Genomic DNA, 288,358 nt, shown 5'->3' with positions numbered 1-288,358 from the left:
AAGGAGAAAGGGGGATAGGGAAAGAGGGAAGGAGCAGTTGGGATGGAAGGCGCTCACAGTGGAGGAGATATAAAAGTGAAGGAGAAAAGGGGATAGGAAAAGAGAGGGAAGGAGAAGCTGGAGGTGATATAAAAGAGAAGGAGACAAGGGGATAGGGAAAGAGAGGAAAAGAGAAGTTGGGAAAGGAGAAGTTTGGAGGAAAGGTGCTGGCACTGGAGGAGATACAAAAAACGAAGGAAAAAGGGGGATAGGGGAAGAGAGGAAAGGAGAAGTTTTGAGGAAAGGTGCTGCCAATAGAGGAGATAAAGAGAATAGAGGAGGTAAGAGGAAAGGAAGGGTGCTATCAAGAAGAAGGGAAGAAGAGCAGGGAGAGAGGAGGGAGCAAGGGGATGGCAGCATGGAAGGAAGGGGCAACCTGGCAGCCGGGCAGGAAGGAAGGAGGGCAGCTCTCTCTTGCCCCTCTGCTCTCTCCCACCCTCCTCCCCCATGTCATAAGAAGGCAGGGGCGCCCCCTGGAAGCCTCCTCCTCGGGGTTGGTTGGGCCTGATTTGCTGCTTGGCCATGAAATAAACATGATGGGGAAGGGAGCAGGGCGACCTACCGGCGGGGTGGGCAAGCAGGCGCGGCGCATGGCCTCGGAGCTGCTCCCGTTGCCGGCCGAGGAGCTGCTGGTGCTGCTGGTGCTACTGGTGCTGCCGCTGCTGCTGCTGGGGGCGCTTCCCCGTCCCCCGCCGGCGCTGGTGATGCTGGGCGAACTGGCGGAGGGCGCGGCGGCGGAGGAGGTGCACGGCGAGGCGGAGTGGAGGGCCGAGTACTTGCCCTCGTGGAGCCCGCCGCCGTTGGCCATGCCGAAGGACTGCTTGCTGTTGAGGGACATCATCATCATCCTGGCCGGCGGGTCGGCGCAAAAGAAGGACGGAGGGGAGGAAGAGGAGGAGGAGGAGGAGGAGGAAGAAGGGAAGAGCGCGCGGAGGGAAGGGAAGGAGAACGACGCGGCGGCTGCTGCTGCTCCCGCCACAATTGCGGTGGAGGTGGCCGCCCTTCACAGCCGCCGTCGAAGTGGCCCTTCCCCGCCAAGCCGCTGGCTTTGTACTCGCCTCGGCCCCCTTCCTTCCCTCCAAATCCTTCGAGGGGGGAAAGGCAGTCCCTTCCCCTCTTTCCCCTCCCCTCCTCCCACCCCAGGAGCCTGGACCTCCTCCTCCTCTTTTCCTCCTCCTCTTCTTCCTCCTCTTCCCTTCCAAGCGCTGTTCTTGTCCCTCACTGGCTTCCCCCCCAAACCTTGAGGGAAAGTCCCTTCCTCCCTTCTCCACCTGGACCCTCTCCTCCCTCTCCTCCTCAACGCCCTCCTTGGAGTCCAGCTGTTGCTCAACTGCAGCAAAGGGCGCTCTCAGTCTCCTCTATTGTTCTTTCTCCTCCTCCTCCTCCTCCTTCTCCTCCTTCTTCCTCCTCCGCTGCTCCTCTCGGCCTGACGACAACCGGTGCCTATTGCGGGGAAGCCCTCGGAGGCACTGGGCTGGGAGCGTCGTCCGGGCTCCCCCTGTTCCCGGCAGCTCCTCGTCGCCCATTGGATGGAGGCGAGGCCCGGGCTGGAGCGGGAGAAAGGCGCATGCGCACTACGCCAGGCTGAGCGGAGGGGAAGGAGGGGGGAGTCCTGAGGAGGGGGGGGGGAAGCAGCTCTGGAGTCTGTGTTTGAGAGTGTGACAGACCCACGCAGGGACGGAGGGAGATATATTTAGATGTAAACGCTCAGGAAATTGGGGGGGGGGGCAGATGGAAAGATGTTCTAGAAGCATTCTCTCCTGATGTTTCGCCTGCATCTGTGGCAAGCATCCTCAGGGGGTGTGAGATTTGTTGGAAACTTGGGTTTATATATCTGTGGAAGATCTAGGGTGGGAGAAAGAACTCTTGTCTCTTGGAGCTAGGTGTGAATGTTTCAACTGGCCTGGGTTTATATATCTGTGGAAGGTTCAGGGTGGGAGAAAGAACTCTTGTCTGTTGGAGCTAGGTGTGAACCTTGATGGCCTGACAGTTTTTAGGTGTGGCTTGTTATTGCCTGGGAGATTTCCTTGTAGAGAGGTGACCAGATATTCCTGGAGTTTCCCTGTGATTTAATTTTGCTTTTTATTTACTGTTATAATTTTAGAGGTTTTTTAAAAGTACTTTTTAGTTTATTTAGATTTAATCTATCCACCTTTACTTGGTAGTGGCACCCACTGAATGAATTGGCACTGATTTCCAAATAGATACTCCCTAAGAGCACCAAGATAGGAACTGGAGTTAGAAATGAAACTCTTCTAGATAAGTGTTGTCGAAAGCTTTCATAGCCTCAATCACTGGATTGCTGTGAGTTTTCCGGGCTGTATGGCTATGTTCCCGAAGCATTCTCTCCTGACCTTTCACCCACATCTATGGCAGGCATCCTCAGAGGTTGTGAAGTCTGTTGGAAACTAGGCAAGTGGGGTTTATATATCTGTTGAATGTCCAGAGTGGGAGAAAGAACTCTTGTCTGCTGGAGGCAGGTGTGAATATTGCAATTGGGTACCTTGATTAGCATTGAATAGCCTTTCAGCTTCAAGGTCTGGCTGCTTACTGCAGACTAATTCATCCAGAGAAGTCAGCCATAGCAGAGCTCTTAATGAACCTACATGGACACAGGATGTTATTTGAGAACACAGAAATACTGGACCACTCTAACAACTACTATGTCAGACTACACAGAGAAGCCACTTAAATCCACAAGCATGTGGACAATTTCAACAGAAAGGAAGAAACGATGAAAAATCTGGCTATCAGTATTAAATAACCCTAAAATAAGGACAGTAAATAAAGAACAACATTCAGAAAACTGGGGAATTCCAGGCAAGAAACAATCTGGATCAGTTAACACCTCCCAACAACCGTAAATAAAGAACAACACTTAGAAAACTGGGGGTTTCTAGGCAAGAAACAATCAGGGCCAGTTAACACTCCTAACAAAGGATACCCTAGACAGCAACCAACCAGGCTTTGAAGCTGCAAGGCTATTCGATGCTAATCAAGCTGCCCAATTGCAACATTCACACCTAGCTCCAACAGACAAGAGTTCTTTCTCCCACCCTGGACACTCCACAGATATATCAACTCCATTATCCTAGTTTCCAACAGACTTCACAACCTTTGAGAATGTTTGCCATAGATTTGGGTGAAACGCCAGGAGAGAATGCTTCTAGAACATGGCCGTACAGCCCGGAAAACTCACAGCAACTCACTGAGAAATCCTGATGTGGAGTGGATTTTTGTGGGAAGGATACTAGCGAAGCTGAGGGAGGGAATGTGTTTGTTTTGAAATAAATATGTTTATTAGCACACACACATATGCATACAGATCTGTCTCATATATACATAAGGCATATAATGGAAGAAAACAAGCACAAGAGCAAGTCAGACGTAGTAAATCTACAAAGTACAGACCAGCCTAAGCTAGTTAGCACATCTACAACCAGCTTGGGGGGGGGGGGGGGGGTCCTTATTGAATGGGAGCTTATGGGTTTTTGTTTATTCCCGGTGTTTGTATGAGGAAGAAATGTCTTGGGATTGTGTGTGAGAAGGAGGAGAGGAGCAGTGGCCACGGACAACCAAGGGACACGTTTGAATTGTCTCTCTCTCTCTCTTCTTTTTTCCTGTGTGAGAGAAATGCCACTCGGTGGAGTCTAAGGCGCTGCTCTCTTGGCCGTGTCCCTCGGCGGGGAAGAGGTTGATTCCTGCGCGGGTTTCTGCCTTCCACGAGGCGCGTGAAAGGAAAGGATGCGCGCGCGGGTGTGTCTTGGAACAAAGGTGAAAAGTCTTCCTTCCTCTCTTGGAATGCCTCTCTCGCTCCTCAGCCGCCGCGGTGAAAGGCTTTGGAAGGAGAGGGAGAGAGAGAGATACCCCGAGAGCCTTCACTGCGCAGGCGCAGAAGGAAGGCGCCGCATCCCTCGCAGCCCCAGGGACCGGTGGCACGAGCCTCCCTCTTCCGCCGGGGTTGGATCCTGTCGCGCGGACTCCTGGGAATCGGCAGCTCCAGTGCGGGTGGGAGGCGGGAGGGAGCTCCCCCTTTCCGAAATCTCTCTCTCTCTTTATCTCTCTTCCCTCATCTTCTCTCTCCTTCTTTCCCCCCTCTGTATCCCTCTTGCTTACTCCCTTTTTTCTCCTTCCCTCCCTTTCTTCCCTTCACTCTTTCCCTCTTTCGTCTTTCTCTCTTTCTCTCTTTCTCCCTCCCATTCCCCCCCCTCTCTCCCTGCTCTCATTTTATCTCTCTCCTTCCCTATTTCCCGCTCTCTCTTCTCTCTTTCTTCTCTTTCTCACCCTCTCCTTCTTCTTTCTTTCTTATCTTTCTCCTTCCATTTCTCCCTCCCTCTCTCCCTTCCTCGTTCTTTCTCTCTTTCGTCTCTATCTTCCTCTTTATCCCCCTCTCCCTCCCTGCTCTCATTTTCCTTCTCTTTCTCTTTCTCTCCTTCTCTCCTCTTTCCTTCCCCCTCCCCTCCCTCCCTCTGTCTTCTCTTTCTTAATCCCTTTCTCCATCCCTCTCTCCCTTCTCTCTTTCGTACCTATCTTCCTCTAACCCCCTTTCTACCCCTCTCTCTACCTGCTCTCATTTGCCCTCTTTTTCTTTCCCGTTCTCTCCTCTATCCTTCCCTCCCCCCTCCCTCTTTCTCTCTCTCTCTCTCCCTTTCTTCCTCCCTGTCTCCCTTCTATCTCCCTTCTCTCATTTTCATTCTCTCTTTTTGCTTTCTCTCTTTCCTTCCCTTTCTCCCTCTCTCTTTCGTCCCTATCTTCCTCTATCCCTCCCTTTCTCCCCCTTTCCTCCTGCTCTCATTTCCCCTCTCTTTCTCTTTCTCTCCTCTCTCCTTCCCTTTTTCCCTCTCTCCCTCATTCTGTCTTCCTTTTTTCTTTTCTCTCTCTTTCCCCTTCCCTTTCTTCTTCCCTCTCTTCTTCTGGCTTTCGTCCCTATCTTCCTCTATCCCTCCTGTTCTCCCCTTCTCTCCCTGCACTCATTTCCCCTCTCTTTCTCTCCTCTCTCCTTCCCCTTTCCCTCCTTCTTTCAGTCTTCCGCCCCCTCCCTTCCCTTTTTCTTCTCTCTCTGTCTCTCCCTTTCTCCCTCCCTCTCTTTTTTCCTCTCTCTTCCTTCCCTATTTTCCCTTTTCCTTCCCTTTCTTCTCCACGCTCTCCCTGCTCTCATTTCCCCCCTCTTTCTTTCTCTCCTTCTCTCCTCTTTCCTTCCCTCTCTGTGCCCTCACTCTTTTAGTCTTCCTCCCTCTCCCTTCCCTTTTTCTCTTTCTCTCTTTCTCCTTCCCTTTCCCTCTCCCTTTCTCCCTTCCTCTCTCTTTCTCTCTTTCATCTTCCTCTATCCCTCCCTGCTCTCATTTCCCTTCTCTCTTTCTCTTTCTTTCCTTCTCTCCTCTAGCATTCCATCTCCCCTCCCTCTTTCCGTCTTCCTCCCGCTCTTTTACCTTCCCTTTCTCCCTCCTTCTTTCTCTCTTTCTCTCTCTCTGCCACCCTCACCTTTGTTTGTAGTTTTCCAGGAGCCTCAAGGGGCGGTCGTTGCAAGGGAAGAAGGCCTGTTTGCTGAGAGGGATGGGATAGGAGCTGGGATGGGAAAGGCTTTTGTGTATGTGTGTGTCAGGAGCCACTTGAGAAACTGCAGGTCACTTCTAGTGTGAAAGAATTGGCCGTCTGCAAGGACGTTGACCAGGAGGTTGTTTACCATCCTTGAGGGAGGCTTCTCTCATGTCCCTGCATGGGGAGCTGGAGCTGACAGAGGGGAGCTCCTTGGATTCAAACCTCTGACCTCTTGGTCAGCAGTCCTGCCAGCACAAGGGTTAGGGTTAGGCTACAGTGGCTCTCTGGAAAAGGCTAAACCAGCCTAAGCCTGGGACCCCAGGATGGATACATGCCCCTCCAAGCTTTCTTTCTGCCAGTGGCCCGCATTTGGCCACTACTAGGGTCGCCTAAAGCGAATGGAAGAGGGTCCTAGGCCACCTCCAACTCCACTTGGTGTCATCACAGAATGAGCTCCATTTGGAAGTTGTGGAGACGGATGCCAAGCAAGCAGCCCAGCCTTGGGTCTGTCAAAATTATGATAGATGCATTTCATCTCTGAAGAGAAACAGGCAGGCGTTGGGGTTATGCGGGGACTTCATTTCCATATCCTGCCAGCAGAATATTTTTGTTTTTTTCTGGGCCTTGAATTCTGACAACACCAAGGCGTCACCGGGAACTTTCCTGGGCCCAAAAAAAATTCCTCATAATTTTCCAAAGAAATAAATAAATAAGCAAAGCCCTGGTCTCAGCGCTCAGTGTCGCTACCAGCTCCGAGAAATGAAATAAATCAAAGTTAAAAGCTTGAGTATCATTTAATTATGGTGCGAAACAGCGCTTTGGAAAAGGAGTGGAACAACATCTCTAAACAAATTATGGCCGGGCCAGGAAGGAATGATTAGATTGAAATTTCATTTAGGCTCGGGAGACACCGCGCTTCAATATGTAATCTGTTATGCCTCATCTGATTTGTATGCTTAATTCAGCTTGACGAATTTATTAGTTTTCATAATAGTAAAAAAGAAAAAAGAAAGAAAAGAAAAGGAGCAGCACTATGGGCTAATGCATTGTGTGTACTATAAATTGTATGTAACCGTTGAAAGGCTGAAGTCTATAGAAATCTTTTATTAATGACGAGCTCGAAAGGGAAGCGGATTCCTGCAAGCCTTGGAGGAGCTCTTGCCAGCCCTCCTCCTCCTCCTCCAGCTCGCCTGTCTCGGTAGGCCATTAACATATCGTCATACTAATTAGGCTACTTCATCAGTGATATGATTCCCAACTTTAAATTATGTTCTAATTAACAAGGGTTGTCCAATTTGCTTCATCTTCAAAAGGCTTTTGGCTTCTGTAATTAGGCTAAACAAGGCATGGGCCAATTTGGGCCCTCCAGGTATTTTGGACTCCAACTCCCACAATTCCTAAGAGCCTCAGCCCCCTTCCTTTTTTCCCCATCAGCCTCTTAAGAATGTTAGAATGTTGAGACTGGCCAATCACAAACCATATGCGAATTAGTAGGTCGAGCTAGCTCATGCATGGGCCAACTTGGGTCCACCAGGTGTTTTGAACTCCAACTCCCATAATTCCTAACAGCCTCAGACCCTTTCCTCCCCCCCCCCCCCATGAGCCTCTTAAGAATGTTGAGGCTGGCCAATTACAAATCATATGCAAATTAGTATGTCAAGATAGCTCATACCTGGACCAACTTGTGCCCTCCAGGGGTTTTGGACCAACTCCCACCACTCCTAAAAGCCTCAGGCCCTTTCCTTTCCCCTTCATCAGCCTCTTAAGAATGTTAGAATGTTGAGGCTGGCCAATCAGAAACCATATGCAAATTAGTAGGTCAAGATAGCTCATGCATGAGCCAAATTGGGTCCTCCAGGAGTTTTGGACTTCAACTCCCACCATTCCTAACAGCCTCAGGCCCCTTCCTTTTCCTTAAGCGGCTGAGGAGGAAAAGGAAAGGGCCTGAGGCTGTTAGGAATGGTGGGAGTTGAAGTCCAAAATTTCTAGAGGGCCCAAGTTGGCCCTTGCCTGGTCTAAACTGTGAAGCATCTCAATTGCCTAATAAATAACATTCCATAGATAATATTTTGGTATTTTTATTGTAGTATCTTGAAAGTAAGTGTACTATCTACCCAAGGTAGAGCTGAAAGAAAAGGGTGGGGGAATTGGTGGCAGCCTTGTGCCTCGTTGGGTAGTATTATTATTATTATTATAATCCACCATCTCTCCGCAAGGAACTCATGCTTGTTTTACAGATACGAAAACCTTATCTGAACAATAAACCTATCTCGTTGCTGTGAGGTTTTTCCAAGCTGTATGGCCATGTTCCAGAAGCATTCTCTCCTGATGTTTCGCCCACATCTATGGCAGGCCTCCTCAGAGATTGTGAGGTTTGTTGGAAACTAGACAAGTAGGGTTTATATATCTGTGAAATGTCCAGGGTGGGAGAAATTCTTATCTGCTGGAGGTAAATGTGAATGTAGCAATTGGCCAGCTTGATTAGCATTGAAGAGCCTGGCAGCGTCAAAGCCTAGCTGTTTCCCTTCAATAGAAAGGAAGAACCCTTGAAAATGATCAAAATTTGGCTACCTAACAGTCCTTGGTATTTTTATCACAACACACCTCCAAATTCCCTCAGAAATAACATGGATGGGTTTATTGTGTTGTCGAAGGCTAACTGGGTTGCTGTGAGTTTTCAGGGCTGTATTGCCATGTTCCAGAAGCATTCTCTCCTGACCTTTCGCCCACATCTATGGCAGGCATCCTCAGAGATTGTGACGTCTTTTGGAAGCTGGGCAAGTGGTGTTCCTACCCTGGACATTCCACAGATATATAAACCCCACCATGAAAATAACAAAATCTGTCTATCAGTATTTAATATATATATATATATATAAATCCTCCAACACCAGGACAGTAAATATTCCATACACCTGGATAAGAGAACTGGATAAGAAGATCCATACACTTGGGTGTGAGGATAGGAGGATTCATACACTTTCCTATTTGTTTCCCTCAAAATTGATATTTGTTTATGATGATGTCAGTTGTCAATCAGTCAGGCAACTTAGGAAACATAATCCATTACTTCAACATCGATCCCATCCTTTCTCTCTTTAGCTTCAGGTACATTTCTGGATTTCCCAGACAATGATCGCTAGGAAGCATTTGGCATCGTGACTGAAACGAAGGCAGGAATCAATTTCCTACTGACCTTATAGACCATAGTCATTCAAAAATCTTAAAACCTAAACCATGACATTTCATTTTATCATAGAATTGTAGAGTTGGAAGAGACCTCGTGGGCTATCCAGTCCAACCCTCTGCCAAGAAGCAGGAAAATCAAAGCACCCCCAACAGATGGCCATCCAGCCTCTGTTTAAAAGCCTCCATAGAAGCCTTGGGGGTAGAGAGTTCCACTTCTGAACAGCTCTCACAGTCAGAAAGTTCTTCCTCGTGTTCAGGTGGAATCTCCTTTCCTGTAGTTTGAAACCATTGCTCTGTGTCCTAGTCTCCAGGGCAGTAGAAAACAAGCTTGCTCCCTCCTCCCTGTGACTTCCCCTCACGTATTTATACATGACTATCATGTCTCCTCTCAGCCTTCTCTTCTTCAGGCTAAACATGCCCAGCTCTTTAAGCCGCTCCTCATAGGGCTTGTTCTCCAGACCCTTGATCATTTTAGTTGCCCTCCTCTGATGGCCTGACTCTACTAGCCTTGATATTAGGGATTCGAATGGAATGGCTAGGAGATCAAAACCCCAGTGAAAAGGCGAGCACCATACCTGTATTGCCCATTTCTGTGACTACTCACATCTTCGTTGTTTTCAGGACTTCCTAGAGCTGAGAAGCAGCAACCTGAGCACCACTGGCCTGCTTCAGGTCTCTCAAGCCCTTCAGCAGGATTTGTTATAACACAGGATAGCAGCGTTGACAGGCTATTTAGGGGAGAGAGGCTTTCCTTCCCCCCTGAAAAGAGAGCGAATGACTAATCTATATTAATACAGCGAGTGTAGCAATTTTCCCTTCTGCCCAGACCTTTGAAGGAGGAGGAGGAAGAGGAGGAGGAGGAGGCCTTGGAGACCACCAGTGTTTAAATAATCTCAGCTAAACGCCGCCACCAAAACAAAGTTTGCCCACTTATTTCGCCACTGTTCCCTTTATTTCATGAATATATTACAACCGCTTATTTACCATAGGAAGTGGTGACAAGTGTTTAGCATTTTGGAGATCAGTTGTCAGTTGCGATTAAAATCAAGATTAATGCATATTAACGATATGCATTCTCGGTGCTCCCATGTGACAGCATACATTAAAACAACTAGTGCAAGTAATTAAACCCAATACAGGGGGTTAATTTTTTTGCAGTCCTCTAAATTATCATCCTATTTTTTTTTAACTTTTGAGTTTTAACCCCTTCTTATAAAATTCGGATTATAACTCAGGGGATTAGATAGCTCGGGTTTAAATTCGGTTTGGGGAATTTGAAGATAACCTAACAGTCCTTGATATTTTATCACAACACACCCCCCAAATTCCCCTAGAAACGACATGGATAGGCTTATTGTGTAGTCGAAGGCTTACATGGCCAGAATCACTGGGTTGCTGTGAGTTTTCTGGGCTGTATGGCCATGTCCCAGAAGCATTCTCTCCTGACGTTTCGCCCACATCTATGGCAGGTATCCTCTGAGGTTGTGAGGTATATTGGAAACTAAGCAAGGGAGGTTTATCTATCTATCTATCTATCTATCTATCTATCTATCTATCTATCTGTGGAATGTCCAGGGTGGGAGAAAAAACTCTTCTCTGTTTGAGGCAATTGTTAATGCTGCAATTGGCTACCTTGATTATCATTGGATGGCCTTGTAGCTTCATAGCCTGGCTGCTTCCTGCAGGGGTAATCCTTTGTTGGGAGGTGTTAGCTGACCCTGATTGTTTTCCCTGTTTTTTTTAGTGTTGTTCTCTAAAGGCCCTTCCATACAGCCATATAACCCATAATATCAAGGTAGAAAATCCCACATTATAGACTTTGAACTGGGTTATCTAAGTCCACACTGCTGAATATCCCAGTTCAAATCAGATAACGTGGGATTTTATTGAGCTGTGTGGAATGGGCCTTAGTGCATGGGGCCTATCTGCTTATCCAAGTATATGGATGTCTTATCTAAGTGCATGGGTCATATCTAAGTGAATGGATCAAGTATATGAATCACATGCATTCAAGTGCATGGATATTCAGGGATGTGACTCCTCCTATCCAAGTGTAACAATTCTCCTACCCAGGTGTATGGATCCTCCTATCCAAGTGCATGATGATACTCATACTGAAATATATGAATCTTTCAATCTAGATGTATGAATCTTCCTATCTAAGTCCTACCCAAGTGTAAGAACCCTCCTATCCAAGTGTAACTATTCTCCTAGTCAAGTGCATGAATACTTCTGTCCTAGGCACGGAACCTCTTATTCAAGCGTAGGGATCTTCTTCCCCAAGTATGTGGATAAGAAGTGTATGAACTCTTCTATCCAAGTGTATCCGAATGTATGGCTCCTCCCATCCAAATGGATGGGTTGCCTTATCCAAGTGTATGGATGCTCCTACTCAAGTATAGGGACCTTTCTATCCAAGTGTATTGAACTTTTTATCCAAGTATATGGAAAAGAAGTCTATGAATTCTCCTGTCCAAGTATATGAACCCTCCTATCCAAGTATATGGATAAGAAGAATATGAATCCTCCTATCCAAGTGTAACAATTGTCCTATTCAGGTGCATGGATCCTTATGGTCTAGTGCATGGATCCTCCTATGCAAGCGTATGGATCTTCTTATCCAAATACATGGATAAGAAGTCTAAACTTCTCCTATCCAAGTGTATGAGCCCTCCTATCCAAGTATGTGGACAAGAAGTATATGAATCTTCTCATCCAAGTGTATGAGCCCTCCTGTTCAAGTATATGGATAAGAAGTATATGAATCCTCTCATCCAAGTTTATGAACCTCCTATCCAAGTTAATTGATAAGAAGTATATGAATCCTCCCATCCACGTGTATGAACGTCCTATCCAAGTATATGGATAAGAAGTATGTGAATCCTCCCATCCAAGTGTATGAACTCTCCCATCCAAGTATATGGATAAGAAATATGTGAATCCATCCAAGTGTAAGAGCCCTCCTATCCAAGTATATGGATACGAAGCATATGACTCCTACCATCCAACTGTATGAACCCTCCTATCCAAGTATGTGGCTCCTCGTATCCAAACACATAGGTTCTCCCATCCGAATGTACCGACCCTCCTATCCAAATGCATAGAATCATAGAGTTGGGAGAGATCTCATGGGCCATCCAGTCCAACCCCCTGCCCAGAAGCAGGAATAAGCATGGATTGCCTTACCCAAGTGTATAGATGCTCCTACTGAAGTATATGGGTATTCTTATCCAAGCGTATGGAACCTTTTGTCTAAGTATAGGGATAAGAAGTATATGAATTCTCCTATCCAAGTGTATGAACCTTCCTATCCAAGTATGTGGGTCCTCCTATTCAAACGCATAGGTTTGGATAGGAGGACCCTCCTATTCAAATGCATCGATTGCCTTGCCCAAGTGTATAGATGTTCCTACCCTGTCCAAGTGCATGGGTCCTATCCAAGTGCCTGGATCCTGCTATCCGCGGCCTCTTTCTTTCTCCACTGGTGAGCCCTGGGTGCCAAGGCGAGGCGACAGTCCCGAGAGCCTTCCCAAGAAGCCCTTCGTCTTCCTGCCGGCTCTGCTCGCAAATGGCTTTCCTCCATAACATTAGAGTCCCCCTTTCATCGGCTGACCCGCGTAGACATCTGGGGAGAAATCACTGTCGCCTCTCATGTAGCCTTGCTCTGATTTATGATTAAAATTTAAAGCCGGGCATTCATATTTTACCGAATCTAATGCGTCGGATGAAATTTTAATCCATTAAGATGCAGGCTATATACTTTTAGGCAGCCGTGCCTTTGTTTTTCGGCGAGGAGCAGGGAGTTCAGTCGCGCAGCTGGGACAGATCTTTCCCGATCCAGAGCTCTCTCTGTTTTGTATTAATGAGCGCAGTTAGGTTTCAGGCGACATGGATGCCTCAGTCGGCACCCAGCTTGCTCGGTCAAGGAACCAGATCTCGGGCGATTTAATCAAATAATGTGTTCGCTTTCTTTGCCTAATACTGCCTAACCTCTTGGGAGAAGCCCAGTCAATGGGCGCATCTACAGTTGTAGTTTGATTCCAGTTGTCCTTTCGTGAGTCTTCCCTTTGGCAGACCTTTGAAAAACACAACTGCCATGATCCTATAGCATTGAGCCATGGCAGTTCAAGTGGTGTCAAACGTAATTCAATCTACACAGTGTGGAATAGATGCGCCCAGTAGCTGGGAAGAGATAGACCCTTGTTTCCGAATGGGAGAGGCCAGCAAAATTCAGCACCCTGGACAGCGCCAGTAGCTGGGAAGAGAAAGACCCTTGTTATCGAATGCGAGAGCCCAAGCAAAATTCAGCACCCTGGACAGCAGCAGGAAAGGCGAGCCAGCCAGAGAACACACTTCTTCCCTCCAACTTCGAACTTGCCTCCTTCCTGACACAGAACAAGTTACACAGCTCCACTTCTTTGTGTTGTCGAAGGCTTTCATGGCGGGAATCACAGGATTGTTGTGAGTTTTCCGGGCTGTATGGCCATGTTCCAGAAGCATTCTCTCCTGACGTTTCTCCTACATCTATGACAGGCATTCTCAGAGGTTGTGAGCTCTGTTGGAAACTAGGAAAATGGGGTTCCGAAGATATATAAGCCCCGTTTTCCTTGTTTCTAACAGACTTCACAACCCCCGAGGATACCTACTATAAATGCAGGCGAAATGTCAGGAGAGAATGCTTCTGGAACTTGGCTATACAGCCCGGGAAACTCACAGTAACTCAATCCCTTTTAGGAGAGGAATGTCCTGTCTAAACAAATGCCACCAGGATTAAAAGAAAGGCAGATGGGATGGGTTGGCCAACGCATGTGGAAGTTACCCCATCTCTTGGTATTCCATCAGAGTGGGTATCTTGGGGAGGTCCGCATTTAATTGATGCCAAACTACAACTCCCATGATTCCATAGCATTGAGCCATTGAAGTTAAAGTAGTGTCAAACTGCATTACTTCTGCAGTATAGACGCACCCTCGTAGCAGTAAGGAATCACAGTAGTACTAAATTCATGAAGTCGCCACAGATCGACAGGTGACTTGAAGTCACACACACACACACGCTTAAGTGGCCGAGGGGGGAAAGGAAGGGGCCTGTGGCTGTTAGGAATGGTGGGAGTTGAAGTCCAAAGCCCCTGGATGGCCCAACTTTGCCCATGCCTGTTGTAGAACCCCAACCCCTAGGATCCCATAGGATTTATCTCTGGCAGTTCGTTATGTCAAGCTGCCTCCTTCATTCTCCAGTATAGACGCTCCTCTTGGCACTGGGAACCTAAGTGGCTTCAGCAAGTAACCCCTGTCCCAGGCTGCCAAATAATGTCCCTTTCTCCAAGCGAAGTCAAGTCACGAAATTAAACTTAAAGTGCGGAACAATCAATGAAGCTTTCCTTTTTCTTCTTCTTCTTTGGCAATCTTGGGCGCCTGCCGCTTCCTGGCACCCGCAGAAATGCAAGAAATCGAAACTTAATTACTCTGAAAGAAATCCAGAAATCCCTCTGCATAATTTATCCAGGAGTTTGGGGGGAAGAGTTTGTCTTGAATGTATGCATTTAAACCCGGGGACTTTTCGAGAGCGGTTTCTTCCTCCCCAACACGCCTCCAGCTGGATCTCCAAGAGCGCCTCGATTTGTCAACGGCTGCTTTAAGGAACTCCCTTCAAAACTCGTTTCCTATGAGCCTAGAGTGCATCCACACTGTAGAATTAATGCAGTTTGACACCCCTTTGTCTGCCATGCCTCAATGCTATGAAATTATGGCAGTTGTACAACGCCTTTAGGCTTCTCTGCCTCACCCAACTACAACTCCCAAGAATGGATTCCATAGCATTGAGTCATGGCAGTTAAAGTGGTGTCAAACTGTATTAATTCTCCAGTGTGGATGCACCCTAACAACCCCAAGTTAGGACCTGGAGCTAGAAATGAAACTCTTCTAAATATGTGTGGTCGAATCACTGGGTCGCTGTGAGTTTTCCCGGCTGTATGGTCATGTTCCAGAAGCATTCTCTCCTGACGTTTCACCTCAAATGCCTATTAAATAACATTCCACAGATAATATTTTGGTATTTCTTATTTTAGTATCTTGAAAGTAAGTGTACTATCTACCCAAGGTAGAGCTGAAAGACAAGGACGGGGAAACTGGTGGCAGCCTTGTGCCTCCTTGGGTAGTAATAATAATAATAATTATTATTATTATTATTATAATCCACCATCTCTCCCCAAGGAACTCATGCTTGTTTTACAGATCCGGAAACCTTATCTAAACAATAAACCTATCTCGTTGCTGTGAGGTTTTTCCAAGCTGTATGGCCATGTTCCAGAAGCACTCTCTCCTGACGTTTCACCCACATCTATGGCAGGCATCCTCAGAAGTTCTGAGGTCTGTTGCAAACTAGGCAATTGGAGTTTATATATCTGTGGAATAATGTCCAGGATGCGAGAAAGAACTCTTGCCTGTTTGAGACAAGTGTGAATGTTACAACTAGCCACCTTCATTAGCATTGAATAGCATTGCAACTGGTTGCTTCTAGCCTGGGGGGATCCTTCTTTTGGAGGTGTTAGCTGGCCCTGATTGTTTCATATCTGGAATTCCCCTGTTTTCTTAGTGTTGTTCTTTATTTACAGTCCTGATTTTAGAGTTGGAAATTTCATAACCTAGTGGAAATAACTGCACCATAACCTTATTAGAATCATAGAATCATAGATTCATAGAATCAAAGAGTTGGAAGAGACCTCATGGGCCATCCAGTCCAACCCCCTGCCAAGGAATATTGCATTCAAATCACCCCCGACAGATGGCCATCCAGCCTCTGTTTAAAAGCTTCCAAAGAAGGAGCCCCCACTGCTGAACGGCTCTCACAGTCAGGAAGTTCTTCCTCATGTTCAGATGGAATCTCCTTTCTTGTAGTTTGAAGCCATTGCTCCGCATGTGCTACCTATGACTTCCTCTCATATTTATACATATTTATAGTTTGAAGCCATTGTTTCGTGTCCTAGTCTCCAGGGAAGCAGAAAACAAGATTGCTCCCTCCTCCCCATGGCTTCCTCTCACATATTTATACATGGCTATCATATCTCTTCTCAGCCTTCTCTTCTTCAGGCTAAACATGCCCAGCTCCTTAAGCCATTCCTCATAGGGCTTGATCTCCAGACCCTTGATCATTTTAGTCGCCCTCCTCTGGACACATTTCAGTTTGTCAATATCTCTCTTGAATTGTGGTGCCCAGAATTGGACACAATATTCCAGGTGTGGAAAAGGTAAAAATGTTACCACATCCATTTGGCAAATGTGAATCTCCATGAACATGTGGAGACCACCTTTTGAAAACCACTAGTCAAGAAAAGCACAACCTGGTTAGAAGTCCGCCCTTTGAACAAGTGATATTCACAAGCATTAATGTAATGGCACACAGGTAACTCAGCTGTTAAACCAAAGAACCCTGTCTTTAAACTGCCAAGGATAAAGACATGCCACTACAAAAATATATTTGGTTAGCAGAAGATGGTTGTTTCTTTGAAGTTGAAGTTGCCCATCTACTCTCCCTTAAAAACGTCTTGTTTAAAATATGCACTCCAAGATAATAACAAAGTAGTCTTCTGTAAAAATAACATCTCAAGTTTACTAATAAACTTCTTGTTTATATTTAGCACACTAGTCCATAGTCCAATGTCTTTAAGCATATAGATATAGTCCAAATTGTATAATTGTACTCACTGAAGTATGAAAGGAGACAAACTGCAGTCACCTCCATTAAGGTCTAAAAAAGCATATTGTATGACAAAAATGGAGTCCTGTGACTGCAGCCCCTCCCACACCAAAGAGTACAGTCAAACTGGCAAACCAAAATTGTACATACAATATACATATACAAATTTACAAACGGCTAGTGAAGGATTGGAAGGTTGCTATTTCCAACCAATACTGGTAGCCAGATTTTGCCAATGTTCATGGTTTCCTCCTTTCTGTTGAAATTGTCCACATGCTTGTGTATTTCAATGGCTTCTCTGTGTAGTCTGACATGGTGGTTGTTAGAGTGGTCCAGCATTTCTGTGTTCGCAAATAATATGCTGTGTCCTCTTCTAAATAGTTCTGGACTGTTTAATTTGGGCCTCATATGTCTTTAGTCACCTACGGATGTGAGAGCTGGACCTTAGGGAAGGCTGAGCGAAGGAAGATCGATGCTTTTGAGCTGTGGTGTTGGAGGAAAGTTCTGAGAGTGCCTTGGACTGCGAGAAGATCCAACAAGTCCATCCTCCAGGAAATAAAGCCCGACTGCTCACTGGAGGGAAAGATACTAGAGACAAAGTTGAAGTACTTTGGTCACATCATGAGGAGACAGGAAAGCCTAGAGAAGACAATTATGCTGGGGAAAGTGGAAGGCAAAAGGAAGAGGGGCCGACCAAGGGCAAGATGGATGGATGGCATCCTTGAAGTGACTGGACTGACCTTGAGGGAGCTGGGGGTGGTAACGGCCGACAGGGAGCTCTGGCGTGGGCTGGTCCATGAGGTCACGAAGAGTCGGAGACGACTGAACGAATGAACAACAACATGTCTTTAGAAATACCCACAGTATTGCAGCCCTGAGCCAGGGACTAGCTTTATGGGAGTCTAGTCACAAAGTTTGAACTAATGTTATGAAAGGGTGAAAAAAATACTATGTGGAACTCCCTGGAAACTCAAGTACATTTTTATTTAACTCACATTAGCGAAAATATAATGTAAAAAGTGAAGGGATCTAACAAAACCATTAATAATTTAAAAATAATTACTGATTGTCTGTCCTTACTATTCATAACCATTCAGCACCTTAGACAAAGAAAATGAAATATGCTCAGCGTGGAAGGGATGTGAGCAAACTGCTGATCCAAAAGCAGGATGAGACAGTGGGAGTTAGAAGAAAATAGCAATAATAATGATTATGACAAAATTGAATAGAGACCACCAACTTGGATTGGACTTCCTCTTGTGGAAGATTTGGGTTTGTGCAAAGCTTCTGCCTCAGCAGGGTGAGGGAGAAACAGTGCTCATAGAGAGAGAGAGAATCAAATAAGTAAGTTACTTTTAAAAATTAATCTCTGGTGAATCTACACTACAGAATTAATGCAGTCTGTTGTCACCATTTTATCTGCTGTGGGTTTGGAAAGCTTTGGGACCTTGGGATTTATAATTTTACAAGGGCTTTAGCCTTTGCCAAAGAGGCTGGTGCTTCACCAACCTAAAATTCCCATGACTCCACAGCACTGAGTAATGAATCAAACTTCATTAATTCCACGGCGTAGAAAGATACGTCTCTAGTGGTCATGCTTCCTGGGGATTTTTGCACATAGTTCACAAAAGTAACTTTTATAAGATCAGCAGTTACCTTTTGGAAAATGTGAATCTCCATAACCATTTGGGAAATGGGATTCATAACCTTTTTGGAAAGTCATTGGTCACTGGAAGGGCATGACCTTGTTAGAAGTCAAAACCTTTGAAAAAGGATGTTCACCAGTATTCATGCAAGGCAACAAAGAGCCCTTCCACACAGACATACAGTATAACTAAGAATATCAAGACAGAAAATCCCACAATGTCTGCTTTGGACTGAGATATTTGAGTCCACACTGCCATATATCCCAGTTTAAAGCAAATAATGTGGGATTTTATTCAGTTGTGTGGGATGAGCCTAGGTCTCTCAGCTGTTAAACTGATGTGCCTACGTATGTATTTGAACTGCTAGGGACAAAGACATGCCAATGCACAAAAACAAGTATATTCAGCAGAGTGTCAGAAGTGTTCCTTTTAGTTGCCCAAAAACATCTACTTTCCCTTAAAATGTATTTGCCTTGAAATCATGCTCTCAAGAGACAAAATAAAAAGTCTTATTTAGAGGTAACATATCGGATTTACTCACAAAACTTCATGTATACTGTAAAAAAGGGACTTTGCTTATAAATCCAGTATCAATAGGATTTTTAGCCATTTCCCTGTGAAGGTAACACAGGGCATCTTCTTAGAAACAATAGTCCATAATCCAAAGCATCTCTCTGTTCTGACAGTCTAATAAGTCTCTAAGTATACTGTTCCTATTGAAGTCTAAACTGAACTCGTTGCTTCTGATGCAATGAGGCTTCTACTCTCTCTAAGTCTAATGCAGGCAAGGGCAAACTTTGACTCTCCAGGGGTTATGGATGGCTTTTAGTAATTGTGGGAGTTGAAGTCCAAAACCCCTGGAGGGCCAGAGTTTGCCCATGTCTGGTCTAATGGCTTCTACAAACCAAAATGGAGTCTGAGTCTGAACATGTCCAGTTCTGATCACATGGCCCTCCCACAACAAAGAGATAAGATAAAATTGCAAGCCAATATACACATACAATACGCAATTCTATACATAGCAAATAACTAGTGGAGGCTTGAGAAGGTTGCTATTTTCAACATTACCTACACTTTTATAGCTTCTATTGGAGAATGGGCCAATAGCAAAACATCTCACAATCGGATACAATACTGTAACATTGCTTGACATTAATGTATAGGGATGTAACAAGAGAATTGGCCCAACTATTATCCAAAGTGAGGAGCAGTCATCCTAGGGTGCATCTACAGTGTACAAGTAATATAGTTCAACATCTCTTTAATTTCCATTACTCAATGCTGTGGAGTCATGAGAGTTATAGTTTTCTCATGTCTTTACCTTTCATTGCTGGTGCCTCATCATACTACAGCTTCCACAGTTCCATAGCATTGAGCGATCACAGTCAAAGTGATGTCAAACTGCATTAATTCTACAGTGTAAATCCATCCTTAGGTGGCAGAAACTGGCGGAGTAGGAGTCGTGTTGGAGGACAAAACTTTTGGTGCTATGCATTCTGCACTGCCCAGTGCTCCTTGAGTTATATTGTTGTGCCAAGGTACAGTGGAGGGTGTTCATTCATTTTTAAGTATGAAAGTATGATTTATCTATCATTCTGGGTGACATTTGTATCAGTTGAGGGAGGAGGGAGCTGCTATTCTGTCTTTCACTTCAAGCAGCAAAACGTCTTGAGCTGGACACGTACTGGGAAGATCAAAGGCACGGAGGATTCCTTTTGTGCCATCGCTTGATCTTTGACAGCAGGGTGGGTAAAATTTTCATCTTGCAAGATAGATTGCCACCCAGGAAACATTCCAGGGGCCACATGACAGCATTCAGCATGGGCAGGGTCTAGCCCACTCAGTCATTCCTCCCCCCCCCCCCCCAAGACAGGTGTTCCTTCATTCAATCCAAAGGCCAAGTCTTCTCCAGTATCAATATGGGATTCCTCTGTGCCAAGTGAGCATGGCTGAAATACCATTAGTGTAACTCTGTGCCCTACACAATGTCCAAACTTGTTGGACTCCAAAAATAGCCATGATCATGGTTTCATGAAAATTTAAAGCCACGTTTTGCAGCAATGGGTTGAGAAAGTTTGTTCCACTCTTGAAGTTTTTGGATCTTAGTGTCAGAAATAGCAACCTTCTCAAGCCTCCACTAGTTGTTTCTAATGCATATAATTCAAATTGCTTACTGTATTGTATATGTGTGTATTGGTGTGCAGTTTTCTTTAATTCTTTGTTGTGGGAGGGGCTGCAGACCATGTGATCAGGTCTGGGCTTGTTCAGTGCTCAGACTCCAGTTTAGAAACAGTTCAGTTTAGACTTCAGTAAGAACTGTATGCTTCAAACTTCAGTGCAGGAACAGTATACTGTACAGAAGCTATTAAATTTCATTGGACTATGTATGGTTGATTCTGATAATGATATCCTGTGTTACCTACACAGAGAAACTACTTCAAATTATATTTGTAACTGGATTGATAAGCAAAGTACTTGTGTGCTGAATACATGAAGTTTGTGAGTAAACCAACTATGTTACTTTTAAAGAAGTCTACTTATTTTTGTCTCTTGAGAGTATGATTTGAAGGCAAATATATTTTGAGAATAGATGTTTTTGAGCAACTAAAGGAACACTTTTGAAACTCTGCTATCCATCTATCTATCTATCTATCTATCTATCTATCTGTTTTTGTGCATTGGCATATCTTTGTTCCTAACAGAACAAAGAGAGATCTAAATTCATCAATCTAACAGCTGAGAAACCTGATTGCCTTTTTACTAAGAGGTCATGGCATCATTTTTCAAAAGGTTATGACTTCTAACAAGGTCATGCCTTTCTCAAAGATCATAAAATCTCCAAAAAGATTTCCGTTACCCAAAGCTTAGTATTGTTGTTATATGCCTTCATTCAACTTAAACTTATGGTAAGCCTATGGATTTATTTATTTATTTATTTAGACATATTTATTCAGAGGAGGTTTGGTGTTGACTTCTCCAGAGAATAATTTACCCAAAGACACTTTGCTGGTTTCCATAACTGAGTGAAGAATCAAACCCTGGAATCCAGCAGTACATTCAAACCACAACACCATACTGGCGCTTCAGTCCTAGTGAGCCCAGCTATTATGACTAACAGCAAAAAACAAGGAGAGAATAATCTGGCCTATAGGAAGAGTCAAATATTCCTCAGCCTGCTGTAATGGCAACTGAATACTAGGCATGATAAGGGACTAGTTCAAAGCAGCATATTGGGCTCTGATCCAAAAGAGCAGTTGATATATGTATGAGAAAATCAAGTACAGCTCTGCTCTTTCTTTCAGACCTTTACCACTACAAAGCATTCCGCTGTGTTCCACCGTGTGACTCCATGATTGGAGCTATGGTGGCAAAAATCTCCTCGATATCTTTCATTGTAGGTTACTGTATGTGTATGCTTGCCTCCAAGTCATTATATGACAACCCAAGGAATTCTCAGAGGTGGTTTTGCCAGTTCCTTCTGAAATATAGCCTACAGTGTTTGGTATTTACTGGCAGTCTCCCTCCAAATACTAATCAGGGCTGGCCTTGCTTAGCTTACAAGATCAGACCGGATCTGATACCTTTGGGATTTTTGAACCCTGATCCAATGTACTTTTGAATGCATACAAGCTGCCTATCAATACTCAGAGCTTCCCCTCCCACCTACAACTTTCCCCATTGTTTCCCTCAAAAATTGTGGTCTTTCCATACACAAGCTTCTCCTTCCATGAAATAAAAGGGGAACTGATGTGTGTGTTGGAGTAGTTGTGGTTTGTTGAATTAGAGAGTTGCTGGATGGATAGGACCAAGAGCCTGCCTGGCCCTGTTTCCTTCCAGATGAGACCAGATAGAAGCTTTCAAAAGAACACAAGCAGACTACAAAGGTAACAACCCTCTTCCATTATTTGCTCCTAAGTAACCTGTACTCTCACTTCCAATTTTCTTTCTGACTTGGCATACTCCATACTATAGTCACTTTGAATTAGAGCCTATTTGAGCATTCAAAAGCCAGTGGGGTGAGGGAAGGAGATGCAGTAGAGATTTCTATGCCGAGCTGTACAAGTTTACATAGAAAACATTCTCTCCTGAGTCTATAATATTTTTATGTGCAGGAAGATTTTGTGGCAAACGGGATTTAAAATAGGCAATAACCTATATGAATTCTTAGGTGATGTATGAACATTTGAAGTGGCTTCCTGGAAACACACACAAACACAAACACACACCAATGGCCCACACTTAATGAAAATAAAGACTATGAAGGAGCGGACCGAATCGAGACTATGTTAGATATATCATGGCATTATTTAGCATTTCAAGGACAATTCTCTGGCACTAGAAACAGACTGTGTTTAGTAAATGTGTAGCATTAAAATTACAAAATCTCTGTGTTTTGGAAAATATGATGCATTAAAATATCACAGAGAAAGTGAGAGAACATTTATGCAGTGTGGTATTTAAATTGTTTATTATGCTCAGTAAAAATAAACAAAGGGAGAACAGGGAGAAAAGTCTCTCACAGTAACAGGTAAACATAAAAAGGAGGATATTGGGGGAGGAAGTGTGGCAGTCCCTTAAACTAGTTTTTATGTTTGTGTGAGCTTTCATGGATAGAATCATACTTACTTGAATGCAGTAGTACTCTCTGTGAAGAGGTGACTTTATATACATGAAAACTCATGCAGTTAGTGTTGTAGTTCAGCCTTTGATTGTGCCTACACCTGATCTCTCTGGGGATTCTGGGTCTGTTAGTCATTCTGATGACACTGGGGCTTCTGGGTCTGAAAGTCAACAGGAGAGCCAGCAAGAGATTTTATACCCTGAAAATGAGCAGTCTGTGTCTGAAGGCCACATTCCTGAAAGGCAGTTTGCTAGGGAAGCAAGGTCAGGAACATATCTGAGCTCAGAGGTTGAAAAATCCAGGTGGACAGACTTATGAGAAGTTAGATAGATTTACACTCCATCAGCATTGAACTTCTCCGGAGAGTGTATGAAGGTCAAAATGCTTATTAGCCAAGAAGTCTTTATCAGTTTCCCAGGGAAGAAGGCATGATTTTCTCTCTATATTAGCTAGCCCAGCAGATGGGCCCATTAGTCCAGGCAACATTGATGTTGAGTATAGATCTATTGTCAAGTCAAGAGATTTCTAGTTCCATGTTTTTTATTTATGTCTCATGAGTCCAAGTTTTGAGGACTGTTCCTGAATTTCATGTTTTGGATTTATTCTGCTTTTGTATTCCTGGTTTTTGATGCTACTCCTGTACTTTGATTTCTGTGGATTATTCCTGATATTCGGACTGTGGGTTTTTAAATACAATTTTGTAGAATTGCTATAGATAGATAGATAGATAGATAGATAGATAGATAGATAGACTTCAATAAACTGCTTTGCTATTTTACCTTCAACTGGAGTATGTGTTAAGTACAGAGGAGGTTCCTAGCCTTGGAGTGCCACAGTTAGTCTCAAAGGTGCTGCCAATTATCTTCCCCTCATTTCCATTCCTTCCACCATTTTATGCTGCAAAAGACCAACACAGCTACTTTTTCGACAAGTAAAAGTTAAGATATGTCCCAGTCTGTTTTGGTTTAATAGGCTAATCTTGAAGATTCGGGGCCAGCCCTGTAAAATGGGACAATTGACTCTTGGATTACACAGGCAGTTAAATTCGGTTCAAAGCCAGATCAAGTTTGGAATGTCTACAAAATATATGCCTCCAATGTGAGCTACAACACAAATCCAGCCAGAAACAGCATATTTTAAAAATTAACCAGAAATTTTGGATCTGACCATATACAGGCAGACTCCAAATTACAGACATCTGACTTATATCTGACTCACAGTTAAGAACAGGAATGAGACAACAGAGAGTGAATAGAAATCTAGCCCTGGGAAGGGAAATTCTCTCCTGGAAGAGCTACTATCAGAAAAGCTCCACTGAAGCTTTCTTACTAATCCTTGTAAATCCTTGCAGTTTCTCAAGCCGCTCCTGATATGACAAAAAAACCAAACCAAAAACAAAACAAACCAAAACCAAAACCTATCCTTGTTTCCACAACAAGCCAACATTTTCTAAATCCAATTGTCTCAGGGACAAAAAGTGAGGTGAAATCTTCAGAACAGGAGAACAGACCACAAAAGCTTTGTTACAAGAGTGTTAACCCTTCCCTCTGCTATCCAAACCTTTTTAAAACATGGCTGGAGTTGCACTTTAAAAATATACCTGTTCTGACTTACATGCAAATTCAATTTAAGAGCAACCCTACAGAACCTATCTGTATACTGATCACTATATGATACGTAAAATGCACAGCAGGAATCCAGAAGCAACATACAAAGCGCTTATATGGGCAGGCTAACAATGAAGCACTTGAAGATAAAGTTCAGCGGAAGGCAAACAGACACCTTCCCCAAAGAGGAAATCACAGCTTTCTCATGGGAATGTTCATTTTCCATTTCTTGCTTTTTCCTGAATTGCTCTAGTGCTGATTTTCATCAGATGGACTACTTCTTTTCAGTGCATCTCACTGGAGGAGATAGGAAAAAGCATTATTTCATGGACTGGATCAATCTGCACACAGAGGACTTTTGTGGACACCCTCTCAGCTTCCAGCCCGTTCATAGGTTGCCTAAGTAGGACCTTACAGTGATCCGGCTCTCTTAAATCTACATCCTGATACAGATTAAATGACTTTGTAGAAAGCCTCTGTTGGCAGATGCCAGGTATTGAGAGGATAGAAATGTGAACATCCTATGGCAGTGGTTCTCAACCTCCCCCCCCCCCCCAGGTGTTTTGGCCTACAACTCCAAGAAACCCCAGCCAGTTTACCAGCTGTTAGGATTTCTGGGAGTTGAAGGCCAAAACAACTGGGGATCCCCAAGTTGAGAACCACTATCCAACCAATGGTCACTCCTGTGCCTGCTAAATTACCAATTTCCTACTGGTGCGGTGAAAAAAGTATTGAAGGAAGTTTGTCTGCAAAAAGTCTGACATAGATTTCTGTCTATGCATCTTCACAAGCTTATATGGACAACAGGTCCTTCCTGGTGCACTAGATATTTTTGTGCAGGGGAATTTGGATACGAAATGTGATTTTAAAAAGATCCTCAATTGAATTTGCCTTAGGTAAGAAATGACAAATATAAAAACATACACCTGTAACTATGTACAAAGTACTTCCCTCCCTTTCAAAGCACAATTAAGTTGTTCCTACACATTTAGTATCAAGGAACAGAGCTCTGTTTTCCAGGAAAGGCCACAGGGAATTTATGCAGGCCTGGATTCTGGTATCTCATTTTTAAAAGATTAGGCACCCTTCTCCTTCCTCTTCACAATATTGTGTATTTGACATCATATTTACACATTTCTCCACTAATCCCATTTATGAGTACAGCCACCAAATCAGGGAAAGCAGTTCTTGCAAATTACACGTTCAGTCCCTTGTATATTGAGTTCCATTTTTAATGGGTGAATGAAAGATTATTGAGTTTTGATGAATATTAACATAATTAAATGCAAGCAGGAAATGATTTTCAACATTATGGAAACCATCCATATCAGAAAGATATAAAGTTAATTATACATCATTACAATTATATGATTATAAGGTAATTATTCTCTTCTGGAATGTAAATGTTTGAGACATCAATTTTGCTACAGGCAAATCTGTTACTTTAGACAGTCATGCAGAGCAGTCTTTTGCTCTGTAAAGATCTGATGCCACACTGTTCAGGTACCTAAGACCAGTCATGAAGGGCACTGAATAGCTGAGCTTGGTGAAATTGCTGTTTAGGCTACAGCCTCATCAGCAAGCATGATGGAGTCCCTGGTGGCACAATGGGTTAAACTTTTGTTGACCAAAAGGCCAGCAGTTTGAATCCAGGGAGTTGAGTCCCGTCTGTCAACTCCAGCTTCTCATGCAGGGACATGAAAGAAGCCTCCCATAGGATGGTAAAACATCCGGGCATCCCCTGGGCAAAGTCCTTGCAGATGACCAATTCTCTCACACCAGAAGAGACTTGCATTCATGACATGGAAAAAAAAGCAAGCATGGTGGTTTGGGAATTTGAGGAGCAATCACTCAAACAAGCAACATTTCTGAACTCTTTTGGTGCCCCAATTACCCCAAAAATATCCTAATAAGCTGCGCAAACCCAGGATACACATTTGTAATAGGGTTCAATTCTTAGAATAATGATAACTTGGCCTTCCCCTTCTCAACCACTTTTGAGTATGCCTTGCCTAAGAAAACCCAATGAAAATAATAGAGTGACCATAAGTTGACAGGCATTTTGAAGAATTATAACACAGAAACCCATAGAACTGGCCCATCAACAGTTCAGCATCAGAACAAATCTTCCTTCATGCACTGACTGGGGCCATCCATTCCAATTTAATATTTGTGTCTTCTTGGAGCTGGTATTCTCTCTTACACATTAATTCATTTATTGAATACATGTTCAGTGGGTATCTCAGCTCTGCATGCAACACTGCTGGCAATCTATATAACAATGTTAGAGTGCCAACAATCTCTCCACATGAAGAGGGGTTAGATTTCACACTATGATAAACAACACAAGAGACACTGCACTTTATAAAAGCAAACTCTTTCTTGTATTGTTTTCTGAACGTTCATAGAGGTTATGACCATGTTAAGTTTATCTATTTAACTATATAAAGAAAATAACTTCTTATCTAGCTTTGTTTATTTAGCTTAGAAAGATGCTATTGTTCCAGACATTTTCTGTGCCCAGAATCATGATTCAGAAGATTTCTCTTTTGTACAAGGAAAAGACAATAATGTTTAAGGTGGAAGAAAACTAAGGAAAGCTTGGAGAAACTAACCAACAAATAAACATCATATGTCCACCATGTAAAGTGGTGTAGTACATATATATCTTAAACCAGTGGTCCACAACCTGTGGTCCATGGACCACCAGTGGTCCATAAGAACTAAAATATGGTCTGCAGCCTCACGGTTACAATACTGTTGCAACGAGAACAACTGGTCTTGTGAAACCCTCTTGTGCTGAGGCAACGGGGCTGTTGGGAGGGGAGAGGCTGACTACCCACGAAAGGCACGACAAGAAGCCTCCTAACTGCTGTTTCTCCTTATCCCTGAGTGGAGCCATTCCATGTGGCACCTGGAAGTGGGGCGGCCTTGGTGTTTTCATGTTTAGGCCTGTTCCTGGGGTTATTTGGGATGCGATTCAGAAAATTGCATTGGATAGACCACATCAGTTCTAGATTATTAAATATGTTTTTCTGTGGGTGAGCAGATGGTGACCACTGGATAACATATATTCTGTATCAGAAACTAGAGCTGATATGGTCTATCCAATGCAGTTTTCTGAATCAGCACCCCCAAATAACCAAACCGAATCTAAAGTTGACCAAAACTGATTTGTATCCCTTTTGGTACTAATGCTGGAGAGTGGTCCCTTGTCAAAGTGGTCCCTGGTCAAAGTGTTTCCTGGTCAAGTGGTCCCTGATCAAAAAAGGTTGGAAAAAACTGTCTTAAACTAAGGAAATGTATTTTTATATGATGTGTTCCAATTTTCATATGGAACTTGCTTAAGTAGAAATAGTGTTAAAATAAAATGATGAAGGACTTGAGGTCCTAAGCCAAGATCCTGCATCAGGAGACATTGGGTAGAACCATGATAGAACTACAATATATCTCCTCTCTCTCTTCACACAGAGCTCATTTTATTTCTGTGCTTGCTTCTTCAATGGACATTTAGTGACTAGTTGAGAGGAATGACAGCTGAAAAGCATGTGACTATCAGACGACAGCAATTGATTAATTCATCCCTTGTGATCTTTGGGAGGATGCCTTCATTGTTGTGCATCTTGCTATGCTTCCAAAAAATAAACAAAACAAAACAAAAAACCCAAAGCTGCCACAGCCTTTTCTAACTTATGTGTACTTCCTTATTAGTAGCTCTTGCCACTTCAACCACAGTCTAATATTTTTTGGCCACATGTGTCTTAGTTTTTATCTGAGAAATGATGAAGAATTGGGTGAAGAACAGCTAAGTGTAGGTGTCTTTGATCTCATATATACATTAGGATTGGGAATTATACATCCCTCCTGATATTGTTGAGTTTCATCTCCCATCAGCTCTAGTCAGCATAGCCAGTGGCAAGAAATGCTGCTATTTGTAGTCTAACTAAGACTAATTCCAATCCATACTATATGCTCTTATGTAGAATGAAGTCTCTTTATAGGGGGAGTGGGGAAAGTGCAGTCCATAGGCCAGATGCTGCCCTGGGACCCTGTTCTGGACCTTCACACATCCCCAATGACCTCTAAACTCACAGAAACCACCCTTCCCCCCAAGATGAAAATCAGATAAAAATGAAATCAGAAATGCTGTCATGTCACTTCTGGACACAACAATAGTAACAACAGTAGACTACTGTTCAAGGTCCTATCCCTTTTGTGATTACTCACCCCTTTGTTATATTCAAAGCAGCTTTCTCCTGTGTAAGTGCGTGCAAAGATCTGTATGCGTTAACTTAACTAGGGATCTAAGCCAAAGAGCCAAATGGCATTTAGTATTTTGATATCAGGTCAAATTAAACATTTGAGCAGAAAAAGTCATTGCATTTACAACATGCCTGTTTTTATTCCCCCGGAGGAAACCAAATTCATCTGTGCTTGTCAATTGTATTGATCTTACTTAAATAGTGGAAAAATCAAGCTTCCCCTCAGTGATCAGTGAGAAGTTTACAGTCTAATAAGTAAAAGAGGGAAGTGTTCATCCAGACTAATTTGGCAAGGAAACACACTTTGAAGACTTATCCAGATCTTTATACCTGGCAATAAAGAAAATAATGGTTTCATAAGTGAAAATGGCATAACCTGATAAAGACAGAAATATAATTCTCCTTTTCGATGTATTGTTTTTTCCTTCTTTAGAATTTCCACAAAAGTGGCCTTCATCGATTGTACCAAGATAGGGCTAATCCTTGCACTAGCCAGAGTGAAGCAGCTGTCTCAGGTAGAAGATCCTAGATATCTTGAAAGAGTGCTATGGTGTCATTATTTTATTGTATTTTTATTTGTACTTTTATTGCTCACAGGAGAAAAAAAGAGATGAATTTTGTTTCTAGGATAGCAGTGAGAGATCAAATTAGCTAGGCAAGAGCTGAACAACAATCAGTCGCACACCCACCTTTCCACACAAAGGGTGTGGCAGAGAAATAAACATAATCTTCTTTCTAAAATGAAAAAAAAACTTTCCCTATATACAGTATATGCTTGTGCATAGTCAAACAAAGGTGCACTATTGTAAGAAAACAGAAAGGAAAAGCATTATATGGTATCAGGAAAGACATGCTTCTGTGGGGGGAGACGAGGAAAAAGTTGGTGCAGGACGAGAACTGGAGTCAAAAAGAAAATGGTCTGCAAGTTAGCATAAGTTAGTGTACTGAGTCCAAACCTCTATAGAATAACATGATGTTATGTATCTTCAAGTTGACTGCAGCATATGGTTATCCCATCATTGGGTTTTCCTGTCACTGTTTATTCAGAGAAGGAGTCTTATGGCCTTTCTGTAAGGCTGAGAGTGTGATTTGGCCAATATTATCCAGTCATTGAGCAGGAATTCAAATCCAGGGATGTTGTTGACATTCAAATCACCATATTACAGACTAATTTGAAACATAGTGATTGTTGAGTATAGGAGTACCAAGTTTGCTCATTTCAACATTTGTATGATTTTCCAACTCAGGCATCAAATTAACTTAGTATGGTTTAAATTCTATGTACCACAATTTTGGGTTGAAAATCACATTGTTTGCTGATCTGTCTCAGGCGCCAGAATATCTGGATATGGCATTATGTCTTCATGTAACTCTGGTATGCATGCAAACTGTTAGAATAGACATACTAGGAAGGGAGTTCCACAGCCGAGGGGCCACCACTGAGAAGGCCCTCAGTAATGTTGTGTATAATTGTATGTTAGTGCATCCAATCCTCCTCCTCTATTTATGCTAATGACCAAAACTAAGTTTCAGTTGTATTTTGAAGGAGAAAAGGGAATAGGTCATCATTATTTATGGAGGGAGTTCCAGATGTGGGGAACCATCACAGAGAAGGCCCTTTCTCTCATTCCCACCAGCCGTGCTTGGGATGGGGATGGGAATGTGAGTAGAGCCTCTTCCACTGACTGCAGTATCCAGGTTGGTTTATAGGAAGATATGCAATTAGTGTAATGGCTTGGGAAGAGCTTCCTGCCTGTAAAATAGGAAGAACTTTCTGACCGTAAGAACTGTTCAGCAGTTCAGCAGTGGAACTCTCTGCCTTGGAGTGTGGTGGAAGCTCCTTCCTTAGAAACTTTTAAACGGAGACTGGATGGCCATCTTTCCAATTTCCATCTGTCAGGGATACTTCAATAGTGCTTTTCCTGCATGGCAGGGGGTTGGACTAGATGACCAAGATAGGGCTAATCCTTGCGCTAGCCAGAGTGAAGCAGCTGTCTCAGGTAGAAGATCCTAGATATCCCACTCTATTATTCTATGAATCTATGATCTCCCCAATAATTTTACCTTACCCTTGATTCAAGAAAACAAGGGGCTGGGACTGAAATAGCAACTACAGAAGACATGTATCTGATTTCTTGTGCTTGAGAAATCTGCGGGCTTTCAAAAAGAGTTTTCCATTGGGTATGGTGGCAACTGGTGACAAAACAGATACCCAAAGTCCCCCTAGACACAGAGAATCCATTCCAGGCTTCTCGGGAACATATCTGAGCTGGAATACTCAGAAGTATAAATTCAGGAAAGGAGGAAGCAGTGTGACTAGAATATAGAAACCTCAAGTCCCCCTTGTAAACAGCGACATTTTACATTTTTACACCATTCTCCCCTTCCTTCTTTAAATAACCTATATTGGGATATATTCCTATCACTACATTTCTTGACACCATTGCGAGAAAGCTCAGTGCGACAGCTTATGTAAACATGGGACAGTGAAAGAAGGATAGTTGTACTTTCGTATTGACTTGTTTAACACTCTTAACACAAGAACTAAAATAAAGATTCCTCCAGAAAAGAAATTTAAGAGAAAGACGTAATTAAAACCCTAAGATCTATTACGATTTCCTATTATCAAAGAAAGTCAAGCTATTTATAAAAGGGACAGGATGTTTAAAAATACCAAAGCAAAATGTTTGCTCTCAAATGTTGGTGGCAAAAATGCTATAACAGATCAAGGAATCTCTTTCAACGACACCAAAAATGTATTTATTGCTGCAGCAACTTAACACAGCCATCAGCACAATCAGTTAAATTAATCCCATGGAATAAAACTTGAAATAAAGACGATATCTGAAATCATTTTTATTCATGGGTAGAGACCAAGAAGATTCATCTGACAAGCCTTAAAAACCTTATGGGTGATGTTGAAAACTTCAACGTACAAGTACTGATTCAATTTGAGGGGAAAATTGACTTGATAGGATGGTTTCTGTGGAGACATTACTAGAACAGCAAACCCCCAAGCAATACAAAGGCAACGAGAGTATTGTATGCTCATTACCTGAATTTTCAAATGCTTAACAACTCAGAACAGTATGAATATGCAAAGCTTGCAGGCTCTGAACCAGGATGATTTTTTTCCTACTTTCAAAGCAAGCTTGTTACTGCATCAGAACCAACGTATTGCAAAGTCAGAAAACCCTTGCTTTCCCTGGCCCCCATATTTTTGGTTTCAGTGGCATGAAGACCCAGCCATCTTATTTGGTTAAAAGGGATGGAAAAATGATTTATAGTTTGAAGCATGTTTTGTTCAAGGTTCCTCCACCATTACAGTATTGGTATATGCTCTAGGACATCATCCCATAAGGAGAGGAAACGTCATATTACAGTGGCGTTATGTTCCGTTGCATTAGAAAGCAAATTGTATAGTGTCTCAGATCCCATCACACCTTGTTCTTTCTTGGCTTTTCTCTCAAAATAATCCATTTTTGGATTTATCAGACAAACAAGTGCAGTTCTCACTCACGTCATTAAAAAAAACAACTTGGCAATTTTTGGGTTGATATAAACTTTTTCTTCCAATCCTGCTACTCTTGAGTAGATTAGAGGTAATATTCTTATAAGATGGACACCCCTTTGGGGATAGATTCCCTTCCAATCCTGCTATTCTCGAATAGATCCAAGGCTTTTTTCCAATAAGATAGACACTACTTTGGGGATTTAGACTTTCCCTACCAAACTTGCTACTCGCCAGGAGACAGGAGCCATTGGTATGCATTCCCCTTTCTCTGGGCTCTTCTCCTTCCTCCCAATTCCATTGTACTCAATCATGGAAGTGGAGCCCCTGGTGGTGCAGTGGGTTAAACCCCTGTGCTGACAGGACTGAAGACTGACAGGTTGCAGGTTCGAATCCGGGGAAAGCACAGATGAGTTCTCTTTGTCAGCTCCAGCTCCCCATGAGGGGACATGAGAGAAGCCTCCCAACAAGGATGGTAAAACATCAAAACATCCAGGCATCCCCTGGGCAACGCCCTTGCAGATGGCCAATTCTCTCACACCAGAAGCGACTTGCAGTTTCTCAAGTTGCTCCTGACATGAAAAAAAATCATGGAAATCTGCAACAAACATTAAAAAGCTAGACATTGTGCAATTCCGAAAGCCAGGTTTACTATGAAGAAGTAGGAAAAACAAAATGGTGATATTTTGAAATTTCAGTATTTTTAATGATTAAATTAATTTTTAAAAATTACCATGATAGGCTCATGAAGCACAATTGGGGAGAGACATGATGCTCATAGGAATGTCCCTTATTTCACCCACTGAAGGGATTATACATGGGCAAATTTGACAGATCATATCAAAGAGGCCAAAGGGGCGACCGAAGCAACACTGGCTGGACACCTTGCACAATGACCTGAAGACTGCTGTCATACATCCTAAACTTACATATCACTGAGATGTATTTAGATTTTAAATAAAATGGCTTTATAAAATGGTTATAAAGTCCTCTATATTGGAAGTTTAAAATTGAGAGCTGAATCCAAAGCTTAGTTATCAATGTTTTATTTGTAAATTCTATATATATTATCCTTCAATTTTTCAACTATAAAAGAGGAGTCATATTTTATATTATGGGTTGGAACCATGCACATAGTCTAGTGCAGTGTTTCTCAACCTGGGGGTCAGGACCCCTAGAAGGGTTGCAAGGGGATGTCAGAGGGGTCACCAAAGACCATAAGAAAACATCGCATTTTCTGTTGGTCGTGGAGTTTCTGTGTGCGAAGCTTGGCCCAATTATCTCATTGCTGGGGTTCAGAATGCTCTTTGATAGTAGGTGAACTATAAATCCCAGCAACTACAGCGCCCAAATGTCAGGGTCCATTCCCCACAAACTCCACCAGTGTTCACATTTGGTCATATAGAGTATTCATGCCAAGTTTGGTCCATATCCATCATTGTTTGAGTCCAAAATGCTCTCTGGATGTAAGTGAACTACAACTGCCAAACTCAATGTCAATGCCCACCAAATCCTTCCAGTATTTTCTGTTGGTCATGGGAGTTCTGTGTGCCAAGTTTGGTTCAATTCCATTGTTGATGGAGTTCAGAATACTCTTTGATTGTAGGTGAACTATAAATCCCAGCAACTACAACTCACAAATGTCAAAATAAATCCTTCCCAACACCACCAGTATTCAAATTTGGGCATATCGGATATTTGTGCCAAATGTGGTCCAGGGAATGAAAATACATCCTGCAGATCAGATGTTTATATAATGATTCACAACAGAGGCAAAATTACAGTTATGAAGTAGCAGCAAAAATAATTTTATGGTTGGGGGTCACCATAACATGAGGAACTGTAGTAAGGGGTCATGGCATTAGGAAGTTTGAGAACCACTGGTCTAGTGGAAACTGACTGACTGACTGCCCCTTCTCCTAAACCACATCACCATATAATACATACATTAAAACACACCTGCACTATATATATACACACACACACACATCATGCAAGGATTAAAATACAATACAAATACAAATAGAATGTAAATTTAAACTAATTACTATCATAGGATGTAGAAAGAAAAGGAAGTTTTCTTGAGATTTGGATAGAGATACTACCTGTAACTTCAGTCCCAGTGATTTCGGTAAGTCTATTCTAAGAAACACTTTCATCTGAATTTCACATAAAAAACATCCGGGAGATTTATGTCTTAGCAAAGCCTGAAGGAGGATGTTATTTTTTTTTTTGCACTACAATTCTAATAACTTTTAAAAGTTCTGCTTCTTAGTATGCATTATTGCAACTTGAACATTTTCTCTGCTTCATATAGCAAAATGTTCACAATGCAATCAAAACAGTACAGGATGTCATTTATTATCATTGTTATTGATTTTCAGAAAAGTGTGGGTTTGTGAACATCAATAAAGCTACGCTTTGCTCAAGGCTGTGCTATACATAACTTGAACAAATGTCATCTACTTAACAGTTGCCAACTTGGTGGTTTTTTTAAAAAAAATGCATAAAGTTATCCATATTTTCTCTTGTTGGTGTACTAATGTGAAAATTAAAAACACAAGCCACTCTTCAGGAAATTTTTACTTACTGATTTAATAAAATTTTGTTTATGCCTAGAGGTGCTGTTATATTACCAACCAGACATTAATATATAGTCCACAAGGGATCGTATAAACAAAATGTAATTATTATTGTCTGAGTCACATAGAGCTTGCAATGTGTTTGGATATCTGCTGGACAGGGGGTGGAAAGCATTTTTTGTAATGCACACAAATAGTGAGTATATTCTGAAGTCTTTTCGAAAACTTTAGCAATGGGAGCAGCTTTGCTCAGACACTATTAAACACATCCTCAAGAACATTGTGAATCTGAAAGTTAAAACCATATACAGTAGAGTCTCACTTATCCAACCTTCACTTATCCAATGTTCTGTATTATCCAATGCATTCTGCCTCACACCCGATCCACAGGAGAGGAAATTGGAGTGTATATTTACCTGTGGAGTAATGTCCAGGATGGAAGAAAGAAATAACCCTTGTCTGTTTTGGTGCTAAATTAATAAATGCAGTAATTACTATATAACATTACTGTGTATTGAACTGCTTTTTCTGTCAATTTGTTGTAAAACATCATATTTTGGTGCTTGATTTGTAAAATCGTAATGTAATTTGACGTTTTAATAGGCTTTTCCTTAATTCCTCCTTATTATCCAACATTTTTGCTTATCCAACGTTCTGCTGGCCCGTTTATGTTGGATAAGCGAGACTCTACTGTACCATATTCTAGTGATCATGCTGGCTTGGAAACTTTAAATGTGCAGTATAAACAAATAATTTTTCCAAGTCTACATGTTTCTCAAAGATTTCATCTCTATCTCTCTACAAAAGTCAATGTTTGTATGCGTATTAAGGCTGTGTAAAAAGTCATATGTATATTGTTTGTCGGATCTATTTTGTAATATCCGTATATACAATGTGATTTCCAAACCATGAGTAGTGCCCACACACACACAAAAATGTAAGATTTAAAATATGTACTTATGACTTTTTGGAAGAGTTATGTAAGTCTTGTAAGTGGCTCCAGGTCTCTGTCATGGGTGCCACTTCTGCACCAAAAGGGCTGGGTTTGGTTCCCCCAAAGGGCCTAGGGGATGATGGCAAAGCCCAGAGTTGGGGCAGAATCCTCACCCTTTCCTCAAAGGGGGCAGTGAGAGAGGCCCGGGGCAGGAGGGAGGGATGCCTGGCTGGATGGCCAGACAAGAAAGAAGCCCCTCTGGCACATGGACATATGGCCACATGGCCAGCCCAGAGAGAGACAGGCAGAGACCTAGACGGAAGGAAGGGAAGGCAAAGAGGATAGCATGAGATGCTGCTTTCTTGCTTTTACTCTCTCTCTGCTTACTGCCTTGTGCACCCTCCTTGAAAGTTTTGGTGGGGGAAAACCCATGTTCATTCTCTAAAGCAGTGGTTCTCAACCTGTAGGTCCCCATGTGTTTTGGCCAACAATTTCCAGAAATCTCAGCTAGTTTACCAGCTGTTAGGATTTCTGGGAGTTGAAGGCCAAAACATCTGGGGAACCACAGGTTGAGAACCACTGCAAAGGGATTTTGAAATAAAAAGGATTGTTGGGAGTTGTGGTAAGCAAACTTGAGATGGAGTAACTCCAAAGTTTACCTAGTAGGTTTCCTCCTCCTCCTCCTCCTCTTCCTCTTCTTTCAAAGGCTGGATGGGTATCTGTTGGGGGTGCTTTGATTGCACTTTTCCTGCCTGGCAGAGGGAGGTTGGACTGGATGGCTCCTGGAATCTTCCAGTGAAATAATACTGTTAAGTTTATATTGGGTAAATTCCCTAAAAACCAGTGGATGTGAAAATCTTTCTGAAACTTGGGGGTAATGATGCCCTAGTTATGTTGTATAGAAATTTAAGAAGATATCTCTTGTAGTTTTTTTTAATGTTCATAAAAACTTTTTTAAATCCCCAAAAATCAGTGGATGTATGAAACATTCTGAAACTTAGGAGGCTTAGAGTGGTAAATGTGTGCTATAATTGTAGCAAGTTTTGTCCTGATAACCCTAAAACTGAGAGGGGGGGGGGGAGCGGAGCCCTGTTAGCGTCCCCATCGGCACTAATGGGTGAATAACATAACAAAAAACTAACTGAAATTTAGGAATGCCGTTACAGATCTGACCTAGACTCCTTAAAATATTTTTAAAACACTTTCAAATCAAAATGGGGGATGGCATGAATGTTGTTAAGATAATTGAAGCAGGTTTTTTGAGTCGTGCACATCACTAATGTATATATGTTGGTTTGTGGGTTTGTAGCAAAAAGACACCTACATGGATTGTTGGATCTGGACCAAACTTGGTGCATGCACCCTTAATATACAGCATTTTAAAATTGAGAGGTTTGAATTAAAAAAAACCCCACCACATTGCCATATAATTCACTTCAGTGTGGATTTTTAGCTGTGTGGAAGAGGACTTTGAGGAATTTTTTTTACTCTTTTTGTAGTGTAACTGTAACTTATATTTAATTATGTAGTTGGAGGGATATTACCATATTAAATGATAGAAGAGGAGTACCAGATTGTTACAGTGTAACTGCAACTTTTACTTAATTATGTAGTTACAGGGCTATTACCATGTTATATGGCATCACATTGTGGAGTACTAGTTTATACTTTTTCATGGGTATCAAGGCAATAACCAGGTAGGCAGAAAGGGAATCTACATGTTAGTAGCTTGTAGCATTCAGGAATTGCTTGAATTATTTCAATTATACAGAAAAATGAACAAAGTAAAGCCATTTAAAAATAAAAACCCAACAGTAACTAGATATTCAGAATGATGCCTGCATTAATGGGTTAAATCAATTATAGGCAGTTTCCAAGTTACAAACGGTTCTGTAGGTTTGTTCTTATGTTGAATCTGTATGTATCTTGGAACAGGTACATATTTTAAGTGTAACTCCAGCCAAAATTACATATTGTTTAGCTCTGGATAGCACAGGGAAGGGTCAACGCACCTGTGGTGTTTGTTCTGCTCTCTGTGTCCCTGATCAGAAGATGTCACCTCACTTTCTGTCCCTGTGATAATTGGATTTTGAAAAAATTGGCTTGTTTTTGAAACAAGGATTGGCGATAAAGCTTCAGTGGAAATTCCTTTTCCCCATGATAACGCTTTCATGAGTGAATTTTCCTTCCAAGGGGTAGATTTCTCTCACTTTCTGTTGTCTCATCCCTGCTTATAACTATGTAAGTCGGATGTCTGTAACTTGGGGACTGATTGCCTGTACTTTAAACACTAACACTGCCAGCTCAGGTCACCTGGATAATGCTAATGGCTTTGCAGTGCCAAAGAACATGCTCTGAGTTTCTTTCATTTCTGTGAAGAATGCAACCAAGGAAAACCAGATAAGAGGAAAAATAATTGTGGTGTATATGGAGTGGGAGGAGGGAAGCCTTCTGCATGGATGCGGCATCAGAAAACCTCTCCCTTGAGACTGGTGTCAGTTTGCTATGCTGAGGCTAAAATAAATGTGGAGGGCATTTACTGGAAAGGTTAGAAATGGAAAGGGCTGAAACAATAAAAGGATTCTAGCAGAGCTGGGAAATAACATATGAATAACTCGTTGATTATTGTCATGATTTAAATAGATTTTGATGTGGTGATGATTGACTTCATCTTTAAACTTGTTTTTATTCATTTTTAAAGGAAAGTTATGATGAGATGAAATGAAATGAAATGAAATGAAAGAACTGTTACTGCTGGTTACATTTTTTACAAAAAAGAAAAAACTAAATCCAACATCAGATAGCCATTTCATTACCTTTATGTGTTTAAACCATAATGTTGTAGCTCAGCCAGAGGGGTGATGATGGGTTTATTGATGATTCAGAAGAGATTGTGGGATTTCCTGGTGTTCAAAGTGATGCAGATTCAGTCTAGGTTCAAAGTGTTGAAGATTCAAGCCAAAGAAATGAAACTGGCTCAGACAGTGGGGCTCCAAGGTCAGTCATAGGAGCCAGAAACAACATCATTAGATAAGGGGTCGAGCAAAGAAAAATTGAGTGATATGAAAAACTCTCAAGGAGAGAAGCAAAAGTCTACGTTTACTGTTCATAGCAGAAAATCGGCTCCGTGGATCTGAGAGATTATGTGGAAAGAGATAGAGAAAAATGATGGAAAACAACATTTCATGAGTGCATATTAACAGCCAGTTGTTTACCTTAAAGTTAGTTCAGGCAACATTGGCTTTCGGGTGAGAAGCAAGACCTGAGTTCTTATGTCAAGTCAAATCCTGGTTTTAGGTGTTCTGAAATCTGCTTTGAGTCCCCTCGGGGAGACAGAGTGGAATATAAATAAAGTATGTTGTTTTGTTGTTGTTATTGTTGTTGTTGTTATTATTATTATTATTATTATTATTATTATTATTATTATCCAGGACTGACCCTGCATATTTCCAAGATAAAATGGGACATGATGCCTTTAGACTTGTGCAATGGGATCAGAGAACATATTCTGACGATAATGCTCGTACTCAAACTCTGATGAAGTTCAACCACTTGTGTAGTGGCATCTTCATCAATACAAAGTTGTGATTAGTGAATACACCCTCCCACACACAGACATACTTTCACAGAAATTAATTGCACTACAAAATTGGAGAAAAATATTTGGCCCGCCTTATTTCTTGCAATTTCCTTTTTTTGGGAGATAGTTTTGCACACTAGTCACCTTATGTTGAGAGGTCACTAAGACATTTCCTAACATTTTTGCTCCCAAGGATTGTCTCTCCCTTGAGGAAGGGCGCATTGTTGTCCTCCTGTTCATTCTGCATGTAGTTCTGACATGGGAGGGACTCCTGAGAGTGCGCACGTGTCATTAAAATGGAATGTGAGAAACAGCCCTCATTTGGGATTTGCTTTCATGTCTGATCTATTTTGAAGGGGGAAAATTCCTCAGGATTCCTGTGAGGAAAGTCCAGAGATATTCCCAGAGAAGAGATGCCTTCAAAGCTGATATGATTCACGCACAATCTACAAACAGAGATTTAAAATAGAAAGAGGGTAGCACATACCCAACAGAAAGCACTTGCTATGCCAAAATTTGGGTTCTCATGATGGTATAGGAGTAACACTAAAATTATGTAAATAGGCAGATGCAAGTGTGCACTTCACTAATGGATAGGGTTGTGATTTGTTTGTGTTCTGTTAAAATATAGGATTATCATGCTGTAGTGGAACTAGTAATCCAGAACATCAAGGTTCAACACCTGTTCAACAACAGGAATTTAATAGGTGGATCTTGAGTAAGTAAAGCTCTCTCAGCCTTAATGGACAGCATGGACAAGCTTTCTCTAAAGTAATCTTGCCTAGAAAATTCTAGGAGAGGATCATGATAAGTCAGATAACTAGGCATGTGGCAACTTTTCTTTGGAGAAAAACAAAAATCAAGTTTCATTCAATATGAGAGTACAAGCACATACGGCATAGCTGGACTTGATGGGAAATGTGGAACGTAGTTGTATATATTTTAAGATAACTTATCACACTAGGATAAACAATCTGTCTCATCCTCCTCACAGGATATAGCAGACAGATGGCCATTCAGACTCTGTTTAAAAACCTCCAAAGAAGGAGCCTCCACCACACTCTGGGGCAGAGAGTTCCACTGCTAAACAGCTCTCATGGCTAGGAAGTCCTTCCTCATGTTCAGGCGGAATCTCCTTTCCTATAGTTTGAAGCCATTGTTCTGTGTCCTAGTCTCCAAGAGCAGCAGAAAACAAGCTTGCTCCCTCCTCCCTATGACTTCCCCTTACACATTTATACATGACCATCATGTCTCCTCTCAGCCTTCTCTTCTGCAGTCTAAATATGCCCAGCTCTTTAAGCCACTCCTCACAGGGCTTGTTCTCCAGACCCATGATCATTTTGATCATCCTCTGGACACATTAATAAACTTAATAATAAACTTTATTTATACCCCACCACCATCTCCCCAATGGGGACTTGGGGCGGCTAACATGAGGCCAAGACCAAGAATAATACACCAGAACAATTTAAAACAATTAAAACAATTAAACACAAACAATGCAACAAAATAAAATATACAATACAAAATAACATAATAGAATCCACCTTGTCAATATCTCCCTTCAATTGTGGTGCCCAGAAGTGGACACAGTGTGATTCCTTGTGTGAACAAATCCTTGGTCTTATGGCAGACAGAGAGGGAAGAGAACGGCAAATGACTACAGATTAGATATTGGAAGAAGAAGGTATATGGTAAAGCAAACAAGAAAACTGCAAATATACAAACCAGTACTTATTGAATATAGGCATGCAATGGTTGCTAACTTTAACAAGATAGAAGGAATGACATTTTATAGGGAAATTGTAAGATTTAACCAGGGAGGGAACCTTCTACATTCCTTCGTTACTACAAATTTCTTAAGAGAAAAGGAGGAGTGGGTGGGGAGGGGCTTTTGTGACATCGCCAGTTGTTGCACCAGTCATCAGCTCTTATACTCAGAACCACTCAACCAAACCAAGAGCTCTGATATATTGGTAGGGGTTGGTATTATGGAGACAAATCACAAAAAATAAATTGTTTTTCTCCAATCATATAATTTGTGGAATGACAAACAGTAAGGCTCTGTATTCAGGAATTGATAGAAAAGACTGGAAGGGAAGAAAGCCACAACCAACACGTCAAAGAGAGTTGTGATTTGGGATAAAACAGTGATTCTCAACCTTCCTAATGCAACACCCTTTCATACAGTTCTTCATGTTGTGGTGACCCCCAACAATAAAATTATTTTTGTTGCTACTTCACAACTCTAATTTTGCTACTGTTATGAATCGTATTGTAAATATCTGATATGCAGGATGCATTTTCATTCACTGGATGAAATTTGGCACAAATACCCAATATGGCCAAATTTGAATACTGGTGAGGTTGGGGGGAGGGGTTGATTTTGTAATTGGGGAGTTGTAGTTGATGAGATTTATAGTTCACCTACAATCAAAGAGCATTCTGAATTCCATCAACAACGGAATTGGAACAAACTTGGCACACAGAACTCCCATGACTAACAGAAAATACTGGAAGTGTTTGGTGGGCATTGACCTTGAGTTTTGAAGTTGTAGTTCACCTACTTCCAGAGAGCACTGTGGACTAAAACAATAATTGGCACCAAACTTGGCATGAATACTCAATATGCCCAAATGTGAACACTGGTGGAGTTTGAGGGAAATAGTTCTTGACATTTGGGAGTTATAGTTTCTGGGATTTATAGTTCATCCACAATCAAAGGACATTCTGAACCCCACCAATGATAGAATTGGGCCAAACTTCCCACACAGAAACCTCATGACCAACAGAAGATACTGTGTTTTCTGATGGTCTTTTGCGACCCCTCTGATGCCCCCTTGAGACCCCCCCCCAGGGGTCCCAGCCCCCAGGTTGAGAAACGCTGGGCTAAAAGAAAAGTGGGGCTAGCAATAGCCAATCCACTCAGCAACAGACTACATTTATTTTAAAGCACTGGTATCTACTTTAATGGTGCCTTTCTATTATATTCCCAGGGTGTTTATAAAACAACTGAAATATAAGTACAAAATTTATAATGAAATAGATTCTATCATAAGAAGCTGCATCAAAACAAGGTGGTTAACACTATAAAGCTTTCAGGAGGAGAAAAATTAAAAATGTTTTTGCCTGAGCCAATAAAGCTGGGATCAGGTGAATCTCTAAGGACTTGGCACTTCCCAACAGTGGCATCACCATTAAGAAGGCCTTTTGTCTTGTAATGAGTCTTCTCATTTCAAATTATTGAGATAATCTGCAGGAAGTTATATGTCTAGGACTCATGGCCCATCAAGTATGACCACATTGTCACCATTGGGTGGGACCTTTGGCTAATGCAGAATATGCTTCTACTAATTCAACTTTTCTTAGGCAGAACAGTTAAGTATGAACCATTTAGCAACTCCTTTCAGTAGCAGAAAAAAACTCTGAAAATTATACCATTAAGTGCCTGTGAAAAATAAAAATGGGTTGTAACCTGTCGCCCATATATTTCTACATTTCTCCCTCAACTTCTCTATTCATAATTAATACCTCTCTTTATCTTGTTCCTTTTGACGATCTTTGTTCTTCGCAAGTTAAATTATTTACTACCGCCTCTTCTTTTCATTTAAGATCTCTTTATCTTGTGTGCTGCGTTCCTTTATTCTGAAATCTCTGCTGTCAAAATGCATAATCAGATGACATCTGCTACCATGCAACTTAAAAATCCCAGTGCATTTGTGAAAATCATTTAACTGTGTATTTATTTGATGGTAAGGTATGTCATGCGGATACAGAGCTGAGATACTTCAGAGAGGGATGAATTAAAAGGTCACGGTCTTGAAACTATCACTGTAAGAAACCTTTATCCATCTCCCCCTTTCATCCACAATGGACTTCTCCCACCAGCTAGCAAAACCACCTCTGAGTATTCCTTGCCTAAGAAGACCTTATGAAATTCAGGGGGTCACCAAAAGTCAAAAACAGCTTGCAGGCACATACATACACACAAATGTGTTTAGAACGAACTTACAGATCAAGAACTCTTTGAACACAAGATTTCTAATCATGGGAACTTTGCAGGCATATTCGCTTTCACGAGATATACCACAAACAGAGAATCTGTGACTTCTAAATATGATTGGGAAGCAATTCCCACCAGTCTTAGCCAGAATTACTAAAAATGAGGTCTGATGGAAGTGATGATCTGAGATCTTCAACCAAACTATATATTCTCCATCCCTACCTTGTATATAATCCCAATATGCCCAAAGTGCATAAAGTTTATTGCAGTATCATGGGCACATATCCTGCTTAGCTGGGAATGTGCCCATATGCCTTCCCCATGTTAATCCTGTGTGTTCTAGGCATGGACACACTCTTTAACTGAAGAGAGAATCCCCAATCAATGAACTTAATGGATTACAATAAAAACAAAAACAGAAGTACAGCTACAAGAGCCAGAATCGGGATGTGATTATTATTTATATATCTTTGTCTACGAATCTGTACATACATAATAATAAATTTATTATAAATCAATCAATCATAAAATCAGAGCTGGAAGAGACCACAAGGGCCATCCATCCCAACCCCCTGCATTCAGGAATACACACTTAAAGCAGTCCCAACAAATGGCCATTCAGTATTTGGCAAAAAATATCTGGTGAAGGCACTTCACCACACTCCAAAGCAACATATTCCACTGATGAACAGCTTTTACCATTAGAAAGTTTTCTTAATGTTTTGGTGGAATCTCTTTTCCTGTTGTTTAGATCAGTGGTTCCCAACTTTGGCGTTGAAAGGGCAGTATACAAATACCATAAATAAATAAATAAATAAATAAGCCATTTCCAACTGTATCAGCTCTAGTTTCTTACATGTTGTTGTTGTTCGTTCGTTCAGTTGTCTCCAACTCTTCGTGACCTCATGGACCAGTCCACGCCAGAGCTCCCTGTCGGCCGTCACCACCCCCAGCTCCTTCAAGGTCAGTCCAGTCACTTCAAGGATGCCATCCATCCATCTTGCCCTTGGTCGGCCCCTCTTCCTTTTGCCTTCCATTTTCCCCAGCATAATTGTCTTCTCTAGGCTTTGCTGTCTCCTCATGATGTGGCCAAAGTACTTCAACTTTGTCTCTAGTATCTTTCCCTCCAGTGAGCAGCCAGGCTTTATTTCCTGGAGGATGGACTGGTTGGATCTTCTTGCAGTCCAAGGCACTCTCAGAACTTTCCTCCAACACCACAGCTCAAAAGCATCGATCTTCCTTCGCTCAGCCTTCCCTAAGGTCCAGCTCTCACATCCATGGGTTACTACAGGGAATACCATGGCTTTGACTAGGCGGATCTTTGTTGCCAGGCCCGTAGCCAGGATTTCGTTTCGGGGGGGGGGCTAAAAAATTTTCAGGGGGGGTTTCGGGGGGGCTGAGTTTCGGGGGGGGGGGGGGCTGAGTCTGAGTGAAAGAGGGTCTAGCCTAGCAAACCTTTTGTATCATTACCCGAATACCCCCATGCATATGGGATATATTGAGTATAGTGATCAGATCATGATATGAATAAACATAACAGTTTAAATAATGCACCAGTAAGGCCTTTTCGCGAACCACCATGAGAATTTCGGGGGGGGCTGAAGCCCCCCGAGCCCCCCCCCCCCCTGGCTACATGCCTGTTTGTTGCCAGTCTGATGTCTCTACTCTTTACTATTTTATCGAGACTGGACATTGCTCTCCTCCCAAGAAGTAAGCGTCTTCTGATTTCCTGGCCACAGTCTGCATCTGCAGTAATCTTTGTGCCTAGAAATACAAAGTCTGTCACGGCCTCCACATTTTCTCCCTCTATTTTCCAGTTGTCAATCATTCTTGTTGCCATAATCTTGGTTTTTTTGATGTTTAGCTGCAACCCAGCTTTTGCGCTTTCTTCTTTCATCTTGATTAGAAGGCTCCTCAGCTCCTCCTCGCTTTCGGCCATCAGAGTGGTGTCATCTGCATATCTGAGGTTGTTAATGTTTCTTCCAGCAAAGTTTCTTACATAGATCATTATTTCCCTGGCCAAAAAGGGGTTGGGAACCACTGCCATAAAAAAAAGTTTCTTACATAGATCATTATTTTTATGGCAGTGGTTCCCAACCCCTTTTTGGCCAGGGACCACTTTGACCAGGAACCACTCTCCAACATTAGTGCCAAAAGGGTTACTCATCAGTTTTTGGTTAACTTTAGATTTGGTTTGGTTATTTGGGATGCTAATTCAGAAAATTGCATTGGATAAAGCACATCAGCTCTAGTTTCTTATGCAGAACATATGCCATCCAGTAGTCACCATCTGCTCGTCCACAGAAAACCATATTTAGTAATCTAGAGCTGATGTGGTCTATTCAATGCAATTTTCTGACTTGGTCCCCCAAATAATCCCAGGAACATGACTAAAAATGAAGACATCAAGGTGCCCCTGCTTCCAGGTGCCACATGGAACGGCTCCACTCAGGGGAAGGGAGGAGGAGGAGAAACAGCAGTCAGGAGGCTTGTTGTCATGCCTTTTGTAGGTAGTCAGCCTTTCCCCTCCGGACATCCCAATTGTCTCAGCATTAGAAGAGACAGGCATGTAGCGGGGTGTGGGTGGAGGGCTTGAGGGGCTTCACCCCCCCCCTCCGAAATTCTCATGGTGGTCCATGAGAAGGCCTTACTGGTACATTATTTAAACTGTTATGTTTATTCATATCATGATCTGATCACTATGCTCAATATATCTCATATGCATGGGGGTTTTGGGGTAACAATACAAAAGGTTTGCTAGGGTAGAACCTCTTTTACTCAGACTCAGTCCCCTCCCCGAATCAAACTCAAACTCAGCGCCCCCCCCCCCTAATTAAAAAAACGGGCTTCGGGCCTGATAAGAGGGTTTCATGAGATTTGTCTCTCTCGTTGAATTGTATAGTAACAGTGAGGTCATGGATCATATTTTAGTTCTTATGGACCACAGGTTGAGAACCACTGGTTTAGATAATGCAATGTTTTACATAGTTTCATAGGTTAAGATACAACAGTTTGTAAGGAATTTGCAAGTCAGGGTGTTGGTGATTTTTGTGCCAGCGAATCTGGATTTCAGTTTGAACTTTAAAGGAGCTATCACATATGCTGCTCTCTGTCTCCCAAATAATTTCAGTACCTAGAAAAGTTCCCATAGAGTTCAGAGTAAATATGGTTTCCTAATGTCATAGAAACTATCAACTACCTTGTAGCTTGCAGTAAAAAAACAGAAATAAGGAAAACGTGACAGGTGGGGAAGAGAGGGCACAGCAATAGATGGTGATGGTGATGGAAAAATTTAAGTAAAAAGCTTCTCGGAAAAGATGGGTTTTGAAGAAGTGTCTGAAGGAAGAGAGAGAAGCAGTGCTTTGTACATGTTCCATATTCCAGGAGGGAGTATTTTATGATATAGTTTATTAGCAGAGATTTATTTAACATTGAAATAAGCCCACTGACTTTCTGTAAAGTACAGAAGAGGATCATATATATTTTCCTAAGTCTGGGAGGAATCTCATTCAGCGGGAACTCATACATAATGAAACAGAATAAATCACAAGAGATTAAGTTGTCTTTAGTTTATAATAGGTGTGCCCTTTCCCAGGGGAATGGCAGATGTTGCAGAACCCAGTCGGATCACCGTTTCCAAATGGCTTTCTGTAAATGGAGCAGCGTACTTGCTACTCATGGCTTTTTATCAAGTTATTTAATTAGTCATTAAAATTAATGCAGAGACTTCTGTCCAAATTTGTATACACTGTGTTGTATAGTTCAAAACAGCCAAAAAAAGTACAACTAGTGAGGCTCACTAGACAACCTCTCATAAGACATTGGAATTGTTGCTTTAGATGACATCTCTCAGAATTCTGAATCAGCGTGGCTAGTAGTGGATTCTGGGTCACAACAGAGGAATTCCTGACATGAAACAATCAGGGCCAGCTACCACCTAACAACAAAGGATTCCCAAAGGTCACTGCTGCCACTGGCTAAGAAAGATATTTTTGTTTTTCTCTCTTTTTCTGAACAGCAGGAAACTGATCATCTTTGAGGCTACAAGAGTGAGAACAAACATGGGCACGGCATTGTATTTTTGTAACAATAAAGAACTGTTAACCTTTGTGGCAAGGGTGGGAATTATGTGGCCCTTCATATGTTTTGGGATTGCCACTCTCAGTACCCTTGTCATCAAAGCCAATGGCATGGAAAACTGTTGATATCTGGATCCAGCCCCTGATGTACTGGTTAGTATATTAAAGGAAACATGGTAGACCGTTTTACAGATATGTTGGGAGTCAAGCAATTCTCCATATGTTGGGTTGCTGTGAGTTTTCTGGGCTGTATGGCCATATTCCAGAAGCATTCTCTCCTGACGTTTCACCCACATCTATGATGGGCATCCTAAGAAGTTGTGGGATCTGTTGGAAACTAGGCAAGTGGAGTTTATATATCTGTGAAAGTTCAGGGTGGGAGAAAGAACTCTTGTCTGCTTGAGGTAAGTGTGAATGTTGCAAATGGCCACCTTGATTAGCCTTGCAGCTTCAAAGACTGGCTGCTTCCTGTCCGTAGGGATCCTTTGTTGGGAGGTGTTAGCTGGCCCTGATTGTTTCATGTCAGGAATTCCCCTTTTGTTTGAGTGTTCCTCTTTATTGGTTCCTCTCCATATGTTATTGTACTGCAAGTCCCAGCAACCCTCACCAGCATACCTAAGAGCGAGGAATTCTGAGCCTTGAAATTTAGCAAAATTTGGAAAACTGAATGACACTACTCCATTGCTGATATATAAAGTATGTGTGGGTGTGAATTTGAAACTGCATTATATGGTCAGTGTAGATTCCTATAAACTGCATTATATGAGCTTCCACTGCATTATATTTCAATGTAGTTAGGTCCTTAGAATGCACTGAATGTTGATAGTTTGAAATGAGAGGGCTGTTAGAGAGATGAAGATGGCAGCTTGGTGAAGGGAGCGATTCAGAAAAGGATAGTATAGGCATGAAAAGGATTTGGAATTGCATATAAGGAGCTCTGTGAACCACAAGCTTTGCTGCTTTGAGACAACTTCTTTACTAGCCCATATGCTTCAATAAATATTTGATGTTCAGATCATGCCCAATCATTTTACAAGGGCTTTTACAAAGCAGAGAGGAGGAAATATTTGCATCATGGCTGCAACAGAGAGCTTGGAAGCAGGCAGACTGCTGGTAGAAGTAATACTCAGAGCTGGAAAAGGCACATAGGAGCCGAGTAGAGTTGTTTCCTCAATTTATATTGAACAGGGTAAGTTGAAGCATCGGTACCAGGAGAAGTTCTCTGAATTGATATTGTACATGTTTGGAAAAGATGAGAAAGTAAAACATGTGATTTTTAAAAGTAGCCTCTTGCTCCTCAAGAGCAAGTGTGGGTGGTGAGATTACAGAATCGATAAGCTCTGAACTGGTTCACACATTGAAGAGCCTCCACATTGAGGTTGTCTAAAGAGGCATTAAAATGGGTGTTTCAGAATGTTTACTGGTCATAACTGCCAAAGAATTATGAAAGAGGCACTGTTTTTTTTCCCTGAGCGAATTTACACACCGTGCTAGTTTTGGAAGCTGAACTCCTGGCTCAGAGTCTGGTGGGAAGCCAATACATGAAGACGAAACACATTAAAGGGCACAGAGCACAACTGTTCTACGTAAGTGACTATTTATTATTTACAAAGTCCATATTCTTCTTAAGATAACAAGGTATGGATCTCAAAAATTCAACTGCTAGTCTCAACTAGACTAGCTAGTCTCGCCAAATCAGTGAGCTCTGTATAATTGTTGATTTGTAATTCACCAACTGATTCAATAGGTTTAGTGCAGCTGACATTAGGAACTGGATTTAGGCTAGCAGCAGGAATTATATGTGTCTCCAGATTACTGTTGGACTGGCAACTCCAACCATGGAGCCCCTGGTGGTGCAATGGGTTAAACCTTTGTGCTGGCAGGACTGAAAACCAACAGGTCAGAGGTTCGAATCCAGGAAGAGCGCAGATGAGCTCCCTCTGTCAGCTCCAACTCCCCATGCGGGGACATGAGAGAAGCCTCCCACTAAAACATCAAAACATCTGGGTGTCCCCTGGGCAACATCCTTGCAAACGGCCAATTCTCTTGCACCAGAAGCGATTTTCAGTTTCCCAAGTCGCTCCTGACACGAAAAACAAAAACAAAACAAACATCTCCAACCATCTTTAGACAGCACAGCTAATGATTAGGAATGTTGGGAATTGTAGTCTTGTAAAATCTGGAGGCCTAAAACACTCTAAAGCAGTGGTTCTCAGCCTGGGGTCCCCAGATGTTTTTGGCCTTCAACTCCCAGAAATTCTAACAGCTGGTAAACTGGCTGAGATTTCTGGGAGTTGTACGCCAAAAGCATCTGGGGACCCCAGGTTGAGAACCACTGCTCTAAAGGCATCATATCTCATCTGATTTTGGAAGCTAGTGTCAGCTCAGGTTAGTACTTGGAGAGACCACCAATGAATATCAGGGGTAGACTATATTTCTCCATGGGTACCAGACATGAGGAACCCTGTTCAGGTCTTGGGTTCAGAACCCAACTCAGGATCTTTTGTTATAAGTTTACAGTTGTTATTTTGTATTATTTTGCATTATTTTGATGTGTTTGTATTTGCTTATGGGCATTGAATGTTTGCCTTTTTTGTGTGTAAACTGCCCTGAGTCCCCTCGAGGAGAGAAGGCGGTCTATAAAAAAAAATAATTATTTGAAACACAACAAGATTACTACACAACAAACAAGGTCACTCTGTTGGCTGTTGTATTGGATCACACATCAGACACTTCCCAAGTGTCTAGGATTGTGTGATATATTGGCGAATAGAGCATGCACATCCCAGTAGGGTGGCCTTTTGCAGCTGGCAGATGGTAATTTTGTCAGCACTGATTGTGTTTAAGTGCAGTCTTTAGTCACTACACCCAGTGTGCCGATCACCCACTGGGACCACCTTGACTGGCTTGTGCCAGAGTCTTTGCAGTTCAATCTTCAAATCCTCGTATCGTGTCAGCTTTTCCAGTTGTTTCTCTTCAGTCCTGCTGTCATCTGGGATTGCAACATCAATGATCCATACTTGGTTTTTTAACATGATCGTGAGGTCAGGAGTATTGTGCTCTAAAACTCTGTCAGTCTGAATTTTGAAGTCCCAGAGTAGTTTGACATGTTCATTTTCTGTAACTTTTTCAGGCTTGTGATCCCACCAGTTCTTCTTCCTTTTTTCTGGCTTGCTTGATGAACAAATGTGAAGTCTTGGCTTTGTCTTCTTCACCTTTACTTCAGTTCCCCCGTTCATAGGGCTTCCCAATAGTGTAGAGACCTTCCTCTGTATTAGTTTTTTGGGTGGAGCTTAAAACACCGCTCAGAGGCCAGTCTCAGTTGCCCTACTCCTTTTCCCTGCACAGAGCTCTTTGCTGGACTCCTCCTTCTTTCTGCAGTAGAGTCTTAGAGGCCTGGATATCCTAGGCCTAGCAATCCAAACAGGCATTCTTAGCACCTTCTTCTGCAGCTGCACTTAGCAGCATTTTTATACCAGCAGTCCAAAGGACAACAGAAGCTTTTGGCCAGCCTAAGCTTCACAGGAAAGAAGATTAAGGCAGTTTATAACCATCGCTTTGCACCAGAGACAAAAGAGACTGTTGAAGACCCCAAAAAGATGCCTGCAACCAGCAAATTCTCCTTTTATAACGAGTTACCTTATGATAGTTCTGGGTGGAGTTAACCCTTTATTTATTTTGTTTCAGTAAACTCATTTGGTTATCTATTCACCTTGCCTAAAGTGCCTCTGCCTGCTAAGGGCCTTAATCTTAACAGAAGGCATCAGATAGCCTCCGAGTAAAGCCAGACACTATAATTTCCACAAAGGCTCGGGTGTGCCATCACAATAAATATTTTTTAAAGGCGATTTTCTGCTTTTCCTACTGTATTCCACTTTCTCCATCATTATTCTTTTATAGTCTCATGATGTGTCCAAAGTATGTTTAGTTATTTTGGTTTTTAGTGATAGGGTTAGGTTTAATTAACTTTCAGCCCCCAAAAAGCAACAATCACAAATTAAATAGCTTACAATTTGCTATTTTTCTGACAGCCCAAATCAGCTGCCTGGATCAACCACCTTCTTCTCCCTAACGAGGGCTTGTCATGAAGGCATCCTCATCCAACGTAAAAACACAAATCCAGTGGAGTAATGCCATCGTTAGACCAATCAAAATAACAGCATTGTATCTCATGCACACAATTATGGAACCTTTCAATTGAGACACCTTGGATTCTGGTTCAGGTGTACAATTCAGGTGTACAATTTGCAGCTTGGCACCACACACTGCAGAATAAAGGCACCACTTTGACTGCTGTGCCTCACTGCTATGGGAGTTGCAGTTTTCGAAGGTCTTTTGCCTTCCCTGCCGAATAGTTCTGGTGCCTCTATGATGCCATAGTACCGAGCCAGAGTGGTTCAAGTGGTGCCAAACTGCATTTGGGTTTTTTGTTTTGGACTTCAACTCCCACCATTCCTAACAGCCTCCTCAGCCGCTTAAGGGAAGGGAAAAGGCCTGAGGCCAGGAATTGTGGGAGTTGAAGTCCAAAATACCTGGACGGCCGAAGTTTGCCCATGCCTGGCGTAGATGCACCCATGCTCCATGATAAATAAGAAGTCTTGCAATGGGGAATGCCTTCTCTTGATGCCCCTCAGCAGGGGCTTAAACCAGCCTCGAAAGCACGCTTTCCACCCGAGCCACAGGTTCGCACGCCCCTTCTCCAGTGACCCAGCCTTCCTCCTCTTCCTCCTCCTCCGAAGACACGTGTCCCAGACCAGGAACTGAAAGCCTGGGCTCCTCCCCGGCCACGTCAAGCGCCGCGCGTCAGCCAGCCAGGCGGCCGTAAAGCTTCGAAGAGGCGCGCAGCAGAGGCTTCTCGGGGGCATCACTGCTGCTCACTCGCTTCCTCCACAATTACACTGGGGAGGGGAGGCTTCATGGCACTGGATCCCCACTCCATAGGGACAGTCGCTTAGGGTCGGGGGAGAAAAGCAGGGGAGCATAGTCATTCCTTCTCCCTTTTCCTTTCTTCCTTCTCCTTCCATCCTTCCTTCTTCTTTCTCTTTCCTCCCTTCTCTTCCCTCCCTTTTTTCTCCTTCTCTTTTCTCCTTCCTTCCTTCCTTCCTTCCTCTTTTCTCTTTTTTTCCTCTTCCTTCCTTCCTTCTGCCTTCCTTCCTTATCCTTCCTCCTTCTTTCCTCCTCCTTCCTTCCTTCTTTCCTTATCCTTCCTCCTTTTTTATCCTTCCTTCCTTCCTCTTCCTTCCTTCCTCTTCCTTCTGCCTTCCTTCCTTATCTTTCCTCCTTCCTCCTTTACCCTCCCTTCCTTCTTTATACTTCCTGCCTTCTCCTTCCTTCTTCCTTTCTCCTTCCTTATCCTTCCTTCCTTTCTCTTTCCTTCCTTCTCCTTCCTTCTCCTTTTTTTCTCCTTACTTCCCCCTTTATCCTCCTTCCTGCTCCTTCTTTCCTTCCTTCCTTCCTTCCTTATCCTTCCTTCCTTCTTTCCTCCTCCTTCCTTCCTTCCTTCCTTCTTTCCCTATCCTTCCTCCTTTTTTATCCTTCCTTCCTTCCTCTTCCTTCCTTCCTCTTCCTTCTGCCTTCCTTCCTTATCTTTCCTCCTTCCTCCTTTACCCTTCCTTCCTTCTTTATACTTCCTGCCTTCTCCTTCCTTCTTCCTTTCTCCTTCCTTATCCTTCCTTCCTTTCTCTTTCCTTCCTTCTCCTTCCTTCTCCTTTTTTTCTCCTTACTTCCCCCTTTATCCTCCTTCCTGCTCCTTCTTTCCTTCCTTCCTTCCTTCCTTATCCTTCCTTCCTTCTTTCCTCCTCCTTCCTTCCTTCCTTCCTTCTTTCCCTATCCTTCCTCCTTTTTTATCCTTCCTTCCTTCCTCTTCCTTCCTTCCTCTTCCTTCTGCCTTCCTTCCTTATCTTTCCTCCTTCCTCCTTTACCCTTCCTTCCTTCTTTATACTTCCTGCCTTCTCCTTCCTTCTTCCTTTCTCCTTCCTTATCCTTCCTTCCTTTCTCTTTCCTTCCTTCTCCTTCCTTCTCCTTCTTTCTTTCTCCTTACTTCCCCCTTTATCCTTCCTTCCTGCTCCTTCTTTCCTTCCTTCCTTCCTCCTTCCTTCCTTTCTCTTTCCTTCCTTCTCCTTCCTTCTCCTTCTTTCTTTCTCCTTACTTCCCCCTTTATCTTTCCTTCCTGCTCCTTCTTTCCTTCCTTCCTTCCTCCTTCCTTCCTTTCTCTTTTCTTTCTTATCCTTCCTTATTTTCTCCTGCAAAAGAAGGTGGAAAGAAAGCATAAAGAGGGTAACGGGTCGTCTTCTTCTTCTTCTTTCCCTCCTGCATTGCAGGTTGAGCATCCCTGATCCAGGCACCAGAAATATTTGGCATGTCTTGTATTTTCATTCTTTGGGGGAAGTTTTTGAAACCTTTCCCTCCCTCCATCCAGAGATAGGACCCACGCCCAGCTACGAAGGGGGTGTCTCTTTCCTTACCCACGCATATTGATACTAGCTGGAAGGTGATTTCACGCCCCATTTTGACTCAACCCCCTCCTGCCTGAAACCTGACTTTGAACCTTCCGAAAATCAAAGGTGCCACTCTGAGAAATAACCCCCGGCGGTTTGGGGACGAAGAGACCTGAGAGCGTTCACCTCGGTGTGCTTTGAGCCCTGGGACAGAGAGCCAAGGTGCCACTCTCTCAGCCACTGTTGGGATCCCCGGAGAAGAGAAGAGCTTCCCTGGTGCGGGTCTATTAGGAGGAAGGCGGTAGAGATGGCGGCTTTCGGAGGGACTTTCCCTGCCGCCGGACCCGAGCCTGGCTCCGACCCGCGGCGGGAGCGGCTTTGGACCCGCCCGGTGGGCGCCGCTTGGCCAAGCCCGGCTGCAGGAGGGACCCCGGCCCGGCCCTGACCCGCTGCCCGCTTGCTCTCTCTTTGCAGACGCCCGGAGCGCCCCTCTGCCTGCCCTCCAACCTTGGAGGCACCATGGGCATCCTGGACCGCTTGAGGAAGGACTGGTTCATCCTGGGCATCGTCCTGGTCATCACCGTGGCCAAGCTGGAGCCGGCCTTTGGGGTGAAAGCGGGTGAGTCTTTTTTTTTTGGGGGGGGGGGGGGAACCGTGCCTTGGTTGGACGCCTTGCTCTCCTGCACTGGCTTGTTTGCAAACGAGACCTAGCCAGGCTCTGAGTAGCTGGAAGTGGAAGCTTGGCTTTGGAGCAAGGTGCATCTACACTGTCGAATTAATGCAGTTTGACACCACTTTAGCTTCCATGGCTCCATATTATCTAATCCTGAGAGTTCTAGTTTGGTGAGGCACCAGCACTCTTTGGCAGATAAGACTGAATGTTGAAGACTTTCATGGCCGGAATCACTGGGTTGCTGTGAGTTTTCCAGGCTGTATGGCCATGTCTCCAGTGAGTAAGTGAGGTTGGGATTCCCCCAGGCAGCAAGCAGCCAGGCCTTGAAACTGCAAGGCCATTACATGCCAATCAAGGTGGCAAATAGCAACATTCATACATACCTCAGTCAGGGCCAGCTAACACCTTCCAACAAAGGATTCCTCCAGGCAGCAAGCAGCCAAGCCTTGAAACTGCAAGGCCATTAAATGCCAATCAAGGTGGCAAATTGCAACATTCATACATATCTCAGTCAGGGCCAGCTAACACCTCCTAGCAAAGGATTCCCCCAGGCAGCAAGCAGCCAGGCTTTGAAACTGCAAGGTTATTTGATGTTAACCGAGCTGGCCAATTGCAACATTCACGCTTGCCTCCAACAGACAAGAGTTCTTTCTTCCACCCTTGATATTCCACAGATAACTAAACCTAACTTGCCAAGTTTCCAATAGACCCCTCAACTTCTGAGGATGCCTACCATAGATGTGGCGAAAAGTCAGGAGAGAATACTTCTGAAACATGGCCATACAGCCCCGAAAACTCACAGCAGCCCAAGACTGAATGAAGACCGTGGGAGATTAATAATAATAGTAATATAACTTTATTTATATCCCGCCGCCACCTCCCAAAAGGGGCTCGGGGCGATTCACAGAATAGTCCATAATAGTGCTATGAGAACATCAACATTTATGACAGTAACAGTATTAATTAACATAAGACAACACTCAGGATTCCATAGCATTAAGCCATGGCAGTTTAAGTGGTGCAAAATTGCAGATGCACCCACCCACAAAACAAGTCTCTTCAACAGGCAAGGGGAGCTTCTGGCAAAGCCAGGTCTGTTGAAGCATATAAGGAATCCAGCAATTTTTAAATGTATAGCATTAGACCATTGCTTTGAGAGATCTCTCTCCCCAGATAGCCATGCTCAAGTTCTCAGCTGAGTTTCCCAACTTCCAGGCGCTTTGCATGCTTATTGACACGTTGCACGCTGCCGAAAGGACTTCCGCATGGAGGGAAGGTCTTTTTGCACTCTTATCAGGATGCGTTGTTTACACTGTAGAATGAATGCAGTTGGATGCCACTTGAATTGCCACGGCTCATGCTGTGCAATCCTGAGAGTTGGAGTTTGATGAGGCTTCTCTTTGGCAGTGGAGGCTCAAGACCTTGTATTTATTTATTGTGTCAGAAGCGAATGGAGGGTACAGTCATAATGTGTTTCTAAAGTTAAGAAACTTGGCATTATACTGAATGTCCTTTGACCAATAGCTGGCCATTTGGAGTGCCTCTGGTGTGGCTATAAGAAGGTCCTCCATTGTGCATGTGGCAGGGCTCGGGCTGCATTGTAATTGGTGGTCCTAGGATGAAACTATGGAAGGAAAAGACTACTATAATTCTGTAGTGTATATTGACACTCTGTCTTCCAGAGCACATGTGTTCAATAAGAGGAGTGACTTTTGGCTACATGGATATCACCCCTGACCATGTCAACTAACAATAGAAACAACATCTTGACAAAACATAGGCCTCTGACATCATAATTTGTTTTGTTTATTTGACCAGAAGCTGTCCACTTGGAGTGCCTCTGGTGTTACTTTAAGAAGGTCCTCCATTGTGCATGTGGCAGGGCTCAGGCTGCATTGTAATAGATGGTCTGTGGTTTGCTCTTCTCCACACTTGCATCTTATGGACTCTACTTTGTAGCCCCATTTCTTAAGTTTGGTTCTTCATCTCGAGGTGCTAGAGCGCAGTCTGTTCAGCTCCTTCCAAATTGCCTTCTGTATGTTCAGGAGGGAGTCTCTCATTCGGTATCAGCCATGGGTTGAGGTTCCATGTTTTATCCTGCCACTTTTGGACTCTCACTTGCTGAGGTGTTCCTGTGAGTATCTCTGTAGTTCTTAGAAAGCTCTGGAATCATGTAGTTTCACAAGATCTTGATGACTTGCAGCATCAAGACCTTGTGGAATTACATGATTCCATAGCCCTGAGCCATACATATCAGTTCAGGTGGTGTCTAACTGCATCCATTCTACTCTCATTGTAACACAGGTCAATAAATACAAACCTCAGAGTTTGGAGAGAAGGATAGTGCTTGGCCTTGGACCCCTTTATCCCAAATTTGCTTTGGATTTTGTTGCTTTTTTCATGTAGCAAAAGTAGAAACTTAAAAGTGTTGTATGTTGCATAAACTCTTGTCCAGAGTTACACTTGAGAGGACATTCTTTCCAAACTTTGTTTCATATTAACAAACTTTGGACTAGAGCTGATTGTAGTCACACCTCTGGCAGAGAAGGCAAAAGGCCTTGTAAAACTACATCTCCCGGAATTCCATAGCATTGAGTCATGGCAGTGAAAGTGGTGCCAAAATGCATCAACTCCCACAAGTCCATGCCAGTGTAGGACCAATTCTAGATGTAGTCCAGGCGTGGGCCAACTTGGGCCCTCGAGGTGTTTTGGACTTCAACTCCCACAATTCCTAACAGCCTCAGGCCCTTTCCTTTCCCCCCTCAGCCGGTTAAGGAAAGGAAAGGAAAGGACCTGAGGCTGTTAGGAATTGTGGGAGCTGAAGTCCAAAACACCCCGAGGGCCCAAATTGACACATGCCTTGTTCAAACTAATTACAGAAGCCAAAAGGACTGATTTAAACAAATAACTTGTTAACTCCGAGTGTATTAACTTCCTTATGCCCAAATAATGTATCTGTTTCACCTGGGAAAATTACTAGTGTTTAATCTTGGGTAATTACTTCTTTTCTTTGAGAGAGAACTGCTAGGGACATATGAATTATGTATATACATTTCCCTTAGTGTTTCAGCAAGCTAGCAGAGCATTTGTGTTAGTCTTAAGAACAGACTACATTACCATTGGCCCTTTTAAGAGGAACTTGTCGCTATAATGCATACTAAAATTGTCACAGTTTAAAATACACACGATGCATATAAAATAAGTAGTGAGATGTTTACTCTGTGAAAGAAATAAAACAGTATTAACGCTCAATGGGTGGCTCAATAGGTTAATGCCTCGTGCCGGCTGAACTGTCATGTCGGCGGTTCAGTTCCGCAAGTCGGTGTGAGCTCCCATCTGTCAGCTCCAGCTTCTCATGCGGGGACACAAGAGAAGCCTCCCACAGGATGGTAACACACTAGGATGTCCCTTGGCCAATGCCTCTGCAGACAGCCAATTCTCTCACACCAGAAGCGACTTGCAGTTTCTCATGTCACTTCTGACACGATATTTAAAAGTCTCAGTGAACTGACCAGTGAGGAAGTTAGTAGAACTAAATACAATACCCATGCGTAGGATCGGATTATATTGTGCACTTAATTGAGAAAATCTGGCATTCGTACTCATCAGTACATATAAGGATAAGGATGATGTTTCCAATGGGTTGCTGTGAGTTTTCTGGGCTGTATGGCCATGTCCCAGAAGCATTCTCTCTTGACGTTTCACCCACATCTATGGCAGGCATCCTCAGAGGTTGTGAAGTCTGTTGGAAACTAGGCAAAGTGGGGTTTATATATCTGTGGAATGTCCAGGGTGGGATAAAGAACTCTTGTCTGTTTGAGGGAAGTGTGAATGTTGCAATTGGCCAGCTTGATTATCATTGAATAGCCTTGCAGCTTCAAAGCCTGGCTGCTTCCTGCCTGGGGGAATTCTTTTGTGGGAGATGTTAGCTGGCCCTGATTGATTCTTGATTGTAATTCTCCTGTTGTCTGAGTGTTGTTCTTTATTTACTGCTCTGATTGTAGGTTTTTTTAAAAAAAAATACTGATAGCCAGATTTTGTTTACCTCCGATTTTTTGGACCTCCGAAGTGTCTTCGGAGGTCCAGGGTTAGGGTTAGGGTTAGGTTTCCTCCTTTCTATTGAAATTGTTCACATGCTTGTGGATTTCAATATCTTCTCAATGTAGTCTCTGTTTCTGTTGTATCTTCAAGTTCATATTTACTCTTGCATTTTTCAAGCCGAAGACATACAGATAGTCCTGCGTTTATGGGTTGGAATATTAACTTTGGTATTTGAGTACAGTGCTTTACTACTTTCCTTGTTTGTATTGACTGTAAAATTAAATATTGACTTGCAAATATGGCAGGAGATTCTTTATCCTTATGTTAATTGACACATCCTATTGCCATTTTTTTTTCAAAATCAAGTGTATAGCATCATTCTATTAATAAGTATTTGGAATTAAAGCCCACTAATTTCCTCATAAGGGGCCGTGGTGGTGCAGCAGGTTAAACTGCTAAGTTGCAGAACTTGCTGACCAGAATATCAGCAGTTCAAATTTGTGAGACAGGGTGAGCTCCCGCTGGCAGCCCCAGCTTCTACCAATCTAGCAGTTCAAAAACATGCAAATGTGAGCAGATCAATAGGTACAGCTTCGGTGGGAAGGTAATGGCGCTCCATGCAGTCATGCTGGCCACATGACCTAGGAGGTGTCTACGGACAACACCGGCTCTTTGGCTAAGAAATGGAGATGAGCACCTCCCTCCAGAGTCAAACACAACTGAACTTAATGTCAAGGGGAAACCTTTACCTTTAACTTCCTCGTAAGTTGGCGTTTTAAGATTCCTGCTGTTCTGTTTTGAGAATGGCTTCAAACAAATCAAAAAGCTTTGAAAGTGACCCAAGGCAAATGATTTTTTTTCTGCTCAACTTGTAAAAATTACAGTTTATCTGAGCCTACAAGTTTAACTATTTGAGTTTTTGTTGTTTTAAAAATTAATGGCAGTTTTTAAAACATCTCAAAATATATTTTATTCTCCTATCACATTTTGTTACATATCTTGGTTGGACAGATAGATAACATTTTATAGAGTTACTGAGTATAGAGTTATTGCTATGATAAGGCTAAAACTCTGCCAAACCTGTTCATCTTGAGTGATGAATCATCTCGCACTGTAATGTTTTCTTACAGAGGGATACATGCACGCATATCAGTGAATGGGAGCACTACTAGATAGTATTGTTTTCTTATTACTCATCTATTTCTTTCTCAGTATATCTGAACATGTTTGCTGAGTTAGCTTTCTGAATCCAATACCAATTACACGCAGTCCCCATATTACAAACATCTGACTTACAAATGACTCAGTTACAAACGGAGGTAAGATAACAGAAAGTGGGAGAAATATATCTTTCAGAAGGCAATTCCCTCCTGGAAGAGTTATCATGGGGAAAAGGTGTCTCCACCAACACCACAGGGGTGTTAATCATTCTTTATGCTACCGAAAGCTTTATATGTGTATGTGTGTGTGTGTAGGCTTTAGGTAGTGTGTGTGTGTGTGTGTGTGTATATATATATATATATATATGCCCCCGTAGTGCAGTGGGTTAAACTGCTGAGCTGCTGAACTTGCTGACCAAAAGGTCGCCAGTTCAAATCCAGGGAATGGGGTGAGCTCCCACTGTTAGCCCCAGCTTCTGCCAACTTAGCAGTTTGAAAACATGCAAATGTGAGTAGATCAATAGGTACTGCTCTGGTGGGAAGGTAATGGCCCTCCATGCAGTCATGCTGGCCACATGACCTTGGAGGTGTCTAAGGACAATGCTCACTCTTCGGCTTAGAAATGGAGATGAGCACCAACCCCCAGAGTTGGATACGACTGGACTTAATGTCAGAAGATATATATGGCTGGAGTTACACTGTACTTGTTCCAACTTTACATACAAATTCAACCTACAGAGCTTATCATGTTTGTAACTTGGGGACTAGCTTCACTCCCTATGGGTAAACTTAAGTTTGAAGATTTCAGTAATATGTTTAGGCTTTTAGTTAGTTCTAGTCACAGTGGGCAAATTCTTGCAGAAATATATGATGCAAAAACATTTATTTCAGAAAAAAATGGCCATAAAGAAGGAATTGTATCATTTTCTGTCTCTTACTTAATAGTATGAGTATTATGCCAAAAATCTGAAAATATTAAAATATCTAAAATTGTCTACACAAGTGACTGAGATAGAGGCACCTTTGCTTTCTGATGGACCAGTGTACACACATTTTGTTTCAGGAACAAACCTATTAAAATATTGTGTATAAAATTACCTTTAGGCTATGTGTGAAAATTGCGTAAGAAACATACAAGGATTTCATGTTTTGATGTGGGTCTCATCTATGCAATGCTGATTGAAAAGTCGGCAGTTCAAATCCAGGGAGTGGGGTGAGCTCCCGTCTGTCAGCTCCAGCTTCTCATGTGGGGAATGCGATGACCCTCCTACAGGATGGTAAAACATCAGGGCGTCCCCTGGGTAATGTCCTTGCAGACAGCCAATTCTCTCACACCAGAAGGGACTTGTAGTTTCTCAAGTCACTCCTGACACGAAAAGAAAAATCATATGGCTTTTACTGTATAGCACTTCTAGTCTTCCCTCCAGCTACATCTATCATATATACTGGCCTGCTGTATGCGTCACAGCCTTTGAGTATCCACTTAGAAAGTCTGAGGCAGTGACTTCTCTTTGTTGGCTGGGGAACAATGATTGTTTACACATATCTGAGTCTTGTGTTTCATCGCCCTCCATACACAGTGGAGCTTACATCCCCACAATAGGTGGCTGCAAGCCAAGAGCTTATCTTTCAGTCTGTTCTTATGTCAGACAGACTGTCTGTGTAGCTTAGGAAGGCTGTATGTGGATGTGATTATACCTGCCTGGTTTTTTAATTATTAGTGTTAGGCTAACTTGAGGAAGAATGACAGGCTCCATATCACCCATTGAATTTCATGGTTGAACTCGGCTAAATGCAAAGTTACCAGGGTCACTTAAGGTCCATCTACATAAGGAGCCCCCCATGGTGCAGTGGGTTAAACCGCTGAGCTGCTGAACTTGTTGACTGAAAGGTCACAGGTCTGAATCTGGAGAGCAGCGTGAGCTCCCGCTGATAGCCCCAGCTTCTGCCAACCTATCAGTTCGAAAACATGCAAATGTGAGTAGGTCAATAGGAGGGTAATGGTGCTCCATGCAGTCAAGCCGGCCCCATGACTTTGGAGGTGTGTACGGACACTGCCGGCTCTTCAGCATAGAAATGATGAGCACCAGCCCCCAGAGTCAGACACAACTGGACTTAATGTCAGGGGAAAACCTTTACTTTTTCCACCAGACATGGGCAAAGCCATAGATAATTAAAGAAGGGTCAAACTACATTGATTCCACAGTGTAGATTAGGCATGGGCAAACTTCGGCCCTCCGGGTGTTTTGGACTTCTACTCCCATAATTCCTAACAGCCGGTAGGCTGTTAGTAATTATGGGAGTTGAAGTCCAAAACACCCGGAGGGCTGAAGTTTGCCCATGCCTAATCTACACTGTGGAATCAATGTAGTTTGACCCTTCTTTAATTATCTATGGCTCACTGTTATGAAGTCATGGCATTGTAGTTGTACTTTTACAAGGTCTTTAGCTCTCTCTACCATATCATCCAGGTGCCTCACCAAACTACAAATCCTAGAATCCCATAGCATTGAGCTATAGCAGTCAAATTGTATAGAATTAGATGGACCCTTAGTATAGGTATTGAATCAATTGCTTAAAGGTAACCCTACTGAAACATTGTTATTTTAAATACTGTAACCAACCTTCAACTGTTTGGGTGAGTGTTGGTTGTGACTATAATGTAAAGTCAATGGTCTTGGCAATGAGGAATTATTTTGTCCTCCTGAGAAAAGAGGTGTTTCTGGGAGATTAGAGGATACAAATATTGGGAACATGGCTGTAGTTGTGGAGCGTCACATTTTCATTATCTGTTGTGTGCCTACTCTAATTCTATAGAAGCAAAATATTGGCATTTCTCTCAGAATCCTTTCTGAGAATTAATGATGAACTTTACTATTGAAGCAACAGCCACCACACAAACACATTCACAATGCAAGATAACACCGTCTCTTGTTCAGCTCAAGTGTTTTATTTGGTTTGTTTTGTATAAATTGGAGTATGAGTTTAAAATGGTTCTAACATAAGAAGTATAATTCCTTTTTCTTTATGAGTCCTATAGCAGACCTTGGCTTAGATGAAACAATTCTAGTGTAGGACTTGCCACCTACCGTTTAAATATATACTTGTGTGACTTGTTTAAGAGCCAAATGTACCCCAACAAGGCTGAAAGAAATGAATAAAGTGGCTGCAATAGTGTTCTACAACTTTGTGTTTTAAGTACTTCCCCAGCTGTGATAAAGTATGATGAGTCAGTATGGATTTGGGAAACCCAAACTATACCTAAAGTGGAAAATCTGTGGGTTAGATCTAGTAATACGCAGTGTGTTCAAATAAATAACAGTTATCTGTCTGTGACTAAGTGCCATAAGTCTTATTTTAACCTCTCCATTAGTGCTGTAAGTGTGAATCATTAAGTTTGAATTCAATACTCTCATAATTCTGGGGATCAATTTTGCTTAACTGGTGGCTTCCATGGGATTAATGTGAATTTTCTTGTCCTACACTTAAAGGAGCTGTCCACTTGAAGAAGTTAAAGGTTTCCCCTTGACATTAAGTCTGGTTGAGTCCAACTCTGGGAGTGGTGCTCATCTCTATTTGTAAGCCAAAGAGCCAGTGATGTCTATAGACACCTCCAAGGTCATGTGGCTGGCATGACTGAATGGAGCCCTGTTACCTTTCCACTGGAGCGGTACCTATTGATCTATTCACATTTGCATGTTGTTTGGTTGGCAGAAGCTGGAGCTAACAATGGGAGCTCTCCCTGTCCTGCAGATTCAAAATGCTGACCTGCCAGTCAGCAAGTTCTGCAACTTAGCGGGTTATCCTACTGGGGCTAACAATGGGAGTTCACTCTGTCCTGCAGATTCAAAATGCTGACCTGCCAGTCAGCAAGTTCTGCAGCTTAGCGGGTTAACCTACTGCACCACCGTGACCCTCCCACTTGCAGAAACCTTTCCTTAAAAATAAGTTTATCATTCTTGGTTAACAACTTTAACGTCTAATTGGCATCTAAAATGAGTTAACGGAACAGCTTGACTTACATATTTTAAGGAAAGTTGTAGATAGAAGGCAATGATAATTGAATTTGGTCCATCTTGACACAAAAGTGATGCGAGATTGGGAGTGTTGTGAACCAGGGCCTTTCATGTGATCAGTACAACAAATCTGTTGCCCATTTGTTTTGTGAATCTTATATTTTATTTTCAAGAAGCATCAAGGAGGCTTTAAGAATTTCATATTTTCAGCACTCAAAAAATCAGTTAATAGTTGCTAAGAAAATGCAGCTGCTTTCCCAGTTAGTCAAGCCAATTTACCTGGTGGTGCAGCGGGTTAAACGGCTGAGCTGCTGAACTTGCTGAATGAAAGGTTGGCGGTTCGAATCCAGGGAGCACGATGAGCTCCAGCTGTTAGCCCCAACTTCTGCCATCCTAGCACTTAAAAAGCATGCAGGTGTGAGTAGATCAATAGGTACTGCTTCTGCGGGAAGGTAACAGTGCTCCAGGCAGTCATGCTGGCCACATGATTTTGGAGGGGTCTGTGGCTTAGAAATGGAGATGATCACCACCCCCCAGAGTCTGACACAACTAGACTGAATGTCAGAGAAAACCTTTATCTTTGCCTTAAAGCCAATTTAAGGTGCTTCCAATAATACGGTTGAATTAATGTGCTGGGTACAACTTGGACAGTAGTTGTAGCATCACTGATGACTGACGTTACATCTACTCTGTGAAATAATGCAATTTGACTCTATTTTAGCTCTCATGGCTCAATGTGACAGAATAATGGAAATTGTAGTTTTGCAAGGTCTTTAACCTTCTTTGCCAAAAGTGCTGGTGCCTCACCAGACTCAACTCCCAGGATTCTTTAGCATTGAGCCATGGCAGTTAAAGTGGCATTAAACTGCATTAATTCCACAGTGTGGGTGCACTCTGAGTCAACAGATATGCCTAACTCCTGGCTGCCATGTATGCTAAAGTAGACTTGAGATTGTCAATGGTTATGAAAGCTCTTGTCATTCGCTCTTCCCTTTGTGTCCATGCTGTTAGCTGCCATTGCATATATTACCCAAGCATTCATTTAGATAGGAATAGATTAGGAATTCCATTCCATTCTTACTCCCATCTCCCTTTGTTATGTGTGAAATATTGCATAATTAATTTTGAATTTGGATTTGAAGTTGAATTGGATTTGAAGTTTAAAATCAATAGGAACAGCTTTGAACTGGTTGTCCATATAACAGGCTCTGTTCTTCCTGGTTTAATTATAGTTTAGATTGACATGGAATCTAAATTACAGTAATTTCCTAGAGTCAATGATAGAGGTGGGCATTCTTTTATATCTGGCGTTACAGCTTATTGTTTATTTTTTTGCTTTTGGTACTAGATCACGAGTTCCTTCATATTCTATATTTTCATAATATATTAATATTGTATATATTAATATTTAATGTATGTTTTTAAAGGTTTTTGAAATATATATTATAACCCCTATAATAAAATCAGGGTTGGGCCATTTTTGTCCCAGCACCCCCCCCCCCCTGCACCCCCCCTCCCCCGGTGAACATTCTTGCAGTGCTTTGAATTGTTTTAGGATCATTTTGCCCAATTTTGTTCTTACAAAATAGTGCTTGGGGGCTCAGGGAGCATACTAGCAACTTTGCAGCAGCATTTTCCCTAATACCTGCACTAAATCTTGTTAACTCCATGTGTCTTTAGTTTCAAATTCCTCAAATAACCTTCTTTTCCTTTCCTTTCTATTGATCTTGAATATATTTTTTGCTTTTGGATAGAGAGAGAGTACAGTTCGCAGTTCTGTATGTTTGTTTTGGTACTCTTTAGTGGGATTCATATTTCCATGTGTGTGTATAAAGGACAGATTCAAGCTTTCAAGTCATAGCTCAGGGGTAGGGGAACCTATAGATGTCTAGATACAGTTGTGCACCAAGTTCTGCTTTATTCAAAACACTGTGTCCAGTTCTAGGTGTCACAGTTCAAGAAGGACATTGACAAGCTGGAATGTGCCCAGAAAGGGCAACCAAAATGGTCAACGGTCTGGAAACCAAGCCCTATGAGGAACGGCTTAGGGAGCTGGGTATGCTTAACTTGGAGAAGAGGGGGTTAAGAGGGGACATGATAACCATGTTTAAATATTTGAAAGGATGTCCTACTGAGGAGGGAACAAGCTTGTTTTCTGCTGCTCCAGAGTGTAGGACACAGTGGGGCAGTGGATTCAAATTGCAGGAAAGGAGATCTTACCTAAACATTAGGGAAAACTTCCAGGTGGTTTCAGCTGTTGAATATGCTGCCTCAGTGGGTGGTGGAGTCTCCTTCTTTGGAGGCTTTTAAATAGAAGTTTGTTGGTTGTCTGTTGGGATTGCTTCAATTATGTGTTTCTGTTTGGGCTTCGCCTATCTTCGCGATCGCATCTTCTTCTATGAACCAGCGCGGACTCTAAGATCTACCGGGGAGGCCCTTCTCTCACTCCCACCAGCATCACAAGCACGGTTTGTTGGAGACGAGAGAGAAGGCCTTCTCGGTGGTGGCCTCCCGCCTCTGGAACGTCCTCCCAAGGGAAATAAGACAGACCCCATCCCTCTTCTCTTTTCGTAAGAGCTTGAAGACTTGGTGGTTTCACCAGGCCTTTGAGAATGACTAGGACTAGCGTGAGCCCCTGGAATCTGGCCTTGAACCCATTACCCCAGTCAGTTCCCCAATAGGCCCTGGAATTGAGCAGCCACAGGCCCCACTATTCCTATTTTTGGGACTGGTTATTGCACTTTACCCATTTCCCTGGCCCCTCTATGCCTTGCCTTTACTAACCTCAATCAAACCCTCTTAATTTGCCTAGGCCCATTCTGAAATCCTGACCCAAACAGTAATTTTGTACGAAATAATAGGGTAAGATTGATTTTTAATGTATACTAGCCATCCCCTGCCACGTATTGCTGTGACCCAGGGTGTGTATATGTGTTTTGTGCGTGTATATGTGTAAATATGTGTGTTTGCAACACATGTGGTTTTGCACATGCGTTGTAATGTATATTTTGATTTTTTTTTGGCTTTTTAAGTCTCTTCTGCTGTGTTTTCCAGTGTTTTTATGAGTGATGGCCTGATAGACGTGTTGTGTCCAAATTTGGTGTCAATTTTCCTAGTGGTTTTTGAGCTATGTTAATCCCACAAACAAACATGACATTTTTATTTATATAGATATGTTGTTTTGATAATTTTATGCTTATGTTTTGCTTACTCTGTATGTTTTGGTGTTTTGTTACATGGAAACTGCCCTGAGTCTCCTAGGGGAGGTAGTGCGGTATATAAATAAAGATGATAATGATGATGATAATGATTATTATTATGACAGGGGGATTGGATTGGATGGCCCTTGTGGTCTCTTCCAGCCATATGATATTACTAGCTGTCCCCTGCCACGCATTACTGTGGCCCAGTCTGTGCATATGTGTATATGTGTGTGTATATATTTGCATATATGTGTATATATTAGGGCTGGGCGGTTTCGTTTCGTTAATTCGTAATTCGTTAATAATTCGTTATTTTTTTAATTACAAAACGATAACGAACCATTCTGGAGCAATTTTTTTTAAAAAACGAATTTTTAAACACGTTTTGTAAATGCTTCGTATTTTGTTATTGTATTCGTTTCGTTATTGTTCTGAGGTTGTTTCGTTATTATTTCCGCATGTCTGGGGCAAGTTTTTTGTTTAATTAGTAAAAAAAATTATAATATCACACCAACAGTCAACAACAGAGGGAGAGGGAAGCTTCAGAAGTTTTTGGAGGTTTTTTAGCGTATTTCGCGGTCGCGTCCGCCATTAACGAATCGATTCGTTATTGTTTCGGAAATCGATTCGTTAATGTTTTGTAATTTTTTTCACATTTACAAAATTTCGTAAATATCGAACTTTTTAAAAGGAAAATTTTGTAATTATTTTAAATAACGAAATGCAAAAACCCCCAAAAAACGAATCGATTTTAGAAACAAATTTTTCCGTTGTTACCCAGGCCTAGTATATATGTGTGTTTGTGTCTATATATGTGGTTTTGCACACACGTTGTAATGTATTTTTCATTTTTTTTGGCTTTTTTAAGTCCCTTCTGCTGTGTTTTTCATGAGTGATGGTCACTTGTTGGCGTGATATGTTCAAATTTGGTGTCAATTCATCTGGTGGTTTTTGTGTTATGTTAATTTCAAAAAAGAACATTACATTATTTATATAGATGACTATTGACCATGTTGGCGGCCCCTGAATGGGAGCTGGAATCCAACATCTGAAGGGTTGCAGATTCTCCATGTCTCTTTTAAATGTAAAGGAAGCAGTGATGGTCTCAAATAAATTGAACGTGATATCAGTTTACTGACTTGCTTTTATATGTCTATTTGTCTTTTAGGACCACTGAAACCAGAAATCACCATCACATACATAGCTGTGTCAGCAATATTCTTTAACAGCGGGCTCTCTCTGAAAACGGAGGTACTACAATTTGAGTTTTACTCTTTTGATGTGATTATGAGATGAAAGCATCAGGTTCTTATGTTTTGTGATCTTTGTGACTCTTTGCAATGACAAATAGGAGCAACATCAGAATACCAGCAATAGATGATTAGTGTTTGTAAGTAAAGATTGATGAACAATTGCTCGTCAAGTGGTGGACATTTGAAGACATTCGCTTTAATTTTATTTTCTGTTTTATTTTGGATTTTTTTTGTTTTATGTGTTGTATAATATTGTACCTTTGTGTATATTTTCTATGATTTTTGAGTTTTGATGAAACACCTAATGCAGCTGCTTATTGAAAAGTGATCTGGGACTTAAAGTGGCTATCTAGTTGGTTATGCTAGAGTAGACCCACTAGACAATTGTTGAATGGTGAGTCAACATATAGGGAAATCCAGTAGTATGCCTTTGTCAAGGCTGACAATAGAATGAGTTTCTTCTGAGAAATTAAATGGAAATTTTATTGTCAGTTTTTATTACTTTCCTTGTTCCCAGGAAATGCAGGGCCATTGTGGATTGTAACTACTTAGTTTAAATTGGAAGCCTTCTCAAGACAAAATCCAGATTAACATCATCATCTCTCCTCCACATGCTTTAATAGAGGGCTTCTTAATTTTTTCCACTCGCAACCCCTTTCCACCCAAGAAATTTGTATATGACCGCAGGTATATGGGTATATAAAACAGATTTAAAAGCTAAACATTTATTGATAACAAATCAGCATTTATAAGGCTTGCTAAACAGGCCGATTTTATTTTTATGTAATAGAGCTGAAACATCTTTTGCAACAATAAAAGGTTTCTGAACGTCACCTAATAGCTGTTTTAGACATGTACACAAATCTGTTGTTCAGTGTTTACAATGGACTCTGCAGATTTGTGTAAAATTGTGAAACAGCTATTAGGTGACTTCCAGAAACCTTTTACTGTTGCCAATGTTTTGTGACCCCAGCATTGAGGTACTACAATTTGAGTTTTACTCTTTTGATGTTTATATTGTTCTTGTTTTATTTATTGCATTGATTGATTTGTTGTTTGTCTGGTTCTATGGCATTGAATGTTTGCCACTTTGATGGAAACCACCTGGAGTAACCTCAGGGAGATAAAGTGGGATAAATAACAACATCAACAATTGGGCTAATTGAACCCCATTTGAGGTTGGGGCCCACAGTTTAAGAAGCAGTACTTTCAAACATCTTTGCCTGATGAAGAGACTTTAATTTTGAAAGTTAGTGCGCTGAGATTTTTTGCAGTTGGTTAACTTGCCACAATATGGATTTGGACATTTTCTGCCAGTAAGTAAGCCTTAAGAGAGAGAGGATTCAGCTTTCATTTAAATAGAAATGCTGTAGAAACCCCTAACAAAGGGGTTGTGAGGAATGGCTACCTGAGGAATGCGGGGAGGGCCAGATTGCAACCAAGAATCTGAAGTTCTCCTCTCCAGGTTGGATCCTGCTTAGTTCAAACAGACAGTAATTTCCAGTTTTTGTTGTTATTCAAGCCTATGAAACTCCCTGAGTCCCCTTTGGCATTGAGAAGGGCAGTATACAAATACCACAAATAAATAAATAAATAAATAAATAAATAAGCAATTTCATAGATTCATAGAGTTGGAAGAGACCTCATGGACCATCCAGTCCAATCCCCTGCCAAGAAGCAGGAAAATTGCATTCAAAGTACCCCTGACAGATGGCCATCCAGCCTCTATTTAAAAGCTTCCAAAGAAGGAGCCTCCACCACATTCCAGGGCAGAGAGTTCCACTGCTGAACGGCTCTCACAGTCAGGAAGTTCTTCCTCATGTTCAGATGAAATCTCCTTTCAATTTCTGACTGTATCAGCTCTAATTTCTTACATATGGTGATCATTATTTTTATATGGCAGTGGTTCCCAACCCTTTTTTGACCAGGGATTGCTTTGATCAGGGACCACTCTCCAACATTAGTACCAAAAGTGTTATGAATCAGTTTTTGGTCAACTTTAGATTTGGTTTGAGGTGCTGATTCAGAAAATTGCATTGGATAGACCACATCAGCTCTAGTTTCTGATACATCACATACGCTATGGTCAGCAACAGGGAAGGTGTGGCAGGCGGTGCGAAAGGAACGGAAATAAAATAAATAAATAAAGAGGAAGGAGGCTCATAGACCAGATTTTCGTCCTCGCGGCCCACTGGTGGTCTATGGCCCACAGGTTATGAACCACTGCCCTAAGGCAATCGTATCTTTTATGAGGCTGAGAGAATTTGACTCACCTAAGATCAGGCAGTAGTTTTTCATGGCCAGACAGGAATTGAACCCTGGTTTTCAGAGCCGTAGTCGAATGCTGAAACCACTGCACTACTCTGGCTCTTTACATACCTCAAAACAGATGAAATGGAGATGCTATTTGCTGAACAGAATAGGAGTCTTTTTGAAGTAATGTGCACCTGGCATGATACCAAATGAAACAAATACAAAACGGAACTGACTTCAGCTGTTAAAATTGCAACCTCTTCCTCTCTTTCTTTTGCAGGAGCTGACAAGTGCTTTGATGCATGTGAAATTGCATCTTTTTGTCCAGATCTTCACACTCGCATTCTTCCCAACAGCAATATGGCTATTTCTTCAGCTGTTATCTATCACACCTATAAATGAATGGCTTTTAAAAGGGTATGTTTTAACAACTAAAGTGTGACATATTTACAGCTAGCTTTTTGTTTTTTCCCCTCCCTGTGTAGGTTAATGTTTTGACTCTTTCTGTTGGGAACGCGATTATTCTTTTGAAATCTTGGTCTCATGTATCCAAAAACTTGGCAGCTAATTTTATACGCAAGGACTTACTCAACAGATCATGCCTCTTTTTGACAAGTTTTCTAAATTGAATTTGTTACTTTAGATTTCAAGGAATATGGGATTGAGAAAAGCCCGTTTGTGCATGAAATAACATATTAAGCATCACCCTGCACAGTCTGGGGAATGCTAGTTTTTCAGTCCTTAAATTATTAGTTTTTCATTCTCAGATTGTGAACCAAGGGAAAACTGAGCTGATAGCTAATGTTCTTGAAGATATTGTAACAAACAAACCCCATATCCATGAAACCAATATAAGTGGTTTCACGTATTCACTTAGGGCCTCCTATACAAGCTAGTTGTGGTGGAATTAAAATCACGGGTAGTTCATATCTTTACCAATCCACACACTGTCTTGCTAGAGAAAAGATATGCCACAGAGATGATCAGTAAAGAACAAAGTGTTTACTCTCTGTTATGCAGAGCAACAAAAATACAGTCATGTGAACAGTTGCATTGACTCACACAATGTCCTCTGAGGGAGATTCAAATGGTCCTTAGGTGTCCATGTGAAGGACCTTCTTCCAACAGGCTAGAAGCAAAAATATAAACTGACTTTAGGCACAGAAAAGCCTAAACATGTAACTGTTGCCAAAACTCCCAGGCTCAGCTAGCCTCTCAGGCGTGGCCCAACCGATCAGCTTCATGCTTTGCATTTTTCAGTTAACACACTCAGCAACTGATTTTTGCATGTTTAACACTACTCACCCTTCTTACTTCTTTAATTTTTTCATTGAAAATAATAGTATTCACTATTATCTGTGGTTTCACATAACCACAGACAGTCCAGAAACATATTCCCTGTGAATACAGATATCATACCATAAGTAAAAAAAAATAATGTTATATGCCGATAGTGGAAAATATACATGCCGTACAGAAAATTATAGTGGGTAGTTTCATAATCAGAGAGCACTGTACTTAAGCCGTTCAATCAAAGCACTTAAAATAGTGGTCTCTTCTTATAGTTAAATTTCCTAAATATAGAACTTTCTATAGCTCAAGCCAGCTATAGAAAGAAGATAAATAAGATACAAACCCAGGATTTTAGCAATTCTACCAAAAAGATCATACACCAAAGGAGTGCACAGCATGACAGTACCAAGCATGTCTACAAGCAGCGGAAATGTACAACTTTGATCAAACTCTGGCAGTTGATAGGCCAAAAGCAGTTGAAAGAAAGAAACATTTTATTTCCCTTCCCTTTGCAGAGTGTTGTTGAAAAGGGGATATGAAGCAGAGTTGGTAAGGGAGGGAATTTCTAAGTCTGAATAGCATTATTGAAATTGCTCCCATTTTTCGTACCTTATGCACTGTTATTATTGGGGATGGCATGTTTGGCTTCTGTGGGAAGGTAACAACACTCCATGCAGTCATGCTGGCCACATGACCTTGGAGTTGTCTACGGACAATGCTGGGTCTTTGGCTTAGAAATAGATATGAGCACCAACCCCCAGAGTCAGACACGACTAGACTTAATGTCAGAGGAAACATTCATCTTTACCCATTGCACCTCTTAACTTCTCATCCTGTCATTTCTGACAGCTTTTACCAGCTGAGAAGGGAAGGGGTGAGCATACCCATTGTGGGTTTCACTTTTTGAAACATCCCATCCACATTAGATAGATTCCCATCTTTCTGATCACAGCATCACAATATATTGTCACCAAGCCTCAGCTACAGTGGACATGGTCCATAAGAGATGATGCATCACGGAGCATAATTAAAATGACTACCCCTTTTCAAAATAAAGTATTGTAGTAAAGATAAAGGCTTCCACTTGACATTAAGTCTAGTCATGTCTGACTCTGGGGAGTGGTGCTCATCTCCATTTCTAAGCCGAAGAGCCGGTGTTGTCCGTAGATGCCTCTGTGGTCTCGTGGCTGGCATGACTGCATGGAGCACCATTACCTTCCCGCAGAAGCGTTACCTATTGATCTACCCACATTTGCATGTTTTTGAACTGTTAGATTGGTAGAAGCTGGGGCTAACAGCAGGATCTCACCCTGCTCCCCAATTCGAACCGCTGACCTTTCAGTCAGCAAGTTCAGCAGCTCAGTGGTTATTATTATTAAATTATTATTAAACTTTATTTGTACCCCGCTAGCATCTCCCACAGGACTCAATGCGGCTTACAAAGGCCAAGGCCTCAACAACAATACAACAATACAAACCTAAGCAAATTAAAATAACTAAAGCAATCTAAAACAACAAGCAATGAACAATCCATTAAGACACAATAAAACTGGGCCAGGCCAGAGTAAGGGTACAAGGGTTAAAAGTGCTGATGTGACAGGTGGAAATGGGGCTTATGGACAAGTGCAGTGTGCAGCGATCTTGGCTTTAATAAAGTGCTTGTGGGACTTGGTAATGAAAAGTTTCCTATTTGGGAAAGGCACATCGGAACAGCCAGGTCTTCAAGTTCTTTCTGAAGACTGCCAATGTAGGGGCCTGTCTAAGATCTTTGGGGAGGGTGTTCCAGAGTCGGGGGGCCACCATGGAAAAGGCCCTGTCTCGTGTCCCCACCAAGCGTTTAACTACAGTGCCAACAGGAGCTTACAATACCTTAAAAGCTAAGAAATCTTTATGGGTTCAAATTAAGGTCTCTTTGTATTGCATGACCTTTGCAAGTGATGTTAATGTCTGCAAAAACTGTCATTCCAGTTGGAATATCCCATTGGAATGTAAAGGGAGAAATTTCCCGAAACTGAAAAGGGATACATTTCCCTGCTGCTTCTTCGGCTCCTTCTTCCACAAAGCAGGAGATGTTTGTGTTTGCATTCTGTCATCCCTATTGTCTGAAGTGTATGCTTCTCAAAAGGATGAATGTGAATTCCAAAGAATCTGGGCATATTTGATATTCCTGGAAGCCTCAAATTTCAGAATACAATGATGCACTTCACAATCAATGCACAGCTATTTGTTGTTCTTGTTCCAAGAGATTGACAGTTTTCCCAGACTCCGTGATTAACTGTGATGGATATCATTTAAGGCAGTGAGTTAGTGCAGCAGGGGAGGTTTTAGTGGGCTAGGATATCAACTAAAAGTGCCCAGGGAAGCTGGATTTCAGTCTCAATACAATGGCGAACTTCAGTTTTAACATGCATCTTCCGTCTTCTTTTCCTCATTATGAATTATGTCCAGTAGACTATGTGTAAGGATTTAATTTTTTTGAGTGTAGAGGGCATTTAAATGTCCCAAATATGTAATAACAACAACAAAGCAAGCGTACAAGGCTGTTTACTTGGGAATGAATTGAAGCTTGACCCAGCCAAAATTTACAAGGGCAATCCTCCTATAGCCACCACTCTGTGGATTATTTTCCATAACCAATGAGGGATCTGGAAACATTTTCTGAATTTAATAGATTAGTAGGTCATGCCTCAGAGCAATCTACCGCCACACACTCCATTAACATTAATAAACTTTGAACAGTTAAAGTGTTTAGGGAATTGTAGCTGAGGCCTCCAGAGCCTTTTGCTGAATATCATAAGACTCCAATTTATCGAGGAAAAACAAAGCTTTAAAATAGTGAGGGCTTCCCCTCCTATTAATTTTTTTGCACTAGATAAGTTCTATGAACCACTCACACATCTTCATTCATTCAAAAAGAGATTACTGATACACAAATATGGCTTACCATTATGTTTGTGAGCTCTTGCAAACTGATTTATCCACAAGTCCTGAGGTTTTTCTTTAGACTTGAGTACTCAATAGATTTGTTGTGTGCTGTCAAGTCATTTCCAATCTATGATGACTCTAAGGCAGGCATAAGCAGACTTCAGCCCTCCAGGTTTTTTGGACTTCAACTCCCACAATTCAGAATTGTGAGAGTTGGAGTTCAAAACACCTGGAGAGCTGAAGTTTGCCCATGCCTTCTCTAAGTCAATCCTATCATAGTATTTGCTTGGAAAAAATTGCTCCGAAGAGGTTTGCCATTATCTTTCTTCGAGGCTGAGAGAATGTGACTTGCTCCAAGATAACCCAGTGGGTTTAATTGCCAAGCAAGGATTCAAATCTTGATCTACAGCAGTGGTTCTCAACCTGTGGGTCCCCAGGTGTTTTGGCCTATAACTCCCAGGAATCCCCAGCCAGTTTACTAGCTGTTAGGATTTCTGGGATTGAAGGCCAAAACATCTGGGGACCCACAGATTGAGAACCACTGCTCTACAGAATCCTAGTTCAACACTCAAACCAATATGCCATAGTGGCTCAGATACTTGTTTGAATATAAAAAGTGGCTAGTTTGAATTACTCATAATCCCAGTCCAGAACCTCATATCTATATAATATATACTGTTGGCTTATCTAACATAAATGAGCCGGCAGAATGTTGGATAAGCGAAATTTTTGGATAATAAGGAGGGATTAAGGAAAAGCCTATTAAACGTCAGATTACATTATGATTTTACAAATTAAGCACCAAAACGTCATGTTTTACAACAAATCGACAGAAAAAGCAGTTCAATACACAGTAAAGTTATACAGTAATTACTGTATTTACGAATGTAGCACCAAAACATCGCACCACATTGAAACAGCTGTGGATCCGGGCAGAAGACATCTGTGTTGGATAATATAGAAAGTTGGATGAGTGAAGATTGGATAAGCGAGACTCTGCTTGAGTAAAAGCCAACTTGAATATAAGCTGAGACATCTAATTTTATCACAAAAACTGGGAAAACGTATTGACTCGAGTAGAAGCTGAGGGTTGGAAAATACCGCAGCTACTGGTAAATATCAAAATAAAAATAGATAGCAATAAAATTACATTAGTTGAGGCATCACTAGGTTAAATGTTTTTGAATATTTACCGTATTTCAGAGAGAAACAGTAAACTAGTTCTGTAAGTGGAAAAGTAGAATCAACAAAAACAATATGGTATCAACAATAATATTATAAAAAATAATAATAGAACTTCATTTGTATCCCACCCTGTCCCCTCATGGGGACTCAGGTCAGCTTTCAACACAGTAACAGGCAAACATTCAATGCCTATATAAACAACGCAGAGCTAAATATAGATCTATAATTATATTTATTAATTTCACATATGCATTTCCTCCTGAAATATTTGTAAATCCTCTCTATATGTGTATTTCCCTCCTTCAATATTTGCAAGCCCTATATATCTATATTCATATCTATCTATCTAGACATCTCTATATAGAGATAATTATATCTATATAGGATTTGCAAAGACTTTCAAACATGTGAGGGGAAAATTCATATATAAAATTATTTATATATATATACACACACGCAGATATATAGGTACCTCTATATATTTATTGATATCTATATCTATATAGCATTTGCAGAGATTTGCAAACATGTGAGAGGAAAATTCATATAAAAATAATGTATACATATAGATATAGATATACAGATACATAGAAATCTCCATATATCTATGTATATAGGATTTGCAAAGACCTGGGAACACATGAGGGGAAAATTTCCAAGGGAACAAAATTGCACAAATAAAGTTAATACATTTAGAGCAGTGGTTCCCAATCTGTGGGTCCCCGGGTGTTTTGGCCTACAATTCCCAGAAACCCTAGTTTATCAGCTGTTAGGATTTCTGGAAATTGAAGGCAAAAACATCCGGGGACCCATAGGTTGAGAACCACTGATTTAAGGCCCTTCCAAACAGCCTAATATCCCAGAATATGAAGGCAGAAAATCACACAATATCTGCTTTGAACTGGGTTATCTGAGTCCACACTGCCATATATTCCAGTACAAAGCAGATAATGTGGGATTTTATTCAGCTGTGTGGAAGGGACTTAGATATACACACAAAAAGCCAGGAAATTGGGTAGATTTGAAAGAGCCATGCAAACAAGGAGGACATGAAATACACCTCCTCCTCCCCCCCCCCTTTTGACTGGAAAAGAAAACACACTGTTAAGGGAGGTGAAGGGGAGAGAGAAATATATCATGTATTGCAAGCAATGTCCTCTATTCTCCGTTGCCTGGTCTTGACCCCATTATAAGCCGAGGGAGGCATTTTCAGCTCAAATAAAGGGGGGGGGGGCTGAAAAATATTACCATGTATATCTTTTGAGTATATACAATAATACTGTTTAAGTGTTTTCATTCATGTTAACAAATCTGCATTTAATAAGATTTTCTAGATCAGGAAACGGTACCTGCCTGAAGGCAAAAAAATAAGGTAGAAGTAGCAGCCTTGTTTGAGATCATATAACTGCTTATTATCAGTACAATTGCATTCAAAAGCTGCCCTCCTGCATTTCTGTGTGCCTGTATTCCAGTCATTAAATAAAGAACTTGTGCATTCATGGCTTCCCAATGTAATCTGTAATCATGTCTATTCTCCTTTGTGGATTGTTTGGTGATTAATTAGAATAAATATTACAGTTGTGTGTGTGTGTTTCCTCTCTCCCATAGTTTGCAGACCGTAGGCTGTATGCCACCTCCTGTATCTTCAGCCGTGATTTTAACCAAAGCTGTTGGTGGGAATGAGGTGAGGTTTTTCGACAATTTATTTTGTTATGTTTTGCTTTTCTAAACAGTGGGTTTGTGCAAAAAGTTGATGGGTGAAACACAAATAATAATTGAGTTTTATCATCATGAATGTAGTTGAGCCCCCAGTGGTGCAGTGGGTTAAACCAGGGGTCCTCAAACTTTTTAAACAGAGGGCCAGTTCACAGTCCCTCAAACTGTTGGAGTGCCAGATTAGAATTTGAAAAAACAAAACAAAACATAAATGAATTCCTATACACACTGCACATATCTTATTTGTAGTGCAAAAAACACTTAAAAACAATACAATAATTCAAATGAAGAACAATTTTAACAAATATAAACTTCTTAGTATTGCAGCGGGAAGTGTGGGCCTGCTTTTGGCTGATGGTATAAGATTGTTCTTGTTGTTGTTGTTGTGTGCTTTCAAATAGTTTCAGACTTAGGTTGACCCTGAGTGAGGGCCGGGTAAATGACCTTGGAAGGCCGTATCCGGCCCTCAGGCCTTAGTTTGAGGACTCCTGGGTTAAACCCTTGTGCTGGCAGGACTGAAGACCGACAGGTTGGAGGTTCTAATTTGGGGAGAGCACAGATGAGCTCCCTCTGTCAGCTCCAGCTCCCCATGCGGGGACATGAGAGAAGCCTCATGTAACATAATGTGATGCAATGTAGTTTTGTATATGATGCTATATATTATAAATTACAAATGGAAACACTAACTTGCTCATTAAGCATGGGAGTGACACCAACCCAAGTAATGCTGCTGCCTTTCTCTCTTCTGCTTAGAGATGAGGGTGGTTCCTTTGATAAGAGTCAAGATAAGTCAATACTGTCCCTTAATTTTTATATCAAAAGGAACCACCTCCTTTTCTTAATAGAGCAGTGAAAGACAAGAGCTTAAACTTAAAAGAAGCACTGACCCCCTCTACTATCTCCGCCATGATGGGAAAGTGGAAACCCCAGTGGCACAATAGGTTAAATCCTTGTGCTACAGGAGTGCTGACTGATAGGTCAGAGATTCAAATCAGGGGAGAGCGGGTTGAGCTCCCTCTGTCAGCTCCAGCTTCCCATGCGGGGACATGAGAACAGCCTCCCACAAGGATAGTAAAACATCTGGGCATCCCCTGGGCAACGTCCTTGCAGACGGCCAATTCTCTTGCACCAGAAGCAACTTGTAGTTTTTCAAATCACTCTGGACACAGAGTTATCACCATTTCCCCACCTAGGTTAATACTATATTTTATATTAATCCATGGCTAAGTTTATTTAAGTTTTTTTCAGGTTCATTTTTTTGTTTCAAATTTTTCGGTTTATACACAGATATATATGGTTAGCAGGGCAAGACATGAAAGCCCCTTATAGAAGCATAGTCTGTGTGAAAGAGAGAAAAAGAAAAAAATGTGTCAAAGAATTGATTCCTTTTTCCACACAAGAAAGAGAAATACAGATCTTTAAAGAAATCCTTATTTGTGAGCTCGTACTTATCATTTAGTCTTAACACATTTACATCCTTATTGCAACCCTTTCTAATAATTAGCATTCAAGATTCAAAAGATATTACAAAGTCTAAAGAATATTATATTTTTAGATCCGGTGATGCCTTCAAATGTAAAACCTTTTTAGAAGAGACTTCTCGGCAAGTCCCAGGGGGCAAGGTAAATTATTGCATGTGGTGAACTCGAAGTCAGAGACCAAGGTCATGGCAGCAGGAGTCTATTTGAAAAAGGTTTTCTCTCTGCTTGGAAAGCAAATGAAACCTCTTATCATTTAACTTTAAAATTATAGCTTTGAGAGAATTTTCACCATCGCTAAAAGATCAAGTTCATGGGTAACATAATAGACTCCAAAGTTCTTTCTCAGATGGAACAAGAATCTTACTGTGGCTTCCTCCCACCTCCTGCTTTCTTGGAGGAAAATAGTTCATAAAGATCAGTGTCTATTTAATAATCCGCTCTTGAACAAAATCAAAGGATTAACAAGATATGAGAAGATTGGTTGCGCTGAACATTGACTAGCTTTATTAATATCTGCTTGAAGGAATACATTTCAAGTTACTTTTCAGTTTTGGTTTACGAACACTCTCTGGTTCAAAATGTAACAAAGGAATTCTTAAATAGATAGTTAAAAACTTTATTTTAATTTTTTAAATTTATATTTAGATTCTCTGGTTTTTTTTTCATGGCTCTTGAGGCTGCATATAAATTTTCTCCCTCCTCCTCTCAATTTATCTTTGCGAAATGGGATAAGTGAAGGAGTGACTGTCCCAAGGTCATACAGTCAGCATGAAGGTGATCCATCTCCTCAGTTATGCACCAATACTATCAACCACTTTGAGCTGCTTTTAATCTCTTTTGTAGAGAGAGAAAGCAGGGTATAAATAAGCATAACAACAATAACAACAACGTCAGTTAGTGCAGTCAGGCAAACATGGATTCAGGAGTCCTCAGTTTGCTGCTTAATTTAGCCTCATCTGTTACTCAGCATATACTTTACTTACTTAGGCGATCCCTTGTAGCTTGAGGATTATTGTCTTCCAGATGTGATGTCTTGGCAGTGGGTCCGTAGGTGGCTGTGGAGACCTATTCTTGGTCCGCATGTTGTCCTGCAGTGAGGACATCGGTTTCCAGACAGAAGGTGGTGCTTGATGTGACTTCCTCTTGGCATGTTTCTCCCTTTTGCCCTCCATTCGTGCCTCTTCAAATTCTGCAGCACTGCTGGTCACAGCTGACCTCCAATTAGAGCATTCAGGGGCCAGGGCTTCCCAGTTCTCGGTCTTTATGCCACAGTTTTTGTGGTTGGCTTTTAGCCCATCTTTAATTCTCTTTTCCTGTCTACCAATATTCCATTTTCCATTCTTGAGTTCAGAGTAGAGTAACTGCTTTGGGAGACAGTGATCGGGCAATGTGGCTGGGCCAGCGGAGTTGATGGCGGAGGAGCATCGCTTCAATGCTGGTTGTCTTTGCTTCTTTCAGCACCCTGACATCCACATGTCTTCCCAAGAGATTTGCAGGATTTTTTGGAGGCAGCACTGATGGAACTTTTCCTGGAGTTGTGTATGATGTCTGCAGACAGTCCACATTTCGCAGGCGTATAGCAGGATTGGGAGGACAATGGCTTTATAAATAAGCATCTTGATATCCCTATGGATGTCCCAGTCCTCAAACACTCTCTGCTTCATTCGGAAGAATGCTGCACGTGTAGAGCTCAGTCAATGTTGACTTTTGTGGAGAGGTGGCTGCCAAGGTAGCAGAAATGGTCAACATTTTCTAGTGTTACACTTTAAGCTGTAATTCTGGCATTGGAGAGAGATTGGCTGGAAGAGCACTTTGGTTTTCTCGATGTTCAATGAGAGGCTGAGCTTCTCGTATGCTTTTGCAAAGGTGTTTAGAGTGGCTTGTAGGTCTTCTTGTGAATGTGCACAGACGACGTTGTCATCAGAATATTGGAGTTCTATAGCAGATGTTGTTGTGACCTTGGTTTTGGCTTTCAGTCTGCTGAGGTTAAATAGCTTCGACTCCAGTGGAAAGCTTCTCATCAACAAGATGGAATATCATAGCAATGAAGATGGAAAATAAGGTTGGGGCAATAACACATCCCTGTTTGACATCTGATTCCACCTTAAATAGCTCTCTTTGGGAGCCATTGCTGTCCAAGACTGATGTCATCATGGAGGAGCTGCAGGATGTTCACATATACAGTATATACACATATACAGTATATACAGTCGATTAGATGAAAAGATCAATCCTAGCTTTCTGACCATAGCTGGTATAACTGTATTAGATGTGTACTCATGACCTTCACACTATGTTTTTAGGGACAAACATACAAATATATTACTACTTAATCTGAAAACAAAAATAAATAGAAATTCAAAATAATTACTTGAAACATATAGTAATATTTACAGGTGGATCTCAGTGGTTCTCAACCTGTGGGTCCCCAGATGTTTTGACCTTCAACTCCCAGAAATCCCAACAGCTGGTAAACTTGTTGGGATTTCTGGGAGTTGTAGGCCAAAACACCTAGGGACCCACAGGTTGAGGACCATGGATCTATATGTTTCATGCTAGTCCTAGATTTGGTGTCACACAGTGCTTTAATCCGTAGACTCCCCTCCATCCGAGTAGGTGGTGTGGGACAAAAATCATGTATTTCTGCTGAAACACTGAACATGAGGAAGTAGTACACCCAAACATATCTATTCACCCCCACACCCACTTCCTTCCCTTCCAACACTCATATCTTGGGAAGCAAGGAAAGTATGAGAGCATCAACTACGACATCTCAGATGCCTTGCAGTACGAGAGAAGAGGAGAGCTGGGAGGGGTGATGAGGATGCATTGCCACCAAGTCTTGAGGAGGAAGGAGAAGAGACCGACCCCTGTGATATTATAATCACTTGGTGTGGTCTACCTACAGAATATTCACTCCGCTATAGCTGTATTAAAATATGAGATTCCACAGAGTCACTGATTGTTCATTTTGGCCAGAGATGGAATTGTATGATGATTTATTCAAGAAGAACTTTCAGTTCTTCAGACGTTCAGTTGGTGCCTGTTGATTATTGGTATTTTTGTACCAAAGTAGCAATATAACTGCTATGATGATGATATGGGCAACAATTCTTAGGAGATGTAAGAAAGTGTGGACCACATCAGCTGGTCCTTTTGGGATACTAGCTGGGATCTGGAAGAAAAGAAAGCAAGAAAACAAACAAGGAATCAGTTGGTATGCAGGAATGTTCATTTTTGAGATTGCCTAGTTCATGGAAGCATTGTTAACATAAATCCTAGTTTGTTATTATATGGGAATGTGACTTCTCTTTTAACTTTATACATGTTATTCTTATCCTTTGGAGAAAGTAGACATCCTTCAAAAACACTCCTAAATCATGGTCCGTGTTTACTGTTTCCTTGCCACTTGTAATTATTTATACGTAAAAATAAGGTTATTTCTTGCAATGTTTTGAAATTGCCCTCGAACTCCAATCTGTTTATAGTCACAAAAGTCAGAAAAAATATGTCAGGGCACATTAACTAAAGTAATTGAGGCTTAACAGTGGGTCTTGTTTAGATTTCTTCAAGAATGTGGAGAAAACATATTCTTTGAGATTTCTTTTTAATTAGCAAGTGCCAGCTGCTCCAAGCAGAGAACACCTGTGCTACCTGAGCTATTAGGGAGTTGCTTTCCACACCAGTGAAAATCAGAAATAACTGATTTTAATGGAGGTGTTAATGGCCTTCATTTCTGTCAGTCTCTTGGAATTTTTTTTAAGCATTGAGATCTGAAGGTACGTATGTATTTATTTGGAGATCTATTGACAAAGCATTTGGATTGCATATGTCCTTCATAAGAATTAGTTTATATTCGAAAGACTAGAAAGACATGAGTGAGATGTACAGTGAAACTATTTATTTATTTACTCTATTTATACCCCGCCTTTCTCCACCCTGAAAGGGACTCGAGGTGGCTTACATAGAGGCAATTATTCAGTGCCTTAAAACACATAGGTAACGGTAAAGTTTTTCCCCTGACGTCAAGTCCAGTTGTGTCCAACTCTGGGGGTTGATACTCATCTCCATTTCTAAGCTCAAGAGTTGGCGTTGTCCGTAGACTCCTCCAAGGTCATGTGGCTGGCATGACTTCATGGAGCATATAGTTCCAAAAAAATTAATTTAAATTAGATTAAAATTAAAAACATATTAAACATTTAAAAACATTCCATTCCATATTAAAATCACGCCATCCATAGTCCAAACTGTTCTATAGTCATTCTATACATTCCAGATCTGTTAATTGCATTGCGCTATTCTCTGAAGGCGTGATCCCACAGCCAAGTTTTTACCTTTCTTCTGAATGCTAGGAGGGAGGGGGCTGAACTAATGTCATTGGGCTTGGAGTTCCATAACTGAGGGGCCACTACTAAGAAGGCCCCTTGTCTCGTTCCCACCAGTCATGTCTGCAAAGGAGGCGGGACTGAGAGCAGAGCTCCCCCAGACAATCTTAATCTCTGAGATGGTTCATAGGAGGAGATACATTTGGACAACCCCTAAGATATCTAGCAGTGTTTAAGTTGTAAAATAAATAAATAAATAAATAACTAAGGAAGGCATAATAGAGAGATAGGCTGCTAGCCATGACAATTGTATATTTTTGTTTGTTGCTGTGTGTTTTCAAGTTGACTCTGACTTAGGATTCTTTGTAGGACTTATTCAGAGAAGAGTTGATCTACAGTACCTGATCTTTCCAGAGGGTCTCTCTTGCCGATGACCCTGTTTAGCTTTTAAGACCACATGGGATCATGTGCCTTCAGGGTATTTAGGCTATTGGTTTGATATTATTGCCAGTATAAGAGACAGAGTGGCTCTGTGTACAAGTTCCTTGGTAGCCACTGGAGTTTGGTTCCATGCTCTCCATCACACCCCCATGGTTACCAAAATCTATAGATGCTAAAGTCCTCTTATATACATACAATGGCATTTAGCTGGAAGACATTGATGATGATAGTTTTAATGGTTTTATATGGATTTTTATTATGTTATGTTAAATGTTTTAATTGGCATGTATGTATGTTGTGGCATCAAATTGTTGCCAGTATGTATGGCGCCTTGAATCGCCTTCGGACTGAGAAAGGCGGGATAAAAATACTGTAAATAAATAAATAAATAAATAAATAAATAGCATAATAAAATTGTGTCCTTTACATAAAATGACAAAATCAGGATTTGCCTTTTGGATATTTTGTTAATATTTTTCAAGCTGTCTATATTTGAAACTATGGGTACAGAATCAATGGATATTGGGGGAGGGGAGGGGGGGAGAGATCTGTAAATTTTTGAATTAGAACATTTTTTAGGGTAGCTTGAGATTCGTATTACAGAGACATTAAAAATCAATATCTAAACCATTTAATTAAAAGCAGAAACATAAAGCAATTTCCAATCAAACCAGTGCAACCTTACTCTTAACAGATTGCATTAAAAATCCAACTCATCATTTCTATAAAACATGGATTAGAATAAGAGCCAGCTAAGGGTAATTTAATTTTGTTATCGTGTCAGAAGTGAATTGAGAACATACTGCAAGTCTTTTCTGGTGTGATTGAATCAGCCATCTACAGAGATGTTGCTCAGGGGACAGCCGGATGTGTTACCATCCTGTAGGAGGCTTCTCTCATGTCCCCGCATGGGAAGCTGGGGCTGATGGGAGCTCACCCCGTCTCGTGGTTTTGAACCTCCAATCTTCAGGTCACAGTTCAGCCAGCACAAGGGTTTAACCCATTGCCCCACTGTGGCTCCTGTTTAAAAATAAACAGTGAAAACCAAATATGCCTCTTTCAGAAAGGGGAGGCTTGAATGAGAAATACCGATTGTCCTATGTCTTCTGCTCTTTGTTAACTGACCTCAAGGTACTGCAAATACAGCCTTTGGGTTGATATGTGTAGGTGAAAATAGATAACCTGGTTTCAAACCATTAAATAAATAAATAAATAAATAGACTGCCATAACAGCAAAGAAAGAATCAGAAAGTAAAACAAATCCTCAATTCCCACTCAAATAAAAATAGCAACAGTATCCCAACACTTGCAAAGCCCAGAGAAAGCAACTGTTGTCAGTTTCCTTTCAAAAGTCAGCAGGACCTTTGTTCTCACAGGGAGCCAGTTATAGGGAGCCAGTTATGGGGAGCGGTCAACCCCCTGTTTAAACAGCTTCACTGGCTCCCAATAAGTTTCCAGTCCCAATTCAAGGTGCAGGTGATCGCATACAAAGCTCTAAACGGTTTGGGACCTGCCAAAGCCCTAAACGCTTTGGGACCTGCGATCACATCTTCCCTTATGAACCAGCACGTACCCTGATATCATTCGGGGAGGCTCTGCTCTCGCTTCCACCACCGTCTCAATCGTAACTGGTGGGGACAATAGAGAGGGCCTTCTCTGTAGTGGCACCCGGCTTTGGAACTCCCTCCCTAGGGAGATCAGACAGGCTCTAACCTTGTCCTCCTTCAGGAGAGAATTAAAAACCTGGATGTTCTGTTGTGCCTTTGATTAGACAGTTTCACTAGAGCATTATCCTGACCTACTCTAAATCCTGCACTTTATTCCTATTGGTAACTTTATTTTTGTTTAGTCTGCCCTAATCCCTGTCTATTTGATCTTTGCACTTTCCATTGGCTCCTTTAAGGAATTATTGCACTCATTGAGCCAGATCTCAGCTATGACTTTTACCTCAGCCACATTGTTTATGATGTGGTTTTGATTGTGTTTTGGTGTATTATTTTATTTTATTGGTTTTAATGTGTTGTATTTTACCTGTGATTTTTGGGCTCATGCCCTTTGTAAGCCGCCCCGAGTCCCTGAGGGGAGATGGTGGCGGGGTATAAAAATAAAGTTACTTACTAAAGTTACTTACATTACGATTATTTGAAGAGGACACTTTAGGGAACCAAAATGGAGATCAGGAAGAGTTGTCATATTATAAAGGCATGTCAGTGAATATGTAGCATTTCCTCCAGGCCAGGTAAAAGGATTCCAACATTTATCACTTAGTTAGTCATCAGTCCAAATGCCTCATCCTTCAGTTTCAGACTCTTTTTATTTATACAGTGATTGGAGAGTTGCCCAGTTTTAGGCAAGGCACAGAGTTGCAAGGGCTCAAAGTAGATGACAACCCTCTTGGAGACTTACATTCAAAGAATCTTTGGTGTACATACCAAAATGTAGAAAGACACACCCTTTCTGTCAGCTGAGAACTCCATACATGTATCAACCCAGACATATTGTAATATTTTCCAGATTGACCTTCAATGTATTTTGATATTGCTTTCCCTGGAAATTACCAGCATTGCCCTCAAGGACCCAGCAAATGCCTCTTTCTACCTCTTTGGAAATTTCCTAGGTCCTCCAGGGCATATCTATGCTATGCTTGGACCAGATGTCAAGTTATTTAATAGTGTTTGCTCTGGCCAGGAATGTCTCCCCTGCAGATATGTGGGTCTTACTGTATTATAAATAAAGGAATAAATAAAAATCCTAATGTAAAAAAGGATAGGCTCATTTGTTCCAAAACTGTGGAAAGTTATTTGAGGTACAGTATTCAGATTGCTATGTCATAAACTTTTTAACAGTAATGACTTTATCATACTCAGAAATCAATCTGTCGATCAATCAATTTATCTGTCTATAAAACATCCCAGTGTAAAATAAAGTATAGACTCATTTGTTCTAAAACCATGGAAAGTTATTTGAGGCACAGAATTCAGATCATTGTGTCATAAATTTGAACAGGAATGACTTTCTCATACTCAGAAATCAATGTGTCGATCAGTCGATTCTCTCTCTCTCTCTCTCTCTCTCTCTCTCTTTTTCTCTCTTTCTCTCCTTGCTTTCCTATGCTAAATCAACCCCCACCCCTCACCCCCAGCAAAAGGGTATGACCACAGCCTTTAAGAAATGTGAAAACAATTGTGATATGCCAGCTCACTTCCAGGGCCTGCAAATGCTGTAGTGTTTTTTCCCTTGCCAGGAGCTTCCTTGCCTGGTGTCATTTCTTGAGCTCTTATGGGATGAGATTAGTCTCCAACAACAAAGTGGCCAGATGTCTGGTTCTGCGAGAGTCCCGAGGGTCAGGGGATGGTAGGCAACGGTAGTCATTCGGGGCTAAGATCAAAGGTACCTGAGAATTACTTCTGGGCACATAGTGTGTGTCATGCCCAGTATTAACAATCTGTGAAAATTTGTACCCCTAATTAACTCTCTTATTGGTTGAGACTTGGAGTTGTGAATGTCGTTTTGGATGAGAAAATAGGCGTTGTTTTTTAGCAGAATCTCCCTTTTTAATTTTTCTATTGCGCCTGAGATCCCATAGTTTCAAAACATAGCATTTCAGCCAGAATAGTTGATAAAACCTTATTGAATTTGTTCTTTAGCCTTGAACGAAGCAGGAGGGGAAAAAATCCCAATGCAGGACATCTTCATATTATTGCTCCATATTCCCCCATTTACTTTTCCTGAAAACATTTAGCAAACATTGTAAATATATAGATAGACTTCCGGGGGAAGAAAAAAACTCTGGCTTTATTTACCGAACTCACGGTGGAGATTTAAATATAGTGGTGATGAACAGAGCTGTACACTGCATTTAAATGATCATACCTATTGCACAGCAGCCTGAAATCTGATCCTTTGGACTTTAGTATATTTAGGTTTTGGTATCAAGGGCCTCATTAATGGGCTAGTTGCCTGCATTTTAACTGCTGCATCTTCCCCTTATTTTATTTTAAAATAATGTTAATGTGTTGATACGCATATAAGTATACAGAGACAGAATGAAGAGGGGTTGTGTTCGTGATGAAATTAATTTTGCAATTTATTGCCTCGTACATGTTGAACAATTTTAAGGGACACTTTTGAGTGAGCAGGCATTTTTAAACCCCAGTAGGAAAGCCCTCTGGAATAATTTAAAGGACATAATTGATTTATCTGTTTCAGACTTGACAGCCTCACCATTTTCCTATCTTGCTCTCTCACTCTTACTTAAGAGCACTAAAGGAAAACGGGACAAGCTCATCATTACTATAAGAATAGCTTAGGCAAAACTTCCCTTCTTACTGGTAATGCCTGGGGTCTGCATTTGTAAAATGAGGCTGCGGATAAGACTTCATCATTGCTTGGCTTGATCTGAAGCAGACTTCAAAGCAGCAAAACCAAGGCTGTTATTTAAATGAGGTCAGTTAAAAAAATTAGTGGCTGGTGGGAAAAGGATGACTGTGATTTTTGGCTGGTGTCTTGGCACTCACCAGTACTGGACATACAATATACTTACAGTGCGTACAGTGCTTATAGTACAGAAAACCAGAATAATGTTATTTCAAGTAGTACTAGCTTGCGGTGGGGTGGGGGGCAGGACGGGACATGAATAATTGCTTTGTCCATATTGTATAGGAACTACAAGCAGGACAATTAACTGTCGATGGGGACAAATTCGTGGTACTTCATGACAGGACAAACCTAAACATGGGATACAACAACATCTCTGAATCAGGTTTAATTTATACACAAAATAACCTTCTGCTGTTTTGCAAACAGAAGAGCTTTAATTTCAATCTGATAACCAAAGTTACCACCTATGCATACATACTGTGCATTCCAATCAATGGGATTTACAGATATAATGGGAAGGCATGATTTCCTACTATGCAAATGATCTCACGTGAGTCTGTGCTTTGAAAAAATTGCTTGTGAGGCAGAGGATTATGATGACTACAAACACAAATAAACACAGATAAAGGGAAAAACAGCAGACCTACAATAGCAGAGTCTATTGCATGAGCCACAGTTTCACACAAACACGTGCCTTAATTTTATTTGTAAATGAGCTGTACTATCCTCCTGAGTCCAAGCTTGAGGAATTGTCATAGTTTTAAATACTGGCTTATATGTAACTAGTTGTGAGCAAATGTGGAATTGATTTTTTTTTACCCCTGATAAGTGAAATACCCCCATTTAAGCTGAAAATGGACAATTTTCCAGTTCAGAAGTATCCTACTTGTCATTCTGAAAAAATTCTGGCTTAGTAGGGGAATGTTGTTTCTGTTATTCTGTCAGACACCTGGTGTCGCAATGAGTTAAACCCTTGTGTTGTCAGGATTGCTGACTGATAGGTCAGCAGTTTGAATCCAGGGAGAGTGGATTGAGCTCCATCAGCTCCAGCTCCCCATGCAGGGACATGAGAGAAGCCTCCCACAAGGATGGTAAAACATCAAAACATTTGGATGTCCCCTGGGCAACATCCTTGCCGACGGTTAATTTGCTCACACCAGAAGTGACTTGAAGTTTCTCAAGTTGCTTCTGACACACAAAAAAGTCACCTCTGGTATACATTTTTTACTTTGACATTCCTTAGTATTTGTGTCTTGGAAGGTGTTGAGATGTGAAGTAGAATACCTCCAGAATTTTCATAAAACATTATAGGATATTAAGACTCTGTTAAGGTACATATTAAGGGTGAGCAGTATATAGGCCCTCTATAATATAATAATAAACTTTATTTCTACTCTGCCACCATCTCCCCGATAGGGACTAGGAGCGGTTTACATGGGGCCAAGCCCGGACAAGATAATACAGCAATAAAATCAAAGCATATACATCAGACCACAACAACATTATCGAAATGACATTAAATTAATAATATAATAATAATAGTAATAATAAAAATAAAATAAAATTCCAATAGACACAATCATGATAGAGATGACAATGGGCGGACATATTCCAAATAAAAAACAATTAACAGACTATGATGAGATAAAATAGAATGAGATAAAATAGGAGCAGAAAGTTTCAATGGAACTCATAAAACACACAGAGTTGTGGGGCAGAACATCCTATTTGGAGGGCACGAACTCTAGATACTGATGTACTTTAGCTCCAATCGTCAGTAATCTTTAGTTATGCTGAAGATCACTGATGATGGGATATATGGAGGGACATGGAGCTTGCCACCTGAAGCGGGACTCCAACAATGTCGGATAGGGATTAAATCTCTCACCTTTGTTATAGATCAGTGCTACTCGAAATAATGATTCATGAATTGGTTCTGGCCTACAAGGCATTGGTGGTTGGTCCATGGCAAATTTCCAGGAAAAGACTATTGTAACCAGTAATATTAATAATAATATTTTATTTGTACCCTGCTATTATCTCCCAGGAGGAACCGGGACAGTTCACAAAAGCACATTTGAAGTTCCAGACATAAAACAAACAATGCATAAAACAACAACAAGTCCATAAACAATAAGCAAACATAAAACCTCATCTAGTAAAATAAAAACGCAGTAGAACATGCAGGTAAAACTAGCTGTCTTCCATTAACAGTCCAAAGTGCAGGAGTGAGCAGTCATAGATGCAAAAATGATGCCAGTGATGACGCCAGTACCTGGCATATTGGGGAAAAGTGTCTTCCTTGTCCTCCATGTGAGTATAAGAAGCATTGGTGCAGAAAAAAATCTTATTTAGGGATGCAATGCACTTTGCCATGGTGACTTCATTTCCATTTGCTATAGAATTACTCTAATTGTCTGAAGTCTGCTTGTTCTTCTGTCTTGTAGATGTCCAAGGAGGATTAACTATTCTTTGAATTAATTGAATAAATTAGAAGAATACTCCTTCACAACTAGGTTCACTACTATTTACATTTTTTTTTTACAAAATCCTTATCTGTGACTGCGAGTTATTTGTGACACAGACTGAGTCTCCAAATAGTTTTAGCCCTTCTGCTGATCCCACCCATAAGATCAAAGACCCATTACTGCTCTTCTTTCCCTACTTTGTGTGAACAAAAACAGGGCTGTGACGGGATCCCATGTGTATATAACAGCTTCTGTAGAGCAAGTTGTATAGCCTGGAGGGCTTCCTTAGATGCACTATGCCACCCATTTGTCATGCACAAGGGTAAGGGCCTGCTTTCTTCATTTGTTCTCTTTGTTCTGTGAGCTAACTTGGTTTATCTTCAGCATTTCTGTCTCAGTCTCCAATGTGGAATATAATCTTTCTGCAAATGTAACATTTACTTTGTGATATTTGCATTAAAGATACAATTTCAGGGACAGATAAAACTTAAAGCTTTCAATAATTCTCTGCAATTGTTTGGAAAACTTCTGAGCCCTAGTTCTCAACGTGGGGCACACGCACCACTAATGGCAATTTGATTTTCGAGGGGGACAATTCGGGAATTAGTTATTAACCATGATTTTTTTTGCATTTCTTATGGTTATGGGGCCTCATATACAGTATATAAATCTGTACAGTATTGTGACATCACATTTTAAAAATTCAAATCAGAATGTACATGACAGTCAGTTAGTGACAATGGAGAGAGGGAGAGCTCACTCATAGAGAGGAGTGGGGTGTTAACTGGATATTGAGGCAACTTTCCTTCCAAATATTCCAACTCCTCTCAGTGTCCTTTTAACATTACAAGCTATATAAAATTTCCTTTTGTTCTGCCTATGAATGTAGTAAGAAATCTGTGAAAAAATCCAAATCACAATCACGATTGGTATGCTTCTAGAATATGGGTCTGCCTCTATAGCAATGCCCTTTTAGCTCCTAGGAACGACTATGTTTTAATCTAATGCTTATAATCTTATTGTTTTTGTTAATTTAGTTATGCACTATTTTTATGTGTTACATCGATTAGATGTGTTGTTAATTGTTTATTTCATTTTATGTATTTTACTGTACTGCACTTTATTTTATTATTTATGTTGTAAGCTGCCCCGAGTCTCCTGGGGAGAGGGGGCAGGATATAAGTGAACATAATCATCATCATCATCATCATCATCATTATAAACACAACAAGATTAGTACACAGCAAACAAGATCATTATGCTGGCTGAGGTATTGGATCACATGTCGGACACTTCCCAAGTGTCTAGGACTATGTGATGTATCGGCGAATAATGGGTGCAGATCCCAATAGGGTAGCCTTTTGCAGCTGACAGATGGTAATTTTGTCAGCACTGATTGTGTTTAAGTGCAGGCCAAGGTCTTTAGGCACTGCACCCAGTGTGCTGATCACCACTGGGACTACCTTTTCTGGCTTGTGCCAGAGTATTTGCAGTTCAATCCTTAAATCCTCGTATCATGTCAGCTTTTTCCAATTGTTTCTCTTCAGTCCATTTTCATAGGGAAGTCAATATTTTGCATGCATTTTTTTTTAAAAAAAAGATTGTCAGCCACAAGAAAGTTCACATCAGGTAACAGGATATTCTTGCATATGCGCACCAAATACACACAATGAAGTTGACACTTACGCTACCCTGAATTTGATGTAGGTTACTCAAATCAGTTGCACCTCAAATATTACTATTGTCCATGTGATAGTTGTTCTGTTTCATGTTTCATGCGCTTGATAAACTTATGTTTATCAAGCGCAAAGTGTTTTTATTAGTAAATAACAGTATTCATCAGTATTTTCCTGCATTTTGGCAGGGGGTTGGACTGGATGGCCCACGAGGTCTGTTCCAACTCTATAATTCTATGATTCTAGGTTCAGGCATAGAAATGTCACATTTTCCATTCTTGGAAAGTTTTCCTGATATCTTGCTGGCTACTTAAAATACATGCATTTTTTTCAGGGAAAATAATTTTTTGAATAGTTAATGATGTCAATTGTAATGAAAACCCAGCTGAAGTTTTGGACCTAACTTCACTGCCTGTGTTTCTTTAAGACAAAATTTACCATGTTAGGCTACACAGAGAAGCCATTGAAATCCATAAGCATGTGGATAATTTCAACAGAAAGGAAGAAACCATAAAAATGAACAAAATCTGGCTACCAGTATTAAAAAAACTCTAAAATCATAAGAGTAAATAAAGAACAACACTCAAATGCAGGGGAACTCCAGACAAGAAACAATCAGGGACAGCCAATCACCTCTTAACAAAGGATTCCCCAAGGCAGTAAGAAGTCACACCTTGAAATTGCTAGGCCATTAAATGCAAATCAAGACAGCCAATTGAAACATTCATACCTACCTCCACAGACAAGAGTTCTTTCTCCCACCCTGGACATTCCACAAATACATAAAACCCATTTTCCTAGTTTCCAACAGACCTCACAACCTCTGAGGATGCCTGCCATAGATGCAGGTGAAATGTCAGGAGAGAATGCTTCTGGATAATGGCCATACAGCACGAAAAAAAGTTAAAACAACCCAAAGTTAAGTTTGTTTTTATAACAACAGACTCACACCGATGGGAGTTTTTTGGGAGTTGCCATCCACGTTCTTTGAAAATGAAAATGTATCTTCATTTATTAGTATTACATTTACATTTCAAAATAAATTGAGTGATATTGAAATTGCTTTTCATATAATATTTCCTGTTGACTGTGCTATCGACTATGCCTTTGAATGTATCAGTTGACAGTATCATCCCTGATGATGCATTTAGTGATTTATTTCCAAATCTCAGCAATTAAGCACAGGCATCTTTACCAACTGAATGAAATTGAACTAAATAATTTATAATCATAATGATAATAAACCCAAGGTATTTGAAAGTGGAATGTAGTTTTTACAATGCCCATGATATTGGTGCAATATCATTAATTTAAGCAGGTTGAAAAGGAGAAGTTATCTTACAATTGAATTAAGGGATACTGGAGTAATGTAATAGGTTCTCACTCAACCTGTTGACAAAAATGATTGTCAACCATATTTTTCTTGGTCTTTCTGGCTCACATATATTGTATCTGTGCAGAGCTAATTCCGGAGCATTTTCTCTTTTGGCCCTCCTTTTCCTGTGCCTCAGAGTAACATTATTTATTTTATTTATTTGCTATATTTATATCCCACCCTTCTCAACTCTAAAGGGGATACAGAGTGGCGTACGTAGAGGCACAAATCGATGGCAGACATTACATACAGTACATATCCAGAAAATAAAAAAAACATATACACTAAAACATCCACTAAAAACATATCAACAATAAATTATTAAAATCAAACGCTTGGTCCCATACCCAAGTTTTCAATTTTTTTCCTAAAGGTCAGGAGGGAGGGGGATAATCTGATGTCACTTGGGAGGAAGATTCACAGTCGAGGGGCCACCAATGAGAAGGCCCTGTATCTTGTCCCCACCAACTGTACCTGCAAAGGAGGTGAAACCGAGAGCAGGGCCTCCCCAGAAGATCTTAATCTTCGAGATGGTTCATAGAGGTAGATATGTTTGGACAGGTAAACTGGACCGGAACCGTTAATTGGAATGTTCTCCAATTGGAATGTTCTCCATTATCCACAATTGTTGGATACTGTTCTTCCTTCTCCCCTCTATCCCCCCTCTTTTTTAAAAAAATTGGTAGGCCCTTCTCTCCTTTTCCCATGAACTTTACACCTCTTTCCTAACGTGACCCCTAAGGCTGTCTTCAGAAAACCCACCTTCTGGAGTGGAAGATCTCAGAATCAGTCAAATATATGAAACGTTTCTTTGAGACAGTAAATTTTAATTGCAACTTAATCATGAAAAAATGAGGCAATCCCTTATTTTTGGCTTCTAAAATACCATTTGCAATAAAGAATACTGAATGAATGTGGGCAGGTTCAACCTTCCCCCCCCCCCACCCCCTGAAATTTTTCAGGTTAAAAAAAAAGCCCTGGTTTACTCATGAATTTTAACTGGTTAACCAAATCCCCATGCTAAGTCTATGAGATGCAAAAAATTAAGAGTCCCTCCAGAACTGCAAGCACTATCTCAAGCAAATATTGACAATTTATTCACACTATCTTTACTTGCAGCAATAGCCAATGTAGCGAAGCAATCAAGTTGGGGGGGGGGGGGGCTGTTGAATGCTCTCATTAAGGAGGCCAGACTTGATGGAGGTGGTTGACAGGGGCGGAGCTGCAGGCTATTGAAGACTGCTCTGCCCCCTGCTGTGCTCTTTGCTTCAGCATGAGCTAGGAGACAGGTTTAATCTACCCCCCCCTGAAATTTTCAACCCCCCCCCCAAATTTTCAAAAACCTCTCCCTGAAATTTTTTTCTGGCTACGGCCCTGAATGTGGATGGGATTATACTCATTTGTTACATCATACCAGCAAAATTGGTTGTTATCCTTATTTGTACCATTACGTATGTAACTGAAATACGACCAAAGCAGAAAAGGGTTATACTTCATCTCATGCTTTTTAGTAGCCAGAAATTTGACTACAGCTACCAGTGGTCATAAATCCTGGATTTGGTGGAGAAAACTACAAAGTATTTTTTTGAAAAATGAAAAAATGCTTCCTGTGACAGCATATGCTGAATCATTCCCTATTGTCCTTTTTCTTAATCCCCTTCTTCTCCAGCTCCCATTTATCATGAAGTGAGTGACCAAAAGGCGCATTTGGCAAAGCTTTGCTCTGTGTTGGGAATCTGGTTTCAAAGCCCCGTTTCTGCCTGATGCAGCAATATGTCCTCTAGACTTTAAAAAGTTAAAAGGCAATAAGTCAATCCCTCTGGAAACTATGCAGAAAATTCAAATCATAAATAAGGAAATGCACGGGGTACATTAAACAGACATAGAAAAATGGCTTTCTGTCCTTTGTCGCAAGGTAATTGGGCACCGCAGCTTGGCAGGAGCTGGTGCTATTGAGTTGGCTGTAACTGCCACAGGTTGATAGGCAGGTGATAAGGCAGCTTCCACTTGGCTCTGCACAGGAGGCCTACCTAATATGCTGTCTGCCCTAAGGGCCTATGGGAACACAGTTGGATTATTATGTTAATGCATGAGCCTGCTGCCCTCTTCCTATCCCAGCTGGGTTCCCCGTTGTTAGGAACTGCTTTGCACTGACAGTGGAGTAATATGCTTCATGATTGAAAGGGCAAAGGGGCCTGGAAGAAAAAAGAATAGGCCTGCACAGATATGTAAATGAGGGAAAGAAGTCAGGAGGAAGGTTCCCATATTGGTATAGATTGGGAATTTATTAGAAAATCTGTCCAATAGGGCCGCTAATTACAATGTTGTTCAAGTTTTGAAAAAACATATCAGTGTATGTTGCCATTCTTAATAATTCCAGATTGAAAAATGTTTACTAAAGAAGCATTGTGGATGTTGTTTCTTGTTGTCATTAAAACAAATCTAACAAAATCATGCATGTTCCTAGGTACAAAGCTGACTGCAATTGTATTGTGTGAGATTTCGAGAGTTGCATAGGCCCTAGTGATAATTTTCTACAAAATACGATTATGTTTGTGCTGGTTTGCAAATATGGGAATTTACTAATAATTTTAATATCAAGTAACACTGTATGAAAATAAACAAAATGAGCACCATCACTTCATTTTTGCTTATAGTCACCTCCTTCCCCACATTCATTTGTGGGGAAGAGTTTTCGTAACCTAAGCTTAGGTTATTGTAGGGTAGAGACTGTCTGGTGCTTCAAATATTTTAAGAACCAAAGGTTCCTAAAGCTTGATATAGTTGTATTTAGGAGGTTTGGTGTTGGATGCCATTTCTACGCAAATGATGGTCAGTTTTATCACTCCTTTCCACCTAATAAGGAGGTTCAGGTCCTGAACCGGTGCTTGGCAGCTGTGATGGTCTGGATGAGAGCTAACAAATTGAAACTGAATCCTGACAAGAAAGAGATACTCCTAGTCAGTCATAAGGCCAAACAGGGCATAGGGTTGCAGCCTGTGTTGGATGGGGTTACACTCCCCTGAAGACACAGGCTCACAGCTTGGGAGTGATCCTAGATTCAGCGTTGAACCTGGAACCCCAGGTCTCGGTGATGGCTAGGGGAGTGCACCAGCTGCATCCATACCTTAGGAAGTCTGACTTGGCCACGGTAGTCTACGCTCTGATTACATCCTGAATAGATTACTGTAACACACTCTGTGGGGTTGCCTCTGAAGAATGCTCAGTTAGTCCAATGGACAGCAGCCAGGTTGCTCACCGGAGCGGGGTGCAGGGAGCATTCAGCATCCCTGTTACACCAGCTTCACTGGCTGCTAGTCTGCTACCGAGCACAATTCAGAGTACTGGCTTTAGCCTATAAAGCCCTAAGCAGCTCTGACCCAGTTTACCTGTCAATGTATCTTCCTCTAGGAACCATTAAGGACGTTAAGATCATCCGGGTAGACCCTGCTCTTGGTCCCACCACCTTTGCAAGTGTGACTGGTGGGAGCAAGAGACAGGGCCTTCTCAGTGGTGGCTCCTCGGCTGTGGAACTCCCTCCCCAACAAAATCAGATATGCCCCCTCCCTCCTGGCCTTTCATAAAAAAAAACCTGGCTGTGGGATCAAGCATTTGAGCAGTAGATGTAGCAATTGGGAAGAAAGTGATTTTATGTGACCAGCAATGGACTGACCTTGGACTAAGATTCTGAACTGGCGGAAGTCTTTTAAATTGAATGTTTGTAACTGTTTTTATTGGCTGTTTTAATTGTAATTGTCTTGTTTTAATATATTGTTTGGCATTTAATGGTTGTCTGTTGGAAAGTCCCCCTCTGGGGGTGAGAAGGGACGGGGTACAAATGCGTGCAATAAATAATAAACAAATAGGAGAAATGTCAAAATAATCGAAAAAACTAACCCATTGTTTTTAGTAAGCTTTCCTTAGAGCTACCTGACCACATGCACCCTCAATGAATCCACTGTGGGAACGAATTGGAGTCTACATGGTTCAGCCAGGCTGGAAGGCTGGAATGTCACCTCGCCTTTCCTGTCACCATCACAATTTCCTGTGTGCTCTCCTGGCTATTGTGGACACTCCATGTCGACACCAACAGGGGCTCCTGCGTGACCAGGGAGATGGAGGAAACCAATCTGATATCAGGACAAGGATGCCCATGATGGCTGGGAGCTGGCTGGGAGTGGCACTGGCAACATGGGCATGATGTTTCTCTTTTTTCCTGCAGTGATGAGTGCTGGGAAAAGAGGATGGCAGTAGTGCCCTGTGTGGACAGTGAACTAGGCTTAATTGGTCCTGATCTTGCTGTCCACACTGCCAAAAGCTGTGGGATATTCTGAAGTTTTAGTTAAACTCTGAAGCATCCCCTGACTTTTTCTAAAATGGCCAAAATGGATTGATGAGGTTAAAATCTTGTGCTGGCATTACTGCTAACCAAAAGGTTGGTGGTTCAAATCCGGGGAGTGGGGTGAGTTCCCATCTGTCAGCTCCAGCTTCCCATGCAGTGACATGAGAGGAGCCTCCCACAGGATGGTAAAACATCTGGGCATTCCCTGGGCAATGTCAAAACTGCCAATTCTCTCACACCAGAAGTGACTTGCAGTTTCTCAAGTTGCTCCTGACACAAAAACAAAAAATGCTCAATACTCACTGAAAGTGGAGAAATGTTGTGGGGATGACTAGGACTCAACTTAGGATGAGCCTGCATTTTGATGCGCATGTAGACAAGCTCTAAATCAACTAGATTAGAACAGAGAATGTCTTATTTTGGAGCACAGTCTTTTAAATTGCATGGATCTTTGTCACTATAGTATAATTATAAGTACACTCCCCTGGTGGTCCCATTTGATTAACTGGAAATGAAGTTGGCGTCTATATTTTCCTGTGTTGTGTATCATCACATAAAGATGCTCAGAAAATCGTGAGACAGCAGGTTGTTTGCAGAAAGATAATACTTCTGTTTATATAGCCTTAGAGGTAAATTTAAAAGGGCACTGTTGAAGAAGTGGCCTTGGTTTTTCACTTCACTTAGTAATACTCTTTGGAGTTATGGGGATGCATTGGTTTTGCAGGTCTCTAATCATGTTATAGATTATTTGCCTTGAGGAGGATCAAGGGACAAGACCTTTAAGTGTTTTCATTGCAGCTTAAGATCTTAGAAATTTTAGCTTTGAATGAAACTTCTGTTTGGAAGGCCATTATTGCTCCGTAACCATTGGAGAATACCTTCTGAGGTAATTTAAAAGACGGAGAAGAAAAGTCACTTAGAAACAGATATAAAGTGCTTGACTAGGGGAGAGTCACATGTTGGCAGTTACTTAGGCATTGCTGTTCAGGGGCCTTTTCTATTAAATCATAAAGTGACAAACCATTTGTTCTGGTATGACAGCTATTTCCTAGCCTACTAAGCTAATAAGCCTTTGGTAGTGAACAAAACTGAGCTATAAATTAAAATTTTAGATAGTTTCATAGCTGGGGGTTTGGGGGCTGTCTTCAGTTCATTATTGAGTAACCTTTTACTGTCTGCCACTGTGCATGTTAAAAGTTAAGATCTTGAAGACAGACCAGCAAAAGGCCTCATCTCTGGTGAACAGCACCAAAGACGCTTTTTTAAAACAGTCAGTTTGTGTTATATTTTACCTTCCTCTCTTGTACACAAAAGGAGAGATTGTATACTTTTATTATTAAATAAGTGTTATGCAACTCAGTGGGATTTACTTCTCAGTAGATATGTAAACCATTAACAGTGGTGATTGTTTGCAGGGCAACAAGCATAAATTCCATTGTGCCTGTACACCTCCCCAGTGAATAATATAAAATAGAAGGTACTGCTTTGCTCCTTTCCCCCACTGTTTTTCCATCTGTAATAATACGATTTATATAATAAAAGACACATAAAAACTGAAGCATCTGCACAAATCAGGATGGCTGAAGAGTGAGAGCTAGCGTGTTGCAGTAATCTGAGTCTTGGAAGAGGATTTCAGGAGACAAGGGCTCAAATCCCCACTCAACAATGGAAATGCATTGGGTGATCTAGAACAAGTCACTCTCAGTCTCTGAAAAGGCAACCACAAACCTGGGAAACTGTTCTCCCGGACAATAGAAGTCTCAGCATGTTGGAGAAGGTCAAATATGGTCCCCACCATCAAAAGGGGGGGGGGGAAAAACACCCAAAGAATTACCATCTGGTCAATCTGGCATGAATATCAGGAAAGATTCTAGAGCTGTGGTTCTCAAGCTGTGGGTCCCCAGATGTTTTGGCCTTTAACTTCCAGAAATCCTAACAGTGGTAAACTGTATTGTTGAAGGCTTTAATGGCCAGAATCACTAGGTTGTTGTGTGTTTTCCAGACTGTATGGCTATGTTCCAGAAGCATTCTCTTCTGATGATTCACCTACATCTATGGCGGTCATCCTCAGAGGTTGTGAGGTCTATTGGAAACTAGGAAATGGGGTTTATATTTCTGTAGAATGTCCAGGGTGGGAGAAAGAACTGTTGTCTGTTTGAGGTAGGTGGAAGTGTAGCAATTGGCCACCTTGATTAGCATTTAATGGCTATTCTTTCTCCCACCCAGGCAGGGCCGTAGCCAGAAAAATATTTCGGGGAGGGTTGAAAATTTTGGGGAGGGTTGAAATTTGGGGGGGGGGGGGGGTTGAAAATTTCGAGGGGGGGTTAGGGTCACCCTGAAGCAAAGAGCACAGCAGGGGGCAGAGCAGCCTTCAATAGCCTGCAGCTCCGCTCCTGTCAACCACCTCCACCAAGTTTGGCCTCCTTAATGAGAGCATTTAACCCCCCCCCCCCCAACTTGGTTGCTTCGCTACATCGGCTATTGCTGCAAGTAATGACAGTGTGAATAAATTGTCAGTATTTGCTTGAGATAGTGCTTGCAGTTCTGGAGGGTCTCTTAATTTTTTGCATCTCATAGACTTAGCATGGGGATTTGGTTAACCAGTTAAAATTCATGAGTAAACCAGGTTTTTTTTTTAACCTGAAAAATTTTGGGGGGGGGGTGAACTAATTTCGGGGGGGGGGTTGGCTACAGCCCTGCACCCAGGCAATAAAGGCCAGGCTACCCTCACTGATTGACTTTGCAAACTTCATGACTACTCAAATGCTAATTTGAGCTTGCGAATTGCAACATTCACACTTGCTTTAAACAGATAAGGGTTCTTTCTTCCAACTTGGACATTCCACAGTTATATACACTCCACTTGTCTCACTGCCAACAGAATCTCTGAAGATGCCAGCCACAGACGCAGGTGAAACGTTAGGAGAGAATGCTGCTGGAATATGGCCATATAGCCCGAAAAACTCACAGCAACCAAGCCTATCTTGGTTTTAGTGAGGCCTTTGACAAGGTCTCTCGTGACATTCTTGCAAACTACTAATAACATAGGAGTTAGATAGTGCTAATGTTTGGTGAATTTATAATTAGTTCACTAACGGAAACCAAAGGGTGCTCACCAGTGACTCACTCCTCTTCATTCTGGAGAGAGTTTACTAGGGTTCTGTCTTGGGCCTAGTGCTAGTCAACATCTTTATCATGACTTGGGTGATGGTGTAGAGGGCATGCTTATCATATTTGCAGATGACACCAAATTAGGAGGGACAGCCAATACTCCAGAGGACAAGATGAGAATTCAAAATTACCTTAGCAAATTAGAGAGCTGGCCCCAAACTACCAAAATGAATGTCAACAGGGAGAAATGTAAGGCAGATTCTAATGTCAGTATTGCATACAACAGCCTTCCCCAACCTAGTGGCCTCCACATATACTAGTCTATGATTTCCATTCCCATCAGCTGACATACCTATTGATAAAGGCTGGTGTAAAGTAATTGGTTGCATCTCTCTTTGAAAATATCCACACATTGGCTTACATAACTGGACGGGAGAGCACAGAAGGCAGAGTTAGTTTTTTGAGGATGAGCCACGAACAGTGGAATTCATTCAGTGCTTGATAACTTCACTTTCACCCTCAGTCATCTGTAAAGACTAGCTAGATGCCTGACTCGTCTAATATATTTACAAGAGGTGTTCATTAAAGACTTCCCCTGACCCACTTCCTGTGGACTGAGAGCAGTGAAACTTGGCACAGTTATTAGTCCTTCTCTACATAGGTGCCACCTAGGGACACACACTTCTCCCATCTTTTTAAGCAGCTGTAAACACCTCACAAGAGAGGTCTACCCCTCTGTTTAAGGAGCTCCATTGGCTGCCATTTATTTTCCGAGCCCAATTCAAGGTGCAGGTGCTTACCTACAAAGCCCTAAATGGTTTGGGACCACCCTACCTGCGCGACCGCATCTCCATCTACAAGCCCACACGCTCACTTCGATCATCTGGGGAGGCCCTGCTCGTGATCCCACCCACGTCGCAAGCGCGCTTGGTGGGGACACGGGACAGGGCTTTCTCTGTGGCGGCCCCCCGACTTTGGAACGCCCTTCCAAAAGATCTCCGACAGGCCCCTACCTTAGCAGTTTTCAGAAGGAATTTAAAAACTTGGCTGTTCCGCTGTGCCTTCTCAGAATAGGAACCCCCATCCTAAGCCATAGTAGCACTTTAGCACAACTAATGTCGCTGCACACCGCACTTTTATCCTACGTTCCTCCTACCATTTCAGCACTTTTAACCCTGTACCCCATTGCACCAGCCGAGCCAGTTTTAAATAATGTCTTGATGTATTGCCATTGTTGTTGTTTTGCTTAATTGTTTTGATTTGCTTTGTTTATTGTTGTGTTACGTTTTTTATTGTATTGTGTTTTGAGGCTTCGGCCTGTGTAAGCCGCATCGAGTCCTTCGGGAGATGCTAGCGGGGTACAAATAAAGTTAATAATAAATAATAATAATAATAATAAGTTGATGGGTGGCTCTAAAAGCCATGTTGTGACTTCAGAAATCAGAGTCTCATCATCTGAAAAATGCTTGTCCTTCAAAAGTAACTTCATTGTTGGAAAGAGGTGGAAGTCCAATGGTGCGAGGTTGGGTGAATAAGGGGTATGCGGTAGAATTTCAAAGCCACAGGAGCATCTTGTAGCTGGCAAGGGTGCAAAATGTGCCATGATCTTTCCATTTTTGCACCAGCCATGAACGAAAGCCATCATTTAATATGGTTCTGTATTTTGAGCTTAAGTTTATGCTTGCTCCATAGCAAATCTCTTGGCTGTCTAATGCAAGATAATATTAAGATGCTGAAATAGCTTGTATTTACTGGTTTATAAGACAAAATCATTTTCTGTCCTTTGTAGCTAGAAATAACTGTTAAGTTGAAACACTTTCTGGATTGATCAGTCACAGGTTCCTGTTGCTGTTGAAGTCATAAATAATCATAAAAACTTGCTGCATTTCTTTCAAGAAAAATATATATAGGCACTAACACTGGGTAAACAAATTGCTACAAATAAGCAGTGTGCCTTATACCGTTTCAGTTTGTGGGAACGGGATATTGCTTAGTTTGATATGATTTATTAAATTTATATATACACCCATCAGCAAATATTCGCGGTGGCGTACAGAGCATGACAAATAAAATAAAATGTTAGAATAGAAATAAATCAATCAATACAGCAATAAACAATAAAAATGCTGCATAAAAACTTACTTTCTAATAGGAATAATATAAAACAGCAGCTTAGTTGAAAAAAAAGTATCAATACAGTGGAATTCCAAGAATTGTTTAAAAGGCCTTACTGAATAAAAAGACCTTTATCTGTAAGTGAAAAGACCTTAAAGGGGGTAGTAGGCAAATCTTCCCAGTGAAGCCATTTTAATAGCTAGGGCCAGATGCCATCGCCAAGAAGGCCATGCCCTTATTGGTTAACTTAAGTCAGACATTCTGCAAGGTGAAAAATGGCACCTGTCAATTCACTTTCCAAAAGTCAGAACAAGATTAGAAGACATGTCCTGTGAGGAATGAATAGGATATATGAGTGGATATAAATAGTATATATTAGATGTTTGTGTCTGTGTGTGTGTCAGGAGTGACTTGAGAAACTGCAAGTCGCTTCTGGTGTGAGAGAATTGGCTGTCTGCAAGGACATTGCCCAGGGGATGCCCAGATGTTTTACCATCCCATGGGAGGCTTCTCTCATGTCCCCACATGAGAAGCTGGAGCTGACAGATGGGAGCTCACCCCACCAGTTCGGCCACTGAAGGATGGAGAACTACATAGGGACAGGAAGATACTAAAATTGAATCTATGCAAAGGGTGGAGATCATAATGTGATCATGTGCCAGGAGTGTAATGCTTCAGCAAAAATAAATAAACAAACAAAATGCTGTTTTAATCTTACAAATATAGTTTCCAAGTGGGAGGAAATAATAATGCCTCTGTATTATGCACAAGTCAGGCATCACCTGGAGTGCTGGATTCATTTAAAGAAGGATGTAAACAAACTGGAGTAGGTTAAAAAGGGGGCAATGAAGATGATAGGTGTGGAGAACAGAACATATGAGGAGAAGTTGAAGGAGTTGGGCATGTTCAACTTGTGGAAGAGAAAGCAAAGGTGACCTAACTGCAACTTCAACTTTCAATACTTCTGACGTATTGACACAGAGGGTAGAACCAGGTCTAATGGCTTGAAGATACAGGAGAGTAGATTCTGATCTAACATTAGAATGAACGTCCTGATAATAGTTTGGCAGTGGAATCAATTGTCTTAATGATGGGATCTTCTGCCATCCGACTCAGGGGACTCAGGGTGGTTTCCAACACACATGGCAAGCATTCAATGCCAACAAAAAAACATATCAACAAATCACATCAAAATGAGATACATCAAACAGTATAAAACAGCCTAACTGTAAACTTAATACCAAATAAGAATATATCAAAAAACTGAACTAACAACCCTAGCAGACGTAATCATGTCATATAAATTTACACAAAATAAAACACTTAAAACAACAGGACCCTTATTAAGAGGTAGTATGGTTTCCAACAACTGACAGGCTGAGGTCAATTCCAGTATAGGCAAATTTAAATGTATCTAAACAGTGATGTATGTCGAGCTGTATTAGTCTTCCTCTTCTCCATATGCCAGAGTGTATAGATGTGTTTTTAGCAATTAAGGCAAGGAGAGAAGGGATAGTTTTTAGTTCTTTTGGGAGGGAGTTCCAGAGGTGGAGAGTGATCACAGAGAAGGTCCCCTCCCTCATTCCCACCTGCCGTGCTTGAGACGGGTGGGACCGAAAGCAGGACCTCCTCCGCAGATTGCAGTGCTTGAGCTGGTTTGTAAACAGAGATGGCATTAAATCACTTGACTTCTAGTCCCAAAATACCTTAGAGTTGCATTGAAGGACCAAGAGATATCTTCTGTAGGAATTTGTTAGGTTCTACAATGCAACATCCAGAGGAATCATACCATAAATTACTTGGAAGGTGTAGCAGATTTATAAAGAGTTTGCAGTTTGTACTTTCCTATTTAGAACATTGTACGTGCCAATGTTTGTAACATCATTTTAATGCAAACAACAGCCGAGTCAATACAGTTTCAAGAACATTTATCTGGCACAAATCTTATAGATTAAAAATATCAAACTACAATTCCATTCATTCCTCTGTATCCATATATGTATTTGAACCATTTTCTGAGGGTTTGATTTAAAGAAAGCTTCAGTTATTAATTTTTAATGTGCATGCTGTAAAACAAACAAAACACTGTAAAGTTAAGCTCCTTTATCAGCAAGATGGTTGGAAATGTCTTGGACTAGAATCTAGATGAAATGATTTCATATTATATGATTTGGCTTTTAAGCTTTTGCCCTCCTGCTCTCCCCACAGCGGAATCCATCAGATACAGCAAAAGAGGGGAGGGAAAGTGTATCTCCTTGCATGAACTGTCCAGAACTGAATGCATTGTATACCACATGTATTAAATGCTTTAGCACAGCGTTTCTCAACCTGGGAGTTGGGACCCCTGGGGAGTCACGAGGGATGTCAGAGGAGTCAACAAAGACCATCAGAAAACATTTATTTTTGTTGGTCTTAGAAACCCCTTTTGCAGCGAAGGCTGCCGATCTCTCCACCTATCCTTCTCTTCCTTTTTGGAAACAGATGGTGAATCCTCCCACCAAAAGTCCTCCTCCCCTGTGATTAGCCAGCCTCTCAGCCGGTCTCTCAGCCAAGGGGAGGGGAGAGCAGGTATGCTTGGCACCTGGCAGAGTGGTGCGCATGTGCGCGGCGGGAGACAGCATGCAAGGCTGGATGTAGGCTCATGCCAGCAGGTCCCTTCAAGGCATGAGGGTACTGTGTGGGAAGTTTGGCCCAATTCTATCATTGGTGGGGTTCAGAATGCTCTTTGATTGTAGGTGAACTATAAATCCCAGGAACTACAACTCCCAAATGTCCAAAGTCTGTTTTCACCAAACTCCAGCGGTGTTCACATTTAGGCATATTGAGTATTCATGCCGAGTTTGGTACTGATCTATAATTGTTTGAGTTCACAGTACTCTCCAGATGTAGGAGAACTATAACTCCAAAACTCAAGGTCAGTGCCCACCAAACTCTTCCAGTATTGGTCATGGGAGTTCTGTGTGCCAAGTTTGATTCAACTTCATTGTTGGTGAAGTTCAGAATGCTTTTTGATTGTAGGTAAACTGTAAATCCCATCAACTACTACTTCCAAATTACAAAATCACCCCCCCCCCCCAAACCCCACCAGTATTCAGATTTGGGCGTATCGGGTATTTATGCCAAATTTCATCAAGTGAATGAAAATACATCCTGCATATCAGATATTTACATGATGATTCATAACAGCAGCATAATGAAAATAATTTTATGGTTGGGGGTCACCACTACATAAGGAAGTGTGTTAAGGGGTTGTGGCATTAGGAAGGTTGAGAAACACTGCTTTAGCATGTTCTTTTGCAAAAGGAGTATCATTTTTTTAAATGATTGCTATTAGTTCTTTGCTTTTCATATCACTTGAACAATGTGATTTGCTTAGGACTTGCCTTCCATCATGGATGAGATGACACAGACAAATTGGAGTGAATGAGTTAGGAAAAAAAAAGTCAGCTTTTAGGTTTTCAAATATAAATAATTACCACCCACACTTAGCAATTGTATACATGTAAATGTTTGCATGCTGGCCAACTTTGTTGTGCTGTACAAGGGGTATGTTCACAAGGGAGGTTAGAAAGACATGACTTATTCAGGCTTCAGACATGCAGGCAGTTTCCACTTAGTTAACTAGGAATGTTCATTATAATAGAGAAGTTGCATTCTATTCTGTTTTATAGTGATGCTATGGTGCATATATATAGTGATGCTGTGGAGCATATATATATAAAATTTGCCTTTAAGGGATCAATTTATGCATCTAGTGCTTTCTTGTTAAACATTTAGCATCACATTTTAGTTGGCTTCTCTGGGGTATGATTTTAGCATGCATTTTAACTGTTATTTAAGAGTCCCCATATGCTTAAAAAAGACATCTGAATATATGTACCTCTCTCTCTCTTAAATAAAGCTGCATCATAAGCACAGTATTCCATCAGAACAGAAGAACGAGAGGGAAGCTGTGGCTGGAACAATATGTAAAAATAGTGCTCGTAAAAATTTTCCTTTATTAACTGTCATCATCCCCAGAATATATGTTCAAATAAACGTTGTGTAATAACTAAATTTGAGATTAATAGGCCCCTTAAGAAATGGTGAAGTCATTCAGGATAGTCAGTGAAAAATAGCCTGTAAGACTGTAACATGCGCATATTGTCCTGCTTACATGCTCTCTCTGGTGTCATTGCCATTTATCAATGTCGGCAGGCTCTGTTCTCATTAAAACACTCGTGCACAAAAGCAACTTAATTTTCTTAAGAGGAAAGGACACCTGATTCAATTTAGCACCCACAACCAATAACGTGAATATATATTCTTTTCTGATGTCAAATGAATAGTTATGAGTTGCAACTGAGAGAAAATACATAGCTTTTCTTTAAAAAAAAAGGAGAGAGAAAACGGCATTGTTTGCAGCCCCAGATGCATGCATGAATGGGGTTTTCTGCAAAACTTGAGCATTCAATTCATAGTAATAGCAATTAAGGTATGAGCTGGGGATAATCGTAAATTTGGTTGTGAAAGAAATGCATCAAAAATTAAAGAGATTTGATGGATTATTTTAGGCAAAACTGACCCATTCATAGTAGGCTGGCGTTAGGACAGAATTAGATGTTATACCAAATGTAGAAGTAATGCCCAAATTTTCAGCTATGGCTTTTCCCAACTGGCTTTCTCCTTAATATTGATTAGATTGTAGTACACAAAGTGCAACAAGTGGGATGCATGTACCGCAGGGTTCTGTCCTGGGCCAGATTTTGTTCAACATCTTTATTAATGACTTAGATGAAGGGTTAGAAGGCATGATCATGAAGTTTGCAGATGACACCAATACCAGAAGACAGGAGCAGAATTCAAAACAATCCTAACAGATTAGAGAGATGGGCCAAAACTAACAAAATGAAGTTCAACAGGGATAAATGCAAGATAGTCAGAAAAAATGAAATGCAAAGATACAGAATAGGGGACGCCTGGCTCAAAAGCAGTATGTGTGAAAAAGATATTGGAATCCTTGTGGACAACAATGTAAACATGAGTTAACAATGTGCTGCGGCTGCTAAAAAAGCCAATTGGATTTTGGCCTGCACTGTATAGTGTGTAGATCCAGGGAAGTCATGCTGCCCCTCTATTTGGCCTTGGTCAGACCACACCTGGAATATTGTGTCCAATTCTGGGCACCACAATTGAAGGAAGATGTTGACAAGCTGGAATGTGTCCAGAGGAGGGTGACTGAAATGACTAACAGTCTGGAGAACAAGCCTATGAGGAGTGGCTTAAAGAGCTGTTTAGCCTGCAGAAGAGAAGACTCAAGTGAGGGGAAGAAGGTTCAAGTGAGGGGAAGTAATAGGAAGGAGAGGGCAAGTTTGTTTTCTTCTGCCCTGGAGATTAGGATGTGGAACAATGGCTTCAGGAAAGGAGATTTCACCTGAACATTAGGAAGAACTTCCTAACTGTGAGAGCTGTTCAGCAGTGGAACTCTGCCCCAGAATGTGCTGGAGGCTCCTTCATTGGAGGCTTTTAAACAGAGGCTGGATGGCCGTCTGTCAGGGGTGCTTTGAATGTGATTTTCCTGATTCTTGGGAGGGGGTTGGACTGGATGGCCCACGAAGTCTCTTCATTCTAGTGTGATGAGACTCTGTTGGCCTCATCACACCAGAGAAGAAATCCACTTAAAATCTGGTTTCTGCCTCCTGCAGAATTCTGGGGTTTGTAGTTTAGGGAGGAGCCTAGGATTCTATGTGCACACTATGAAACCTTTGTCCCACAACCTCCCTCACAAATAGACTTCCAGTTCCTTCTAGCTGTAGTATTCTGTTGAATTTTCACAATTCTGGTGAAGTTAGGGTGCTGCATCATTCACAGCTCATACCCATCTCAATCTTCTGTCATCTTCATTATCCCACTTTTTTCCCATACTGTGTGCGAGAGATTGGAGAAATGCCTTTTTAAGCCCACAACTCCCAAGATCCCCCCCCCCCCCCCCAGCATGGACCCAGGCCATGTTGTCTGGGAGATTCTTGGAGATGTAGTCCAAAAAAGTAACTTTCCAAAGCTTTAAGTAGGATTCACTCATAACCTGACTCCGCAACATATTGTAATTATGTGCTGCTTCTTCACATCCTTACATCCTACTGATGGAACTGTTGAACATCGTAACATCAGGGCATAAGCAGGATATGGGAGCATGAAATGAGCTTGGCCTCGAGAACTGCAGAGGTCTCATCGTAGCTCTTCCTTCTTTCTGCTCTTGTGGCTGTGCATTCCTGATGTTGCTTAGGGGATCCCAATCCCAGCTCGTCTTTTTTTTTGGTTTACCACTGTAGATATTTTATCTTCAAGCCTTTCCAAAGTTAGCTTTCAGAGCCAGAGTTTTATTTGAGAACAGTGAATCTTCTGCTTGTTACTATATCTCACTATTAACATGGAGCCTCAAGACAGCTCACAGTGCTTTTGCTAGTATCTATGCTGTTAAGGTATGTGATTCCTAGTGGCTCATTTCTCTTGTAAAATGCTCCTTCCTTTTACATAGACATCAGTATACACCTATATTTTGTAAACACTGTTCAGATGCAATCTTTGGTGTGAAATTGTGGTTGAAGCTCTTCTGGGACCATGCAGGTCATGCACATGTGGGGAGTGGACTTCTACCTGGTAAAAGGACTGTTAGAAGGCTGCTTCTCAGTGTCTTGTGGAGTTTGAAGACCTGTTTGAGGTGAATGTTGGAGCTGACAATTGCAATTAGGTTATCACCCACTAGTGGAGCTGCCAATATTTTTGTTTTCTAATTTGTACTGCTGTTGTTTGTCCACTACACTGTGGGTTGTATATAGAATTATACCCATCGGAATCGCATTAAGTCCACGAATCCTGATGAACGGATTTTCTTCTACCGTACTTGTGCAGCGTTGCCCTTAATGCTTTCATACAGTCGCTGCATACAGCAGTGACACAGCCATTGCCATTTTTGAGTTCCCCCCACCATATGCAGCAACCACAGATTCTCCAATTCGATTGGAAGTTTCAGCACCCACTCTATAAGACTACCCCCATGTATAAGACTACTCCCGTGCATAAGACTACTTCAGCGTATAAGACTACTCCCACGTATAAGACTACTCCCATGTATAAGACTACTCCCATGTATAAGACTACTCCCGCGTATAAGACTACTCCCGCATATAAGACGACCCTGCGTATAAAAGGACCCCTGACTTTTGAGAAGATTTTCTTGAGTTAAAAAGTAGTCTTATACACCAGAATATACAGTAGTTAAATTCCTACTGGTTAAAGAATGTGTTTCCTAGTTTCAGCATTTCCTGCTGGCAGGCAAAGTCCTTTGGACTGGTGCCTTCTCATTGTGTTTAAAAGCAGAATGCTTTTGAGGCAGAGGTGTTAAAATATGTTGCTTTAGTTTTACAACTGTCAACTATGATGTTTTATTTAGCCATTTCGATCTAGAAGCTCCCTCAGCAACATGAAGTACCATATGCCATTGTCCTTGCTATCTCGCAAAGCCAGCAAGCAAAGGCTAAGCCCCCTCTTGCTTATGAGCTTGGGCCACCAAGAAGCTGTGGTCCAGTGCTATCTTTTATTGATAGGGCCAGCCGAGGATGACTCTAATGAAATTATCAAAGCTTTGAATTAATTATGAACTTGAATAAGAAAGCTAAGCTCTCTGGAGCCAAGCTTCTCATTAGGCATTCATTTTCGTCGCACTCTCTTTATAGAGCAGAAGGCAAGTTCTGCTGCAGCTGAGCCTGTGTTTTGGATTTGGTTCAAACTTGCCAAGTTCTTTTCTATGACTAGAAGATGTCCTTGGTAATTAATTTGATTTTTGCCTTCATGTACTCTTTATGAACATGGCAGTTTCCTTCCCCAATGCCATCTCACGTTCTCCCTTTTCTCTACTTGTGGTTAGTATCTTTGGAGTAGATGCCATCCAAGAGTTTCTTGTTTTTTTATAGTGAAGGGGAAGACTTTACAAGATGTAAACATTGCATTTCACATGGAATTTGATTGATTAATACTTGTTCCTATCATTATTTCTCGGATGTTTAGGTAAGCAAAGTAATTCCTTTTCAACCAGTTCAAAGCTAATTATATTTTGTATCACTCGTTGGGTGTGTTTTGTTGTCTTAGGTTTCTCTTTTTCATTTTGGGTTTGTATTGTATTCAATGTAAAACATATTCCAAAGTACATTGTTTGAAGCATAACTTAAGTAAAATATGGTTTGATTCAGCTAAAATAGTACTAAGGGTAAGAAGCAGTTGTTGCATTTCGTTGAATTGTTGCAATTCCCCTTTAAAGGGGCTTTTAGAGGGGAAATGCAATAATTGCACTTTTTACACCAGTCCCTGTCTAGAAACTATATTGCAAAGGCTCCTACCCTCCGAGTTCAGTATTTATTACTTGTCAGGCTATTGGTTGTTTTATGATGTTGTCTTATGTTATTATGATGTTGTTTATTTTAATGCATTGTGTTTTTAATCAATGTCTGTTCGGGCTTGTCCCCATATAAGTCGCCCTGAGTCCCTTTCAGGAGATGGGGCGTGGTACAAAAATAAAGTCGTTGTTGTTGTTGTTGTTGTTGTTGTTGTTGTTGAAGGCTTTCATGGCTGGAATCACTGGGTTGTTGTAGGTTTTTGGGGCGATATGGCCATGTTCTAGAAGCATTCTCTCCTGACGTTTCGCCTGCATCTATGGTAAGCATCCTCAGAGGTTGTGAGGTCTGACCTCACAACCTCTGAGGATGCTTGCCATAGATGAAGGTGAAACGTCAGGAGAGAATGCTTCTAGAACATGACCATATAGCCTGAAAAACCTACAAAAACACAATTATTGTTGTTATTATGCTTTTTACAGGGTTTTTATAATGTGTGTTAAATGTTTTAAATTTTGTTTTAATTTTGTTTATGTTCATTGTGGCATTGAATTGTGCCAGGGTTAGCCGCCTTGAGTCGCCTTCAGGCTGAGAAAGGTGGCATAGAGATGCAATAAATAATAATAATAATAATAATAATAATAATAATAACTTTCACCTCTATAGTAAGCCAGCCCTTGAGTTCTGCTGGTTTTATTTTTATACACAGTTTCAAAATCATGACTTGTACTGGTATATAATTCTTCTTTTTTAAAGAACTTTTTGTTTAAATATTTGGAATCGGAAACATGTCTCACCGTAGGCTGCTTGCAACTGTTTTAAGAAGTCCTTAATAATTTGCATGAATAGACACGACTTTTTCTCCCTGTAAAATAGCAAGGATGGTTTTGATATATTTTTTGTTCTTTTATATTTCTAGGCAGCTGCTATATTTAACTCTGCATTTGGAAGCTTTCTGGTAAGTTATATTTTTTCCTTCCCCGCATGCTGTTTTAATAACGTTGTTGTTTAATACCTTTATTGCTACTAATGATTGATTTAAAGGGGAACCTGACAAGTCTTTTTAATGCATTCTGCTGCTCATTTAAATGCCCAAGCCAGTATTTCTTTTCGCTGTCTCTTCCTCTGCAGAAAATTAGTGCATGAATAATCTCTGATCAATATGATTTAATGATGTTTAAGTACATGTTAATAGTCTCCTTAATGAGAAGACAATCCATTATTATTCAGATGTTTTGGAAGGTAGTGTCAATAAATTGATTTTCTAATGAGACTTATCACATAATCATTATTTTCTATCAAGGGGCCATGGTTTTTGAAAGGAAAACATGGCCCAGATGATGAGAGGCAATGCTAATTCACCCAGTGACAGTAACACAATTAGCATATTTCTCTGCCAGAGAAAAAGCTTGTTCCCTGTCCCCAGGGAGAGCTATTGGAAGGAGTAAAAGTACGCAGAGAGGCAAAACCTTTCAAAGTGTAATTTCTGTGTGTATGTTCTAGGGCTGCACTTCTAAGCACAATATTCTTTTTTGAAAATTTAAATCTTTTTACATTGTTGTAATTGTTTCATGTCTTATTGTAAGCCAGCCTCTCAGACCTCTTTGGATAAAAGTTGGGATGTAAATACTTCAACAAATAAACAGTACTCTATACAACCTACAAAAAAGAGAAACACTCTTGGCAGTCCCTTCCCTCTTTTTTATGTATTAAGCCAATTAAATAAACCAACCACTCATTTTGCATACGATTGCATCTTGGCGATTCAATTCACCAATCTCAAATATGACGTGTTGATGAAAAATTAAATTGGTAGCAAGTACATATAATAAGGAACACTGTTTTTATACCTTGTGAATCATTACCAGTATATTAAATATACAAAACATTGCAAGGAATGTGAAATGGAATGGATGTATGGAGATAGGCTTGAATGAGATAGGGGGCAGGTTTTGCACAGCAGGCTAAGCCGCTGTGCCTCAGAAAAATCCTGCAGATTGAAAGGTCAGCAGTTGAAACCCGGGTCGGGGTGACCCCCTTCTGTTAGCCTCAGCTCACTTGCCCACCTAGCAGGTCGAAAGCAGAAATGCAAGTAGATAAAATAGGTACCGCTTTTAGTGGGGAGATAATAAAGGCACCTTTAAGGACATTGATCGGAGGAAAAACTCCTCAGCATGGAAGATGTAGTGACAGCACAGCCCATGGCCAGAATTGAGCACAGCCTCCAAGATGCCAAAAACAACATGGGAAAAACTGCCTTTACCTCTGTTTGTGTTGTTTGTCCTTGATAATTGTATAATTGACATTGAAGGTTTGCTGTGTGTGTGTGTTCTGTAAAGCCACTTTGGAGTGAGAAGGATGGGGTATAAATACTGTCAATAAATACATGTTTAGGTGTGATTTTCATTTTAATATCTTGTGCATAATTTGGATTTTTTTTTAAAAAAGCTTTTCATTTTGGCACTTGAATGAAACATAGATGTAGGGTTTTAAGTCTCTGGTTTTTGTTTTTTTGGTTTTTTTGTCATGTCAGAAGCGACCTGAGAAATTGCAAGTTGCTTCTGGTGTGAGAGAATTGGCCATCTGCAAGGACGTTGCCCAGGGGATGCCCGGATGATTTGATGTTTTATCATCCTTGTGGGAGGCTTCTCTCATGTCTCCACATGAGGAGCAATCCATTTCAAAGGTGCATTTTTAAGCAGGGTTCAACAGTAGAAGAACCCTTGGTGCCTTAGAACTGTGTGTGTGTTTGTGTGAGCCTTCAGTGGCTAAGCCATATTGAATCAAGAACTGGTTTTATGGCAAATACTGGAAATAGTTCCTAATCATTGATCATGCTGGTGCGTCTGATGGGAATTCAAATTGATAACTCATAGGGGACACCAGTTTCAAGAAGCCTATCCTACTGTAGCCTCACTATCTTTTTCAGATTTTGGGGATTTGGGACTGAATTTTCCAACAGATTGTGTTGCCTAATAACTTTCAGAGGTGTTTGTTTGTTCATTAAGGCATAGCACACACACAAAAACTGTGTGTGTGTGTGTGTGTGTTTCTGGAACTATGATGCCCTCCATACATCTAACTGCATTGGTGCCTTGTTATGTTTGGATGGCAAAGTCTAATTTTCACTGGTTCACTGGGATGAGTTGAAAGTTTGGCAGCAGGGGTGAGAAACCTTTGGCCTAACACATGTGATTGATGTTAGTATCCAACATGATTTGTGATCAGGGATGATTGTTGTTTTAGTCCAACAACATCAGGAGGGCCCATAATTGTATGACTGCTAGAGATATTTTTTTCTAAATGCTTTAAAAACAGAGGTCTAATTGCTTGAAAGCCTAACTTGAGAACAGAATGGTATATTTAGCTGGTGAAATATAGACTTTTTTCAAGCAAATTGCTGTGGTTCTATGGGAGTCCTGGGAATGTGGGTTAGCCTAGATAAGGATATGCAGCCTCTTGGTTTTCAAACATATTAGCATTTGATAGACTGCATTCTCAAGCAAGGATTGGATGTGTGGATTTAAAATGGAAACTCAAACCTCAATCCCGTTTTAGCGTGGAAATTCCTGTAGAACTGTAGGCGGAAATATGTGTATATTTATAACGAATGTAATAACATCATAGTTCTAATTAAAACATAGCATTTTAAAGAACTAATTGTTACAGAAAACTTTTTTTCCTGTAGCTAGCCTGGTAATAACTAATGATAGATGAATTCAATTTACATAAATTTCAGACCAAGAGAATGTTTTAGAATTATACCACAGAGAATTGCTCTAAGTTAAGAAGTTAATATAATTATCTCCTCCCCTCATTTAAAAGTTGGGTTTAGAATAATTGTGGAACATAAATGATTTGAGTTTTTCCCCATGACAGTGACTTAATAAAATGTGATAGCATTTTAGTAATTCAAAGCCGTTGGGTCTCTGAAATAATGGTGGCTCTATAACAGCAGTCCTTTGCATATTTGCTTGAGAATAAGTCAAGTGAACACAGTGGGACTTCCCACTAAGTAAACATCTATGGATTCAGCTTAAATAGCAGGCAGCTCTATTTATACTGGTTTCATCCAAGTGAAATTCCAATAATGCTGGTCTTTCTTTTGAAGATAGCTGAGAACCCTCAGCTGGTGCAAAATTCAGAAATTGTCAAAGGCTTTCATGGCCGGAATCACTGGGTTGTTGTAGGTTTTTTCGGGCTATATGGCCATGTTCTAGAGGCATTCTCTCCTGTCCTAGGAGAGAATCCCTCTAGAACATGGCCATATAGCCCGAAAAAACCTACAACAACCTAATATAGAAATAATGTCCTTCTCTTCCTTGTGGTTTTCTCTGCTTTGGAGACTAGGGCATTGAGTAATGGGTTCAAATTCCAGGAAAAGAGATCCCACCTAAACAATAAGAAGAACTTCCTGACACCAGTGCAATATGCTGCCTCGGAGTCTCCAGCTCTGGAGATTTTTAAGCACCGGGACTGTGGCGCAGTTGTCTGAGTGTCAATTGCATTAAGATCACTTCTGACCACAAGGTCATGAGTTCGAAGCCAGCCCGGGTCGGAGTGAGCTTCTGACCAATTGCGTAGCTTGTTGTTGACCTTTGCAACCCGAAAGACAGTTGCATCTGTCAAGTAGGAAAATTAGGTACCACCTATATGCGGGGAGGCTAATTTAACAAAATTTATGAGGCCATAAAAAAGACTCCAGCAAAGCACTCCAGCAAAAGCATGCGGGGAATTTGGTAGTACTTCATCAGTGTCGCAGATGGATGATGAAAGCAACAGCTCCCCTGGCGGCCGGAAAAAGTTCAACAGCCTCTGACTGTTGGCTATATCTGTTGTGTCTTTGGCATTGAATGTTTGCCATATATGTGTACATTGTAATCTGCCCTGAGTCCTCTGCGGGGTGAGAAGGGCGGAATATAAATACTGTAAATAAATAAATAAATAAAGGCTGGATGGCCATCTGTCAGGGTTGCTTTGATTGTGTTTTCCTGCTTGGCAGGGGGTTGGACTGGATGGCTCTTGTGGTCTCTTCCAACTCTGTGATTCTTTGTTTTTACATCCAGGGGTCTCCCTGGTGTCGCCATTTCTATATTCTCTGTGCAGAGAGATGCACACAGCTCAGTTTCTATTTCTTTGCACAGCTCCTGCTGAGGCATTGGATGGCATAGTGTGTGTGTGTGTGTGTGTGTGTGTGTAAAGGGACTACCTCCCCCCCGCTGATTCACTCACCTTTTCAGCTTTTCTTTCTTTTGGAAAGAAAGAAGACTGTAGCACAACCAGTGTTTATATTTTAGGCTGGGCCCAGTGTCTCCAAACAGGAAAGGCTCCATCTTCCAAGAAGACTTGAATCATTGCCCCTCCAGGGAAGCCATATGTTTGATGAGAGCAAAGGTTGCTGCCTTTCATCCTCTAGGCTAGATGTTGAGATAATTGCACATTTTACTTTTCTTTTTAACGATACATAAAATTAGCTCCTTATTCCAAATGCCCTTTTAATAAAAGCATATAGAATTCTTATCTATCCCGTTTTGGTGGGCGTAGTGCTTTATACAGCCTGACAGGACTTGTGTAAATGGATTAGGCGCAGTGTCCATTTTTCTTGCAAATTTGTGACATAAATTTAATTATGGGAATGACCAACAACTTGCAAATCTAATTTTCATAGGCTGAGCCAACTTCTTTATTTTTTAATAATGATGGATTTTTTAAAGCAAAGATTTCATTATTCTTTAAAGAAATTCCATGGTGTGGAACTAACCAATTGACTAGCTTATTTTATTATATTGTGCCAAATGCTGTTCTTGTTTTTTTCCCATTAATTGGTCTGTGTTTAAAATATCTCATATAGAAAGCTAAAGAGGAAGAAAGTTCCTGCTCATGTACTTATTTCCCCATTTGTAACGTCATATACTTTTAGAAAAGGAAAAGGACAGATGTATGGAAGATACATCTGCAAGCCCCCAGTGGCACAGCGGGTTAAACCACTGAGCTGCTGAACTTGCTGACCAAAAGGTCAGCAGCTTGAATCCAGGGAGCGGGGTGAGCTCCCACTGTTAGCCCCAGCTTCTGCCAACCTAGCAGTTCAAAAACATGCAGGTATGAGTAGATCAATAGGTACTGTTCCTGTAGGAAGGTAACGGTGCTCCATGCAGTCATGCTGGCCACATGACCTTAGAGGTGTCTATGGACAATGCCGGCTCTTCTGTTAGAAATGGAGATGAGTACCAATCCCCAGAGTTGGACACGACTAGACTTAATGTCAGGTGAAACTTTTACCTTTACCTCTGGAAGATACTGATCAAGCATGTTTTGCTGGTCTGTGACTGTATAATAAATTCATTCATTCACTGCTTCCCTTTATTAGTTATATGAAATTTTGAAAATAAATTGTGAAATGACACTATGAAAACACAAAGATGCCACAAATTGGTAAAATTGCAAAGTTCAGTTGTTCTCACTGCTTCATGATGTACATTAAGACACTTAGATGCTGATTTGGGTCTTTTAAAGAAATCTTTAAAACATTGGACAGGCTGTTCTCAATTTTGATTCATTTCATCATGTGGACAGTGAATACAAAGCCTATATAGGCGATAAGCTATTTTATACATAGGTTTCCAAAACAGCACTATTTCCTCTTGGTCCTAAACATTTCTTTCATGGGTTGCGTTGAGTTTTCTGGGCTGTTTGGCAATGTTCCAGAAGCATTCTCTCCTGACGTTTCACTCACATCTATGGCAGGCATCCTCAGAGGTTGTGAGGTCTGTTGGAAACTAGGCAAGTGGTGTTTATATATCTGTAGAATGTTTAGGGTGGGAGAAAGAACTCTTGTCTGTTTGAGGCAAATTTGAATGTTGAAACATTCTCATCTCCCAAAAAGAATTCCCCCAGGCAGGAAGCAGCCAGGCTTTGAAGCTGCAAGGCCATTCAATGCTAATCAAGGTAGCCAATTGCAACATTCACACCTGCCTCAGACAGGAGTTCTTTCTCTCATCCTGGATATTCCATAGATATATAAACCTCACTTGTCTAGTTTCCAACTGACCTCAAAACCTCTCTGGGCAAAACGTCAGAATATAATGCTTCTGGAACATGGCCATATAGCTTGGAAAACTCACAGTTGTGTGTGTGTGTGTGTGTGTGTGTGTGTGTCAGGAGCACTTCTGGTGTGAGAGAGTTGGCCGTCTGCAAGGACTTTGTCCAGGAGACACCTGGATGTTTTGATGTTTTACCATCCTGTGGGAGGCTTCTCTCATGTACCCTCATGGGGAGCTGGAGCTGACAGCAGGAGCTCATCCATGTTCTAACCTCCGAGCTGTCAGTCTTCAGTACTTCCAGCACAAGGGTTTAACCCATTGCACCATCGGGGGCTCCAGAAACCAAATGATTCCAACTATGAAAGCCTTCGACAACACATTTTTTCATGCTTACATATGTTTTTTCTTCTTGTCCACTGCAATCCACAAAAGAGTTGTTTGAATTACCTTTTTTTTAAAGTGAAAATTTGAAAAAGTGGCTGCCCCAAAGCAAGACTGTTTATTTGTCTCCCTGTTTGCTATTCTTCACTGTAACTCCTCAACTGTTGTAAAAGTTGTTACATAAATAAAGGGAAAATGTGGCAATCATATATGGGCCAAATGATTAAGCTGTATAAGCCAAAATTGCCTCAATTGGAGTAAACCCATTGTATGAATGGGACTTAAATAAGTGTAGTTTTATCACTTTCCAATTGATACACTTGGTCCGCTCTAGTTGGTATGGATAACTGGACCTTAGTCATGGACTTGGACTTGAATATTAAAAACCAACAACACAGCTATGGGACAAAACCTCTGTTTCTTGGTTGCTGATATATATTTCTATTGCAAACTTTGATTACTTACTATTACAATAATTGAGGGCAAATCTCTTCAAGGAAACCTTGCTTGTGACATCACACAAGCATAAAATATCCCTCTTTTTTAAGGTTGATGATGTGTCTATCACTATAGCAACAAGTAATTCTGTGGTATGTGCTAATGAGCCATTGGTGCACTTACAGAGTATTTGAAGTCCTCCTCCTTTTGGCCTCCTGCCTATCAATACACCTGAGGCATGTGGTTAATGGCCCATTAAGGTACACCCTGTTGTGCATTATTGCTTAATTGCACTGTAGTTTACTTATATATTATTATATTTTACTTTATTCTGTTCGTATGTATATAAATGCAACGCCAAGGCTTTTTTATGAAGGCAAGGTATACATTATACACAATTAAAATCAGAATAATAGCATTACATTTTTAGGATCAATTTTTCATAAAATGAAATTTCACATACAAGGAAAAGTCTTTTCCAAGCTATGATCAAAACCCTTTGAATAGCTTCTTATCCTAGTAAATCTAAATAATTGCCTGCCATTGTAGTATTCTCCCCACCCCACTTGTTTCTCTCTTTTTTGGCTGGACAGTGTAAAGATGAAAGAAGATTTATAGAAAATTCTGCAGTTCACAGCACAGTGAAGCAGGTGTTAGAAATGTAGATTATATGCATTGACCAAAGACTGTACAAATTTGAAATGAAAATGCCACTGGTTGGCTTGCAGTGCTCTGCACATGTGATGTTTCAAATAGCTAAATTATTAATTTTGTTGTGCAAAATTGCTCAGCTGTTAGGAAAAATCTGCCCTTTGAAGATTCCTCCTCCTCTCCTTTTATTTGTATTTGGCAACAAGCATTCTCTGTTTGTTTCATGTTTGTAGCATTTGACTGAAAGAATTACTTGCAATCTATAGTTAAATTCAGAATAGACTAAGATCTCCAGAGTTGGCATGCAGAAGTGAACTAGCTACTTATGTTCATAGGCAGAAAGGTTGTCTCCTCTTCAGACGATATAAATGTTTCAGAGATTTAAATATCATTATATTGGAATTGGATGTGTGAATCGGTGGGTGGAGAAATCATTGTGTCAGCCATCAGTTGAAGCAAAGATCAATACAGTTGAAATCCCAGGGTGGTCATCCTTGCAGTCATCTTCAGAACTTGCAGACACTATTTAGAAATACATTTTGCACCCTTATATGGGTACCCTTCATCCATTCATACCTATTTCCTTTTGCTGGATTATAGCAACCGATTTAAATATGATCTGCCCAAATGGGGCCTGAATTGAACTGAAGGTATTTTCTTTCACCTGTAAATGTTTTGGGCCCAGGCTATCAAGAAAACCGCATTTCCTTGTACAAGCCTGCCCGGGTTCTTTGATCAGCCAAAGAGGCCCTACTCTCGGTCCCACACCCATCTCAAGCATGGTTGGTGGGAACGAGAGAGGGGGTCTTCTCAGTGGTCGCCCTAATCTTTGGAATGCCCTCCCCAAAGAGATCAAAACGCCTCCTTCGTTACTCCTTTTAAAAAAGCAACTTTAAACATTTATATGCTCCCAAGCATATGACGAGAAGGAGGAATAGAGCTTACAACACTGATAAATGGAAATGACGGAAATTGATTTGATATGCTATCAAATGTGAAGAGTGAAGAGAGAGGGGAGCAGCAGACAGTTCCATCTTGTCTCCTGTGCTTTACTAATAATATAATATAATACATTGTATATACATATAATATTTATAATATTATAATGTAATACAATATAATAATAATACAATGTTATAATTGTATATTTTATGTTACATGTGATATTACTAATAATATTACGATGTAATGATATAGTACAATATAGTAATATATAATACTGATATTGTACTATGCTAATAATATAATATATTGTATGTATATATATCTTGTAAACTGCTCTGAGTCCCCTTCAGGTGAGAAGGGTGGCATATAAATGTAATAAATAAATAAATAAATCATAGCTGGCTTTCAATGGCTTAAATGTTGATTATTTAATTGTTATTATTTAAATTACCTGCTTTCACTTGTGTACTATATTTTTGTTGTGCATATCTTTCTATCTATCTATCTATCTATCTATCTTCTGATTTATGAGGTATTGAATATTTGCCTTCATTATGCTAGAAGCCTCCCCGAGTCCCCTCGGGAAGATGGGACAGGCTACAAATAAAGATGATATTATTATTATTATTATTATTATTATTATTATTATTATTATAGTTGCACACTGTTCCTAAGAAATATATTATGAATGCAGCATATATATAAGCTTTCCTTGTTATTATATAGGTCACAAAATGGCATGCTATATTATTTGGCGATTCTGTATCGTTCCTCCATAGACTCTGGCCTCACAGCAACACTAAGTTAATGTAGGCCAGAGCTTTCCAAACTTTGTGTTATATATGTTAGTGCACTGGTTCTCAACTTATGGGTCCCCAGATGTTTTGGCCTTCAACCCCCAGAAATCCTAACAGCTGGTAAACTGGCTGGGATGTCTGGGAGTCGTAGGCCAAAATACCTGGGGACCCACAGGTTGAGAACCACTGTGTTAGTGTTGCAGCTGCAATGTGCTATGAGAAGGTAACAAGAAATCTCTGTGTCTATGTGGAATAAGCAATAAAACATATATTTTTAGAAATATAAATGAAAGGTTTTTGCTAGAGATGTTGTGTCTCCATTCATTTTGTTAATACAATTTATGTATGTGTCTGTATCTCTTATAAGGTGGCTAGTAAAACTGAATTACTGTGTGTATATGTCTGTATCGCTTTCTGGGTGACTAGTAAAATTGAATTACTGTGTTGCAAAATGATTCATGTCTAAAATGTATGTCACCAACATGAAATGTTTGGAAAGCTCTAGATTAGACTGAGAAGGAGACTGAACTTGGTCGTCCTGTGCACTTCATGGTAGAGTAGCAGTTGGACATTAGTTCTCTGAGATGCATGGATATCACCACCTCCAAGCTATATTGCAGCTGTTACCCACATAGTGAAGACAACCATATATTCCTGAAGTGTGTGTTACCCACTGATGGCATATACCACTACTACATGCTGGGCCTCAGAAGAAAAGTTGTCAGATTTTCCCTCTTTGAAAAACAAATCTGTTTAATTACACCTTGGAATTTGGAAGATGATGCATTTATGCAGGAAGTCCTTTAGCAGGTTTACTCAGAAGTTAGTCCCATAAAGCCCAATATTGCTCTGATCTAGGTTCTTTGGCAAATCATATCTACCTGTATGAGTTGGCCCAGGCTTTGAGATCTTGAGAGGTTGTACCCTCAGCCCATAAGCACAATTGGTAGGGCTATGAAAGCAGGCTTTCTGGCTGGCTGTCCCTGGATTCTGGAACACCTTCCCCAGGGAGGCTAGAATTGACATTTTCTTGTTGTCCTTCTGGTGGCAGACTAAAACCTTGTTATTCAGCCAAGCTTTTAAAATAGAAAAAGAGAGATGCTTTGTTATTTTAAGAGAATTGTTCTTAACAGCTTTTTAATTTATTTTATAATGGCATTATAATTACATTATATAAATAATTTAATTAGTTTAATTGTTGTAATATTTACTTTTTATATGCTTTTAACTCTATAACTTGTTAAGTTGTTAGCCTCTTTGTGTCACAATCCAGGGGGAGGAGAGGGAAGGTATAAATAAATATAATAAATAATAAGAATTAATCACAGTAAACTTCAATGACATTTCTTCCCTTGTGAGTAAGGTTTGACTTCTCTTGTGAGTAAGGGGATACCATCAATCCCTGGGTTATCTCCCACTTATCCACTATGGTCTTTAATTAAGGTTCAGAATTTTTAATCTGAAGATGATTCTTGCCTTTGTGTGATGATGTCTCAAGGTAATGGTGACTTAACATACTGTGCCAGAGGCTTTGGCAGGAAAGCACAGAGGTACAAACAATATAACCAGGACAAAACCAACACATGCAAGCAACTTTAAAAGGAATCACCATAATTTATTCATTCCTAAATAAATATGGTTTATATCACAGCTCAGTTGGTATCCCAAGAGAGTGATTCTATGGATACTATCTATGTTTTCAGTGAAATGGCTTGATAAAGTATGGAAAAGTTACTTTCAGATAAAAATGCTTATTATCCATCTCTCCTTAGCTAGGCTAGGATATTGGGTGCAAGATTGTGGGAACTGTGGCTAAAAATCCCCATAAAACATTGTAAAGCTATAATAAATGTAGCGATTTCAGCTTGGACCATGGTTAAGAAGATCTGTGCCCGGTGAGTGTAAGCTGAACTAGATAGGCCAGGACAGAGAAACAAACTCACCAGGTTGAAGACAAGCCGCCAAGGTTTATTATGATTCAGCGAAAACGGATGCAAATATGAGCCATTTGCTTCAAAATGTATAAGCATAAACATACAAAGAAATGAAAGACACCTTACACAGTTCTGACAGCCATTAAAACCCCCGTCTCCTTCCCCCAATTGGCTAAGAATAGGGCCAGCTAGGGTCTGCGCTGGGATTGACTGGGAGCTCCGTAGATGTTACTGACTCCTGGCAGAGATTCCCTTGGTGAGGAGAATGGCAGCAAGGGGAAAGACCAATCAGTTGTAGAGGCGTCCCGTCCCCTCACCCCGATAGAGTGCAGTCCATGAGGAAACAATGGCACAGATATGCTGATGAGATTTTGATTAGCTTAAATGTCCAGTTCCACGTGAGACTGCCACTTCCACAGGGAGTGGCAGACTCTCGGCCTCAGATAAGCTACACAAACATTTTGGATAACCTACCCTTGTATACACACAATGAATCTGATGATTATTTGGCTTGGGAAATAACTAGAGGGATTTGTACAACCTTTTCCCTTTCCAAGTGATTATCTAAACAGGGCCATGGAAGAGTAGCCATCTCTAAATTTCATCTTGATACATTTTAAGGAAGCAGTTTATATACACTTAATATAAGAAATAGATAGTACACAGTTTAAAGGATACAAGTTACATAGAAATTATCAAATTGATACAATTTATTAAAGGGTTAGAGACAATGTAGTTCATGGGGATACAGCTATTGCTCTATCTGTTCCTGATCCTCTAAGCCAGGGGTCCACAAACCTTTTAAACAGAGGGCCAGGTCACAGTCCCTCAAACTGTTGGAGGACCAGATTATAATTTGAAAAACACATGAATTCCTATGCGCACTGCACATGTCTTATTTGTAGTGCAAAAAACACTTAAAACAATACAATAATTAAAATGAAGAACAATTTTAACAAATATAAACTTATTAGTATTTCAATGGGAAGTGTGGGCCTGCTTTTGGCTGATGAGATAGGATTGTTGTTGTTGTTGTTGTTGTGTGCTTTCAGACTTAGGTTGACCTTGAGTGAGGGCCAGGTAAATGACCTTGGAGGGCCGTATCTGGCCCCTGGGCCTTAGTTTGAGGACCCCTGCTCTATGCTTTGAACTTCCACTCCCAGGAAAGATCTTTAATAAAAGGGAAAAACCCACATACTTTTTGTTGGTAGTCTCTTTGTGAACTATAAATCTTTCAGGGTGGGGTTGGGGGTCATTGTGGCTCAATAACATCAAGACAGTTGTATTCATGAGTCACAAATAGATTTTATTCATGTTATCATTTTAGAATCCCTGTAGATCAGGGGTTCTCAAACTTTTAAAAGCAGAGGGCCAGTTCAGGCTCCCTTAATCTGTTGGGAGGTCGGACTATAGTTTGAAAAAGAGTATAAGCAAATTCCTATGCACACTGCATATATCTTATTTGTAGTGCAAAAACAAAACAAAAAACCCCATAAAAGAACAGTACAACATTTAAAATGAAGGACAATTTTAACCAACAGAAACCTACCAGTTTTTCAATGGAAGTGCAGGCCTGCTTTTGGCTGATGAAATAGTCAAGTGAATTAGGATTGTTGTTGTGTGCCTTCAAGTATTTTCAGACTTAGAGTGACCCTGATGCTAAAGGTCAGGAGCTGGGTAAATAACCTTGGAGGACCACATCCATGCTGGGGGCCTTGGTTTGGGGACCCCTGCTGTAGATTGTATTGAGCTGTGAGGCTCAAAGTCAGGTTTCATGGCAGACTATGGATTTATGTAGTTTGTTTCATGTGATTTGCAAATTTGAGTTTACTAGACTTAAATACATGGAAACAAAAGTGAAACAGCTAATTCTGAATATCCTGTTAGGCGTGTACTTTATATAACACGGAGCTCCAGAGGAAGGCCATTGTCACATAGTTTACAATGTCAAAAGAACATGGTGTCTTGTACCAAAAATATCATATGTAAAACAAGACTAGACTCAGCGGAAGGAGGCATGAAAATTGGAGGAAGGAATATCAATAATTTAAAACATGCAGATGACACCATACTACTTGTAGAAAATAGGTTCTGTCTCACGTTTTCTCAGTGAAGCCAACCACTCTAACCTTGGACCTAGTATTCTCATCATTTTATATCCTGTTACAACTTTTACAGTACATCAGGTTGTATAGCTGAAAGTTGAACTATCCTGTTAGATCTCGTTCTTTTCCTGCTGCATTTTATGATGCCCATATAATCACTGAGTTATTTGCTTGTGACAAAGTATAAGATCTAGAAATCGAGAGTATATACCTAGAGACTCTGGGGGGAGGGGGAATGCCTTGCAGTTTCCTGTTGACTCTTGGTGACCCCATGAATTTCATAGGGTTTTCTTAGGCAAGGAATACTCAGTAGTCTTTTTTTAAAGCATGATTTAAATAGCAATATGTGCTTAAACTCTGGGATTTATTTATTCTTTTTAATGCTCAAGAGGTTTTATTGTGTAAACGACAAAAAAAAAACCCTTCTTAAAAACTATAAGTTGAGGAAAGATAATGTTTTCCCTGCATCATGATGAATGTAGCAATTGTGCCCATATGCTGGAATAGATCATATTGAACATCCCCTGAGCTCCGTTTGCAGACAAGTTGTAGCTCCACTATGACAAAATTCCCACAAGATGTTGAATTATTAATGCTTTGGAATCTGCGGGATTCAGCAGATAACGTTCGGAATTATTGATGGCAAACTTTTGTCCCTTTTATTTTCCGTGATGCATAACGAAATCAGGAGCCCATCAAGAAAGTGCCGATAGTATTTAGGCTAATTTTTGTAGGGGCCGATTGGCTTTTGCTCTAACATATGTAAATATAATAATTCTCTTCCACGGTGGAGGGGAGGGGACTGATTTGGCACTAATTTATGAAGCCTTCTAGCATTCTCTGTGCACTGCATCCTGTGAGGGCATGATGCTCTAATTACCCTTGCTCTGTATAATGAGAGCTCTTAATGACAATTACTGATTATAGTTAGGGTTGTTCAGGGATTCCCCCCTCCTCTCTTGCGATGATATATTGACTTTCATACAAGATGGCTTTGTGTGGTATGGGTTCAAGAGTGAAGTGCTCTAACTATGCTAGCCTTTTTTTGGGGAGCGGGGGGTGGGGTGGGGGGAGAGGTTGAAGTTAAGCAGCAAGAAGATGTGTTGAATTTCATTCGATGTCCATATTTGTTCCTTTCTTGTGTCTGTTGGGACGTCCTGCTGGCAAACCTGAACTCTTGGTGTGGATCTTGGATTCTGTATTTTGTAGATAGCTGTCCAAATGAATAATATTTTGTTCTCACCTCAATTAGTCTTGAAAATAAGGTTGGAACTAGACACACTAAGAGAAATATTAGGGTTGCCAGGCCCATGATTTCCATGCGAGTGTTATGCAGGGTGAGGAGTGGGGCACAGAGAAATAAAAAAAATAAGTGGGTGGTAACACATGCTTAATCCTTCCTTCTCCTACCAGTTATTTGCTGAAAATGCCTTCCAGGCTGCTTTTAATTGATTTTTCCCCCCTCTCCTTTCAATGAAGCCTGGCTTCAAGATCCAAAACAAGCTTGGTTGCAGGAAAGATACAGCTGGAGGAGGAGGGGCAGAATAACGGGGAATAATTGATGGACATTGGATGGGTTGAGGACCCACTCCCTTCTCTCTTGCCCTTGCATCCCTATTATCTTGACAAATGCGCACTGCAGAATTTGTCTATGGAATGTCTAGTTTTAACCTGAGGCTATTTTAAGAATATGTTGGATGGAATTGCCTGTGCTTTTGAGCATTTGAACATTGCCTCTGAAGTTTTTTGTTTAAATTAAAAGGTTGGGCTTAATTTCTGCTTTATTCATCTAACAGATTAAATGATATGGAGGAAAGACTTATCCTTTTCTGTAATTATAGTTACTGGCCGTAATTGCCACACTTACAAAAAAACCTGGCACCTTTCTTATACTAACCCCTGTGTGTATTGCTCATGTATCTTTTCTTTATGAATAGAACCTTTAAATCAGTCGCATTTATTTATTTATTTATTTAATATCAAAAGCATTGAATAAATTAGTATAAAATTGATAAAAATAGAAGGAACACAAGTCGCTAAATATCTTTTGACCAGAAATGGGCAACAGTGACCGCATTGTCCATAGCCTCAGACAACTCTTCCTCTGTACATGAGGCACGTCATTGCGGACAAGCATACAGATGCGGAGATGTCTGTTCTGCTCTACAGTTGCACAAGGTGGAGGATTCTTTTAGGTAGTGCTATTTTGCCAGGTTGTCTTTTGATCTGCCTACTCTGCTTCTGAGTCTGTTCAGAAATTTCCAAGTTGCCCATTCTTGGTTTGCCCCTGGAGGAAGACCCTTGTGAGGGGCCATCCAATTGGGATTTCCTGGTTTAGCTGCCCAGAGGGATACTCTTGCTGTTGCTAGGGGAACATTAAGAGGAGTGGTGGTTCTTATGCAGCTTTTCCTTGATTTGAGTCTACTGGGAGGAGGCTGATAGCCATGCAGTGGATGGCTTTCACAGTGATCAACCTAATTTCTCTCACAGTTAGCAGCAACTTCTTTTCGCACATCAAGGGTGGGGGGCGGGGGCAATGCCAGCTAGCTTGTAGCTTGTGTTCCTTCTATCAACAGGTGTAGGTTTGAGACTTTCTGTGATCATGCTGCTTGTTTCATTCAATGCTATGTTCACCTGCTTTGCGTGGGTGGAATTGTGCCCAACAGGGCAGGCATACTCAGCAGTTGAGTAAGACAAGGCTAGGGCTAATGTTCTTATTAATTTGGGGTCTGCACCCCATGTTCTGCCAGTAAGTTTCTGCAGGATGTTATTGTGTGCAGCTACTTTATGCTTGGTGTTCATGCAGTGTTTCCTATGTGTAACACCAAGATATTTAGGATGGAAACAATGGTCAAGCTCCTGACCTCCCCAGGTAACTTTTAATTTCCTGTTGACTTCACAGTTCTGTAGGTGGAAAGCACACACTTGTGTCTTGGCAGGGTTAGGCTTCAGGTTAGATTGTAATTTAACATTTTAAATTGCAATTGTTATTACTGCTTTTGCTCTACTTTCAGTGATAGAATAATGTATGCACTCATGTTAGGTCTTTTAGGAAGGGAGCATTCAAACTTTGGGGGAAAGAAGCATGGATGAAGCTGAAATTAGAACAAGTACAGTGGACCCTTGGTATCTGTGGGTGTTTGGTTCCATGATACCATGTGGATATCAAAACCCGTTGAGGCTCAAGCCAATGGCAGATTTTTAAAAATATATATTTTTATTACATTTTTCAAAATGTAGTATATTTAGTACATCAGGCATAAGATACATTTATGATAAAAGAAAGATAAGAAAATAGGGGGGAAGGGGGAAAGAAGGAAGAAGAAAAAAGAAACAAATTAGAGTACTTTGACTTCCATTCTTGTTCTTAGCAGTTCTATGTATTGATAACCTTTCTCTCTTTACATATTTGGAGAGATTTTTCCATGTCTTTATCCCCTTATTCTTCCAACAAATATTAAATGGCAAATCAAAAGTTTGGTTTTTGGAATTATTTATTTTGGGGATATTTTCAAGCTGTGGATGGTTGTATCTGTGAATATGAAGTATCAACTCTACATTCTTTCTCAAGCTTTCTTTTTGAGCACCCAACTTCTTTATGCACATGAAACATAAGCAATAAAGTTTGCTGCTAAGTAATTCTGATTAAGCTAGGCTGTAGTAGTGATCAAAATATTAATGCTCGAGTTGTACTACTATGTCAGAAATATCTGTATATAGAGCTTTACATTTCCTTCCCTCTTTACATCTATTTGCATGTTTACAGCCCCTGGCACTAATTAGCATGTAGCTATTGTGCTTTTCCTGCTGCTAATCCAAACATTGCTTAGTGACCAACTGAGACCCAGTCAATGGCAATACTGATCTAGGGTGTTGCCCAAACCCCATTCAGTTTTGCCACTCACAGACAGACACACTTTCTTCATTGCTATCTGAACCACAAACAGGAACAATATCAATTGCATAAAACCGGATGAAATTATTGGTAACCAATATGAACATTGATCAGGAAAAGAGAAACAACAATTGTTCTTAGAAGGGTTCTAAGCAAGGGGCTGTGATTCCCTTGCAGAAATGAGAACCACCAGGAACGAAAGTAGGTATGCTGAGGCAAGCAACATAATTCTGTAGATAGTGTGGGATTCCTAGGTCAACATATAATTAATTGGTAAATGAATAATTTTTAAAGTGGGCCATGAACAAAAATTACTCTAACATTGATCTAGCCATAGAAGCTAGGCACTTGGTAAATTCATACAGATTTGGGTATATCCATAAATTTTGAAAGATGAGTTATAGAATTATTCAACTGAAATGAAATCTGATCTAAATTTATCATTTTGAATGCAGATTGTGACCTACAAAATTATTAGTGAATACACATAATCAAAATATTTGCCTGGAGGGAGTTTACCTTGGAGAATAACTTATGCTGGGAACTAGATTGTGGGTGTGTCCCTCTTAATATTTTTCAGTACTGTCAGCAATGATATCCTCTGTGCTAAATTAATGGAATGGAAAATGGAAGCACTGTTTTAGAATGGTCCCATACCATCCTAGAAGGATGACCCTGAAGTTGGTGTTGGGAGACTTAATGGCTACTCATCCACAGGATCCCTCAAGCTTTTGTTTTGCCCTTCATGCTATTTTACCATATATATGAAACCATTGGCGAAAGTTGTCCAGACTTTTTGCTCCAGTGTCATCAACGTGCAGGGGTCAAACCAGCTGTAGTCCTACTTTCTGCCTCAATCCAAAGCATCTGTTTTGATTCGAAACTTAATCCTGACAATACAGAGACTGAATCCAAGGCAGAAATTTGAATCAGACAAGAGCAAGTACTGGTCAAGAGAAAGGCAGATCAGGGAACAGAGATTTCATTTGTGCTGAGTGGAGTTTTGTTCCCTCTGAAAACCCATGTTTGCAACTTGCATGTATAAGTTTCAGTGATGGCCAGGAATGTATTTACAGGTGGTGGGAGCACGGGAGAGGGGTGAGACTGGCATCCTCCTTGTTATCCTTCCATAAGCAAGTGAATACAATTTTTTGTTTCAGCAAATATAGAAAGGGCTTTTCATGTTGTTTATATTTATTTTTATGACTTTCTATGAACTGCTTTTAATTTTATTAATAGTTTAATTATATTTTAAAGTTTTATATGATGTAATTTTTATCAGTAAAAATCACCTTGAGTGATTGGAAAAATATAGCATAATAAAAATAATAATAACTACAACAATAAAATTATAAAGCATAAAAATTAGCAAATTTTTAGCATGCTGGTTCTATAGCTCTTTACCCCCTAATTTACCCCCTAATTATTGTTTCATTTAATAATTAGAAAACTCCATTATGTGGATGGTTGCTTACCTCTTCCTTGTCCCTAATTGTGAGCTACTAATATAGACAACTGTTCAGCCATGTTGGAAACTTTTAGCTAAGTCCCAAATTTTTATCACACACAGACAAAAATTACACAGTGAACTTGTAATAGTATGGTTGACTAGGTTACCAAATGACATGTGCTATATGCCTGCGAAACGTGGACCGTCTAGAGACGTCACACTCAACTTCTGGAACAATTCTATCAGCATTGCCTCTGAAAAGTCCTGCAAATCTCTTGGGAAGACAGGCAGACAAATGTCAGTGTGCTGGAAGAAGCAAAGACCACTAGCACTCAAGTGATGCTCCTACACCATCACCTCCACTCGACTGGCCACATTGTCCGAATACCCGATCACTATCTCCCAAACCTATTACTATACTCCCAACTCAAAAATGGGAAACTGGTGGACAGGAAAAGAAATTTAAAGATGAGCTTAAAGCCAACCTTAAAAACTGTGGCATAGACACCGAGAACTGGGAAGCCTGGTCTCTTGAGCACTCTAACTGGACGTCAGCTGTGACCAGCAGTGCTGCAGAATTTGAAGAGGCACAAATGGAGGGTGAAAGGGAGAAATGTGTCAAAAGGAAAGCACATCAAGCCAACCCTGACCGGGACTGCCTCCCACCTGGAAACCAATGTCCCTAATGTGGGGGAACATGTGGATCAAGAATAGGGCTCCACAGCCACCTATGGACCCACCACCAAGACTACACTTAGAGGACCATCATCCTTGGGCTATGAGGGATCGCCTACGAGAAAGAGGTGAATCGTATGATGGAAGGTTGGGTGTGTGGATAATATACACAGATTTGCCATTTAGCAGTTGGATCAACTGTATTAACTCACTCCTCAGTCTACATAATTCCACTCCTGAAATATTACAGCAATTTTTGGTCCAAAATCAGAATTGTGTACAATAGAAACATGGAGCTATTTCAACTATTCTATAAAATCACAATGCTTCCATTCTTAATTCTTTTGATAACTTTATTCTAAGATGTGCTGGTTACTGAATGGTGAGAGTGACTCAAACTTCAAAAACGTAACCTGCTGGCATAACCAGCTTTATTCCTCTGATGTCACAGACTGATATATCAGCACAAATTATGATGGTAGAAATCCAATTGTGTAACTGTAGTAGTCATTTATTTTGTTTTACTACATTTTATCCTGGAAACTGTCACAGTCATAAACTTAATGTTCTTCTTCTTTCTTTACTCTCATTGCTATGACACATTTATTTATGAATTGGACATTTTCTTTAGTCATGATTATGTTCTGGACAGCTCCACGTTCCTGACAGCTTCCTAAGATCTGAAGAGTTGTTCTGTTATTACAGTGGATGTAAAATTCTCTCCAGTAATTTAGCTGTTTGTCTTCCTTTTATAGAGAAATGGAGAGTGCATCAGCTGTAAAATGGAAAATATTCCACTAGCAAATCTGTAACTCTGAAGTGTATAATTTGGCAAGAGCTTAGGGCCATTCCTCAAGCTATAGGGACTTTGATATCCCTCAGCCATCAGAGGCTGATATTGATTCATTACATAATAGCAAAAGTATGCTTTGGGTTTTCTACAGCCTTAAAAAGAGCAGTGTCCATTACAATAACTTAACTCTATGTATTGGAACAATATGCAACAGACTGAAGGAATGGATCTGTGAAAAGCACACAATTGCCTGCCGAAGTGCCATTTCTCAAATAATCTTACAAATAAAGGTTGATCACCACATGTGCTAATCTAGACTTATGCAAGTAGACATTTTATTTGCTCAGACTATTTCTTGTGCCAGATTTCTATTTTGCATTTAAATCAATTTAGGAAAAAGTAAAATCCATTTAGCTTCAGCTGAATAATATTGAATGATGCCTCCTTCCTTTAGCAACAGTAATTGTTTCCAGAAACCTTTTTTCTGTATAATTTTGTCACATTGTGACAAAAGTTTGTGTTCATATTGCCTTCTCGCTGGAGCAGTGTGTAATGCTTTTAAAAATATAAGTGCCTGCTGGAACCAACTATTAGCCTGTTCCCAATAATTGAAGGTAACTCAGGACGTTTTGCTATCTTGGGTGAAGCATCTGGTCATACCTCCTGCTTAAGTTCAGTTAAGCTATTTTGACACCTCGCTTGCTGAGGTGTTCCAGCGAGTGTCTCTGTAGATCTTAGAAAACTATGTCTGGATTTAAGTCGTTGACGTGCTGGCTGATACCCTTCACAGACCAGGGGAAGAAATGGAATAATAACATATTACATTACTGCTAGCCAATCCCTCGTAGCCCGGGATGATAGTCCTCCAAGTGTAGTGTCTTGGAGGTGGGTCCTTAGGTGGCTGTGGAGCCTTATTCTTGATCTGCACGTTCTCACACAGCGAGGACATTGGTTTCCAGGTGGAAGGCGGTCCCGGCCAGCATTGGCTTGACACGCCTTCCTCTTGGCACGTTTCTTCCTTTCAACCTCCATTTGTGCCTCTTCTAATTCTGCAGCATGTCTGGTCACAGCTATTTATTTCTCGTGTCAGGGCAGCCAGTCAATTATGTTACATTTCTAACAGAACAAAGCAAGCAAACAGAGAAAATACAAAATGTGTGAGTTTGGTAGTTGATTAAATGTCCTTTGACCAGTATCTGGGCACTTGGAGTGCTTCTGGTGTTGCTGCAAGAAGGTCCTCCATGGTGCATGTGGCTGGGTTCAGGTTGCATTGCAGCAGGTGGTCAGTGGTTTGCTCCTCTCCGCACTCACATGTCGAGGATTCCACTTTGTAGCCCCATTTCTGAAGGTTGGCTCTGCATCTTGTGGTGCCAGAGCGCAGTCTGTTCAACGCCTTCCAAGTCACCCAGTCTTCTGTGTGCCCAGGGGGGAGTTTCTCATTTGGTATCAGCCATTGGTTGAGGTTCTTGGTTTGAGCCTGCCACTTTTGGACTCTCGCTTGCTGAGGTGTTCCAGCGAGTGTCTCTGTAGATCTTAGAAAACTATGTCTGGATTTAAGTCGTTGACGTGCTGGCTGATACCCAAACAGGGGATGAGCTGGAGATGTCTCTGCCTTGGTCCTTTCACTATTGGCTGCCACTTCCTGGTGGATGTCAGCTGGTGCGATACTGGCTAGACAGTGTAATTTTTCCAGTGGTGTAGGGCGCAGACACCCCGTGATAATGCGGCATGTCTCATTAAGAGCCACATCCACTGTTTTAGTGTGGTGAGATGTGTTCCACAATGGGCATGCATACTCAGCAGCAGAGTAGCACAGCGCAAGGGCAGATGTCTTCACTGTATCTGGTTGTGATCCCCAGGTTGTGCCAGTCAGCTTTCGTATGATATTGTTTCTAGCACCCACTTTTTGCTTGATGTTCAGGCAATGCTTCTTGTAGGTAAGAGCACGGTCCAGCTGATCTCCAATTAGAGTGCTCTAGGGCCAGGGCTTCCCAGTTCTCAGTGTCTATGCCACAGTTTTTAAGGTTGGCTTTAAGCCCATCTTTAAATCTCTTTTCCTGTCCACAATCATTGCATTTCTCATTCTTGAGTTGGAAGAATAGTAACTGCTTGAGAGATGGTGATAGGGCATTCGGACAACATGGTCAGTCCAGCAGAGTTGATGGTGTAGGAGCATTGCTTCAATACTGGTGGTCTTTGCTTCTTCCAGCATGCTGACATTTGTCCACCTGTCTTTCCAAGAGATTTGCGGGATTTTTCAGAGCCAACCATGGAATAGATCCAGGAGTAGAGTGTGATGTCTGTTGACAGTCCACGTTTTGCAGGCATATAGCAGGGTTGGGAGGACAATTGCTTTATAAACAAGCTCTCCCTACGGATGTCCCAGTCCATAAATTTGCAACTTGAGTTGACTGCCATGTTCTGCCTAATGATGGGACCCTCCTAGAAATGACCATTAATGAAACTCACACGAAGGGCACAAAGACAGTAATACAATCCTGATGTTACCCCCTATCTCCAGAATTAGTTTTATATGACACATAGCTTCTTAACCAGGATTCTTCCCTTGAGTCACCATAGATAATAACTATAGCTACCTCTGTCTTTATTAATTTACTTAGTTTCCTTTCAGTCCCTTTTCAGACAGTAGTCATCAGCATGCTGCATCACTCATCACACATCTTCCATCATTTTTGTTTTGTGTAAAGTCCTTTGTGTACCTTGAAGCCACTCTAGGAGTCACACAAGATTCTGAACCTATTTAGGGGATAGCACTCAACACTGTACATTTCAGGTAAAAAGCTGAAACAGACTCACCTGATCTGGGGAGTTTGCATTTAATTGAATTCATCTTTGGATATGAGGCTGACAGGCACCTGTCCATCCATCCTCCTCACCTGTCTCTCTTTAGAATTCTTTCCCACCTGATCAAACCCATGATACACAGGGGGTCATTAGTGCAAGGTGAGGTGGAGAGTCCTAAAAACCAGGGCTGGATCTTGATCTGAAAACCCATGTATTCAATGGAAAGCTTTTTTGTTTAGCTCTCCTGAGCTGTGCATATGTTTTAAGGCTGTGAAGTACATATTGTTAAAGATTCTGCATTGGAAACTTGTGATGGTTTCATCCTTTGCAAAGACTTTGAAGCTAACATGCAAAAGTGCCAGTGAAAAGCTCTTTTAGGTGGTGGCTCTGGGCTTCTTTTTCCAGTTCCAATTCTAGATTTCAGCATACTTGAACACCATCTCTAAGGACTATATTTTTTCTAAGATATTAGTGCTGCGTCTTCTCCTCTTCTGCTTCTTAATTACTGATGTTTTGACAACCATTTTGCTGTTCATAGCTCGGTTCCCTAGGAAATGTCTGATCCTGAAGTTGTCTGGCTTCTGAGGTGACACCATTTAAAAACAATATTTCAAACACACATGCATATATTTAATATTTTTTGCTTATTGAAAATTTATTTATGTATCTATTTATTTATTTACCTTATTACTATCCCACCTTTCTCTACCCCAAGGGAGACTCAAAGCGGCTTACAAATGATTTAAATTAAAATTACTAGTACAATAAACATAATTAAAATACATTCAAGGTTAAAATTCAAGGGATCAAAGTCAAGTTAGATTTCTTGATTTGAAACACAAACATAACTCTCTTGTTTTTCCATCATTCCTCTAAATCAATGGTTCCCAACCTTTTTTTTAAACTAGGGACTACTTTGACCAGGGACCACTCTCCAACATTAGTACCAAAGGGGTTATGAATCAGTTTTTGGTCAACTTTAGATTCGGTTTAGTTATTTGGGGTTCTGATTCAGAAAATTGCATTAGTTAGACCATATCAGCTCTAGTTTCCGATACAGAACATATGCCATCCAGTAGTCTCCATCTGCTTGCCTACAGAAAACCATATTTAATAAGCCTTGGTACTATAAGAGGGTTTTGCAAGATGAGTCGCTCTTGTTGCAACAGTGTAGTAATGATGAGGCCACAGACCATATTTTAGTTTTTGTGGACCACTGGTGGTCCATGGACCATAGGTTGGAAACCACTGCTCTAAATATTATAGTGCAGGGGTCCTCAAACTTTTTAAACAGAGGGCCAGGACACAGTCCCTCAAACTGTTGGAGGGCCGGATTATAATTTGAAAAAAATGAATGAATTCCTCTGCACACTGCACATATTTTATTTGTACTGCAAAAATCACTTAAAAACAATACAATAATTAAAATTAAGAACAATTTAACCCAATATAAGCTTATTAGTATTTCAGTGGGAAGTGTGGGCCTACTTTTGGCTGATGAGATAGGATCGTTGTTGTTGTGTGCTTTCAAGTCATTTCCGACTTAGGTTGACCCTGAGCGAGGGCCGGGTAAATGACCTTGGAGGGCCGCATCCGGCCCCTGGGCCTTAGTTTGAGGACCCCTGTTATAGTGTATGGACTATCACAAATAATACCAATTTCAACTTAAAATGAAAACTTCTTGATCAAGTTTATCATTCTTATGATTGAAAACTGAATGTAAGTACTGATTTGTAATTCTCTTTAATCTTTCTATTTGGATGGAAAAGTGGGATATTTGAGAATTTAAAACTTGTTACTTCATCCTTGTGGACATTGTTCACTAGGCACTCTTCTCATATATTTCTGCTTTAATTTCTGTGTTATGGGTTTCTTTCCCCTTGATGCTAATTCATATGAATTGTTTGAAACTGGTGTTTATGAACTGTACATTCAGAATACTGCATTAGGTAGAGATATAGCAGTTCCCCATTTGCTTCAGTCTAGCCTCTCAGTATCAAAACTGTTTTGCGTCTGAATTTAACAGTTCAATTCCCACCTAATAGTTTTTATTAATGGTTATTATGAACTTGTCTAATCTGTTTTGAAGCCATTAAAGCAGCTGTAGCTTTCTATGCATACTCTCATTATCATTCTAAAGCTATTTGTGCATATTAGCCTATCACCAACCTTTACAGGGCTTGCTCTCTGTTCTTTCAAAGTGATTCCCTTTGTGTTTGATGCTTTTAATACTTCCACCAGCTCAGTGAAATGCTCAGTTTGCCATTGAAGTGTTCGTGTCGAAGTGGTCTGTCTGTGTATGTGTGAGAGTGTGGGTGGAGAGAGAGACTTTAAATTGATAGTCTGAGTGTACCTGAAAAGGTTATCTTTTTCTTCTTCTTTGCATTTGTTCTGCACCGTTTATGACATAGCAACAAAGTGAGATGAATCCTGATTTGACCTTAAGTGCCTTGCCATTCAGCTGAGTGGTTTCCCTGTAGGAATAAAAGCTGACACTGCTTTGCTTGAATTCCTTCAATCAATATTAGCGTGGGACAATACACATTATATAGATATGAAATAAAAGCATCTATATTGATACAGATGGATAGACAGACATATTCCTGGCTCAGATCTTAAAAGGTTATGCCAAAGAGCAGGACGGTGCTGGAGATGGGACTGAAGAATTTTCATCACTGGTGAGCTAACTGGAGACACTCAGGCGTTAATTCCCACGTTTTAAGGCATTTTGATTGGGTTTGGAGTGAAGTACTGTTACTAGAGTAGGGACTTTCTTGGTTTTTTTAAGAACGGCATCCTTTGAAATGCAGCCTTGAGTGGCTATAAATCCAAGTTAGCCATGGCTATATTAAATTGGGTTTAGGAATATTAATTAAATGTTATAAGTTCCAGGAATAATCATGAAGTGACTTCATTTTTATTTATTCCTTTTGTGTATTTTGATGGCATGTTTATTAAATGAGTAGAAAGAAAAGGGGTTTTGAAATTTATCTCTAAAGGTCTCTGTATTTCTTTATGTTTTCAGCTTCTTTTCTTCACACAACTTTGGGTTGATTCTCTGCCATATATGATTTGTATTACTAAAACAATCAAATGGCCTTCCATGATTCCACACCCTCTAGATGTGTTATGAGCATCTCCCAGCTAACATGGCCAGGGGGTAACGGAAGGTCCTTTCAAGTGCTGGGGTTTGAAAAGCTGAAATAGGAAACTGAATTTATTTTACATTTTAAACTACTGTCTACCTTTCTGAATGGAACAGATTTATTTTTAAATGGTTTTAACCATCCTGTATAAGTTAGGTAACTTAGACCAGTGGTTCTCGACCTTCCTAATACTGCAACCCCTTAATACAGTTCCTCATGTTGTGATGACCCCCAACCATAAAATTATTTTAGTTGCTACTTCATAACTGTCATTTTCCTACTGTTATGAATCGTAATGTAAATATCTGATATGTAGGATGTATTTTCATTCACTGGACCAAACTTGGCGCAAATACTCGATATGCCCAAATTTGAATACTGCTGGGGTCGTGGGAGGGGAGGATTGATTTTATCATTTGGGAGTTGTAGTTGTTGGGAGTTACAGTTCACCTACAATCAAAGAGCATTCTGAATTCCACCAATTACGGAATTGAACCAAACTTGACACACAGAACTCCCATGAGCAACAGAAAATACTGCAAGGGTTTGGTAGGTATTGACCTTGAGTTTTGGAGTTGTAGTTCACCTACATCCAGTGAAGATCACTTCAGGTGCAGACTGAAGCCAGGAAATCAGAAGACATTTACTTCTTGGAAGGAGAGTAATGACCAATCTCGATAAAATAGTGAAGAGTTGAGACATCACACTGGCAACGAAGATCCATATAGTTAAAGCAATGGTATTCCCTGTAGTAACCTATGGATGCAAGAGCTGGACCATAAGAAAAGCTGAGCAAAGGAAGAGAGATGCTTTTGAATTGTGGTGTTGGAGGAAAATTCAGAGAGTGCCTCAGTCCATACTTCAGGAAATAAAGCTCGACTGCTCATTGAAGGGAAGGATATTAGAGGCAAAGATGAAGTACTTTGGCCACATCATGAGAAGACAGGAAAGCTTAGAGAAGACAATTATGCTGGGAAAATGGAAGGAAAAAGGAAGAGGGCCGACCAAGGGCAAAATGGATGGATGGTATCCTTGAAGTGATTGGCTTGACTCTGAAGGAGCTGGGGGTGGCCATGGCCAACAGAGAACTCTGGTGTGGGCTGGTCCATGAGATCACAAAGAGTTGGAAGCAACTGAACGAATAAACAACAACAATCAGAGAGCACTGTGGACTCAAACAATGATAGATCTGGACCAAACTTGCCACAAATACTCAATATACCTAAATGTGAACACTGGTGGAGTTTGGGGGAAATAGATCTTGACATTTGGGAGAGGTAGTTCCTGGGATTTATAGTTCACCTACAATCAAAGAGCATTCCAAACCCCACTAACGATCAAATTGGGCCAAACTTCCCACACAGAAACCCCATGAAAAGCAGAAAATACTGTTTTTCTGATGCTCCTCTGACACCCCCTTGCGACCCCTCCCCCAGGGTCCCAACCTCCAGGTTGAGAAACACTGTTTTAATCATCCTTTAGGTATAGGAAAAACCACCCAACATTTTTATTGAAGGAGACTTACTAATTTTGTTCACAGTTACAGTTCAGCTCATTTCCCCTAAGGTTCACACATGTAAGTGGCTTGCATATATCCCCCAAGTTGCATGTATTTATTCAGAGAACCCTCCAAGTGATTGAGACTGTTCAGTGATACCAACTACAAAAGCATTCCTTTAGTCGTGGTGAGGTTTTGCTACCTACTGTAATCACAGAAATGATTGTTAGCCTTTCAATCCTACATCTTCATACAGTCTACATTATGCTGAGATTTCTTCATACAGTCCTATTCACAAGGGGAATGACTTGAGTAAATGATATACATGCTTACAAATGGGAACAGCCCCACTCTGAAATGTAACTAGCTTCCACTTCCAAAGTGAGGTGGAAATTGCCCTTAGAATTTGATAGTATTTGAATTAAACCTTCCCAACATATGTGACTCTTCTTGTGGGATCACACCAGAGGTCTTTACAGGCCAACTTCATCTTTGGTACAATAACTAGTGAGGTTTTTCAGACTAGGCTACAACCCATTATTCAACTATATTTGTATCCAGCATCCATATATATGCTGGGTCGGAATCTGTAGTTTGTATCTAGGGCCAAAACTTGGAAGTCAAATTTCCTAGAATTCTGCAGTCAGCTTGGACAGTTCACCAGGAAGTAACTTTTCAAGTTCTGGTCATAGCTAATACTTATTGATAGGTTGCAAAGGATTTGTCCTTTTCAAGGCATCACTGCATCTAGTGGTGATGAAGTCATTATAAAAGTGGTGGTGATGAATTCCATATAAAAACAGTAAAGCCATTATTTTTACAAGGTCTTAGACAGAGCCTTCCCCTTGGCCTTGTTGCTGTTGTATGCCTTCATGTTGACTCCGAGTTATGTCAACCCTATCATAGGCTTTTCTTGGCAATGTTTATTTAGATTAGGGCTTCTTAAACTTTTCCACTTGTGACCCCTTTCAACCCAAGAAAATTGTATGTGATCCCAGGTAGATAGGTGTATAAAATAGGTATATATATATATATATATATATATATATATATATATATATATAAAAGATCAATAGTGAATCAGCATTGCAAGGCTTGCTAAACAGACCAATTATCCTTTTTATGAAGTACATCCGAAACATTGTCTGCAGAATCCCCTGTAAACATTGCACAACAGTTTTGTGTAAATGTTTAAAGCAGTTACTAGGTGACATTCCAAAAACCTTTCCCATTGCTAATTGTTTGGAACCCCAACATTGAACTAATGAGATATGGGGTTGGGATCCACAGTTTAAGAAGCAGTGATTTTGAAGAGCTTGCTTTCCTCTCAGGTGGTGTGATTTTCCTAAGATCACCCAGCAGGTTTCCAAGAGATGCAGAAGAGGGAGCTTGGAATTTTTCTGGCTATAAAACATATATAATGCCGTACTACTGAGATGAAGGTTCTTTATTTAAGAAGAGGAGAAAATACATGCAAATGCTCTCACAGCTGTCTATATAGGAAAATAGGATATAGTTCCCTCCTATCTCTCTAAGCTTTAGAATGGTTGCCTGGTATCAGGCAACCGTTGTACCATCAGTATCATGGAGGGTGGGGCAGGTTGTTTGTGAGAATATTGCCTCTTCTCAATAGATAAAGGAAAACCAGTGGGCCTATAAAAAGGGTTGTCTGTATGAAACTCTCGGGTTTGGTGTTCATCTCCATTTCTAAGCTGAAGAGCCAGCATTCTCCATAGACACCTCCAAGATCATGTGGCCAGCATGATGACATGGAGCACCGTTACTTTCCCACAGGAGCGATACCTACTCACATTTGCATGTTTTAGAACTGCTAGGTTGGCAGAAGCTGGGTCTAACAGCAGGAACTCAGTTCGCTTCCCGGATTCAAACCTGTGACCTTTTGGTCAACAAGTTCAGCAGCACAGTGGTTTAAACTGCTACACCAGCAGGGGCTACCCAAATATCTAAAACTGTGATTCTCAACCTGTGGGTCCCCAGGTGTTTTAGCCTACAACTCCCTGAAATCTCAGCCAGTTTACCAGCTGTTAGGATTTCTGGGAGTTGAAGGCCAAAGCATCCAGGGACCCACAGGTTGAGAACCACTGATCTAAAACCTTGACTAGATGAAACTTCATGTATATATTCTCCATGTAGACCAGTGGTTGTCAACCTGTGGGTTCCCAGGTGGTTTGACCTACAACTCCCAGAAATCCCAGTCAGTTTACCAGCTGTTAGGATTTCTGGGAGTTGAAGGCCAGAACATCTGTTGACTCACAGGTTGAGAACCACTGATCTAGGCTAACCCTTCAACAACTTGAAGAACCTATAGTCTAATCATTGTTTTCATGATGCTCATCCTGCTTTATCTTCCATCCCATAGTGGCCTATTACATAGATAGTCATCTTTTTGGATCAGTCACAGTTTTGCAATGTATCTGATGGATGTTTGATCCAGTTCATAAGTGTTTGTGCCCTGAGAAGGCAGAAGGTTAATAAATAATAAATGTTCCCAGCATGTTTAGTTCATTTTAAGATTTCCCTGTTCTTACTGCTCTAAATGCATTCCTTTTGTACTGTATTGTAATAGAGACTGACATGTTCTGTATAACAAAGTTCCAGTTAACTATGACAATTAATACAGCCTGGGCACGTTTCCAGTTTTTTTGTGTTTCCTCTGTATCCTTAAATTACTCTCATTCTCGGGATCCAAGTTTCCTTCTGGATATTCTTTCTTCTTAAGTTTACCTTGACATAGTCATACTCACCACCGTTACAACTTTTTCCAGTGATAACTCTGTGTGTGTGAAAGTATACGTTTGTCTGTGCGTGTCATTGACTGCCAGAAATTGTGAAGATGACTAGCAGATCTAGTAAGAGGAGTAATGTGTAACATTATCATTGATGGAACATTTCTTACCATTAAGCCTTCAGACTCTCTTCTTCAGCTGTCAACACATGGGCACTTTCTGGAGCCAAATTCTCTCACGCTGTGCACTGCCTGCAGCTTGCCTGAAGCTCAACTTTGACTGAAAATGTTGATTTCACTTCTTTTAGCCTTGTTCTCATTTAGCGTTAAAACCTGCCTAGAGTCTGCCTTTTATTCTGTAATGTACACATGCATGTGTCAACCCCTCGCACACTTTTGAAGTGAAGTTAAGGTGCTCAAAAGATATGCTAGTAATCTCTATGAATAATTGATTAGAGAGGAGTCTGGTGGTGTTAATTGTGAGGTGCAGCTGAGTGAATGCCAAAACAAAAGCTCTTCTGAATGTTTCCGGAAAAAAAAACTTGTAAAGTCTTTAGCATTGAGCAACAGGGTCAGTGCAACCAAGTGGAATTTAAAGGATGCTCTTGAATGTAATAGGTTTTGACTTGCTTTTGTCATGTGCCTCAGTGCATCATTGATTGAGCACTCATTTGTTAAATCAGCTATATTTTTACTGTTTGCCAGACCATAGGCAATGGAACACATTCTTCAAAAAATGAAACCAGTAAAAAGAATATTTCCTTTCTTCCTTGTCTTCCTAATGCATTGTTGTTGTTTTAAAATATATCAAATTACCATCAAATTTCATTGGCGAAAAAGGCATATGACTATAATTGTAAAGGAACATATTGGAGGCATCCATCAACTTACCAAGGAATGAGAGGAAGAAAAGCATTGAGATCCATCTGAAATATTGATCATTCGTCTTCTTAAATGGTGCCTCAGCTTAAAGCCGAAGACTATTTCAGCTGGAAAAGGTTTTAAACAGTGTGCACTGAAACATAGCTCAAGGTACACACAAGTGTACACTATCTGCTTTGGGTATGAGGCTTTTCAACTTGAGGAAGTTTCTTTGACAATTGAAAGAAAAATGGCCTTCGTTAGCTGGAGTTTTTAGGATGTTCATATATATAGCTAACCATACTTACTTACAGTTTTGTGCTATATGAAAGAATATTTTTGAAAATGTATGAAAATAGCTCTTTATGAAAATGAATGGTGTTACCCTTGGAATGCATTTTCTTTTTTCCCTCCAGTAATGGTTGGTAGTTCCCATTAGGTTCTCACGGGGACTTTTAGAACAGCATACTTTGCACAGCCAAAATGTCTTCTTACTTAAGAATAATTTGGCAATTGGTTACTGCTGTGTAGGCAGGAAGGATCTGTTTGCTGGAACCACAAAGCTATCTTATATCACTCATCTCCAGAATGATTCCTTCTTTCCCATATGAGGTAGTAGCCTTAGTCTTCGAAAACGTACGCTACCAATTTCAGTCTGTAAGGTGCTACAAGATCTGTTTGTATAACGATATTCCAGAATAACATGACTGTGCCTTTGAATTCTACCTTCCCATTGTTTGCTGGGAAAATTTCTTTGTGTAGTGTTACAAGTGGTACTTTTTGCTGGAAGTGAAACTCAGCCTTTGGGGGAACCAGCACTGAACTTCAGAAAAATGTTTTTCAACCTTTAAACCTCCAGATATTTTGGACTTCAGCTTCTAGAAGCCCAGCTAGCAATGCCAGTGATCAGGGATTCTGGGAGTCAACGTTTAAAATGTATGGAGGATAAGAACCACTTCTCTGAAAGAGGACTGTTTCTTTGAGATGCTTAAAGTAACCCAGCTACTGAAATGAAGTTCTGCTATATTCCCGAGTACATATAAATCTATTTGCATCAAGATTGCTGCTGCTTTCCCTATGTTTATTCAAGAGTTGTTCCAGCAACCTCCTAACATTTGGTCATTTAATAGCTAGGTTGATGTCCTGGTATGCCAAATCACAGGGAAATGTGGCAAATAAAATTGTGCCCCGATGGATGAAGTCTGAGTAACTGTGGGCAAAGATGAGTTGTGCTTCAAAACAAGAATTAGGAAACATATAAATCTGAAAATGATTGTCACATATTAATGAAAAATGTATGCCAACTATATTTTTCAGTTACATAATAATAATAATAATAATAACAACAACAACAATAAATGTTACTTATACCCGGTCACCATCTCCCCAAAGGGACTCAAAAAAGCACTTCAAAGTGCCGCACATAAAACAACAATACGTAAGCATATGAAACAACAACATACTGTATATATTTGAATATAAGCCTAGTTTTTCAGCCCTTTTTAAGGCTGAAAAAGCCCCCCTCAGCTTATACTCAAGTGAGGGTCCTGGCAGGAAGGCATGGGGCTGAAAGAAAGGCTTCTTTCAGCCCATGCCTTCCTGCCAAGACCCTCACCTCTCTGCACAGCAACCCAGCTCTCCTTCCTCTCCTCCTCTCTTGAGCAGCATGCACCTTCCTCTCCTTTCTCATGCAGTGCGTGCCTTCCTCTCCTCCTCTCTTGGCACAACGTGAGCCTTCCCTTCCTCCTCTTTTGCCACCAGTCTTTCCAATTTTTCCTTAAAATATATAGTCAAAAATATATAGTCAAAATATATTTTCCCCAAAAAATATATAGTCAAAATAAACAATGGTGATTATTGGAGGGATATGTTAGCACATTTACATTGAAGGTTAGAATAATGATTTAATCGAGTTGGTCAGTCTTATCTTAAATTACAGTTTTATGTAAATATGCCTCAATTAATTTAATTTTATTGGTATCTATTTTTATTTTGAAATTTACCAGCAGTTGCTGCATTTCCCACCCTCAGCTTATACTTGAGTCAATACGTTTTCCCAGTTTTTAACAGTAAAATTAGGTGCTTTGGCTTATATTCAGGTTGGCCTATGCTTGAGTATATACGGTAAGTCTAAAAACAACAACCACATATAAACTTCCATCTGATAAAATTACTTGCAACATGGTTGCTCTCTTGTAAAGTGCTGTGAGAAGGGTGTTCCAGTTTGAAACATACTAGGAATATGATACAACTCTGCACCTTCTGAAATTAATGAGAACTTGTCCTTCTTTTGTATTCTTTTACCCTGATTAGGGAGAAATTTCCTAAGTCTAGGGGGCCTGACAAGCAAATTGGTGTAATTGGTAAAAGAGCTGAGCAAAAAATTACTTACTGAAGTACTCATACCATAAATCAAATGGACATGGTTCGCCATCTAATTAACTATTATTCAATGCAATTTAGGCAGTTTTGCTTTGTTAAGGGGAAAGTAGGTGTGGAAATGCTTGGATTCATTCAGTGTATAAGCTCATCCTGTGTTTTGTTCACATGAATTGATCTAAGTCTGTAATGAAAAAGTAAAATCAGAAAGTGAAACCAAGTGGAACAATCCTTCAATCCACATATTTTACAGAAAATTTGTAGGCCATTACATTTGAAGTACAGTTTTATTATTGTTAGCAGAGATGGTCTAAAAGCATTTTACTTAGTGCAGAACTTAAAATGAGCATCCAAGCAACTTTATCTTTTCTGAATTCAGGCAGCAGAAGTTATTATTATTATTATGATCACCATTATTATTACTGGTGGCTGATAGAATAGTCTGTCTGTATAATCCTCCAGTTGCCATGGTATCTTACTTTTATGGCTGAAAAGGCAGATAAAACATTTTAAATATTATGAAAATTCCCCCATTTTATGTAGTCCAACTCTTGCTTTGTTTCTAAAGAAATCTGCTGGGTCTTCTTGTGTTTATAGTAGCTGTTGGCAGGCAGCTAAGTTGATTGAACATTTTGAACTGCAAGAAGGAACCCGATTTTTACAGTTGAAAACAACATTAGAAACACTTAGCTCGCTTCTGCCAAAATGCTGACAGTCAGCATCCCCAACTTCTCCCAAAATGCTGAGTCAGAAAAAAAAATCAGCGCTCAAAGTTGTAAAACTCATTATTTTTACAGAATAATTTTAAAAACAATTCCAATTTTATTCTATTTATTTGTCTGCCATATTTTTATATCCTTCCTTGCTTCCAATAATCTGGGGTGATATACATACCTATATAGCTATAATAAAACCACTGTTGAAAAAAACATCACTGGACCCCACTCAATTCGACAACTATCGGCCAGTTTCCAATCTCCCCTTCTTGGGCAAAGTCTTGGAACGTATGGTGGCCTCACAACTCCAGGTATTCTTGGTAGACACTGATTATCTTGATCCGGCACAGTCTGGCTTTAGATACCGAGACAGCCTTGGTCACCTTAGTGGATGATCTGCGCCACAGGGGGAGTGTGTCCCTGTTGGTGCTGCTGGACCTCTCAGCGGCCTTCGATACCGTCGACCACGGTATCCTTCTGGGACGCCTCGCGGGGATGGGCTTTGGAGGTACTAATTTGCAGTGGCTCCGGTCATTCCTAGAGGGTCGGTCTCAGAAGGTGTTACTGGGAGACACCTGTTCAACCCCACAACCATTGTCTTGTGGGGTTCCTCAGGGCTCTATACTGTCCCCCATGTTGTTCAACATCTACATGAAGCCGCTGGGTGAGATCATCCGGAGTTTCAGGGTACGATGTCATCTGTACGCAGATGATGTCCAACTCTGTCACTCCTTCCCACCTGCTACTAAGGAGGCTGCCGAGGTCCTGAACCGGTGCTTGGCTGCTGTGACGGTCTGGATGAGGGCGAACAAATTGAAATTGAATCCAGACAAGACAGAGGCACTCCTGGTCAGGTTACAACCTGTGTTGGATGGGGTCGCACTCCCCTTGAAGACACAGGTTCGCAGTCTGGGTGTGACCCTGGACTCATCGCTGAGCCTGGAACCCCAGGTTTCGGCGGTGACCAGGGGAGCATTCACACAGTTAAAACTCGTGCGCCAGCTGCGACCGTACCTTGGGAAGTCTGACTTGGCCACGGTAGTCCACGCTCTGGTTACATCCCGCTTAGACTACTGCAACGCTCTCTACGTGGGGTTGCCCTTGAAGACTGCTCGGAAGCTTCAAATGGTCCAACGTTCGGCAGCCAGGTTGCTAACAGGAGTGGCACTCAGGGAGCACACCACTCCTCTGTTGCGCCAGCTCCACTGGCTGCCAATCTGCTACCGGGCACAATTCAAGGTGCTGGCTTTAGCCTATAAAGCCCTAAATGGTTCTGGCCCTACTTACCTCTCCAAACGCATCTCCTCCTATGAACCGACTAGGACATTAAGATCATCTGGGGAGGCCCGCAGGCGCGGTTGGCGGGGACGAGAGACAGGGCCTTCTCGGTGGTGGCCCCCCGGCTGTGGAACGCCCTACCTGTGGACATCAGACAGGCCCCCTCACTGCTGGCATTCCGGAGGAAGGTCAAGACCTGGCTTTATGAACAAGCGTTTGGCTAATTGTGCAATGAAACACAGTAAGATGGTACAATTGAACATAGGAATTGGTATAAGGATTACGATTGCGGATTCTGATTTTGATCTGTTTGCTGAGGCGCACGTTTATGTTAATGATTGCTTGATTTGATATGTTTTGTATAATGTGTTTTAACTGCTTTTTGATGTTGCTGTGTTACCCTTTACTATGTAAACCGCCTTGAGTCGCCTTTTTTGGCTGAGAAAGGCAGTATAGAAGTAAAGCAAATAAAATAAATAAATAAATAAATAAATAATACCATATTTCATCGCATAATAGTTGCACTCTCCCCCATTTTGGAGGGGAAAAGGGGGTGCAACTATAATGTGGTGGTGACTATTACTTGGTGAAAGAAGCTCCTGCATGGAGCATCACCAACCTGCATGTCAGCGCCTTTAACAGGGCAATCACATGGGCAGCTTTGTAGGCAGGGGACCCTTTACTTACCCATGCAGCTGCACTGAGTGTCACTTGTCTGCATGGCTGTTTCTTTGAAGGAGTACCCACATGGGCAAACCCTCAAGGGGACAGCTGCGTAGGTGTGATGGCTCACACACCCACACAACTGCCCCCTTGATAAAAGGAAAGGAGGACAGATTGGGGGAGGGGGAGTGATTTCACACACACACCCTGTCTGACCTCTTTCCTAGGTGCTGTGGGGCTTGACTTGGCTGGAAGGCGAAACAAGCCCCACAGCGCCAAAAGGCCAGTCACACTTAGTTCACTCACCCAGGGGAGTGAACTAAGGATACAACTACCCTGATTCTCCGAAAATAAGACATACCCATAAAATAAGCTGTAACAGGATTTCTAAGCATTTGCACAATATAAGCCACGACCCAAAAATAAGACATAGTGATAGGTGTGGCTATGCAGCATACAAGATTGGCATCCCCATTAAGTTGCAGTCGTTCTGTGTGTGCTGCAAGCTGTGGCATAGACGAAGACATATAAAGTGAAAGTCTCCTCAGTGAAGTGAGGAGTAGGACACTTTGTTTTAGGTATTGTGTATCCTCAGGGGAAAGAAGTAAAGCTGTGGCTGCCGCTTTTTGCTTAGCACTGTGGGTCTCATTCTCACTCAGCACCAACCAGCAACAGTCTTTGGGTCTCTCTCCCCCCCCCCCAGAAACACCAGTAAAGCTGCTGCTCCCCAGCACTGACCAACAACAGTCTGTGGTTTTCTCTCACCCCACACAAACACCAGAGGATAGGGAAAAAGCTTCCACAAGCAGTCTGCTACTGAGTCCGGAGAGATCATCCCATAAATGCAGATTGTTGTACCATACTTAATAAAAATAAGACATCCCCTGAAAATAAGCCATAGTGTGTCTGCTTGAGAAAAAATAAATATAAGACAGTGTCTTATTTTTGGAGAAACATGGTATTAAACAGTGAAATACAAAAGTCCCATTTTGCCTTCCCCAAAAGAGGGGTGCAACTATTATGAGGTGGTAATTATTATGCGATGGAGTATGGTAGTTCTTCCCCTGCCCAGTTTTCTTTTTTTGAGGGGGGGTGGGTGGGTAGGTAGTAAAGTGGGTCAAGTCCAGTACCTGCCCTTAGATCACTGTGAGTTTTGTGACTCAGTGGGTACCTGTCCCATTCAAATCCCCAACTGCTACAACATGATTGTACAAAACTCTCTGTTAATTTCAAGGGGGACTTAATGCTCTCATATACCAGTATTTACAAGGGTAAGTCTGCAACCATAAACACGTTTATTAGGAAATAAAAGATACTGAGTGGAATGTATCTGTCAAATATAGTGATCAGAAGAGATATTCAAATCCATTGGCAGCTCACAGAGTAAGTATCACTAGATTGGCATCACTATCTGATTCCCAGTTGTTTAGCAATAGAACCAACAAAGATGGCTATTTCCCTCAGTCTGAATTCTGCTTCTGAAATGAAGTGAAAATATGGGTGGCCATGAATATTTTTTCCTTCTTGATGAAGGTCTGTAGCTCTCCATAGTTATTGTTCTCACCTCAAAACAAATGCGTATTCATTCTAGCTGTATGTCCTTTATGTAGATCCTAAACACATCATGTCTGCCAGCCCTTGATTCAAATCATTTTTAAAGTGGCATCACTTTGTTCTGTTTGTTGATACCTCTCCAATAGTTTTTCATCCAGTTTTGAGGCCCACAGTTTAAGAATAATATTCTCAAGCTGAAATACATCCATAGGAGAAAGTGAGGAAGTTAGTTTTAAGTCCTATGCACAGAGGTTGAAGGAGTTATATATGCTGAGCCCAGAGTACAGGCTGTTAAATACTAGCTTCGGATTATCAAATGGGTAAGATTTTATTTTATTTTTCGCATAGAGTATAAATTTAGGGTAGGATTTAGGAATCCCCCCCCCCCAAAAAGGGAATTTTCTTTAGATATGAGCTTTTTTTCATGTCAAGAGTGACTTGAGAAATTGCAAGTTGCTTCTGGTGTGGGAGAATTGCTCGTCCGCAAGGACGTTGTCCAGGGAATGCCGAGATGTTTTACCATCCTGTGGGAGGCTTCTTTCAAGTCCCTGCATGGGGAGCTGGAGTTGACAGACAGGAGCTCACTCTGCCGCCCAGATTTGAACTGCCAACCTTTTGGTCAGCAGCCCTGCCGGCACAAGGATTTAACCCATTGCACCACAGGGGGCTCCAAGATATGAGCTGATTATAACAGATGAACTCTGCAGATAGCAAAGTCTTTTTTAACTGAGGCTTTCAAGCAGAGACAGGATATCTCCCAGTCAGGAATTCCAAAATAGGAGATTTGCTGCATCAGCTAGAGATGATAGTAGGTCACTTCCTCTGTTCTATGGTAGTTTGTTCTTATGCATTTAAGACTACACAAAAAGTTGTCTATGTAAATAAACAGACAATAGCTGTATAGAAAAATACCTGTTCTAAAATGCCTTCAGTTCTGCAAAACGAGAAAAGTGGTGTTATGAATAAAAACAATATATTCATGCATACCAATTCCCTTCAAATATTGCCCATTCTTGAAAATAATTTCAGTTGTCACATTCCTTCCTGTGAATGGCTGCGTGGCAGTCTTGGAAAAGGAGTCCCCGATGGCACAATGGGTTAAACCCTTGTGCCAGCAGGACTGCTGACCAACAGGTAAATGGTTCAAATCCAGAGAGAATGGGTTGAGCTCCCTCTGTCAGCTCCAGCTCCCCATGCAGTGACATGAGACAAGCCTCCCACAAGGATGGTAAAACATCAAAATATCCGGATGTCCCCTGGGCAACATCCTTGCAGACGACTAACTCTCTCACACCAGAAGCGACAGTTTCTCAAGTTGCTCCTGACATGAAAAAAAAGTATTGGGGAAAGGATCTGGTAATATATATTTTGCACAATCTTTACACATATGAACAATAGCATACCTGTTCTGTACAAATCTTGCCAAAAAAACCCCTGTGAGGTGACCATAAGTCAGAAACATCTTGAAGGCCACAACAACAGCAAATAGATAATGCTATAACTTTATTATCTCGCTCATTTATGCAACCTTGCCCCGTTAAGTACTTTTCTCGGTTGGTTTCTTAAATTCAAAAGGCTTTTTAAAAATTACACAGGATTGATTGGCAATGCCTTTTATGAATGCAATTGAGTCTCCTTCCTTCTTTCAGAATCTCTGTCCTTGTAGATAACTCGTGCAAAATTAGTTGTTCCCACTGATAAATTCAAAGGCATGTTGTAGCCAGGTGTTTTTGTCCATCTTTAATTGTGTGATCCTTCTTAGTGAAGATGAATTTAGCTACAGTGCTTCATATCTTAATTACCTTCTAATTATAGACTACTGTGGTGCACTCTACAAGGCTTCCTTTGAAGAATGTTTGGAAGCCACAACACAAAAGCAAGATTCGTATGTGATGTGGCCTTTAGAGACCATATATCAGGCCCATCTTGTGTCAACTTGCACTGGCTTTCACTTTTCTTCCAAGTTCAGTTCCAGCTGTTTTGGACATGAAAACTGAAGTGTTTTGGTACTAGTATAACTGAAGAACCTTCTCCTCCCATATGAAGTTGTCAAGGATATGAGACATGTGTTATCTCACTAGCCCAATGGTTCTCAACCTGTGGGTCTCCCTAGTGTTTGTTCTACAACTCCCAGAAATCCCAGCCAGTTTACCAGCTGTTAGGATTTCTGGGATTTGGAGGCCAAAACATCTGGGGACCCACAGGTTGAGAACCACTGCATTAGCCTAAGAGGCTAGTGTTAGGAAGTACACGAAACAATGCTTTTTATGAAGCAGTACCTCTGTTGTGGAACTCTAGATCCATTTTCATTGAGTTTCAAGTCATGACATCTGTGTTCCACATGGTCTTAGGTGCTTAAAACCAGGGTTAAGGTTGACTTTTTGAACTGTTTTAACTTTGTGGTCTGTTTTTAATCTGTTTCAACACTTTGGGAGACTGAGAGAGTTAAGAAGTGGTAAACAAATGCAACAAATACATTATACTAATTTATGGTGATCAATCTTCAACCTTTTAAAACCAGCATGTGTACAAAAATACAACTTTCATATTTTTTTTAATAATGCATAAATGTATTGTATTTATATTGCATTTTTAAAAATGTGTAACCACTTTGAATCTTGGTTTCAATGGAGAAAGATGATGATGGAAGATCTAAAGAAGCACTAGTGAATATACTACTTAGCATAATGTGACTTTCCTCACCTTCTTCTTGAAGTTATCCATTCTCACAAAAATAACTTCTTTTGAATCTTTTCTACCCCTCCATAGCAGTTTCTAAGGATGCATAAGGAACTGCATTGGAGAAGAAAACAAAACTGCACTTGTGTTGTCGAAGGTTTTCATGGCCAGAATCACTAGATTACTGTGAGTTTTCCAGGCTGTATGGCCATGTTCCAGAAGTACTCTCGCCTGATGTTCCACCCACATATATGATAGATCTCACAACCTCTGAGGATGCCTGCCATAGATGTAGGTGAAATGTCAGGAGAGAGTGCTTCTGGAACATGGCTATACAGCTCGGGAAAACTCATAGCAACCCAAAACTGCACTTCTTCTGGTTCTGCTGTTGGAAGCTGGGTTTTTTTGGTGGAAAGGCGCCAGGGCCATAGCCAGAAAAAAAATTCGGGGAGGGTTGAAAATTTCAGGGGGAGGGGGGCAGAGCAAAGAGCACAGCAGGGGGCAGAGCAGCCTTCAATAGCCCGCAGTTCTGCCCCTGTCAACCACCTCCACCAAGTCTGGCCTCCTTAATGAGAGCATTCAACACCCCCCCCCCCCAACTTGGTTGCTTCGCTACATCGGCTATTGCTACAAGTAATGACAGTGTGAATAAATTGTCAATATTTGCTTGAGATAGTGCTTGCAGTTCTGGAGGGACTCTTAATTTTTTGCTTCTCATAGACTTAGCATGGGGATTTGGTTAACCAGTTAAAATTCATGAGTAAACCAGGTTTATTTTTTTAACCTGAAAAGTTTCGACGGAGGGGGGGGGGGGTTGAACCCCTAACCCCCCCCCCCCCTCGCTACAGGCCTGAAAGGCGCCTTTGGCTCCTACCAGAACATTGCTATTTTGAAGATGCCCTATATTAATTTTCCAGACTTAATGCAAGCACATTATTTAGTATGTTAATTTTGCCAGTTTCTTCCTTTGAAAGTTACAAACAAGATGTTTGTAAGTCAAAACTGGTACATTTTTAAATGTTACTCCAGCCAAAAAGATATAAAGAGATAGAGATAGAGAGAGAAAGAGGGAGGGAGAGGCTGGGTGGCCATCTGTTGGGGGTGCTTTGAATGTGATTTCCCTGCTTCTTGGCAGGGGGTTGGACTGGATGGCCCACGAGGTGTCTTCCAACTCTATTATTCTATGGGGTGGGGAGAGGGAGAGAGCAAGCTTTGGATAGCCAAAGCAAGGGTTAACACCCTTGTGGTGTTTGTTCCAATGTTTGTGCAGTTGTTTAGGACATTTCACCTCACTTTCTGTCCTTGTGATAATTGGATTTTGAAAATTTTGGCTTATTGTGGAAAGAAGGACTGGTCATAAAGGTTCAGTGGAAACACCTTTCCCCTCATAATAACTCTTTCAGGAGTGAATTTCCCTTCCTAGAGGCAGATTTCTCTCACTTCCTGTTGTCTCACCCCCTTTCTTAACTATGAATAATTTGTAAATCGAATGTTTGTAACTCAAGGACTTCCTGTAATGATGTAATTCTTTCAATAGGCCTTGTAGAGCTTACAGCCTGCAACTTGCTTGAACAAAATGTTTATGAACAGCAATGAACAAAGAGGATAGAAGCAAGTTGCTCCAACTTTTTACATAATCACAGGGGTCCTTCGTGAAATTACACTTTGCCAGGAGTGCCTCAGGATATGCACCAGACATTCAGCGAAAGGAAATTCATACAATGATGTTTATCATTTGCTTTGTTAATAACAAGAAGGGTTAGTGTCAATACTAAATACAGGGTTATAGATGCTATGTGAGTTGAACACAGAGGACTTTATGTAGTTTTGTAGTGTGAGCACATCAAATGAAGAGACAGAGTCAAATCCCTCTATAGAACAGTATCACATCTGTATAATTTGACTTACACCTTACAGGACGTAAAAGAGAATGTATTGTATTGGTTTATTAAGATATCCCCTCTTAATAGTACTCTGAAACAAGAAGTTGGCCAGTGGACTGGAATCTTAACCAGAGCAATGTATTGTCGAAGGCTTTCATGGCCAGAACCACTACTTTGTTGTAAGTTTTTCGGGCTGTATGACCATGTTCCAGAAGCATTATTTCCATTATTTCACCTGCATCTGTGGCAGGCATCCTCAGAGGTTGTGAGGATTGGGGGGAGCCCTTGCAAATCAGGAAGAAGAAAAAGAGTGCATGGGTGAGTGGGGGAAGAGAGAGAAAGACTCTTGTAAATCTGCAAGATCTATTATGATGGTGATGATGATGATTATTATTTTATTGACACAAAAACACAGTATGTCATAGCAAATGACATATATATGCTGGATTTCGTATCACAAAATCACAAGTCGAACACTTCCCAAGCGTCTAGGACTGTGTGATGTATTTTCGAATGATGCACCAGATCCAAGTAAGGTGGCCTTTTGTAGTTGACTGATCATGATTTTGTCAATGTTTATTGTTTCCAAAGGCCAGCTGAGTTCTTTTGACATGTAACTCAAGGACTCAGTGTGCCGATTAGCAGAGGGACCACCTGTATTGGTTTATGCCAGAGCCTTTGCAGTTAGATTTATTATTATTATTATTATTATTATTATTATTATTATTATTTGAAACACCACAAGATAAGGCCACAGCAGACCCTCTGCTGACTGTTGTATTGGATCACACGTCAGACGCTTCCCAAGTGTCTAGGACTGTTTGATGTATCGGCGAATAATGTGTGCAGATCCCAGTAAGGTGGCCTTTTGCAGCTGGCAGGTGGCAATCTTGTCCGCACCAATTGTATTTAAGTGCAGGACAAGGTCTTTAGGCACTGCACCCAGTATGCTGATCACCACTAGGACTACCTTGACTGGCTTGTGCCAGAGCCTTTGCAGTTCGATTTTTAAAGCCTCATATCGTATCAGTTTTTCCAGTTGTTTCTCTTCAATCCTGCTGTCATCTGGGATTGCAACATCGACAATCCATACTTGTTTTTTAACACAATTGTGAGGTCAGGAGTATTGTGCTCCAAAACTCTGTCTGTCTGAATTCAGAAGTCCCAGAGTACCATATGTTCATTCTCTGTAAGTTTATCCGGCTTGTGATCCCACCAGTTCTTTGTCACAGGCAGATGGTATTTGTGGCACAAGTTCCAATGAATCATCTGAGCAATGGTGTTCTGCCTCTGCTTGTAGTCTGTCTGTGCAATCTTCTTGCAGCACCTGAGGATGCGATCTATTGTTTCATCTGCTTCCTTGCAGAGCTATTCTTCTTCTTCTTCTTCTTCTTCTTATTATTATTATTATTATTATTATTATTATTATTATTATAAAAGAGAGAAGGCAATGTTGTTCTTCCTTGGGGAAAGGCATGTCCCAAAGCTTGTAAATAATATATAGATTTACCCTCTAGAAATCATTGCAAGTTGTTTTTTCTGTATATATCTATATGCATATTCACCTTCTATATGCATTTCCCCTGAAATCTTTTGCAAGCCCAATTTCTGTGTATTTTTGTTCCTTGAAAGTGTTTACTGGCCTTTGCAAGCCCTACAGATTTATAAATATGTTTCTATATATGCATGTTTCTCCCTAGGCTTATACTAAAGTCAATAAGTTTTCCCAGTTTTTTGCAGTAAAATTAGATTCCTCAGCTTATATTCAGGTCGGCTTATACTCAAGTATATACGGTAACACAAGCCTTAAGGTCCTATCTGATCTTGGAAGGTTAACTAACTTGGAAGGTTAGTACTTTGATGAGAAACTGCCAATGAATCCCAGGCGCTATAGGCTGTATTTCAAAGGAAGGAACTGGCAAAAGCACATCTGAGTATTCCTTGCCTAAGAAAACCCTATGAAATTCATGGAGTGACCATACGTTGACAGGCAATGTGAAGGAACATGCAACACTGAGAGAAAGCAAACAACATCATTTATGTGCCCTCTTCTCTGTCTCACTTAATCCCTTTACCTACCAAAATAATTTTCTTGAGGACTGGAGTTGAGCTGAACATTTTATTTCCTTTGGTATTTGCTTCCATGGGTGTTAACGGTAGACCTGGTTTCAGTCTCTTGCTTCTTGACTGCTCATTCCCAGGCTTGCCTATGTGTCAAGAGAGCTGCTACTTCAAGTTCCTCTCTTTCAGTAAAATCACAGACAAATGTGTCTTGGATCATAAAGGTCACATATGTAAGCAGAAGTCACTTCTGCTCATGGAAGGAGGGTGCCTTCTGTATCGCTCTGTGCAGCATCCCATGCCATTTCAAAAAAGTCTCCTTTTGAAAGTGTTGTGATATGAGCTTCAGGGGGAAAAAAACAAAATAAAATAAAGTGATGTCCTATAGAATGAGTAGAGTTTTGCTATTATGTCTCTAGATTCAATCTATTGTTTACATATTTGGTTTATATAGTAAAGGTGAAGGTTCCCCCTGACATTTAGTCCAGGCAAGTCCGACTCTGAGGAGGGGTGCTCATCTCCATTTCTGAGCTGAAGAGCCAGCGTTGTCTGCAGGCACCTCCAAGGTCATGTGGCAAGCATGACTGCATGGCCTGCTGTTACCTTCCCGCAGAAGCAGTACCTATTGGTCTACTCACATTTGCTTGTTTTCGAACTGCTAGGTTGGTAGAAGCTGGGAGCTCACCCCGCTCCCCGGATTCGAATCATCAACCTTTCAGTCAGCAGGTTCAGCAGCTCAGCGGTTTAACCTGCTGCATCACCAAGGTTTATATATGTGTCTACAAATACCCCAGTAATAGCAATTAATACCAATGCTTTTATCCTTACATGTTTCGAAACTTATTATGTGATGGTTTCTTTGTGTGTTTGTTTTAACTTGGATGTGCAGACTATGAATCTTCCCAGTAAACACAGAATTTGTGCAATTATATCCATGTACACTTAAAACAACTTGGTGCAATTTGCTGATGCATAGAGGGATGGGCTTGTAATGTAGGATTAGGAAGTAGCCAGGTATAGCTTTCACTAAAAGGGATAGTAGATGAAATGAACAAGGGGTCCACTGGGGATAAGTGAAGGGATGCATTGCCAAAAAGATAGTTTGGAAGCTTCAGCTAGTTCAGTGATCAGCAGCCAGGTTACTAACTGGGGCTCCGTACAGGGAGAAAACTACTTCCATGTTGCGGCATCTCCATTGGTTGCTGGTCTACTTCTGGACTAAATACAAAGTGCTGATCTTTACCTATAATGGCCTAAATGGTTCGGGTCCAGGCTATCTCTCAAATTGCATCTCCCTATACCTCATGCACTGCAGTCAACAGAGGGGTCCCTGCTCTCGGTCCCACTCCTGTCTCAAGAGTGACTGGTGGGAATGAGAGGGCCTTCTCTGTGATTGCTCCTCGCTTCTGGAACTCGCTTCTCAAAGAAATAAAAATGGCCCCTAACCTCCTCTCCTTTAAAAAACGTCTGAAGATGTTTTAGCATGTGGAGAGGAGGAGGAGAACTAGCACATATTAAATACGCTGGCTAAACTAATCCTTAGGCTGCTATAGTTCATTTTTAAATTACTGGTTTGGCACTTTTCTATGCATTTTAGTTTCTAACTTCATGGGATATTTGTGTTTGTGTAATTATGTTTATTTAATCATTAGTATTTGTGATATATTTTATTCCTATTTTCCCTAGTTGATACAAGTTTTATCTGTTTGTTGTTTACATTTTACAGCATTGAAAGTTTGCTGCTACATGTTGTGAACTGCCCTGAGTCCCCATTGGGGAGATAGGGCGGGATAGAAATAAAGTTTTATTATTATTTGATATTCAACAAGATTAGTACACAGCAAACAAGATCGCTATGCTGGCTTTTGTATTCGACCACATGTCAGACACTTTCCAAGTGAACTAGAACTGTGTGATGCATTGGCAAATAATGTGTGCTGATTCAAGTACAGATGCAGTTGACAGATGGTAATTTTATCAGCGCTAATTGTTTTTAAGTGCAGGCCAAGGTCTTTAGGCACTGCACCCAGTGTGCCGATCACCCCTGGGACCACCTTTACTGGCTTGTGCCAGAGTCTTTGCAGCTCTTTCTTTAAATCTTCATATCGTGTAAGCTTTTCCAGTTGCTTCCCGTCAATTCTGATGTCGCTTGGGATTGTGCTCAAAAACTCTTGTCAGTCTGAATTTGGAAGTCCCAGAGCAATTTGATGTGTTGTTGTTGTTGTTGTTGTTGTTGTTGTTACCTTTTATAAACAGCGGAGCCCCCGGTGGCACAGTGGGTTAAACCCCTGTGCTGGCATGACTGAAGACCGACAGGTTACAGGTTTGAATCCGGGGAGATGCGGATGAGCTCCCTCTATCAGCTCCAACTCCTCATGCCGGGACATGAGAGAAGCTTCCCACAAGGATGATAAAAACATCAAATCATCCAGGCGTCCCCTGGGCAACGTCCTTGCAGACGGCCAATTCTCTCACACCAGAAGCGATTTGCAGTTTCTCAAGTCACTCCTGACACGACAAAAAAGCAAAAAAACAAAATCCTTAGTAATGAAGGACAGTTTCCAACGTCAGAGGCCAATAGGCGATGTTTTCCAAAGCATTCATATAAAATATATCCCTCCTTTCCTCCCAACTCTATATGAGTTATACAATTGAGTCATATCTTAATGCATGGAAGCTGATCACATGATCAGAGTGATTCTGCAATGAATGCATGGGGCAAACAAGGGATGGTCTCTTCCACCAACATTTTCCTGCTCACTCACTGTATGAATACATATACATTTTATAAAGGGAGTGGTGTTGCAGAGTCACTTACTTTCTGTCTTCATGTGTTTCCACCCAGGAAATACAGCAAAGGATTGTAATCTGCAGTACGCCATCCCATTCCATTATTTTAGTATAGTTGTTAATGTTCATTCTTTTCAAAGGAGTCATTCTGCAAGTCTTTTGAAGAGCAGATGGTTAGTTTTTATAGGTAACCTGACGTCTCAAAGGAAAGGGAACTGTTTGCCATGCTAGCACAGTAGCACTGGGACTAGTAAAGATTAACATTATGAAAACATCGTGTAGGAGGTATCTCTTGGAATTTACTCACACACAAAAGCAACAAAGGTGTTGGTTTACACTGGGATTTCAGTTTAAATGCTTGCTGTAGAAATTTAGTTATCCACAACTCTGCTTTATCCCCAAAGGATAAGGCTTTGCAAGGTACCAGCTGGTGTGTCCTGTTTGTAAAAACATGAAACAATCTCCCTTGTAATGCTACAGTTCTGATACCTATGGAAATATGTTTAGGAAAAAGAGAAGGTAATGGGAAGAAATGGATCTTTTGTTGATGGTAGTCGTTAGATAGCCTTTACATTTTCCCACTCTTTGATTTTTAGGAATTTACATTTGTTATATTGACTTTGAGCAGAATTTTTATTTAGGAAACATGTAAATTAGTTGCTTGTCTGTACTGAAATTATCTTTTTTTGGCGTACATATACAAACATAATGAACAGTTGTGAGGCAATATTCTTTACCTGAATTTTTAAAAAGGCCTTGTTAAATACCATATATGTTCAATCACTACTTGGCTTCTTTATAACACAGTATCTATTAATTTCTTGATTTTCGTGTGCAAAAGAATTGTGCAGCCTTTTCAAGATCTAGTGATATTCTGATCTCCTCTTTCTTTCATTCTTTTGTTTTTCTGCTTCTCTCCATCACAGTGGATACAGTGCTTCAAAAATATTTTCCCCCATTTTCACAACAAAATAAAAACAAAACCCCAATGTTATTTGGTCTGTTTGTTTTTTACACACCAGGCGTCAGCTTCTCTCTCTCTCTCTCTTCCTAAGGAAGACACAATCAAATGGCAAACCTGTGTTTTTGTTCCTTTTCAGAAATCCCTGACAAGCTCACAACACTTGGTCCTGCTACAGCTGTACAGGTCTATCCATTATTGATGACTTGGGGCCAGACAGGCAGGCACAGTGCACAAGCAACACACATATATAGATTACCATGGTGTGAGGTTTGTTTTCTGTTTTTAAAAATCAAAGCCGCTTAATTCCAAGAGAGGGTCTCAATTCACCTAGCATTACCACTGTGCCTTGGAAGTGCCATAGATGGCCCACGTAAATTATATTGAAATTAAACAGTTGTTCCATAATTTACTGAACTTGTGCCTCCTCCTCCATTAAGAAGAAGGCAACATGATAGTTCGTTGCATTGCTAATGCTAATTATTTCAACCCATGACCTTCTTTTTAAAACTTGCAATTTGAATTATTTTTTTGGGAGGATGTGAGAAATGCTTGTCTGCTTTTTTGTTGTTGTTGTTTCAATTGCCATTTAAAGTCCTTAGCATTTCCCCTTTCTTTTGTATGAACCTTACCATATGGTAAGTGAAGACCGATAAGCAAAACAAATGGAACAGACACAATCTAGCCAGAATTGAACATCATAATGTTCTGTTTGCTTTTAGTGAAGCTTAAACAGGTGCTCAGTAGAACAATTGCATGTTTAAGGTATGGCACAGTTGAAGATTCTTTATTAGAGGAATGACTGCTGTTTCAGAAAGATATATAAGGGGAAAACACACAAAATTTGGAAATACAGACATGGCAGTAGAATAGCGTTTCTCAACCTGGAGGTCGGGACCTCTGGGGGGGGGGATTGCAAGGGGGTATCAGAGGGGTCACTAAAGACCATCAGAAACACAGTATTTTCTGTCGGTCATGGGTGTTCTGTGTGGGAAGTTTGGCCCAATTCTATCAGTTGTGAGGTTCAGAATGCTCTTTGATTGTAGGTGAATTATAAATCCCAGCACCTACAACTCTCAAATGTCAAGGTCTATTTATCCCAAATTCCACCAATCACATTTGGCCATATTGAATATTCTTGTCAAGTTTGGTCCAGATCCATCATTGTTTGAGTCCACAGTGCTCTCTGGATGTAGGTGAACTACAACTCCCAAACTCAAGGTCAATGCCCACCAAACCCTTTCAGTATTTTCTGTTGGTCATGGGAGTTCTGCATGCCAAGTTTGGTTCAATTTCATTGTTGGTGGAGTTAAGAATGCTCTTTGATTGTAGGTGAACTATAAATCCTAGCAAATACAACTCTCAAATGACAAAATCAATTCCCCTCAACTCCACCAGTATTCAGATTTGGGTGTATCGGGTATTTGTGCCAAATTTGGTCCAGTGAATGAAAATATATCCTGTATATCAGATATTTACATTATGATTAATAACAGTAGCAAAATTACAGTTATCAAGTAGCAACAAAAATAATTTTATGGTTGGGTTTCTCCACAACATGAGGAACTGTATTAAGGGGTCGCGGCATTAGGTAGGTTCAGAACCACTGCAGTAGAGGATCAGACTCTTCCACACAGTGACAGTCCACAAATCACTTCTGGTGGATTGGTGAAAACACCCACCTGCTGTGATGATACTCGTGGGTTATGTGGGCAGATAGAGAGCCAAACTGCATAGACCACATTGGGAGTGAATCTGTTATGTTGTTATAGCCATATAATGCAAGAAGTAGGGAGAAGTAGAAATACAATCAGTCATGCTTGCGAGACTGCTTGTACAAGCCACAAGCAAAACATTGTACACACACACACACACAATATCTGTCCTCCTGGAGAAAAGACAACAATCAGGTTGCAGAAACAAGCCAAGGAACCCTATGGTCTAGTCAACAAAACAGACACAAACCTGCTCTGGCACTTGCAGCTTCGAGTTCACACAGTGAAGAACTTTCTTCCCTTTTCCCAGTAGACATCATTAAATGAAAAGAAGATAGTTCATTCAGCATGGGGTACAGTGCCGAAGTAAAGTTGTGCCATTGACAGAAATGATGCTGTGGACTGACTGAAGGGGTATGAGATACAGTGTATGTTCTTTCTCCATAATTTCTCCATCCTTCTCACAACTCTGTCCTGTCACAACCATTCCATCCCTGGCAACAGCCAATCCATTGGCACATCTTCATAACTACAAGAGCTCCAACAGCGTACCTTGTCTCTGCATATATCTTGTTGTGGCATTGTATTTTGTGTTCAGTATAAGCCAGGCTTTTCTTAAATCTTATGTCTATTTTCTGGCCTATACTGAATATAGAATTATGTTCTATGGGAAAGTACAAATGTTGGCTTAGTTGTTGTTAACAGGTATTGATAACACTGCCAATGTGCATTTTGGTGCCTCAAATGAATCATCTGGGAGATTAATATCTTCTGGGGAGGCCCTGCTCTTTATTTATTTATTTATTTATTTTATTTACAGTTCTTATATTCCGCCCTTCTCACCCCGCAGGGGACTCAGGGCGAATTACAGTAAACACATATATGGCAAATATTCAATGCCAGTTTGACAAACAACATTTAACACACAAATACACTGAGGCTATTTAACTTTTTTCTGGCCGCCAGGGGAGCTGCTGCTTTTCATCATCCATCAATGACACCAATGAATCTTAGTCCCATCTCCTTTGTAGATGCGGCTGGTGGGGACAAAAGACAGGGCCTTCTTGGTGGCCCCTTGGCTATGGAACTCCCCAATGAAAACAAGTCAGCTCCCTCCCTCCTGACCTTTAGAAAGAAATTAAAGACATGGCTCTGGGACCTTGCCTTTGGGTAGAAGTGCAGTGCAATAAGAAAAGAGGGAATATGTGCAATCATGACTGGAATGGCCTTGACTATGATTATGGATTGTGTGGTTTTTAAACATTGGTTTTAATGTTTATATTGCTTTTTAAAAATTTTATGCTTTTAATGTATATGTTTATATTTATTATTTTTTGTTTGCTAAGGTATCAAATTATTGCCTATTGCCTATGTTGTAAGTTGCTTCTGGTGTGAGGCAATTGTGCCTATTGTAAGGCCACTCTGAGTCCCCCTCAGGGTGAGAAGGGTGGGGTACAAACATGGTAAATAAATAAATAACAACAAATGTTAGGCATGTTTCTGATTCCAAACATTTAACTAACTGATTCTAAAAATGGCATCAGTTTTCCCTGTCAGTTCTAGTTTTTGAGATACAGAGCATATGCCATATACCAGTCTTTATGCGCTTGCCTATAAGAAATCATGATAACTGTATCTAAGAAATTACAGTGGATGCGGTCTATCCAATACAATTTTCTGAATCAGTGCCCCAAATAATCCCAGGAACAGGCCTAAAAACCAAGACACCAAAAACTTTGTGTGTGTGTGTATGTAATCACTGTGTTTGGATTTCACTCGAATGATTTCACATAAAATTCTCACACATTCACATTGCTAAATATGTCTTAAAATTAAAACTAGAAAGGGGGAGCTTATCTTATGATAAGATATGACATGTGTGAATTTGTCCTGTAATGTATGTATACATTCAAACATGAAAATTTTATATTGCTTTTGATATAAAAAAAATGTCATCTGAACCTTGCAAAAATCTTCGTTTTATTAGGTAGAGATAAAAAGAAAAGCTCCTCCTAGTTGTAAATTAGAAATGAAGTAGGATAGCGTGACAGGTTCGACAGTGAAAACAGTTTGCTTGAGAAAGCTGAATACTTCTCTTTGGAAACAGACAAGAAGTTATCTTGGAAGTGGATTATATTTTACCATCTAGAAAAGGAATACCTGCCAAAATTAATTATCTTTCCATGGCATACTGTTTTTTGTTTTGTTTTTTTTAATTTACTGTATTGCCTTTGTCACCATTTGGAAATGGCTTAAAGTGTTGATATACATTTTGGAATGTGGAATCAACAACTAAATAAACCTTCTCTTTAGGTAGAGATGACTTCCTTTAAAAAGTGAGATAGTGCCATCTAGTGTAGAAGGTACTTTCATTCTTACATGATTCTACCGAAACATACGTATTGTCAAAGGCTTTCATGGCCGGAATCACTGGGTTGTTGTAGGATTTTTGGGCTATATGGCCATGTTCTAGAGGCATTCTCTCCTGACGTTTTGCCTGCATCTATGCCAAGCATCCTCAGAGGTCTCACTACCTCTTAGGATGCTTGCCATAGATGCAGGTGAAACATCAGGAGAGAATGCCTCTAGAACATGGCCATATAGCTCGAAAAAACCTACAACAACCCACATACAATTTGATTTGAGTAATACATGGAAGGTTAGATAAATTAGTATACATATCATCCCAATCCTAGATGTTTTTACAGTGTATCAGTCAATAAAATTAATTTAATACTAGTATTTCTTTCGGTTGTAAGTCTCAGTTTGCTCTAACTGAAAGTGCCTGGCTCACACAATTCCTAACAGCCGGTATTGTGCCCATTTCTGGTATAACTGGAGATCACAAGAAACAGACAGTTATGAAACTGTCCCACAATAGTCTTTATCAGCAGTTTTGACTTTAATAATTCATTAATGGATGACTGCTTGGGAGAAAGGGGCTTCTTCATATGCCTGCCATAGATGTGGGTGAAACATCAGGAGAGAATGCTTCTGGAACATGGCCACACAGCTCGGAAAACTCACAGCAACCCACAACATAATTTTTTAAATCTGATAAATGAAAACCCCAAATACGGGACTGTAAACAAAGTGGACATCTTGCATACATAATGGTTTGGGGATCTTTCAGCAGAAGTATACTTAAAATAAATAGATATAATCAATACAAACTTTAATCCAGCAAATATTCTGTCTTATCCGAATGATTTCAGCCTCAATACATTGGTTGATTCCAACTAGAGTCGAGCTGTTGAACCAAGGAAACTTTATCAGTGTTGATTTACCGTATTCCCATTGATTCAATATTTCTCCTTTAGTTAGGACTAACGATTGGAATTAAACATTGATTCACAAAACACTTAACTAAGTGACTAAGATTTAACAGGAACATTGGTAAATAGAGGGAAAGGTCTTTTTAATCAAGAAGAGTCTCCTAACTAGACAAAAAGTAAGTTTTTTAAAAAAAGTAAGCTCTAGATCTAGCTGCAGACTTCATTTCTTCTGTGGTATCTTGTGTCATGGCTGTGAATCCCCATTGATTCAGCTCTGTTCCTATTTTTCTGCCCTCTGGCATATTTGTACCCAAACTAATACATAAACTGTAGGCAGCTCAAGACTGGATCAAGTGCCTCCCTCTTTTGTTCGTAATACATCAACCTCTCTCCTCCATTAAGCAAATAGCATGTGACTTGTGATTTTTAGAAAAAAAGATTTTATAATTTTTTTGTTAAGCCTAAAATTTACCATGAAGTACCAGCCATTTCATTTCAAATGCATAATCCACTACAATTAACTTCTGTCAACAAAACTGAATACAGTAGGGCCTCGTTTATCCAACATAAACGGGCTGGCAGAACATTGAGTAAGTGAAAATGTTGGATAATAAGGAGGGATTAAGGAAAAGCCTATTAAATGTCAAATTATGTTATGATTTTACAAATTAAGCACCAAAACGTCATGTTTTACAACAAATCGACAGAAAAAACAGTTCAATACATGGTAATGTTATGTAGTAATTACTGTATTTACGAATTTAGCACCAAAACATTGCAATGTATTGAAACAGTTGTGGATCTGGGTGACTTCATTGGATAATATAGACCATTGGATGAGCGAAGGTTGGATAAGCGAGACGCTACTGTACTTTTCAAGCTCCTACATGACTTTCAAGTCTTTTCAGAATTGCTAGTATAGGACAGGATTGAGTCTTGATTATAGCAAAAAACACAGTTAAATACCATTTTCAGAATTAGCATCAGTTGAGAACTTTTTATTCCAAGTGTGTACAAAACCACTTTGGAATAACTGGAGAAATTTTTTGAAGTGAGCACAATGTGCCCTCTGCTGGAGAAGAAACATTATCACATCTACATGTATGTGGTTATGCATGTATGATGCATTATAATTATGTGGTTGATTTTTAAGTTATAAAGTTATACTTACTTTGAAATGATTCCTCAACTGTTTTAAGTTTTAAAAGTCAATGTACCCTCAGCCATCTGAATGAAAAAAATGATTGAGTAAATATTAGCCTGCCACATGGCTTGTAAATATAGATTCTGATTTTATATTTTTGAATAGAGAAATTAATAATTCTCCTTCCAGAATCTCAACAACTGCATAGCTATTGAAGGGGATGTCATAACATAGACTATTCTCATTGAAATCAATGGACAGCCCTGAACATCATTCCCATTGCTTCATCAAGATTCCAACTTATTCAAAAGAAGAAGCAAAGGAATATTATGTTTAATGATATCATTTTTAAAGGACACAGCAATTATTTGAACAACACAATAAGCTGGGTTTCTCCATACCCATAATAGACTATCTTGCAAAAAAAAAAAAAAACAACCTGAATCTTCATAGGTATTCTCCCTTGAAACTCCAGACACAACTACGAAACTCAAGGACACAACAAGGACTCAAGTAAAACATAGAAGAGAAGAATATAACTTAAAGCGAATTTCCTGATATTTTCCATTTCTCTTTGTCAGATTGAAAAAGAAAAAAATAGAAATGTGCATAGTGCTTTTTTTTTTTTTAGTGTCAAGAGCGACTTGAGAAACTGCAAGTCACTTTTGGAGTGAGAGAATTGGCCATCTGCAAGGACATTGCCCAGGGGAGGCCCAGATGCTTTACTGTCCTATGAGAGGCTTCTTTCATGTCCCTGCATGAGAAGCCGGAGCCAACAGACAGGAGCTCACCCCGCACCCCAGATTCAAACCGCTGATCTTTCAGTCAGCAGTCCTGTCAGCACAAAGGAACAAATAGTGCCACCGACAGCTCCTTGCGTAGTGCTAACAAATATATTTGGCCACAGTGTGTCACCCTTTGACCTTCAAACAAGGGAAAAGGAAGTTCTATCTTTATCAATCTCCATCACTCAAAAGTTTGTATAAGTGACATCTGTCACACATCATAACTGAAAACTTCCAGTTATTAACAAATCTCCAAAACCAGGTAAAGCTACTGCCATGCAGTCATCAGAAAGAATGGGATGGACAGCCAGAATGTGGTGGTAAGCACCAAGCATAGCAATTTGTGCCACTATTGTCCAAACACTTATGGCCTTACCAGGGGTTTTTTTTTTCATTGCAGGAGATCATATAATCCAGTAGGCTTTGGATCCAGTGTAATTGCCTGTACATTGGATCAGTGTGGTCCCAAAGGCTACATTGTGAATCTCTAAATCAGGGTTAGGCAGTCTGGTGCCCTCCAGAAGTTTTGCATTATAACTCTAAGCCCTTCTCACCAAGACTAAGGATCGGAGATAGTGCAAGTTATAGTCCAAAACACCTAGAGATCGGATTGTCCCTCTTTTAATCATCAAGATCAGGGAAGGGGAGATAATAGTGAAAGAAAGCTGTATAAGTCTGAAACACAGATAACTGCAATTATCGGCAGCTCTTGCATCTACTCAGTATTGATTGCTATGTATTTACCCATTATTTATCTATCTAGTCACCCTTTGGCTAATATAGAACCCAAGATATACATCTGTGTGTTTCCACCAAAGTTACTTTCTGACACATGTAGAATAAAGTAACTTCCCACCTTCCAGTCTACAAACAAATACTTGCAGTGGCAACAGTAACCAGTAGGAACGCTTGTGGTTCCACTTTGTTTTGGACATCCTTCTGTTCTTTGAGAACTTCTGTGACTTTTCAAAGTCTATGAAAACAAAAATATGAATGATGGCAGGTAACCCATAATTGATTTACATTACAATTCCTGCTGTTTCTGCACGTGTCATGCAGCTATCAAAGGCTTGTTTGTTGTTGTTGTTGTTGTTGTTGTTGTTGTTGTTGTTGTTTTTAAAGGCAGGGAGATTAGTTATCCATAACCCGGTGATGCTTTGTGAAGCAATGAGTTCCAGTTGTGTTGGTAGACAAGCAGACAACTTCCACCTCAGCCCTGCTTCTTACTCACCTTAGTTGCCCTTATGAAAAGATCTACAAAGACAAAGGGCAGAATATTCTGTATTGAAGTGCACAAGCACAACAGGCAAAGTCTGCATTTTGTTCACAGACATGTTAAATACCAACAATAGCAGTCCCTACTGTTCATCTTTACTCCTCTTAGACTCAGTGGTATAACTAATCAGGCTGCATGAATTAAAGGTGAACATTTATGGCATGGTGTGCAAACAAATGAATGCCATGATGCTGTGCTTTGTTTCTCCTCCCTGTGCATCCCATTCCAATGCAGAAAGCTTGTTATCCTCCTAATGCAATGCAATGTTTTGAATACAGGCTATGTAAAAACATTGGCACCCCATTGGAACACCATCTTACACAGGGAATCATTGGTTCTGCAGGTAAACCTCCTGATTCTTGGATGGCAGGCGAACTCTGCTCAAGAGGTACCATTGCCTGGAACATAAATATACTGTGGATTGTATGTGGAAGTGGCATGTTCTGGGTGAAATGAACCTATCCTATTGTGCTTTCATTTTGTCTGTCGAGCAATTCTTTCCATGTATGGCTGGAATTTATGGGGAGATGGGGACTGTATAGCGGTGCCATGGCAGCCTTCCAGAATTAGTACAGTAGAATCCCATTTATCCAACCTTTGCTCATCCAACATTCTGTATTATCCAATGCAGTCTGCCTCCTGCCCGGATCCACAGCTGTTTCAATACCTTGCAATGCTTTGATGCTAAATTCATAAATACAGTAATTACTACATAACATTACCATGTCCTGAACTGCTTTTACTGTCAATTTGTTGTAAAACATGATGTTTGGTGCTTAATTTTAAAATCATAATGTAACTTGACGTTTAATAGGCTTTTCCTTATTCCTTCCTTATTATCCAACATTTTTACTTATCCAACGTCCTGCCGGCCCAGTTATGTTGGATAAGTGAGACTCTACTATATATCAATTTTAGTTTCTGCTGCTGTTCATACATGGTCTGTTCTCCAGCTAGCAGTACATAGGATCATGACTACATTATAATGCCTTTGGCACAACTGGGCCAGAGGGCTGCTTTCTCTGGCCTGCAAACAAACATCCTAGTGTGTATATCTGCTCTAGCTGGTGAAATTGTTCCCAAGGTGACTGTTTTTGTAAATGGAAGAAACACTCTCCGCTTCTGACATCTAATGCTCACAACTGCATTTTGCATATGATGTGACTAACTGTGTTAATGACCAGGCCCTTCTCTTAAGAGAGCACTAAATATGGCGTCTCAGGGGACAGCAGAGAACGAAGCATCCGGTTGGGATTGGATGCCCAGGGCATAATCTCACTGCCTAAAATTAAAGTTGGCAGATTACGTCCTCTCTAATAACGTAATGGTTGTCTCACAATTGAAATTCTGATTTTATAATCCTGTCATTAAAATGCAAACATTGGATCCTTTGGAAGGTTATTTTTACCTTTTGTCACGCATGTCATTTTAATTTATTTGTGCTGTAGAAAGCATTTATTGGTATGATTATAATTATCCACAATTTCTTATATGTGAATCCTTTGTCTAAAACATACATAAAATCCATAGATGGCTGGCCGTATTTTAGTTTAAGGAAACATGCTAATAGGTCCTCGTTCAATAACTCTATTTTATCACTAAATAATATTATAAATTATGTCACATGGAAATATAGTGTTTTGCCTGTTTATTCTGCAAAGGTTTTAACCCTATATATTAAATAATATTTGTTTGCAAAAAGGAAATAGAAAATACATGTAGCCAAAAGGTAAAATATGATAACTTGGGAATTTTTCAAAATAGAAAACATGGAAAGAAACCTGGAAGGAAAATTCTGCATTTAAAAAGCTTGTAAATTAATGGTGTAATGTGCAAAAGCATGAACAGTTGTGTCTATTAACTATAAAATTACAGATAGTAGAGGCAAGAATAAAAGCACTAGGAATCTAAAGCCACCTTGAGTCCCTTTCAGGTTGGTGAAAGGTGAGGTAGAAATGTTGTAAATAAGTAAATAAATACTGTATTGTTGTATTACTATATTTTGATAGTTACAAAGTACTTTCTGTATTATGGAATATATCAATTGCAAAATATTTAAGGATTCCTCAAGAAATGAACTGCTGGTCCTCTGTCAAGAATATGAAATTTGTTCCTAAAAACAGATTCAGTATTAGAGGACTGGAAAATATCAAATGTAACATGAGTACTTAAAATTGAATCTGGGCTATCAAGTTTCCCCTTCACATTAAGTCTAGTCATGTCTGACTCTGGGGAGTGGTGCTAATCTCAATTTCTAAGCCAAAGAGCCGGCATTGTTCATAGACACCTCCAAGGTCATGTGGCCAGTGTGACTGCATGGAGCACCTTTACCTTCCCACTGAAGTGGAACCTATAGATCTACTCTCATTTACATGTTTTCGAACTTCTAGGTTGGATGGGGCTGACAGCAGGAGCTCATCCCATTCCCCAGATTCAAACTGCCAACTTTTCGGTCAGCAAGTTCAGCAGCTCATTGGTTTAACCTCTGCGCCACCAGGGGACCCGGTGTCACTATATGTGAAATATTTATCATTTTAAACAAACTTGTGTAGTGAGTACAGTTGTTTATCATATGTGGTTGCATGTACACACAATCATCTAAGTAAGTTATGTTGGTTAATATTCTACAACAGAGATGAACAACACAGGGCTGGCAGAATGCATGTGACTTCCAAGTTTGTTTTTGCTAACTCAAAACAAATTGTGGCGATAAACTGGAATTTTCCCTTTAAAACAAATAGGAAATCCTTGTTTAAAAGGTTCTTTCCCCCCCCTCATTTTGCAGCTAAATTTTAGTGGGTCTGTGATTTGGAATGCAACCCTGGAGTCAGATCCAGATAGTGGAAATTGACTGCTGGAGTCAACCAAATTGATCATTCCTTTTCCACAGAGTTAATAACTATTTTTCCATTTAGCAAATGACTGTGCAGTCTATTAAAGGCAAATCTCTTTTTGTAATTCTGTTTGTATTATTCTGTCAAAAACTTCTTACTGTCTTGTGGAGTGTTCTTACCACAAAGAAGGTAACATGATGAGTATGATATTTTTCCCAAGTTGCTTGTTTTAGTTGATGGATTTCCATGGCTAGGAATAGTGAATTCCGTTTCCTCAGACTGCCCAGAGAACTTCAGATGTTGTCAGGTGGAACAAAAAAGATACATAACCCAACAAGCTAGGCCTAACCAGTAATGAAGCTAGTCAGTCTCTCCCTGTTCTATGTTGCTCTTGCCCTATCAGGGGTAAATAAATAAGAACAAGGCCTCTCTCCTTGCTTGAAAACATAATGCAGATTCAGAAGGACAGAAGTGATTCAATAGATACTTGCCCCCTTCATATTTTAGTTGCTGAGGGATGGTGGTTTCAAAGTCATTAATGATGACAGCCAAAGATATTGCAGTTTCTAGACAACTTACTGTAGACCAGTGGTTGACCTCCAGGTCTTTTCAGGATAGGGTGGTGGACTATTTTTTTTCTCCTGTGTGCCAGAGACAGGTACCATCTTTGTGCCATGCTTTCTTCAAAACTCACTATGAATCACCCACTGACGGCTTAGATAACACTACTCTATCCACTGATGACCTACTACTTCAGTGGTTCCCAACCTTTGGTCCTCCAAGTGTTTTGGACTTCAACTCCCAGAAATCCCAGCCAGCTTACCAGATTTTAGGAATTGTGGGTCCAAAACACCTGGAGGACCAAATGTTGGGAACCACCGCACTACTTGAATAACACTACTCCAGCTGTTTTGGAGACAAGAATGGAACTCTTAATTCTTTTGGCTTTGAATTACTTCATAGTATTTCTCATCACATTCTGGTTTGAGAAATTACACGTCTATCAAATGTATCCGGAAAACTCATCACTGTTGAATTCTCTCCCTCAGAATAATTCGGGAAACTGAAATAAGAAGTTAGTTTTATCTCCTAGAGAAGATAACAATAAAATCTATCCCTGGGTGCTAGTTTTACTTTTAGAAAACCATAACCAGCTTTCTAAAAAATGACATGTTAGATGATCCTCACTGTAAAGCAAGTGCATTTACAGGTTCTTGATGTGACTGCTTCTATGCAGAATCTTTCTTTGTATGAGCATTTTGGGTCAGGCTGTGAATTCTTTTCCCCCTTTCCCCTTCCCACTAAAATCATTGAAATATATTCTGTCGGTTTCACATCAGAGGTGTAAATGGATTTCTTGAAAGTTTTTCTTCCGAATGGTAAAAGGCAATCACTTTACAGGTTTGACTCCATTACGGCCAGCATCGTAAAGCTCAACATACTCCCCTAACTTTGTGGATACGCGGCTGTTCAGTGACCTTGCCTCAGCAAGGGCATGCGCTCAGTTTGGGCAAAGAAGATTTGCTCAGCTGCAATCTGTCTATTTCTTTATATGCTGTGTATTTTATGGCAGCACTTGCCCAAGAAGCACAGTAGAGGGAAGAGCAGTCAAGTTTTGTAATTTTAGAATGGATTTGTTTCTTCTGCAATGGTATTTGTGCATTCATGATAGAAATGAGAGATGATCCCTTTCATTTCCTGAAACTAGCCTTGTAATGTCTTGGCTCACGTACTATATAGATATCTTCATTTGCATTGGAATTCAAGCATATCATACTTTAATAGAAAGATTGTGGGAAAGTGGGATAATTCTGGATAATTCTTATGGTGTTTTTCAGCTCCTTACAAAACAGACAACACCATAACTTAGAAGTAGTAACCTTCTCTTGAGCTTAACAACATACTTGTGAAATAACTAATCACATGCAATGTAATTTACCTTTTTAGTATAGCAAAAGTAGTGTTTACTAAGGGAATGTTTTAGGGACATTTCAGAAACATTACACAGGATCTTTAGGGGCATTTCAATATACATTGTCCTTTTTTCAAAAAATCAAAAACAAACTCACTGATATTAATTAAACCTAATAACTCACTGATATTAGGTTTATTTTGATGTTTTAAGCTCTTTCATATGTGGGATCTCTCTGGGATTTTATGTCATTGTCTGTCTGTTTTATGAAGGCATTGAATGTATGCTGCTGTATGCTGGAATCTGTCCTGAATTCCTGTGGAGAGATAGGGCGAATGAGAAATAAAGTTTTATTATTATTATTATTATTATTATTAAGTTATTATTCTTAAAGTAATATTCAATGTTACTATATTGGAGAAAGTTGTCTGTATTTTAAGGGACCAGTTTGACATTCAAATAATTGTGTGTAACACAATAGAACTTCAATTTCAGAAAATAATTTGATCCTATCAATGTTGATTTTAAAACGTCTTTGAAATCAATAAACATTTCAAAATCTGGCAAAGTGCATCTTTAGTGAAGTTGGATCTGTCACTTATCTACACAAGGGAAAAGGCCTTTTCAAGTGACCAACAAGGATTCATCAAGCTCCTTCTGAACTAGTCTCTGGAAAAGGTTTTTTTTTTAATTTTCATTGGCCTGTATTAAAATTATCAGAATGCTGGTCTTATTCTCATTATTGTTTTTTATTTTCTTGCATCCTTAATGTTTCTGTTACCTTTTATGCAGGATTAAGAGGGCTTTGCTCTCCAAAAAAGTCATCCTAAGCATTTAATGTAAATAAAATAAATACTCAACATGAAATATATTCTTCACAGACTAGCATTTCCTGAAAATTTCCATAATGAGAAACACAACTTCTCTTTACTGTGCACTGGATTAATATATTGATTATCCTGAAATAGAGAGCCATATTCTAGAGAAAGAGAATAGAATCTCCCTGAAAAGTCTAGATTCCAACAGACCTTCATAGTTCAAGTGACTCTCTCCTAAAATCAGGGGCGGCTCGTCCATTACTCAAAATATGCGGTCGCAGAACACTTTTTTTTGCCAGGGGCGCAGAGGCACCTCTGTAAATGCCCCTCGACCGCCACTTGAGGAGCGCCCCCTCGGCTCACAACAGCCCAAGCAGTCCGGGGGAAGCCTCGGCAACCCATTACGTAAAGTAAGCATTTGCAGTATAGTTGATTTTGTCCAGGGGCACTCTTGAGGTGCTCTTGGGGAAAAATAGACCTTGACATATGCGAGTTGTAGTTACCGGGATGTATAGTTCACCTACAATCAAAGAGCATTCTGAACTCCACCAATGATGGAATTGAACCAAATATGGCTCACAGAACTCCCATGACGAACAGAAAATATATATCAATGATTGGTTGTGGGGGGGGGGGGGGTGCCAAAATACTGTTTGCTTACAGTTGAAAATTACCTAGGGCCGCCTCTGCCTAAAATAAACTTAAAATCAATTGAAAGCACCCATCTAGAGTGGTGTAAGGAATTCAGAATTCTGCTTTCTTTATCTGATAATGTGGACCACTTAGAATATTCTTCTAGATAAACATTTTAAAGAAAAAGTAAAGAATTGCCATTCTGTAATTTAGATATTATGCCTTACTAATGTGGTATTGAGTGATAGGTACACTACAAACTTAGTTTTGAATCAAAGGGCTATGTAGGGCTTGTGAATTAATATTCACTGAGTAGCAGACTGCTTTTATTAATTTATTATTAGGTATTGAAGTATGAAGCAGTGGGTGAAGTGAGAATTTCCATTTGCTGTTGTGGAGATGATGCTTGTCATGTTATGTCCCAGTCCTAAAACCTCCTCTTAAGCTTTCCATCATTAGACTTAAAAATTGTGTCTTATGCCCAACAATCAGCCTTAAGCCTCTTTGCTGTCACTGAAGAAAACAAATCTTTTGCCTTCCTTTGCCTGGGGGATGTGGAGAGCTGAAGTGGTCCTGTGTGACTAAATTAGATGAAAGACTTGCCTTCCCACCACGGAGACACGGAGTCTAATCAAGTGAAATGAGTTTTGAGATCTCAACTCACTTCCTAGGGGATATCAGTTTACATTACAAAATCACACGACACCTAATTCATCACGGTTGATGCAGACTTTACTCAGGAGAGGGCCACAAGTCAGACAATATGATAGTAAGCCACCTGTCCCCTTTGTGGCAGGGGCTGTTTATTAAGACAGTGGAAGGTGTTGGTGGAAGAAGGTCTACAAGGCATTGAGCCTGCATATTTATGGAGTACATGTAAAGGGGAAGGGAGTTGTCAAAGTCAGAAGTGGAATGATGGATCGCGAAGAGATTTAATTTCAGTGGATACAGATCATTCCTCAGTCCTTAACCCACAAATGAGTTTCCTTCTTAACAAGGATTTTAAAGAAAGCATTACTTATATCTAGATTATGAATCTGGCAACCACCAGATTATTGTTCATTAAAGTTCATGCTATAATAAATGTCACATATCTCTTTATTTTCATTGAAGTAATAATACATTGGTTTCTCAAGAAGGTGCCCAAATGTTTAGTAGTAGAATTTCTGATTCCTTTATGCAACAAAGTCTGATATGACTAAAATAAAATTGTGTTTTCTACACTAATAATTGTCTCCTATTTCTTTCAGGGCATTGTTATAACTCCATTGCTCCTGCTGCTTTTTGTGAGTATCATAATGCTGATGTGATAATGATATAGTACTAGCGGTAGCAGATAGTGAAATATTAATTGCATACGGTAAAGAGATGTTCTTAAAATTCCAGGGTCGATTTATTAACTAATATCTTTGTGGTTTGAGTTTTAACAAGTTTTGAGTTATTGCGCATAAATGTTACAGGGTTTTCTTAGGCAAGGAATGCTCAAGAGTGCTTTTGCCAGTTCCTTCCTCTGAAATACAGCCTATAGTTCCTGGTATTTGTTGATGGTCTCCTAGCCAAGTACTAGCCAAGGCTGACCCTGCTTAATTTCCAAGATCAAACCTCTTAGGATAAAATCAGAAATTTGATATGCCCAGAAAATTCACAGCAACCCAATTTAATGTTATTTTCAGCATTTTGTGCCAAAAATAATAGTGATTAATAAATTAATAATGTTTTTTTGTTGGCAAGAGAAGGACCTCCAATATAAATTTGGACTTCTTAGGAAGACAGAAGAAAACCCTTTCCGCCTTTTTTAACCTCCGAGGTCGGGAAAGGTTGGGTAGAAATGAAGTAAATAAATAAGAAGTAAATAAATGTCCCCATTGCTTCCCATGTCTATTCATAGTTCTGGTTGAGAAGTGTCACGAACAGTATCAGGAACCATTAGGTTGTAGACTTTGACTATATCTCATTCCTAGGGGAGATAGATTATTAAAGCAAGTGCATGGAGTAGATTAGTGATGTTTAGGATTAATCCTACATAATATTTTAAATTAGATTTTTAAAATTTTAAATATCCCCTGGAATAGCAAAAAATAAGCTTGTCCCACTTTACCCATGATTACTCTTCATGGTTCAGAATGGTTATCACCTCTCAGTCTTCTCTAAATGGTTTCCATACTCTACCATCTTGGTTACTCCCCTCTGGAAACATTCCACCCCCTCAGTATCCTTGTAAAACAACATTCTCATTTTGCTAAGGTTTATGCTAGACATGGACAACAATAAATCCTTCAGATTTATTTTGAAACTGCAGGGTCTATAATTCCTCATCATTAGCTATGTTGGCTAATGTAAATTGTGAGCCAAAAAAATTGCAACGGCAACTACCCCTACCTTATTTAGAATGTACTCTCTCTTCTTCGAAACCCGCCATATCTATATGCAAAATCATAGTTCTCCAAATTATTAAGCTGTATCTATGCACTAGAAGAACAAGAGTAGCTAGATCTGTTTTTCTCAACCTGGGGGTCGGGATCCCTGGGGAGGTCACGAGGGGGGTGTCAGAGGTGTCACCAAAGACCATCAGCAAACACATATTTCTGATGGTCTTAGGAACCAAGTATGGTCCTGATCCAGCGTTGTTTGAGTCCACAGTGCTCTCTGGATGTTGTGAACTACAATTCCAAAACTCAAGATCAATGCCCACTAAACTCTTCCAGTATTTTTTGCTGGTTATGAGAGTTCCGTGTGCCAAGTTTGGTTTAATTCCATTGTTGGTGGAGTTCAGAATGCTCTTTGATTGTAGGTGAACTATAAATCCCAGCAACTGCAACTCTCAAATGACAAAATCGCACACACCCAACCCCACCAGGATTCAAATTTGGGCGTATTGAATCCTGTGCACAATTCAGTCTAGTGAATTTAGTCTAGTGAATGAAAATGCATGATTATGCAGGATTAAGAGGGCTTTGCTCTCAAACAAAGGCATCCTAAGCATTTAACATAAATAAAATAAATACTCAACATGAAATATATTCTTCACAGTATTCTTCACAAAATGAAATATATTTTGCATATCAGATAGTTACATTACGATTAATAACAGGAGCAAAATTAGAGTTATGAAGCAACAGAAATAATGTTATGGTTGGGGGTCACCACAACATGAGGAACTGTATTAAGTGGTTGCAGCATTAGGAAGGTTGAGAACCACTGAACTAGATGAAGATGTGACCTCATTTGGTACTGCATCTGGTTCAGTGTTGGTGAAAATATAGTTATCGGTTACTGTCTGGAAAGGGGAATATGTACAGAGACACTACATAATCATAAACACCATCCATAACTGTTCGTAATAATGATGGCAATATTATTATCCTTTAAAACTTGCTTCCTGGCAAAACTTAGGCCCAGGAGCCATGTCTTTTACTTCTGCTTCCTATTCTGTTCTGCTCTCTCAAACCTCCAAAGTAGCAACAATAATGAGTATATTAATCTAAATGTATGATTTAATAAGACAAGAATTTTCCCCTCAAGATAGCTTTACATTTATTGATCAGAGTTTACATTTTGCCCCAATTTGTACAAAATTAATTCCTGACAGCGTTTAATGGTTTGAACCTCTTTATTTTCACATGCTTGTTAATGTAAAATGAGTAACATTAACTAAGTTGTTAAAGAAATGTTGAAGTACACAAAGGGAAGAATGAATACTTATAATAAATTATACATTTTGCATCAATAATGTAATATCTTAAATGAATGGCATTAAATGGGAGAACTGTATTTTTTAAATGAAAACTGTGACTGAATGTAATCTTGGATTGATTCCTTTTAAGATTTTTTTTTCTTTTAACACCACGATGAACTAAAAATAATCATAATTTTATTTAACAGTATGTATTTTTCAGCCAGTTTAATTTAGAAAAAACTATTCACCAATGTCTCTGAGTATGTTTCTTCTAAAAATGTGTTACCCCCAATAACATTAAAAACCAACCACATTTTTTCATATATGAGGCTAAATATATCAGAAACCCAAGGAAGATTTTACCACTTACTGATATGGTAGAAAGTAAAGAAGTACAGTATATTTAAAAACGCCACTTGGTAAAGGTTAAACTGTATTGTGCATACCTAAAGTTAATGAAAGTCTGGAGTTTAATTATTTATATCACTGTTTAAATCACTATTGAAGAAGATTTCATTTAATCAACATTTTAAAAGTAGTAGTAGTAGTAGTAGTAGTACAGTCAGCCTTTCACATTCATTGAGGTTACAGAACCCCCATTAAAGTGAAAATATGAAAATGAAAATGGCTATACTTTAACATGAGAGAACATCTCTCTAGGAAGTTCTTGGTCCTCCAGCATCATTCTATGATCAACTTACAGAGGAGGAACTAGGACTTCATTGGGTTTTTTTTTCATGTCGGGAGTGACTTGAAAAACTGCAAGTTGCTTCTAGTGTGAGAGAATTTGCCATCTGTAAGGATGTTACCCAGGGAAGCCCGGATGTTTTACCTTTCTGTGGGAGGCTTCTCTCATGTCCCTGAATGAGAAGCTAGAGCTGACAGATGGGAGCTCACCCTGTGCCCTGGAGTCGAACCTCTGAATTTTCACTCAGCAGTCCTGCTGGCACAAGAGTTTAACCAATTGCACCACCAGGGGCTCAACTTCATTGGATGGGGCTGGAGAAAACAGAGGAAAGTGTGGGAAATTGTCTACTTTGTAAGTGGAATGTTCTTTGTGTAGCATTCTGTCTTTAAAGAAGATGGAGATTTTTCTTACCCCCATCACAGGGGATCGCATCCTCCCAGCTCAACAATCCACTTAGAGGAAACAGAAGGTATCATTCTTAAGACAAATACTGTTTCTTTCTATGAGCCCATTTGCTTTCTCTCCCGATCTCCTTACTTTCAGGGAGACAGGAGGCATCGTTCTTAAGACAGGCACCATTTCTTTCCACAAGTCCCTTTGCTTTTTCTTCTCAATTGCCTTACTCTCAAGGAGACAGGAGGCATTGTTCTTAAGACAGATTTGGAAAGAGAAATGGAACATCAATGCTTGGTAGAAGACTGCCCAGAGGAACGTGCATTACTCTGCATCACTGAAGCCATTCAATATGGGCAAATTTGATAGATCCCATCCAAGTGTTTTTCCCTGAGTAGTCACCTGTGAATTCGCACATACCCCCCCCCTCCTCCCCTCGGGTGTCATGCCACACCTTCTGGCTGCTGTGCGGCGGAAGAGGAATGGCGATTGGCCCCTCCTAGGGGTCTTATATACTCGAGAGGGGGGGGCGGGGCCAGGAGGGGGATACAGTATTTTTAAGCTTCTAGAAGGTTCCGAAGTTGGCCTGCGCAGGCGCAGGAATACCACAATGTGCGAATTCACAGGTGACTACTCAGGAAACTACGGTTACAGGTAAGCAACCTCTCATTTGAATCACATTTTGTTTACACATGCTCTTATTTCATTGCTTCTGTTTTTTTAAATAGTTGCTGATTTTGTCATTATAGTCAATGATAAATGGGAGTTTTCAGAGTGTTGTTCTTTATTTACTGTCCTGATTTTAGAGTTGTTTTAAAATACTGGTAGCCAGATTTTGTTCATTTTCATCGTTTCCTCTCTTCTGTTAAAATTGTCCACATGCTTGTGGATTTCAATGGTTTCTCTGTGTAGTCTGACATGGTAGTTGTTAGAGTGGTTCAGCATTTTGGTGTTCTCAAATAATATGTTGTGCCCAGGTTGCTTCATCAGGTGCTCTGCTATGGCTGACTTCTCTGGCTGAGTTAGTCTGCAGTGCCTTTCATGTTCCTTGATTCATGTTTCGGCAATGTGCGTTTGGTGATCCCTATGTAGACTTGTCCACAGCTACATGGTATACAGTAGACTCCTGCAGAGGCGATAGGATCTCTCTTGTCCTTTGCTGAACGTAGCATTTGTTGGATTTTCTTGGTGGGTCTGTAGATTGTTGTAGGTTGTGTTTCTTCATCAGCTTTCCTATGCAGTCAGTGCTTCCCTTGATGTATTGTAGAACACTTTTCCTCTGGGTGGATCTTTGACTTTACTCTCGTGGCTTGTTCTTGGCCTTGCAGCTCTTCTGATGTCTGAGGTGGAGTATCCGTTGGCCTGTAGAAGCCAGTTTAGGTGGTTCAGTTCACCTTGGGGGAGGTGGGGTTCGCAAATGCTTTTGGCATGGTCTGCCAGGGTTTTAATTGTGCTTCTTTTTTTGACTTAGGTGATGGTTGGAGTTTTTATGTAGGTATCTGCATGTAGGTTTTCTGTAAACAGGGTGGTCCAATTGTTGATCTGGTTTGTGGATGACTAGGACATCTAGAAAAGGCAGTTTCCCTTCATTTTATTTTTCCATGGAATTGGATGTTTGGGTGGATGCTGTTGAGGTGTTCCAGGAACTTGTTTAGTTCTTCTTCTGCATGTCTCCAAATGGTGAAGGTGTAATCCACATGACTTGGAAATATTGCTGCACAAAATAGCAAGCAAAAAAAGACTGCTACTAACAATCATCTACCAATCTGAGAAAGATCATTTATTCCATCCCTTCTCAAAAAAAAATTGAGAAATTGAGCTCTATTGGGGGGAGGGGGGGCAAATAATTGCTGTCTGGCTTCATATTTAGCTAGAACAAAACTTTTTTCAATCAACCCGGCTTTCTTTTCCTCAGTCATTCTATGATTCTATAGAATCTTGAAGAAATTTGTAACAATATAAATATAGATATAGCTCACATAGCTAAAAGTAGATGGAAAACAAAACAATGGTACTGACTAAACATCTGTAAAATGTCATGCTGAAAAGCTTTTAAAAAATTCACTAATCTCTGTGTATATGCCATCTACTGCTTTGCTATTTGCTGTTCTGTGTAATATATCCCAGCTTTTATAGACATTTTCTGCTTCCTCAGCTTATTTCTTCTTTTTGATAATGTTCAGTCACTTTTCTTCAAGTTCTTTAAGTTCGATCAATCATTTTGACAGTAATAACATTAACTGTGGTATTTTGCACTATTCTTGGAATGGAGACTTGGCCTCATTTGATTGCATGGAGTGGAAGGGAAGATGAAAAGATGGAGAGGGAAAGATGAGTTGAAACATTTGGTCAACATTTAGCACAGTGTTTTAGGATTTGCCTGCTGTGAGCATAGTGTTACATTGGTTAAATGTTCAAAGAAATCATTCCAAAAGTCATTTCTAATCTTCTCGCACCTCATTGCAACATTATTTAGGGTAAAAGCTTAGTAAGCAGTTGATGGCGCATTATTCAAAATTTATTTGTAGCATTATGTCTTATGTCTTCCTTCTGCTTATGCCTTTTGCTTTTCTGTTCTGAAGAGAGTTACAAGATTTCTATCAAGGAGGAAATCACACCAGCCAGCTGGATCATGTTAAACCTATGAATACTTCATAAAAATATATTCGTTACTTATTATATTTGTTAACTACTTTCCTAATTAAAAATAACCCATGAGTCTTCAAACAGTCACAAAAACTTAAGGAATTACTATAGTTGGAGACACTAAAAAGAATTTTAGTATCTCAGAGAAGATAAACACATGCATTAAAAACATAAAATTAAAAAGCAATATAAACATTAAAATATTTTCTGGCAGGAGCTAAACAGAAAAGAAAGAAATTTGGTCTCCTATTTATTATTTACTTGCTTGGGTACTCTGTGATGCCTGGGTTCTTTGAAAAGGGCCCTGTTTGTTTTGGGGTATTAAGTCATATTATTTATCACTTCATCACACTACAGAATGAATCCACTTAAAATCTGGTTTCTGCCTCCTGCAGAATTCTGCGGTTTGTAGTTTAGTGCGGCTATTAAAGGCTCCTCCCTAAACTACAAACCCCAGAATTCTGCAGGAGGCAGTAACCGGATTTTAAGTGGATTCATTCTCTAGTGTGATGAAGCTCTTAGTTTATTAGTAACACTATTTATTAGAAAAAAGGCAGTCTGCTGATCAATTCCTGTTTGCTGTGTGCCCAAGGAACCCTGGGATGTCCATTCTGGAGGGAAAAACAGAAAAACTAGGAGGAAATTGTTCCTGAATGAAAACCTTCAATTGGGGGGGGGGGTGCAGTATGGTGTTTGGGGAGGACATTGACTGGGTTTGGGTTATATGTTCATGGCACCTGCTGTAACCTGAGATGTCCTTGAAGGGAGGGTCATTGGTGGCTCTTCAGCACTGTGGGTTATAGCTGTTTGTGGAAGCAGTCGGCTGTCAGTGTCAGTAGTTCTCAATTTGTGGGTCTCCAGATTTTTGGACTTGCAACTCCCAGATATCCTAACAGCTGGTAAACTGGCTGGGATTTCTGGGAGTTTTAGGCCAAAACACCTGGGGACCGAACAGGTTTGAGAACCACTGGTGTAAGTGGTGACCTCTGTCACATACACATTTTCACTGTGTATAGACTTATTTACAGTATTTAAATCCCACCCTTCTTACCCTGAAGGGGACTCAGAGCAGCCTTACAATAGGCAATAATTTGATGCCATAACAAACAGACGCAATATAATAAACACATACATTAAAAACATAAAATTAAAAAGCAATATAAACATTAAACCCATTAATTAAACCACGGAATCCCCAATCATAGTCAAAACCATTCCAGTTGTTATTGCACATATTCCATCTTCACTTATTGCATTGCAGTACTGGCCAAAGTCTTTGTCCCAGAGCCATGTTTTTACTTTCTTTCTGTAGGTCAGGGGGGAGTTCAGTAGCTGAGGGGCCACCACTGAGAAGGCCCTGTCTCTCGTCCCCACCAACCGCATCTGTGAAGGAGATGGCACCGAGAGCAGGGCCTCCCTAGACGATCTTAACTTCTAAGATGGTTCATAGAGGGAGATGTGTTTGGATAGAAGGGCGATCCATAAGTGGCCACCTAAATATACAGATCTTGGGAAATTGCCTTGCGAAAATGTCTGGCTGCAATTAAATAGTTCCAAGAATACCCCCAAAGTAGTTCATTGCATCTGTAGTTAATATTTTCTCAAAAGCTCTTAAAATAGTTACTTAAAGTTATTTAAAACAGGGAAAAACAATGGAAAACACTGTTGTTGAAAAGAGTTCATTAATAACGAAAATTCCATGCTAAATTTGCACATTCTTGTTCTCTTCCAGCTTGGATCCTCATCATCTGTGCCTTTCTCATCAATATTCTCACAGCTGTTCATGACTGTTGTTGTTCCACTCATAATTGGACAGGTATGTTTTTAAGATATATATTTCCAATATTTCAGTATCTTGTCAGTGGAAAAGGAATCTGTCCCTTTGGAAGACGTCTCTTGATAGAGAAGTTTAATAATAAGGAGATGACACCATACTTCTCCCTGAAGCCACATTATTTTTGTTGAGACTGAGCAACTGTCCCTCATTCCTATCAAACAGGTTTTTACATATCAAAAACAGAGTTTTGAACATAAATTAGAAAAGAAAAAGATATCCCAGATTCAAAGAGAGAAAAATGAGCTTGCTTTAAACAGTGAAAACATCAGAAAGGTATATGTGTGTGCTGTTTTTGAAAGGCCTCTTCCATTTTTTTCAAGTAAAGTCTCTAATTTAAAATATTCACATTCAAAATATGGCTCTTATTAATCTTCCATTTGATACTGAAAAGCCCGTGAGCTAAGTAAAGGTATATTCATTCTAGATAAAGCTGCCTTGAGTCCCTATGTCAAGAGAAATAACTGATATAAATAATATCCAACCTTTTCCACACAACCAGCCTTCCAAAAAGGGTACACAAAAAGCTGGACAACCCTTCTGTCAGTGGAGTAGACTTTTATGCTGGGCGGGGAATGTGCTAAAGGATCCCTGAAATTTATGGACGGTGCTACTACTTAATTTGGGGATCCTCCTTTACTTCTACACCACATTCTTCCCAAATAGAGAGGAATTTATCTAAAGCCAGGAACCTTCAAATCTTTGTGTAGCATTTTGTGAGGCCCAGAGAAGCTGCTTTGAGAAGGATAGGGTGGTAGAGTAGGAATAGGTCATTGCGTTGCTGTGAGTTTTCCAGGATGTATGGCCACGTTTCAAAAGCATTATCTCCTGACATTTCGTCCACATCTATAGCAGGCATCCTCAGAGGTTGAGAGGTCTGTTGGAAACTAGGCAAGTGAGGTTTATATATCTGCAGAACGTCCTGGGTGAGAGAAAGAACTTTTGTCTGCTTGGAAACAAGTGTGAATGTTGCAATTGGCCACCTTGATTAGCATTTAAGTGCCTTGCAGTTTCAAAGCCTGGCTGATTGCTGCTTGGGGGAATCCTTTAGTTGGCCCTGGTTAATTCTTTTCTGGATTTCCCCTACTTTTTGAGTGTTGCACTTTATTTACTGTCCTGATTTTAGAGGGTTTTTTAAAAAACAAAAACAAAACCTGATAGCCAGAATTTGTTCATTTTCATGGTTTCCTCTCTTCTGTTGAAATTGTCCACATGCTTGTGGATTTCAGTGGCTTCTCTGTGTAGTCTGACATGGTAGTTGTTAGAGTGGTGCAGCATTTCTGTGTTCTCAAATAATATGCTGCAACCAGGTTGGTTCATCAGGTACTCTGCTATGGCTTGACTTCTCTGGTTGAATTAGTCTGCAAACCTTTCATGTTCCTTGATCTGTTTTCTTAGTGCTGAGAGGGCAGAATTTTGTTTTACAGAATATTTAATGTGTTATTTTAAAGCCTTCCCAATACAGATTAGGAAACTAGTATTGAAAACCAGCATGAAAAGTTGGCTTTAGAGCACGATTGAACAAGCTCTAATTTTTCCCATTCCCGAGATCCCTGGGAGTAGCACCAACATGGAAGTGACCAGCACTTGGAGAGGGTTGATCCATATTTGTTTTTGGGGGAGGGGAGGAATCATGCATGTTGGCTAAAACAAAGTGTATGGTGCCACCTTATTTTATAGGAGCATCCATCCCCAACAGGCACAGTGCTTCACTTTTTTTTAAGAAAAAAGATACCTCAAAATGGCCTGGAGGACAGACAAGTCTTCTTTTGAGAGACACAAAAAGTCCCTTTAGGAATAGACTTAAAAAGCCAAAAATAAAAATACATTACAACACATATGCAAAACCACATATATACACATACACACACACACACAATGTAATTCTTGGGTGTGTCCCTCCTCCTATCCATACCTGCCTGAGCACTGGAGTCTGCTGATAAGGCCTTCTGGAGCAATGCATTATATAGAGACACAAGAAAAGGCTACCTCTTGTGTAGCATCTCAACTCTTGTATATATCTCCCATCTGAAATCTTGAATCCTGCCAGTGTCAGCCTCATTTTTGATGCCAAGTTTTAGCCTGAACATTTAGGGCCCTATGAACATAGCTTGCCTCTGACTTGGTGAAATTTTGTCTTCTGATCCATGTTATTCTGCTGAATTGCTTCAAATAGGGTGGGGTAGAAATAGTTTGATAAATAAATAATTGCCCAGGCGGTCAGTTGCCATTCCTTGTCTCCTTGTGCTACCTTGGAATTTCCATTTTCGTTATTGTTGTGTAGTAAGGCTTTAGACAGATTTCAATCTAAGTTAAAGTGTAAGTTATCCGTACTAGTTAGTTGAGTAAGGAAGGTAAGAATGTACACATGCATCTGGGTACACAAACACAGTTTTTTCTAGTTAGATAAGTGTGCACCATTGGTTTAGGGGAGTGGTTTCCAAACTGTGGTATGTAGACCAGTGGTCTTCAAGAACTAAAATATGGTCCGCAGCCTCACTGTTACTACAACGTTGCAATGAGATTCACTGGTCTCACAAAACCCTCTTATAGTGGTGAGGCAACGGCAATATAAGGAGGGAGACTGACTACCCACAAAAGGTGTGACAACAAGCCTCCTAACTCCTGCTTCTCCTCCTTCCCCCTCCCCTGAGCGGAGCCGTTCCATGTGGCGCCTGGAAGCGGGGGCACCTTGGTGTCTTTGTTTTTAGGCCTGTTCCTGAGGTTATTTGGGGTGCTGATTCAGAAAATGGCACTGGATAGACCACATCAGCTCGAGATTATTAAATATGACTTTCTGTGGGCGAGCAGATGGTGACTATTGGATGGCATATGTTCTGTATCAGAAACTACAGCCGATGTGGTCTATCCAATGCAATATTCTGAATCAGTATCCCAAATAACCAAACCAAATCTAAACTTGACCAAAAATTGATTCATAACCCTTTTGGTACTAATGTTGGAGAGTGGTAAAACTGGTAAAAAAGAACTGGTTCCTGGTAAAACTGGTCCCTAGTTAAAAAAAAAAGTTGGACACCACTGGTTTAGGGATTAATAAATGGCTGTTTGACTTATTTTTTTTATCCAACCCAATCTAATTCCATGTACTCTTGACTGGGAGATGACTTCTAGGATTTCAAATAAGAGTCTATCACGGCCCTATTTCAAGGTGCCAATTGGTAAACCAAATCTGTTAAGGTGTTTTGATACTTGAGATATAACTCTTGCTACTATGTTAACTCTCAGACGTCCCATCTGGCAAATAGTTTTGTGCTTTTTCTGATTTTGGGAACAATTTTTTATAGAGAGTGAAAAATATTTAAAATAACCCTTCCTGTTTTGGCTCAGCACTAGATAAATTACAGCATGGAAATTCTTTAAAAATATTCACATAAGGAAGGCTTTTCTGTGGATTTGTTTTAATTTTTTATATTGTTTCCGCGCAGGATAGATCTAGGTTACACTGTGTTAGTTGATGATTGTTGATGCCATTTATTCATGAGCGAACAGAGATGTGTGGGGATAATTTTTTTCAGTTCGTACCTTGGGTGGCAAAATAATACTGGTTTCATGCATCTCTAAGTCACATTGCCTTGTTTTATAAAAATATTGTGAGTCTGGACAAAGATTGTGATCTCCTTGTTTGCATTGTCTCCTTTTAACGGGGAAGTGACAGGTAACAGAAAAACGAATAGCACGGCAAGATTTCTCTTCCCTTTTCTGCTGTCCTTCTCCTTTCTCTAGACTTAAGTGCTTCTGACAGACTTTTATTTTATGTTTTATTTTAAAGAGTGATTTATGATTAAAACTTAATGAAATAGAATTTTCACAGTGCTTTTATTATATTCTACCAGTTTGAACATATTTCAAAGCAGCACACCAAAACCCACTGTTCTCTATGAATAAATAATAAAAGCCATGGCTGTACATTATCATTCATGCATTCTCTAGTTGTCCATTGGTGATTTGTTTGCCATCCTGAAGTGGATGCCTTATAGTAAATGGTCCTTAACTAGAACCGAAATTACTTATTACAGTCGTACTCATTTAAAATATAAATATTCAGGCAGAACAACCAAGTTAAACTGTGCTGATTGGAAAGGAAAACAGATTCACCACCCAGTCATAAGTTCATTGAGCTGTTCTATGCAGATACAACATTTCTGCAAATGGACCGTGGAAGTAAATTTTATGAGTGTCCTATGGGGAATCTGCCCCATGGATTAACCCCCAAGTTGGAAAGCAGTCAGCATTAAATGCGTATATGGAAAAGTTATTTTTAAGGTGGTATGATGTCACTTAATGGCTACCATGGAAGCTAGAAGTCATGTGTGAGTTTCTGTGTTGACATAAGGGGTGCTGTTATAACATTCTCAAAATTAGTCATTATTACACTTATAATACACTTCAAAGCCCTGATAGGTATTACTCATGATCCCCATTACATTGTTTGTACATCCTCTGGGGATTCCATAACACGTTTTTGTCATTGCAGCGCAACCACCATTTGGGCAAATTCTGCAATGACAAAAGATCAGCTATAAATGCCACTTTTTCAGAGTCATTTCTTCATTTTCCATTCTCTCTTGAGAAGGGAAAGGAATGTATACATTCTTGAAGGGAAATTAAATACATCGAATATCAGAATTAAAGATAGTGGTGTGTGCACATGTAGTTGTGAATACATACCATTTAACTCAATCAGATTGCTTTTGACTATAGATGTGTAGGATTACTATTAATATCAGCTCTATTTAAGCATTTTGTGTTTGTGCAGTTAGAATTATAAGAAGATAAGAACAGATGTCTCCATCGCCCTACTCTGCTATTCCACAGGAAGGAGGCGAACCTACAATAAAATATGTAGGCCAAAGCCAGGGCAAATCATTCTTTGGGGGCTATGACTCTAACCAAGAATTTTAAATTCCTGATGGCTACTAGAATTATACTCCAAAAAGTTCTGTTGTAACCTTCCTACATGGTTGTGCAATGTTCTAATTAGTATGGTGAGTTTATGCAGTTACAGCTTGGCCCCAGTTTGAGACCTTCTCAAAAATGTCAGCTGAAGGAAGACAGGAATGGTACGTGGGTCTGAGATTGAGTAGATGAAGCCTGGCACTCGCCCTCTACATCTGTGAGTCTTAACTTTTGGACCTCAATTTAGAGAACCCCTGAACATAGGCTGTTCTGACTGAGGTTTCTTTGAGTCAAGTCCAAAACATCTGGAGAGCCAAAGGTTGTGAACCACTTGGTTGCTCAAAATGAGCTACAATTTGACACTCAAAAGAAAAGAAAAGCATAGCTATTCTTAAGAAACGTTTTGACTCAGAGATATTTATAACTTTAATCCATATAAAAGTGGTCCTGTTTATTGCTAAACTTCAGCTGAATTTCAGGAAGAAGCAGTAATCTTCTGGGAGACCAACACTGCTGAAAAGCTGTTTGGAAAAATTGAGATGACAGATTAACAGCATTCATGCCATAGTTCACTCTTATCTGACACTTGACTTTAACTACAGGCAGATGAATTCTCGATAGGAAGGTAAACAAAGGAAAATATAATGTAGTGCACCCTAAAACTGTCATAAAAGATTTTCTTTGTGGTGTTGTTGTATTGCAGCGTTTTTAACGTTAAGGAAACCAAGGCTTTAAAATTGTCCTCAAATTATTCAGTGATTTCAGCAATGGGCAAAGGCATGCTACTTCTTAACTGAAGCTGAGTAGATAAGGGCATTCTGCTGTGTGTTACAATTATTCCTAATGTGAATTATAATGGATAAAAATACATGACTAAAATATATACTATTTTAATTATAGTACCATATGTACTCATGTATAAGTTGACCACATATAACCTTTGAGGGCAAGTTAGGAGCCAAACTTAAGGATTTTCATATGATTATTTGCAGATTTGGAATCTCTAGATCAGTAGCTCTCAACCTGTGGGTCCCCAGATGTTTTGGCCTACAACTCCCAGAAATCCCAGCCAGTTTACCAGCTGTTAGGATTTCTGGGAGTTGAAGGCCAAAACATCTGGGAACCCACAGGTTGAGAACCACTGGTCTAGATCCTCCAACATGACTCTGTGGTCATCTTCTGCCATACAGTTGTGCTGGAGGACACTGAGCAGTGGTTCTTAACCTTTGGTCCTCCGGGTGTTTTGGACTTCAGCTCCCACAATTCTTAATAGATGGTAAGTTTGCTGGGATTTCTGAGAGTTGAAGTCCAAAACACCTGGAGGACCAAAGGAGAACCTAGAGGTTTTCAGAGAGAACATTTATCACATTTATTCTGTGTTCAGATTCTGGCAAATAGTAGGGTTTCTTTGTTTTTGTTTTTAAGGTTGTGTTTATTTCACTTTTACTGGGATCCTGCCCTCTAACTCCAGTGAATGCGGACTACTGACTTTAGTTGAAAGGCCAGATCTTTGCAAGGCCTAGAATCAGCAAACCCAGAAATCTTATAGGCTACCTAGCCCTATATAAAGAATCTAGCAGATCGATCTCAATCGCTGGGGACCAAATTATAAAGATCTATTCAGATCACTAATCAATGCTGCCACCATTAGTTTCTTCAAAACTGATTAAAGTTACTTTGGAAATCTTCAAGTATAGAGGGACACTTGAGTCAGGTTTAGATGAACACTAAATAACAAAGTTTATTATATAGAACGGGTACAAGTGCTTCAATATCTTGGCTGTTACAGAAAGTTGTGTCTCAAAAGCGTGATGGTTACAAGAATGGTTCTATCTTTGTTACAAAAGAGTTTCTTCTCTCCCTCCAAAACAAAACAAGAATCCTAACAGGACTGTGTCTCTGCCAGAGATCCTTCAGTAGCCCAGATAAATCTAGCCTGATTCTATCCTGCTACTACCCAGCTATTCTCCTAATAGCTGTCAGTTTGCTTTAGCTACCCTGCTAGCAAACTCCTGGCCAGACTTAGGCCTTATTTCCTAACTCTAACACCACTACACTTCTAACTCCCTTTCTCTTCAAACCCTAAACTACCAACTCCTCTCTAAAACTTAAAACGCTCCTTTTTTCCCTCTCAGTTCCTCCTAAACTCCGCCCCCTTTTTCTCCACCAATCCCGGCCATTCCCTGCTCTGCACTACACTAAAATGGCCGTCGAGGCTTCGCCTTGCCCACATCCTATCTGTTAAAAGGTAAGAGTTCTTCACACCCTACCCTTCCATTAAGTCCATTTATCATTGTAGCTGCATTTCTATGACTATCATGAACCTTTATTTATAGAGTCAGCATTTATTTTGTAGGAACACCTGATATTTTATGAAGAAAAGAGTATTGGAAGTTTTCTCACTGAAGTATTCTAGACTGAATTCAAACTGTGCCTCCATCATGTTGGCTCATTACTAAAACCAATTATTATATAGTATTCTATAGTCGTTTCACTCAGAACTACTGTCAAGGTTATTTATTATTTTACGCTGTTATTTTACTGACACAAAAACACAGTATGACACAGCAAATGAAATATATATGCTGGATTTACTCTGTTGTTGTTGTTGTTACATTTATTGTTTTACTCTATTTATTATTATTATTATTATTATTATTATTATTATTATTACATTTATCATTTTATTTTATTATTATTACATTTATTATTTTACTCTATTTATTATTGTTATTATTACATTTCCATTTTTACTCTATTTATTATTATTATTATTATTATTACTATTATTATTATTATATTTACTATTTTACTCTATTATTATTGGAAGGATACGTAAGCTCATTTACACCGAAGAACGTTAGAATAATGGTTTAATTCAGAATTGGGCAGTCTTATCTTAAATTAGAGTTTTATGTAAATATTCAAAAACATAAATCCTACTGATGCCTCAATTAGTGTAATTTTATTGGTATCTAGTTTTATTTTGAAATTTACCAGTAGCTACTGCATTTCCTGCCCTCAGTTTATACTTGAGTCAATCCATCTTCCCAGTTTTTTGTGGTAAAATTAGGTGCCTTGACTTATATTCAGATCGGATTATACTCGAGTATATATGGTACATAAGTATAGAGCACCACGCTTATGTGGATGTGACTAGATAAAGGATGCAATGTAGTATCATTTCTATATGCTGTGGGTCTAACGGTTGTATCTGTAATGTCAACGGCTGTGTGTGCATGTTTATTTTATTCTACTGCTGAAACTGCCAGTGCAGTTATCTGTACTGCTGTAATTTTAATATAAGTAGACAGCATTGCAGGCATGCCAGTAAAACAAGCTTTCAGTTCAGTAAAGATAACTTTACATCCAGAAGATCAAAAGGTCTTTGCTGTATGTTGTGTATGTCTGTGTATTGGCCTTTTATTTCAGGAAAGGCCAGTTCACAAGGGGACTATGTGGAATAAAGAAAGGACTGATGACCTCCTCACCCATTTCTGTTCTCTAGAACGTCTCCTCCTGAACTAATTCTTTCCTCAAATATAAGGCTTATCATGGTTCCGTTCTGTGTGTTTGCATGTAAAGTGAAGTTAAGCTCTCAGGTAGAAACAGGTAGATGGAATGTCCTTTTTGAATCAACTTGTTGGAAAGGTGGCATATAAATAATGCAGATACATCCATAATTTATAAATGCAGCAATCTTAACACTTCCTTGCTTGGTGGCCTCAGATGCCTTTGTATAGTTGACCACACACCCAACCGTTCCTTGCTGCAGGAGTGTACGGCATAGGAATAACTTTGCACTCACAGTACGAGGAGTACATGATGGGTGAAGGAAAGGGAAAACAGAGACAGCTGGACCCAAATTTGGTAATAGAGAAGTCTGCCTTCTTCTTTCTTGTCTCTTTTGCCCGCAAGAGAAATTTGAACAGACTTGAACAATTTGGTTTTCTTCATTGGGATGGGACTCTGTGCTCCACACCTTAAAAACAGAAAAAGAGCTCTATCATTTGGAGAACTGCTGTGGCAGAAAGTTGTAGTGTCTCCAGTTCAATCTGAATTTGTTCATGTGCTATAAAGTGACCTAAACCGTCACCCCCAATTTTAACACAGAGATAATAATACCAATCTACTATACAAGCTTAAGAACTGAGAAGAATATGTATGAATATCTGTATCGAATGCTTTAGTTTATAACTAAATAATCCAGTGAATTTTTCTGAGAAGCTTCTGCTATGTTTGTTTGTTATTTTAAATATTTGGTGATTGCCTCTCAGCCTAACATGACTCCTAATATTATATACAATGATAGATTGAAGCAACTTTATAAACACAGAGAATTGAAATAGTCAGAAAAGTGTTGAAGACCAATTGAAAGAATACAGTCATGACTGGACCAAGTTTGATTTCCTTTGGAGGGATTACTACAACTGTGGTGCCACTGCAAAAAAAAAAAATGTCTCTGTATTCACCCTGTTTTTTTGTTGATGTTTTTTTAAATTGAAATTTCCATAACCTTTTTTGAAAATGGCATTTATAACCTTTTGGTAAAACCAGGAATTTCCCTGAGAAAAGTTAAAAACTCACTTGAGTCAACCTTCTCTTTAGTGGTAAATATCCACTAGTATTCATGCAAGGCAATTAGGTTTCTCAGCTGTTAGATTGATATCCCTAGTTATCTCTTTGAACTAGTAGGAACAAAGATATGCCAATGCACAAAAACAAATATATATATAGAGAGAGAGAGAGTGTGCATGAGCAAGCGAGCAGGGTTTCAGAAGTGTTCTTTTCAGTTGCCCAAGACATCTATTCTTGCTTAAAACATCTTAGTTTAAATACCATGCTCTCAAGAGACAAAAAATTAAAATAGTCTTCTTTAAAAATAACGTAGTTGGATTACTCACAAACTTCATGTATTCTGCATACAGGTATATTGCATATCAATCCAGTTTTAAGTAGTTTCTCTGTGCAGATAATACAGGGCACTTATAATCAACAGTCCAAAGTCTAAAGCATCTCTCCTATCTGAGAGTCTAATTGAGTCTCTTCTCTATAGCATTTTGTTTCTGCTGACATTTAAAAGCATACAGTGTCTAAAATGGAGTCTGAGATCTGAACAGTCCCAGTTACGATCACATGGTCTGCAGCCCCTCCCACAACAGAGTTAAGGAAAACTGCATACCAATACACACATATACAATACAGTAAGCAATCTGAATTATATAAAGACAAACCACTAGTGGAGGCTTGTTCAGCTGTATGATGGGACATTTATTTATTTATTCATGATGGGACATTTATTTATTTATTTATTCCAGGCCCAGTTTCATTATGTCCTAGTGTATTGTTTATTGCTTGTTGTTATATTGCTTTAATTGTTTTTAATTTGCCTTGGGTTTTGTATTGTTATGTTGTGTGTTGAGGCCTTGGCCTTTGTAAGCCGCATTGAGTCCTTCGGGAGATGCTAGCGGGGTACAAATAAAGTTTAATAATAATAATAATAATAATACTAATAATAATAATATTTATGGCATTTGTAGCCCGCCTTTCTCAGCCTTGCAGCGACTCAAGGCAGCACACAGAAATAGCAATTTTAGTGCCATACCACTGAGAAGGCCCTGTCTCTCATCCCCGCCAGGCGCGCTTGTGAGGAAGGTGGGATTGAGAGCAGGGCCTCCCCAGCCTTCTTGCAGCTGAAAATCTCATACTTGCGGCAGGTTCATATATAAGTGGAACGATATCCTGGCCCCGAGCTGTTTAATACTTTGTCTCTTGAATTCAGATCAGATGCAGATCGGAAACCAATGCCATTAGTACAAACACAGTCATATGTGGTCTCCAAAGTGGACACCTGACAACAGCCTGACTGATGCATTTTGCATTAGTTGGAGCTTCTGAAAACTTTTCAAGGGCAGTCCCTGTAGAGTGCATTATGGTAATCCTAATAGGGAGATAATTAAGACATGAGCCACTATGGCCAAATCTGAACTGCATAGGAAGCAATGCAGACAGTACATCGATGAAAACTACACAAAGACACTCTTGGCCATCGCATCCCTTTTACACAACACAGTTATAGTTCTCCAACTTCACTTCAACAACTATGTTCCCATCCTATGGAATCCCCTTCTTTGACAAAATGGGACATTTCAACCCTTAAGATGTCCCTCCAAAAAGAATTATCAATAAAGTAAAAAAAATCCAGTAGTTTTCTCCCAGAATCAGTAGTAAAAAAAAATTCAGTTATTTCAATGTTGAAATATTTCTACTTCATGTTGAGTGATGAAGAGGCGACGTGTTCAAATAAACCCTTTATTTTCCCCTGGAGCCTTACAGAGCATGGATTTAGAAACGTTCTCAGTCTTGAGAATTTAAGTGTGAATACTTTAAATGGTTTCTACTTTATAACACACTCTGGCTAAATTATATAAAACCTGGCATAACCTTTTATGCATTATTGTAGAAGGTGTCATTTATTAAATGAACTTCCACAATGTTAAAAGACAACATGCATATTTCTAAAAAGTCACGTTCTCCCCAACACCATAACGATAATGATATTATGTATAATGTAATACAGTATAACTAATAATACGATATAATAATTGTATGTTATAATTACATGTAATATTACTAATAATATTGCAGTATACTGGTATAGTACAATATAGTAATATATAATACTAATATTGTGCTATGCTAATAATTATAATATATTGTAGGTACATATTTAATATTGATCATAATATAATACTACTAATATAATAATAAAATATAATATATATTTTAAATTACATGTAATATTACTAATAATATTGCAGTATAGTGGTATAGTACAATATAAGTAATATATAATACTAATATTGTGCTACGCTAATAATATAAAAATATAATATATTGTATGTACATATAACTTGTAAGCTCCTCTGAGTTCCCTGAGAAGGTGAGAAGGGTGGAATATAAATGCCGTAAAGAAATAAATAAACACACACACCCGTTTCCTCCAGGAATAATGACAACTGCACACAGTATTTACAATTATTAGCCTTAGAAATATTTTAGGGTTAATTCTGTTAGAGCAATTGTATTCACCAGTGATATATTGATTTGGACTAAGTGAAAAAAATCAGTGAAAAAAAGTGCTAGTCCTGGCAGAGACAACTTGAAAATCTCATAAAGTTGCTTTAATTTTGTTCTTGGGCAGCCAATCTGAGATGATTTAATTTGAGCCTATTGTGGTAATAATTTATCATTAGTGGTGTCATTATTGGGAGGTAACATGTCATCTCTAGCACCCTCAGATTAGTATCTAGCATGAAATCGCTGTGTTACTTCTAAAACACCACAGTAATACAAACTGTTGGGCTATCTCCTGAGAAGTCTTGTAACGTATGATTAAAAAATTAATGCAAATCATGGCTTGTATCATTTCTTTCCAGTTAGATTTGCTCTTCTAAATTTAAAAATGCTTGAAAATAATCCACTCTTTAAATAGAGCTGTTTCAAACAGGTTCTTGTGCTCATAAAACTTTTCAAGCAACTTAAAAGTTAAAACTCACAATGCTGGAAACAAATGTCTTTTAAATTAACTATTTAAAATGCAACGAACTCTGAAGCCCCAGAAGATTTGGTAGTAAATAAAGATTTCATTCATACATATTCCTCTAGAGGGGATCTGATTTTTCATATTTTCCAGGAAATTTTCTAATAGTGGTGCCACCAGTAAAAAGATCAAGATGTAGCAAAAGATAACCTCGAAAGCTGACAGAAATAGCATCTAAAAGAGTGGTTCTCAATCTGTGGGTCCCCAGGTGTTTTGAGCTACAACTCCCAGAAATCCCAGCCAGTTTACCTGCTGTTAGGATTTCTGGGAGTTGAAGGCCAAAACATTGGGGGACCCACAGATTGAGAACCACTGTGAGATGTTGGTGTAAATATTCTCTAATTGTTTAGTGTTTCAAAGGTGGAATCAAAACCTTTGAATTTATCCCAGACAAATTCTGGGATTACCTCACCTTAAGAGTTAGGAAATGCAATTCTGGGCTACTTGCAGCATCTGAACCAGTGGTTCTCAGCCTGTGAGTTCCCAGATATTTTAGCCTTCAACTCCCAGAAATCCGAACAGCTGGTAAACTGGCTGGGATTTTTGGGCATTGTAGGCCAAAACAACTGGTGACCCACAGGTTGAGAACCACTGACCTCATCCATGGCAACACAATGTGCCTTGAAGCAATCCAGCTAAGAGTGCATTTATGAGATGATGGCTTGGGTGCTTCCAGAAAAGCATAGATGATAGAGAATGTTTTTGGGCATGAGTAATCTCGGTGCCTGAGAAGATCAGTGCCAAATCCAAGAGTACATCCAAGCTGTAGGTTTTCTTTACTATGACTAATGTGACCCCCATCAGGAACGCATGTGTTGAACTAATTAAGACAAGTAGGGGGCTCCACATCTGCATGGTGCTTAGTTTCTTATCGTTCATTTCTGATTTCAAATAATCATTCATGGAGAACTATGCCAGACCAGATACAGAATGAAACTGAATACCAGCAGCATGCCATTGACACTGAACTGCAGACCTTTGATTGAGTTCATGTATAAGCAATATGCAGCCATTCAAATGCACATATACTAACACATGAAGGGGTAGCACACTATTTTCGTCCCATCTATACAAGGAGAGCAAATTTCTGAGAAAGGAGCTTCCTTTATGCATGGATGCTGTTGGCACAAAACAAACATGAGTTTCTCGTGATCCAAATGACATGGAGTCTCCATGGATATAGGAAGTCTTCCTCTTGAGAAAGTCAGCTCCCACATGTAGAGGGTGATAAACACTTTAAAAGGGCAAAGGTAGTATGCTTTCTCACATTGTGTGTTTACCATTCTCAAATTCTGAATGCTTCTCTAGAACTATAGTTGTGTGCAGATATTAACTGTCATGAGACTAGGTCCGTAATTCTTATGGGGAATAATTATTCCAGTAGCATCTTCTGGAAGCATCTAGTAGAGAGCTTGAAAAAGTTTCCTTTTTTGGATTACAACTCTAGCCATGATAATTGGAAGATTCTGGAGTTGTAGTCCAAAAAAGTACCCTTTCCAAGTTTTTGGTCTCATGATTTTCAGCCCACTCAAGTCAGCACAGAAAATTATTATTCTGATGGTCCTGATGGCTGTCATAAGAATCAGCTGTGTTTCTGGGAATTAGCATAAACTAAAACATGTTTTTTTTTTGTTTCTTCCTCACCTAAAAAGAGGGTCAAATGAATTAAAAACTAACTTCATTTTGAGATTCCTGAATGTGAAAACATACATCAAACAACATAGACTTGCTCATTTTCCTATGCTTTTTCTAGTGTTCCAGAAGCATGCAACTGGCATTTGTCTTTGGATTTACAAAAAACTCTAGATCTTCAGACTCTGAATTATTTAAGCTCCCACAACACATGCACTTTTGCTTTTCAAGCATGAGTTATAATTTAATTAAAAACTTCTGGTGCATCGCTAGCTATTTAAATATTTAAATGTTCCATGGATCACTTTCGATTATCTGCTCACATGAAATTCCTGAAGATGTCAGATTTTTAAGATTCCCAAAGTTACACTTGGAATTGTCTGTTGATGCAAAGGGGACTGTGATAATTACATACATCCATTAGTATCAGCAGAGGAGATAAACTTTGGGGAGGCTTAATGGGCATGTCTCAGTGACAGCTAGCAAAGAACATTTGGCATGATTAAGGACAGATTTGAATGTACTTGAAAATATACTCTCATTATGGACACCCAGTGGAAGTTGCACTACAAATGTTAAATTCCCCAGAAGAAGAGTTATGTGGCAGGGAAGCTTTGAAATCCACTGTGGCCGTCATCCAAATTATTCTCTTCTCTTTATGTCTTTCCGCTGTCAGATTCATTTTGTGATGCCTAACTTGGCTTCGTGTGTGTGTTGAAAAGAGGCAACCTGTTGATTTCCTCTTTTTTTTCTCCCTCCTTGTGTTTCAGATTGTCCGAAGATACATCAAGGAATGGCTTGAGAGAAAGAAGCCTCCATTTGGTGCTATCAGCAGCTGCGTGCTCCTCATGATCATCTATACAACTTTCTGCGATACATTCTCCAATCCAAATATTGACCTTGATAAATTTAGCCTGATTATAATAGTTTTCATAAGTAAGTACAGCTTAAACATTGTCATTTCTTTAAGCTGCTGGGGCATTATTCAAAAGAGCAGTGTATTCCTATCCTATTCAAGGGGTAAGATCCCATGATGCCTTGACATGTCGCTACTGAACTTCATTGTCTTGCATCTGCAGTCTTGCATGCAATGATTTGTAGTTCCCAACTTCTTTTTGACCAGGGACCACTTGACCAGGGACCACTCTTCAACCAAAAGGGTTATGAATCTGTTTTTGGCCAACTTTAGATTTGGTTTGATTATTTGGGATGCTGATTCCAAAAATTGCATTGGATAGACCACATCAGCTCTAGTTTCTGATGCAGAACATATGCCATCCAGTAGTCGCCATCTCCTCGCCCATAGAAAACCATATTTAATAATCTAGAGCTGATGTGGTAGTAGTAATAGTTCATGAGTCTCTCCCCTCCTGAAATCCTTGTTGTCTCGACACTATAAGAGGGTTTCATGAGACCAGCCACTCTCATTAATGCGTCATTCGAAAAAACAGTGTTGTAATGGTGAAGCCACAAACCATATTTTCGTTCTTGTGGACCACTGGTGGTCCATGGACCACACGTTGGGAACTACTATTCTACAGCAATGCTGTGCAGTTTGTATTGCTGAATGCATATTTTTCAAAAGAATATGGAATTAACACTTTTAAAAACATTGGATCTTAATTTATCAATAATATCTCAGTAGAATGGGATTCATCTACTATGTATGATGTATTACTTGATGGAGAAACATACTTGTGCTCATTAGTGATGTTCCCAGATTTATTGGTTGTGCTATTTACAACCAATAAATCACCAAGACCTCTGTCTGGCAATCACAAAACCGTTTGCCACTTTGAGTCTCTGTTAAGAGAGAGACGTGGCATATAAATAAATATAGTAGCAGCAACAACTGGACAGTCTTAGGATGATATCAGGCAGGCCTGTAGCCGGGGGGTGGGGGGTGGGGGTGGGGTCCAACCCCCCCCCCCCATTTTTTTCTGGCTACGGCCCTGGGATTTCCAGATCACTCTCCTATCACTGCTCACTTAGAAGTGGCTTCAGCATGTTATTACAGACATTATCTTTATAAGTAACTTTCCAAGCTTTACTGAAAAGACCGTGCTGCCAAGAGTTGCATTAACATTAAAAATGCTCTGTGTTTTTTCATGCTGTAAATGTCCTTTTCAAGATAGCGGGGTTGCCAGAATGTAGGACCTCTTTGTAAGAAGAACTGAAAGAAAGAAGCCAAGGGACAAATTCTAAAGTGTAGTCAATCTATTTTGGTCCTGTTTGGAGAGTTCCCTTTGAACTCTTTGCTATGAGGATGCAATTACTGATACAGCAAGTGTCGGTTTTAAATCCTATTATGCTTCAGTTAGTTCTTTACCTTTAGCAAGAAGTAACAAAGCATAACAAAGCTTCTGATCATAAGCTTTAAAATGGCATGTAATCTCCTGGAGCAATATAGACCTAAAGCCAATTAAATGCAGTGAAGACTTGCAAATCCCATTGATTCACCGGATGCATTTTAGTCCAGTACCAATTGGATTTAGACCATAGATTTTACCAAGAACTTGTCCACACTTTACTGACTAGTGTAAGTTTTCTAAGGTGTGGATTATTTTTAGGTGAGAAAAATCATATTTTTCAAGATCCTACAATCCATAAAAGTCTAACTTACATTATCACATGTTTCTTATGCAGTCAATTTTTATACAGAGTATAAAGGATCTCCTGCATTATTTTTTTCCTACTCTGAGATTAGTATTTGTGTGAGGATCTTTTGATGGTTTTTAATGCTATGGGCACATGAATAGCCAGGATGAATTGTATCACTTGCCTGATCATTATATTCATAACTGAAATTGAATGAATGAATAACTACATAAATAAATAGTAGGTAAACATTAATATCTCTCTTGATACATTATAAAATATGGGCTTTTTCCTATGGGAAAGATTGATATGTATTTTAAATTTCACATTTGTATGGGTCGTTTCTTGTTACACATTCACATTTCTCAAACTGATTAACTTTTCAGTATTTTCGATTCAGCTGGGATTCATGCTGTTAACGTTCTTCTTTTCTACAAGGTATGTAATAGTAGTAAAATTTCTCTCTGTGACAAAATAGAATACTTAGGTACAAAACGCAGGCAGGGGGAATTCACCCTTCTTGTGCCACACATTCTTCAGAATTAGAATAGAGTTATTTCAGATACAGAACAGTGTGTGTGTGTGTGTGTGTGTGTATACTCAAGTATAAGCCAAATTTTCACCCCCCCTTTTAGGCTGAAAAAGCCCCCCTTCGGCTTATACTCAAGTCAAAGTTATTTATAATTTTCTGTTGTTGTTATTATTATTATTACATTTATTATTTCATTCTATGTATTATTATTATTGATTATTACATTTACATTATTTTACTCTATTATTATTTTTATTACTTTTATTATTTTACTCTATTATTATTGGAAGAATACGTAAGCACATTTACATTGAAGAAGGTTAGAATAATGGTTTAATCAGAGTTGGACAGCCTAATCTTAAATTTCAGTTTTATGTAAACATTCAAAAACATTTAACCTACTGAAGCCTCAATTAATGTACCGTATACACTCGAGTATAAGCCGACCCGAATATAAGCCGAGGCACCTAATTTTACCACAAAAAACTGGGAAAATGTATTGACTCGAGTATAAGCCGAGGGCGAGAAATGCAGCAGCTACTGGTAAGTTTAAAAATAGAAATAGATACCAATAAAATTATATTAATTGAGGCATCAGTAAATATTCAAAAATATTTACATAAAATTGTAATTTAAGATAAAGCTGTCCAACTCAGATTAAACTAGTATTCTAATCTTCTTCAATGTAAATGGGCTTACATATCCTTCCAATAATAATAAAGGTAGTAAAATAATAAATGTAATAAAATAATAATAGAGTAAAATAATGGAAATGTAATAACAGTAATAAAAGAGTAAAATAATAAATGTAATAATAACAATAAAGAGTAAAATAATAAATGTAATAATAATAATTAATAGAGTAAAATAATAAATGCAATAAAATAATACTAACAGAGTAAAATAGTAAATAACATTGACTCGAATATAAGCCGAGGGGAGATTTTTCAGCCTAAAAAAGGGGCTGAAAAATTAGGCTTCTACTCAAGCATATACAGTAATTTTACTGGTATCTATTTTTATTTTGAAATTTACCAGTAGCTGCTACATTTCCCACCCTCGGCTTATACTCAAATCAATACGTTTTCCCAGTTTTTTGTAGTAAAATTAGGTGCCTCGGCTTATATTTGGGTCGACTTATACTCTGAGTATAATAGATAGACAGACAGATAGATAGATATGCAATAAAAATGATGTACCTCCTCAATTTACTTAAATTTAGAATGTAAAATTTCCTGAACAGATACACATAAAACAGTAATTGAATACAGCCAGTCATATTACTCATTCACCACTTTTCTCCTTAGCAACGGTGTAAAACTTTTAAAGCGATCTGTGAATCCATGTCCTCTGTTAATGGATCCAACATGTGACAGTGGTTTGACTGTTGCACTATGACTCTGCAGGGCATTTTTGAAAGTATTTTAATTAATAATCATAATTTCTACCTGGAATTCATTCACTGCACTGCACAATAAGAGTAACTGGAGAAATGATACCATAATGGGACATAATTAAGCATCTCCACCTCATTCAAAGCTGTTCTAGATAAGGTATCAAAAGCAAATATACACTGCCTGAGTAATGATAGCAGAATGTTAAATCTGGCCAAGGGCTAGCAGAATTTCCATGAGTTTTCCAACTTTTTTTCGTGTCAAGAGTGACTTGAGAAACTGCAAGTCGCTTCTGGTGTGAGAGAATTGGCCATCTGCAAGGATGCTTCCCAGGGGGTGCCTGGATGTTTTATCATCCTGTGGGAGGCTTTTCTCATGTCTCCACATGAGGAGCTGGAGCCGATAGACAGGAACTCATCCTGCTTCCTGGGTTCTAATTGCCAACCTTTCAGTCAGTAGCCCTGCCGGGACAAGGGTTTAACCCATTGCACCACCAGAGGTCCTTGGTTTTCCAGCCATCCAGCATAGACAAATAATACATTGATATAAACACTCCACGTTATCTTTAATTTCAGAGAACTTGACTGTTTCATTCAGGTGGCATTGCAGCTCCACATTGCACATAATGAAGAGCCCATACTGAACAATCTAATTTGGAAAGACATATCCTGCTGAGAATAAATACCAAAGCCCAGCATCCAGTAGTGTACTTTCTTTAATTTATGGTTCCTTCAGAAACAGTGATTCTTGCACTTTAAAAACCCGACCCAATAAAGGGCTATTATAGGAATCAATGGGGAAACAAGTCTAGATTATTTTGTAATTGGATTCTGGGGTCCGCTACTAGATCTTTAACAAAGATTGGAGTGTTGGGACATGCTGCCATGTATTATCAAATAGCCCCAAAACCTCCAGAATATTATTCTTCTCTTTTTAACTTGGGAGGACATCCCTAGGAATTTCTGGGTCTTCCAGCATGACTCTTTGGTCAGCTTCTAGTATTGCACTGGAGATTCCCAAAGATGTCTTCTCATTTCATTTTCCAATGTTTTTTAATGCCCAGTGGCCAGATTCCTAAAGAGATCATTTTTATTAAAACTGTGAATAATCAAATATGCAAAAGTCAAACATACAAATGTGTGTGTGGGGGGGGGAGCATATTCTGTGTTAGAAATCTCTCAAAGTAGATACACACACACTTAGTGTGCTACATAAAATACTACGTTCAATCAGTGAGGATGAATGTAATAGAGTTCTTTTACAATTCTTTTCATCTTTTCTAGGAATTCTGGTTTTACACCAGCAGACACAGTGGCGATTATTTTCTGTTCTACTCATAAATCGCTAACATTGGGTAAGTCTGCATGAGAGACTGTTTAATTGTTTCAGTCTGATTGCCTTGCTCCTCGTCATTCACTTGTTTATGAGAGTGGTTTCCCGTTTGTGTTCCTCTTATCAGTTCAGCAATATCACAAGATATAGTAAAAATGTGTAGCATTAATATTACTACAGTCGTGAAAACATTTTTGCAATGGACAAGTAAACGTTTTCTAAGAGGGAGACAACACAGTCTCCTCCTTTGGGAATTTAGTAACTGGAATGCAGTGCCATTAATCTGTTGCTTCTTTGGAGAAAGCGATTGATATTTTTCTTTGTTTTTGATGTTCTGTTTCTCTAATGTAATATTGATAAAGTTTGTGGTTCATTTCAGATTATGTTCTGAGTTATTACAACACAGACAAACAGCAGAATTATTATAGCTCAAAACTATAACACACAAAGCATTTACAACATAAAGAAACAGATCAATAAAGACATCAGTGTTTCATCAAATATCAATGTATTTATCCCAAGAAGTCTCTGGACTCTGTGTTTATTTCTTGCAGCCCAGTATTCAAATATCATTTACTTAACTACTCAGTCAAAATTCACTTACAATAATCCTTATTCTGGTAGATGTGTACAATACAGTGTGAGAACTGCTGGTAGCTTGGATATTGTAGAGATGGTATATCTGCTTAGGGCAAATATACCAACTCATTTGACATCACATTCAGGTGGCAAAGAAGCTATCCAGGGTTCTGAATTCTGTCTTCAGACTAGATTTTGTGTGAGCGCGTCTGTCAGGAGCGACTTGAGAAACTGCAAGTCGCTTCTGATGTGAGAGAATTCGCCGCCTGCAAGGACATTGCCTAGGGGACGCCTGGATGTTTTTGATGTTTTACCATCTTTTTGGGAGGCTTCTCTCATGCCATCACATGGGGAGCTGAAGCTGAAGCTCAACATGTTCTCCCTGGATTTGAACCACTGACCTGTTGGTCAGCAGTCCTGCCAACACAAGGGTTTAACCCATTGCACCACCAGGAGCTCCTTTTCCAAGACTGCCACACAGCCATTCACAGGAAGAAATGTGACAACTGAAACTATTTTCAAGGATGGGTAATATTTTAGGTGCATGAATATATTATATTTATTTATAATATCACATTGAAACTTCATTACATTGTATTTAAGAACATCAATTTTCCTATTAATTTTGGCTATAAGAGTTATGTCAGAAGGCTTTTAAAAACTGTATCTTGATATGTGACCAATGATGGCTTTTAGCCTTTTTGATTCCAGTCTCAAACCAGAGAAATCTGATATGCTTATATACACACTCTCCATTTATCTTGCTCCAGTCCAGTTAGTTTCCTCTCTTCACCACTTTCCAACCTGAGCATCACAACCAGATACAGAGTAGACCTCTATCTTTGTGCTCTGCTGCTGAGTACACATGCCCAATATGGAATACATCTGTCAAAACAGTGGATGCGGCACTTAATGAGACATGCTGCATTACCACAAGATGTCTGTGCCCAACACCACTGGAGAAATTGTACTGTTTAGCCGGTATTGCACCACCTAATATTGCAGGGAAGAGGCAGCGAGCAATTAAAGGACCAAGGCATTGACATCTCCGGCCCATCCTCTATTTGTATATGAGCCAGCATGCCAATGACTTCAATCAAGAAACAGCTTCCTAAGATCTACAGAGATACTTGCAGGGACACCTCAACAAGCGAGAGCCCAAAAGTGGCAGGCTAAAACCTGGAACCTCAATCAGTGGCTGCTACCGGATAAGAAACTCCACCCTGGGCACATAGAAGGCTTGGGCAACCATGAAGGCAATGAACAGACTGCACTCTGGCAGTAAGAGATACAGAGCTAATCTTAAGAAATGGGGTTACAAAGTGGAGTCCATGACATGTGAGTGCAGAGAAGAGCAAACCACGGACCACTTACTACAATGCAGTCTGAGCCCTGCCACATGCACAATGGAGGACCTTCTTACAGTGACAACGGAGACACTCCAAGTGATCAGCTTCTGGTCAAAGGAAATGTAGCATAATGCCAAGTTTCTAACTTTGTTTGTGGTTTTATTAAAATACATTATTATAACTGTATTCTCAATTTGCTTCTGACATAATAAATATATATATAAACTAAAACTAAAAATTTAAGCCCTATAAAATAAGGCAGAGGACTGCAGTTTAAAAATTACTCTAAAAATGTATAAGTGACATTTTTGTGTTAGGGCCTCTGGCAGCATCGAAGTGATGTTTCTGACTAAAGCCAGAAGTATTCATGAACAGTTTGTTCATCAACCGTAAGCTGCTCCCAAATCTTTCTCCCTGAGAAACCAGTGTGACTTTCGCTGTTGACTTCATAGAGAATGACAACTTGTCTGTTCTGTTATCCCACTGTAATTTACCTGAGCAGGTTTTAGGAGATGCAAGCGAGATCCCATTTAACACTTGTGTGTTTGAATATTTAAGGGCATCAGTGAACTTCAGGGCCTTCTTTTAAGTCCGCCGCGACAATGTTTTTATCTGCCTTCAAAATTCCACCACCACTAAGCAAACAAGAGCACTTAGGGGCCTTCTGCAACAAAAGCCGTTTCACTTGGAGCTTAAACTGATTTTCCACATTCTGTCATGTGAAGCCTCCACAGGGTGCCTTGCGTCCATTCCCTGGGGAGAGTAGCACAGCACCAGCGGAGGAGGAGGAAAGATGACAGCTTTGAAGCTTTAGAAGTGGTAATAAGAGAGTCATGAGAAGACGCTTGTAAGGCACTTCTCCCTCTCCGTATTATGAAACCAACTAATTCCCACATGCGGCATGCTCAGGAGGCCATCTGCCACTTCCTTCGCTTGGATCCATGGAGAAGCTCTCACTCAACTTGGAGACAAACACAGTTCCCTCCCATACGTTGAGTTTTGTTCTGTGGACAGACTAGTTGACATACCTGCATTTCCTCTAGGCTCCGGAGGCATAGGATCATTGTATAAGACGCAGACTGCTTGCTCTCATGCATATGTATGCTTGCACCTGAGCCTGTAAACATTACTTTTGGACCACTGCTCCCCAAATCCCCAAGCCATGGGGAGTAGTGGGGATTGTAAACATTGCCAAGTTTAGTCTCCTCTTCTCTCCTTGTGTGTGCCTGTATGCACACACATGTACATACACACACACACACACATTTGACAGATCTCTACTATTAATCATTTACTTGCTCATATTTTGATAAGTATTATTCATAGAAATTTTACTTCTCTTTCAAATCGTAGTGTCTTACTTACTGCCTGTGAAATCACTTTAATTTGTAACTTCATTTGACTAGATAATTAGGGATATAAACTCTCGCTAGTGAAGATAAATGTCGTACCTGAGAGTCCCCTTAGGCATCTTTGCGCTTCATTCTTTCCCAGCCTTTTTCAACATACATGCACAGTACATGCAAGCACATGAGAGACATTTGATTCATGGCTTTTATTAGCGTACTTGCCATTGATTGATTAGTGCTTGGTATTAGTACTTCTTCTATTGATTGATTGCAGATGAAGTGACTATTTGACCTTTAATTATAAGCTTGGCTATTGAAAATGACATTGAGCTATGGCTTCACATAATCCATCTGGAAGGCCCGATGTGATGTCACTCCCTTGAGTTAATTCGGCAGGAACAAGGGAAGCCCTGAGGAAGCGGTTCTGCTATCCGGATGGCTCATCTAGAGCAGTACTGTAGTGTTTGTTGGCTATGTACACAAATGTTTGTGTACTTTCCCAGTCCATTGCAGGAATTAATTGAATGCACTGCAGAAAAGAAATTACATACTTCAGGTTTTCAGTTCCCAAAGGGTGCTGCAAAGTTGCCTGAAATTCATGGCACCAAAAAGCTATTCAGGTACTTTTAACTTAGCAGTAGCTTCATTGTTCATCCAAAGATTAGCAGCACAAAATTAATTTTCCCTCCTCCCTCCACATCTTATTCCCTGTGGGTTTTGTCTTATATTTTAGACTGTAAACCTGATAGCACAGAATGTCATTTTTCCTATAGTACAAGCTTCTGTGAAAGCCTTTTTGGCTAAAAGAGTAGAGCATAAATGCTTTAAACTGATACGTATATCAGATTTCTTTTTACCTAAAAGCAGCTAATCTTGGTATACAGAACACAATCCCCTCTCCAACCCCAAACCATAGTATTAACCCCTTTGAATTGGATTTACTTCACCTCTTATAATCCATATTTTCTTGGAAAGTGTGGCTTTATACCTTTTATTTATGTAGTAGATTCCTTCTACTCAGAAGTTTAGTTTGTGGTAGCGTGTCAATTTCCCTATACTTCACCCTTATTTACTACTTGAAGTGGCAGCTGGAGGTGTGGGTAAAGGAGTAGGCAGGTGTCCGAGTAACCACATTGCTGTGTTGCCACAATCTGCATAACCATGTAGCTCTGTAGCTCCATGTCTGTGTGTGCTGCAACCACCCATATGCACCATAGAAATCAAAAAATACAAGACCATCTAGTCCAGTGGTTCTCAACCTGGGGTCCCCAGATGTTTTGGGCCTTCAACTCCCAGAAATCCTAACAGCTGGTAAACTGGCTGGGATTTCTGGGAGTTGTAGGTCAAAAACATCTGGGGACCCCAGGTTGAGAATCACAGATCTAGTCCATCCCTCTGCCATACAGGAAAATATAATCAAAGCACTCCCAGTGGATGGCTATCCAGCCTCTGCTGAAACCCCTCCAGAGAATTCGAGGCAACATACTTCACTGTCAGAAATCTCCTACTATTGGGACATTCTTCCTAATGTTTAGGTGGAATCTGTTTTGCTACAAGAGCCAAATCTCTTTGGAAAATGTATGTGCTCTGTTTAATCAAAGGAGATAGAACAGTTCTCAACCTGCGGGTCCTCAGATGCTTTGGTTTTCAACTCCCAGAAATCCCAGCTAATTTACCTGCTGTTAGGATTTCTGGGAGTTGAAAACCAAAGCATCTGGGGACCCACAGGTTAAGAACCACTGAGAAAGAAGGAAGTTGTGAGATGGTCAAAGAGACTCCTCTCTTCTTACCCCAGCTCCAATACTAAAGAGCAGTTGGTGTGTTGCCATCAAGAGGATTAAAGAGCAGGAATACATTGACTTTCACTGCTGTATTAAATGGCCTTTTTGCTCCAAGGTGCAAATCTGTTCGAGGGGTAGGATTCCGACTGTGACTTCTTCCTGAGAGTTCTTACCCTGCTGGATTAATCACTATTATAACCACTACAGCAGTGTAGAGTTGCAGAGAATGGCAAAGAATGCATCAATTGGGAAGATGTTTCAAAGTAAAGAAGCCATAGATACACGATAAAGTGACTAGGATTAAGAGTGTATGATATTGGGCACGTTAATTGTTAGACCTGAAACAGAGGCTCTCTCAATTAGACCTTTGATGCGGACAAGAAAACCAGCACCGGAGTGTTTCCCTAATGCTCTCAGTTCATCTCCACAGTCTGCTTGTAGTAGGTTTTGAATTAATATTTAGAAAGCTTGCCTGCAGCAGTACTAAAATGTGCATCAGAGAACAACAGTTGTTTACTGTGTTTGAACTGAAGAATCTCACCCAGGAGATCACATTCACTTGAAGTTTACATCTCTCAATCTCAACTTGCAAAAAGGGATCGATGAATAATAATTGTCATTTCAGAGTTGCTCCTCTCCAATTATTTATTTGGTTGTGTGCCTTCCCAGATGTACACTTAATTGGATCAGACACTAAAAACCAGAGTGCAGGTTTTTCCCTGACAGCAGCATATTCATACCTCTTTATATATATATCCCTTTTTGGGAAAAAAAAATATCCAGATGTAAAATGATAATGGCACAGGAGACATTCCCACTTTCTCTTCCACCAGAAGCATAGTTAAAGTTAATTTGTCTACTTTAAAAATTGCATTATACCTAGCACGCTGTTGATAGGTCACCTGTGAAGAATTCCCAGTTTGATCATGACTCAAGATTCCTTCATCTCAAGCTGGTACGTCTATGCTACAGATATTCCCTGCAAACAGACAGTAGAGCAATGAAGGTGTTTGAAAACATGTTGGTGCAATGCTGTGGTTAAAACCAGATAGATTAAGAGGCCCTCCCACATTTTGTTAGTGGACTTAAAACCACCCCACATCTTCTTAGTGGGCATAAATCAGTCTGGAATCCCCCCCCCCCCCTTTTTCATTGATTTTTGAGCATAATATCTATGCATGTCATTTTGCATATTTCTGGGATGAATTTCCAGCTTCTGACATGAAATAGTTGACATACTTTTAAAAGTGATGCCATTAGAGAACACTAATTATAAAACAGTCGTAGATCACTGCATATAAATTACAGATTGCCTGATGTAAAGGGCAGGTTCTTTATATGGTTGTGTGTATGTGTAATTGGAAACAACAGCTGGCCCCTCTAGATCAGTGGTTGTGAATTGGAGCAGGAAGGTCCATTAGCCGCCAGTAGTCCTGACCAGCATTGACTCTGTAACTGAGAACTATTGCTTAGATCAGTGGTTCCCAACCTTTGATCCTCAAGGTGTTTTGGACTTCAACTCCCAGAAATCTCAACTATCTTACCAGCTGTTAGGAATTGTGGGAGCTGAAGTCCAAAAACACCTGGAGGACCAATTTGGGAACCACTGGCTTGAATCTATTTCCAAACGTGGGCAACAACATTTTTGGACTCAGTTCCCAGAAGCTCCTGAAATATTCCAGTTAATTGAATCTTCTGAAGATTTTTTTTCCTTCTGCAAAGGTAAAAATACCGTTTCTTTCAACATTTAACACCTTCATTTTCTCGAGTAATGTAAATTGTTCAAAATCCAGTTGGGCTCTCTTTACATATGTTTTGTTTTTCTTGAAGAATTAAAACTAGAAGCCTTGTCATTTAAGTATGGTCCAAGCTGATCACTTTTGCTCTTGCTTGAGAATATGGCCGTAGGTTTCCATACACCAAATAACACCACATTTTTTGGTGAATGTAATTACTGTGTTGTTGCAGGTTTTCAGGGCCGGAATCACTGGGTTGCTGTGAGTTTTCTGGGCTGTATGGCCATGTTCCAGAAGCATTCTCTCCTGACGTTTCACCCACATCTATGGCAGGAATCCTCAGAGGTTCTTATCTCCAAATGGAGCACTCAAACATGAATCAAGGAACATGAAAGGCACTTCAGACTAATTCAAGCTGAGAAGTCACCCATAGCAGAGCACCTGATGAAATAACCTGGGCACAGCATATTATTTGAGAACACAGAAATGCTGGACCACTCTAACAACTACCATGTCGGATTACACAGAGAAGCCATTGAAATCCACAAGCTTGTGGACAATTTCAACAGAAGAGAGAAAACTATGAAAATGAACAAAATCTGACTGCCAGTATTTTTAAAAAAACTCTAATATCAGGACAGTAAATAAGAGCCACATTAAAAAAGCAGGGGAATTCCAGATATGAATCAATCAAGATCAGTTGACACCTTCCAACAAAGGATTCACCCAGGCAGCAACCAGCCAGGCTTTGAAGCTACAAGGCCATTAAATGCTAATCAAGGTGGCCAGTTGCAACATTCACACTTGCCTCAAGCAGACAAGACAAGAGTTCTTTCTCCTAGCCTGAACATTCCACAGATATATAAACAACCCCACTTGCCTCATTTCCAACAGACCTCACAACCTCTGAGGATGCCTGCCTTAGATGTGGGCAAAACGTCAGAAGGGAATGCTTGTGGTACATGGCCATACAGACCAGAAAACCCACAGCAACCCAACTGTTCATAGATAAGTAAAGGCTTCATCAGGCCAAGATTTTCCTGCCTAGTTTCTCATCTTAAATTAATATTATAAAGTGCCGATGGCTGTCTTATTAATGATGAAGTAAAATATATGCTTGAGGTAGATGTAAGGTCTGCGTATATAATCTATATTAACTGAGATAGTCACAGTCTAAGTTGTACTAAACTGTAATCACCTAATGCTACATAGTACACATAATGTGATCCCAGTTTAGGGATCACTTTTTTACATTGCTTTTTTTTACACTGCTTTTCAAATCAATCTCAATCTCATAGAGGCTTGATTCATTTTTTAATTCTTTGTTAACTAATTGCTGGTACAACACAGTCAGGCAGGTGTAGGTGTTTTTTGAATTGGAGGTAAGCGTCTTCAGATGCTGGCATTAAATGTTTCATAGTTAGCATCTGGAGAGATTACTGTGGCTATCCATTAAATATCATTTCCAAGCTGTGAAAGCCCATTTGGAAAAAAAAATACTCTTCTGTATTTTCCTTATTTTATTTACTAGGGAAGTGTTAGGTTTGTGTATTGCATTGTGCACCTTTTCTGTGGTTATGTGAACATTGTCAACCAATGACCTGAGGGACTGACACCCATGTCAGTCAAAAACATAAGAACAGTGTGTCTTCCCTTGTTTTTCCCAGGTGTTAAAGTGGCCTTGTAGTTAGTCTGGGATTCAACATTATTACTGTTAGAGAACCTCTCTGTGGGCAAAAGACAGTCACAACTCTCACATGAAACCTTAAAGAAGAAAGGTCAAGGAAAACCTTTGAAAAAATAAAAAGTTATTCTTTTTGTTTCTTTAAAATTATCTATATCAGTAGAAGCAAAGTTAAAAAAAATGTTTTTCTTTTGCTGATTTTTTAATTGTTGCATGAGAGATAGCTTTTTACCATAGATTTTCAAGTTGAATTCCAGATTGATTTTAACTCATTGTGAAGTTTTTCTAAATTGCAGTCTTGTTCAAGGCTTTATCTCAGGACAGAACTCTTGAAGAAAAATTCAAGAGTCCCTTTCAAAAGCCATTATATACAAAGTGCTGGTCATTACCATTAAAGTCCTAAACAGCTCAGGTCCAGGGTCTCCCACTACAGACCAACGGACTCTGCCGTCATCAGAGGAAACCCTGCTCTCGGTCCCACCCCCTTCTCAAGTGCGGATGGTGGGAACGAGAGAAAGGGGCTTCTTCGTGGCCACCCTCCACCTCTGGAACAACCTGGTTCTGGTGTGAGAGAATTGTCCGTCTGCAAGGACGTTGTCCATAATTTATGTTATTATGTGTTTATTAGTTGTTATGTTCAGGCACTGAATGTTTGCCTTTTTGACTGGAATCAGCCCTGAGTCGCTTTGGGGAGATAGGGTGAAATATAAATAAAATTTTGTTGTTGTTGTTGTTGTTGTTTCCCCATTTTGAGCTTTCTTGTCTATAAAATATGATAAAACACGTATGTGTCATTATCATGTGGATTAACCTTAGATACACATTATGATGCTTTATGGGTTTTATCAAGCATTGGAAATATTCATAATACAGCTAATAAATACAGTAGCATTGATAATAATTCATAATTTTAATTTGTTAATGTTAATGTACCTATGTGTGAATGTTTTAAAATTGTATTAATCAGTGTACTAGTGACATGTTACAGGCTAGTCCATTTTACGGGGGGTGGGGGGGGGTGGGGGGGGGAGTTGAAGGAGGAAAACCATTTCCCCTATTTCCACTGGTTATGTCCCCCCTTGCCATTTCATAAACGAGAATTGTTTTGATGACAGCAACATGGGTGGGGGTAATGACAGGAAAATACAGGAAAATGATTTTACTCCCCCCCCCCCCGTAAACTGGTTTTTTTTCTCTATCTAGCACCCCTTTTGGCCTCTGCCCAGATAATGGAACAGTACCCAAAAGAGAAAATAATATTAATGGAACTATTAATTAAAACATGGAGCAGATTCATTGTCCCTGTGAAATGGAAATTATCTGCTGCCACTGATTTTATCCAGTCACATGCTGCATACTCAGTGACTGTGGCAACAAGGAAGGGCTCTGGTTGTGGGATATATTTTGGCAGACGTTACACTAAAAAAGACTCCATCACATTCAGAGGCAGCATATTCCTCTGCTAAACAGTTCTTACCATGAGGAAGTTCTTCCTTACGTTTAGGTGGAATCTCTTTTCATGCAATTTGAATCCGTTGCTCTGAGCCCTGGTCTCCTGAGCATCAGAAAACACACTGGCTTCCAAACCTCTAATCATTTTGGCCGCCTTTGTCTGGATACGTTCTAGCTCAGGCATGGGCAAACTTTGGCCCTCCAGGTGTTTTGGACTTCAACTCTCACAATTCCTGACAGCCTACAGGCTATTAGAAATTGTGGGAGTTGAAGTCCAAAACACCTGGAGGGCTGAAGTTTGCCCATGCCTGTTCTAGCTTGTTCATATCCTTGAGAGTCAGAACCGGACCTAATCTCTTAATTCCCGGAAAACATGGCCAGTGTAGAACCTTTAAAAACACAAAAAAATTACATTCCTGAGGGGCATTTTAATCACAATTTCAAAGCCACTTGAAACTAGTAAATCTGCACTTAGTTTTCGGTGTGCCAATGTTGTGCATGTAGCAACATGATCAAATATATTTATATGGTCAGCAAAAAGTGTCTGTATTCATTAGATGCAAAAGCATCTTGTAGCACCTTTCAGACTAAGAGAAAGTAGTTAATAGGATATGTTTTCACAGTTGCATGTGATGAAGTAGTCTACAAAAGCTTACGCTACCAACTCCTTCCTCTCAGTTAGTTTTAAAGCTGCTTTGTGTACTGATATTCCAGACTAACACAACCACATCTTTCAATTCTGTACATATGTAAGGGAGGGTTTATCTTCTTCTACCTTGAAGCTGGAAAGTAAACAGGAGTTAGAGACAAGCCTAGTATCAATCCAGAGCCTGGCACTTTGAAAATAGAGGCAATCTCAAGTGTCCACACTGGCAGTTGTGGCTCAAAGGAACAATAATATCTTGCTGCAAAACAGAACAGAACTGTGGAGGTTGCATGCTTTTGTCACTTTTCTTTGTACAGTGAACACAAAGTAGTGTAATTGAAGGGTAATGTTATTTTATTCCTTCCTTCCTTCCTTCCTTCCTTTTTAGTTCTAGTTATCTAAATGGGTTGTGGCCCATTGCAATCATGTACAATCCTGTCTATGCACAAGACACTTTCCACGGCGACAAGCCTGGGATTACTGCAGTTTATATAGTCCAATGGATCTATTCTTCTAGCAACAAAAATACAAGAGACCACAAGGAAATAACTGTAAAAGTCACTTTTAGCGAGTTCACCTGTTTTTTGTATAATCATCCTCCCTAGTCAAATGTGGACTAGGCAAAACTATAGTTAGGTGGATCTGTAATTGGTTAAGCAAACAAACCCAAAGGGTGTTCACCAATGCTTCTTCTTCATCCTGGAAAGAAGTGACGAGTAGAATGCGCAGGATTCCGTCCTGGGCCCGGTCCTGTTCAACATGTTTATTAATGACTTAGATGAAGGCTGAGAAGGCATGACCATCAAGTTTACATATGACATCAAATTGGGAGGGATACTCCAGAAGACAGGAGCAGAATTTGAGAGATGGACCACCTAGCAAAATGAAGTTCAACAGGGACAAATGCAAGATACTCCGCTTAGACAGAAAAAATTAAAAAGATCTTGGAGTCCTCATGGACAACAAGTTAAACATGAGCCAACAATGTCATGCAATAGCAAAAAACAAAACAAAAAAGAAAACCCGAAACCCGATGGGATTTTGGCCTGCATAAATAGGAGTCTAGTGTCTAGATCCTATTTTGCTTTGATCAGACCACACCTGGAATACTGTATCCAATTCTGGGCACCACAATTGAAGAGAAATATTGACAAGCTGGGATGTGTCCACAGGAGGGCGACTAAAATGATCAAGGGTCTAGAGAACAAGCCTTATGAGGAGCAGCTTAAAGAGCTGGGCATATTTAGCCTACAGAAGAGAAGGCTGAGAGAAAACATGATGGCCATGTATGTGAGGGGGAGTCATAGAGAGGAGAGAGCAAACTGGTTTTTCCTCCCCTGGAGACTAGGATGTGGAACAATGACTTCAAGCTACAGGAAAGGAGATTCCATCTGAACATTAGGAAGAGCTTCCTGACTCTGAGAGCTGTTCAGCAGTGGAACTCTCTGCCCCGGAGTGTAGTGGAGGCTCCTTCTTTGGAGGTTTTAAAGCAGAGACTGGATGGCCATCTGTTGGGGGTGCTTTGAATGCGATTTTCCTGTTTCTTAGCAGGGATTTGAATTGGATGGTCCACGAGGTCTCTTCCAACTCTATGATTCTATTATTTTAAAGGAGAAAATTATGGCAAGCTATTCTTCCACAGGAAAGTTTTGCACACCCACCCACTCTATGTCTGTGTTGTAAATACATAACTTTATCTCTTCCTGTTCTGCTCACTGTGTGTCTGTAAATAAGATGCATATGACTGTGCAGATACAAGTGGTTTTGAGTGTGATTCAGTAATATAACACTTGATTCTAAGATAAACTGTTGGTAAATGTCTGCTTAGGGAAAAGAAATCTTAATGTTGACATTAGTTAAGAATGGCATCTAGCAATAATTTGAAGAATCTGATTTGTATGAGGGAGAACAAATGTTTTGATATCCACAAAGAAAAGTTCTCTGCAAGCAGCAAGTAAGACATGCTACGGCGAGGAAAGTACAGAAATTCAGGGAGTATAACATATTAAATCAAGAGTGTGAGTGGGGAGGGGGAACCTGAGCTCCTGTTTTCACTGTTTTATCCTTTCCATCCTGGGTATTAGATAAAAGAAAACTCTTGGCCCCTTGCTAGGAAAAGAAAGCTCTTACTTGAAGTTCTTGCTTGGCAGATGTCAGTTGAAAGCTCTGCGATAGAATAGGCTGCAATGTCAAACTCTGTTGGGTAATTTTAGACAAATGTGTCATGTGTGACATGGAAATATGGCGTGCTGTACATTAGTGATTTCCCAAGTGTTTGGATCAGGTAGTAATGTGCTGAGAAAGTGCTCTTTATCTATCCTCGCTGTGTACTTGTACAGCAGTGGGGAAATGCTTTTGGTAGAAATTACTTTAGTCAGAAAAAAGAATCCATTTACAATGTGTGCTTCCTAACATCTTTCAGACAATGCATTGTATTAAAGAGGCATTTTTGATTAATGTTTTATAAACATTTTTCAGCATGACAGCTTAAAGTCCCTGTAAAATTGCAAATGCGTGCAGAGTGCTCACTTCCATAAAGCCAAATGCCATCTCCTTAAGCCTGCTTGGATCCTGTCAACCATGGTGACACAGAATCAGTACCTTGGAGCATTAAAATGTACTTGCTTCATTTTCTGTGGCTTCAGCGATGGAAAGAGACCTAAATTTAAATGTCTTTGAAAATGCCTCCATATCTTCCATGGGTTTGCTATATATATTGTAGGTGGCCATGTGTATTTATTTATTTGCGGTATTTGTATACCGCCCTTCTCAACCCCGAAGGGGACTCAAAGCGGTTCACAGTGTTGGCAACAATTCAGTACCATGTAGTGAAGTTCAGCATACTGCTTCCTTAGGGTCTTGCTTAGAAGGGGAGCACAGGGAGCGATTGCAAGGAGAAAAGGTGAGGGAAATATGTGGTTACCTTGGGTACCATCAGAAGGGCTAATAGTTTTCCTTGGATGTAGTCTTCCTTGAGCACAAGTAAATTAGCTTAGCTGTAGGGCTATCCAAGATAAGACCTTGCAGTAGAAGTGGGATGTTCAATACAGAAAACTTGAACTAGAACTACAAATGCTCTGAGCCAACCTTCTGTCATTGGTTGCTTGTCCATTTTAAAGTCCCTTTCAAACTAAAAGGTCTAGTCCCCTTTTTTGCATACTCCTCTGGAGAAAGCAACAAAATGGAAAAAGACTTGTACTGAAGATCACAGCATGATCCTATGCTTTGTCTCTCTGAGTCCATGAAACAAAAAACAGCTGAAACATTGTTGAAGCCTGAGTTGAACTTCTTCATTCTACATGCTTGTCTTCCATTGAACCACCCAGCTAGGTGTGATTATATTAGAAATCCAGTTTGAACAGTAGGTCCAACTGCTTTCCCTAGAAAACTCTTAAAACAGCCCTTAAAAACAGATAACCTCAACAACAACAACTTTTTCTTATATCCCGCCACCATCTCCCTAATAAAATAAATCACAGTATAAAATACAATTGTTTTGTTTGTGTTTTTTTTGTCGTGTCAGGAGTGACTCCTGGTGTGAGTGAATTGGCCGTCTGCAAGGACGTTGCCCAGGGGACACCAGGATGATGTGATGTTTTTATCATCCTTTTGGGAGGCTTCTCTCATGTCCCCACATAAGGAGCTGGAGCCAATAGAGGGAGCTCATCCGCCTCTCTCCGGATTTGAACCTGCGACCTGTCGGTCTTCAGTCCTGCCGGCACAGGGTTTTAACCCACTGCACCACCAGGGGCTCCGATACAATTGTATAAAACATGTAGATATATAAAACAACAACTTAAGACGCAATTAAAACAGCACTCGTTAACCAATGGCAGTAAGATACTGTAAACATGGCCAGGATGTAAAGAATAGGACAAGCGAATGGGATAAGTGTAGAGCTGTAACTATGGAACGAGGTGATGGGATGAAGTGCAAGGTTGCATAACTATTGCGTAGAACAACTAGGAACTAGGCGTTCTCAAAAACTTGTTTGAATAACCAGGACTTCAGGTCACATGACAGATGTATGGCTGATCTAGTGAAACAACATGATCCGTTTTCTAAAATTCAGTCTTTTCAAAAAGTGTCCTTGTGTGTTTCAATTGATGATTCTGTTCCTATCACGTGCCTTGACATCAGATGCGTGCGTTTGAAGTGAAAAAAAAACTGAACAGAAGAAACAAAGATAACCAGATCCTTTTTGCTTAGCATCTTATTTCCTGCCCATTTTAAAGATTTAATTTTATTTTCTGTGCTTTCCTATTTTGACTATCATGGCACCTGTTTTTATCACTGCTGTTTGAAATATATATCATGTTCCAGAGTTACAATAACAAACTGTGGGATGAAATATCCAGGAGGAGCTTTTCAAACAATCATACAGTGTCTCCTGGATGAAAGTCAGCAGAATCAAAAGAGCATACAAACATTTGTGTTGTTTCTCAAGTAACATCATTTTCCTGCTTCCAAGCTTTTTAAATTTTCAAGCCAGTCAGTTGAAGGGATTGTAAATACTAGGGTTATCCAGAAAGTAAGGTTACAAGGCACGTAGATCTCACAGGGAGAAAGCTGGTATCCCTGCTGTGTAGCAGAAAGCCATCAGAAGCAAATGAGCCGTGCCAGTCGTCAGTAGCTCATCGACTGGTGTTGTGGTGAAGGTTAGAGATGAGCATGCTCATTCCTTTTCCCTCCAAGTGCGAAGTTTGCACTACCTAAATGCTAAGGGCATGAATGCCACTGTGATTCATTGCAAAATCATTTCAGTTTATGGAGAGGACGTAATGTCAAGACAGCATATGATAAAATTGATGTGGAATATATTGTGAGACATGAAGAATCTTCGCAGAGCCATCCAAAACAAACGTTGTGAGATGCTGATGGTGGGAGTCTATCTCCTTCATGACAATGCACGTCTGCACATTGCTCATGCAAACAAGAGTTGTTGACTTCATTTGGCTGGGATGTTTTAACCCACCCCTCTCACAGCCTCGATCTTGCACCCAGTGACTATCATTGTTCACTAAATTGAAGGAACATTTAGATGGAAAACATTTTTCCAGCGATTACGAGGGGAAGATTGAAGTGACAAACTGGCTATAAAAGGTAGAGGGAAACTTGTATGACACAGGCATCAAAAACTTGTCCCATGGATGACAAAATGTATTGAACTGAAAGGTGATTGTGTGGAAAAATAATGTAATACATATGCTACAATCCATGTAAGTTTTATTAAAATATATTCATTATTTGTATTTTAAAAAAAAATGCTACCTTACTTTCCGGATAACCCTTGTACATGGTGTTTGATTTAAAGGTGTTTCATAATTTTAGATTTTAAAAAAACCACTGAATTAAATTACAATATGTTTTCAGAAACTGCAATGTTACTGTATACCTTCCTTCTTGGCTCTGATGAAGAATGGTTCAGAAAAAGTGTTTTGTATGTTAAACTGAAATAAGTGATTGATGATTGACGCATAGCCAAACTTTGCTAACAAGAATCTCTTACCTAATTGATTGCAATCCCTTCTTTATCAGCCCAGAAATATAAGAATCTTTTACTGAGAGGAGACAGTGTAACATAAATGTGTGGATTGTAAATAGCCATGGTCATAAGTAATTTGGCACAAAGGTCATTAGAAGCAAGTATTGGAAGAATCTATATGCCCTGCAGTTGTCATTTAGTGGTGTACATACTTGCATTGAGTCCCAAAGGATGGATAATTTGTATTGTATATGGAATCTCTATAGTATTCTTGGTTTCACCTCTTTTCCTCAGAATGGGATGATTGTGTACTCACTCGTGTTCCTCTGCCTCTTACAAGGCACTTCTGTGTCTTCAATCTTTGTGAACTGCCTTTTGGTAAGAAGAGGGCGGGAAGGTCTTTTTCTTTGAAATCCTAGTGAAATGTTTTAAAAAAGTAAAATGCTTCTCTGTGATCCTCAACACAGAAAACACATCAAAGCATTCTTAAATTCAGCTGTCTTTTTGCCCACAGGAATACCAATGCTGAAGATCGTCTTTGAAGGCTATGAGCACCTATCCTTAATTTCTGTCCCTTTACTCATCTATCACCCGGCTCAGATCCTCCTAGGCAGCGTCTTAGTGCCGACAATAAAATCTTGGATGATTTCTAGACAAAAGGTAAGAATTGGTGACTATAAAGCCAAATTACTTGGACTGCAATTCCCACTGGCCCTCATCGACGTGGCCAGCATTCAGGGATGATAGATGGAATCCAAAGATTCTGAAGCGCATCAAGTTTAAGAAGGATGGGTTACATTGTCAGAATTAGCCCTATCAATCATATCAATCTATAGAGTGGGAAATCAGGCTTGGGTTTGAAAAAAATGTGACCTGTCATGAGGATTAAAAGAATACATCAGTTAATGGGGCCTGCAAGCATGTCCAGAGAGACTCATGTCATTCCGCCATATTTCCCCATTGTTATCATGCATTGCTTAACATGAGCATAAGTTGATAAAGTAATTTGAAGATTAAGTGTATGATTTTCCTCAGCATAGATGAGAGCAGTTCCCAAAAACCTTGTAGACAGGAATACACGGTGGGAAGGGAATTTTTTTTGGGGGGGGGGGGGAGCTTTTTTGAGAAAATTTCCCTGAGAGGTTCATAGAGTCTTCTCGGTTTCACTCATTTCCAGCCTAGCTGTAGCTAAAAGATATTTAATTAAAATACTACAACAGTAACACAGTGGATTAAACCACAAGCTGCAGAAAATCTTACCAACCAGAAGGTTGGTAGTTCAAGCCATGGGTCGGGGTGAGCTCCCGCTGTCAGCCCTAGCCTCTTCTTTCCTAGCAGTTTGAAAACAGTAATGTGAGTAGATCAATAGGTATCGCTTTGGTGGGGAGGTAAAAAGGCATCCATGAAGACATGCCAGCAATGTGATCAGGAAGGCATCCACAGACATCAAGCTTCTCGGCATGGAAAATAGAACAACAGCACCTCCACATGGCCAGGATTGAGCACAGCCTTCAGATGCCAGAGATGGAAAAAGATAGGAAGCTTTTACCTCTGTTTATATACTTTCTGTCTTTGTTAATTTATAACGGCATTGAATGTTTGTCGTATATGTGTTCTGTAATCTACTCTGAGTCCCCTCGGGGAGATAGGTAAAGATTTTCCCCTGACATTAAATCCAGTCGTATCTGACTCGGGGGGTTGGTGCTCATCATTTCTAAGCTGAGGAGCTGGCATTGTCCGTAAACACATCCAAGGTTATGTGGCCGGCATGACTGCATGGAGTGCTGTTACCTTCCCGTTGAACCGGTACCTATTGATCTACTCACATTTGCATGTTTTTGAACTGCTAGGTTGGCAGAAGCTGGGGCTAAGAGTGGGAGCTCACGCTGCTCCCCGGATTAGAACCCGCACCCTTTCGGTCAGCAGATTCAGCAGCTCAGCGCTTTAACCCACTGCATCACTGGGGGCTCCTCGGGGAGATAAAGCAAAATATAAATAAAGTTGTTTATTATTATTATTATTATTATTATTTCAATAGGATAACATCACAAATGTCTCACTATCATTCCAGAGATAAAATTGAATATCAAAAATGTAAGATGCAATGATCTAACCATTTGTTTGACAGCTCAAATGATATTTCCCAAGACAAAACTTTGTGAGTCCAACCGTGGAGCCCAAAAATCTTCCCCAGTGGGACCCTTCCCTGGCAATGCTCGTTTCACCCATCTTTTCATTCACCCAGGCAGGAAAGTTTCAGAATATCCAATATGAACCGTTTTATTCCCTCCCCACAAACAGCAGGGGGTCTGCTTCTTTTCTCTGAATGTGCCCATGATTGGCCTCCAATCAGGGCTTTTTGAGCTTAATCAGTCTACAGTGCCTGGCAGGTTTATTTTGATCATTTGTCATTTTGCCATGCAAATCATCTTCTTCTGGTCTTCTAGGTTATCTTCCCAAGCATATATTTTTTCTAATTATATGAGAATATTATTATTTTTGTAAATCAGGAAGATTTTGTTGTTGCTGTTTTTCAAGAACAATAATTACAATAGATGTTGGTGTCATGCCTGAATAATGGTCTCCTGCTTTGAAAATAAACATGTCATCTTCACCTTGATGTTTATTTTCTATCAACACTTGGCTTCATGTTGGCATTTCTCTCATGGTGGAAAACTGTTATCCAGGCACTGCACTCAGCTCCACTGACATCCTTCCTTAATTATGATACCAATATATGATCGCTTCATGGAGCAGGATTTAAATATTTAGAAGTTCATCAAGAAGAGGCAAGGAGTGCAGCAGAAACTGACACACACTGAAATAAAAGATATTATTTGCCAAACGGCATCTGAAATCTTTACCTTCCTTCCAAATATAAGTAAAATTAACCCCAAGGCAGAAAGGTAGCAAAGCCATCTTGCAGTCTTTGCTTGAGTGATATTGTCTGTTGTAGTTAATCAGTCTGTTTTACTTCCATTCAAGAATCTGTATTGCCAGATTTTTTTTCAAAAAGGAAATGGACATTACACATTATGTATTGTTGTATCTTGCTTCACAATTAATTGAGGACTGAGATCAGCCCACACCATATGAATTTTCCATTAGTATCAGAAGTTGCAGAAATCTCAAAACATGAAAGCAGTAACAACTTTTCCTATTTATCCATATAGTATCGATTATTACAGTTTTGCTTTTGCTGTTTTAACAAGAAACTAACAGAAATTTGCGCTAGTCAAGACCTATCCAACTGCTCTTTGATTAGACCTTGCAGTGAAATTGGAGTCACCAAAGCTCAGTAAACAAACAAAGAAGGGAATGTTTTTTTTAAAGACAATGTGTTTGAACAATTGAGAACTGCTATCTTCTTTTTTCCATTTGCAAGAAGACTCTTTCTCTACCTGTATTGCCCTATTGGCTCTACTCTCGAGAGAAGCTATGCCTGCCTTAGATATCCAGTGAGCCAGTCTCTTGTATTCTCCAGAAAGGAACCAAAATGTGCCCATAAAGTATTTGTAATGGGAAATGATAATCCAGGACTCTAGAAGAGTACAGCAGGCGGTTTCTAGTTGTATCTAAAAATTACCAGACCTTTGGTGTCCACATTATGTCAGATGTGCAATTCAATTTCCTGACTTCGGGAATTCCTGCGGGTGGAAGTTGAGCTCAGAAAGTGGCAGAAAACAAAGCAATTCCATATCTTTAAGTATAAGAGCATGAGAAAACATAAAAATTTATATGTTGCAGCTACAATTGGGGATATGCTCCAAAAAGTAACTTTTCCAAGCACTGTGAAGCAGTGATGTAAACTCTAGAAGAAGGTGTTCACACATTGCAGTCCACACATATGTCCATATGTTGATTTATATATCTATAAGGGATATGCCCCTGAACTTTGGGTAGATAAGGGAAACCATGAATAATTGAAATCATAGAATCATAGAGTTGGAAGAGACCTCATGGGCCATCTAGTCCAACCCCCTGCCAAGCAACAAGAAAATCACAATCAAAGCACCCCTGACAGATGGCTATCCATCCTTCTGTTTAAAAGCCTCCAAAGAAGGAGCCTCCATCACAGTCTGGGGCAGAACAGCTGAACAGCTCTCACAGTCAGGAAGTTCTTCCTAATGTTCAGGTGGAATCTCCTTTCCTGTAGTTTGAAGCCATCATTCCGTGTCCTAGTCACCAGGGCAACAGAAAACAAGTTTGCTCCCTCCTCCCTATGACTTCCCCTCATGTATTTATACATGGCTATCATGTCTCCTTTCAGCCTTCTCTTCTGCAGGGTAAACATGCCCAGCTCTTTAATCCTCTCTTCTTAGGGCTTGTTCTCCAGACCCTTGATCATCTTAGTCACCCTCCTCTAGACACATTCCACCTTGTTAAATCTCCCTTCAATGGCGGTGGCCAGAATTGGACACAGTATTCCAGGTTTGGTCTGACCTGGATCATGACTTCCCTGGATCTATACACTAGACTCCTATTGATGTAGGCCTAAATCCTGTTGGCTTTTTTAGCTGCCGCATGACGTTGATGGCTCATGTTTAGCTTGTTGTCCACAAGGAAAGGTGTATGATTCCAGAATACTATAGATGCATACTGGAGGGCCTAGAAAATGCCTAGAGAGGACATGTTTTTCAAATCAATGAAACCATGGATACTGAGGCCATGTTGTATTCCTGGGTATTTCAGCATCAAAATGTGTGGCCAAAGCAGGGGCCTCTCACAACTACCTTAGAAAGCTTTTCGACACTTGAAAGCCACAACTTTAAAAGTAAATGATGTTTAATCCTGCCTTTATAATAATGATGCTTTGTTTACTGTTTGCAGGCACTGAAATTAACAAAGCAGCCCAAGGCACCCGTGAAGGTATAACAATAGAAGAGGTCCAACGAATGTATATATGTACTATTTTGTACATACACAGAGAGACAATTTGGAAGACGGGCATATTCGAATGTCGCTTCAGCACTTAACATTATTTTTATAAACACAAATATATTTAAAATATCTATGAAAGTGCCTTAAAATATATTTGACAAAAAACATTGATTCCAAAATCAGATGGCTGGTTACAATAAGAGGTTGCACACAACTGGGTGTGTGTGTGTGAGGTGTGAGTTTGATTTTTCTTCCTGACTGAGTAGTGAAAGACTGGAGCTTCCGTCACCACCTCAGAGGCATTGAGTGCAATTCCACCAAGTGTTTCTCTTACACCCTTCCCATGGAACCAAGCAAAGACTGGACAGGGGTTGTGCTTTGTGCCGGAGAGTGCAAACCATTCACACCTGTGTGTTGGTCCCAGACAAAACAAACGGAGGACTATTCTCTTGCGATTAGTTGCAGGAAAGCAGTTCGTGAAGTTCCAGTCAAGACTAACTTGAATTTCTGTGTGATTCCATAACCCTCTCAACCCGTATGATTGTGACATGCCTTTTTCTTCTGAGTTTGTGTACACTCAGCATGGGGCCATCCGTTGGAAAGGAATTGAAAAGCATAAATTATTTGCATTTGTTGACACAGTTGTCTAGACATTCCTTCAAAGCTAACTGTTTCTCAAGACAATTCTCTCAGTTCCATTTTTATGATATTGTGGCATTGTATGTCTTAAATGCGCCATGGGTTTCTTCAAAGAGACGGGTGCTTTAGGGTAGTGCTTAGGGCAGTAAGGAGAAATCGGTGATCTGAAAGCACCGCTGTAGGGGTATTTTAAATATATATTATTATTACTGTTATCTCAATCTGAGTGTAAACGTTATCCCCTCTTTTCCCCAAAATGCAGTACTCTGTGCTCTCTAGCAAAAGAAGAATATTTGTCATTGCCATTACAAGAACAATTTCCAAGATTTACAAAACCCTGTTGTTTGTTGCCCAAACAAAAGCAAGAGAGGGTGGATAATATTGACATTTTCGTGACTAGTACGAATATCTATATTCTAAAGCGAAGCACATTTATGAAGGGCAACGGTTTATGGTTAATTCGACAATCAGGTATATCTTGTGGGGAATTTTTTTAAAAAGGGATTGATTTTCTTTACTTGTTTTTAAGAAGGATCAAGAAATAACTAGTATGATAATGAATTTAGAAGAGGAAAACAGGGGAAAGGGATTGCAATTTACTACTTCAGTAAACAGTATGCCTTATTTTTTAAGACGTCGCCATTAAGCTAAACAAGATGGCGAGAAGCAAAGGCACAGATACAACCTCAGCAGTTTGGGGGCCATGTGCTGTCAGACACAAATTGTTTGTGCATCTGGGAGCTGAGGCGAAGATATTGTATGTCAAATTGCACATACAACAGATAATAATAACGCAGTGGCCAGACACTTTCACTGCCCCAGCATCAGTGTATCCACAATCTGGTGCAAGCAGAAAAGCCTTACTGAACCACAGTGGCATCTCCACTACCTGTTGTATGCATATGCTCCAATTTTCATCAGAGGAGAAAGTAGTGGCAATGTGGTATGTATCTCCTATCCGAGGGCAGCTGTCTATAGAGTTTGCCTGTGTCTGCTTTAGAGTCTGTTACTTTTTCAATGGATAGGCACTAGTCATGTACATTCGGGACTTACCTTGATTCTTTTCGTGACCCAGCTTTCTGCAGGGGCCCCGATCCATTTTCGTCTGAGCCTCCCGAAATCAGGAAGTCAGATTTTTGTTTTTTGTTTTTGGGGCTGAAAGATCTATTTTCTTTCGGCCCATTATTGGGGGGGGGGGGGGGAGGCTTCACCCGTAGGCCCAAAGGACCCAGGCCTATGGGTATAGGCTTCCTGGCCTATGTGCCCAGGCCTCACAGGACCTGCAGCCGAGCTCTGAGTAAGGGGCGCTCCTTACTCAGTGCTCAGCTGCAGGTCCTGTGAGTCCAGGGTGCATAGGACCAAAGCCTGCACCCATAGGCCCTGGCGCTTTGGACCTAAGGGTGCAGGCTTCCCAGCCTACATGCCCGGGCCTGGCAGGGCCTGTAGCCTAGCACCGAGTAAGAAGCGCCCCAGGCAATCAATCTGAAAAGCAGGCTTGGAGCCGGTACCCACTCCCACCTGCTTTTTGTATCAATTGCATTTTCGTTCTAGGAGGGCCCTTTCCGTTTCATGCCATCCAAATGGACAGGACAAAACAGAAACATGAATCAAACATATGGGACAAATTTTTAAGCTACCCCTGTAATAGTGCCTTCACTCCAAGGATCCCACTGAAAGAATATCCAGTTCTACATAGATCTAATTTCCCACAGGAGGCTTAACCCCACCACCAAGATTTTTTTAACTGCCAGGAATGAATGGGATCTTGGTCTCAGAATTCCTCCCCATCCAGAAGGTGCTCTATGGCCAATTCCATTGAGGTGTGTGGGGTGGCTTGCTTTAACAAGAGCGCATGTGTGCATTTGACTGTACATGGAGCTCGGGGAATAACGGCATTGATTTTAACATGGTCACCTCTGTCCATTTCAGCGGAAAGAAAGAACACGTTCTTGGGGACTAGCATTCAGCTTTAATGTTGATTCTTAACTGTACACACAAGTTGAAAGGCGTTCCGCTCCCGCTTCCCTCGCAGTTTAATCATGCTTTATTGGGATTAACTGTCCTGTTCAGATAATTTTATTTGGTGCCAAGCTGAGGTGCCTTATGTTAGCAACAAATTGATATCAAATTGTCTCGTACTGATGTCAAAATGATAGACCGCTTTTGCAAAGTAAAGAGATTAGTCCTGAATGATCACGGTACACAATCTGGTAAAATTGTAAGCACCCATTAACAGGAATTAAGGTCAGTGAAGTTTAACATGCCAGCAAAAAGCCTAGTACATTCCTCCAATTAGATTGCCTCAATCATGTATAGGTGCAAATAGCCCATAATTGTAGAACGGTTTTATCACATAAGGGTTTTTTAAAAAAACAGTAGAGTGCATAGAGACGCAACCCAAACAAGTCACAAGCAGGGTCGTCTGCATAAGTGGATAAATATGTTTTTGCATGTAAATGACAAATTCATTTGATTTACTCTTGGTAGCTCATTATATAACACTTGACTCATTGATTTAAAAATACCAGCAGGCAGAAAGAAGAAGAAAACAGAGCATGTTTCCCTTTTATTCCCACATATCCTTTTCTGAGCCTCTAAAACACATTTATTTAATGAAGAAATCTTTTGGACATACAGTAGAGTCTCACTTATCCAACATAAATGGGCTGGCAGAATGTTAGCTAAACAAAAATGTTGGATAATAAGGCGGGATTAAGAAAAAAACCTATTAAACTTCGATTTACATTATGATTTTACAAATTAAGCACCAAAACATCATGTTTCACAACAAATCGACAGAAAAAGCAGTTCAATACACAGTAACGTTATGTAGTAATTACTGTTTTTACGAATTTAGCACCAAAACATCACAATGTATTGAAACAACTGTGGATCCATGCGGGAGGTAGACTGAATTAGATAATACAGAATGTTGGATGAGCGAAGGTTGGATAAGCAAGAGTCTACTGTAAAATATCAAACCGAAGAGTTTTGTGATTGGAGATTCGCAAACAGATTGTAACATATGGTGAATTTATCTTGTGGCAAGTTCTGAGGAAATGAAGGGATTTGTGGAAAGTGCAAGTGTTGCTCATGTGCAAATCAGATCAACTTTTCCTAGCTGTTACACATTGAACATTCCTGGCCAATGGGTCCCTATTGCTGCTAAGCATCTATCCATTTTGTCTGTTCTGTCATTTGAGTCAAGTCTGCTCTTGAACAGTCTCTACACTGCTACAGTTCCAACAGATCTACCTCGAATTACTTCAATACCATCAGCTCATTATTCTAAATTAATGATATTTGTTGCAGTGATTTCATTGATATTTTATTGTATTTAAGACTGATCTGGGGAATGATCCTGGGCTATCATGGCTTCTGGATCATGAAAGCCTAAATAATGTTTCATTTCTGTCACTTTCTGTTTAAATGAATGTTGGGTGAATTGTTTTCAATGATGGGTGAGTGGGGTGAAATGAAACAGAAGGACATTTTTTTTAGTTCATACTTAGTAAAACTTAATTGTTCATATCCAAAATGCGACATGTCATGTTTAAACACTGTTACGTTGTTCATTTCATGCCTTCAACTATAAAAGGAACTCACTGGGTGTTAGTTACAAAAGAAATAATAGGCTAATTTATGCTGCAATTTATTTTTGTAACATGGATCTTTCCTCCTCTTTTTTGGGGTAAAGTTTTCTTTTGGGTTTTTAAAAAAGCTTATATAAACTTTTTTTTAAAAAAATAAAAAAAAATAAAAACGACTGATTGAAAGCAATTTGTTTGTTTTCTTGTTGATTTGAATGACTAAGAAAGCTAAATGCATAGGAAGATGTATTTACCTTATTCCCATTCACACTAAGGTTGCTTTATTAGAACTATCCCAGGCTCTTAAGAATTCAGGACTCAAACCTAAGGCTCGGAGAATGTATCGTAGCAGTATCAGTAAGCACAATACATTAATTTTCAAGCACAATTTTAGGCAATGCTATTCAAATTAGCAACAGTTTAATAGAGCAGAAAATAATGTAGACTTACAAGTTTGTTTATTTATTATTATTTACTGCATTTGTATCCCACTCTTCTCACCCCAAAGGGGTCTCAGGGCAGCTCACAAAAAAGACACAATTCAATGCCACATATACATACATAGGATAAAACCAAACATATGCATTACATCCAAATAATTAAGACATATTAATCTTAAGACAAGTTAATGAAAACCATCCAATCCAAAAGCATATTCCAGGAACCATTCCGGTTGTAAATTGCTCTATTCCATAGTTACTTATTGCACTAAGAATTACTGTCTAAAGACTTGGTCCAATATCCATGTCTTCACTTTCTTTCCGAAGGTCAGGAAGAAGGGACCTGATCTAATTCCACTGGGAAGGAAGTTCCATAGCCAAGGGGCCACCACTGAGAAGGCCCTGTCTCTCATCCCCACTAGTCGTGCCTGCAAAGGAGGTGGAACTGAGAGCAGGGCCTCCCCAGATGATCTTAACCTCCAGTATGGTTCTTAGAGGGAGATACGTTCAGGCAGGTAAGCTGGTTCCAAGGTAGTGCTTTCACCTTAAGATTTTTCCTGTCACTGATATATTTCTGAGAACCCTATGTGAGGGTTGTTGTAGGTTTTTCGGGCTATATGGTCATGTACTAGAAGCATTCTCTCTTGACTCCTTTAGGGCAAATGTCAGAAAATTGGAGATAAATTGAAAACAGTGATTGCATTGCACAACTCTCGCCATATGGATCTTCTGGTCCCTGTATTCTTCATCATAGACTATTTTGGCTAAAACTGCTATGGGTTTCATTCTAGAAGGCTGCATAATTTAGGCAGCTTTGTGTTGACCATGCCCAAGAATTTATTTTTAGAAAATACTATGTGTTTCTACAATTACATCAAAACTGTGTAAAACTGAAAGACTCATTTGTTATTTGACATGATCTGTCCTATTAGAACTCCTTGTGCATAGGCAAGATGGAGGGACATCTGGAGGGAAGCAAAGAATTATAAAAAAGTGGACACAAGTCCAAACACGAATCAAGAAACATGAAAGGCACTGCAGACTAACTCCACCAGAGAAGTCAGCCATAGCAGAGCATTTGCTGGACCAACCTGGACACAGTATATTATTTGAGAACACCAAAATGCTGGACTACTCTAACAACTACCATGTCAGACTACACAGGGAAACAATTGAAATCCACAAGCATGTGAACAATTTCAACAGAAAGGAAGAAACTATGAAAATGGACAAAATCTGGCTACCAGTATTAAAAAAAACTCTAAAATTATAACAGCAAATAAAGAACAACACTCAAATACAGGGGAACTCCAGACAAGAAACAATCAGGGACAGCTAATCTCAACAAAGGATTCCCCCAGGCACTAACAAGCAACATCTAAAAATTGTCAGGACATCAAATGCTAATCAAGGTGGCCAACTGAAACATTCACACCTAGCTCCAACAGACAAGAGTTCTTTCTCCCACCCTGGACTTCCCACAGATATATAAACCCAATCTTCCTAGTTTCCAACACACCTCACAACCTCTGAGGATGCCTGCCATAGATGCAGGCAAAACGTCAGGTGTGAATGCTTCTAGAACATAGCCATATAGCTGAAAAAACCTACAATAACTCTGTTTAATGATCTATAGAAAAGTAATATTGGGTATTCCATTACTGAATAGTCAGAAAGTTATTCCCTCCTTATATTTAGGTGGAATCTCTTTTCCTATAGTTTGAATCCATTGCTCAGTGTTTTTGGTGCTGAAGAAAACAAGCTTGCCACCTCCTCAGTGTGACATCCTTTCATATATTTAAACATGGCTATCATGTCACCTCTTAATCTTCTCTTCCCCTGTCTCAACATCCCCAGTTCCCTAAGTCTCTCCTCTTAGGGCTTGATTTCCAGACCTTTTACCATTTTAATATTATGTAGTATATGGGGATGTAAGGCGTTGGTTCTACTCTTGTACAGGAAGCCTCCTGTCATATCAAAAACACCTTGTGAATATCCAGTTAGTTTCAAAAAAAGAAAAAAGGTTGTCAGGCCTCACAGGGGATTGCCACATGCACAGAACTAGCAGAACAGTTCTCTTTATTCAGACCCTTGTGGGTAAGATCCAAGGGCAGATCCAAGCATGCAAATTTGGATCAGAGTGAATTTCTATAGCCTTTTACCCAGCAGGGCTTCCTGTTCTACTAAAAGACCAAAGACACCGTGTTAATAACAACAGTAGTCTAAGTTGCCTCTGTAGTGCTGGAGAAGTCATTCCGGGTTTATAGCTAGTTGCTAATGAATAATAAAACACCTCCCAAGTGAACCATGTTGGAGGTGTGACAGGATTTCCAATAGGCAAAGACGCCTTTTCTGATGGGTGTTTAACTTCAGATGAATCCTCTACTTTGGCTCAGCAGTGACAAGGCTTGGGACTTGGGAGCAGTAATGCGTGACATCCTAGTACCGCAGTTTAAAACTTCCACTATCCTCACTGACACACTTTATGAACCAATTTGGGACACTTGCTTTCCTCGTTTTGGCTACACCAATTGTACTCAAACTGAAGTATGATGACCAAAGTTCTAATGCAGAGTATTTCTTGGCATTGACACTAAGAGGCTGTGACCAAACTTGGGAGATTTATGATTTACATTTTAGATTTTATAATGCAAATGTATTTCACAGATGGATCACCTAGCATAATTCAAATAATTCTTCTTATGAGCAGTGTCAAATTGTAGATAATAGATTCGATAGACAAATGGGGGGGGGGGGGGGAGAGAAATCACAGTTTTGCAGGTGGGAGGACACCAATAGCAAGTAATTCCTTTTCATTTAAACCAGTGGTTCCCAGCCTGTGGTCTGTGTACCACCAGTAGTGTCCAAGAACTAAAAGATGGTCCACGGCCTCACTGTTACTACACCTTTGCAACAAGTCACTGACTGGTCTTGTAAAACCCTCTCATAGTGCTGAGGCAACAGGGATGTCGGGAGGGGAGAGACTGACTAGGTTTGGAATCACTGATTTAAACACTTTACAGAAACTACTCAAATGTTGTTACTATGTAATAAACACTGTCATGCACCCCCAAAATCAGTAATTTGGATCACTGCTTCTTAAACTGTAAAGCAGGGGTCCTCAAACTAAGGCCCGTGGGCCTGATATAGGTCATTTACCTGGCCCTCGCTCAGGGTCAACCTAAGTCTGAAATGATTTGTAAGCACACAACAACTGCAAAAGTAGGCCCACACTTCCCATTGAAATATTTATAAGTTTATATTTGTTAAAATTGTTCTAGTTTTTTGCACTACAAATAAGATATGTGCAGTGTGCATAGGAATTCATGTTTGTTTGTTTTTTCAAATTATAATCCGGCCCTCCAGCAGTTTGAGGGACTGTTAACTGGCCCTCTGTTTACAAAGCTTGAGGACCGCTGCTGTAGAGCCTCACCCCAAATAGGGTGCCCTTCGCTCAAATAAGAATTTGGCAACAATAAAGGGTTTTTGAACACTACATAAGTCCATTGGCAACAATTTGCAGTGTTTATTTATAATTTTATTTACTGTATTTATACCCCGCTCTTCTCAACCCCGAAGGGGACTCAGAGCGGCTTACAGATTATGGCAACATTCAATGCCGCATCATACAACAAATAATAAATATAACACATCAAATTATAAAACAATTAAAACATATAAATGCAATAAAACATATTTTAAAAAGTTCCATCAGGGGAAGAATGAGATGCCAAACCTGGGTGGCAGTGTTCACTCAAGAGAGGGCTCAGGTGAATCAAGGGCCATGGCTGGAAGAAACAAATGCTGGTATCTCTGTGCTGACCCAAGGATGAAGAAATGGAGGCCAGTCAAAATAGAGCCCAGCAGCACCAAGTGGTCCCCAGAAGCTGAGTGAGTCCTTAGAAGCTGAGCCAGAGGCAGCAAGGGAAAGAAACGCTGCCCCTTCCCTCAAAGCCCCTGGTGATGGTACCTTCCCTTCTTGCTTAAGCTTGAGGCCCTGCGGGCATGGTTCTTTTTATGCCCCAACCTCTGGGGCAAGCAGGTGTTACTGTTGGCCTTGAGCTACAGAGTCAGGGCCTTGGTTCTGCCAGGAGTGAGTCCACAGGAGCTGAGCCAGAGGCATCAGGAAAAACAAATGCTGCCCCTTCCTCAATGCCCCTGGTGATGGTACTTTCACTTCTTGCTTAGGCCACTTGTTTACAATGGACTCTGCAGAAAATGCTTCAATTGTACTTCTCAAAAAGAAAAATCAGCCAGTTTAACAAGCCTAAACTGATTTATTTTCAGTATTTTATATATCTATATAACTATTGTTATGTCAAAATTTCTCAGGTGGAAAGGAGTCACACGTGGAAAAGGTTTAAGAAGACCTGGTTTGCACAACTGTTAAAGCTTCATATTCACAAGGAGCAACAGGAACAAAAATGTAAATGTAATTAACAACTAAAGCTACTTATATGGCAACTCACTATCTTATTTGTTCTCATAAACTAGTGTATCTTTTATGCATTTATAAGTTTCATGTAGCATTTTTAAAGAGGAAAACAAAAAGTTGAACCTTGTCCCTAACTGTGCTGCGAGCTGTGTTGTATTGTTTCTGGGTTGCTTTTGTCACATTACTGCCCTTTTAAAAAATAAACATGATCTGGGAATGCATTTGAATGGAGAAATTGAATGGCATTGTCGCATAAAATATCCAAGACTCTGCTGGAGAGGGGGAAGAAAACCCAGCAAAATACTTCACTGCCCACGGGCTGTTGCTGAAGGGAGCAGAAAACTAGTCTTGCTAATTCTTAGCTTCAGGGGGTTATTGTCTCATGTACAAAGTGTTTGCTCAGAACGTGGAAAGTGCCACTTCACACCCTGAAGGTAAACAAGATTTTATAATTGACATTAATTCCTTTGGATATTGTGACAAGCAGAAGCCAACCAACGGTTCCTTTGTAAAACTGAAAATTCCTCCATCCATTTGGGATGTCTTTAAAACACAGAAATGCTTAATGATAGTAAAGTGACCAACATCTGCTCATTCCCTGTGCCAAAAACAACAACCTCTTACCAGTTCAGATTTCCCTGGGTATTATTTTGAGTGTTGCACCAGCAGGGAAAGCAGGTTTTGGAGGGCCTCTGCTAGCATTTTCAAGTTTCTCCTGACTTACTTACTTAGGCGATCCCTCATTGTCCGAGTAAGATTGTCCTCCAAGTGCGGTGTCCTGTCGGTGGGTATATAGCTGACTGTGGAGCCCTATTCTTGACCCGCATGTTCTCCTGGAGTGAGAGCATCGGTTTCCAGGTGGAAGACAGTCCCAGTTGGGGTTGGCTTTACACACCTTCCTCTTGGTACGTTTTTCCCTTTCAATCTCGATTCTTGCCTCTTCAAATTCCACAGCACTGCTGGTCACAGCTGACCTCCAGCTGGAGCACTCATGGCCAGGGCTTCCCAGTTCTCTGTGTCTATGCCACAGTTTTAAAGGTTTTTAAGGTTTTAACAGGCTTTTTTCCTGTTACCCAACATTCCATTTTCCATTCTTGAGTTGGGAGTAGAGCAATTGCTTTGGGAGATGGTGATCGGGTATTCAGACAATGTGGCCAGTTCAGCAGAATTGATGGCGTAGGAGCATCATTGCTTCAATCCTGGTGGTCTTTACTTCTTCCAGCACTCTGACATTTGTCTGCCTGTCTTCCCAAGGGAATTGCAGGATTTTTCAGAGGCAAGACTGATGGAATTGCTCCAGGAGTTGAGTGTGACGTCTGTAGACAATCTCAATTTTACAGGCATGGTGACTATGGCCCCTTCAACACAGCTAAATAAAATCCCACATTTTCCGCTTTGAACTGGAATATATGGCAGTGTGGGCTCAGTTATTCCAGTTCAAAGCAAATATTGCAGGATTTTCTGCCTTGATATTCTGAGTGGCTGTGTGGAGGGGCCCTTTGAAGGTAAATCTAACTCTATTATTATTATTATTATTATTATTATTGTTGTTGTTGTTATGTTTACTTCATTTATATACCGCTTTTCTCACCCCTGGGGAGACTCAAAACGGTTTCCAGCATTTGGAAACTTATCTTGTGTTTTTGCATTTTTCATCTTTGGGATGAACAAAGTTTGACCTAATAATGTATAGCAAACTCCTAATAAATATCAGAAGCCTATCAACTGGGGGAATAAGAGATACAGTAGAAAGTGAGTATCGTTTCTTCTAAAGACAAAATAAAGTATTCTGTACTGTGCACATTTGCATTACTTGCTGTTGTGTACCTTCACATTGTTTCCATCTAATGACAACTATCAGAGGGCTTTCTTGACATGATTTGTTCAGAATCAGTTTTGCAGTCAATGTCAATAATTTCTAGGTTTTGGGTTAAAAAGAATAACAGCAAGAGAGAAGATACTTCTAGACTTAACAGTACTGCAAAAAATATATAGTTTTTTTCTGACATGTGTGTTAAATTGTGGAGGTGTCCATATTTCAAACCAAGCAAATTACTGTTTAATGAGATAGAAGGATCACTGTGATCTCTCCTCCATATTATCATAATCATGGCCAGAGAAATGTATGGCTTCTTGTCCTGAAATCATGTTTTTTAACTGTATGGCCCTGAGGCAATGGCTTTGCCCCATTTGGACTCTTTTCAAAAGAAGGAATCAATACCAGCCCATTGTGTCCCTAGATGAAGACCATCAATTAAGGAGAGATTAGCTGTGGGTGCAAAGGCAATCCAGAGGATTTCACGGTTTTAACAAAAGGTTGGCCTTGCTTTACAAGGGATTTTGTGCTTCCTACAGCCCTAGCTGAGAATGGCATAAAACAATGTGGATAAATAAGAAAAGAGGTCTTTAAAAATTTAGCCTATATGTCAACCAACAGATTAATCTGAGCACTTTTGATTGTTCTTTTGAACCAGAAACAACACTGAGGGTATATTTACTAAGATATGCAAAACCTGATTCTGAGCATTACACACTATGTAAATAAGTCTGCGATTTTTTTTCAATTCTGATCCATTTATTTACATTTATTTATTTACTTACTTTATTTTTATTCCACCTTTCTCCCCATAAGGACTCAAGGCAGATAAGAATAATATGACACAATGCAATACAATTTAAAAACAAGACAAATACAAAAAATTTAAAAAGTTACATATTTGTGTCATGAATATAAAAATTTAAAATGCAATGAAATACATTAAAATACAATTAAAATTACATTTAAAAGCTAAACATCACCCTCGAAATCCATTTCACTCTGCCCAGTGGTTTGTTGAAGATTCAAATAGGAGAAAATCCATTTTGAAAATTATTCTAAAACAGAGCTGGAAAGTAGAGGTGTGCAATTTGGACAAAAGGCATCCCGTTTTAGGGCCCACTGTCGGCTGACGCCTCATTCTGTTTACCAAGAAGTTAGTCAAAAGGGGAAGGCCAGGGTGTTGCTGCCATTTTCATTCAGCAAAGACTATGACAGGAAATTTGAAAGGCTCAATCCTCAGTCATTTTTAGGCCTACCTCAGTTTTAGACCCCATTTACAACTGCAGGCCTGCCAAGTTTCAAAACAATTCACCAATCTACTGATTTTTAAAAAATTATTTAAAGTTTTAACCATAACATTTTTAAAAAATAAAACAAACCTCAATAGAGGGTTTTGGGAATTGTAGTCGCCAGTTGTGTCCATTCTCAGCCAATCAGAGCATAGACACAACCAGGCCTTTTATTGGCTGAGAAACAGAGAGAGAGAGAGAAACTTCAACTCCCATTATGCTTTGAGAAGAACTCAGAGACTTTTCAATGATCGCCCCATGCAAGTGCTGCTGGAAAAGTGAGTTCCCAGCAGGGCCCTCTTTGGAGGATTTGCCAAGGAAACTTTCCAAAAAGAAATGGACAGACACTGCTTCTGCTGGGGAGGGAAAAAAGAGGAGGTATATTGCTATGCTGATCCCTGCCTCAGATATATTGCTGTGCTGTCACACACTGGGCCTGTGAAAAGGTCTGTAGACAGGATGTGTTCTGTATGCCCAATGGCACGCCGGGGGTGTCTTGGATTAGAGGCCCTAAAGATTCCCTAAACAAAGACTTTAGAAACTTGGAAAGTTTAACAAAGTTCTTTATTAGTGCTTAGGTCTTCAATAAATCAAACAAATACTTCAAGGCTTTGAATCAACTGGTGGCTTTCTTAATCTTGTCCACAAGGGACAGGCAACTATCTTCATGAACTGTTTCTTCACTATTAGGGAAATCCTTGACCTCTACCTGGGCAATCTGTATTAGGCTCTGTGGGCATGGGCCTCTACACCCGGTCCAAATTGTGTTATTGCTGCTGCGAGTGGTCCTTACTGAACAGAGTCCTTTTGTAGATTTCCAAGAGGAAAGACGGCCTTCAATTCCCAGCTGTGGGACTGAATTCTCCCCAGCAAAGGCTATGCTTCTCTGTAGAGCTGTGGGACTGAATTCCCCCCAGCAAAAGCTGTAAAAGACGAAGCTTTCTACAGGTGGAACTGATTCATGTCCTGTACGAAAGGCTTCTCTGTGTGAACTGAACTAGAGGTCCCCTTTTTCCCTCTTAAACCCAGAAAAAGGGGTGGAACTAAAGAACCTAATGATGATTGATGGGTCATTGGCCCTATACTTGCAAACCAAGGGAAGCCACCTTTTTGCAAAATGCATGGAACCTTGGATTACATGCAAAAACTCAAAGAAAGAAAAAGAAGTTGGAGCTCTTGGTACAGCCGTACCAGAACAATTGCAGACTTAACTCCTTTCGATAAAACTGATAAAATCCAACCCTCTTAATCTGTTTTGCCATGCTTTGCCGGTCCCTCCTCCCCGTTCTGTTTTCGGGGGTGATTTAAAACGGACCACTGAATATTACAAATCATTTTCATTCAAAGTTATTTGGGCCCAAGTCTAGTGGAAAGTGTGTATGAGAAAGAAAGCAGGGTAGGTGGCAGAAATTTTATGTAAATCAATCAAATTTTTGGAGTTCAGCACCTTAAAAAACTTTTCTCTTGAAATATTAAAATATATAAAGTTGTGCCACATAAACTACTATAGATGCTCTTAACACAACAAAAATATAAGATATTTGCTGATGTTGATGAAGACCCTGCTGCTTTCAAAATTACATTCTGCAACCAAAAAAAAGGGGGAAAAATTGGAAATATTTTCCCTACCCCTTATATTTTAAATGGCAGTTGCATTTTTCCCCTAATTTTTTTTGATAGGGACATGTATGAATTGAACTGAACCATCTTTTTCTTGGAAGAATTGCCTGAGTAGAGTAATACATTTTCCAATGGTGCCCTCTAGTGGGAAAGATACAGCCTGCAGCAAAACAAATGCCATGGAAATGTCTGATACATAGCAGGAGTCTGGTTTCCCAGATATAAACTCTGCATTGCAACAGGAGCTTAATCTTGTTTAAGATTATCTCCTAGTGGCATCTTCAGTGACAATCTACTGTCATGAAAATTGGAGTGGGATTTATTTCCTTTTAGCAGTTGTTGGGGCCACAGTGGTGCAATGAGGTAAATCGCTGAGCTGCTGAACTTGCTGACCGGAAAGTTGGCAATTCAAATCTGCAGGACAGGGTGAGGTCCCATTGTTAGCCCCAGATCCTGCCAACCTAGCAGTTCGGAAACATGCAAATGTGAGTAGATCAATAGCTACCACCTCAACAGGAAGGTAAACAGCGTTACATGCAGTCATGCGGGCCACATGACGCTGGAGGTGTCTATGGACAACACAGGCGCTTCGGCTTAGAAATGGAGAAAAGCACCACCCCCAGAGCCAGAGATGAAAGGGAAGCCTTTACCTTTATCTGTGTATCTATGTTTTGTATTGTATTGTATTGTTTTGTTTTGTTTTTTGCGGCATTCAATGTTTTCCTTGTGTTTGTATATACTGGAATCGGCCGTGAGTCCCCTCAGGGAGATAGGGCAAAATACAAATAAAGTGTTATTATTGTTGTTGCTGTTGTTGTGTGCGTTTAAATCATTTCCAAATTACAGCAACCCTCTTCTTCCCAAGATTTGTTCAGAAGGGGTTGCCGTTGACTTTATCTGAAGCCAAAAGGGTATAACTTGCCCATTGTCATCGAGTTTCCATGACTGAGCAAAGATTTAAATCCTGGTCTCATAATCCAAAACCACAATACTATACTGGATCCTCTGTGCTTAGATTTTCACATCGATGTGGGGGGGGGGGGGGGACGGGACCATACCTTTTTGATAATCATGTGATGAAAAGCAGTCTTGTTTGTTTGTTTGTTTTCATTGCATGGGAATCTATGTCTCTAGAAGTGCATTTTCTCCAAGCATGATGATGTAGTGATACGGAAAGTTACATTAGTTGAGTTCCCTCTCACATGTGGCTGTGAGGGGCTTTGCGTTTAGATTTGAAGGTCTGTTTTTAAATGAGCAATGCATCCATGAAAATCAAACCAGTTCCTATCTGCAAGCTGGGATTTCTGAGAATGTTCACCAAAAAGCTACTGCCCCCCCCCCCCAATATATGGAAAACCTAGGTGCAGTGATGATTTTTAAAAAATTTATTATTATTATTATTATTATTATTATTATTAACAACACAGGTAGAATAATGTCCATTTATTCAGTATCTATTTCGTAATACAAATAGCCTATTATTCAATTAATTTTCTTAACATAATAATAATAATAATAATAATAATACACCTAGGTGTACAAACAGATCCTACACAGTTGCATACAAAAATGTGAGGGAGAAAGTATTACTTAAATATATCTCTACAGATCATAGAATTTTCATGTTGGAAGCTTTCCCGAGGCCATCAATCCAACATATTGCCATGCAGCAGTACACAAATAAAGCACTCTGAAAAGACAACAATTCAACTATTGTTTAAAGACCTCCAAAGAAGGACAATGCAGTTCATTATTTGTGCCTTGGTCAAAATGTTTTTACAGCAGTAAATAGGGAGGGGTGGCAATGAGAACCACAAAAAAATCCAGACACATGATTCTGTGGGTCGTGTGTTGTCCACCCCACACACAACAGATGTGGGCAAACAAGACATGAGCATGGATTCCCACACTGGCAGGATATTTACTTATTAATCATGGTATAGCTAATCTTTCTCAGTCTGATCTATCTGAAAGGGTTGTTGAGGGAACTGGGAAAATACCCTGAACTTGCCATCTGCCAGGAAAAATAGAAAGTTGATGCCTTACTGCCCAAAATGCCCAAGAGTCCCTGGACAGAACTCTAGGGAACATCTAAGTACCAGAAGTACTTATAGATTTGTTCTGGGTGATTTGTGGGAGATTCCTGACTCTCAATTATTTAACATTAGTAGCAAGAAAATAATTCTTCTCCCATACATTATGCTGACAAAATAAATAACATTTGCAGTTAACAGAAATTGATCTTTGTGTGGAAATTCTATAACCTAATTTAGTTCTCTAATCAAAGCGCATTCACATTCAAATCCTGTAAGGCACAGCATGGCATAATAGCGTAAACTATGCTATGCATCTCCTCACAACACTGCCAGGATGTGCCAGTTATCCATAGCAATTCAAATACAAAGGGCTATATACAAAATGCTGGTCATTAGCTATAAAGCCCTAAATAGTTTGGGTCCAGTCTATTTATTTGTCAAATAGCATCTCCCTGTATCATCACGTGCACTGTGGTCTACAAAAGAGGCCCTCCTCTCAGTCCCACCCTCGTCACAAGCTTGGTTGGTGGGAACGAGAGAGGCAGCCTTCTCTGGGATCACTCCCCATCTCTGGAACTCCCTCCCTAAAAAAATAAAAATGGCCCCCACCCTCTTCTTCTTTAGGAAACTTCTAAAAACATACCTATGCACTTTAGCATATGGAGAGGAGGACGATTAGGACTGCTGGCTAATCTACATGTATTAGATGGCTGTAATGATAATTTTTAAATGTAACACCGTTGTCAGCCATTTTTAATGTAATGTCTCATAATTTGTTTTTAGGGTGTTTATTTATGTTTTAGTTTTTATTTCTTAATTGATTGTTTTTGTTTTTGTTTTATTTTGATGTTTAATTCCTTGTTATAAATTTTCTGTTGTTACTCTTCATTATTTTTTATTATTTGAGATGTTTCCACCTATTTTGAGGCCTTGAATGTTTGTCTTTTTATGCCTTGTGTCCCTCTGGGGAGAGAAGGTGGTCCAGAAATAAAGTTTTTAAAAATTACTAATTATTATTATTATTCCTCCCTATGGTCATTCCATGGCTGATGTGGAAAGTGACAGATTATTTATTTATTTATTTATTTATTTGCAGTATTTATATACCGCCTTTCTCACCCCTGGGGGGACCCAAAGCGGTTTACACATAAGTAATGGCAAAATTCAATGCCTTACATTGGGCACCGATACGATGCCAATACAAACAAATACAATAGTAAAACCACAATTAAACATAAATTATAATTAAAACAATACATCAACAAGCATTAAAACAATAAAACAGTCTCATCAGTCGAATCGCCGTTCCAATCAATATCCCTTTAAAATGCTACATACATCTACTGTCCGAAGGCCTGGTCCCAGAACCATGATTTTTTTTCCTGAAAGCCAGGAGGGAGGGAACGGATCTTACCTAATTTGGGAGTGTGTTCCATAGGCGGGGGGCCACAGCCGAGAAGGCCCTGTTCCTCATCCCTGCCAGACGCATTTGTGCTGTTGATGGGAGCGAGAGCAGGGCCTCCCTGGATGATCTTAGATTACGAGGTGGGACATAGGGGTGGATGCGTTCGGACAAGTAAGCTGGGCCAGAACCATATAGAGCTTTATAGGCCAAAACCAGCACTTTGAGTTGGGCTCAGAGATTAGAGAAATGTCTGACTATGTCTCCGCAGCCAGGTGCAAAATGATTACATCATCCACTCAGATCTGCCATGGTTTTCCAAAGTTCTAAAGTGGGTGGTGTGAATCATTCTGTATCTTAGTAAGAGAACATCCCCAGATGCATTTCAGACCCTGCAGAAGTGCTGTCTTTATATGGATGCGGGGGGGGGGGGGGGGAGGGGGGTACCCACAGGACTAGATGACACAATCAAAGAGGGTAACACCAAAATGCCTTTCTATACATATTTTTGAGGAGATATTTCAGCAGAAATGTATTTTTAAAGAAATATATATACAAAAATATTTTTGTAAGCCCATGTAATGTATCGATATAACTACTAGGCTAATTTTCTTTTTGATTCTTCATGTGACACCACTGCCTCCTGGTCTCCACCAGCCATGGAATAGGCACAAGGATTTGGGGGGGGGGGGGGAGATAAAGTGACAAATGGATCAGTCTATGAGAGGAGCATTGATCAATGCAAATAACAGAAGTCATTGCCAACTTCCACAAGTACTATAAAATGACATATGCAAGCATAAGATGTATCTCATGGATGTCAGCAGAGACTTCATATCTCACTAGCAGGATATGGACTGCAGACTCATAAGTCTTCCATTTTAAATGTATGCCCTTTGTACCAGGCTTTCTTTGATGTATTTCAAGTTCCTAGTTTAAAAAATAAAACCAAAACAAGTGGATACAGAAAGCAAGAAGTCTGTCCATTCTTGTTTTATGGTATGGGGCAGTTTATACAACAAGCTCTTCAGCTTTGGGATATAAAACAATGGAAGATATATGTCTATTCTCCATGGGGGAAGAAGGAAGTGTGGTAATTCCATTCACAAGTAAAACATGACTTATATCAGTATTTCTCAACATTCCTAATGTCGTGATCCCTTAATACAGCTCTTCATGTGTGGTGACCCCCAACTATAAAATTATTCTTGCTGCTACTTCATAACTGTAATTTTGCTACTGTTACAAATCGCAATGTAAATATCTGATATGCAGGATGTATTTTCATTCACTGGACCAAATTTGGTACAAATGCCCAATACACCCAATACACTGGTGGGGTTGGGGGGATTGATTTTGTCATTTGGGAGTTGTAGTTCCTGAGATTTATAGTTCACCTACAATAGAAAGAGCATTCTGAACTCCACCAAGGATGGAATTGAACCAAACTTGGCACACAGAACTCCCATGATTAACAGAAAATACTGAAATGGTTTTGTGGGCACTGACCTTGAATTTTGGAGTTGTAGTTCACCTACCTCCAGAAAGCACTGTGGACTCAAACAATGATGGATCTGGACCAAACTTGGCACGACTACTCAATAAGCCCAAATGTGAACACTGGTGGAGTTTAGACCTTGATATTTGGAAGTTGTAGTTGCTGGGATTTATAGTTCACTTACAATCAAAGAGCATTCTGAACCCCACCAATGATGTAACTGAACTTGGTACAATACCTATATGGCCAACATTGAATACTGGTGGGGTTGGGGGGGGGCTGTTTTGGAATTCTGAGAGTTGTAGTTCACCAACACCAAAAAGGAAGAGGACAGGCAGTGACAACTTCAGCCTTCTCTGCCAAAAGAGTTCCTAAGATAATCAGAAATATGTGTTTTCTGATGGTCTTTGGTGACCCCCCCCTGAAACCCCCCTGATGACCCCCCCAGATGTCCTGACCCCCAGGTTGAGAAATGTTAACATATGGATATATATGACAGTAAAATAAGTTGACCTGACTTCTGAGTTTATCCTGTATAGTGTTATACAGCACTTCCCCCAGTTGGCTTCATGCTTTCACAATAAACACTGGCATGTACATTTACATTTTCTCCACATTAGTAATTAACTAGCCTCAGCACCTATACTCCAGTACCTAATGTACATCAACACAGACTAATAAACACTGATTCTGATCTTTGACTTGCCTGCAAAACAGCAACTGTTTGTAAAGAATCAATTATGTGTTGACATGAGAAGGAGCAGAGCTGTAATGGAGATTGCCACTCAGGAGTCAAAGAGGCCATCTGGGATCTTCGACCTTAATCCGAGGGAGTGGAAGTCTTTCCCCTTGCTATCCTATTAGTTGTTGGTAGAGCACCACCTTGAGAGCCCATTTCTGACTCAAGGGTGTTAAGCCCCCACTGCAAAATAATAATTATCATAATAAAGTGCTATTACAAGGGGCAGAGGGAGAGGAGAGTACCGACATAGAGCACACATGGTGCATTAGTCCTATGATACCCAAGTTTGATGATGAACTAGAACAACTGTCCCCAACCTGGTGCCCTTGAAATGTATTACACTACAACTGCTATTTATGCCACAGGAATTTGTAATCAATAGGGAAGCAGAATAGAAAAGCCTGAATTGTGTACATCATTTGGCAACAAGAGGATAAGAAGATTGCATCTGGTAATGACAACAAAGTACAGCTTGGAAATGTTCCTTTTTGTGACTACAAATTAAAATCTGGTGCATTATGCAAGTTATTTCTTTTTGTTTTTTTCAGGATCACACAGCAATCTATAGGTTAGGCAGGTGAAATTTGATGGCTTTAAAGTAGACTATTTCTCCCATGTCTTTACTTCCTCAGAGGTGCTATGACAAAAGGATCGGGGGCCCAAAATAACCAACCCAATGTAGAAGTAACTTTTACAAGCTCTCTTCTGAAAATAGTTGGGGTGTAATGCAAGCATAACTAATCCCCAACGTTTTCTCTCTTGCTGCAATTTTGTATGTTGAATATCAACCCCTTTCCATTTTGACTTAATTGTAATATATGTGAATTGATGTGATGCCCCTTCTTCTTCACAAATATCTTTACTTCACTCACATTTAATTTTACGTAGTGCTTATGAAAAATAAAGCAAAGCCATTGTATTTACTAGGTTCTGTTGTTTTCTTTATGTTTCTGCCATTATTGCTATATCCACAACAAAAGCTTAACCAATTTATTGTCTTATAATATCTGTAAGAGATAAAGGAGTACAGAGTACAAATCATTCGTTCACAACGAAGTCCACTTTAAAAGCTCCCCTCACCAGAAGACAGCCCAGTAATATGGGTCACTCGCATCTGCCACCCCTACTCCCTGTTTACTTTGATACCTTGGTTGCAGCTTGTGGAAAAAAGGAATAGACATCACCAACAACAATGTCTTGTTGTCAACTATGTCTCCTATCTCACAAAGTATTTGACCAACTAGCTTTACATAAGACCTCCAGCTGGCAGATATGAAAAAACATCTACACCTGCTCTGCTGACTTTTGAATCTATGTGTATGTGTGTGGGGGGGGGGGGGCTGTTTTCTTTCCTGGTGCTGGAGATTAGAAATATCTGGACAATGTTAAGGCGGCGGATTTGTGCTTTTTGGAGGATTGTTGTGTTTGTCTCTTACACCATCTCAGTACTCTTCAGTCAAAGTTGAACTTGCTAACATCCACATTGTCCTTTGTTTCACTGTAGCCCTGGAATACCTTTTCACCCAACACCACACAATGTTCAGATAATCCAATAAGTAAAAGTCTGTTAGTGAATCAGTATAAAAGGGAAAAGCCAAGTCAAAAAAGAAGCAGCAAAAGTACAAAAAGTAATTCCCAACAAGATCAAGAGTTCCTCAGGTTTTGAACCAAGACATCAAAAAGCAATCCACAGAGACTTGAGTTAACACAAAGCAAAAGAATCCTTAAGCAGGATATTGTTCAAAAGTTATATCCATAAACAAGAAAACAGGAGCACAAGAAAGACAAGACCTCCAAGAACCTGAAGTCATAAACAGGAATCAAGCCAAGAATCTTGAAATATAGGAACCAGGAACTTAGGACTAGAAACCGAAAGCTGTTTCCCCTTTTTACAACGTTGTTCCCACTTAAGGCCGGAGAGCCTAGAAATCACTTTAAAGGTCTTAATCCCTCCTATGACATCACTTTGCACACACCTGCTTTTTCTCTCCTTATCTCTAAGCCTCTGAAAAAAACAAGTTTGTCTTTGTTTTACATTCTGCCTCCTAATTTCAAGGCAGCTTGACCTGGAAAAACCTTTGTTTTCCACATTCTTCTCCGAAGGCCCGTCTGGCCTATTCTCATGGGAACTGACATCACTTTCACACATTGCCTGGGAACGAGCTGGACATTCCAAAACATCTTTCTCCAGGCCCCTGCTATCTTCCATAGACTCCTTGGAAATTACAAATAGCAACCCATCATCCCCTTCCACATCCTCTGAGCACTCAAAAATGTCATCAATGCTTGCCAGGCTACAATATCCTTTACCAGCTCACTTTTCTGTGACAGCCATGCAAATAGATTGTTATTAGACTGTGCTTGGATCATATTATCGTGATAGTCATTTGTGCTTCAAAATTTGTTACTGCCTCACTAGTTCTAGTGAAACCAAAATAAACCAATGCCTACATAGCCCAGCTTCTGGTGTTATATCGAAACTATTCCTTAGAATTAAAACCTCCCACTATTGAATTTTAGTTATCTTTAAAACCATCCATTAGAAGGAAAATTACTTGCTATTCAGGGGACTGCCAAGAATAACCTACACACCAACTTTTGCAAAGCCCGGTCTGGAATTGTTTGCTATTTGTGCTGTCAAGTTGACTCTGACTTAAAGCAACCCTGTTTTCTTGGCCATATTTATTCAGAGGTGTTATGCTGTTGCTTTCCTCTAAGGCTAAAATCCAGAAATTTACTAAAGTCCACCAGTGGGTTTTCATGAGCTGAAATTGGTGCCAATGATGGTTTAATTCCTGTGCCAAGTCAGGAAGGCTTTATTAAATCCTTTGGGAATTAATTTATTTTTAAATGTACATGTACATGGGTGTTAATTGTTGCAGGCGTTTAGGTTGTCTCAACTTGCTTTAATGTGTTTTAGCCTGCTTAAACTGTTGGTAGTGAGTGGCTCCATCCATGCTGCATCTATCACGTAGTATTCTACTTTCTAGTTTAGTGATTTTGTTTGTTATTTGGCATTCCCAATAAAAAATACTTCAGGTTCTAATTGTATCTTTGATTTGAAAGTTTCCTGCAGTGTTTTTTGTACCTTGCCTCAGAAGCTATATAAAACCTTAAACTCCACAATAAACGATGCAATATACATATTTTAAGTACTGAATTGGTTTTAAAGAAAGGTTTCTGCATCTCCAAACATGTACCTGGCAAGCCATCTGAATGGACCATTTTGTCTCCTGACAGTGCAATTACTCTCATGAATATAGAGTTTTCCGTGAGCCTCTGTATTTTATTACCTTGATAGTCTAGCTTTCTACCATTAAGTCTTCAAAGGAACATACATAAAATCTCCCAGATACCAATCAGATGGACACTTGCTAAATTTCACGATTGCTGCACCAGATGTATGCCGATGGTACCTTGAAAGGAAGCAGGATCTTAGTCCAGTCCCAAAATTCCAACCCTTTGAAGCATCTACTCCTTTTGGAGGAGGTATGTTATTTTGTGCATAAAACGGCTACCTTGTTATTTTTGTAAAACCCACCTAAACACGAAGTTAAGCTCACAAAACAAAGAGCAAGAAGATAGTCTGTTGGCGAGTGAGTGGCTCCATGAAAAATTGGGAAACAGACTTTTTTTCAGATGGGCAAGCATTAATTGCAGTTTTGCCCCCTCTTTGCTAAACTCCTAGGCCACTGAAGAGTCCTCAGAGATGCCTAGATTTGCACAATATGGGTGTTACATGACACGCCTGAGCAAACTATAAGAGAACCAGCCTGATCAGGTTCCATGTCTTTCCTTCTCTATTTAAGACTGGAACAAGCAATGCTGATGGCTTCTTTTTTTAAAAGAGAAAAAAGAATCCCAAGTGATAACAATCTGGTATTATTAAACACAGACAGACAGAGAAATAGTGCAGGAGGACATAAGAATTAGTAATTTATTCATAAACTGCGAAGCCATCATAGCAAACTTTTTAAATGAAATGTGATAGTTGTTTAAATATTTACCAGCTTGTTGACCTATTTTCTCAGTTAATTAAGGATTGCATTAACAATGCATTGAATATAGGCAGCTTTTAAAATTAAGCAACAAAACTATTGTGGGTTACACAAAGTTTTTATTTTTTTTCTATGAACCTAGAGGAGAAAAGCTCAATTGAAACCATGTTTCCTTCCACTTTGCCAAGCATTAAAAAAGATAGATAGGTAGATATAGATGATAGATTGATAGCTGAAACCATCACTTTTTCTATGCATCAAGAATCAAATCTAGATTATCCCACCAAATTTGCATTTGCTTCAGTCCTTTCTTTTTATAAGCTTTGCACTTACTTGTCCTTCACAATACTACTAGCAGTTTATTAATAGTTTTCTATGCAAGGTTTTGTAATAGTTGGCTTCCAAAGAAAATATGTTCTCAAATATTGCTGATTTATTTGTCCATTTCCCTCTAAGGTGAATCCCTTATAGAGACCAAACACTATATTTATGTTCCTAAAAACAATCTAGGCAAGATGCTGTATCACAGACTTTGAGTTTAAATTCTCAATATAGTCTTACGTCATTTGGATTAAAAGATTTGCTCTTACGGGTGTAACATATGGAGATTGAAAGGTGAATAAGTTAGTAAGTTAAGACTGTGGAGAAAGTAGCATGATAACTGTAGTCTGTGTTGTAACACTTCCATAACACTTCATTGGAACCTTGCTTCAGTAAGTCATGATTGTGAATGCAGAACAGTTATGGTTGTGAATACAGAACGATTATAGTAAATCTAGCTACGTGTTCCATATTCACGATTGTGACAATATTAGGTGGTTGGCATCAGCTGTATGGTGATATGTAATAGGAGTGTAGGTGAATCAAGTTTCCATCAGGATTTGGGGGATCAGACAAGACTTATTTAAGTATACAGGCATAACCCTTTTAACAAAGCCTCTAACCAAGAAGTGTTTTCTGCCCACTCAGGGCCCTTCCACACAGCCATATATCCCAGAATATCAAGGCAGAAAATCCCACAATATCTGCTTTGAACTGGGTTATCTGAGTCCACATTGCCATATATCCCAGCTTAAAGCAGAAAATGTGGGATTTTAATTAAGCTGTATGGAAGGGGACTCAGACCCACCCCTCATTTTTCCTTATCCTTTGTCCTCCTGTGTTCCAGGGGAACGTTCTGCCACGCTGTCAGGATGCTTCCTCCACAGAGCCCTGAAGGAAATTGCCATATGTCATGTGATAGCATCCGGCAGGCTCTGAGGAGGTGTCTTGGCAGTGTGCTGGGATGCTAACTTCTTGTGTGATGAGGTAGAATGACATTTTGTTTGATTAGGAAGTGAGTTAATGGAAGTTATTATCAAGTATATGTGAAAGGGATCTAGAAGTCTTAGTAGACCATAAACTAAACATGAGTCAACAGTGAGGCAGTTTAAAAAGTCAGTGCTTTGATTGTGTATTCCTGTTTGCAGGAGTTTGCGCTTGATAGTTCTTGTGGTCTTTTCCAATTGTATGATCCCCTGCATATGTTGTATATGCAATGAAGTCACCTGTTAACTTATGACAATCCCATCAATTCCATAAGGTTTCCTTAGAAAAGGAATACTCGGAGATGGATTTGCCAATTTTTCCTTTGACATATAGCTTATAGCACCTGGTATTCATTGGTGGCTTCCCATCAAAGTACTAAACACTGAGATGAACATGTGCAGACTCTAAGATCAGATGCAATGTGGTCCCTTTAGGGCATTTAGGCCCTTTCTTTTAGTATCTGGATTCCTCCAACTGTATTAACATTTCCCCCTTTAAGTGTTAATAGTTTCATTTTACCAACCTAAAGACCAGAAAAATCATGTTTGCTATTAACATAGGTAAAGTAAAGGTTTCCCCTTGACATTTTAAATTTAGTCATGTCCAACTCAGGGTGGTTCTCATCTCCATTTCTAAGCTGAAGAGCCGGCATTGTCCATAGACACCTCCAAGGTCATGTGTCTGGCATGACTGCATGGAGCGCTGGTACATTCCCGCCAAAGTGGTAGCTGTGATATACTCACATTTGCATATTTTTGAACTGCATCTTGGTAGGAGCAGGGGCTAACAGTGGGAACTCACCCCGCTTCCCGAATTTGAACCACCGACCTTTTGGTCAGCAAGTTCTACAGCTCAGCGGTTTAACCCACTGCGCCACTGGGGGCTCCATATATAGAGCTTATTCAAAGCATAAAGGTAAACAATCTACCATAAACAAACTAGATTTTTTTTAATATTATGTCATACTGAGTAAAGGCCATTGAACTAGCTTTCTTTAACATGGCCACAACTTGAATCAGGAGAAGAAAGTTTCCTTGTGACATTGCAGAGTGCTAAAATGCTGCAAAAGTTGTGACAGGGCCACTTCTGGCCTTTATCAAACTGAGCTTAGGTCCCTCTGCTTTTCAATAAACATTTCTTTCCTTCCAATAGCTGTATCGAAGTGACCCAAAGTAAAAACAAAACAAAACAAAACAAATGCTGGCTGTGAGGATCAAACAAGCCAACTTATCAAGGTGCAAATGGCTAGAGAAGCTTTCTCTCCATTTACACCTGATGAGGAGCCATGTCCTCTCCCCAAAGGTGGCACTTGCTGTGTCTTTGTTTCCTTCCTACAGATCAATTCACAATACAGTCAGCCAGTGTTTGCATCCTATGGATCAATTTTTTTTTAAAAAAAATCTTGCCAATGTTGTTCTATTCTGCTTTGTCAAAGAGAAAAGTTAGCTCAAGTGGCAAACATTTGACCGATTTGAGAAATATCACACACCAAACCAAAGGCATCACAACCTAAGTGAGAAGTAGGGTGAGAGCTTCTGTTTGCCTGAAAAAGAAGAACAGGAGAAGCAGAAACTTTTTTTCACTGAGACTAAATAGGAGGTGACATAACTGCAGAAGAAGGATTTCTATTTCTGATGGCACCTTAAGGCAACAAAGGAAATGTAATGGCTACAACAACCCCATTTAATGAGCAGGTATGCAATATTAATTGTACTAAGGATGGATAACACTTTGAACAAAATGCCTATGCATATTTCCATGATTTCTGAAACTAAGAACATCTACATTTCAAAACATCTGTAGAGTAGTTAAGATGCATCTGTACTGTAACCAAAACATACATGCGTTGAGGATTTTTGCTTACATGGTTATATGCAACTATCTTTGTCTCCTATGTTCTTACTAATTTTTACCACAGCTTTAAGTGCAGGTGATGGTGAAGATGGCAGATTCTCTAAAAACTAGATAGCAGCTTTTTTCCCACTGCCTGATGGACTGATCCAGTTGTACTCTGCCTGTACCAAGACAAAGCTGTTTTCTCGTATCTTTCTGAAATGCATCATCTCCCCATTCTCTTGAAGTGCAATGACATTGCTGTCTGGCTCACTAAAGGAGACTTCAGTACGCTTGTGACAATACTGGGAATGGATGCAGCGTAAAGTGATAGCCAGCACCATGCCAAGGACAGCAGAACATCCGAGGAGAACACCCAGTTGAGCAGCTACCAGCTGTGGCTCTTTCTCTCGCCCTCCTCCTCTTGAAACAGTAGCTTTGGCCTTTCTTGTTACCTTCAGGAGAGGGTTCCTAGAAATATCCTTTTTGCCCTTTTCCTCCTGCGGAGAGGTTGTGACTTCTGCATGAGGCAGGAATTTTGCTGATGCGTTTTGTGTCATTGGTTGCTTCTCTGCCATTTGCATCAGAGCAGTTGATAAACTTTGGTAGACATCTAAATCCTCTTCAATAGACAAATCCCCTGGTATCTTCCCCATGTCTGCAAGCATTGGAGAATCCACAAATTGGACCAACACAGAAGCTGTAATGAGTGGAGTAGACGTACTTATACTTGTCTCAGCTTGTTCAGAAGGCACCTTAAAAATAAAAAGATTAAGTGCATATTGAGAACAGAAACCATATTTTGCTTGAGAATTACAACTGTCCTTTCATTGAACATAACAGGTCAAAAGCTATCCAGAGTAATGAGAATGGAACTTATTAGCTTGATGGAATGTCTTGCTTTTCCCATCAGGCAACTTTTTCATCAAAACTGTATTCTATTCCTTGAGAGCTATTGAATGTAAAGAGCCAAGAGGAAGGCTCATCAAGTTAACCCCGACCGGGACTGCCTTCCATGTGGAAACCAATGCCCTCACTGCGGGAGAACATGCGGGTCAAGAATAGGACTCCACAGACACTTATGGACCCACCACCAGGACACCACACTTGGAGAACAATCTTACTCAGACGAGTGATTACTTAAGTAAGTAAGTAAGTAAGTACTGAAAGTAAACTCACAGAGCAATACTGGATGAATTGGAGGTAAAAGCAAAAGATAATTAATTTTCTTGGGCTACCAGTTGAGTAACAAAAGAAAAGCACAAGGAATTGACATTTAAGTAAGAAAACTTAGCTCATAAAAGTAATGTTATACTGTGTCTGCATTTTGTGCCCTTACTAGCCAAGTATCAGACTCCATGGGAAGAGATATACAGTAGAAGATTTCAGTTTTCCTTGCTTGCTTAAGCTCAGCCAATACACTTTCTATACCATCATAACATAAATGTAAGCACTAAGTCCACAATTATTTCATACTCTTCTTGTGCTTTTCACCATCTATCTTTTGCTTCTCCTAAAAGCTGTGAAGCTTCAAAAACAGGTATATGATATATTTTGCCTCTTTTGGTTGGTGCAGTAAAGGCAGATAAACTGGTTTTTGTTTCTTGTTATATGGTCAAAACAGCTGCCCTGAATAAGGGCTATCTAGGTTTTCCATGTGGAAAGCATTCCCTAATGCTGTTAGGTATAAGAAAATGCAATTATTATTATTATATTATTATATTATTATATATGTAAGGGCCCCCCGGTGGCACAGAGGGTTAAACCACTGAGCTGAACTTGTTGACCAAAAGGTTGGCGGTTTGAATCCGGGGAGCCAAGTGAGCTCCCGCTGTTTGCCCCAGCTTCTGCCAACCTAGCAGTTCGAAAACATGCAATTGTGGGTAGATCAATAGGTAGCACTTCTGCGGGAAGGTAACAGTACTCCGTGCAGTCATGCCGGCCACATAACCTTAGAGGTGTCTACGGACAACACCAGCTCTTCAACTTAGGAGTGGAGATGAACACCACCCCCAAGTCAGACTCGACTAAACTTAATGTCAGGAGAAATCTTTACCTATCCTGCTTTGATATCTTCAATTGAGACCAAAATTAAAGCTCCAGTGTGATGCATTGGATAGACTGTGAAGCTGGAGTAAATCAGGTTCAAGTCCTCATTCTGTCAAGAAATTCACTGGGTACATATTGGTCTATGCAATGAATGTAATGGTTAAATAAGCCATTCCAAATGCAATCCTTGGAAAGATTTGCACATTATCTTTAATTGGCTTTTGCCTTCAAACTCCTACTTACATTCCAAAATTCAGCACTAACATGTCCCAAAATGTTGGGAAATTTTATTGTAGATCATCATGGTGGAATTTATCAGCTATGTTGGGTCTGATATTCAGAATATGAAATAATACAAATATAGAAGAGGAAAATTACTTCATGCCATTGGCAGCATCCAGTAGATGTTTTGGGGCCTCAGACAGCCAAGCTCCATGCAGTGATCACAATAGTTGGGAGTTGTAGTTCAAAAATGTAAATTTTCCAAGCTTTATTGTCACCTAACCATCTACACTCACTATTCATGACAATAGATATCCTTTCCCTTATACTTTTTATGTCTCCCATGTTAACTGAAAATCCTCTGGGCAGGTTCAATATCACAAGCCCAAAACACTGTAAATGATAGTTGTAGCAGCTGTCAGCCACTGCTACTGAGAACATTGCTAATACGTAGAAAGAGATGCCCAGAGTTCTGGCTATTGCTCAGCAGAATAAGAATTTTAATTTCCCTCTGCTAGAACTGTTTTTAGCTAATTCGTATAGAGGGGCACTATCTCACTCTCAGAGGAAGAAACACCACAATAGGTTCACCTTGTGTGTACGTGTGATCCTTCAAGTCCTCTGTCAATTTATGGTAACACTATGAATTTCATGGGGTTTTCTTATTTAATGACTGCTCAGAGATGGTTTTGCCAGTTCCTTCCTCTGAAATATAGCCTACCACACCTGATATTTTTTTGGCAGTCTCCTATCCAAGTACTAAGTGGGGTTGACTCTGTTTTCAATATAGATAGGATCTGATGCCTTTAGGATATTTAGCCATTTTAGGGTCATCATAAGTCTGAAAAAACTTAAAAGCACACAACAACAACAACAACAATAACAACAACAACAACATGTTCATACTGTGTGTTTGCTTGCTTGTTTAAATATTTATATTTTGCCCTATCTCATAAGATCTAAAAACAATGTGGCAGTAAAACTATATATATATATATATATATATATATATATATATATATATATAATATATGAAATACTGCATATGGGGGGGATCCAAATTTGAACAATAGACAGGTTTAAAAACACTTAACATGTTACAATGATTAAAACCATGTGCATCGTCCACTGAAAAGTTAATTAGATGTCAAAATCATGTTTTGATTTAGCCTGTAGAAGAGAAGGTTGAGAGGAGATATGATAATCATGTATAATATGTGAAATGATGTCATAAGGAAGAGGGAAAAGAGCAACAAGTTCAATTTACAGGAAAGGAGATTCCACTCCTTTGATTAGGAAGAACTTCCTGACCATATGAGCTGTTCAACAGCAGAACTCTCTGCCTAGATTGTGGTGGAAGCTCCTTCCTTGGACATTTAAAAATAGAGGCTAGGTGGCAATCTGTCAGGGATACTTTGATTATGCTTTTCCTGCATGGCAGGGGGTTTATTTTTTACTTTATTTATTTACAGTATTTATATTCCACCCTTCTCACTCAGCAGGGGACTCGGTGCAGATCACAATGCACATATACATGGCAAACATTCAATGCAATAGACACACAACATATATAGACAGACACACAGGAGCTATTTAACTTTCCAGCTTCATGAGGGTGTGCTTTGAATCCCAGCCACCAGGGGAGCTGTCGTTTCACCGTCCACTTGTGACACCAATGGAGTACTTCCTCATTCTATTGCACACTTCTGCAGAGCTTTATGGCATCTTAAATTAGTTAAATTAGCCTCCCCATGTAAGCGGTACCTAAATTTCCTATTTGACAGATGCAACTGTCTTTCGAGCTGCAAAGGTCGTCAGCAAGCTAGGCAATGGTCGGGAGCTTACTTTGACATGGGCTGACTTTAAACTCATAACCTTTTGGTCAGTAGTAATTTTAATGCAGCTGACTCCCAACCAGCTGCGCCACAACCCGGTCCACGTGCCACAACCTGGGTTGGACTAGATGACCCATATGGTCTCTTCCAACTCTATGATTTGGCAAAAGAAAGCAAGTAATGGTTTTAGCAGCAAGTAAACTGCCAGGGGTTGATGTAGAGGCTCTAACTCTACTCTTAGGATGATGGGTCAAGTGTTTAAGTTAGTAATGCTCAGAGGCAGCAGTAATCACCAGACTATTCCCTTTCCTCTAATAATTCCCCTTTATTGAAAGATGTGTGCCACAAGGCTGGTTTTGGCCATCACACTGGACTCGGCTATCTCCTCACTACTACATAGTATAACCCAGTTGATAATCCAGCTCACATGCATACAGTTTATAGAAAATGTATCTTGAGACAGCCTTGTTAATGAAAAATACTAAACAGCATTTGCTTTTCTAGAAAATATTTCTGGGGAAAAAACATATGTACAATGGAAACCCAACAAACTTTTAAGTGTCCACATACTAAAGCATTGTAAAATCTTTACAATGTTTAAACTTCTGTACAATTTCAAAGCATCTACTGCCCTCTAACTGGAATAAATGAGAACAGCATTCATGCCTCAATATACTTAAGCAAATCAAATTGCTACAGCTGACTCTAAAAATTAACAGATTCTGTATCCACAGATTTATCTACCCATGTCTTGAAAATACTGATTAAAAAATAAAATAGCAAATCTCAATTTTATATAGGAGAAACTATTTTACTATAACATTTTATATAATAGGATTTGCGAATACATCTATTTCGGCATTGGGAGCGGTGGGAGGTAAAACCAAATCCTACACTGATGTTGTACTTAAAACTTAAAATCAGCTGTGAAAATCCAACCTATTAACAAGAATCCTACAGTCTTCTGCTCACATAGCCTTTCTCTGTGCACAGTGAAGTTTCTCTTGAGATGACTCCAGTGTCTTAGCAGCTTCATCACACTAGAGCAGTGGTTCCCAGCCTGTATTCCATGGACTTCCAGTGGTAAGCACAAACTAAAATATGGTCTATGGCCTCACTATGGATAATAACACAGCCCAATCAAAACAATTTTGTTGATGTCTTCGTTTTTAGGTCTGTTCCTGGGGTCATTTGGGGTGCTGATTCAGAAAATTACACATCAGTTCTAGATTATTAAATATGGTTTTCTGTGGGTGAACAGATGGCGACTACTAGAGACATATGTTCTGTATCAGAAACTAGAGCTGATGTGGTCTATCCAATGCAGTTTTCTGAGTCAGCACCCCAAATAACCAAACAGAATCTAAAATTGACCAAAAACTGATTTGTAATTCTTTTGGTTGGAGAATGGTCTCTGGTCAAAGTAGTCCCTGGTCAAAAAAAAGGTTGGGAACCACTGCACTAGAGCATGGATCCACTTTAAATCTGGTTTCTGCCTCCTGCAGAATTATGGGGTTTGTAGTTAAGTGAGTCTCAGGACCTCTTGGTTGAGCAGTTTAATGATCCCTCCCTAAACTACAAGCCTCAGATTTCTGCCGGAGGCAGAAACTGAATTTTAAGTGGACCCATGCTCTAGTATGATGAGGTCCTTACTCAGCATTATAAATACGATTGTTCTCCGAACCCCAAATAATGTGCAGTTCTGACAGTATACAAGATGGGTTGCTGTGAGCTTTCCGGGCTATATAGCCATGTTCCAGAAGCATTCTCTCCTGACATTTCTTCCACATCTATGGCAGGCATCCTCAGAGGTTGTGAGGTCTGTTGGAAACTAGGCAAGTGAGGTTTATATATCTGTGAAATATCCAGGGTGGGAGAAAGAACTGTTGTCTGCTCGAAGCAAATGTGAATGTTGCAATTGGACACATTGATTAGCACTGAATGGCCTTGCAGCATGTAAACAATTTCAACAGAAAGGAGGAAACCATGAAAATGAACAAAATCTGGCTACCAATATTTAAAAAACTCTAAAATCGGGACAGTAAATAAAGAACAGTACTAAAAAAAAACAGGGAAATTCCAGACATGAAACAAACAGGGCCAGCTAACACCTCCTATCAAAAGATTCGCCGGCAAGGAGGGAGGCTTTGAAATTGCAAGGCAATTCAATACTAATTAAGGTGGTCAGTTGCAACATTCACACTTGCCTCAAGCAGAGAAGAGTTCTTTCTCCCACCCTGGACATTCCACAGATATATAAACCCCACTTGCCCAGTTTCCAATATACCTCACAACCTCCGAGGATGCCTGCCATAGATGTGGGCAAAACATCTGGAGAGAATGCTTCTGGAACATGGCCATACAGCCTGGAAAACTCACAACAACCCAGTGATTTCAGCCATGAAAGCCTTCGGCAACAGAGTATACAAGATCTCTATGATTCAGCTTTAATTCTTGTGGTTCCATCCTAACGAACCCTAAAATTTGTAGTTTTTGAAAAGTTATTTAAAGTGCTCATCCAGGGAGCTCTAGTGCCTCACCAAACTAAAAACCCCAGACAGTTCATTGTGTGGCATAAAATGATCCTGTGTATTGGGTCACTGTAGCTGTTCTTATTATGCCTGGAAATAGGCAAAGCATTATGAGATTAGAGCATAGTATAGTAAAGGTTGAATATTCCTTATCTGAAATTCCAGAATCCAAAATACTCCAACATAAATAAATATTTCTTTTGGATCAGATTCTTAGCATGAGCCAAAATGCATCATGGAGTTGGCAAGAAGTTGCTGAATGCTGCAAAACCAAACATGATCCTCCAGTGCTTACCTCCATGCCTTCCTTACATGTCAAGCACAGTAGTGACACAGGAACAGTTGAAATATTTTCAGTCCTAAAACATTGGGGAGAAAAGCATAAATTAACACTTCACCATATAAATTCATTCAGTCTGCATTCAGCATGCTCATTCCTAATTGCCACTAGAAAACCCTACAAGGTGTATTCAAGTGAAGGAGGAAAGAAGGTTGCCATTGCATATCAATCCTGTGTGTACATTTTTGCACTTGTTCACCATTGCATCTTGCCTTCTGCTGAAGCCAGCTTCATGCCTTGAATTGTGACAAGGGCAAAAACTTATTTCTTACAGTCTTTTGATAATAATTTTGGGCTAGATCTCAAGCAGAAAGAGCAGATGTTGAGTGTCATAAAAGGATAACAGATTGTTAGTTAAGCTATAGTTATATGAATTTTATTGATGATGGAAAGATACTTGTAGGATCTTCTGACTCATGTGCCAGAATAATTTGGCTGGTTTTGAGTATTACATGCGTTGAATTTGATGTATGGCAGCATCATTTGCTGTTGTGACTCAGACCCCATCAACGTTGCCATATAATGCAGTTTCAAAGTGCATTACATGGTCAGTATAGATTCTTATAAGTTTAACTGAATTGAACTGCATTATAGGAGTCTACAATCTACACTGACCATGTAATGCAGTTTAAAACTGCATTATATGGCAGTGTAGATGGGACCTCAGGTAACATACTATCGAAAGTCAGTTCTGGCTATTTAAATACATGTTTTTAATATTTGGACTGACATGGAAGGGAAAACGCTTTTTATTCCTTGTTGCTATATTTTGCAATTGGTAAGATATCATTCTTTTCTATTTATCAGATATCCTGGCTAAAAAAAAAGGTAAAGGTTTCCCCACGGCATTAAATCTAGTCGTGTCCGAAGTGGGTGGTGCCAATCTCCATTTCTAAGCCGAAGAGCTGGCGTTGTCTGTAGAAACTTCCAAGGTTGTGTGGCTGGCATGACTGCCACACGACCTTTTCACCGGAGCAGTACTTAGTGATCTATTCATATTTGCATGTTTTCAAACTGTTGGATTGGCATAAGCTGGGGCTAACAGCGGGAACTCACCCCACTCCCTGGATTCAAACCGCTGACCTTTTGGTCAGCAAGTTCAGCAGCTCAGCAGTTTGACCCGCTATGCTACCAGAGGTTCCTATATCCTGGCTAAGCTTTTGTAAAATTTCAAGTTCTGATTGATGTAAAAGTTCTTTAACTATCAAGTAGTATTTGAAAATATCAAACCATTTTGAGGACAAATGCACAGATTTTTGCAATAATCAAGATGTCTCCTTGGTGCTAACACTCTGTTCTTTCAGTCACCATTTTGACACCTCTATGAATCAATGAGTGAACAGGCCTTCACAGCTCACCCACACATCTTTATAAATATAATGTATTCACAGCTTTTTTTTTTAAAAAAAAGGATCTTGATTCATTCTCAAAAACACTGCTACTCAGCAAGCAGCTTTTCATAACACCCAAACAAGTATTGGTCAAGCCGAACATGAGTATTGTTATATCTGAAGTGCACTTTTACAAGTCACAGGCATGGAACACGCCTTATTTCTTGTTTAGGATCTACAGTAATTACATGCAATGCAATTAGCAATTGAATATCAGATATAGGGGACAGTGGGAGAGCTATAGTCTGCAGACTGAATAGAGGACATTCTTTCTCCAGCCCAAATCTCAAATAAAAAAGACACCACCCTCAGCATCAGATGTGATAGACACCTGAAAGCCATTGGAATTCGTTGGATGTGCTGAGCTCTGGAGGCACCTGCTGTGATGGCACGTCCAAGCCTTTGGGAAAAACTATAGTGTCTGGCTTTATTCGGGGGCTACCTGTATACCTTCTGTTAAGATTGAGATCCTTAACACACAGAGGCACTTTAGACAAGGTGAAAAGATAATCAAAATGAGTTTACTGAAAACAAGATGAATTAAGGGTAGCTCCACCCAGGACTATGATAAGATAGCTTAAAACAGTACATTACAAAAGGAGCCTTTGCTGATTGCAGTCATCTCTCTGGAGTCTTCTGCCTCTGGTGCAAAGCGATGATTTACAAGCTGTTGCTTATAAGCTGTATCAGTCCTCTTTCTTGTGAAGCTTAAGCTGGTCAAAAGCTTCTGTTGTCACTGGGACTGCTGGTATAAGAATACTGCTGAATGCAAGTGCTAAGGATGCCTGTTTTTTGGACTGATTTGGCCTAGGATTACCAGACAATTCCCAAACCTCTATTCTCTGTATCTCTGCTGCAAAAAAAATAAATAAAATAAAATAAAAAAGGAGTCCAGCAAAGGAGCTCTATACAGGAAAATGGACTAGACCAACAAACACTGGCCTCTAGGGGGGTTTATGCTCTACTAATACAAAGGAAGTATCTACACTATTGGGAAAACCTAAAAACAGGGGAAACTGATGCAGAGGAGAGGAAAAGGCAGAACTAAGACTTCACACCTGCTGTTGAGATGCATGATGCGCAAAAAATGGAAATAAAGCTCATGGAAGTGGATGACTAGCTCAGGGCCCTTCCACACAGCCGTCTAACCCAGAATATCAAGGTAGGAAATTCCACAATATCAACTTTGAGCTGGATTGAGTCCACACTGCCATGTATTCCAGTTCAACGTCTATATAGTGGGATTTCTTGCCTTGATATTCTGGGTTATATGGCTGTGTGGGAGGGCCCTCAGTAAACTGCAGACCTCCAGATTGTTTTATTGTTGCTTCCAGCATTCACTATCACTGGCTAAGCTTGCTAGGATTTATAGGTCAACAACTGAAAGGCACATGATCCCTACACCAACTTTTGCAGCCCTTTGTTTGGACAGTATCATACAGCCCTTCCACACAGCCATATCACCCAGAATATCAAGGCAGAAAATCCCACAATATCTGTTTTGAACTGGGTTATCTGAGTCCACACTGCCATATATTCCAGTTCAAAGCAGAAAATGTGGAATTATCTTCAGCTGTGTGGAAGGAGCCATAGATATTTGAAGGCGTTGCACAACAATTACTTTGGTATTAAAACTGACAACACATCCCTATACTCAGCAAGTTAAGTCTTGCTGAGTTCTACGAGTATAACACGTACAGTACAATGCACATGAAATATGTATACACTTAAAACACAAGCAGCGAATAAGAGAGAAACTTCAAGATATAAGCATACAGAATCGCATAGGACCATGCCATGTTTGGCAAATACAATATTCCTAAATCCTTGTGAAAGAATTGCATGTAGAATATGACATGCCATGACAACACAGTACCCGTTGTAGGAGCTGTGGCTGGAGGAATAATCTTGAGCAATGAAGCTGAGATCCCGGAACTGAAGTGATGACTCCAGTGTGAGATCACCATCTGTGTCACTTCCATTCATTGGTGTTTTCCTGCTGTGACTGATAGCTTGTGAAGTGACCAGGTTTGCAAGGAACTGAGATAGAAGCCTCCCATTTTCAAGGGGCTCAGAGACTTGTTGTCTGCTGTAAACTGGATCCAAAACCAATGTTGCTGCAACCCACGTTTGGCTGCTAGGTGTAAATGATGACTCCTGAGTGTCAAGTGTAGTACTTTCTAGAAGTGAAAAGGCAATTGTTAAAAATGTAACACCAAGAATATTTAAAAATTGTTAGACATATTTTGCTTAAATCTTACTTAGTGCAAACTGTTACTGTATATTTATTTATTTACCTTATTTATGCTCCATCTTTCTCAACCCCGAAGGGGACTCAAGGAGGCATTACACATAGACAACTATTCAATGACTTAAAACAACTTACAATAACATTTAAATTAAAAATCGAAATGAATGCATATTAAAACATTTTAAAACATTACATTCAATATTAAAACCATGTCATCCAGAAACATAATCTGGGGCCATTCCAGTAGGCATTGTACTACAATTATTCTCCAAAGGCTTGTTCCCAGAGGCACATTTTCATTTTCCTTCTGAAGATCAGGAGGGAGGGGATTGATCTAATGTCACTGGGGAGGGAGTTCCACAGTCGAGGTGCCACCATTGAGAAGGTCCTGTCTCTCGTCCCCACCAGTCGTGCCTGCAAAGCAGGACCTCCCCAGACTATCTTAACTTCTGAGATGGTTCATAGGGGGTGATACATTCGGACAGGTAAGCTGTTATATATTAGTATATCTAATTTACTGGGTCAGACAAAAAAGTAGAATCCTAAGACAGCCCAATGCCTCTGTAAACAACCAGAATATGATAGTAATGATGTTCAAATCATGCCATTGTACTGAGGAAAGTGATCCCCCACTTTTAGGAATGTGGCATCATATCTTATTTCATCAAAGGGAGAAGAAGGCTGAAGATAGCCAGTATTGATCTGGATGTATTAGATAGATGCTGGGATTACAATTCTCAGCATTTTCACATTGTCTGAGGCCAATGGGTTAGTCCAAAAAAATCTAGAGGAAGGTGAATCGCGTCTGAGCAACAGTAATGCTGCAGAACTTCTCTGATTCTACTTCAGTCACACAATGATATTTGTGGGGTCAGTGGGATGAGTCAAAGAAATCAACACAACAAATTATTTTACAACACACACACTAATGTTAAGCAATTATGTTTCTAGGAAATATCTAGAATTTCCTGTCCTAAGTAGGAAATTGTGCAGTTTTACTCAAAACACCTCAGGCTAGACGGGATTCAGTCTCATTGGTATTGGCTCTCATCCAATCCATTAGTAGATCCAGCAACTGGTTTACGATTTGCATTGATGCACTTCATTCACTCGCTCATATTTTCTCTGATGATTATTTTTTTTATAAATATTTTTATTGATTTTATATTGTACATTTTTATATTGTATATTTCTTTGATTATTATTATTATTTGAAGATTAATACACAGCAAAAAAAAAATCTCTATGCTGTCTCTTCTATTGGATCACATGTTGTTGTTGTTGTTGCCTACTTTCCTCTCTTGAGACTCAAAATGACATGCAGCAAAAGCCTTTTTATTTCCCCAGTTCTGCCCCAACAGCCAAAAGAGGACTCATATTGCTTTCATACATGATGACATTTGGCATATCCAGATGTCATTGCAGGGTGATGTATTTCACATTCTGGATATAGTTTAAGACAAAGCTGCAGGCAATCCAAAACTAATAAGGGCTTGATCTAGTAATGTTATAATCTATTCCCACTAAAGTAGAGTGGGGATGGAATCCTAAGGTAGCATTATTAAGGATATTTATTAAGGACTTATGTAGAAGTCTTGAAAATTTAAGTCAGATTAAATAATGTAGATAGCCATACAGAGCTTGGGAAGATTACCTTTTGGGTTACAACTTCCAGAATTTCTAAGCCAGCAAGACCACTAGCTTATGGATGATTATTTAACCTCCTTCCATCTAAATTCACACTTGGATTTGGAATTGAATTGACAATGATCACCTTGTTGGATTACCTTCTTCAAGTGAAAGACTGGCCCAACTGGCTGTAGGACTTTAGGGATTGTGGTCCATCAAAGCAATTTTTACAAGTTCTATTACAGTATACACATGTCTAATGAGGATAGATAGATTGAGGATGAAGACCTACCTTTGCTTGCAGTAAGTGATGTTTTTTGATCACTAGGCTCCTGAGATGGCATGGGCTTTACGGCAGTAGAGGCTACCCTATTTTCTGTAGCGGTTTTGTTTTGTGTTTGTTGTGACACAGTGGAAGATTCAATCCGTGCCCAGTAAACAAAGTATGACTGGACGACTGATAAACTGTGTTGTTGTTGTTGTTGTTTTAAAAAACGGAAATGAAGCAAAGGTTTAGTCATTCTGTACCATTAATAAATCATCAGAACATTTGGTTAAATCAAAGAGAATTTTTAAAAATCTACAAACAGAATGAGTGCAAAGGACATTAAAGGATTAGCCCATAACACTTTTTTTATTTTGAAATTACAACCAATAAACAACAGAAGCTTTAGCTAAAGGACTATAAGTAAAGTAATGGAGCTAAACAAAACACAATTTGGAGAGTGTGCTCTTTTAATTTAATCATCTTATTAAAAATTAATTTTTTTACATTTCACAGTTCTATTTGGGGGAAAAAACTTTCGTAAGGACTATAAACCATAGTTAAGAAAACTTAATCTTCCTCTAATTTTAATTGGAAACAAGCATGTATAATTAATTAATTAATTAATTATAATTGGGAACAAGCATGTATAATTTGTCTGAAGAAGCATTAAGTACCACATTTTCAACTGCCCATATCATGCCATTTTCACTTGTTCATTATGTTAGACCTCAGGTTATCTTATCCCATCATCCATGGGTCCTTAGGAAATCCATAGTCAGGTTTCTGAGGGTCAGAGTACTTGAGGTGTAAAAGTCCAAATCCAATATTCAGTACAGTACATCATATTTGTTCTTAAAACAAAAGCCATTTCCAAGCACCTGTTCTCATTCTAGGCAGCTCTTCAAGACATATCAAGCACAGACCAATTGTCATTATGTGCTTTCAAGTCGACTCTGACTTATGGAAACCTTTTTCTTGGCAAGATTTATTCAGAGGAGGTTTGCCTTGATTTTCTCTGAGGCTGAGAGGGTGTGACGTGCCCAATGTCACTTGGCAGGTTTCGACTGAAACCACGGTCTCCTTCAATTCTAGTCCAGCATTCAAAGTACTACACCACCCTGGCTGTAACAAGTATTTTTGTTCCTGATTATATACATTTCAAGCCACCACTCACAAAGAGCTTTATATATGCTGATGACCTTGGCCTAACAACACAAGCAAAAGATTTTGAAAGGGTCAAAAATCAACTTACTAATGCCTTGAAAGATCTCTCCAGCTACTACAAAGATAACCCTACCAAGACACAAGTTTGTGCTTTCCACCTATGGAACCGTGAAGCCAACAGGAAATTGAAAGTTACCTAGGAAGGCCAAGAACTCAAACACTGTTTCTATCCTAAATATCTCAGGGTCACCTTAGATCGAACACTAACATCTGGGAAACACTGCATTAACACAAAGCACAACGTAGCTGCATGCAATAACAACCTATGGAAACTTACTGGCAGTGCATGAGAAGCAGATGCAAAATTAATAAGCACATCAGCCTTGGCCTTATCTTGCTCAACTGCTGAGTATGGCCACCTTGTTTGGCATAAGTCTGTTCACATGAAGCAGGTGGACATAGCACTGAATGAAACATGCAGAATAATCTCAGGATGTCTCAAACCTAAACCTGTTGACAGGCCCGTAGCCAGGATTTCGTTTCGGGGGGGGGGGGGGGGCTAAAAAATTTTCAGGGGGGTTTCAGGGGGGGCTGAGTTTCGGGGGGGGGGGTGTGAGTCTGAGTGAAAGAGGGTCTAGCCTAGCAAACCTTTTGTATCATTACCCCAATACCCCCATGCATATGGGATATATTGAGTATGGTGATCAGATCATGATATGAACAAACATAACAGTTTAAATAATGCACCAGTAAGGCCTTTTCGCGAACCACCATGAGAATTTGGGGGGGGGGGGGCTGAAGCCCCTCAAGCCCCCCCCCCCCCCCCCCCCCACCCCCGGCTACATGCCTGCCTGTTGATAGTCTCTACAAGCTGGCTGGCATTGCCCCCCCCCCCCCCCCCCGGACGGGAAGTTGCTGCTAACTGTGAGAGAAATAAGGTTGAACACTGTGAAAGCCACCCACTGCATGGCTATCAGCCTCCTCCTAGTAGACTCAAATAAAGGAAAAGCTTCATGAATACCACCACTCTTCTTAATGTTCTCCCAGCAACAGCACGAGCATCCCTCTGGGCAGCTAAACCAAGAAATCCCAATTGAATGCCCCCCCCCCCCCCCCGAGGGTCTTCATCCTGGGACCAACCAAGAATGGTCAGCTTGGAAGTCCCTGAACAGACTGGACAGAAGTGGAGTGGGCAGATCAAAAGACAACCTGGCAAAATGGCACTACCTAGAAGAATCCTCCATTTTGTATGACTGTGGAGCAGAACAAATAACTCTGCACCTGTATGCTTGTCCACAATGCCTTGTCTCGTGTACAAAGGAAGAATTGTTTAAACTTCAGACAATGCAGTCGCTATTTATATTTAAAAAATTAACCACTTGTGTTCCTTCTCTTTTTAACAGTTTTATACTTATCTATGCAATGCTTTTGACATGAAATAAATAAATATACATTAGGCAAGTAAAAGTAACCAAATCTCATCCTTGGCCACTTAAAACATTATAATGTCCTTGGCAGAGAAGGCTAAATACCTTATAAAACTACAACTACTACTGCATTGAACTATAGCAGTTAAAGTGGTATCCAACTGTATTGTAGATACACCTGTAGCTTGTTTTCCCTAAATGCTTACTTAATATTTACAGCTCTGAAATAAATTGTTATAATAATAAATTTCCTACTCTGTCTGATTGAACAAAATCCCTAAGCAAACCAACTTCAATATGCAAGAGCACAACTCCAATTCTGAAAGAAAGAAGAAAACAGAGAAGAAAATCGTTCAATATCAGGCATTTGGATTGTTATACTGTGGGGATGCTATTTAGTGGCTGGAAAATACCTCCTTGAAACACATTTCTATCAACTTAGTTGGCTGATTGATTGATTTTTTTTACAGTTTATTCAATTGCTAGCACCTGGGAATTCAATCACTTATAAAAAAAACTTTCCCACTATTGTACAATCCCTGTAATTTTCTTTTTTGTTTGCATAACTGTGTTCCTGCCAAAACATACAAAAACAAATTAAACTGTTTTATATAAGGAAATCAATCAGACGTAATAATGTTGTTGATGATAATACTTTCAAACAAATAGCAATGTTAGTCTGTTTCTGTATAAAATGAAAAGGAAAAGAGGTTCTGGTGGTTACTTTAAGCAAGCCACGCATATGCACTGTAGAACTATAGCAGTTTGACACTATTTTAACTGAGACATCTCAGCTAAAATTTTCAAGTGAGTACTCAGTGTATAGAAGGAAAAACTTTCAGAATTACAATTTCTGTGTCAATAATCCAAAAGACATTTAGAGTGAATACTGCAAAGAAAAAGCTAAACAACTATCTTTGGTTGCTCTACTAAAAGACTTCTTTTCCACACACACAAAAATGCAGTGATTAGCCATTTAAAAAAATTCTTACAAGAATCTGATGTCGCCAATGGGCTGATCTGGTGCTTTCCACACAAAAGATAAGTTTCTTTTTAGTGACTTGTCCGAATGGGTGACGGTGTCGCCTTCTTCAAAACAGGTCAGTAGCTTGGAGCTGGGAGGAATGTACACAAAAGTGCCGGCAATTTGATCATTCAGTACTCTGCGAGCCTGGAGCATAAAGCCCATGAAATCACGTGTGCTCCTAACTGTGACTGGAGACAAAATGACAGGCATCCATAAAGAAATTTTATTTTAGTAGCTGCATTTTGGAACTATCCATATATATTCTGTGATTTGGGAGGGATGGTATTACATTTATCATATATTTCTGTACTGGAGGATACAAGCCAGAATGTGAACTGAGAAGGGTGGCCAAAACGATCAAAGGTCTGGAAGACAAGCCCTATTAGAAAATGTTTAGAGAGTTGGCATGTTTAGCTTGGGAAAAAGAAGGTTGCAAGGAGAGTCATGAAAGACATCTTTAAATATTAAGGAGGGGGCAAATTGATTTTTTGCTGCTCTAGAGACTGACACAGAACAATGTTTTCATATTGCAGGAAAAGAGATTCTATCTAAACATTAGGATGAAATTCCTGACAGTCAGGGCTGTTTGACAGGACTGTTTGACAGTTTTTTTTCTTTGAACTGGAATATATTGCTGTGTGGACTCAGATAACCCAGTTCAAAGAAGATATTGTGGGATTTTCTGCCTTGATATTCTGGGTTATATGGCTGTGTGGAAGGACCCTAGGAATGTGATGGAGTCTCCTTCTCTGTTTACCAGCTGTTAGGATTTCTGGGAGTTGAAGGCCAAAACATCTGGGAACCCACAGGTTGAGAACCACTGCTTTATGTGTTCCTGCACAGAAGGGGGTTGGATTGGATGGCCTTTGTGGTCTCTTCCAACTCTGTGATTCTGTGGGCCTTTCTATGCAGCCCCATATCCCAGAATATCAAGGCAGAAAATACCACAGTATCTGCTTTGAACTGGGTTATCTGAATCCACACTCAAATAATGTGGGATTTTCTGCTTTGATATTCTGGGATATACAGCTGTGTGGAAGGGCCCTATGAAGGAGGTGGAAGTGAGACTTGTACCCACTACCACTATGTCCAATGCCTACTTCCATAGGTCAACACATCTGGACATAAGAAGGACATTCTCCACATGCTCAGGAATGCTACACAAATGGAGACCCTGATTGCATGGAAAGTATATGTGCATCTGACCCTATGCATATGGACTTCCTCTGTGAGATGTTGCACAAACATGTGGCAGGCAGAAGAAAAAAGCGGCAAAGGAATAATCTGGTTTCCACCTGTATAAGTTCCCAACCAGCATGGAGAGGAAATGAGTCACCAGACATACCGCCTTTGTTGAGCAGGAAACAAGAAATCCAAGTCTCACTGGCTAGTAAAGAAAAACAGTTGACTGTGACACCTCATCAAAAATTGTGGGCCCTGGCATACAAGCTAAGGGATGGTTTTAAATTTCTAACTTTAAATCACTGCTTACAAAGAAATAATGCATGTATATTAGTAGCTTCCAATCTTTATCCAGGGAACTGGCCATTCAATAAAGTTAACAGTCATACTTGTTATAACCGTGTTGAGCAATGGTGTGTGATAGTTTATTGATGTTGTTTTATGGAATGTTGTGTTCATATTTCCTCTTGTTGAACAGCCTTTGGTTCTAACAATCAATCCGGTCATTGCTATAAGAATGGCAAGAGCCACATTAAATTTTCTGCCCTATTTGTACATAGTAGTATAGTTACAGAAGGAACTTTGCTCTCTCATTTTTAGATCTTTAGTAGAGTCCCATCTCCTAGGATTTCCACAGTAGGGGGCTAAGTCATCTCCTTTGGCAATGACCAAAGAGAAATAGTCTGTAACTGGCAGCAGTCCATCCACTGTGCGTGAAAAAGATGGCTAATTTACTCAAAGCAAGGCTACATGCAAGCTATGGCATGCTTAAATAGGATTTCATTTTATTTTAGGTTTACATTTATGAAGTCAGTCCTGTATGGAAACAGAAATTACAGTCTTACACCCCTTCCATGCAGCTAAATAAAATTTCACATTATCTGCTTTGAAATTGAATGTATGGCTGTGAGTACTCTGATAACCCAGTTCAAAGCAGATATTATGGGATTTTCTGCCTTGATATTCTGGGTTATATGGCTGTGTGGAAGGTCCCTTGTTTTAGCATGTTACAGGAGGAATCTAGCTTGCATTGTATTGCTGAGTAAAATACCCATGTTTTCCACATAGCTTAAACCAAGGCACCAATCCTGGAAGATAAGTGGGCTCGGTTCTGTTTAGCATTAGCATGTAAAGACCACCAATGAATACCAGATGCAGCAGACTGTGTTTCATAAGAAAGAATTAGCAAAAAACAAACAAACAAACAAACAAACAAAACAAAACCTCTGAATATTCTTTGCTAAGAAAACCCTCATGGGATTGCCATAAATCAATGGGCAACTTGAAGGCACATGCCCACACAATTCTGCATGAAGCTGTATCTAAGAAAGCTAGGGTTGATAAATTGTCCCATGCATTTTATAGAGGAAATTTTCCTTTTGAGGGGAAGCCAAGCTTCTCAAGACCACAACTCATGGTTGTCCTGTATTTAATCGATCATACTGTGCATCCAGCACAAGCCTATTAAAACATCCCTCTGTACCTCAGGAGGCTTCTGGAGGGCCAAGTTACTATATTCAGGGCCCTTCCACACAGCCCTATATCCCAGGAAATCATGGCAGAAAATCCCACACTATCTGAGATAATGTGATGCCTTGATATTCTGGAATATAGGGCTGTGTGGAAGGGCCCTTGGGATCACATTTTTTCCAGTCAGGGAAAAAGGCAATATGGCTTTAGAAGTCTCAAAAATTGCCCTCCCATTATAAGTCACATATCTTCACAACTTGAAAGGTCATGATTCTAGGGGTCCTTCCACACAGCCCAATATCCCAGAATATCAAGGTAGAAAATCCCACAATATCTGCTTTGAACTGGGTTATCTGAGTCCACACTCAGATAAAGTGGGATTTTCTGTCTTGATTTTCTGGGATATAGGGCTGTGTGGAAGGGCCCTAAGACATCTTTCAAATAACAATTGCCCCAGCCATTTCAATTACCACTGCAAATTTCCTTTTCCTGGTACACCCTCCTCCTCCTTCACCTCCTCCTCATTATTATTAGTATTGTTATTACTATTAATATTAGGATTATATTCTTCTGTTCATCTTGCCAATTTTGCCCTCTAACATTTTTAGAAATTAAGGAAAGTTTGATAAATGTAGGCTATTCTCCACAGGCAAAAACAACTGAGAAATATGTTGCCAATAAAGTCACAGCATAAAGAAGAATCTGATGTATTGTGTATAACAGCTTTCTCTAACCTGACACCCTTTCAGTATACTGGATGACAACATACATTATGCTGTAGTGCAGTCTAATGAGGGGATGTAAGATTAGAAAAGACAGTTATTTGGACTTGAAATACAGTATAACACCCATACACACAGTTTCACCTACCTAAATCATCTCTAGAGACTTTCTCCATCCTCCAGACTATTCAATTGTATGCTTCTGCTGGAAGTTACTAAAGAGATGCCCTGGAGGATATAGCAGATTCCTAGAGAGAATAAAATTCTAGGAATTTTCGAGGTCCTCCAGGATAACTGTGTGGTAACTTCTGTGAGAAGTCCCTCATTTCAATAGGACTTGCAATTATCCATGGTTTCTTGTTTTCACAAGTTCAGGAACATACCATACATCCCTCGGATACAAGGATTGTACTGTACTCTGTACATACAGCTCTATGACTGTTCCCAAAACTATAACTATTAGCCATTATTCCTTACCTGGTACTTTATCACCCGGGAAAAAAGACATATTGGTGTGGATGGTAATATATTTATTTTGTGGGTTCTGAAGGTGAGCTCTGATATGTTTGGGCCTCATATCAGTACAAGCCGAAAGACTGGCCCCATGGGAAAATCCTGCAGTGTATGAAACCAAGCACAGGATTGTAATTGCCCACACAAGAAGCAGTGCTTGGACTTTCATCTCCTCCTCTGTCTGTCATGGGGGAGAAAAGACATTTAAGTACAGTAATAATCCCTGTAAAAATACAGCACGTATGAAGTGAAACCGTGACCCCTTTGAATTCCAGATTTAGTTGAAACCAGGGTTTTCAAATAGTTTGGACTGCTAGAAAGGAGAGCTTAATCATCCATGGAGCTCTGCTTGGGTTAGTCCGCAAAATAAAACATTTTGAGAACAAAGCAGGCTTTGACTTCTCCTGGAACTGTTTTTCTTTTTTAAAACCAGCCATCCTGGCAGGGTTATGACCTACAGTGCTGTGCCAATACACTTCTGGCTCATGGCAAGCCGGCCGTCGCTGACACTGCAGCTGTGCTGCGAAATGCAAGCCAGCAATGGACAACACCAGAGACGTCTAGGGACTTTTTTCCAGATAAAGTTTAGACAGGAGATGGCCAGAGACTCCTCTGTTTTTTATATATAGGGAATGTTGCAATGGGTAACAAGTCAATTGCAAGGAAAAACATATTCCTCATTTTAGTATCCAAGCCTTTCCTCGTTTCCCCTCTTACGATACAGTTGCTTCTCACAAACCTAGTTTTCCACGGAATAGCCTTGGCCATAACCTTTTATAGTCATCATTCCATCGTATGTCTCTAGGCCAGGCACTGGCAAGCTTTCTAACTTTGAGGCCGCATGGCAGGCCAGAGCAGGGTGGGCAGGCTGGAAAGGAGGGGGTTCTCCCCAAGTCCCCTCCCTGCACTTTCCTCCCATTTCTCTTCTCTTGTGGAGGCAGAAAGTGAAGGAAAGATGGGAAACGTTTGGATCCCAAAAGGATTGGTCTTGGTCATGATGAGATGGCGGATGAGAGAAAAAAAAAGTGTATCCTTTAGACTCCTGAGCTAGAATCCTAGAGTTGGAAGAGACCTCCAAGGGCCATCCAGTCCAACCCTCTGCCATGCAAGAAGACAAAATCAAAGCACTCCCAATACAGCCTCTGCAGAAAAGCCTCCAGAGAAGGAGACTCCACCACACTCCCAGGCAGCCTATGCCATTCTCCAACAGCTCTTACTCTCAGGAAGTTCTTCCTAGTCTTTTCAGTCAAATCTCTTTTGAATCCATTTATATTTTCTTGTACTTACCTTGGTATACATGTTCCTTCAGGCAGGCAGCAGTTTTCTCCTTCCGCCTTTTAAGCAAACATCCTTCAAAGAAAAAAGTCATTTGCTTTTTCCACTAATAGGAAGTTCAGCAGCTGTTGCCTTAATACTTAAAACTTACAGGAACTCTGTCAGTGCGCAAATTCAGTTTTAATCATGTTAAGATTTCGTCACACACAACTCATCCTCTTTAAAAACAAACCAATACACAATGAGAACAAAGTTTGTACAATGAAAACAAAATATGGGGTACAATTCTATGTATATTTGTATTTATGTGGGAGGGAATCCCTACCGATGCTTCTTTAAGTGAACATATAATTGGAACTATCAAATTATTATAGAGAGATACAAAGCTTGTGTCTGTAAACCTCCATAGGTTTTTTTTTTTCCAACTCAAAGACTGCTAGGACTAAGACAGAATGGTTTTATTGCACACAGTGGGGGATTTTTTGACAAGTTCAAGGATCTGGTTTCTAGGGGAATCATTAGAGAAAAAGAAATAATCCATGAGCAGAGGAGAGCTTAGACAAAAGTCAATGCGTGGGGTTTTTTTAAAAAAAAAACAACATAAAAATGAGCTCACAAGGGGCAATGGCTGCTGCCATGTGAACTTTAGTTTTCTCTGTCCTCTTATGTCTACTTGGGCTGATGTCATTGATTTTAGCCAAGGAGATATGTCATGACTACAAAATCCCACGAGGAAAGGCTGCAAGTGATAACTGAAGTTTCTGCGCTTGGGCAATATAAGGTTTTATATTGGGTATGGGCAAGCTTGAGCCCTCAGATGTTTTCAACATCAACTCCCAGAAATCCCAGCCAGCTTACCGGTTGTTAGGAATTGTAGGAGCTGAAGTTCAAAACACCTAGAGCAGTGATTCTCAACCTTCCTAGTACAGTTCCTCATGTTATGATGACCCCCCAACCAGAAAATTATTTTGTTACTGTTTCAAAACTGTAATTTTGCTACTGATATGAATCACAATGCAAATATCTGATATGCAGGATGTGTTTTCATTCACTGAACCATATTTGGCACAAATATACGATACGCCCAAATTTGAATACTGATGGGTGGTGGTGGTGGTGGTGGTGGTGGGGGGTGTTGTGATTTTGTAGTTGCTGGGATTTATAGTTGACTTACAAGAGCATTCTGAACTTCAGCAACAATGGAATTGAACCAAACTTGGCACATGAACTGCCATGACCAACAGATAATACTAAAACAGTTTGATGGGCATTAACCTTGAGTTTTGGAGTTGTAGTTCACCTACACCCAGAGATCACTGTGGATTCAAAAAATGATGGATCGGGGCCAAACTTGGCATGAATACTCAATATGCTCAAATGTGAATGCTGGTGGAGCTCGGAGAAAATAGACCTTGACGTTTTGGAGTTGTAATTGCTGCGATTTATAGTTCACCTACAATCAATGAACATTCTGAATCGCACAGATAGGATTGGGCCAACCTTCCCACACAGAACCCCCATGACCATCAGAAAATACTGTGTTTTCTGATGGCCTTTGGCGACCCCTCTGACATCCCCTCAAGACTCCCCCAGGGGTCCCGACCCCCAGGTTGAGAAACGCTGACCTAGAGAGCCAAAGTTTGCCCATGCCTGTTTTATATCATGAAGACAACGTTTAAAACTATATTAACTGTTCAAGTTCTATTCCACATTATCATAATTTTTAAAATGCTTCAAGCAGAATAAAAACAGAACTATTGCGTTGAGAATTACTGAACATTGTATATAGTATACATTAGATGGTATATATTAGATGGTCACAAGAGCAAAGAGAACTAGAAAGTTGTTCTAGACATTCAGAAAGTTAAAGCATGACTAAAGCTAGCACCTATTTTAATTGGTAACTTTAAAAGTTCCAAACATTGTTTCAGGAGGCAAATTCTAACTGAAATACACTTTATCTTTGTAACTTGAAATTATAGTGCTTTGAACATTTAAAGGATATTACAGATCAACAACATACAGAGGTTTAGTTATCTCGTTATTTTTTATTAAAGTGCACATTATTTTTGTGAGTTCATTTTCTACAGTTGGGATTCTTTCCACTCTTTTCAGTATGCATAGTCTTAAGGCAAACAGTGAACATCCAGCACACAAAGGGACTTAATGCAAACATTGAATATGCGGCTCACAGTATACAGATAGGAATAAGAAGCCTATTTCACTTTTTTAAGACTGAATAACAAAGAACCTTGTATCCCTGATATTACCAATTTAGCTTTTTTTAAATAGGAACTGTGTCCAAAGAGGCCATGAAAGGTACAGCTACATCAGTGTCATTACACAACTAATGTTACAATATTATGGTGGAAACTGTGCTTTTCACAATGCAACACAGTTGGAAATGTGAATCCCCAACTGCTGTCTTGAGATATGCATGCATCGCAGTGTATATGTATCTGGGTCATGGCTCTTCAAACAAGCTTTTCCTTAAAGTTTTGACAAGATTAAACATCTGTGGAGAAGATATTGTGAAATGAAACAGCTTGTAGCGAAGACAAATATTGTACTAATATACTGTTATAGATAATGAGAAGTAAAACAGGTTACAGGGTGAGCATACCTTTTGATGGTTCAATGTATTCAAACTTGTTTCATGATCAAAATTATAAAAAATATTGTATATAAAATTATCTTCAGGCTATGTGTATAAAGCAAGCATGGACAAACTTCAGCCCTCAATGTGTTTTGGACTTCAACTCCCATAATTTCTAACAGTGGCTGTTAGGAATTGTGGGAGTTGAAGTCCAAAACACTTGGAGGGCTGAAGTTTGCCTATGCCTGGTATAAAGTATATATGAAACATAAGTGAAATTTGCGTCTAGGTCTCATATCTAAAATATCTCATTATATACATATATGCAAATACAGATATTCCAAAATCCAAAACACCTCTGGCTCCAAGCATTTCAATGATATACTTGCTTCCAGGAACCATGGGAGAAGTTGAAGAGACAAAGCTTGCCAACTGTCTTCTTACAAAAAGATAATTTTAAAAAAACGAAACAGATTTTCTTCTCTTCAAAAAAAATACTGATAGAGCAAACATATGGTTTTGCTTATTCGACAGACCTGTCAAACCCGTGCCAAAAAGTTAAAGTTATTGAACCACACTGTACAATTGTGCCTTCTTTTTATTCTGAGTAAAAGCATGAGAAATGTTTAATGTTACTAAGTTAACAATTATTAATGTATTGTCTTCGAGAGTTGCTGTTCCCCTTTGTATATTAGATGTCCTTAGAAAGTATAGAGCTGGGATGTTGAGTTCACACAATTGTTAGTGTTCATTCATGCTTAACGGTAAGGTATGTGCTGCTTCAAATAGGCAGTACAGTGCTCCCTCACTTATTGTGGGGGTTCTGTTCCAGGACCATCCGCAATAAGTAAAGGCCGCAAAGTAGGGATGCCATATTAATTTTAATATTTATACATTATTTTATATATTATTTTCTTACCCGTGCTTCCTTACCCGCTTCCTGGCCCATCCCAAGGGCACCTGCCTGCCTCCCTGGCCTCCGCAGAGCCTCCAGAGCCACACAGCCAGCAGCAGGCCAGAGGCAGGTCTTCCCTGCCTCACCTCAGACCGCTGCACTTCTGGGGTCTGTGGAGGCCAGGGAGGCAGACCTTCCCTGCTGTGCCTCAGGCCACCACACCTTTGGGGTCCCTGCCCTCCACTGGACATAAATATTTAATATTTTTAATTAATATTTTCAAAAACCCGTGAAACAGCGAGTCCTCTAAAAACGAACTGCGAAGTAGCGAGGGAACACTGTCTATCACGATGGACAATACTTGAAGTTTGATATCAAAACAGCATATTAACGTCTGTATTATATTCTTCTGCTTTACTTTAGCTCCTCTAGCAGTATAATTCTACTCAGAAGTGAGGCCCAATAAGTTTAAGGGAAAATTAAAACCAAGTATTAGCATATCAGTATAGCCTAGAAGTATATGAAAGGGGAACAAGACACTTTTCTAGATACTCTAGTATCTGTTTTTTATTCTTCTTATTTTGAAAAAAATATTATTTTCAAGAATCTGCAGAAAATAAGAAAGATTTCAATGCTTTAGGTATATAGTTAGAAGTGACTGAGTTTTCTAAATTTAGTCTGCTGGATATAATTTCTGACTTCAAGCTTCTCTCCCATTATTCCACTTTCTCTACTTAAAAATCCAAGTATCTAATTGATTATTTCTGGCACCAATATTTGAAAGCAGAAAGGAGTTTGTGCTCTCAACAATGACTTAATAAATCCATGAGATGAAACCTTGACTAATCCAATCCTATAGAGACCTCCTCTGTGTATATTATAACAAAAACTGCTAATTAATTTTCTTGTTTCTATTTGAAAATGCCAGATATCTAAAACTTGATTTTAAAAATTAAAGGTTAATAGATTCAAGGGCTTAAATCCTTAAACTTTTTATCTTGTGAGGCCTCATAGTTCACTGATGAAAAGAGAAAGACAACAGAATTAATAGCAACCAGGAGAGAAAAATGCTGCCAGGATATGGAGTGCTGGCACACAAACAGCAAAGCCGATCACTTTCTCACTTAGTGCTTTCTACAGCTGGCACAGTGTTAATCCTAGGCATTTCCTTCCAAGTTCTTGCTATTGTAGGATTGTCACCGCTACAACCCCACAGCCAAGGTTTTTGTGGGTTAACTTCAATCAGCAACTGAACATTTTACTTAATTAGTATAGCTTAAGAAATAGTCTGTGTTTTCAATATTGGACACACAGTTTGTCTTACCTTCTCAGTCATCCAAAAACTTGGAAGACAATTTTTCACACCTTGGCAGCCCAAGGAAAGTTCCAGTATGGTGTTATTCCTCAACGTGGATCTGTTCATATGAGTACCAGATGTTGCTTAAATTTAGCTTTACAGAACAAACAGGTCAGGTTATTTTCCGTTTTTATTTCATTTCAAATCACAACAGAAAAAAATTGTTCCAAACTGAGAAAAAGTTCCATTTTGGTTTTATGTATAAAAAAATATCCATACAGACCATGTAACTTTACGGCACAACATAATAGTCTTGTATACTGAAGGATTACAGGTAGCAAACAAAACTTTTAAGAAACTAAAGTAGCAAAATGAAATATTTCATCTTCTTGTAGGCTCACATTCTCCTCTTCTGTGTACTTATATACAACACTGTTTGAAAGGAAAAGAAAAGAAAATTAAGATACTTTGCAGAAATCTATGTGACTGATATATCAACTTCATTTCACTAACTCTATTATTTCTACCAGAACATCCAGTTGGGTCAGATCATGCCATTTTCCACATAAGAAGGGCATTTTAAACTTTGCACTTAAGTAGAAAATGGAAATTAAATAAAAATATGATCTAATACATCTTCATATACATAACTACTATAGGGTTATTCTATTATAGCACCATGCCAGTTTTTCCTGTATTTGTACAACAGAGCCAACATTTGCACAAAAACTTTCTTCATGGTTCTAAGGTATTTTTTGTTTTATAAGATCAGAGAGAGAATGAAAAATCTTAGTAGTAGGAAAAAGTTCACATCCTTAGAAATAAAAAAAACAAGACTCAGAAAAAAATACTATGCCGTTTTAAAACCTACTAGTTAAAATGTAAGGGGTTTAAACAGGAACATACCTCTTCCATTTGGCCAACAGCATTTTGCTTTGTTCTCAAATTAAATGTGGGCCCCTCCACACAGCCATAAAACCCAAAATATCAAGGCAGATAATCTACAATATTTGCTTTAAACTGGGTTATCTGAGTCCACACTGCCTTCGAATCCAGTTCAATGTGGATTTTATACAGCTGTGTGGAAATAGTTTTCTAAGATCTACAGAGATACTAGCAGGGACACTTCAGCAAGCGAGAGTCCAAAAAGTGGCAGGCTAAAACCCAGAACTTCAACCATCGTTGATACTAAATCAGCGACTCCCTCCTGGGGTCACAGAAGACTGGATGACATGGAAGGCACTGAACAAACTGCCCTCTGACACCACGAGATGCAGAGCCTACCTTAAGAAATGGGGCTACAAAGTGAAGGCCATGACATGTGAGTGTGAAGAAGAGCAAACCACAGACCACCTATTACAATGCAGCCTGAGCCCTGCCACATGCACAATGGAGGATCTTCTTATAGCAACACCAGAGGCACTCCAAGTGGCCAGCTATTGGTCAAAGGCATTTAGTATAATGCCAATTATGATTTTAAATACATTACAACTGTACCCTTGCTTCGCTTCTGACATGATAAATAAATAGCTGTGTGGAAGAGGCCTGTATGATATTGTACTATACTTCTAATATGGGTATCAAAGAGAAAATAATTTCTGCTGGAATTTTGTAGTAGTTGCATGTGTTCTGGATTTTATTTATTCATCCTATTTTTCTATAGGGAATTTTCAATTTTTTTCAAATCTATTTTTTTTATTAAGAGTAGAAAGGGAAGATCAAGGATTGAGGGGTCAAAAGAAAAAGAAAGAAAACAGAAGGGTATTTTTCCTTGTACATGTAAAGTGGGAGAACAATGATGTAACAAAAATACAAGAAAAAAAACTACCAAAAAACCCTACCAAAATAAAAATAAAAATAGAAGGGTATTTTTTTCTTGTACATGTAAAGTGGGAGAACAATGTTGTATAGATTCTTTCACATGTGGTGGACCTGTAAGGATGCAAAAAGGTTCTGGAAGAAAATACATGCAGCAACCCAACACATTTTCAAGATTAAATTCCCCATGAAGCCAGAATTTTACCTTTTAGGCATAACTGATTTGGACCTACCGCTAGATTACAATGATGATATTTTGTTTACTTATTTGACCACTAACTTATTTGACCACTGCTGCCAAAATTTGCTACGCGAGATATTGGAAGGAAAAAAATAACACCAGATATAGATGAATGGTTTCAGAAAGTGAGAGAGATCAAAGACATGGATAAACTAATTTTTTTGTTAAAGAAAAATTCAGGGAATCTGATTAAATATACAGACTGGTCAAAGATAGAGGAATATGAAAAAATGAGATTTAAATAGATATATTAAAAGTCACTAGTGTATAATGGAGATACAAGAAGAGCCGATTTACTTTATTGTAAACTGTACCCTCAATAGAAAATATTTAGGTAAAGACAACGATAAAGCCGCAAAGGATTAGATGGAAGTCAACAGACTCTTTATTTTAATAGTAGTTTTTTCTTGAATTCTTGTTATATGTTTTCTATTTTCCTATTATATTATTGTTCTATAGGGAATTTTCTATAGGGAAAATTTATTTATAATATTTATTTATATACTGACATACAAACATTCTCATCACTCTCTCCTTCACTTTTGTGCCACTACAACCATCTGAAGTGGTACAACACTTAGGAAGACAATCCCATTTTCCCACTTGAATTTCCAGCAAGGGTGGAAAAAACTAGTAGAAATTCCAACTTCATATAAACCCACACACATGTGCATGCACACACACAAACAAACATACAAAATTATAAATTAAAAACACACACATACACACATGTGCCCTACCACCATATAGCAGTTGAAGAGAAATTGTGAGAAACTTCATCTCTAAATCTTTTCCCAGTTTAAAAAAACAACCACACATAACAATGCCACAAAGTATATGTAGAATATCTCCCTTCCAATATGTGATGAAAGAAGGTCAACTGGCAGGATTTCTAGGCAGACTTGTATTTCTCTGTTAAGATGATTGGTATGATTTCTTCAAAACATTTGAAATGCGTATACCCAACTCTAGTATCTCTTAGTAAAGTATAAGTACCATTGTTTCCTCTGATGAAAGCATCTCCATATTTATTCTTCAGCTGTCCGTTTACGTATTCCTCTGTCTGTTCCAGAGCTATATTCATATATCCATCCAAGCAAGCCAGCACTCCTAGAACAATTAAACACAGAACTATTCAGATTTGAAAACTACACTTGTTTTGACTACCATTTGGGAGAACAAGCAAAATATAAATGAAATCAATCACTTTTCTAAGCAAATGTTGCATTAAAATTGCATGTAAATAGTGCATCACAAAAATGACTGGAGAAACTGAAACACATAGCTAATGGGAAGTCACATTCACCTATCAAATAAAGCAATATTCATTTTCTAACATTCAGTATACAAACTAAAAAGTTGCCATACAGAACTTTTAACACAGGGCTAATCTGCTTTGAAAGCTAGAAAAGCTATTCTTTCATTTATGGATTATGTAAAAATTATGTTAAAAGACAATTCATGGTAACACAGAACCTTCCCCAGCCATTCTGTACCATCAAAGTTTATATTGGTTCTTTGGCCTGACTAAAATATGGTGTAAATATATGAAGCTGGCTAAAGGATGAGACAGAAAAAAACGTACCTCGATAATCAACTCCAGAATTTAGCTTTACAACAACTGGTCTTCCAATTATTTGTTTCAAAAAATCACTTGGAGTTTGTTTCCGCAGGCTCATTCTGCCAGACCTAAACAAATAAGAATGAGGAAAATGCTTTATCTTGAAGAATGCAAAAGAGATAAAAACAAATGCTCAACAATGACAGTGAGATGGAATACACAGGAGTTTGCTAGGGAAATATCAAATAAAATGGTTGTTTTAAATGAAGAGATACTGGTTCCACAATCACCAAAAATTATCTTTAGCTACATAATCTGATATTCTTATTTAGATTTGCACATGAATCTATAAGATCTGGAGCCCCAGTGGCACAGCTGAGCTGCTGAACTTGCTGACCAAAACATCAACAGTTCGAATCTGGGGAGCGGGGTGAGTTCCCACTGTTAGCCCCAGCTTCTGCCAACTTTGTAGTTCGAAAACATGTAAATGTGAGTAGATCAATAGGTACTGCTTCGGCAGGAAGCTAACCGTGCTCCATGCAGTCATGCTGGCCACATGACCTTGGTTTAGAAATGGAGATGAGCACCACCCCCCAGAGTCAGAAACAACTAGACTTAATGTCAAGGGGAAACCTTTACTATATAAGATCTATTCACCATACAAAACGTATTTCTTCATTTAAATATAACATGGAATAAATAGCCTCTAACAACATTTTTAGAATTATTAAGTGGAAGTCCTATTTATATTCTTATACTACCCACTTCTTAAATTTATATTTTTTGCTTTCATCAACCTCAGTTCTAAGTGTCACTTAGACTTTTATCCTTCACATTCTCTAATGAGTTTTTGATATGTCACAAATGGTTAAGCAATCCACAAGCAAACACAACATCTGAGACACAACAGGTCTTTGTAAATGCACACAGGGACATAGACTGAATTCATTAGCAGAAATAGGTTTCAATGGATCCAATTATTTCTAGGACAGTCAGAAGCATTGTTGCTATAGGATATAATCTGCCACAGAGGTGCTGGCCTGAGACCCATCACCAACACTTAGATTAGTTCACAAGTAAAATCCAGAAAAAAATATCTGCAGAAAGTGGGCCAAGGGTAATTCGAAATTAGAACTTGGCCCTCTCAGTTACTTTTCAGGACAATAATTAGCTTTCCACTTTCAATATTTTTATAAGTGCCCTAAATAAGAGTGCAGAGGGATTGCTGATCAATTAACAGAGATATAGGTGGCACCTTAGGTACCAGCATTGATTTGAATAGATCCAAACACATTATGCCAAAACTAAATGAGGTTCAACAGGCAACCTGAAATGCACACGATGAAACAGAATTCTGCTCTGTGAGTCCAGAAGAGATTTCAGTTGAAAATCAGGATACATTTCATAACCATAAAAACTGTTATGTTGTGGAAGACACTTGCCTATGAAGATGGTGGAGTCTCCTTTTGCTAGAGCAATTTAAGCAGAGCTGGACAACTGTCAGTTACAAAATTAAAACTTTGCAGAGCCTATGCTTAGTAGTGAGTTGGGCATGACCTCTAGTAGCTTTCAACTTATGGGGGAAATTTTATGGCTAGTCCCAAGTAAAGTACTGTACTCCAACTGAATCTGCAGGCATTAGTGTTTTATTTTCTCCAAGGAATGACCCTTGATTTATCTAATCATATCAAAATCAATTTTGGCCTCAAAACCTGTCCTCAACTTATATATGAGGTTGACTTATACATGAATATATGGTACATTATTTCACTGATTCAACAGCTGTTATATTGGGACTAACAACTGGATTTAGCCCTATAGAAATGTATATTTCAAACAGCACTGAGAAAAAAAGTTCTAGAATCTGAATTAAACTGTAGTCTAGATATACACTTATTACTTAGACAGTCCACAAGAACTTAGATGGATTTATTACCAAGGAGACATGGATATGATTGTGGTGGATGTCCAACCAAATCCAATGGGATGTTGCTATTTGTATATAGCTATGTACTTTTACATTTTAATGGAGTATGCATTCCAAAATTGGGTGGGGTGATACCCATGGCTTGATGTCATATTATCTGTTTCTAGTATGAAAAAGGAAGAGCAGCCGACCAAGGGCAAGATGGATGGATGGTATCCTTGAAGTGACTGGCTTTACTTTGAAGGAGCTGGGGATGGTGACGGCCAACAGGGAGCTAAGCATGGGCTGGTCCATGAGGTCATAAAGAGTAGGAAGTGAATGAATGAACAACAAAAGTATATTCATCACCTAGTAAAGAGTTTAAAAACACACAGGATGTGGTGGTTAGTATCACATACTTACCCAGTCACTTGGCGATGAGAATGGCTGTGAGGATAAAAATACAGAGTGAAATGAGAAAACCGACCTCGATCTTAATCCATTATTGACAAGAAAAACATACTGCTTTCAGCCTTAACCTTTATTCCTTTGGAAAACCAACTGCGTAGATCCATACTGATATCTTCTCTCATTCTACCATTATAAAGGGTGGTTTGGAATGGGGGGAAAATCAATTTTTTCCCAATATTGTAGCTGTTTTTAATTTTGGGTGAGGAATCAGAAAAACAGAATTAAAACAGTTAACTACACACAGTTCATTCACAACTTTTTTTTTGCAATTCCATGGTTGCCCAGTTTTGATTAACATTCAGGCAATTCAATTGCGATTCTAGTATGATTCTTTAAAATGCTTTTGAGTTGATTTTCACATCAGATGTCAGCAAATTTGAAAATCTATTAGGCTGTACCTATGCTGCAGTATGAATTTGGTTTGATGCCACATTTAAAATGCCATGACTCAATGCTATAGGATCCTGGAAGTTGTAGTTTGACAAGGCACCAGCACTCTGTGGCAGAGAAAACTTTTAAAACTACAGCTCCCAGCACCATGACAGCTTCCAGCACTGTGATTGAGTCCTTGTGGGGAGAGAGGGTGGTCTAGAAATAAAGATTTATTATTATTTGTTTATATTTTTACTTGGCCATAGTGGTCAACACCTTGGTTGCATCCAGAATGGACTACTGTAATGCATTCTACGTGGGGCCTAACTTTGAAGATGGCTCAGAAGCTGCAGTTGGTGCAAAGATCGGCAGCTAGATTACTAACTGGAGCTAACTATAGGGAGCACTCTATGCCCCTATTAGAGCAAGTTAAGTTTCTGGACCCAATTCAAAGTGCAGGTTATCACCAATAAAGCCCTATACGCTTTGGGTCCAACCTATCTTCGAGGCCGCATTGAGATCTACCAGGAAGGCTATTTTCTCAGTCCCACCACCCAGGTACGAGAGGGCCTTCACCATGGTGGCCCGCTCCAGCTCTGGAATACCCTCCCAAGAGAGATTAAGTTAGCTCCCACTCGCCAAGCCGTTTGGGCTAGTTTAAAAACATGGCTTTTTAGGCAGGCTTTCGACTTTGTATAATTTATTGTCAGAGTAAGAATTCACCGATTGTTCACTCCGGGCACTTATTTATTTACAACATTTTTACCCCCATCCCAGGGGGAACTTCTGACAACCCAGCAGTTCGAAAACATGCAAATGGGTGTAGATCAATAGGTACCACTCCGGCAGGAAGGCAACAGCGCTACATGCAGTCATGCTGGCCACATGACCTTGAAGGCGTCTATTGATGCCAGCTCTTCACCTTACAAATGGAGATGAGCACCAACCCCCAGAGTCAGACACGACTAGACTTAATGTCAGGGGAAAACCTTTACCTATTCTTTGCCTATATAAAGGTTTTAACCTTTAAAGCCCTAAACAGTTCTGGCCCAGACTACCTGTCCGAACGTCTCTCCTGTTATGAACCATCATGAAGTTTAAAATCTTCAGGAGAGGCCCTGCTCTCGATCCCACCACAACCGCAAACGCAGTTGGTGGGAACAAGAGATAGGGCCTTCTTGGCAATGGTCCCCCGTCTTTGGAATTCTCTCCCCAGGGACATCAAGCTGGCCACCTCCCTCCTGTCCTTTAGAAGAAAACTGAAGACTTGGCTGTGGGACCAGGCATTCGATTAGTGGACAGTGGCAACTGGAAAGAAGACTTAGGATACCCCTGATATTGAATTTACCCAGACTTGGATTTGGTTTTAATCTAGCATGTTTAATCTATTGTTTAAATGCATTATTTTAATGTTTTAATGTATCCGTTATATGGTGAAAGCATAATACGGTGCTTGTGTGAGGCCACCCTGAGTCCCCCCTCGGGGGGAGAAGGGTGGGGTAGAAGTGTGGGTTGTTGTAGGCTTTTTCGAACTACATGGCCATGTTCTAGAGCCATTTTTTCCTGACGTTTCACCTGCATCTACGGCAAGCATCCTCAGAGGTAGTCAGGTTTGTTGGAACTAGGAAAAAGGGTTTATATATCTGTGGAATGACCAGGGTGGGACAAAGGACTCTTGTCTGCTGGAGCTAGGTGTGAATGTTTCAACTGGTCACCTTGATTAGCATTGGATGGCCTGGCTGTTGTTTGGTGTGGCTTGTTGGTGCCTGGGGCAATCTTTTGTTGAGAGGTGATTAGATGTCCCAGATTGTTTCCTGTCTGTTGTTTTGCTGTTGTAATTTCAGAGTTTTTAATACTGGTAGCCAGATTTTGTTCATTTTCATGGTCTCCTTCTTTCTGTTGAAATTGTCCACATGCTTATGGATTTCAATGGCTTCTCTGTGTAGTCTGACATGGTGGTTGTTAGAGTGGTCAAGCATTTCTGTGTTCTCAAATAATATGCTGTGTCCAGGTTGGTTCATCAAGTACTCTGGTATGGCTAACTTCTCTGGTTGAAGGAGTCTGCAGTGCCTTTCATGTTCCTTGACAAATTCATTCTTTTACATGTTTATGTATTGTTGTTTTATGTATGGCGCTTCAAAGTTCTTCTGTGAGCCACCTGAGTCCCTTCAGGGAGATGGTGGTGGGGTATAAATAAAATTATTATTCTTATGCTGCCTTTCTCTCACAATAGTACCCAATGCAGCTTCCAGAAACAACTCATTTCTTATTACATAGTGTTGTGATGTGAGCACTGAGATTTGGCTTTAGAGCAGGCTTAAGCCAACGTGTTTCCTCCAGTGGTTTTGGACTTCAACTCCCACCATTCCCAACAGCCTCAAGCCCCTTCCTTTCCCCCCTCAGCTGCTTAAGCTTTGAACTGGATTATATGGTAGACCAGGCATGGGCCAACTTGGACCCTCCAGGAGCTTTGGACTTCCAACTCCCACCATTCCTAACAGCCTCAAGCCCCTTCCTTTTCCCCCTCAGCTGCTTAAGCTTTGAACTGGATTATATGGTAGACCAGGCATGGGCCAACTTGGACCCTCCAGGAGCTTTGGACTTCCAACTCCCACCATTCCCAACAGCCTCAAGCCCCTTCCTTTTCCCCCTCAGCTGCTTAAGCTTTGAACTGGATTATATGGTAGACCAGGCATGGGCCAACTTGGACCCTCCAGGAGCTTTGGACTTCCAACTCCCACCATTCCCAACAGCCTCAAGCCCCTTCCTTTTCCCCCTCAGCTGCTTAAGCTTTGAACTGGATTATATGGTAGACCAGGCATGGGCCAACTTGGACCCTCCAGGAGCTTTGGACTTCCAACTCCCACCATTCCTAACAGCCTCAGGCCCTTTCCTTTGCCCCTGAGGGCCTGATCTACCATATAATACAGTTCAAAGATTAAGGAAAGAGTCTGGGGCTGTTAGAAATTGTGGGAGTTGAAGTCCAAACCCCCTGGAGGGCCCAAGTTGGCTCAGGCTTCCTTTAGAGACCGGGGTTCAAATGCTTGCTCAGCCATGAGGCCCACTGGGTGACCTTGGGAGTCAGACACCCGCTCAGCCTTAAAGGAAGGCAAACTCCCCACTCTGAACAATCTTGTCATGGAGTTGCCTTAGGTCGGAAAGGACAATATAAAACGCATTAAACCCGAAAGGGCCAAAGCTGCTCGAAGAGGGGAAGGCCGAAGCCACAGGGTATAAAGTGGCAGAATGAAGAAAGGCCGCTTGTCTTTCATTCAGGAAAGGGCTGTACCAAGAGGCGCGAAGGTGGGGGGGGGGGGCAGAAATGGGCCTTTCCAAGAACCCCTCCACAAAGGAAAGGAAGAGGAGCAGCAAAGCCTCGTCTCTGACCCCTCCCCCGCCGCCAAAAAAACCAAACAAGCCGAGTGGAACGTTCCGAGCGCGAGAGCACAAACAGTTGGGCGCGCGCTCACCGCCCTCCCTGACTTCTCGCCCTCAGTCACTCACCCGCGCCCTCTGACGTCCGCTCACCGTCTCGAACGCCTTCCCCGAACGAAGAACGACGGCGATGATGGATGATAGGCTGCTCGCCGAACCAATCAGCGCTTTTCGGCTTCACGTGGCAGCGACGGTGGCCAGCGCAGGCCAAAACTCTTCGGTGATGGAATTTTTGATTGGAGGCTGTTCTTTCTTTCTTATGTTTGGGAAAGGAGAAGCTTTGGGCCCATCCACACAACCCTATATCCCAAAATATCAAGGCAGGAAATCCCACAGTATCTGCTTTGAACTGGATTATCTGAATCCACGCTTGGATAATATGGGATTTTCTGCCTTGATATTCTGGGATATAAGGCTATGTGGAAGGGTCCTTTGCTTCTGAGGGCCCTTCCACACAACCCTGTATCCCAGAATATCAAGGCAGAAAATCCCACAATATCTGGGTTATCTGAGTCCACACTCAGATAATGTGGGATTTTCTGCCTTGATATTCTGGAATATAGGGTTGTGTAGAAGGGCCCTGAGTCAAGAGCCCC

General features: G+C 40.1%; 4 protein-coding genes across 4 annotated transcripts in view; 1 reads left to right on the top strand and 3 right to left on the bottom strand.

The window, feature by feature from the left end:
- The window catches only part of POU4F2 (POU class 4 homeobox 2), a 4,978-nt gene extending 3,400 nt beyond the window's left edge, over nt 1-1,578 (bottom strand). Inside the window, exon 1 of the mRNA XM_060778872.2 lies at nt 602-1,578. Within this exon, the coding sequence (XP_060634855.2) occupies nt 602-886 (285 nt within the window). The 5' untranslated portion in view covers nt 887-1,578. The remainder of the gene's footprint in view (nt 1-601) is intronic.
- A 52,436-nt stretch (nt 1,579-54,014) lies between these two features.
- SLC10A7 (solute carrier family 10 member 7) lies at nt 54,015-229,644 on the top strand. Its single transcript, XM_060778873.2, has 12 exons — nt 54,015-54,340; nt 67,983-68,065; nt 70,601-70,737; nt 77,332-77,407; nt 112,442-112,480; nt 176,289-176,324; nt 184,174-184,257; nt 199,198-199,363; nt 201,412-201,463; nt 204,235-204,305; nt 220,859-221,004; nt 225,175-229,644. The coding sequence occupies exons 1-12, from the start codon at nt 54,241-54,243 to the stop codon at nt 225,217-225,219; spliced, it is 1,035 nt and encodes a 344-aa protein (XP_060634856.1). The 5' UTR covers nt 54,015-54,240; the 3' UTR covers nt 225,220-229,644.
- Nucleotides 229,645-251,560: 21,916 nt separating this feature from the next.
- Nucleotides 251,561-272,072, bottom strand: REELD1 (reeler domain containing 1). Its single transcript, XM_060779615.2, has 6 exons — nt 271,860-272,072; nt 267,974-268,196; nt 264,415-264,587; nt 262,119-262,422; nt 258,807-258,870; nt 251,561-252,629 (listed from the first exon to the last, which is right to left on the bottom strand). The coding sequence occupies exons 1-6, from the start codon at nt 272,062-272,064 to the stop codon at nt 252,003-252,005; spliced, it is 1,596 nt and encodes a 531-aa protein (XP_060635598.2). The 5' UTR covers nt 272,065-272,072; the 3' UTR covers nt 251,561-252,002.
- Nucleotides 272,073-278,130: 6,058 nt separating this feature from the next.
- On the bottom strand, nt 278,131-287,914 carry LSM6 (LSM6 homolog, U6 small nuclear RNA and mRNA degradation associated). The gene is made up of 5 exons (XM_067468688.1): nt 287,832-287,914; nt 283,908-283,931; nt 281,603-281,706; nt 281,014-281,127; nt 278,131-278,390 (listed from the first exon to the last, which is right to left on the bottom strand). Exons 3-5 carry the CDS (start codon nt 281,694-281,696, stop codon nt 278,356-278,358), a joined length of 243 nt encoding a protein of 80 aa, XP_067324789.1. The 5' UTR covers nt 281,697-281,706; nt 283,908-283,931; nt 287,832-287,914; the 3' UTR covers nt 278,131-278,355.
- Nucleotides 287,915-288,358: the final 444 nt, after the last annotated feature.

The sequence above is a fragment of the Anolis sagrei genome, chromosome 5 (assembly GCF_037176765.1).
Source record: "Anolis sagrei isolate rAnoSag1 chromosome 5, rAnoSag1.mat, whole genome shotgun sequence".
Classification (NCBI taxonomy): Eukaryota; Metazoa; Chordata; class Lepidosauria; order Squamata; family Dactyloidae; genus Anolis; species Anolis sagrei.
Note: the sequence above shows the minus strand (reverse complement) of the source record. Positions and strands in the feature narration are given on the sequence as shown.

Bases quoted from the DNA above. Each gene is read 5' to 3' on its own strand.
- SLC10A7 (XM_060778873.2), top strand. From the start codon at position 54,241: ATGGGCATCCTGGACCGCTTGAGGAAGGACTGGTTCATCCTGGGCATC. The intron at 201,464-204,234 runs GTATGTAATAGT...CATCTTTTCTAG, and splicing joins ACGTTCTTCTTTTCTACAAG to GAATTCTGGTTTTACACCAG. The intron at 204,306-220,858 runs GTAAGTCTGCAT...TTTTGCCCACAG, and splicing joins TCATAAATCGCTAACATTGG to GAATACCAATGCTGAAGATC.
- REELD1 (XM_060779615.2), bottom strand. From the start codon at position 272,064: ATGAAAGTCCAAGCACTGCTTCTTGTGTGGGCAATTACAATCCTGTGC. The intron at 268,197-271,859 runs GTAAGGAATAAT...TTTTGTCTCCAG, and splicing joins CCCGGGTGATAAAGTACCAG to TCACAGTTAGGAGCACACGT. The intron at 262,423-264,414 runs GTAGGTCTTCAT...TTTCACTTCTAG, and splicing joins ATCACTTACTGCAAGCAAAG to AAAGTACTACACTTGACACT.
- LSM6 (XM_067468688.1), bottom strand. From the start codon at position 281,696: ATGAGCCTGCGGAAACAAACTCCAAGTGATTTTTTGAAACAAATAATT. The intron at 281,128-281,602 runs GTACGTTTTTTT...TAATTGTTCTAG, and splicing joins TTCTGGAGTTGATTATCGAG to GAGTGCTGGCTTGCTTGGAT. The intron at 278,391-281,013 runs GTACTTATACTT...CCTTTCAAACAG, and splicing joins TTTCATCAGAGGAAACAATG to TGTTGTATATAAGTACACAG.